Genomic DNA, 247661 nt, shown 5'->3' with positions numbered 1-247661 from the left:
CTGAACTCATTCCACAGCAAACATCACCCGGGGCCCAGTGCTGACTTACCTGAGGAATGAAGGCAGGCAGCAGTGGGGTGCAGAAGGGAGCAAAAGCCTTGCAAAGGTCAACAAAATTTTAGGAGGTGAGAGAAACGAAAGCCAATGGAGAGGGAACTTTTGCACACCTTATCATTACTGCCAGTCATCCAGCTCTTTAGGGAACAGCAATAAAGAGAACTCACTTTACTCTACAACCTTTTTGCAAGTGCACCAGGCTGTACACTCTGCAGAACACCTGAACTGCTCCTGTGGCACCAAGAACACCTTCCACACAGGACAGCAGAGACCTCTGCTGTGCTCCCCTATAGCTTACGTTGGGCACTTCCTCCACAGGATCCCTACAGAAAAGCAACGAGTAAAGGCTACTGACCTAGCAGGGTGGATTGCTTTGTTAAATGAATAGATTGCTTTAGTTCCCATTTAACGGTCCAGATCGGACTCTCTCACAGCCTTTTTACTCCATTCCTTACAAGTTGAAACCAGACTGCAACAGACAAATACAACAAAGAAATCAGTCAGTGCAGGTTCTCAGACTTTCACAGTAACTTTCATTTAAAAATACAGAAGATTGCCCTGCATCTCTCAGTTTTATTTGGTGTTGGATGTGAAAAATCACAGAGGCTGCCACCCACGTTCTCAATCTTTAATGGGAATAATTTTCGAATGTTTCTAGGTTCTGCCATAATCAGCATATACTTTGTACCATAATCAGCATATACTTTGTAATAGGCTTTTATTAATTTTTTTAAAGCCGCAATGGACAGAAATTGCTACACTTTAAAACATTTCCAGCAATAGCCTGAAAGTGAAACTGGTTTCACAGGTTTACTGCTCCTCACACGAAGCACAAAGTCAACAACCATAAAACCTACACAAAAGAGGGAACTGGATGCAGAGAACTTATAACTTTTGAAGTGCTAATATTAAAGAAAATAGCACTTTGAATGTGCGCGACTGGAAAACTCCACCTTAGACGCTTTAGCTGCAAGAGAATCCTGCTGCAAACCCGGCGCTTGAGCGGAACCAGAGAGGCGCAGCCGAGTGCGCCGGGCTTGCTCGGAACGAGTTCAGCTCGAACTGCTCCGCGCCGATCCCGGCTGCCGGCAGGAAGGAGGAGGGAGTGGAGGAAGGAGAAAGACCCAGCCCAGGTCGGGGGAGCGCGGGGCTCGGCCGGCACCGGGGAGCACAACAAAGGGGCCCCGCCGCTGCCTGCTCCACGTGCCCGCCGCTCCTCCGCCGGTAACAGGCTCTGCGGCGCTTCCAGCACCGGCCCGCGGGGTCCCTCCGCCGCGGGGCACGGCTCAGCTCCGCGGGGTTGCCCGCAAGAAACTTTTCGTAGCAACACTCCACAGTAAACCGTCCAGAAGCCAGCCCTGCTTCTCACCCCGCGGGGGGCCGCCACGGTGGAGCCCCCAGCCTCGGGCTGCCGCCCCCTGCACTCAGCAAAGCCCCGCGGCGCCTTCCGCACACCCCCAAAACCTGGGGGTGCCCGGGCTGCTCTCCTCCCACAACGCTGCGGCGGCCAGCCGGCCTCCCCCGGCACAGGCAAGGAGGAGAAAATCGTCAGCCCCCAGTCCCTCAACCCCGCTGTCTATCCTCCCACACCCATGGGCTGCCTCCTGCGCCCTGCCGCGAGCTCCCGCCGCTCCCCTCAGGCGCCGGGGGGCCCCCTCCTGCCCCCTCAGCAAGGCAGCCCCCACCGCGGCTGCTCCCTCTCTGGGGCTGTGGAGAGACTCACCAGATCCTTTGTGTTTTCCATCAGGCCCTCATGGGCAGGAGACGCCCGCTGCCTCTGCCCCGTCCCCTCGGCTCGGCCCCCTCCGCCTGCCGCCTCCCCCTGCGAGGGGCCGGGCCCGGCGGGGCAGGAGGCGGCCTGCGAAGTTCAGCCTCTACTCGGCGGAGAAAGCGACCCAACTCCCTGCGCCGGAATATCAACAACATTAGCATACAGCCCCCGCGCATGCGCAGCGCCCGGCCCACCGCGCGCCCCCATTGGCCTCCCGCCTGTTTGGGGCTTCGTCGCTCGCCGTACCCCCTCTAGGCCAAACCATTCGGAAACGGGGGTACTCAGAGCTACTGCAGAGGCTAGGGGATAAAAACGGCCCCAACAAGTCTCTTTTTGCCTTTTGATGGTTAAAGAAACGCATCAAACAACAGCTGAGCCGTCGCCGAGGGGCGTTTGTTGTGAGGAGGGGAGGGAAGACCCTCCGGGTACGTCGTGGAGCGTCCCAGCCGTGGGTAGTGTCACGTGGAGCGCGGGCTGGGGGAAAAGGACGGCAAAGAAAGGCGTCACGTGACAGCGTCCTGAGGCCGGGACGGCAGCCGGATCACGTGAGCGGGGCGGTCGCGTGGCCAGTGCGCACGTGTTCCTGTTCCAGTTCCGCTTCCGGCGGGCGGGAGCGGCTGGGGAGTGATGCAGGCTGCGGCGGGCGGTCCGCCGCAGAAAAAGAAGAAAATGAGGAAAACGAAGGATACCAAGAAAATGAAAAAAGCAGCGAAACAGTTGCAGCTGCGCGCGGAGGCGGCGGCAGCCGAGCGGGCGGCAGCTAAGCAGGCGGCGGAGGAGGCGGCTCGGGAGGCGGCTCGCCGCGCCAGGCACTTGAGGGTTCTTGGCCGCAGGTCGGGTGCCGAGAAGGAGCTGGAGGAGCTAGTGTTTGGTGACAGCCTCAACATGGAGGAGGACGAGCTGCTGCGTCGCCTGGCAGGCCCCACGCGGGTAGGCTTCGGGGCCCGGCGGGCAGCTGCTGCCTCACAGTTTGTGCTGAGGCCCGGCCCCGCCATCGGGAGTGCGGGGAGGCGGTGATTTCTGCGGCCCTGGCCACGGGCTGGCTTCGACTTTTTTCCCCAGCCTGTTCCACGCCACCGTATCTATTATCTTGAAGTACCAGCCTGTGGTTGGGCTGAAACGGTCTGTCTGATTGCTTTCAGCTTAATGCTACAGGGAGGAGTAATCTGCAGAAAGACTCCAGTGATTCAGAGATAGAAAATGAAGCAAAAGGTAAAATTTCGTCCAGAAAGCCAGCCTGGGTGGATGAAGATGATGAGGCTGAGGAAAAGTAAGCCCATGTTTGCAGGAAGGAGTTTGGTGTCACACTTGGGAGTGACTCTGAATGGCTTCAGTTGGAGTCATCTTCATGTTCTGTGTGCTTTTTTTTCTAGTGTTGATATGACCCATAAGTATAGGAAAGGCTTCATGAAAAGTGATACTGAGAAGATACTTACTAAGAAAAAATTGAAAAGAAGACTTGAAGAACAGTGAGTTTCATGAATGTTTTTGTGCCATTCAGTGTCCCTTCCCCCTTTACCCAGTGCACTCATGTGGGCTGTCTAAAGCTAGTGCTTCCTGCAGTATTTGTGGATTCAAAACAATGCTAAGAACAGTACATTCATTGCTGTGCAAGGAGAATGGTGCAGCCCACTGACATAGTGTGGCCTGTAGGAATGAGCTAGGGTGTGAGTGCAGCCATGCAGCAAAGCAGAGCCCCAGCTGGGTTTGGGTTGCTTTGGTCTCAGCATGCAGCCTTCCAAAGAGCAGCCCTGGGGTGTAAGTTTTGCTGTAGTCAGTAAGTCAGCACAATATAGAAAGCGTTTGCAGAGGGTTAAGGTGTAGGTGGGCTTGAAGAATGGTGATTGTAAAGAGTCTCAGAAGTATTGGGCTGGAAAAGACCTCTAATGGGGAGAAGGAAATCAGATTCTCTAAGGAGCTGTTTTTCCCTTTTCCCCCTCACTCCTCTTGGTAGGTTTCAACGAGCTATGGGAGGAGTTCCTGCCTGGGCTGATTTAGACAACAGGAAGAAATCTAAAAAGACTACAAGCAATAGTAAGTAAATCCCTGACTGTTCTGGTGAGTGCCTCTGTGTTCTCTGTTCAGTTCCCTCCCTTCCTGCCCCTTCTTCAATGGGCTGTCTCTCATTAGGTGACACTGATGAAGATGATGATCTGCTCTGCAGGACTGGCAATTTCATAGCAAGCTCAGAGTCCCTACCAAGAGGTATTCTGAAGGTAAAGGCAAGCCTGTGTCCAGCTCTGTTTGACTGGTGTCCACCCTTCTGTGTGGCTGTTTGGGCTGTAAAATAGTGAATGGGTGAATTTCTTCGTTTCTGTAACTGGGAACTCCAAGGAGTAATCAGCTGGACAAATTGGGTAGTTCACATCCTAAAAGTGTGAAACAACAAACCTGAGATGGATTGTTTGACATAAGAATCACTTTCTGTACTCCAGAGTAGCACCCTGTGGTAGAATTTTAGTTCTGCCAGGGAATGATGGAGTTCTACAACTCTGAGGCTGCTGAAGTGCCTTAAGAAGCGACAGCCTTAAATGGGCGTTTCTGGTAGGTCAGAATACAGCTGGTTGTACTCAGAATGGTAACTCTGGAACCACAGAGGTGCTGCCTGGTTTTACACAGAGTGGTAACTCTAGAACCACAGAGGTGCTGTGTGGTTTTACACAGAGTGGTAACTCTGGAGCCACAGGGGGGCTGCCTGGTTTTACACAGAGTGGTAACTCTGGAGCCACAGGGGGGCTGCCTGGTTTTACACAGAGTGGTAACTCTGGAGCCACAGGGGGGCTGCCTGGTTTTACACAGAGTGGTAACTCTGGAGCCACAGGGGGGCTGCTTGGTTTCTCTTACCTCTGTACTGCTGTGGGGGAAGCAACTTCCAGAGTCACCTGGGTGTACGTCCTGCTTATGGCAGCTGCCTGAAGGTTCAGCATGGGCTTTGGGATCCTGGTCTTGTAAAGAGCAATGAAATCCTGGTGAGCAGGAGGATCCAAGCTGCTGTGTGTCTGTTGCAGCTGAAGACCTGCCTGCCTGCCAACCAGGAGCGCTTCGCTAGTGGCAAGCTGGCCACGGTGCAGTTCCATCCCTCTGCCCAGGTAGTCATGACTGCTGGGCATGATCGCTCTGTGTCCCTCTTCCAGGTAAGCAGCCTTAGTCTCTGCTGTGGGGATGGCCACTGACAGCTAAGTGTGTGATTTGTGAGCACACCTGAGAGCCTGCAGTGACTTTCCTTGCCAGGGATCACAATGGGATTTCCTTGGCAGCTTGTTGGAAGACATTTTCCTCTGTGGCTCCCTGCCAGCCACTTGCAGAATGCAGGCAAACTGAGCTGTGTCAGAAGGCTTTCTTGAAGATGTTTTAAATATTTGAGTTTCAGATTTGCAGGGGGAGAGGACTAAGGAGATATGACTGAAGTCAAAGTCTGTAGCACAGGGAGCCGTCCACCTGCATTCACAACTCACGTTGCTGTGAAATCAGCTTGGAGGTGGAGAGACTGCTGCAGCAGGAAGCTGCTAAGTTGGGGGTGCTTCTGCCCTGCTCCTCTGAGGATAAAAGATCATAACAGCTTGGGAGCTGCAGGAAAGAGCAGTGCAAAGCAAACGTCTCTGTTTAGAAAGGCATAACAGAAGTGATTGCATGAAGCAAGCATGGGCAAGCAGGGAAGAGTAAGAATTATGGAGCATATCCGGGGGGTAGGGTGGAGGAGCCAAGAGCCAGAAGGAAGAAAACACTTCAGACTGGTGTGCCTCTTAGCATTTATGTCTCCAGAGCAAGAAGTAACACAAACTTGAACCTAGGAAGTTGCATCTAAGCATGAGGAGGGGCTTCTTTTCTTTGAGGGTGGTGGAGCACTGGAAGCAGGCTGTTCATACAGGTGGTGGAGTCTCCATCTCTGGAGTTACTAAAAACCTGCCTGAATGCTGTCTTATGCAACCTGTTCTGAGTGAACCTGCTCTGGCAGGGGGGTTGGACTCGATCTGCAGAGGGCCCTTCCAACGCCTTCCTACCCTTCTGTGGTTCTGGGTGCTGCTGCTTGCTGTGGATTTTCTCTGTTTGTGGTGTGTTTCTTGATGTGATGACCTGTGGTTTTTTGAAGGTGGATGGTATAAGGAATCCAAAAATCCAGAGCATTTATTTGGAGAGCTTTCCAGTCTACAAGGCTTGTTTCAGTGTTGATGGAGAGCAAGTTATAGCCAGTGGTACTCACCACAGGATGTTCTTCGTGTATGATATGATGAGTGGAAGCATCATTCCCATACAGAAAGTGAGAGGTAGGCTTTGCAGTGCTCAAGTGCCTGGGCATGCTTGAAGCTGTGCCAGATGCAGATGGCAGCTGAATGTGCTTTGAATGGACGTGACCTGGGCTGTTGGAGTTTGTTTTTAACTTGTCTTCAGGGATCTTCACTTGAATAGCTTTGGTTTGTCTGGGATGTTAATGGCCACACCAGGCTGGGTTGTAGCTTTGCTGTGGGAGGGTATTTCAGAAATGAGAAGCTGAGGTGGGGTCAGGACATGCCCTGAATGTTGAGGGAAAAGGGCAAATGATGCCAGTGTGAAGCTCTGAATCTCCTTTCCAGGTGTGGATGAAAGATTCCTCAGAAGCTTTGAGCTCTCTCCAGATGGATCATTCATGCTTGTAACAGGAACTTCGGGGTACCTTCACCTGCTGTCAATGAAGGTAGCTTCAGTTGCTTGGTGCCTTTCCCTTTGGTTCTTCTTGCCCTTCTTTCATCAGCAAAGCAAGCTGCCTCTCAGCTGAAGCAGGGTTGTGCATGCTGTGACAGCCCTCACAGAGGAGCTGCTGAATTTGCTAAGTTGTTCCTTTGGGGGGGTTGAGAATTTTTTCCTACCTGTGCAGTTCCCTCTGGAGCTGGGGGAGCTCACCCAGGGTCTGGTGAGGTCTTCGCAGCTGTCGCTGCCAAGAGCCACAGGTCCTAGCTGTGTCCCAGCCTGTTGCATGAATGCTGCTGGCAGCAGGAGAGGTCTCAGCATGGAAGCAGGCACCTGGGGGAGGGGGAACTGCAGGCCTGCTTTTTTTGGGCATGGTGCTGGTGCACCCTGCAAGTGAATCATGCCATCCCCTGAGTCATGCTGCAGGCAGAATTATTTCAGTTACCTTTGAAAATGCCATCTGCTGGGGCTGGCCTTGCTTTAAACCTCTGCTAGGGAAAATGCCTCCTAAAAAGAAAGTCCAGTTCCATTACACCATGAAAACCCCTCAGGGAAGGAGCAAAAGAGCTGAGGTGGTGCAGTGACAAACTGCCCCTGCACTCCTGAGCACTGCTCTGTAGGCACTGGAAATGCTGAGGCTGTTCTTTGAATGGCAGTAGCTAACTTGAGATTTCTGTGGGACGGGAGGATGGAAACAACCTTCCTGCAGAGCTGTGGTAGAATCATTGTCACTATTGTTGTTCATCCTGTAGACAAAAGAGCTGGTCAGCACCATGAAGATCAATGGGAGGTGCACTGCATCTGCTTTCACTCCAGACAGCCGGCAGATATACAGCTACTCAAGTAAGTGTTCTCTGGCAGCACTCAGCCCAAGCCCAGTTACATCACTCAGACTTTTCTGAGTCACTCATTGTTTCACAGAGATAATTAAAAGACTTTATGCCATTGGCAGCCCTAAAAATCCAACTAAGTGATTGAGGAATGGAGAGAATGATTGCAGTATGCCCTTGGTTGTAAAAATGCCCTAGCCCTGACAGCTGTATAGCAGCCAACAGCTGGCATGATAAAAGTTAGCAAGACAGGCAGACCATGTGCTCTGTTAATGTTGTTTCTGTCATCCCCTTGATTCTGCAACCAGAGGAAGGTGAAGTTTTCATCTGGGATGTGAGAAGCAGAAAGTGTCTGCACAAGTTTGAAGATGAAGGCTGCTTGGAAGGGAAGTGCATTGCTGTTTCAAGAAATAACCAATATGTGGCTTGTGGGTGAGAGGCTGCTTCCCGTCTCCTCTGGAGCTCCTGTTGGGGACTGGTGAGGGGGAAGGGACATGCAGGAGCTTGGTTTCAGTAAGGTGAGGTGATGAATGTTGCCTGTTTCTGATGGTAGCTCAGTTTGTTCTGTAGGTGTCTTAAGACACTGACACTGAGCACCAGCCTCACTCCTCCTGTGGTGCTGTTGCTAGCCATGGGGTTTGCAGTTAATTGTGAGCTCACACTGACTGAAACCACTTCTGTGTCACAAACACTGTACCAGGCTCATGGCTCTTGTCTGGTTCTCTTTTGTACACTTGATTGTGGCTCCTGCAACAGGCCATCCGAGTTGTGGCTCTGTGTGAGATGTGAACTGTGTCTGTGTGTTACAAGAAGCCCTCTCCACTAAATGCTGTCACAAACACCAAAGCAAAATCAGGCCCAAACAAGATGTCCTTATAAACCCCCATAATATATCAAGGTACCATTACAAAACCCCAGAAACAATTGGCAATGACCTTTTTAGTTGCATGGTGGCTGCAGAGCAGTGCTGTGAGTTCCTGCATGGTGTCATCTCTGTTATTTCTTTTTTCAGCTCAGCTTCTGGAGTTGTAAATCTGTACACTACTGATACCTGCCTCAAGGCAAGCCATCCTAAACCAGTGAAAGCCATCATGAACCTGGTGACCTCTGCCACCTGTGTGACCTTCAATCCCACTACGGAAATCCTGGCAGTGGCTTCCTGTGAAGCAGATGAAGCTGTCAAGTTGGTATGTCCAGAGTCTTCAGGGCCAGTGGCTTTGTGTCTTGGTCAGAGATGTTCCTGGGGACATGCCAGAGCTGATCATGAGCAGATCTGTGCTCTGCAAGCTTGGCTGGAGCAGGCAGCTCAGGAGGTGCCCAGGTGCTGTACAGCTCTAAGGAAGTGGAGGTTTCCCTTCAGGGCAGTTTTGTGACATTAGCACCTGAGGGGCTGGGTCAGCTCTGTTTGCCCCTGTGGTAGTGCCCTGATTTCAGTGCTGTAGAGGTGACCTTTAGGAATGAGCTGAACACTGAACCTCCCATTTGTGCTTCAGCTGCAGTGTTGTTGCCAGCACTAAGCAGCTGCTTCTCCATAGGTGCACATTCCTTCCTACACTGTGTTCCCCAACTTCCCTGTCTTCAGAAGAAAACAGATTTATCTTGCTCAGTCTATGGACTTCTCTCCCAGAAGTGGCTTTTTCTCTGTAGGAAACAACAAAGGCAAAGCTTTGCTCTTCAGGTAAGCACTGAGTCAGGTTCACTAAGCCTAGGGAACACATCTGGATGCTGTAGGAGGGGGCAGATAACTGGCACATGGTAAAGCTTGGCTTTGTGGTTGGGGGGTTGGACCAGATGGCCTCCAGAAGAGGTCCCTTCCAGCTTCAGCCAGTCTGGTTGGTGCTGAAGTTTGAAGGCTGCAGGTGCTGGATAGTGCTTGTGGTTTGTTGGGAGCACCTGGGAAAGTATTGTCTTAGCAGCTTCACAATTAGACTAAAATCCTAATTTTTAATGTGGGACTTGGGTTCAGGGGGTGATGCCTGACTAGCATAAGCTCCACTTGAGCCTCCTGTGAGAAGGAAGGTGGTGTTTTTCTGCTGCTCTGGTCAGAGGTAAGGAGTGGTGACAGAGCAGGAGTCTCTCTGTGGTTTTTAACTAACTTTGTGAGGTTTTAGTGACTACACAGTCTGGCAGAGAGAACTTACGAAGAGCCTCCCAAGCAAAGCTGTTGCCATGTGCACAAATGTGGTTGATTCATGCATGGTTTGAGCTGGGTCTGCCTTTTGTGGTGCTCCCTCTCTTTTGGTACACCTGGGTTCAGCTTAGGGAGAACAAAATAACACTGCACAAAGTTGTTGCTGCTTTGTGGTGTTCCCTTGGCAGGCTCCTGAGGAGTTTTAAATCTGTCTCAACTGTTCTGTTTTTTCCTTCAGGCTGAAACATTATTCAGATTTTTAAAAGAAGATACAGGAGGAGGTGGAGCAGGAACTGAGGTAAAAGTAGCACCAGAACTTGTGGCAGTGTTGCCTTGAGCCTTATTTTCATTTTGCTGCCTCTACCCCTTCAGAGATGGCAACAAGAAGCTCTTGATGCTCTGATGTGAAACTGCTGTGGCTGGGTCACTCATCTGCTAGGCTCCACATGGAGGGCAAGAGTCAGGCTTGGCCTCTCTGCTAATTCTCTCACCTGCAGCTGGCAGTTAACTGACCCCCTTGGTCCTGCTGGCTGTATCTGAACCCAGCTCAGGCAGTGCTGTTGACAAGAGCTGCAGGCCTGAGCCTGTTGTGAAGCCATGGAAGGGAGCCCACACCAGCCTGCATGGCTTCGCTTTTAGACTGGTCAAGGACTGAAGTTTGAAGTGTGGCCTGTTCACAGCGAAGGTTTTATTGTATCCTTCAACCTCTTTGGAGACTGGAGAGACCCAGAGCCTTGGCAGCTAATAGGTGGAAGCTGAACTTATTCAGGCTGGCAGTGAGTCTGACCTGCATGAAACTGTGGTGGAGAGGACTGACAAGATCCTCTGTGCTGCTCTTTCCCCAGGTGCTGTAACCTGCACATCCAAGGTTGCTGACCAAATCCAACAAGTCTTTTTTATGTGGAAGTCCAGAAAGACTCCTCCAACATTGGTGGTTTTTAATAAATGTCCCTGACAGGTTTTCAGGCAAGTTTTCAGCTGTTTGTGATGGGTTGTGGAAGCAACTGGCTGAGGAGATTGTAATGGTTGGTGTCTGCTGATGTCTTTGAGAGATGCTTAAATGCCTTCAGTTACTCCAAGCATGTGAGGCACTGCAGTGCCCAAAGCCTGGTTTGGTGCAAGCTGCAGCCTCTGCCCCATGCATTCAGCTTGAACTTTTCCAGCAGGCAGGTTCATTTGGAGCTGAGTTGGAAACAGCATTTGTTTGGCTGGAGGAACAAATTAACCTGAAATCATCTTGCTGCAGGTGCTGTAGTGCAGTCCAGCACTGGAGCTGAAAGATTGATTAAACCAAGAGTGAGGAACAGCACCCTCAGGAGTGCCTGCTGCCTCCTGCTGCCACAACAACTCTCTGTAATCTGCTTTTAATTAAGGAAGGCCCCAATCTTATCTTTCTGTGAGAGCAAAGCATCCTGAGTGTCACTTCATGCCTGGTTCCTAAGTCAGTGTGAGATTCTGGTACCATTAGGGTCACCTAGCAAGGGTGCATCTGGGGTTGGTTCCTCTCCTGATGTACCTCTGCTCACTTTGCTGCTGCAGTGGCCACCTCTTTCTTTTTAAATGTGAGCAAGAAGTTCCCTAGGTCTCTGCTCAGTGCTGACATGATAAATAACCCTGCTTTGAGGATAAACTAACATGGTCTGTCCACTCTGCAGAAGGGAGCTCCTGGACAATAAGAGCTAGAGCCAAGTGCTCCAGTGAGCAGTATGAAGTTGTTAAGCCTTGCATCATGGTGGCATTACAGAGCAGGAGCTCTGAGCATGAGAAAAAAGCTAATTCTGGAGCACTGCTAAAAATGGACCAGCCTGTGGTTAAATGCCTGACATTTATCCCTGATGTAATGGGTTCTAAATGGCTTTGCTGAGGATTCAGTGTGAGGTGAGGGCTTGATTCCAGGAGAGGAAAAAGCAGACCCTGCTCAGGAGGTGTTGGACCTTCTGCAATGGGGTTGCCAAATTAAATGCTCAGCACCTTCATCAAGGTGCTGGCTATAGCATTCCTCTGTTCCAAGCAAATCCTTGTGGAAACGGGACCGGGATGGACCGAGTGGAGACAGCCCGGGCTGGCTTCTGGACACTGGGCTGTGCCGCCACTGAAGGGCAGCACGGGGCCGGGTTCCGGCCGCGGGGCTGTGCCGCCACTAGAGGGCAGTGTGGGGCCGGGTTCCGGCCGCGGGGCTGTTCCGCCACTAGAGGGCAGCACGGGGCCGCTGCTGGGCGCCGGCTCGCAGCACTTCGTGCTGCTGGGCAGGGGCTGCGGCTCTGCCCTTTCTGACCATCTCTGTGTTAGATTGGTGACGTCACCACTAAGGCATCGCATCATTTTGACCCAAACGCTTCTAAAAAGCCTGGGTTCAATGTGTTCATTTTACTGAAGTTCCTTGAAGCAGCTGGGAAGTGTTTCAGCAGCCCTGGGTCTGTGTGGCTGAGGCTGTGCTCCCTGCACAGGGTGTGCAGATAACCCCAAATCCGGCCACGGAGCAAGGACTGCGCAGATCCGGGAGCAGGACTGGAGAATTAAGGGCTGAGTCGGCACAAGCACAGTGGGGTTGGTGCTCAGCCTTACCCATCCTGGTGGCTTGTGGTTGTGAGAGGTGTGGGTTGGATGGGGTATGGAGCAGGTGTCATAGGACCTGGTGAGCAGCTGGAGACTCAGTGCAGGTGCTCTGGGAGAGATGAAACCTTTCTCTCTGCATTCCATGGTGCATGTGGCACATGTTGAGCTCTACACTGGGTTCTGGGGACCACAGCAGGGCAAGAGGTTTTGTATTAAATATCTTCGTTGTTGTCACTAGAAAACTTCTTGCCCCATCCAGTATCAACAGGGGAAGCCTTTTGCTTTGAGAAACAGAGCTGGAGGTGCTTGTTGCATTTCTTGCTGTGAGACTTGGTGTACTGAACAGGTCCTAGAGGTTGGATGATGGAAGCACTGCTCCCAAGGTGTCCAGGGATGTGTCTGTGCAGGGGGATGAATCAAGAGCACATGGCAGTGTACTCTCATTCTGAGAACTCAGCTCTGTCAGCCTGCCACATGCTAAGAGCACAGAAGTTAAGAGCTCCTGACCTATTTAAAAGCTCTTTGTGCTTAATTCCTTTTTTTTTTTTTTTTTTTTTTTTACATTGCTTATTTTCTGGCATTGCCAGGCTGATGTTCTTTTAATGAATTATTTCTCTGCCTTCCCTCTCCTTGGCAAAATAAAATTTATTGATGTAGTCCATGAAATATTTATCATGGCAGCCTTTCCCCTCCAGGCTGTGATCTTGTCTGATTTTGCAAGCTGAAGAGAATTAGTCTAGTTAGTGCTTAGAAAGGGAAGCTCCAAGGGAAGGAAGCCCTGGCTGGATGTTAGAGGAACACTGGTTATTTAGGAGATTATTGGCTCTGCTGCCAGCCCTGCCTTGGATCAGCTGCTTGTGGTGCAGGTGGTTTAGCAAACTTCTAAAGGACTGGAGGTTTTTTTTCTCTTGTGTCTTGCTCAACATCCAGGAATGCTGCTCTCAGAATTGCTTGGAAAGCTACAGTTCTGGAGGTCCCTGCCATGTGGAACTGTTTCAGTTGCTACCTGATTTTTTTTTCCCAGATGGTCAGACAACAAACTGGATCCTCCTCTCTGGCTGGAGTGCTGAACCCAGCCCCTGGATGAAGCAGTCACAGCACACCTTGACAAGAGGCTGGGTTCTCAACTAAAGATCCTTCCCCAAGTATCTGAAGGCCTCTGGTGATCCTCTAACATCTCTTTTTGGCCATAATTTATAGGATCTAGGGGAGGATACAGAGCTCTTCTGGAGGGTACCTGAAATAGGTCTGTAGAGGATAACCTCAGTCAGTGCTGTCCAGTTCCTGTACCAGGCTGGCAACCACCAGATCCTCCTGCTCTGGATGCTGCTGCATTTGTGCTGCATTTCCTTTCACATGGCAAGCAGCAGCAGCAGCTTCTGTCTTCACCTCAGGGCAGTTAAAGCACTGGAACCCAGCTTCATTCGAGTGCCTTTAATGCTTCTGTCATGTGCTGATTACCCCACGAGGGAGAAAATCTGAGTGCCCTAGAAGAGTTTCCAAACAGAATAACAAACAGGTGGGTGTTGGAGCTCTGGAGAGGAGCTGAATCTGAAGCTGGCTTTGCTGCTTTAGCTGCACAGAGCAAACCCAAACCCAGCATTTCCAGGAGTCTGCATCACAGTAGGCTGTCTGTGCTTGTGCATTGCCAAGAACAGCTGATGGTGAGGCTCGGGATAAGTTAATGAACAGATCCAGGCTCTGGTGCCCTGCTTCCCAGCTCTGGAAGGTGTGACTCACTTTCAGCTCCAGGACAGGTTGGTGCTGAAGGACTCTGAGAAGAGCCAGCCCTGCCCCAGCCTGAGGTTTCATCCAGGCAGGTACCAGCTGGCTCTCAGGAGCTCCTGGGTGGGTCCTTGTGGGTCAAGTCTCAGACTGCAGACTCTGATTTGAGAGATGCTGAACGCCTGAGCTCTGGCTGGAGCCCTTAGCACAAATGAGGCTTACCTGTGGTTCCAGAACCTGGGGCTCAGCCCTCTTCTCTTGCACTGCCTGAGGGGAGCTGAAGGCTCCAGAGCTTCTCCCTGCAGTCAGTGCCCTGCAGCCTTTGCCAGCCAAACAGGGATTCAGCCAGGCCTGGCAAAGTGGAACAAACCTTGGGAGTGCCCAGGCTGTATCCTGTTCCCACAGCACAGGAGGAGCAGGTACCCATTTCTGCATTTCAGTTTTGTCCTTACGGCTCTGTTTGTCACCTCACTAGAGCTGCTGGCCGCTGAGGCCTCCTAGGAGCCAGAGAGCTTCAGAATTGGGCTTGGAGCTGGGGCCATGCCAGGCTGCCCTTGCCAGCACCACAGACTGCCAAGAGTGTGTGGTAACTGGTGTGTGGTGGTGTCACTGCCCAGGGCAGGGAAGCTGCCTCAGGCCAGGGAGGTGCTGGGCAGCAGCATCTCTTTGTGTCAGTGCTGGACAGGCGGGGGCTGCTCCCTGAGTGTGCCCAGGCCAGGAAAGCTCAGAGTCTCTGCTTCCCCTCAGACACCACCAGCAGGTCTCTGAGCAGGACTCAGCAATTCATAGCAGTCCAGGGAATTCCTTAGTTTGTCAATCTTCCACAGGCTCATTGTGTCCTGTGAAGGTGCCCTGGGGCTGGTTTGGGGTCTCCATCCTCTTCCTCCCCATGGCCTTCAGCTGGCCTTCCTTGCTGGTGCTCTCCAGGCTCTCTGGCATGGTTGATGAGAGGCTGATCACAGAGTTGGTCTAAACCAGTTTGCTCTTCTTCAGGGCTTCTTTCCCAAGCTAGCAGTTACAGTCTGTTACTGCTCACACAGTTCCCGATTCTCAGTCACACAGCAGACACATCCTGTGAGGATTACAGGCTCCTAAATGGTCCTCAGCACAGTATCAGATTAGTGGCCAGGGTGGTGGTAGGTCCATGGTCGGGCTTGACCTTAGAGCCTTCTCCAGCCCAGTTGTGTGGTTCTGTGGCATGTGAGTGCTTTCAGAGAGACAAACCCTCTTTGCTGTCACACAAAGAACCCTCACAGTGCTTTGATTGCTCTGGGGAGCAGCAGCTCTGTGTTTAAAACCCCACCTGAGGCAGAGGATGTTCTGAGCTCAACACTGAGCCCCCAAGCACAGAGCAGGAGGGCAGCAGTTCTTTAGGCTTCTCCTGCTTCATAACCAGGAGGAAACAACTTCCCCAGCTCAGCCTGTTGCAGATGGCTAATGGAGCAGGGACTGCACACAAAAGATTGAACCCCACAGACTTCCATCCTCTGCCTTCAGCTTCCTCATCCCAAAGGATCCTCTTCTCACTGCTGAGGAGACTCCAGGTTCCCTCCTTCTTTTCCAGCACCCAGCTGGAGAGCCACAGCTGATACAAAGCTCACAGGGGAGAAACACAAAGCTTCAGCCTGACAATTTTTCCCATCTCCTGTGTAAGTGATGAGAAGATCCAGCCCTGTTGGCACCCCAAGCTGCTCTGTATTCATCTTCCTTATGATGCTGGCAGCTCTCATGCCCAGCCAAACCCACCCAATTAGCACATCTCCTTCCTCCAGCACAAACACTCCATGGCTTTCAGATCAGACTTAGTTCCTCTGCAGACAAGAGGCAGCAGAACACGAGGTGTGGATGTGGCTCATTGTGAAGAAGGACCTTGGGTTGTTAAATAAATAGATTAATAAATAAATACACAAAGCTTTGCAGTATGTTAGAGGAAAGTGAAGAGCAGCTGTGTCAGGGAAGGCAACCAGCAACAGCTGGGATCAAAAAAGCCACTCACAATTCCACACCAGATCTGTCTGCAGCTGTGCCTCAGAAATACAGAGGCAATGCTGCCAGGGAGGGGCCACCACAGGTCCCAGCACCCACTCAGCCCCAGCTCTGCAGCAGCAGCTGGTTCAATCTTTAGAGCTTTCTTTGAAGTGCCCTAAAGCAAAGAATTGCTCACAGCAGTCAGAAGTCAGATCCGCTGGTCAAGAAAATGAGGTTGAGGGGCTGTGAGCACCACACTCCCCCCAGCATCCCTGCAGAGCAAGCTCTTTCCTCCAACCTGGAGCTTTGCCTCAGCCCACCCCTAGTTCTTCAGAGCAAAGCCTTTCTCAGTCCCCTGAAAGGGCAAGCAGCCACCCCTTCCTGCCAGCCACCTCCAGAGCTCCTCTCCCTTCCCAGGGATCAGGCTGCTCTCCTTCTCCCTTAAGCTTAAGGGCTTCAGTGTCATTTAAGGTCTTCTGAGGAAAAAAGCACCAAATTTCCTGTTAGTTTGGTTTGAAAGGGAAAGCAGAAACTAAACAAACATCTTTGCAGTGAGCTGCAGCTACTCTGTGGGTGGATTTTACTGCTGCTGCTGGAGCACGTCCTGTCAGAGGAGTTACTGCAGCTGGCTGTGTGTGTGACCAGGTTGTTTCTGCAGGCCTTTGACACCACACAAGAGAAAAGCTGTGATGCTGAAAGCCAACTGCTTCTTATTATGAGGCACCAGAAACAACAAAGCCTTCCTGAAATGACCCAGAATGACTTTTTTTTTTCCTGATCACAGCATCCATAACCCCCCTGATAACGTTCTCTTTGATCAGCTTTTTGACCTCTCTAAGTCAGATCACTTTTGATACAGCATCCCAAGCATTAACCAGCTCTTATTTACAGGTCTTATTTCAAAGCACAAAGCACCAAATGCATTTCTATCTCTCTTTAAAGGGCTTGCACAAGACATTACAAACCCAGGCTTGTGTTTATGTCATTCCAAACTCAGAGGCAGCTGTGGAGATTTTCAGGAGGAGTTTTGCTTTGCTAAACGCTGAGAGAGCGAACCACAAGCAAAGAGCTCCTGCTAATGAAGGCTGCTGCCGTTTCTGAGCAGAGGGCTGCTGGCTGAAAAGCAGCCCCAGAGCACCCTGCAGACCCTGGTGGTGCTGCCATGGATGCTGCTGTTTGGTTGTTTTACTGCCCTGTGTTTGCTCTGGGCCTGCAGCCACTGCTGCTCTCCCCAGCCTGCTGCCCTTTGCAAAGGCTCCATACTTATCAGCCTGTTACACCCCAGTGCTTTCAAAGCCCTAACTTTTGTTCCTGTTGTATTTCCCATTTTATAATCTTTAAAAGGAAAAGGAAAGAAAGCCTACAGAGGCCCATAAAATGTTATTGAATAGGTGGATGGCTTCTTTCGAGCAGCCACTACCTCTCTTCTGTGGCACTTTTCTGCTCTCCCTAAGAGGATGGCAGAGCACACGTGCCAGTGGCTTCCCTTTACCATACCAACCCCATGTGTGTCTCTGACCCCCTGAGGACAGCAGAGTATCAAAACTGTTAGCCAGGGCTCCTCTGTGTCAGGGTTGAGACACAAGCTGTAGGAAGTCTCCATCTCAACAATAAACGTCAACCAAGACACAAAGGAAGAACTCATGGTGCCACAGCAGGGCCAGATTTAGAGTGGGACTCACTTCCCCAGCAGACAATAGGAGCTGAGCAGTGCTGGGCTGATGCCACACACAAGCACCAGCAAGCCTTTGGCGTTCTGGCCACCTGAACACCAGAATAAGGAGCAGGGGAGCACAGGAGCAGCCATACCACAGGCAGCCCTTTTTTGGTAAAGACAAAGACTGGCAGTGTTTGAGAAAGGAAAGCTGGAGCCCAGGGGCAGGAAGAGCTACTCAAGGAGGCCAGAACATGCCCTGCTGCCACCTGCCAGCCACAGGCAGGTCCCTTCAGAAGAGCTCCATGGTTTCAGCCCTAGCTGTGCAGCACCAATATCCACAGGCAGACCTTTGCTCTGTTGGTGATCAGTTCAAAGTCAAACACTTCCAGACGAGGCAGGTGAAGTTATTTCACAAGCTGAGTTCCCTACCCAGTGACTGAGGACATGCATGTTCTGTGTGTTTGGAGCCTTCCTCTCACCACATTGCCTTTAAGAAGGAGGAAGGATGACTGCAAGGGGCTAAAGCAGGTTTGCTTTGCTGGTGCTCCTGGGAATGGGTATCGTGCATGATTGAGCAGAGCTTTGCTCAATTCTCAAAGCAATTTGCTAGAATGGAGAACAGAACGTTGGGCAGCCCAGGTTGTTCAGTCCTGGATGATTACTTCTTATTCCAAAACAATTACAATAAAGGGAGAATGGGTTATGTTCCTGGGAAAATATGACTCTTGCCAAAGAGCAGCAGCAAAACTCACTGGTACACAATCAGAGCCACAGAACCCACTGAAGTAAAGCAGAGTCCCCAGCATGCCAAGGAACACCTCACTAAAACCCTGAGTTCTTCATTTTTAGTATTTCTAAGAGAGTGATCTGAAGCAGGATGTGTCCTGTGGGACAGGCAATGTGCTTTCCCCACTCTGCATTATTAGCTCTGGCTCCACACAGGTTAGAAGCTGCTGGTGCAACACTGAGCCCTGCCTGGGCACTGCCTCTGGCAGAACAAAGCCAACAAACAGCCACTGCTGTTGGCTGCTCTTGTTCCATGGGTGCAGGACTGCTGCCCAGCAAAAGAAATGCAATGCAATCATTTACCAGCCAGAGAGAATGCAAAGAGAAGTCTAAGCTCTTTGGAGCTGCACTCATCCAATCAAACAGCAGAGTCTGAATCTTCTGAATCTTTTGGCTTGCTTGCCAAAGTCTCCCAAGCCAGAACACTCTGTGTGCATGGTGGAGTCACGGGGCTGATGGGAGTCTCAGGGGCTCGATACAACTCCTGAAGCCTGCAGAGTCTCCCCAGCACTCCTCCGGAGAAACCAAATCCCCATGGAGCACTTGGAACAGCACAGGGAAAGGTAGGCTTCAGTCTGTGGTGCTTGTGGATTGGTAGGGACCAAGAACTAAAGTCCCTGTTTATGGTCTCTCAGTGGATCCCACGGACACATTGCAGCACTCTCAGGGATTTGCTGACCCCAGGTACCTTCAGTGGCAGCAACCAGCAGTGCTGATTTTCTTCTGCCTATCAACCAGAAACTGCCTTTGAGAACTGAGAACATTTGGCATCCACACCTTGTCCCCTGAGCCAGTTTGGGCTTCCCTGCCCTTGGCCAGTACTAAACCCACACTTGGCAAGCCAGGTGAAGTTTCAGAGCAGAACTTAGAGAAGCCTCCCAGCTCCCCAGTGGTTCTCTGTCTGCAATAGACACATCCACATATAAATCAGGAGCTGCTAAAGAGCTGCCAGTTGAACAAAACTCCAACAGCTGCTCCCCTGCCCGTCCGAGCAGCACGCCCAGTGCCAGGCGATGCCAGCCAGGTACAAACCCAATTACTTGCACATGAAGCTGACATCATTTGGCCTCCTGTGCTGGAGCTGTTCACCAGCTGTCTTACCTCTGTCATGTATCACTTGATTCTTTCTGAACCTGCTCACTCGAAGTTCTCTGGAGATTGTTACAGTTTTTAACCCTCTTCCATACACTTCAAATTCAGAGTCTTACTCATGGCTGAATAGCAGAGTAGAACAATTTGCCAGCTCGGGATGCAAACCCAAGCTGGAGACGGTGGATTTGCCTTTGCACAAACGAGGCCTGACAAACCTTTCTGGGGTTTACAGCTTTCTTTTGCTGTGCCTGCCTGCAGCAAAGGGACTCTGGTCTGTGGCTGGACTCTGAGATGCTGTCTTCACACACAGTGAAAAATATGCAAGGGAAATGAATTCAGGCCTTGGGTGTGAGAAGCTGAAAATGGATTTGTGAGTCTGTGCAAGCAAATAAGAGGATCCCCAAGTAGAACAGAAGGCAGAACAGAAGAGGAAAGGAAGAAATCCAGTGACACAACTGCCCCTGCAGCTCCCTCCTTCCCCCAGCTGCATCGAGTGGTCATGCTGAGGTCTCCCATCCATTCCTCCAAGACCCCTCACTCCAGCTCTCCCCCATCTGTGTCACAATGACAGAATTAAACTTTTCCTGAACGCTGGAAGAATGCGGGGGAGGACAGCCCCAGCACAGGTATCCATGCCTGGGACTGCATTTGGACTTTTATTTTGTAACCCCCCTCTAAGCTTTGTGCCACCACTTTAAGTGCTGCAGGGACACTGCAGTGAGGTGTTCAGGGGCAGAGACTCTTCAGCCTATTTCCCCCTTTCCAGCAGTAGCACAGGAGGTTATTACAGCTCCACCTCTCCCAGCTCCAGTCCCAGGTTACAATTAACATCCTGAGCTGCAGGAGCTTTTCAAAAGCTATCAGTTTTACCCAGGGTGCAGCAAGCTACTCTTTGCCTTTATCCCACTTGGGCTAGTTATATCCAAAAGAAATAAGTGAGGTGGGAAAGCAAAGATGCAAGGGGGGGAAAAAGCAATTTATCACCATAAGAAGGATTTAGTCCTGCAAATGAGTTTTCTCCAGCAGTTACCAGAAGCAGCAATGGCAGAGCTACAGCCTTTGGTAGAGCTGCCACAGCCAGGGAGGCCAGGGGCCTGCAGCCCAGAGCAGCCAGGACAATCCTAGCTGAGCACAGCGGTGGGGATGGGGTGGCAAAGGACAGCCCCACACAGCCACAGCAGCTCTTTCACTTCTGCATGTTCCCACACCCACCAGAAAAGCAGCTCCCTGCTCTGAGGTTGCCATGCTCACAGGATGGATTGCTGTGGGGCTGAGGATCACTGCCTGTGGCAGTAAGGAACTGGATGTGGGCTTGGCATATGTGCTCTCGGCTTTGCTGGCTTGGGCATACTCACCTGGAGCAATCCCCTGATGCTTCCTGGCATCTCAGTGGGCTGAGGGAGTTCTCTTGCCATATATGTTAACAGAATCAGGTTGGAAAAGCTCTCTCTCTTTTCCTCATCTCCAACCTAACCCTCCCCTGCCACAATTTCAGGCCATTTCTCCACTCGCTATGTGACCTCCGCTGTTCCGTATGTGATCCAGTGGTGACTTTCATGGTACCATATTGACACCACCATAGGGTGTTGTGATCTCAGCCAGAGGCATTTGCCAGGGTCTTGGGAAGGCAGAGCCAGCTCCTGCTGCAGGTGTGCTGAAGCCACGGAGCAGGCCCTTGGGAGCAGCTCACCCAAACCCTTCCTCACCAGTGGTTAGGTGCCCGGGGCTGGGATGTGCCCTAGGACACCACAACCTGTGGTTTTGGCAGCCAAAGCACTCAGTCATCCCTTGAAGCTCAAGGAGCAGCTCAGGGGCTGCCTTTGTCAGGAGGGCTTTGCTGGAGTGCAGCAGGCAGGCAGCAGGTCAGGTTTCTGTGGCCACATCATGGCAATGGCAGAGCAAGCTGCCAAGTGGCACTTGTCTGCAGGGGCATCCCAGGGATGGGCAGTGTGCTTCTGGAGCCCAGACACCACCGGGATGAAGCAGCCCAGCAGGCAGGGCCTCTGCAGCACCTACCTGTGCTGGTGCAGATGCTGCTCCTCACCCAGCCCTGCTGCTCACAGCTCAGCCAACTGCTGGGGAACGTTTCCCGGTTTCCCCTCCCCACGGAGGCCAGTGGAAGGCAGCAGCACTGCACCGATGTGCCTCTGATGTTCCCAGCCTGCTGCAGTTACCGCAACGCTGTTTGTTCTCAGCTCTCAGCAGGAGCTGCACGAATTCTCTGCTTGCTCTCATGCCTCGGTCCAGAGGGGACCAAACTGGCTCTACCAATGGGTTTGGAAGGGGCCCTGTCCAGTGCTTCCACGGGTCAGGGGCATGACGTGGGACACTGCCACCGAGGAAACAGGGAGCTGTGCGGCATGGCATCACTGCAGGCTCTGTCCTCACCTCCTCCCCATTGCTGGAAACCTGCCTGAAACTGGCAGCACTGACTTCTGCCTTCCCAGCCCCATCAGCTGGGTGTTCTGGTCCAGCTGTGTATGGAGGTGGCCAGAAAGGCCCTCGAGTGGAGTAAGGAGGCAGAGGTGGCTTTGTGGCAAGGCAGGAGGGTAATGAGAGTCAGAAATCAGACCTCAGGAGGTAGGATTGGGGGGTGAGATGGCAAAGAAGCACCTAATGGACACCAGGGGAAAGCTGAAACTAACAAATGAGTAATGTTCCATAAGAGAAGTGTTAGTTCTGCATCTTGGGTTTGGTTTTCTCTGCTTGTTTGGGATGGTGGTGGTGTGTGTTTGATTTGTTTGGTGGGTTTTGTTTGCTTGGGGTTTTGTTTGCTTGAGTTTTTGTTTGCTTGGGTTTTTTATTTGTTTTGGGAGGTTTTTTTGTTTGATTGGGTTTATTTGTTTGTTTCAACAAACTGAACTCTCAAGGCCTAACTGGGAATGGTATCAGTGCCAGCATCTCCAGATGTTTCCTAGATGCCTGGAGTTTAGTGATGTAAATAGGAGTCAAGGCATGGCAGAGATGAAGGTCTCAAAAGAAATCACTCTGTGGGTTGGAAGAGGGCAGGATGGGAAGATCAGATTGTAAAGAACTCATCTTTTGTTTCATTGCTTTGATGAAAAGGAATTACAGGGATAGGATATTGTCTTAAATCCTCTCTGTTTCGTGGGATCCACACTGTAAGCAGGCTAGGAGAAGTGACAAGCCCAGGTGTAAGGCTGAAGGCAGAGCCCTCTCTGGATCTGACTGCTGCTCACAGCACATCTCTATTTCCTTCCCTTTCTGACATGTGATGTAACATGGCTCAGGCTCCCTAATAGAGCTGGCACAAGTTCAGGCTGCTGTGACTATCCTGGCACAGGGTCTGTCCTGAGCCATCAAGGCTCAGTGGCTCTTTACATGTTCATTTTTATCATCTCCTGCTTGATTCTGTTGGAAGCTTATAGCAGAGGTTAAAAACATCATCTGCACTGGGGCTCCTCTCCAGCTGCTGAGGGCTCATTTCATCCCTGACCCTTTAAGATGCTGCAACCAGGCTGCTTCATCTGTCAGTGGCTGGAAGGGAAGCTGCTCCCTGGGCACGCTGCAGCACTGACTGCTGCTGCTCTTTCTGCTCCTGTAGACTCGGTCTGTCCCATCTCCCATTAACAAGGGAAGGGTAGGGACCTGTTGACACCAGCAAAACATCTCACCTCTCTTGACCAGCAGAGGCTTTTCCACTTCTGCCATGGACGATTTGAAAGCAATTTGCAAGTCTGTAAAGAAGAAAAGGGCTGCTGAGGGTCTGCATAACTGAGATGGTTGCTGATTAGCTCTGCTGGGTTGGCTTTTCAAAGGAGCAGTTGGTGTTTAGGGCTGCCTGCAGTTAGCAGCTTTCTGTCTGTACTTTCCTGGGCCGAAGCCTTGCTTATTTCTGTAATAAATTCCCTGTTTGAAGTCGATGGGAAGAGAGGCCTGAGGCTCCTGCAATAGAGCAAGCTTAGACATTACAATAAGAATGGCAATAAAGGGCTTCATAAAAGGGGTTTTAAATCAGTAGTTGCTGTTTTTATCTGCCCTGGAAACATTCAAAGTGTTTCCTCACTCTGGTGCCAGCACTGCAGTTCAGGGGTGCTGGAGGACCTCACCAGTTCTGCAGCCTGACTGTTTGAAACACAAATGTTCAACTTTGTCTGAGGGCTGCTGGAACTTACCAGCTCACCATAAGGACTTGGGCTTGCAATAGCAGTTACAGTTCTCTTGAAGAGCCTTAAAAAGTTTTTTTGAAAAAGAAAAATTGCCCCAGATTGTTTGGGGCTGCTTTGGATGTTGCCCATGCTTGTGGAGCTGCCTTAGCCTTCTGCTCCCCTTGGCCACCACCCTAGGCTCATGTGAGGCTGAGCTGAGTGCAGCTTCCTGAGCTTCATGTGTTGTGCCCACCAGAGCCAACAGCCTACAGCTGTGCACCAGCTTGAGAAATGCAAGTGTGGTTTGAAGGACTATCTAGGGTCAAGAACAGTCTTAGCCTGAAGCTCAGTAGACACAAACCTCCCCTGAAAGACAAATGGGTTAAATTTCCAGTGTGGAGGACTCTGGAGAAGATCCACTTTGCTTCCCAAATGGCACACTCCAGATGATGACCCCTAGCAGTGGAGGGAATCCCCTTGTGTGGCCTGCACCATGCTCCTGCCAAGTGGATTTTGTTTGTACACAGAGTGAAGCTGCAGAGCAATGAAGCTCTCTTCAGAAGGCCTTGGCCCCTGTGTGCGAGAAACTGATCCCAGGAGAGCACAGACCGGAGCTCTGCAGCCACTCTGCTGAGGTTTGGTGCCCTGGCAGTGCTGCCTTTGCCCTCAAGGACTTGCAGTTGCTTCATTAGTAAGAACCCTCCACCTTCAGTAGCTGCAAAATGGACTCCAATTTTTGTCCAAAATCTTTCTCAGGAAGGGCCTTGGGTCGAGTGCTTGGGTCGAGTGCTTTGGTCAAGTGCTTTGTTTGTGGCTCAGGATGCTTTCAGCTGCAGAAATGCAATTACAGAGGGGTCAGTGTCCTGCCCCTGCTCACTGGTAAGGAAGAGTCTAGGCAGCCAGGGTCTAATGTCCTCATTAACCCCTGAACCAAGTTTCTTTTTCATCCTACCCGACAAAAAAACATCTCAAGAGCATCTTCAGCTCTGAAATCCTAATCAGGAAGCAGCTGTGATGGGAAAGCTCAGTCTGATGTTGCAGTGTGCTGCAGCAGCCTGGATCCAGTGAGAGAGGATAAGGGTTTGGACAGTGCTGATGGCAGCTGGGGCTCTGCTCTTTACTGGTGCACTGCTTCTGCTCCCAACTTTGTGAGAGATTGTTTCAGTGAAGAGTTTTAAAGGTCTTTAGAGCAATGCTAGGAAATTCTTACGTTATCCATTTCACTTCTGTCTGTGCTGCAGGGTAATGGCTTTGATCTCAGACTCCATAAATCACAGGGAGGATCCTCAGTTACCTGGAGCTGAAGTGTGATACTGAGAACATTTTTTTTTAAAAATCAGTCTTTATAACTCAAAGTTGGGAACAATTTTGTCCTCTGTGAAATATTGGTTCTGTCTGGAGAGCTCAGTCACAGCCCAGGCTCCAGAGAATACCTCTCCATGTTTTGTATCAATGCATAAAGGCCTTCAGCTTGTGGTCTGGCTCCCTGTAGGCTTTGGGCTACCTCCTGGGACCCAAGATGTTTTCGTGTATCAGCACAGAGCCAGAACTAGAGTTCAGAGAAGCATTTTCTGATTGCTTCATGTGAAATCCAGCTGTCCTGCACTTGAAGATGAAAGGAAGCTAAGGCTGGGCAGTCTGGTTAGGTTTTTGCTGTGATTTTGTTCTTGGAGTAAAATCTTTTCCACTGAACTGAACCATCCAAACCAAGTCAGTGTGCCAGGATGTGGTCCCTGGATGCCAATCTGTGAGCTCCTGTGGCTACAGCATGTCTGATTCCCTCTGTGCAGACTGAGCTCAGCTTGAGAACAGTCTCCTTGCATGGAATCTACCTTACGGTGAATGGAGATGCTGAGACTGTCTTAGCCTTGAGTGCTGGATACAGGGAACTGCCAGACTCCCCCTGTGCGCAGGACTGGGACAAGCTGGTGTTGGGTAAGGCTTTGATGCAATTTTGTAAGTGTAGAGTTCCTGTTGGCTCCTGGGAGGACAATCCAGCTCTGCAGTGTAGTATCTCTGATCCAGTGTGAGGTGTCCCTGCCCATGACAGGGGGGTTGGAGCTAGATGATCCTTGTGGTCCCTTCCAACCCTGACTGATTCTATGATTCTGTGATCTCAGCAACACTGACTGAAAGCTTCACCTGACTAATCTCAGCTTCTTCCTCTAGCACTTTCAAATTCCAGCTTTGCTGGGCTGCTGAAGCTCAGCTCTCTGCCATGCTGCAGCCTTGTGAAGTGCCAGGTGTGGAGTGCAGGTGATGCTCTGGAGATGGATGGTGCAGTGTGCAGGGGAAGATGGGGGGAGGAGGGGAAGGTCAGGCTGAGAGCATGGACAGAATTCCTTACAGCACATGAAGCCTTCGCTGCAGCTCTTACTGAACATGAAACACTCTGAGGTTCCAGCAGGTTCTGGTTTAAAATCTGAGTAATGGCAGTTGACAATTACATTGTTGTAGGCAATTTAGTGCTGGCCACCTTTGCCCTGCTGGTGCAGCTCCAAGCCTGCTCTGTTATCTGTGCACATCAGTCAGGGCTACACAGCTGCAGAATATTTCCTCCTGTCACCACTGACCTTACTGGGAGCAGTGCTTGATTTAGGACTGGAACCTTTTGCAGTAATTCCTTCTAGCAGCAGCATAGACCACAATTTGAACAGAATTAATATGACTTTACCCTGCAGTCATAAAATAAATCCATGTTTTTTTTCCTGGCCAAGGAATCAACCTTCTTGTAATGCCCTCTCCTCTCCTCTCCTCTCCTCTCCTCTCCTCTCCTCTCCTCTCCTCTCCTCTCCTCTCCTCTCCTCTCCTCTCTCCTCTCCTCTCCTCTCCTCTCCTCTCCTCTCCTCTCCTCTCCTCTCCTCTCCTCTCCTCTCCTCTCCTCTCCTCTCCTCTCCTCTCCTCTCCTCCTCTCCTCTCCTCTCCTCTCCTCTCCTCTCCTCTCCTCTCCTCTCCTCTCCTCTCCTCTCCTCTCCTCTCCTCTCCCTCTCCTCTCCTCCCTCCCCTCCCCTCCCCTCCCCTCCCCCTCCCCTCCCCTCCCCTCCCCTCCCCTCCCCTCCCTCCCTCTCCTCTCCTCTCCTCTCCTCTCCTCTCCTCTCCTCTCCTCTCCTCTCCTCTCCTCTCCTCTCCTCTCCTCTCCTCTCCTCTCCTCTCCTCTCCTCTCCTCTCCTCTCCTCCCCTCCCCTCCTCTCTCCTTCTCCCCATCACTCTTCTTCTCTTGAAGAAATAAGTGTTACTCCCCTCTCCTCCCCTCCCCTCCCCTCCTCTCTCCCTCTCCCCATCACCGTTCTTCTCTTGAAGAAATAAGTGTTAGTGCCTGGGAAACTGTCCATCTGTCATTGCCTGGGAAACTCTGCTGCTGTTCTGACACAGATAGCAGGTAGGCAGCACTGGGCTTGGTGCAGTAACTCAGCTCTGAAAGAAGGCAGCAGGCAGTCACAGGAATTAACTTCACTGAACAAGGCAGGAGCTGCACTGCCCTTGCTGCTTTCACCTCAACCCAACCCCTGCAGCCCTGGCAATCTCTCTTTTAAATGAAAGGGGAAATAGGTGATGCAACGTTCATGGCTTTGCTGGTGGTTTGTGAGTGTGTGGAGCTGGCTGCATTGGCTGTGGTGCATCCAAGTGTTCTTCTCTCCTCAAAGCCAGCATTTGCTTCTCTCTTGCTGACTCCCCTGTGTTGTCATAGCATTGGGGCTTTTAATGTGCATGGGATTAAAGCTATTTTGGGACCTTAAACTGTGAATTTCCCCTTAAAAACTGTCAGAAAAACACAGGCAGCCTTCCCTTTCGTGCTGCTAGCTGAGAAGAACTGATTTGTTTGGTAATTTTGATCATTTCATGGAAAACTACCCCTTCCTGTCCTGGTGGTATTGGCTGGCTTCTCTTTAAATGCCCTTTGATAGCTTGATTTGAGCAGTCAAAGGGAAGCTTTGCCCAGTTGCAGATGTGTGCTGGCACTGTGCTAAGAAACTCATGCAGCTGGGCACAGGAGAGCTTCACTGAAGCACCAGAGCTCTGCCAGCACAGGACAGCTGTGCTAGGTGAGGCATCAGGCACAAGACCTGTGCTGGTGGCCCCTGACTAATTTCTTTTGCTCTGCAGCAAAAATCTGCTGCTTGGTTGCTGAGCTCAGGTAAGTCACCACTGTGAAAGCTGTCACAGGGTCTAGGTGGCTCTAGAGCTCTAAGAGGCCAACCTGAGGAGCCAGCACCCTACAGGCTGCACTTCCTATGAGGGCCTTACCGTGGGATCTTACAGTGCCCTGAGCATGCCTTGCCCCTCACAGGAAGGGTTATGGAGAGTTATCAGCCCCATTATACAAGTAAGTGAGGCCCAAAGTGGTTAAGAGATTTGGGCAGTGGCGCACAGCAAATCCACTGAGCCAGGAAAATGACTCTCCAGTTCTTGATCCCATTTCTGCCTTCTAATTCAATGACCACGTTTGAGTTTGAGGGTTGGGAAAATAACTGCAGAAACCTCTAAGCACAGAGCTCTGCAGCTCCTCTTGACCCAATGTTGCTTCTCAGTTCTGTAGATAAACTGTGGACAAATATTTGTCTTCCTTTCACTAAAGGGGCATTTTGCCAAGGAAATTCATGTGGCCTTTTACTGTGCCCATCTGCTCAGAAACCTTCCAGGGAGAAGGATTCATCAGATCTGAACCCAGTGAGCTCTGTCTGGGACTGGGGGTTAATTTTCCTTCAATATGGTGGGGGAGGCTCTGAAGCTCTCCTCTCCCTTTGTCCTCCTGGGTCTTTTTGTCTCCTTAATGAGTTGTGGATGAGGCTGGTCAGATACTTTCTGTTGAGCAAGTCCTGCAGCAAAGGCTTCTGAGGAGCTTCAGGAGTATAATTCTCCATCTTCCTTCTTGCATGCTGTGCAGCCCTGAGGCTGCTTCCATTTCTCTCCCCTTCCCCTTCCTTTAACCAATATGGATTGCCCCAAGCCAGGTTATTTCCACTGATGGATATTTCCTGTGGGTATTAGATCTATTATTTATGTGTCCAGGTCCACCTGAGCTGTCTCCAAATTTTGCAGAGCAGTTAGGGGCTATTAGCAGTGGTAGTCTCAGCTTTTTCTCCCTGCTGCAAGCTGTGCTGCTAATGTCCCCTGAGCACAACAAATATCAATATGAAAAATGAAAACTATCCAACTGAGAATCATCTGCATGACTTCACTCATGAGAGGAATTTATCCCTCACACTTTGGAAGAGTCATAATGTTTCCAATTCTGCTAGTGCTGGACTAGCCATAAAGAAAAGCTCCACGAGAGCTGAGCCTTCTCTGTAATTCATTTACCTGATTGATTGGTTTGATGAATGTAGCCACAATTACAAACACCTTCATTGGGCATGGATGTGAGCCTTTAAGGGGCTGGTTCAGTGGTTGCTGTTGTTTTGCTAAGCTGTTATAGCAGGTATCATCACATCAGAAAAGGGGAGTGTTTCCTGAGCTTTTCTACCACTGGGAAATGAGGTGGCTGGGTTTCACCTGAGGGTCTTTAGAACTCTGGGCTGGTGACCCAACAATTTCAGGGGTTGACATGCATGGGTAAGCTCCTGGAAAGCTGAAGCTGTTGCCATTTGAACACCAAGACTTCCTAAGTCCTTAGCTATGTGGGTCTCTTGCTTTCTGGAGTCCAGGGGTACAAGTGACCAAGTAGGCCATGTGGTAGAAACTGCTCAGTTCCCTGGTGCTCCACAAACTGGATGTCTGCTCAGCAAGGGAGAGGGCTCCCTCTGAACAAGGGGGCAAAGAAGCTGTGTTATCTCAGAACTTTCTTTCCTGCTCTGAATTTATAGGCAGTGGTGCAAAATCCATCCCTACTCCTGCAGGTGCTGGGCTTTTCCTAACCCATGGGTCACAAGAGTGTGAGGAAACTGCAGAGGTGAAGCTGAGCTTCATGCAGTCCCCTGTGTTCTCAAGGCAGAAGTGGGGATGCTGTGGCACACACCCTGCTGTCCTGGCACAGCAGGGCTCTGAGGTGTGCAGCCAGGGCTCACCATTGCTGTGTCTCCACGGAGAAGGTTTGTAACGTTGTGGACAGATTTTCCTTCTCTGATCAGCTCCTTCCCCTACCCCATGCTGCTCTGTGGAGCTGTGTACCCCAGTGGCAGCGGTTTTCATGACTGCTGACTCAAAATCACAAGTTTTGCTTTTATTTGAATCTTCTTGTCAAGGCTTTAGCTGACAATACTTGGTGTTAAAAAGATATTTTGAATTTCTTTCTTGTTGCCCTCCACACCACCTCCCTTTGTATGGATAACTACAGCCCAGACACATCTCAGTATCTCCACACTGGCACTTAGGTGACTTTTCAAAACTGAAATAGTTTCAGTTCCTCTCATTGTGTTTGTTTTGCACCAGGCATGGCTGTGGATTGAGACGTGAGCGAGAGCTGATTCATAGGAGGGGAAGTGGTTTTGGTTTATTTTACTGGTCAGTGGTTTTGATCAAGGGTTTGATCTCCAGTGGCACCAGAGAAGGTTTTTCTGCTCCAACTGAAGGATGTGTGAACAGGAATGTAGCTCAGGAAAGGTGTGCACAGGACTTGTCTGCTGTATTCACAGCCTGCAATCGCCCTGGGGGGGGTTTATTAACATTCAAAGCGTGCTGAGCCCAGTCTGTTGGATTCCAAACATGAAATTGGGAGCTGCCTTACATATCTATTTATCTATAAATAAAAGCAAATAGATGCAGAGCTAAGTGTCTGTATAGGCAGAAAGCCTGGGCATCAAAATGCAGATTGCTCTATGAAGATGCATCCCTTGCACTCTGCACTCAGCAGAAGAGTTGTATTGGTACTGAGTCATAAATCTGTAGCAATAATCAAGGACCAGCCCTGGTTTTAATTTGGAGTGGGTTTAGAGTCTATGAAACCCATGCAGGTTGTTTTCAGCAGGTGTAACTGATTCTGAGTGCTGCCCTCCTCCTGATAGCTGCAAATCTGCTGTGAACTGATGGAGCATAAATAGCTGTCCCCTTTCAGGGCAGAAGAGGCTGAGCACTCAGGCTGCCCGGAAGCCCAGACTTGCAGAACTCAGCAGTTGTCAGTGCTGCTGATAAAGTAATGTCACCACCCATCTGTAAATCCAAGAGCCAGCCAAGCTCCAAACCTTGAGTGTAATCTTCTATTACTTTTCTATCCTGAATTCTCCCCAATGTGTTCAGGCATGTCACAGGAAGAGATTTAATCACAACCTGTTTCTACTGTTAAATGATATATTAAAAGCAGGTGTTTAAGAGACCCCAATTATTGACCAAAGAGGATGTGGAATGCCATCAGTGTGCTCCCTGCATTTCTAGCTGCTGCAGAGGGTCCCACAGTTGTTTAATGAATCCTGATCACTCCCTCAGCATCCCCTGCAAACGCTGGCTCCCAGCTCAGCGAGAAGGTGCCTGAGGAGAGCTGCCAGTTAAATTCATTCGTTTGCATTCCAGTCTTCATGCATTTTACTTTCCCTCTTTTGATTTTCCAGTTGAAACCTGCTGTGTTCAAGGCCGGTGGTGTTGCAGGGGGGAAAAGCTGCAATGGAATTGTGCATTTCAAGAGGTGCTGCTAATAAAAAGGAAGGAAGACAAACAAGTTCTCTTATATGAATTCACAAAGGCTTAACTAGCAGAGTTCTGTTCCCTTTTACTTGTTCCCTGTGTTTTCCTGAGTGGCCTGGGCAGCCCAGGAGAGGCTGTGGTGTCTGAACACTTCAGCAGGTGGGACAGGTGCATGCCACATCTCTTGTGGCACAAGTGTCATGCTCAGATGAAGTGAATCAAGATTTCTTTATCCTCTGGCTAATTTCTGTCATTCTTTTTACTTGCTGGAAAAACTCTTCTGACTCTATAGTCTTGACTGAGCAAGAAACATTGGAACAGGCTACAGTTTTCTGGTTGTAGACGAAAAAATGTGTCTACAGCCCCAAAACTGAAGGGCAAAACTCTGGGAGGTCTGTGCTGTGTACCTGCATTTAAGGATCAGTTATTTCCCCCCTTTGAACATGACCCTTGCTAAAGAGATTTGGAAGACATTCAGTTGTTCTGCTCCAACTCTAGCATCTGGTTTTGTTTTCTGCTCTTTTGAAATTAAACTTGTGAAGAATCTTTTCAAGGTGGGGTTTTGCAGCCCCTTTTATCACAACTGCAAAGTATTAGTGGAAAATGCTTTGTGCCAGAGGGATCTGCTCTTTGCAAGAGGCTGCTCAGATCAAACAAGTTGTTATTAAACCCGGATTCCTGCCTGATAACATCCACCATCTGGGAGCAGTGATTGCAGATGCTAAATTGGATTCACCAGGGGAGGTGGTTGTGCTGCTTGATGTTGAACCAGCTTTGACAGAACAGTGAGAAGAGCTCTCTAGGACAGAGAGAACTCCGTGGATTTCTTGCAGGAATCTGTTTCTGCCCTGGGGGCAGTGGATGATGACTACTTCCCAATATCATTTCACATTGTGAATGAGGGAGAGGTTTTACCTGTTCTGTGTCCAGGCTGATTTTTGTTGTTTGTGGTCTCCTATTGCAAGGAAAGAACTGACTAAATTGGAACAATAATGTATGGCCTTGGATTAAAAAAAATATTAATTTTTATCTTAGCTTTCAGCGAGAGGAGGAACAGCAATGAAAGAGCATCACAGAGGGGATGGCAGTTGTGGTACAGCTGCAGCTAGGTTCTTAACTCATTAGACTCTTGCTGCTCTCTCTGTCCCTGAAGAGCAGAATAAGCACTTTGATTTGTATTTTTTTCCCTAAAGCAAGGGGGGTTGTGTGTGAGGTTTTAGCTGGTCAGTGGCAGCCCCTTCGCACTGAGCCTGCTGCAGCCACCTGGGGCCTCTGGGAGGCCATTTCTCTGGAGCCCCTGTGGATAGGGCTTTTAAAGCTGTAAGTGTATGACTCTGGTGTACAGCCTGTCCTGTAGAACGTGCTCATTATTTCCTTTCTCTAGAGGAACCAAAAAGCTGCCCTGCAAACTGCCTTTGAAGCAAAGCCTGCCTGGATGGAGGGCAGCTCCTTCTGTTGGCCTGTGGACGTGTGGAGCTTTGGCTTTCCATCCTAGATGGATGCTTTGCATCAGCCTCTGCATCTGGGTCTGCTAAAAATGTCTTTGAATGTTGTTCAGTGAGGAAGACCACCTCACTGCATGGCAGGGTTCTGTTTGTGTGAAGGTCTGAGCTGCTGCTGAATGCCAGCCCCCCCCCCCCCAGTAAGATGCATTAGTGAGTGCTGTGCGATGCTGTCAGGCACCTGGGTGCCAGGAGCTAAAGAGCCCTATCCAAGTGGGTGTCAATCTCTCCAGACCAGGTGGGATGCTGTATTTACTGAGGTGGAAGAAAATAACCCAAGGAAATGAAGCAAATTGTCATGGCAGTGATGATGGCTCTCTCCTTAAGAGCTGTGCAGTCAGACCTTTGCACACCTGGGATTTCCTTTGCTGTCTCCTAGGAAGCTCTTCCACTGCCCCCCTGCACTGCCGAGCTCCCCTCTGAGCCCATCTCTGCAGCCTGTAATGAGCACTAACAGCGTTCCTGCTGGGAACCACTGCTCAGCAGGCTCTTAGTTGCAGGTCCTTAATGTAGGATTTTTCTTCATTAAATAACTTTAAGGAGAATTGGTGGTAAATGAGTGAGTTTTGGGAGGTGTCTCAGGGTGCATTGCACTGGTGGAATGCAGGTAGAGGATGGTGCAGGGGTGGAAGGGAGGCTGAGTGTCACAGGATGAAGGCATTACAGTACAAAGCACAGGTCCTGGCTGCAGCGTGGCTCTTACTCTCGAGTACATTGGATGGATGTTGTGGCCAGGAAGACTCTTGATTTCAGTGGGAGCAGAACTTGACAATGACTTGCTGCTTCAGCTTTGAGGAACTAATTCTTCAAAGAGTGTAAAAGGGGAGGTGAGAGCAGACCTGCTCCTCACAAGTGTCTATTTGCCTGGAGCCCATTAACACAGTTGGAAGACAATGATAATGCCATTAAATGAGCACACTTGGAAAGTGCTCAGGAAAATTGGCTTGTTAAGAGGAACCAATGAGCTGGGAACCTGAAATTAGACCTGTGGGACTTATTACACTTCAGAGATACTTGGAGCCTGAGGCAGAAGGATCAAGATTCTAAGCACCAAAGAATTCATACCTGTGGCATAGGGCATGTTCTTCACACCTGACACATACCTTTGAATCCCAGGTTAGGCTGGGAAAGCACAGTGACATGGCTTTAATTTTTGTTAGCCTGCAAAAATGATCCTAACTCTGCAAGACTTTTCTCTAGGTCATGATGCACACAAACCTCTGGACACCCAAGAGCTCTGCAGCCAAGCACAGAGGAGCTTTGACACTGGGTGAAGCTGCAGAAGGCTGCTGATTTTGGTCTGTTGAAAGCAAGGCTGTGCAGAAGTGGTACCTCACAAGTGCTGCTTCAAGGAAAGCTCTGCTGTGTGCTTCTGGAGCCTTCTGAAACCTGTGTTGATTTGAAACAAATGCACAAGGAGTTGGGGTCAACATTGTCACTGATGCTGCACCTCAGGGCATCTGAGTCCTTTACAAGGGCACAGAAACATTGCACCTCTGTACTGGGCTTCTACAAATGTCTCGTGGAGGGAGAATCAATAAATCTGATCTAGGCAGAACTTCTGTCCCTCTGTGGAGCTGCTTTCCATAAATGAGTGGATATGGCCTAGGACAAGGAAAAACCTCTCAAAGCAGTAACAAACCATCGGCATCCTGCTTGTAGGGGCAGTGGTGTCTCAGCACCAATCTGATCAGCAAAATAACTCTCTTAATGACAGAAGATGTTTGATGCTAACCAAGGATGTCAGAGGCAAGGAAGCTGAGTGATCTGCATCTGTTGCCAGGGTCTGTTGCTATGATCTGCTTGGACTATGCTGTTGTGATGTTAGATGCTCACAGCTAATTAATGCTCTTGTTGGCTTAATGAGGCTTGCTCTTAGACTGCAACCTAACTGAAATTACAGTTTTTTATCTAGATGTAAATTATTACTGGGGAAAATAAGTTGTAAAGAGGGATTTTTGGATTTCTATCCTTGCAGCTTTTAACAACTCTTCAGTTTGGTTCACCAGACTTTGGAGGGCTCAGTTTTGTGTGAAGGTAGAAGCTGTACCCAGAGGAGTTTGACTGAGGTGCCCTCTGAAGTGTTGCTCTGCTCCTGGAGGAAGTGTAACTGCTCCAGGGATTCTGTGAGCTTCTGCCTTTTCTCCTGGATTTCCATTGCAAATGAGGGGTGACCAAAACAAAACACCAGATCAGACACTGGGGGGATTCAAGCTGGATGTGCAGAGGAGAGTCCTGCTCTGTTCCATGCATGGTTCCTGCTGACCTGGCCCAGGCTGTGTGCCCGTGTGGAGAACAGGGCACAGCTCTAGCTCTGAAGCTTTTGAGGTCTCCCTGGATGCCAATAAGCATTTCTGGTGCTCAGCCCACCTTGGAGCCAGGCCTTAAATGTCAGTTTTTTTGGTTTACATTTAAAAAGGTGACTCATTGTGAATGCTTTATTGTATGTTGGGCTGGGAAGGACAGATAATGGAGTTTTGATACCAGAACATCAGAAAGCAGAAGAGATCTCATGATCTGCATTAAAACTGTGACAGCTGTGACAGCCTGGCAGTGCCAGCCTGCTATAAACTTCTGTGGCTTCCTCCTTATTCCTCAGACTCCTGTCAGTCTCTGCAATTATCACATACATCAAAAGTCACAACACAAACTTTCTTTCCTTCTCTGCTGCATTCTGTTTAAGCCCAATGTGATGGAAGATGTGATCTCTATTCTTGGTTCAGAAGCACTTGGCAAGCAGCTGCTGCTCATGGGGTGCTGAGGAAAGCCCTGGCTGGAGCCCTGCGCACTGCTCGGAGTGCCCAGCCATGGGAGGTTAAAGCTTTGCCACCCTGCTGTGGCAAAAAGCAGGTGGGAAGAGGGGAAAAGGTTTAATGGAAAGATGAAAGGGTTGCCTGTTGATGAAACTGAAGTCAGAATGGATCTCAGGCTCTTCTGAGCCAAGGCACAACATTTTTTTTTCTCTACCTAGGTTATTTCTTTTCCTTCTCTAAGTTGAAGAGTGCCAAGTAGTTTGAGAGCTGATTAAACAGATTGCTTTAGTAACTGATCCTTCCCTCCTCGTTTACCTCAGGAACAGACTGTGGATCCAGACCATGCTCTTGTTCCATTTCACTGAGGATGTTCTCAATTTGCAGGCTGCACAGATGTTTGTTTTAAGATTTTCCAGCAAATTGAAAGCTGTCTGTAAATAGCTGCCTGCAGAGGGAAGAGATTCAGAAAGACAAAACAAACATAAATGCAAAAGGTGGCAGTGAATCCTTCTGGGAATGTGGGCTAGGGCCATGATGCTTGTGGGAACAGCAGTGGCCTGTGTCTGGTGCTTGCCACTGATGTGTGAAATGGTTTTGTAGCAAGCACAGAGCCAGCTCCTTGGGCGTGTGCCCCTGTGCAGGGACTTCAGCTCCAGCACTGAGCTTCCAGCTCGGCACAGCTCCTGGGAGCTGATTTCTTGATCTGGAATGCAGCTGTCAAAGGCACAAACACCTTCTCCCGAAATCTGCACTCAGAAAGCAGAGCTGTTTTGATCTTTCCCCATAAACATTAGTTTTGTGATGATTGTTTTGCTCCTTGGGTCACATCTCTCTCTGCAGAGGTCAGGAGGAGGAAGCTGCTCACGGAGTGGTTAGTGAGCTGCCCCTACTCTAACGTGGAGCTGTTTACCTTTCTAAGCAGCTACAACATGGCTTTAGATTTACTAACTGTATTTTGGCTCTGTGCCTCCCAGTCGAATGAGACCCTTCCAAAGGGCATGGTTTCCATAGCTGCACAAGCAAGATGTTCTCACAGCCCATTCCCATATGATTCACCCTCCAGTCCAGTGCAGCAACGTTTAATGAAGAATATCAAAGGGGTAAAATCTGAGGCTTTCCAGAGTTTCCCAGGCTTACTTTTTTCCCCTCCTCAGTTTTATGTCCTTCTTGAACCTACCACAAAACAACAGATCATTTTGTGCTGAAGGGCTTGCTGGGTTCTGTGTGCTGTACTCTGTCTTGTTCTGCTGTTGACCTCAGCACATTTTATTTTTTTCTTCAGTCTTGGTGAACTTTTGTCTGTGCCGTTCACTGCCTGACAGATACAATGGGATCTGATTGATGAAAGAGCTGCCGATGAAATCCTAGTCTTAGAGAGAATCTGCAGTGATTTAAAGGGCACTTAAAGCTAGCAACAAGCCTTAAATATGTGTTCTGGGGCCTCAAGCAATTGCTAAGCAGCAGCAGTGGTGCTTGCTGCAGAGGTACCATTATCAACCTTTGTCACTTAGGGGTTTTTTACCCTTTTTTTTTTCTCCGCATGCTGAAATTTGGGTTGCAGGGTGCAAGAGCTTGCCAGCCTAACCCAGAGCGTGTGATACAGTGATATAGCAGCTCTCTTGTTTTCTTTTTTGCCCTTTTCCTGTAATTGCTGCTATAGGAAGAGTTGGTGCTGCCTGTAAATCAGCTGGAGCCAGAATGGGAATAGTTCACTTTCTTTGCAGCCACTGCAATATTCAAATCAAATAATATATAAATCAGTGAACTACTTGGAACAGTTCCGGAGTGCCTAAACCATCTGAAGCCAGGCAGTGGTCCCCGTGTGCAGACAAGGCTGTGAGGAAGGCTTTGAAAGAACGCCAAAAGCAGTGCTACAGCTTGCTCAAGATTTCTCCTTTTCGGAAGTGTCTGTATTCCAAATGTGCTTTCTGAGCTGGGGGCTGCCTTCACTGGGCTGCAGGCAGTCTCCCCCTAGACCTGCCTGCTCTGTGTACGGCTCCTCGCCGGGCGGCAGGCTGCGGGCGGCAGGCTGCGGGCGGCGCCGTGTCGGTGTGCGCGGGCGAGGCAGGGCAGCGACTGCTAGGGACAGCGACTGCTAGGGACAGCTTGTGGGGCCTGCAGGTAGCCCAGGGTGACTCGGCAGGATTTGTCCCTTCTGCCTGTTTCCAGCTAATGAGCGCAGAGCGCAGAGCCAGAAGGCTGCAGAGGCGCCGCCGGGGTGCTGCTTTCACTCCCGGGTGCGGCGCTGCCTTCATCCCCCGCTCTTGGGCGGCTGTCAGCACTGAGTGAAACTCACACTGCTAAGAAGTTTTTTCTTAAGGAGCTTAATGTAATAGACAAAAAATGACCACTCCAATTTTATGTGGTTAAATTTAAAGTTTTATTTGGTACGTGAGCAAAAACAGCGCTGGGCAGCCGGGGCTCACAACTGACAGTATCGTATGGACTCCTTTTATAGGGTAGGAGTTCAGCATCATCTCAGTCTCTTTGCATTGTTTCAGTTCCTTATCTCTTGTTCTGCATACTCGGAGCCAGTTTATCATTCTGCATATGCGTAGATATCCAGCAAGGAGTCGTGGATCCGGCTTAGGAATGTTAGAATACAGGACTTTGACAGATACACAAAGCTGCCTATGATACACAAGGCTGTCTGTTGTAGTTTAGTTACAAGTCTTGGCAAATAAGCAAAGCAACCTACATTCCACTATTAAGCTATTATAAAAGATAATTATTAATCTAACATCATTTAAACTTAACATCATATGATTAACAGATAATTCCATTTCTATTTATTACAAAGACTTCGGATTAGATACGTATTTTATGGGTAAGAAATATGTAGAAAACAATTATTGTTGTGATAGAGTAGGTGGTTCATTACATTTTAAAGTCAAGGAATTTGAAACTCTCCACTAGCTACGGCACAGCAGATTTGTCCAGGCCAGTGAAACTCTTCTCCTTGCCATGAGGAGGGAAGCAATGTATATGATAGACATTATGTAACAGCTACATCTTTAGTATCCACTCCTTAAATCTTGTTTTTCATATTTCAGTGGCTTTTTAGACATCCCAGCTCAGCTGCTTTCATTATTGCTGTGATTTGAACTTGAGCTTTTTGTCTGTCTGATACAGGAACTAGTTGAAGTGCCGAACAACCCAAATTCAGAGACCTGATGTCTGAACCCCACAGTTAAACACTCATTGCCCCAGATTTCCTGCTCCTTTAACACTGGCTGCGGGATTTAGCAGATAGGATGAGGAACTCTTTGTCAGAGCACTAACAAAATCCACAAATCCGATCTGCCCAATCTGAAGGCTCCCTAGCTGTATTCACAGCCCATATCAACCTCCCAGGGCCTTCAGAGTCAGGTCTACAGCTCCTCCACAGCCCTGCCCTGGCCTGGGCATTGTCTCATCAGCAGAGGTCTGAAGAGAGGAGACAAAGTGTGAAACGTTCTTCTCCTGCCCTGATGACAGCAATAGTCACCTATTGTCACTGGCCCCACAGGTATTTACCAGTGTGGGGAGAAGCCCTCTGGTATTTGGAAAGGTGATAAGGGGGCTATTTCACATTTTGGCTTGAACAGATTGTCTAGGAAAGGGTAAGCAGAGAACAGTCAGGGTCCTGACATATGATTAACAAATAATTTCATTTTTATTTATTACATTAAGGCTTCTGACTCTGCATCAGTGTGGAAGAGCCCTGGCGTGGCTGCCACCAGCATGTGCCACGGGAAATACCCTCGCAGATAGCTTCCTTTGGGTGTTGCAGTGCTTGTCCTCTGACCTGTCTGGGTTTTCATTCACGGATGTAAAACTGACCAGAATGTCAACGGGAGGAGAAGTCCTCATCTGAATGAGCAAATGCCCATTGTCATTCACCCCTTCCTTTGGAAAGTGTTAGCTGCCATTAAGGATGCTCCGAGCACCTTTGAATGAAGTCACCTGGCTAGAGCCCTGGAGGCAATCACCACTCATCACATTTCAATTGTTGAAGAAGTAATTAAATCTTTCTCGTGCTTTGGGGGGGAAAGCTCAAATTTCTTTCTCAGTCCATGTATCATGAATTTCCAAAGCCTTATGAGTAGAGAAAGGTTTTGTGTTAAACTCTATGGCTGTTTTTATGTTGCTTGCTGACCAAAACTTCAGTTAAAGTGAGTAAGATATTCCCCAGCCCAGAAATCTGCAGTGCCTTCCTGTACCCAGTCCTTGTCAGCATTTTGTTCTGCAGCTAAAATACTTTCAGTCCCTGTTACAATTAGAGTAGTTTGATTTTAAGAATGTTGAACCATGAGAAACACTCCAACAGCCCAGGAGATCACGTAGAGTGTGAGCCAGCTGGCAAGGACTGAGATGGGCATGGGTGTATGGCCTTGGGAACAGCCTTGGTGGCTTCTCAGGATACCAGTTGCTTCTGAGCAGACTGCCCAGGCCATAGGAACTGAGATATTTTTGCATTGGGAAATGTTTTTATTTTCCATCTTAATGTTTCCTCATCTCCAATACTCAAAAACTGTCAACAAGTGGGCTGCATTTCCCCTCCATCCCCTCTTCATTTTCCTTTCTGCAGGTACCCTTGCACAGTCTGAGCTCTGGTGTGCTGTTTGCTGGCAAAGGCAGCATGAATGAGGCTGACTGGGATTTGTGAATGGAAGGAAATCTTGCAGTACAAAGCTGAAGCCAGGCTGGGTAGTAGCATTCAGCTCAGTGGAGGCACTTGGCAAGCAGATTTTGCTCAGTGGTGCAGGCTGCTGGGGTTTTATTCCTGGCCCTGGCTCCTTACAGCAGCAACTCCTCTGCAGCTGCTAACCTCACTAGTGTGCTCCCTTACCTGGTGAGGAGGTAAACTCTCAGCTCACTCCAGTGCAAAAACAAAACCTTTGCTCATTCCTGTGGCTGTGAGAGGGCTATGCTGTTGCTGTCTATCTGTTTGGTCCACTTGAGTCACTCTGTGAATGCTGTGTGTGAGTCTGGGTCTCTGTCAGGAGCAGCCCAGGCAGGTCGTGAGCTGCTTTTGTCCTATGGCCGCACACAGCCAAAAATAGAGCCAGCAGCTCCTGACAGTTCTTAAATGGATTCTGGCATCTTTCTGTTCGCAAACTGCTTGTGAACAGATGGGAAATTTTCAGATTTAGTCACACATCAAAGTTTTTCCCATTCTGCCACCTGAAACAATTGGCTCTGAAGCCGGCTGAGTACGTCTAAGTTTACTGCCAATGTGTTGTGGAACCATTTCTGCTCCTCTAGAAGGCCTGAGAGCATAACCAGTGCCAGCCTGAGGAATCATTTCTGCTCCTCTAGAAGGCCTGAAAGCATAACCAGTGCCAGCCTGAGGAATCATTTCTGCTCCTCTAGAAGGCCTGAGAGCATAACCAGTGCCAGCTTCTCAGCAGAGGAGGTTTAAGGAGCGTTAGACTTCCCTGGCACTTAACTTTGTGGCTATTGCTTCCTTTAATTTGTATTTTCATGAACTTTCATTCCCATGCTTTTCAGTTTCAGTCTGATCTGGCTCCCACTGAATTAGCCACCATCAATAAGGAAAATCCATTTCTTCCACTTCTTTGGTGTCAGCCATTTCTGTGCTGTCACAGAAGCAGAGGCAGGCTTCAGGGGGGTGTGCTGGATGGCACCAGGAGGTTAAGCAGCCTGTGCCCTGGACTTCCTCTCATGAGCTGAGGTGTCTTGGGCTGTTTTGGTTTGGGTTTGGGTTTTGTTTTTTAAATAAAAACCTCTTATAGAAATGAACTTTACAGTAAAGGAAATATGAAACACTTTGCAGAGACCTTCATGGAAAGCTAAATATTTCACCCTAGCAAACTTCTGGGTTCTACCTGAACTTCCATGCTTTGCCCAAGACAATACTCAGCAATTCTTCAGTCAGACATTTTAGCAGCTGAGTATCTTTGTGGGGGGCTTCTGGGGTTGGTTGTTTGTGTGTTTGTGAGTGGGTTTTACTGGTTGGTTAGGTTGGGATTTTGTGGGAGTTTGGTCTTGTTTGGTTGGTTGGTTTGGTTTTGGTTGTTTCTTTTGTTTCTCTTGTTTCTTAACCAGTGAAGAGAGTAGAAACCCTCTGAGGCCAGAAGTGCCATTGCATAGTCAAGGGAGAAATCAAATGCAAGCCCCAGCTCTTTGCCCCCATGCACACTTTTGCCTTTACAAGGGATTTTATGAGTGCTCACTACCTCCATCCTGGTTCATTACTTAGCATGGAGCTCTCTTTAGGGTACTCACAGGCTGTGTGTGGTCACCCTGGCAGAAACAATGCCTGTGACAGGTGAATTCAGATGTGACAGGGCTCAGCTCCAGGCTCTGTTGGCAAAATGAGGCACTGCTTCAGTGCTGAAGGGAAAAGCAGCATGGCCATGTCAAGGGAGAGCTCCAGAGAGCATCTGAAGCTCTGCATTTCCCTCCCCTCTTCTTCTGGAGACTTTGAAAAATCTCAGCCTTTTAAAATTCTGAGATAGATCTCTGAGTACATGATAAATTTGTGATTATCTAATCCAATTTATATGGTAAGAGGGTAATTTCTTTATCCTCTGCATTATGATTCTTGTCCATGATGTGGTAATTCCCTGTGGAGGGCAGGCTCTTTTATAGGGTGCTTAAATCTGATTCTAATCTAATATAAAATCTAACAGGACCAGGAAACACATAAAATAATGCTCAAGCTCCAGCAATAACTCTATTGATTATTTTAAGGCAAACTGTAAACAAACTCTTTCCTGCAGCACCACGAGGTCATAAACACAGCACTAATGATCTGCATGAACTGCAATTTGTCAGCTCCAGATGATCTGCACTGTGGGCAAGGGGCTTGGCTGATGGCCTGCTCTGCAATACTCAGCTGCAGCCCTGGGGTCTGATCTTCCAAGGAAGAGTCCAAGGACAGGGCACTGAGGGGCTGAGGCAATGGAGCTGTGACCTGTTCCTGTGCACCATCCATGGCTTGGGGAGGGAAGGGGAAAGCTCATGTTGGAAAGATGAGGGGGGGTGATGGAAGTGATGCCCCATGTGAGATGTAAAGGTCTGACAACATTTGCTCCCTGACTCACTTTTCTTTATTAGTATGGTCAAAAATCAGGATGCCAGGAGCAGAGTGCTGACATCTGCTCTGGGCACCTTCATTCAAGGGCACAGCTTGGTGCTTCTGATCAGAAGAGGACTTTAAACCCCTGCCATAATTATGGCTACTACTGGCTTGTAAAATCCAGGTCTGTTCAAGCTGTCACCAGATAATGTTCAGTTTGACCGCAGTAGGAACAATATTTCCACCTGTGGGTGACCTACTTGTTACAGGTGTTCTTCATACAGATCCCAAACCCACAGCCACCTCCTTGGCTCACTCCTCAGCTGAGCTGTGGAGGGCAGAGGTTGTTTCCCTGCAGCAGAATTTATTTCTCAGAGCTGCTGTGTGCTTCCCCCCTCACATTCTCCTTTAAATAACTGATAAACATTTACCTGTTAGTTCCAACAAGTTTCCAGCCCTGCTGGAGTGCTGCTGCTCCTCTGGGCTTGTGGATCAGGGAGGTGTGTTAGCTGGCAGTACACTGGCCATGGTGTTTATGGTTCACCTGCTGCCTTACCTCTTAGGACAGGTCATTGGTTTCCTTCTTAAAGAGTGGTTCTAAAAGGGTGCAAAGACAACCCTGAACTCTTTCATCATCCCCTCTTTGAAGGGAGGAACTTGATCCTTGTAAACTGTTTTATTAGCTCCAGTAATCATTTGTAGCAATAGTTAGCACTTTCAAAATATGCTTTTAAGGTGTCAGCTCTGCTCCAACACCTTTTGATTCACTTTGCAGCTTTATTTACCAGATCCTTCAGCCACCAAGAGATGTTGGCTGCAGCATTAATCATGTTAGAGCATGGCCCTGTGCACGCCCTGCTGGCTCAGGCATAGCTCCAGTGCATCATGCAGCTGGACAGGCTGATTGTGCTAATGAGAGAGACACTGAAGCTACAGCACGCTTCAGATCCTGCAGCCACAAGAAACTTCACATTCAGAATGTGAAAATTAGCATCCAGTCCTCATTTATAGTCCATGGTGTTCATCTATTAATACTTAACCACCAGGTTTTTGCTGATGTAAACGCTGTGAGGACTGCTTTGGTAGAGGCCAACATCCCCAGCAGCCTTCCTTTAACAAACACATTTCTCCAGTTTGTAAATGCCCACAGCTGAAGTGGCTGCATGAGACCTCTGCTCTGAGCTGACCTGTTTGCGCAGCAGGGATGTGGGCTCAGAAGCCTTTGGGTTTCTTCCTTTCCTCCTGAACTACCAAAACTAGCTGGGGCAAATCACTCATCTTTAGCATCCATTACAATGAGCCTCAGTCAGGACTTGGGTGGCTGCTGGATGAGGGCAGCATCATTAGCTGGTGCTTATTACCTGAGAGCTTAACCCTCCTGTAGAGGAACAACTGAAAAATGTGTCCTCTGCGGTTAAAAGAGGTGACACAAATCATCTGCAGCCATCCCCCCTTCTCCAGTTACTCTCTAAGTGTCTTTTATGCTTTTGTTTGCTTGGCTTTGTTCCCATACAGAAAGAGTTTTTGGAGTTCAGCAATATGAAATTAGTTGGCGGACTCTGGTCTCAGAGAGATTCTGGGAGCAGCTCTTTAGCAGCAAATAGAGCTGAGTAAATGTTTGCCTTGGGACAAACCTGGAGTGGCTCTTCTCAGCCTCCAGATCCCTTGCTGGGAATCAAGGCTGCACCCTATGGGGCACAAACATTAGCATGGGCCTCCAGTCTGGGGGGGAAACTGAGGTCATGAACTGTCCTGAAGGGATGAGTACACAGGCACAGGAAGGGAGAGGAGGCAAGTGCAGAAGGCAAAGAAGACTGAAGGCCAGGCTGCTCCTGCTTGCAGAATACCTAACAAGGGCCTTAGTGGCAGAGATTGGAACTGTTCTGGAGACATCAGGTTTGAAAGCCTTCACTGCAGCCCCAGCTCCTTACCCTGGGAGCTTGGGATCCTCCTTGAGGGTGTGCACAATGTCATCAGCAAGGGACAGACCTAGCCAGCAGCAGCTGTAATTTTAAAGGAACCTTTTACCTGGCTCTGTAAAGGCACCTGGGGGTTACCTTGGGCTGCAGGGGTTTTGAATCAGAAAGAAGAGCTTCAGGCAGATGTTGATCCAGGCAAAGTGCCCAGCCTGGAACCTCCTCCCTCTGTAATGGGATTGACTGCTGCTACTTTGCCTTAATGCAGCCCCAGCATGCTCCCAGGTCACAGCTGGCACGAGATGGAGGCCTTTGGAATGTTTGATTTTGCTGCTGTTGCTTGAGGAAGTGATTTTTGGTTTGAAGCAACATGCTCAGCATCTGCTGCTGAAGTGCATGGCTGCTGTGCTCAGGGGAGTTGCAGCCAGCCCAGCTCCTGCTCCTGCTCCTGCTCCATCCTTGGCTTAGGCTGCCTAGCTTCACAGGAACAGAGGTGACCTGAAGTCCCTTCTCAGGTGCTGCTAGCAGGAAACACATTTTTGAAGATGAGAAAATAGGTCTTTAGGGGTGTTCCAGGGATGACGTTTCACCACTGGACAGGGACAGTGTGTGGGCAGAATCATTCCCATGGGATCTGATGTGTTTGGAGGAGCTCACCAGGTGTCCACTGCCTTTCCTTCTAAAAAGAACTAACAGCAAACCATTGCCACCATGGAGAGTGATGGATTGGGAGCTCCTGCATAAATCCCAGCAGCTGTTTATTGCCAGCAGAGCCATCTGTGGCAGGGCCTGCCTCACATATGTGTACAAGCCTGCAGTGGCTGGTGGCTAAACGGTTAGAAAGGCTCCTCAGGAGCTCTGCAGATTGTCGCCTCCACAGGGAGTGAAGGCAGCAGGCAGGGCTGGATGCTCTCTGGAGCTGGCTGGTTTTCCTCTGGGCACTGCAAATCAAGCCCAGGTTTTAGGAAGTTTCTTCGGTTGGGTTTATTCTCAGGTTGAGAAGCCTCCTCCACGGCTGAACACACTCTGCCCTACCCTTGCTGAAGGGCAGAGACGAACGTGGGGGATGTGGTCACACGTGAGGCTCACCCCCAGCCACCTTGCTGATGTTGCTAAGTGATCGACTCGGTCACACCCTGCGATGCTTAGCAAAGCCTCAGCGGCTTCGGAGGGGCCTGACCGCTTGGCTTGCACCTCAGAAGCTGCTTTGCTCTTGAGTTATTGCTCTTGAGGGTGAGGCTGCCTCCTCCTCAGCTGCCCATCTCACACCAGCACCCCCTCCTGCTGCCTCAGCACCCCTCCTGCCCCCTCAGCACCTATGCTTCCCACCTCTGATCCATCTGAGATTTACACTCTGCTTAGAGGCTGCAGTGATTCTGAGTCTAAAGATCTGCTCTGGGGAAGTATCACATACATTTCTGTTTATTGACCCTCGAAAGGAAGTAGAAATGCACATTTCTGTCTCTAGAAGTCCACCCAGAGTGTTTTCCATTGCAGTGGTATCTCTGATGGAAAATAGGGAACTAAAAGTGCTAAGATATGGTGTTTATAATTAAGTTGACTATAACACAGAGCTGCACAGAAAGTTATCTAATAAAGTCATCCATTGAGTTTTCATCTGCCTAAGCCCTGTACCAAAGCTGGGGTTTAGCTGAATGCCAGAGGGCCCTACAAAAATAAAGCTTCCCAGGAAAGGGGAAGCTGATTGTACTGCAACAGAAGAAAATTTCAGGGCATTGTTTCCATCGAATTTATTTACACCTTCAAGGATAAATTATCTCCTCATAACGTGAAAAGCTCTGAATTAACTGAGGGAGAGAAAATGAATGCACAAAAGGCAACTTCCTGACAGCCTTGTCAATACACGTGTTGGGAGCTGACAGCTTGAGCAACGATGGCATCAGCCTAAAAAATGAAAATCCTGAGGGCTCTGCAAACATGAGATGAAGATGAAAACATCAGTGTGCCAGAGCTGTGATGGATGAACCTCCCTGCTCATTGCAGCCTCCTGGCTGGCTGCCACACTGGGGCTATGTGTGTGAAACATGCATCTAAGAGTGGTAGTGCTTGGGGCAGCAGTGGAGTCAGGAGCTGGGCTGCAGTGGCCCTGGGCTGCAGTGAATTACACAAAGTCTCAGGTGTTTAGGGGCAGTCTGGAGCCCATGTTCACTGGCACCGCACTGTGAAGCACAAGGAAATCATTTAAAGACCTTTTTACAGCTGTGCTCACCTCGTGCTCTGGAAAGGTGCCAGGCTGTGGGGAGGAGCTCCTGGTGGGACTAGGAAACACACAGGGAGCAGAAAAGAAACTGTTAAAGAGAGGAATAAAAGTAACCGCCCACAGTGCCTGCCTGGGGGACCCTAAGTGAGACACAAACTGCTCCCACCTGGCTCCTTGCTTTCAGTTTCTCCTGGATTTCCAAATCATGACATAGGAGCCATTCCATTATGTTACTTGTGTCAGCAGCTCATCCTGGATTTTTCACTGTACAATGTTTCTGCTCCTTGGACAGTGTGGTTCCCCAAGCAGGAGGACTCCCTCCTAGGAGAGAGGAAGAAGCTGCTTTTATGCTTCAAGGCATTTGCCCACTGGCACCAGATGACATTTTCCTTTCTTCAGCACATGCTTCCCCGTGGCTGAGCAACAGAGAGCTGAACGTGTGTGTAAGACGTCCTTAAACAGTGGCTTTCAGATATTTCCAGCTGAAAATTTTGGGGATGGATTTTAACCTGTAAAAGTATAGGCATGTTTGAGTCCAGGATTGTTTTGCACCAGCTAAACAAATGACTCTAATGTTTGAACCAAGTTCAAGAATCAAGAATCAAGAAGGTTGGAAGAGACCTCAAGGATCATCGAGTCCAACCTGTCACCCTACACCTCATGCCTATCTAAACCATGGCACCAAGTGCCACGTCCAATCCCCTCTTGAACACCTCCAGGGATGGTGACTCCACCACCTCCCTGGGCAGCCCATTCCAATGGCCAACCACTCTCTCTGTGAAGAACTTTCTCCTCACCTCCAGCCTAAACCTCCCCTGGTGCAGCTTGAGACTGTGTCCTCTTGTTCTGCTGCTGGTTGCCTGGGAGAAGAGACCAAACCCCACCTGGCTACAACCTCCCTTCAGGTAGTTGTAGACAGCAATGAGGTCTCCCCTGAGCCTCCTCTTCTCCAGGCTAAACAGTCCCAGCTCCCTCAGCCTCTCCTCACAGGGCTGCTGTGGGCATTTCTGGGCAGCTTCTCTGTCCCAGGTCTCTCAGCTCTCACACAGCTTCTGCTGAGTTTTCAGGTGCCAGGGGTTTGCCAGCCAGGAGAGTTTCTTGGCTGAAAGAAAGGTGGAGAAGAATGGTTCTTCTTGACCATGGCTGTTTCCCATCACCTCATCCCCCACCCTGCACTGGTGATGAGCATTGTTCTGACACAGCTGCAGGACACTGCCCTTGGTCTCAATAACTCTCATGAGGTTCACCTGGGCCCAATTTGCCACAGCTGTGATGCAACAGCTCAGGCTGTGTTAATCTGACCTCTGTGCACATTTGGTTTTTATCTTCAGGAGCTGAACTTCTGCTCATCTGCAAAGTTCCAGAAAGCCAAGGAGCTCTGCTTGGTGCCCAGGCAGTGGGGAGTGAGGACACAAGACTACTTCCCCAGGCTTCAGCTCCCTGCAGGTAACATCTCCTCTGGCAGCAGATTCATGCTGGGGTTCAGAGGCTCTGGGCAGGTCGGGCTGGCTACTGTGTGCTGTGCTGGGACCTGGGGAGTGCTTGCTGCAGGGGGGTGGGGAGGTTCCTGGGAGGAGGCCCAGGACTGGCCTCTCTCACAGATATCCCATGGAAATCTGAGGGAAGTGCAGATGTTTCTGGGGTGCTGAAATGGCTGGGGCTTTGGGGGTGCTGCTGTGTACCACAGGTAGCTCAGGCTCATAAGTGCACCGTGGCTGTGCTGCAGAGCATGCAGTGCCTGTCCCAGCTGTACAGCATCCCAGTGGAAGTGGGCAGCACTGTGGTGTTTCAGTGAGCACTGCTTGGTGTTTTGTGTGCTCTGGCACTTGCATGCTGTGTGCTCTGTAAAGTCACCATTAAAAATGGATCATTGCTGAGCTGGGGCCTTTGAGCACACGGAAAAAGAAGGCGGCAACATTTGTCTCATGGCAACAGCTCCTCAGCACAGTGCAGAGGGCTGGGGAGGAGATTTCTTTGTCTCACAAAGCATAGGACACTGCTGTGCACAATTTGTGTTCCAGCTCCTCTCAGGAGCGTGTCCCCCACTCCAGAAATGCTCTGGACATGAATATTTATGAAAGTCTTGCTCAGGAAGCAGGATCAGGTAGGCTTGTTCCTGAGCCCCCAGTTTGCAAGGCTTTCTCTTGGCTCTCAGACCTTCAGTTCTGCCCTGCCCTTGCTGTGCCACTGCCCAGCAGCACCCTGGCAGGACAGCCTGGAGTGCTCAGAGTAGCATTTACTACCATGGTACTCGAGCTGCTCTGAGCACTATGGCACAGGAATAGTCTCTACTGGCCCTGGTTTGCATTTGCTCCTGTTTACAGCCATCTCTTTTTTATCCTTAACCTTACCACTTGGCTTTTGAAGTAGCATTTCCCTTTCCTCCCCACGGTTTGGTTATCTTGCTGCTTGTGGGTTTTAGGGAAGCCTGGGCTCTGATGGGATGGAGCCTGGTAAGCTTTGATTTGATTTGTACCCTGTCTGGTGCTGCTCAGTAAGCTTTTCAGTGTTATCTTTGTGCTCACTGTGGGGAGTGGGAAGATGCAGAGAGAAGTACACAAGCAGTGAAATGAACTGGGAATGGAAAACAGCAATTTGGAGGTGCAGCCTGGGCACAGAAGGTGGTGTTTGGGTGGAATTACTTCTGTGAGTAGCCCTGCACTAGCCACTGGAGTCTGCCATGGTCACCTCCCCTAGCAAGGATTATTTGTCACTCCCAAGGCATCTGGAAAATGACCGTAATTACCTAAAGGCTAAATATTGTTATCTGTCATTATCTAAACCCTGCTGGCTGGGGTCTGACAGCTCAGCTCTTGCTGGTCAGATCCAACCATGGCACTGGCTGGGGATTAGCTTTCTCTGGAGATATTGGCAGTGATGGGGAAACCCTGGCCTGTCCTGGCTGGGTCTGTGCTGGGAACCTATCCAGAACCTTCCAAGGTCTTCCATTGCTGCAGCCCCTGAATTGCTGCTGTGATTGTTTGTACACCAACCCTTCCCTGCTGTGCTGAGGCTTTCTGGGGGTGTCTGAGGTGTGAAGGCAGACCTGGGAGGGGCAGTGCTTTGTCACTGGCTGCAAGCACGGCACTGGTGAGCAAACCTCTCCCAAGCCCCGGGCTGTGGGCAAGTCCCAGGGAGCTGATTTCTGCTTCTCTCAAGTGCCCATATTTCCTTCTGCAGTGCTGGCAGCTTCTCACTCTGCTCAGCTCACACTGTAAATAACTTCACAAATGGGGACTATTTTAAGAGCTGGCTTCTCTTGCTGGGCTCCCTTCCCATCAATAACCCTGAAGGCTCTGAGACAAGCCAGCCCTTTTGGGCTAAATTTTTGCACACTCTATACCCTGGGTTCTTTCTCCTGGATTTGTCTTTCATCAGTATTTCTGTCTCTGAAATATTCATCATATTTGGTCTGTCCATAGCTTGTAGGCTGCTTTAGAGTTAAGAGGAAAATTATGAATGTGTTCCTGAGTGAACGGCTTGAATTAATGTTTCCCTCAGCACTGCAAAGGGCAGCAGAGGTCTGTGTCAGTGTATTTATGTCTGCTAACACAGCTCCAGAGCTTATTTTGTCTGCCAGTGTTTCTGATATCTGTTAGAAAGTGAACTTGATTTCCAGTGACTGTGCAGAGTAGCTGGGCATGTGCTGGACATAATGACATACTGCAGTGGAGGCATAAAGTGTCTGACATAGAATGGGCCAGATTTTCAGTTCCTCAGATGAGCAAAATCCCCTTGGACCTTTGGCTGAAATCATACAGGGGAGGCTCTGTCCCACAAGCCATCCCTGTATGAAGTGAGTGCTTCCAAAAGGCAAAATCCAGAGGAAAGGGTTTCTTTTGGTTCCTGACTTGGCCAGGTGGAGGGCTGAAATAACAGCCCCAGAAACTCTCTTCTGAATGTTTTCTGTCCTTTCTTGCTTGGGTTAAAATGGACAAACTGATGCTCAGAAATGATAGCAAGCAGACAGCTGGTTGGTGTGAGCCTGCACCTGAGGTTGTCACAACCCAGAGAGCAATCTGAGCTCCAGGCTGTGCAGAACACAGAGAACTTCAGTGTTAGCCTGCTGGACAGAGATTCTTGCAACCACGTCCAGCCCTGGCTGGCTAAAGCCTTTCCCAGTGCCCTTTCCCTGTGCATGGTGCCTCCCCTGTGCAGGCAGACAGAGGCAGATGTTGTCAGCCCTGCTTCTTAGAAGCAGCTTCCATGATGCTTTGGAATTTGTGAGGAGCCAAACAAACACAGCCAGCCTGGCATCCTTCTGAGCTGCAGCAGTGTGCTCCTGAGCCATAAAACAAGCAAAGAGGCTTTGTCTGTGTGCTCATTCGTCTTTTGAACAACCTACTGGTCATGGCTCAAGCAGGGAAGTAATTGGATTTGAGACACCATATGCTGTGGGATGCTTCTGACATCCCTAAGGAGTGTTGCAGGGTACCACTTCTTCCACAGAATTGTTGACATTACATGGTACTGACTGTTGACACCAAAGCTTTCATTAAGGGAAGCATCTTGGAGCCATTCTTGTGTGCTCTTTTCCCTTCCTTTCCACCACCAGAAGGTGCCCGTTGCAGAAATGCAAAGTGTGATGGAAGGAGAGACAGAGCTGAGTGGCAGCTCCTCGCTGCCCTGGAGGCTGGGGCATGTCACCTGCTCCCCTTTGGGTTTCTCTCAGCCACCAGAGGCAGAGCTGCACTGACATTGCAGTTCAGAGCACTGAGAGTCCCTGCAGAGACCTTACCTAAGGTTTCAGCTGTGTCCTCTGGTGTCTGCCATGCTCTCAGGGCAGCAGGTCCCCTGCCTGTAAGGCTACTGAGATGGAAGGAGGTGGGAAAGGAACCAGTTCCCAAAACGTGGAGGCTGGAATTACTCTGTTGTTGCCCCACTTGTATTTGGAATTATGCTGGGATTCAGTAGGGCTTTTGTGGCAGTTTAGGCTGGGTGCCCCCTCCTACTGCCACGTAAATTACACCTCTGGTGTCCCGGGTGCCCACCCAATAGGGGTGGACACAGGAAATGGCGTATTTCTACCCATAAATCCTGTGCCCTATAAATCCATCTGCAAAGCCGTTCTCTTCCTCTTTCTTCCCTCTCTGCTCCTGTGGGAGATGCTTTCTTATCAGGTAATGCCAGGGGAGTATCTCAGGCCCCTTAGGCCTGTCTAGGCCTAATGCCAGGAGGAGAATGGAGGGGGGGGCAGTCTCAGACCTGGCCAGCCTGAGACTTGCCTAGCAGCGGGAGGGGGAAGAAAGAGCCCTGGGGGTTTTGGGTTTACCCTTAGGTGGGGAGAAGGGAAGGATTGGGAAGCCTTTGGGAATTCTGTGAGGGGTTCTGGACGCTTTGGGATATTCTTTGCCACTATGCTTTGTAGTCTTCTGTAGCTTCACCAATTGCTTTTCCATTTAAACTTTCCATCACTCTCCAGTCCGTTTGTGTGAGTGTCATTCTTTTGTCCCTTTCGGGGCAAGAGACGATCTGTCTGGCCTCAAACCAGCACAGCTTTTAAGAGCCCAAATCCAGCTGGTCTGTACCTTGGGCCAGCTGATTTAAGGTCTCAGAAGGGGATGTTTGCTTTAGTTAGTTCAATGCTCTAGGGAGAGCCCACTTAGCCCAGTCTGTCTGCCTGCTGCTGGGGTCAGCTCTGAGGCAGCACTGCAGCTGTCCACCTGTGCTGGAGCAGCTCTGGGCATTCATCACTGCAGCTCCATCTCTGCAGCTGCCAGCACCCAGAGAGAAATAAATGTTTAATGAAGCAGGGCTCCAGCATGGCAGCGCTTTGGCATGAAGGGTGGAAATGTCAGCAGCCTTCCTGCTGCTGGCACATTGTAAATTACGTGGGAAAGGAGGCAGGAAGCTGTGAAGTCGGCTACATTGCTGCCTCATTCCAGGGAAAACTCGGGACAGAGGGAAAAGCTCAATCTATCCCCCTCTGATGTTCCTGAACTCTGTTCTTGCTGTTGTGCTTATGACTTTGTGTGTTGCCCTAGCATACCTCCATAAGACTTGTACCACTTATTCGAATGTTCACATGGTGTTGACACTCCCCCACCTCTTTCCCATCTGTAGTTTACAATCTCATATTCATCTTGCAAGTTAAACCTGGCAGTTATCCAAGAGGCTTTCAGATTGTAACTGCAGTGCTGCTGTTGGCTTACCCTAAAGCCCCAGAGACAGGCTCACAAAACCACCCCAAACAGCACTGAGGAGGCTCCCCCAGAGTGGTAGTGAGGGAATTGGGAAGGACCCTGTGGGAGTGACTCAGCATTGCCCAAACCCAAGCATCACACTTGTGCACTCGAGCAGTGCCCTGGATGCCAGGCCCTGAAGCTCTCAGAAATGGGATCTCTGCTGCCTGTTGTCTGCCTCCTCATGCTGGGAATGGCCACCCCAGGCTGAGCTTCACAGCCTCACCCTGCATCCTGGGGCAGCTGTAACCTTGCCTAGACTCTGGCTCTTCCCTACCCTTCCTGGGTGGGAGCATCTGCTGAAATTCACAAACTGGCAGGTTTTTTCCCCTTTCTATTTTTCTAATGCCTCTTCTAAGGATTTTTTTTTTCTCTATTTAAATACTAAGAATTATTTCCTCACCCTCAGAAGATTTATTATCCTGGTTTTCATTTTTCTGGTCTGAATATGTGTTTGACACATCTTTAGTTATTAGAATAGAAGCCTGACACTGTGGGAAACAGAAAATGTTTGCCTGCATTAGGTCTCACATTATAAATGGTTCTTTTTCTCTGCTGTGCAAACAGGCTTCTGGAATAATTTCAGGGTAGGCTGTTGAGAGCTGCAGTAAGCCATTTGCTAGTAAATCAGCATTTCATACAGCTAACTCCCCCTGCTTTGTCAGCCACTAGAGCTGGGGAATAAAATCCAATACAAAATCCAAAGCATGGGACAGTTGTGGCTGATCTGCCTGCAACATTTCTGCAGCACAGGAGCCAGGCATTGGGGGTTGCTGGCACAGTGTCCAGTACTAAAGCTCTGAGATATGCAGCAGGACGTGCAGAGCATCTGCACTTTTGCTGCTGTTCTGCTAATTGCAACAAAACCTATCAACCAGGTATAGTTTCCCTTCCAATTCTTGACTTTTGGGGAAGGTTCAGCAGCTAAGGAAAGTTTCAGCTTAATTTTCAGGTGGCAGTGGAGCTCTTTGACTATTAACATTTCTGGGTAGTACTTGAAGCAGAGGTTTTTACAGCTCTGTAAATTTGGGGTTTCTCATGTTTTATGATCAAATGAGCACAGCAAGATTGGTGCCAGCTTTGACACCACATTCTTTCCTGGGCTAGCAGAAAGACAATTTTGAACATCTCCTCCCAGCATGAAGTTCTTCAGGTCTGCTTTCACCGTGGCATGGCAGGCATGGAATCAAGGCCACCAGCTCAGCTCTGTGAGCAGCCAGCCTCCTGCTGAGCACTGTGGGCAGAAGACTCTGAAGCTGGAGGGGCTACCAAGGGCACCTGTGGCCATGCTGCCAGCCTCTGAACAGCAGAGGATTGCCTGTGCCAGCTGCTTGATACTGGAACTTTCTCTTTTTGCTTGAGGGCCTTGTGATGAGCTGTGGCTTCTCTGGCTGCTCAGTGCCTCCTGACACAGAGCTACCTGACTGAGCTGAGTAGCTGGAGCTAGATCTGAGCACTACTGGACTGTGAAGAACGTGCAAGATGTTTAATTGTAAGCTTTAGTTTGGTCTCTTTCTACTGCAATCTCTCATTAACCCAAACCTAGACAAATGACAGTGAGATGGAGCTCATTAGCTGGCAGAATGGAGCTGCAATGTTGACAAACACATCTGCAGAGCCCTGGAGTGATGACTCCATTTCTCTATTTGCAGGGCTTCTGTGCTGCAGCCTCACCTAATCCAAAGCCCAGCGTGACTACTTCCCAGGACTAGTTCCTTCTATCATATCACTCCCTCCTCTTAAATCCCTTCAATCAGCTTTCAGTAAAATAGAAAATAGGTTTTATTAGTTATTTACAGTTTTATAATGGAGGTCTGCCTTATCTTCCCTACCTTCTGTCACTTGCAAACTTGCGTCAACAACTGCCAGATACTTGTCCAGAAGCACAGGCTGAGGCAATCTGGACTCTGTGCTCTCAGGAGCTCCACAGCCTTAGCAATCCTGGCAGCCTCAGAAAACCCCAGAACCCCCCACAAGCAGTGGGAACAATCCCAGCAGCACGAGTTTCAGAGTTACAGATCCCTATGGACCCTCAGCAATGCTGACTGCGTGGCTGGTGCTGTGCTCAGCTCTGTGCTGGAGAGGTAAATGGAAGGTGCTGGTTGTGGTTTGTTTCAGCTGCAGAGTCTGACATTATTCACCTACCACAGAACAGTCGCTGTGTGACATCTCTGCGATGGTGCTGGGGAGTTTTCAGGTGGCTGCACTGTGTTAAGCTGGTAGATGGAAGTCATTTGGAGTGCTCAGAGGGAAATAACTCAAGGATCAGTACTACAGATGTGCTAATAGGATCCTGGAGCTGGGTCATCAGACCCTGCTACACATGCTGGCTCACTCCCACCGAGGCCAGCCTCTGCTCCTTCACTGGCCACTTCCTTGCACCTCTCCCTGAGCAGCTGCACTGTGGACAGCTTCAGGTTGTTGAAGCCAGGTGGCCTTGCAACATCTGTTCCCCACTTGCTGCAAACAACTCACTGCTAGTTTCTTTCTATTTTTATGTAAACTTCAGTGTGATTTGTAAATCAGTGCTAGGAATGGAGCAGCCTAGGGTTGGAGCAGCCTAGGAATGGAGGTCTGCTGCCTCTGCAGAGTCAAAACCCCCCAAACCCTATCAAAAGAATTCTTTAATGTGCAAGAAGGCCAAAGGGGTGCACTGTGTGAACTTGTTAAACACATTTATTGAGTTCTTGACAGTAACCAAACACAGTGAATGACCATTAGAAACAAGAGAAAAGGCATTCATTCGACTTGCTCAGCTCCTGCTGCAGCTGGGAAGAAAAGATCCCTTTTCACCACCGATTTACAGGCTTGGATTTGTTTGTCCCAGTAATGAGTCAGGAGAGAAAATGAGAATTTTAAACTGAGATACATTTCAACTGCTTCCTGTTTCTGAGTCCAGCTCCTGGTAACAATGGACCATCAAGTGGAGTTGAAGTTATACCAGCTATGAGTGTGTTCCCAATTGCCAGCAACTCACTGAAGGTGGCCGCAAACAAATAATGGGGGGGGGGAAGAAAAAAGAAAACAAAATAATAATAATAAAAAACCTAAAAGAAACCAAAATAATAAAAAAACGCTATAAGAAACCAACCCACCACAAATAATGCAGCCAGCAGTGGTAGAGGCTTATTGTTTCAGAAAGAAAAAGCAAATCAAAGGAAGTTTACTACCTGAACTTGTTAAGCACATTTATTGAGCTGTTACTAGGAACCAACACAAAGTCTGAGCTGCTGTAAAACGTGAAACAGAAAATGGATCGGTTCTGGTTTTGGCAAATCCTACGACAGATACGTGACAAAGAGGGAAATAGCTCAGCTTCCTTTGCTGCTCTGCAGTGATATATTTACAACACTTATCTTTCAGAGTCTGTCCCTTTTTCATTCAATGAACAGAAAGATCATAACCTAGAAATAAGTTTCCTCTGCAGCCTTCTTGTTCTGCCCTGTCAGTGTCCATGAATGGTAGTGAAATAATGAGAGCTTTCCGAGGATTACTTGGCACACAGAACACAACTCCACTTTGATGCTGTACCCAGCCACCATTTTGTATTTTTTTTTAAATTTTATTTTTATTCTTTTTTAAATTTTATTTTTAATTTGAGGGAAGGGGGAAGGAGGAAGAATTTCCTATGTACAAAGGCTGAAAAGTCTTTCTTTGTGAAGCTATATTAGTTCAGGAAAACGGTATCAAAATTGTAATCACATCGACTGCCATACTGTCTTTTGACTTGATTGTGTTGTAATGACCACCGACCACATGGATGAATGGTGAGCTGAGTTCCCCCCGCGGCAGCTCTCTCCCCGCAGCACGCTCCCAGTGCTGCCCCAGCCCGCAGAGGGGGGCTGGCTGCATTCCAGGTCGTGTCCGTTCCACTGAGGTGATGGCTTCTGCCTGCTCTGCCTGACTTACTTGAGGAGCCATTCGTTTACTGAAAGAGAGACAAAACGCCAAGAATTGTGCTTTAATCGCCTGCAAATGCTGAGCTGGCTGAGTTAATACTTGCAGGCACTTCAGATGTCTTGGAAAAGCCAGGAGGGTCAGTTTCCTCCTCTGGAAAAAGCTGAAGTCTGCACGAATGTTTTTTTGAGGTGTTGCAACTCACTCAGCCCTGCTGCTGAGAATGTGCTCTCTTTTCAACCCTTTAGTACTATCATAGCATCCTAGAATGATTCAGGTTGGAAGGGACCTCAGAGCTCATCTGCTCCAACCTCCCCACCATGCCCAGGGACACCTCCCAGCTAAACTCAGCTGCTCAAGGTCTCATCCACCCTGACCTTGAACACCCCCAGGCAGGAGGCAGCCACAGCCTCCCTGGGCAGCCTGTTCCAGAGTCTCACCACCCTCCTACTGAAGAACTTCTTCCTAAGCTCCACTCTAACCCTGCTCTGCCTCAGCTTCAAACCATTCCCCCTCATCCTGTCTCGGACACCCTCATGAAAAGTCTCTCTGCAGCCTTCCTGCAGGATCCCTTCAGGCACTGGCAGGCAGCTCAAAGGTCCCCCTGGAATCTTCTCTTCTCCAGGCTGCACACCCCCAGCTCCCTCAGCTGTGTCACACACTTGGGTTTCTCAGGGGGAAAAGCTGGGTGCAGGCAGAGGCAGGCTGGCTCTGGGGGCAGCACCTACCTCTATACTGCAGTTTCTGTGCTCTGTTGTTGGGACAGTCCTTGCCCTGTAAACTAAAGTTGATGTTGGTTCGGATACATCGGTTGTTGAGAGGCTGTACCGGTCGGAAGTTGTCGCTCATGCTCAGAAATATCTGGGATGGCTGATTCTGGCTGAGCAGTCGTAGAGAATGCATCTGCACAAAGCACAAAGCAAGGACTTTAGTGCTGGCCTTTCCTGCACAGGGAACAACAGCCACACCATTGAACAGGCTAATAAATGGCAGTGAAACTGTGGCAGTGATTTCAGTCAGAGGTGGGGTTGGAAGAGTTAAACCGAGGTTGAAACCCTCCCTTGTGTGCTCCTCTGTTCCTGAGCCCCATTTCAAATGGCAGTAACTGCTTTTGTGTGCAGTAAATGGAAATGGTACCAGATGTTCTTTGCTGACCAGGAGACAAATGGTATCCACAGTTCTGGATGACAGCAGCTGGTGCAGAGGACTTGATGAACAACAAAAGCTAATTCTGAAGTTTTGTAGCTGTTAGTGCAGCTTTCACTTGAGGAGAAAGAGTATGGGGAGGGGGGGTGTTCAGGCACCAAGTAGGGCTGCTCAGGATGGAAAGGACAAGTGACAGGCATGCTGCTGCAGTCATAACATGAATGGTGATAAAAAGGGAAATTCTCTCTCTGTTGCCAGCTCTGCCTCGGTGCTGTGTCTGTAGTGCTCCCACAGCAGGCTCTGGGCTTCTTTGGAGGTGGTTTTATGGCTCAGCAGAAAGGGAGTTACTGAATCACTCAGGGTTTTCAGTGCACCCAGCAGTGTTGGGATGCAGACTTCAAGCAGACAGCAATGGCTCTGGTGACAACAATGCAACTGTGCCACCAGCACAGGCAGCTTAACTGGCTTGAGTCAAACCCCTTCAGACTGTGCAGGAAACAGGAGAGAGGAGGAAAGAAAAAAAGGCTGCAATGTGTGAATCAGAAACCCTCAAAATATTTTGGTTTAAAAATAGATAAAGGAAACCTTTTCCATGTCAGTGTACAGTTTCAGAGGTTGGGCTGGGCCATTTAAAGCTTAAATGGGGAAATCCAGGGGCTGGGTTTGATGTGCTGAAAATCTTTAGCAGCTCCCAGGGAAAGCCTGAGCTGTGCATTACTCTTTCCACCCGAGCACACAATGTAATTAGTAAGTATTCCATGAAATCAATTTGCAGCACTAATAATGGAGGATGTAACTAACCAGCAAAGCATGACAAGGAGTGAGTATCAGGAGATTATAACTCCTAGGTACTGGCAGACACTCTAGAAGTGTTCTAATCCTTGTTTTGTACCCTAATGTTGTCTCTGAAAACGCTACTTGTAGGAAAATGTTCAGGTCCTCTGCTTGAAGAGTGGTGAATGCCTGAGCATGGCTGTGCCTGGCTGCCTCCTCCTCCCACGCTGCCCATTCAGAAAGGAAGCAAAGAGCTTCCTCTGCATCCCCACAGAACAGGGCAGAAGGGATGTCACAAAGGCAAAACACCTCCCAGGCTTTTTACAGTCATCTTATTTACAATGTTACTATTGTGTGGAATCCCAAAGCCATACTCAGGGTTGCTTTATCATTCCTCATTTCTCTCAGGCCAGAACGCTTCTGCTGCTTGCTGGGGCTGGGCAGATGGTGGATGAAGGATTCCTCTGGGATTCTGATGTGCAGGAGCATGGGGCTTAGCTCAGCTCTCAGCTCTGTGAGCAGCTCGCTGATGGAGGCTCTGCAGAGGGCTGCGCTTGGTGCTGGATTTGTTGTTGCCTGACGTTTGGCCTTGGCTTGTGAGCAAGGGATGGAGGCTTGGTGATTCCCAGCTGCTCTGCTTCCTCAACAGCACCATTCTGACTTCGAAATTAGCTGTGCTTTCTTTTGCATAACTTAGCCTGCTTCTCTCTGCAAGGGGCTTCATCGGGGCACTCAGAGTTTCCATCTGCAGTGCCTACCCTGCCCCCTCACTCTGTGCTGGGGACCACTAAGCCCCAGCTGCTGGATCTCTGTCACGTTCCTGTGCTGCCAACATGTATTGAAATGGCCACAAGTGTCACTATCAGTCTGTCTGCTTCCTCCTGGCCTCTGTTACACTGAATAACCTCAGCTACTGTTCTACAGCACTGTCAGACGTTGTTTAGCATCCCCACATATCTGCTCACAGAATCACAGAAGAATTTAGTTTGGATGGAACTGCTGGAGACCATTTGGTTCAAAGCCTCACTGAGAGCAGGGCCACCTCAGAACACCTCTGTGTGTGTGTGCAGACACTCAGGGAGCTCTGGGGAGTGAAGAATCTTCTTCTGGCAGAGCAATGCCTTTGCCAAGCGCATACATGGCAGGCAGAGCTCCCTGCAGCAAAAGATCGAATCTGATTTTTGCATGTAAAGCTACAAATCTATGTTTAAAGTCCTCTTTGTACCAAAAATCTGTTGTTTTTACCTGCATCCTTGTTATGTAGACAGGTTTGTTCATGATGATCCAGCTTGCTGTTTCGTAGCAGGGTGGAATGGTCATGGACCCATCATACGTAATGAAACTAGAGGTTTCTGGGTACAGTTCCTCAATATTAAGCCCCTGTAGTAAGTATGCATCATCTGGAGAGCAAAGAGGGAAAACAAGGGAGATAGAACAGCTCCACACAAAAGCATCCCCCCCAGAACATCATTGGCAGTGCCACTGAGAAAGGAAGTGTAAGGAAAACCTACACTGAACGCTCTGGTGGTCAGGGCAAGAACATGAAGTCACTAATCCTGCTTGGGTTGAGCTCTCCTCTTAGCTGCCCAGGAACACCTCTGGTGAGTTCAGCACAAGCATTCACAGTGCAGCTCTGAATCATGTGGAGAACTGCAGTCAAAGGCTTCTAGAAGCTGCAGTCAAAGGCTTCTAGAAGCTGCAATTACTGATTTTGGTGCAGCAGCCTTTGGGGAATGTCACTGTTTTGGGAGTGGATAACAACTTTTTCTCAGCAAAGCCTTGAGAATGCCAAGAGTGTTACAACTGAGTTGCCCTTCTACCCTAGGGAGAAGTTAAGGTTAATGCATAGTAATAAAGCTGCTCAGTGATGCCTGCTGGCCCTTCATGTGCACCATGGGGGGATGCAGTGTGAGCTCACTCAGAATGCTACCAGTCAGGGTGGAAAAGTACACCAGAGAGCAGCTCATGGGGGCTCTGCCTTTCTTGTGTCTCCTTGGGAATTAATGACGTCTCTCTGCAGCAGGCCTCGCTCTGTGGACATGCACCACACCATAAAGAGATATGGTTACACCTTTCAAGGCTCAGCCTTGCCTACATTCTGCTTTATTTCCCTTGGGCACTGCTGGCCCTGGAACACTTTTGGCAGTGCTGTCAAAACTGGAGCTGTGATTTTCCTGCCAAACCTTAGGCAGTAGGAGTTCCTTAATGGGAAACCCTCAGGGATATAGACACTTCCCTCTTGTACTCTACTGCTGTGGTGTGGCTGGGGGAAAGCTGTGCTCTTCACGAGCCACAATGCTGAGAGACCTCTCTGTGTGTTTTCAGCTGCATGGAGGGTGTTCAGTGGGGCTCATCTGCAGGGCGAGGACTAACACATGGGCAAGGGGAGCTGCATTCAGGTGTTTCCCCCTTTGAAATACAAGAGGAGGTGGCACTGATGTTAATGGAGGGCAAGAAAGACACTGTTCAGCCTCAAGACAAGGGAATGGTTCCAGCCTTGTGTGATCTCTTGCCAGTAACAAACCCCTGACAAACCCATTCAGCCTCTGCTGGGTGCTCAGCATCCTTCCTGCCTGCAGCCCACATTCTGTTTGTCTCAACCTGCCTGCACCTGAGGGTGATTTCTGAACTCATGAACTCCGCTCTACACAGATTAGATTTAATTAGATTTCATATTCATTTACATCAAGGCCCTGACTGACAATTTGCTTAACAAATCCTGGAAATCCTCCTCTTTCACTCCCAGAGTTGTAACAGGTGTGTGGGCTCTGCTTTCACAGCAAGTTTCAACAGGGGATATTTTATCTCCTGACTGAAGGCAACTCCATAGCATTCTGAAGTTCCTACCATGGTTATCCACGCAGGGGAGCACAGCTCTGACTAGCTCAGCTTGACAAGGGAATGTGGAGGTGCTCAGTGCTCAGTTTTCTGTCCTGAGCTGGAGTTTCTCCATGTAGCAGCCTGCACAGGTCACTTAGACCCAAACTGACAGGGACTCATTTTGAGTACCTGAGGTTAGTCCCTCGGGGCCCAATGTGAGGCTGCTGAGCTTGTTCTGCTTGTGACAGGAGATGCAAGAGCTTAGCCCTTCAGAGAATGCCTTGAAACATGGACCTTGAAATATTCAGAGCCTCCTGTTTCCAGAAATCTGAATCCTGAGCCTCTTCAGAGTAATGTCTTAAAAGAGGAATATTTTGCTCACTTGTTCATTATCTATAGAACAGCAGAAGTTGAACTCAGGCCAGCTGGGAGTGCTGCAGCTCTTCTGCCTAGCTGGGCATGGGGCAGTGCTGTGGTGGAGACCAAGTCCAAGTTTTCATATGGAGTTTGGGGAATCTGAAATGTGACTTGGTTCTGACGTTGAGCAAACACTGAGTGAGAGCTAATGCAGCAAAACTGTTCTGAAAGCAAGCTGCGAGCCCCCCAGATGTCATCCATCCAGAGGAACAGTAAAGCAGTTTTCCTTCAGAGATACTCAGATAGCTCCTGACCAAAGGCACATGCGAGAGAACGTTTGTTTCAGCTGGGTCACAGCAGTTTTCTTGTGCTGTGATGGAGGGATAAAATAAGCATTTTAAATCTACTTAAAAATTCCTTGGGGTCCACTTTACTGCAGCCATCAATATCTAAGGGTAGAAATTCCCCTTCTAAAGCATTTTGCCCATGGAAATGTCATGCAGCAGCACAGAGAGCTCTCAGTTTTGTTGCTATTCTTAAACAAAAAATAACTTCAGTTATATTCCTGACTGTCCTGACAATGAACCACTGCTCTGCACTCTTATTGAGCACACTGGGACTGGTCACCCTATCTGCAGCCTGCTGAGTATTGACTTCAGGAATAAGCCCCTAAAGCACAAGCTACAAAACTCCAGGTGCTGAAGGCAGCCCAGAAACCCTCCCAGTGTAAGGGGGAAAATCAGTTTTCAGCAGTGATGCTATAATCCATCACGCCAGACAACTGCAGAATTACTTCCAATAGCACTTTCACATTCCCAATTTACACTATAAAGCTCCCAGTCAATACTTGTTACTACAGCCAGGAACTCAGCCTCCTGCAGAACATTCTGGGCACTCTATCTGCCCAGGATTTCAACTGGACAGAGAAATCTGCTGGTGGTGACCGTGGCTAAAAATTCAAACACTTCTGTGGATGGCTGGCTTTGCAGCCTCTCTGTGTTCTTCTTCATGTGAGGGCTCATTTAGTAACCCAGATTAGGTGTCATTGGAGTTGCATTTTCTTTCTGAAGAGGCAAAGCCACCGATGCAATGTGGCAGGATGGTGCCAGCTGCAGAGGGCAGGAATGGCCACAGTCAAGGGCAGTGCACAAAGCAAACACTTGGCTTTGGGAAGGGGCTGCCTGCTGCTGTGGGCAACGCCGCACACTCAGCCATGCAAGGAGGGAGTGCTCCTGCCCTCTGGAGCTGTGTGCCCCTAGTCGTGGGCTCTCCCCTGCCCTGAACCATGCAGCCTTTGCTCCCCAGGCCAGCCACTGCAGACCCTCAATACCCAGCCCAGCTCTCACCAACAGCTCTCACAAGCACAGCCCAGTGCAGCCTGTGTCAGGTGCTCAGGCAGTGCTCACTGAGCACCGACCAGAGGCTGAATTTACACCACACTATTTTTTCAGATGACTGTGGGCTTTCTGCAAGTCGAATTCCAGCATCATTTAACTTATTAACTTACTGGCTGCCTGCAGCTCAAGTGGATGTTTGACAAAGGGAATAGGGTTTTCACAGGAGGTTTGATCTGTTCCCATCAGATGTGTGTATTTTTCATGGTCTTCTCTAAAGCAGCCTAATTTCCACTGACATTTGAGCTCCAGTTCTGCACCAGTTCAGCAGAGTTTCCAGGAATCATTGAGCATTGTCAGTGAAGGGCTTCCCAGATGTGAGTACAGCCAATGCAACGCTGTGCTAATGAGCTCTTTATGCAGCCAGCAATGCAGCAAGAGTGGAGCAGAAATGTCAGAACTTTTTCTGTGCAAAAGAAGGCATTAATGAGCCCCAAAGCCACAGCTAATGGGGCAGCATCCCACACCGCTCCATTTGCTGCAGCCTGCACTGCTCTGCCTGCTGCTTTTAGTGCTAACAGCAGGCAGCCTCTGCTGAGGGCTCTGTGTGAGCACAGTGGGCATTTCTTCAGTGTCATTCGTTAATTTATTGCTCCTTCAATCATAAAATAGACTTTGAAGCTCAAACCTCACTCGATGAACTGATGACCTCAGCAGGCTGTTTGAGTTCCCAGGTTTACCTTGTGGTGCTGCTGGCAATGCAGGCTCTGTGATTTCTGCCCGTGCCAACAGGCTCTCGTTTCAGGGGATCACCCAACAGGTTGTCTGATGCCAAAAGCACTGGTAGCCAAGGAAATGGAAAGGAACTTACTTTTATAGGTTATTCTGGTTATGGTGTCTCTGTTCAGCATTCGGTTTAGGAATGGGTTTGATGACTCCGATACCTACAGAGGAGACAATGCAGAGGTCAGCACCTCACTGCCACCTCCCCTCTGGCACTGCAGCTCTCTTCTGCACACCCTCCCCTCATTCTCTCTCCCCTGCCTCTCCTCCCAGTGGTTTCTGCCTGTTTTCTTCCACCGTTGTGGGAAGAGGCAATAATGACTTAGGTGTTTTTTTGGGAAGCTGTCATCCCCTTCTGCTCTGCCCTGATGAGACCACACCTGCAATACTGTGTCCAGTTTGGGGCTCCCCAGTCCAAGAGAGATAGGGATCTGCTGGAGAGAGTCCAACAGGGGCTTTGAGGATGACTAGGGCACTGGAACATCTCTGCTGTGAAGAAAGGCTGAGAGCCCTGGGGCTGTTTAGTCTGGAGAAGAGAAGGCTGAGGGGGGCCTGATGAATGTCTATAAATATCTGAAGGGTGGGGGTCAGGATGAAGGTGCCAGGCTCTGTTGGTTGTGCCCACTGACAGGACAAGGAACCCAGGAGGTTCCACCTCAACATGAGGAGACACTTTTTTATGGTGAGGGTGCTGGAGCCCTGGAGCAGGCTGCCCAGAGATGTGGAGTCTCCTTCTCTGGAGACTTTCCAAACTCTCCTGGATGTGTTCTTGGGTGACCTGCCCTGGGTGACCCTGCTCTGGCAGTGGGGTTGGTCTCAATGGTCCCTAGAGGTCCCTTCCAACCCCTGCCATCCTGTGTATAGACACCCCCACAGGTGAGCACACACAGAAAGTGCTCTGTCTGCAGTGACATGAGGGTATCTGAAGAGGATGTGGAGGCCTCAGAGGCACTGTTGTGCTGTGTTTTGGGGTAGGCTGTGTGCACTTTACCAAGAGGATCATTGCTGATCATCAAAGGTAGTTTAATAAGATTTTATTGCACTGCAAGTGGCAATGTTTATTCCTGGCTAGCAACAAAAGCTGTGCCACCTTCTTTCCTGGAGATGTTAACTTTCCAGCCAGCCTCCAAATTCCCTGCTCAGCTTTCAGCGCTTCTGTGATGTGGTTTTTCTGTCAGGCAGTGGCTGATACTGTGCTACACCTCACATTTACCCAGAATTAAATCAGCCTATTTTGAAAACTTCTCCAGAAGTTTAATTAAGAGTTAGGGAAGTAACCAGGCTATTGGACAAGCTGCCAGCAGCTCTGCCTGGCAGGCAGCCCTTGGGAAAGCCCAGCTGAGGTTCCACCCTGGCTGGTAGCTATGGACCACACTCGGCACTTACTTTCATAAATATGGAAACTACCACCAGCCCGTTGGGACTCTTTGCAGCCTCTGTGACATTTGTGTACAGCTCATGGTTGTAGTGGATTAGCTGAACCTAGGAGAGAGGCAAGGGAAAGATCACAGTGAAACAGCAGCAAATCATCCCCATGGCTGTTTGCAAACACTCTGTGGTAGGATCCCAGCCCTGGTCTGGTGTTTGGCAGCAGTGCAGTTGTTCAGGGTTTGCAGCAGGCCTGGTTCTCATCATTTCAGTCTCCATCTGGCTCTGACTGGCACAGCCCCAGCACGTTTCTTTCCAAACTGCCAGCAAGTGAATTTGCACACACGGAGTTATGAATTGCACTGCAGGGGTTGCCATCACATCCCTGTCACAGCAGCACTTGCCATGGGCAGCAACTGATCTGTGCCTTTCAGACTGCAGCCATGCATAGGGGACTCAGGGCTTGAAATATTTGAGGAAACATATGGGAGAGGGGCTTGGAGCTGTACCCAGCACAGGCAGGACTCAGAGTGCTGCCATTCCCTGACTCCAGCCTTTACAAACTGGCTTCCAGAAGCTCCTGCAGCTAGGCACTTGATGTACTCTTGCTCACAGGTTCTCTGAGCTCCTGGAGCTTTCCTTCTGCTTTTGGGCTCTCTGATTTGCTGGAACTTGGGAATTCTGAAGCCCCAGTTTCTCTGTTGCTCTGCATTTGTCAGTGTCTTACCCAGAAGAAGGCTGCTTGCTTTGGCTGGGCTGATGGCACACTGGCACCATGAACACTGCAATTTGTAGCTGCACTCTGCAGCCTGTAGGCTTAGTAAAGTGTCTGTGTATACAGCTGCTCACTTGGCCATCCACACCAGCTTGTGAATTGTCAAGGGAATAAGTGCTCAGAGCTGCTCCAGGCTGGAATTTCTTCTGCAGAAGGTCCCAGGAGAACGATGCATTGGATTAGCAACCACAAGTGCCTAGTGCAGTACTGGGTAACAGACAAACTCCTTCCCCTCGTGGAAGCCCTGGGTCAGTGTCAAAGTCTCCTTGTTACTGATCAGGCTTATTGAAACTCTCCCCCCACCCCGAAGCAGATGTGGCCCCACAGAGATTGCTTGCCCCAGGCTCACTGCAAGGAACCTACTGCCCAGTGCAGTTCTGGTGTTGTGTGACCCGGGCACACAGCCACAACCTCTGCCCTGTTCCATCTCCTGCTCACCCCTCTCTTTGGGAGTGAGCTGTTTAGCTTTGCTGTGGTCTGACAAGCTCCCTGTGCCGTGCCAGGCATTATGTTCCTCAGAGCCCCCAGAGCTGAGTGAGGACAGGCTGGTTTTTCTTCTCTGAAGCCTGGCACTTTCTCTCTTGGAGTTGTATCTTTCCTCCCTGCACCCAAATTCATTTTGAAGCTGTTTCCACGGCACTGTGGTTTGCCTTTTTCAAACAGGAGGAGTGACCATGGAAGGAGAGACAATTTTCCAAGTTCCACACATGAAACAGACTAATTTAGAAAGGTACAAATGGATAGAGAATATCCCAGGCAGGGCAAACCCCATAATTACCTATTCAGTGCCTTCCTTGGAGGATAACTGAAAGTTGCCCAAGCAGCTGTGAGCCTGCAGCCTGCACTAAGTGTTGCTGGAGTCTCCTGCGAAGCTGAAGCCACAGATGTGAAAACCTCCCTCTTGCAAATGCTGCTGCTGCATTAAACCCAAAGCACAACCAGAGCAGCCCTGCAGAGCCCAGAGCGCCTCTGGAGTCCAGCTGGAGGCGCAGGGCTCAGACACGGCTCAGGATCTCGTTACAAGCTATCGATTGCCTCGCAAGGCTCCCCCTTTAAGATTAATTTGCCCCAGAACAACGGAGAGTTCTTTGTTTTCCTCCAGCTGAAGGGAGCAGAGGAGCATTAAGATTAATTACTCTCTTTTAGATGATGAAAATCCAGACGGTGCCCTTGTTCCATCCCCCGGGAGAGTGCTCTGGGCCAGGAGCAGACACAGCACTTTTTAGACAGCCGAACAGGAAGGGTGAGCTGCTGAGCTCCTCAGCCTGCCCACCTCTGTCTGGGGGCTGCTGTGGTGGCTCCTGTCCTGGTCCCCGTGGGGAGAACACGCAAATCTCTTTCCCCACACTTGTGCCTGTGTGTTTACAGTGGTAACCACCTGCTCCCTGCCTGTGCTTTGGTACAGCTCAGCCCTGAGGGCACAGCTGCCTGAGCTGGTTTTCCCCTGCAACGCCTTTGCTGCTTCCCTTGCTCCTTCCCCGAGGTGCAATCTCCCTCTCTGGGCAGAGCTGGGAGCAGGATGCCTTCTGCATAGTGTTTGATCAAGGCTCTTTCTGGCTCAGGCACCTGCTTCCTGGAAACCCCCTCCTCTCTTCCAGACAGTAGGAAATAAAATGAAGGGAAAACCCAAGTTGAGCCCCAGAGTTGCACAGCTGTGTCTGTGTTGCTGGCTGCTGGGTGACTTCAGGAGGCTTTCTGACAGGCAGTCATTGCTGAAGCCTTCCACGGCCCAGAACCCTCCCCAGGGGTGTTTCTGGCTGACCTGCCAGTCAGCCACTGCTGTCATTCATCGTTAGCTGATGAGCAGGAGCTGGGTAAACAAACAAACCACAGTGCTCTGCAACTCGCATCAAACTCCAGCGTTTCACATTGATTATGTCTCTGCTGATGGCAAGTTTCATTGCAAGCTGCAATTTGGCACTGACCCAATCCATCATCTACAGAAGATACATCTTAAGAGAGAGCAGGGAACAAGGCTGCCATCATCTCTGGACCCTGCAGGATGCTCTGCTTGATCACTCCATTTCCCTATTTTAAGCACAGCAGATGCTCAGGCACTACAGTGATGAAATCTGCACTTGGGAGGCTCAGTTCTATAACAGAGCTCGGAATGGCTGCCAGAACTCTGGAGCTCTTTAGCCATCAGCCCAGAAAGCAGTAGAAAATGGTTCCTGCTAGTCAAAAGTAGTGATTGATGCTATCCCTGTCCTTCTCTGTGCCACCCTGAGCCTCTGAGCTAAAGGACAGGGGTGGAAGGTGACCCAATGGTGTGACAGAGGCATGCCAGCTGCTCAGCCCCTCATAGCACGTGATGCCAGCCAGGCTCTGCCTGCCATGCCAGGCACCATCTGGAGCTGCATTTCTGTTCAAAGGATAGCATGGTGGGCAAGAGCAGACAGAGAAATATCACAGACTGATGGATAAAAGAATGAGGAGGTGAAAAAATATCCATAGAATCTGGGCTGGAGAGCACCCAGTTGTTCATCTTGGCCTTATTTGTCCTCATTTGAAAATCTAGCAGGAAAAAACTGGCCCAGCTTCATGTACTGATGCTGACTAACAGCAAAGAAGAGGTTAGGATTAGGATTGCCAACCAGAAGCAGGAAGGAAGCAATTACCAGCTGGACCTGCTCTCTTGAGTGCAGAAGTACATTGTTAAAAACATCATTTTTCTGGGCCAAAACCGAAGCACAGGAGTTTGTATTTTTAAGCCAGCAGCATGGGCTGTACGTGAGGGAAGCACAGAACTGAGGCTGTGTTTTAAGAGGCTACTGGTGCAAAAAGAAGCTCAGATTACCAATGGCTTTGATGGCAGACTGAGAGCAGGGAATTAAAGTCCGGGAAAAGTGGAAAATCATTTGGGATGGAGATGACTGCCAATGATTGTAACCTTAAATCTCTGAATGGGAGCTGAGGGCTAAAGTCTGAGGAAAGCCCAGCCTGGGTAAAAACAGTCCCAAACAGTTCTGGAATGCCTCTGTCAGTGACTTACTGAAAGTCCTCAGGAATATCAGTGCTGTGGTGGTGGAGAGGATGCATGAGTCAAATGTTAAACTGGATGAGACCTTGAGCAGCTGAGTCTCGTTGAGAGGTGTCCCTGCCCATGGCAGGAGGGTTGGAGCAGATGAGCTTTGGGGTCCCTTCCAACCTGAGCCATTCTGGGATTCCCTAATGCACAGGGTCCCTAATGTGGACCCTGTGCATGACTTCATTACTTTGTCAGGCTGCCATCACTGAGCATGGGTCTGATGTCCTGTGCTGCAGTGAGCAGTGTGCTGTGTGGTGAGATGGTCATCATCTGTAGGCAATGTTGTGTGGTGAGATGGTCATCATCTGTAGGCAATGTTGTGTGGTGAGATGGTCATCATCTGTAGGTAATGTTGTGTGGTGAGATGGTCACCATCTGTAGGTAATGTTGTGCTGTGTGGTGAGATGGTCATCATCTGTAGGTAATGTTGTGTGGTGAGATGGTCACCATCTGTAGGTAATGTTGTGCTGTGTGGTGAGATGGTCATCATCTGTAGGTAATGTTGTGTGGTGAGATGGTCACCATCTGTAAGTAATGTTGTGTGGTGAGATGGTCACCATCTGTAGGTAATGTTGTGCTGTGTGGTGAGATGGTCACCATCTGTAGGTAATGTTGTGTGGTGAGATGGTCACCATCTGTAGGTAAAATTGTGCTGTGTGGTGAGATGGTCACCATCTGTAGGTAAAATTGTGCTGTGTGGTGAGATGGTCACCATCTGTAGGTAATGTTGTGCTGTGTGGTGAGATGGTCACCATCTGTAGGCACTGTTGTGCTGTGCTGCCAAGGCAGGCTGTGCTGTCTGCAGAGCCTGAGCTGCTAAAGCAGCTGATTATTTGTCAGTGAGGCCAAGAGCTGGCATGTCAGAAATGCCAACAGAAGTGTAGCCATCACCTCAGCCAGCAACACTCCAACCCTGTGGCTTTGCTAGGCTGCTGGGAGCAAAGCAGCCCAGAGAACGTTAAGGCAATGGGGACTGGGTACCAGCAAAAAGATACCTAAGAGAAGATTGATTTTGATTTGGGAAGTGCAGGATATATGCAAACTCTGTGTTTAGCTTTCTCATTAACCTAAATATGTATCACTCAGTTTTACTGCACAACAAGTCATGTGCTGCTGCTCCTCCAGCCCTGGCCAGCTCTCACTGCAAGTCTAAAGGGAGACACAGAGGGAAAGGACAAGGAAACATCTGATTCTTCCTGCTCTAACCAAAATACTCTTGAACTGTGAGCTCAGCTTAAAGCCTGAATTCTGTCTAGGGGTCCCCATATCTCCTCAAGAAAAGATGATCCTGGATTCTATTAGAAATTGCTGGTTCCTCAGCACACAGCAGGGAGCTTTTCTTGGGAGAAAGGTTTAATAATTCAAATTAGTCAATACTGAAGTGCAGAAGATGATTTGATCTTGTTCAGAACCTGACACTTTGCAGGAGGGAAGCAAAAATGCAACCTTACAATAAATCACTTTGTGCAGAACTGGGAGTCAAGCAGAAGAAATTTGCTGCAGAAGAAAAGAGGGTAACTCACCAGGGAAATAGGTTGGCTCAAAATAATTGTGAGCCTCAACAGCAAGGTTGAGATTTTTAGGACATTTCAGAAAAAAAGAGAAACGTGTAAGGCTCTGAAGCTGAGCTGTGAAAGTGCATTTGTTAGTACCTGGGGGCATTACATCTCTCCAATACGTTACAGAAAGTTGCTGTTGGCTCTGCTCCAGCCCAGAACTCAGTTTCTCTGCTTTCCCCCTGCAGTTCCAGCCCAGCTCAACTGCTTTGCCAGGCTGGGCTGAGTTTCTGCTCAGAACTGAGGCTGCCCACCTTGGTTTAACCGACTGGAATTTTGCTCCAGTAGCCCCCTGTCAACTCTGGGTGCTGACAGCAGATGAAAAGATGAAATCAAGCCCAAGCTCATGGACTAATTGAGCTCCTTTTGAGCCATTCCCCCTGCTCAGACGTTGCTGTAACAATGTCTGTGCCACCCCAGCTGATGACTCTGGCCCTGCCCAGACACAGACCTGCACATTCCCTGGCTTTATGGACACCAGGCATCTCCCCTGCCCTTTTCTCTTTCTTCCTGTCACCTCCCATCTGTCATTTTCTCAGCACTGCTGCCCAGCTGTTTGCCATTGCTCACTGTGCATTTCCTCAAAGAGCAAAATGGTCCTTAAATATACCCTGGGCTCCTTTGGCAGTGGTGCTCAGAGGGCAGTGAGTACAGCTCTGAGGCCAGACTGCTGCCCAGCACAGTGGGAAGGGGCAGCTCTGCTGCTCTGTGGCCAGCATCGCTCTGAGGATGTCACAGATTGCTCTCCAAGCACAGAAAACTAAGCTGAGCTGCTCCGGCAGGTTACAGCACTGCCTCTTCCCTTTGTGCTGCACAAACATCCTGGGCTTTAGCTCTGATGTCACACAATTAGCATCACTGAATTTCAGACATGCAAAAGCTCCTGAGTGTTGCTTTCACTGTGCTTTAAGCTGTGTGTAAATGTGCTTTAGACATTTTGCTCCTCACAAGCACTGGGGGACTGATCTGCAGCTGCTGCTGGATGATGCAGCTCAGCAGTTCTGTGGCTCTCTGGAACCCCCTTTTGTTTTGTTCTGTGTTTCAAACGATGCACACCTTCAGATTTAACAGTGCTCATTCACTGGGAGTTATCAGCTGCCACTCCCAGAGCACATCACCAGGAGCACCATCCAGCAGGTAGAATCCACCTGCTTCAAGCTGCCCCAAGATTGCTTGGTGATCACAGCCAGCATATCGATGAGTTTCCAAGGGCATACCAGAAATGGGTGGCACCACAAAGCTGAAGTGTCCTCCCCTGCTAGCCAGCAGGGCTGTGTCTCTTTAAAAGCTCTCTTTTCACTCTCATCACCTGGTACTTTCTACAGGATTGGCTGTTTCTAGATGCTTTATTACTTGGCAATGCTTTGTGTGCATCAAATAAGCAAAACTGAACATGAAGTTCATAGAGAAGATCAGAGTGGGGCCCAAAGCTTTTGCATTTAGATGGGTTTCAATATTTTGCATCCTAGGGATCACGTCCTGCTTTCCTGGGGCTGTGACCCTCTCCCTTGTGCTCCATAACAGCTGCACTGTGGACACATCCTGCCTCTCTCTACCTTTGCTGGCATGCCCACGGGCCACTGGGCTGTCAGTGTCTGTGAGGATTTGTGGGGACAGAGCCCAAGCAGGCTGCCTGCCAGCCAGGATTGTAACAAAAGATTTCCAGCTCTCTTTGATGTGTCCATCCCCTGTACTGAGTGGCTGCAAAGCAGGTGTGGGTTTTCAAACAGGCCACAGGAAAAAGGCTTTTGGAACTACAGAGACTGATTTTACTTTAAATTTTTTTCCCCTACCATTTTCCCTTTCATAATTTTCCTGGATTTCTAAAGGCAGACCCTGTGAGAGCCAAGCAGACAGACATTCAGTACAATCTGCCAGAAGAAGGGTGATTCCCTCCCCCTTTTTTTCTAATTAACTGCCCTGGGGAGCAGCTCTGCCCGTGAGGAGGAAGAACAGCTCCTCTATTGTGCCTCTTGTGACTTAGGAACAGTGGATAGGGAGGCTCTAAGCTACAAATCAAACAGTGAAAATCCTCTTAACTGAACACATCCTTGGGCTTCCCACAGAACAAGGCATCACACTGATCACAGCAAGGGCTGGCTGGGATTCGTTTTGCTGAAGCAGGACTTTGCTGGGAATCACTGACGTGTCAGGAGCACAGCACCTCCTGCAGGGACCTCGGCTGCAAAGGAGTTTGGCTGAAACACAAGCAGAGGCTATCAGAAACCTCCCTGATTGCCTGCCACTGGGTCCTGTGATCTAGCCAAGAGCCTGGGGACCTGATGTCTTCATCACCACTTTGCCTTGCAGGGATCTGTGGATTTTCCTGTGCTATCATTTCTCCCAGCAGGGCTGTCCCTGTGTAGGAAGTGGTGGGTACAGGCAGATGGTCTATGGGAGCTTTCAGGCTCCTGTAGAGAAGACTACCCTGAACCACACTCCTGGGGCTGGGCTGTAATTTGCAGCCTTGGGTGTGTGTGGAAATCTTCCTGCCTGCTGCCTGTCTCATGGCACTGACGGTGCCTAAAGCAGGAACTGTCAGGGATGGACTGCACAGTTTAGAACCACAGCAGCACCATTCTCCCCAGCTTGTCCATTAGATCACAGCACCACTACTCTGAAGGTTAAAATGGAAAGAAATGTACCAAAGTACAGCCTCAGTGGAGCAGTCTTGGGGTAGGAATTTGTATTTTGGGTAAAACTGGCTCCACAGGTCAATGTCATAGTGCTCCCTAGGGACCATCTACAGACCCCAAAGCCACAAGGTAATTTCACAGCACAGAGAAGTGGGGCCAGAGCTCTGGCAAAGCTGCCTCATGTGTACTTTTCACACTGAATATTCCTGGAAAGGAAAAACTATCAATGTTTTTTTGATAGGAATTCTGCATTTGGGAGGCTGTGCCAGGGGCCTCTGACCAGCCCCACGCTGAGGGGGCAGCAGACCAAGGCTGTGCTGCCAGCTGGTTGTGTTATCAGCAGCACTGGCAGGGAGCAGACAGCAGTGGCATGTTCCTATTTTGATAAGGAAGAGCAAATAAGCTTTGAGATGATGGAAAGGGATGGACAGTAACAGACCTGCCCATTCCACTTAAAATCCAGATCCCTCCTTGCCTCCGACAGGGCTTGCAGAGTAGTAACTCCCATGTGGTGCTCTGAAGGTGCCTGTGGGAGACTGTTGGGTAGGAAATGTTCTCGTAGCAGCTGGATTACAGCCCCCAATCCAAGGGCTCAGAAGTAACTAAAGAGAATGAATTTATTTCTACCAAGGTTTAAAGCAGCAGATCTTGGCAGCTGTGTCAGTAATGTGCAGGCAGTTTATACTGAGATAAGAGTGCACAGGTAAAGGAGAGAAGGGAAAAGAAGGCAAGAAGAGACTTTGACTCCAATTCTGCAGAGCCTCAGCACTGAGGCTGTTGTGCCTCCTCTCACTCAGCTGTTCTAAAGGTAGCTGTGCCTCAGAAATGTTCTCATTGTAATCACCTCAGAGAGCTGCCTATGAAGTGATAACAGATCCTTCAGTTTTCTCCCCTTCAGAGCTGGTAAAATCCCCAAATCCACTGCCTGCCAGGATTTTGCCAGCAGACAGCATTGCCTTCTCAGTCTTTCCTGCAAGTAGCAACTACCTAGATGGTTAACCCCCCACACCTGAGCAGTGAAGTACTTTGGGAGGCAGTGTGTCTGTGTGCTCTTAATGAAGGGCAGGTCTGCAGTGCTGCTGCAGGTCAGCCCTACCTGCTCAATGAGAAGGTAACTGCAGCTCACAGCCTGCCCTGCCACAGCAATCAAAGCAGCTGCAGCTGACAGGCACTAGCGGAATTTTGACTGAGGCACAAAAACACCTCATAGGAAACTCCTAAACGTAAGGTAAGGGCCAAAGAGCCAGAAAAGGAGGGGCTGGAGTGACAGAAATAGACTGAGGGTCAGAGAGCTAATGGGAGGGGGTGAAAGCTGCCACTGGGCATTAGACACCAGTGACTATGAGGGAGACCTCTGAGCTGGGGCAGCTCCTGGGTGACTCAGTCCTAGGAGAATGTGGTCCCCTCACCATCTAGGGCCCAAGTCACAGTGACCAGAGCATCCATGTGGGATGTGGAAGACCTTTCCTGCTGTCTGGGCTCCTTTGGCTGATCTGGACCTGGGTATGAGCTAGGCACTCAGGAGAGCTTTACCTGTGAGTTGAGACTGTTCAGACAGGGTCACATCTGCTGTCTGAAGACCTTCCATTTGCACAGAGTAACATAAACCCAGTGGGGATGCCCACTATGGGCTCTGAGGGCCATGCCTGCTCCCAGAGCCAGGCTTTGCCTGCACACAGGTACTGAACCAGCTGTGTTCAACCAGGGGCTGTGGCTGTGTCAGTGCTCAGCAACAAACCTGCTACTGCCTGAGGAGCTGCTGTGCTTGCTGCTGCTGGGCCAGCATCTTGTGAGCTTTGTGTCTCATCTGTTCTCACTCTGGGCTCTGCTCATGATGCTCACCTTCCAGCATACAGGCAGCACCAGGCTGGGCTGGGCTAGGTGTGAATTGCAGTTCTTGGCATCCTGATGTCCATCCTTGGTATACAAAAATAACAGCTGATGTGGCTTTGCTCAGACAAAAGGGCACTGCCTGCACCAGAGTTCTGTTCAGGGCAATGTCTGCAGTAGCTGCTCAGTTATCTTTTAGTTTGGTAAACTGCAAAGATAGCAAAAATCCACATCTGCTTGGTTTTGTTTTCTTTTGTGCTTGGCCATAGCAACTGTTGTGTAAGAAGCCAGCCTGAGCCCTCCTTTCCCTGGAATGCTACATTGAACACGTGGGGGGAAAGTTACATTTACAAGAAGTATAATGGAAAAATCATTGCCAGGTCACATAAAACCCATTTCGAAGTGAGTGCAGGGTTTTGGCTGCAGAGGCAAATTACTCTTTAATTAAGGCAGAATCGTCCTGTATCAAGTCAGGTCACCCCGAGCAAATGAGCATCGTTTGGAAAGAGGCAAAGCAAATGCTTCCTGAGTGACACTGGAGCTTTAGAGTGCTGAATGTTTTCATGTCCCAGTGGTTTAAGAGCAAATGCTGCAGCTGCTACTCTAAGCAGAAAGACTCCACCTTGGTGCTTTATGATGCTGAATTTTAAAATGAGGGCAGCGAAGGGATTTGGATTTGACAGCCTGTGCTGGGTGCACTGAGGCTCTCCTCTCCTCCCCTCCCCTGCCAAAACAGAGAGCAGCTGGTAGCAGGAGAGTAAAAGTGCAAGCCCCATTTCCTGTGAAGGGCTCTGCTTCCCTCAGCATCCCAGAGCTGCAGTGTTCCTCATTCCATGCAGCAGAGATTTTGCACTGTCACATGCTGCCCTGGTGCAAGGTGACATTCTCCTAGGGCTTGTGCTTTGCTGGGACAGTTCTGCTAAGGGAGGGGTAGCCCTGAAGAGTCAAAAAGAAGGGAAGGTTTCTGGCAGGGAACAGTCACATATGTGTGGATAATGGAAAAGAAGGGAAAGAAAACCCAACCCAAGCCTTTACAAATCTGCCTGCAGAGTCTCTCCAGTCCCAGCAGGCTGCATCTATGGAGATCCTACCACAGATGCTCCAGAAGCCAATAGGCAGAAGCAAAACCACTGGGCCCCAGAAATGGAGCCCCTGGCATCCAGCACTCAGAACTTCCTGTGTAGGATCCAGGAAGAATGATGTGCTCTGGTGAAACTGGGGAAGCCAGGGACTTGGGAGGAGTAGAATTCCAGACTGGTTTGGATTGGAAGGGTCCTTTAAAGGTCACCTACTCCAATTCCCCTGCAGTCAGCAGGGACATCTGCAACCAGAGGAGGTTGCTCAGAGCCCCAAAAAACTGCCCTGAGATGGTTCCAGGGCATCTCCCACCTCTGGCCAGCCTGTGCCAGGCTCTCACCACCCTCAGTGTCAAATATTGCTCCTTTCTCTGCAGCCTAAATCTCCCTCTTTTGGGTTAAACCATCACCCCTTGTCCTGTCACAACAGCTCCATGCTCTTGTGCTGAGAACTCTTGTCAGGCTGTGTCTCAGCAGAGCAGAGGGAGGTGACAGCAAGAAACATTTGCAGAGTGACTTGAGAGCAGGAGTCCTACTGCACATCACTGGTGCTAATGGAGAGCACTTCAGTGCCATGCAGCAGCTGGTCCCCAGACTTCTGCAGCCCTTCATTCATTGCTTTAAGGATGGCTTCCTCAAACACCACACCCAGAAATGTCACAGCCTTCACCTGAACAGAACCTTCTCAAAACAGTTACTGATCCCCAGGGGATTTATCTGCAGTGTTCAAGCATTCAATACATCCTGAAGGCGTTGCTGCAGTTTGTGCTGGGCAATGGTACCAGGTGGAACCAATCCAAACAGGCACCCTGTAAAGGTCCTTCCTTTGTTTGCTGTGACAGTGCCTGCACAGATCCCCCAGACATCTGAGAGCAGGAAAAAAGCTGAGACTTAAAGCAAAGATCAAAATGCTGCTCAGGTACCTGAAACTCAGTCTCAAACTTTGTGAGTGCTTAAAGACCTCTTCTAAAGCATCCTTCAGCCCAGATGGTATCTAATGGTTGTCTGGGATTGTAAAATGCAATGCCTGTTCCTTTTGGTTATGGCTTACTGTCAGCCTTGTTGCTCAAGAAGTAAATATTTGATGCTTCCCCTGTACCTCTTTCTCAGCTGGGGCTCTACAAAGAGCCACAGCTGCATCCAGGGCCAATCCTCCTTCCTCATTGCTGCAACACTAAACTCCTGTGGTTCATACACCAGGAGAAACAGGCTCTAACAATTTGCTTCCAGTAAACCCTGAAACTTTCCCAGTATTATCTCACCAAACACACAGCAGACCTGCAGCAGGGTCTGTCAGTCCTTTCCCTTGCAAAGCAATGAGGCAAAGCCCTCCTTTGGATTTCCACTGCTCATCAGGCTTCAGAAAGGTGAAGCCCCCTCTGGGTGCTGTTTATGGAGCTGATTATACATGAGGTAAAATTCTTTATTGCTGATATAAAGTCTGGCTGTTATATAACTTGATTTGTGTAATTAAGGCTTTTTCGAGGGGAGGGATAACCCAGGGTGGTTCTACAGTCTCGTTTTCCTTTAGAAATGGCAGTGTGGGTCCAGCAGCACTACATGGAAGGCTGAGAGTGCAGAGGGGCAATGGAGCTGTTCAGATACAGCCCAGCCTCACTGGCTCTGAATTGTTGCTCTTCCTGCAGGTCCAATCAGTGATTTATAGCTGCTTACACCTTCCCTTGACCCTGCAGCTTCCCCTGGCTCTCCAGCTCTGGGGTTTGTTATTTAACAAGTGTATATTACCCAGCACTTGAAGATGGCTGCCTGGCCAAATAATGCAGGAAGGGACATCAGTTACAAGTCAGCTGCTCCAAGTGGTAAAGATGAAGCTGCCAGTGAAGGTTACTCAGGATGAAGATACATTTCTAGCACGTAGCCTCTGTAGGGGGTTTGCAGCCTTTTGATGTAAAACATACCACAAAAAAATCCTGTTCCATGTTCTTGGAAAGTAATTTTTCTTCTGGGTTCCAATAGAGCAGCTCAGAAGGAGAGGCTTCCTCAGTGAGGAATGGCAGCTGCATTTTGAACCTTGTCCTTATGCTGCTTACAGAACCTGGATGCCACCAGGTTATTCTGGCTGCTATTTGCCAGCGCTGTCACTGCCCAGTAGCCATGGATGTTGTTGGCTCAGTTCCTGCCCTGCTTTCCACCCATTCTCAGCTTCTGGCTTCAAGGAATCACTCCCTGACACCTCTCCCCCAGCAGTGGCTGTAACTCAGGTGCTTTGAGGTGTGTGAGACATGAAAGTACACAAGGGTCAGAACAAACTGATGAGAGGAACCTCGGAAATGAGCCCTGCCATAAAGGTTTGCAGGACTGGATGCTGGGAATTCACTGCAGCATCTCAGGACACCTGCAGATATTTCATATTTTGTAGCTTGTCCCTGTCTGCACTCCTGTAGGATAGGGGGGCTGTGGTTGCTTGTTCAGTTGCTATGTGCCCCAGATTTCCTCTCCTTCACTTCCACTGGTGCTGAGCTGAGCTGCAGGAGCTGTTGCAGGACTCCACAGAGCTGAGGGGCATGGTGAGAGCAGCCAGCAGCTCTGTGTCTGTAGGGGAGTAGAAGGGTTGGGGCTTAGATGTTGTGCTCTCCCTGGGAGCCTAAGGGGTGTTCAGGTGTTCTGCACTGCCCAGGAGTCTCAGGGCACTCTGAGCTGCCCTTCCAGCTTCTGCTTCTCTCAGAAGTGAGGCCACAGAGTGAGAGCTCAGCAAGCTGTGATCTAACTGCCAGGTCTGTGTAGATAGACCATGTTCAGCCCTTGTGCACTGCTTCCCCTGGCTCTGCAGAGCAGCAGCTGTGGCTGTTCCATTGCTGCTTCCAGGACAGCAGTGCATCAGCCTTAGCACCTCAGTGACTCTTCAGTCAGCCAGGCTTTGGCTTAGAATCTTGAGCAATCATCTCCCTGTTCTTTGGGAAGCATTTTGGGAGCACTTAGAAATGCTTTGGACAGGTCTCACAGGTTTCCAGGTGTGCCCCCCTGCAAGTTCTTCTGTCTGAATCATCCCAGCAGCACTCTTCCTTGGAACACGCTCTCTGCTCTTTTCCCATGGGCTATGCCCATTCCAACTCCAAGTATTTTTAGAGGGAGGGCAGAGCAGGCAACCTGCTGCCAAACCACATCTGCTACAGAGCTGAACTTCCCTAAGAAGAGGGTGGAAAGGGATTTCCCAGGGCTCAGCCAGACCACAGCCAGGTGTGAATATCCCTCAGCCTGTGCTAATGTGTTGTTCAATCCCATTCTGTGTTCTATTAACCAGCAATAAACCTCCATTTAACTTCCAATATAAAATCGATCTGGGTTTAGGAAAACACAACAAGCAGTTGCTGATGAATAAGTGTCTGCTGGACTTCAACTCTGCTTTTATGGCTATGAATATTTGATAACATCTCTGTAATCTGGAGGGTGGACAGAGGTGCATTCTTGCAGCTAATGCCCATGTTCACCTCCCACTGGCTTTGAATTACTCCTGTGAATAGTCTCTTCACACTGTAGTGATGACAATACCACCACCTCTTCCTGATTTATATTCTGTTCCTATAGCAATTTAATTCATTATCCTATTGACTTTCTCCTCTGAAGCTGAACATTAATCTGAAGGTTATAGAGATTTTATTAAAGCACCCTTCCATTAGACATGTGTTCCCTCATCTGCTGCTTTCCTCAGAGGCTTATTTTTCACCATTAATAAGCACTGGAGTACAGTAAACTTATCTGCAGGCTAAGAGATTTAAACCTGACCTGCATCCTTCCCAGTAAAGTCTCTGAAATGGAACAGAGGAGGCCTGTGGCAATGGATGGAGCTGAATTTCAGACTGCCTTCTGCCAGCTGTGGCAGGAGAGATGCTGTGAGGACTCACAGGGGCTGGCTGAAAGCTCACTCTGCTTTGGTAGCAAGGTGGATCTGGAGGAGCAGGAGGTTCCTGTCCCCTGCCCAGTGATTCAGTGCTCCTCCCCTGAGGAAGAGGAAGGACTATGTGCTAGCACAGTCTGATGAAGAACTATGCTAGACTCACACATTCACACATCCAGGGAACACAACAGAAAGAGACAGGAGAAGGGGATCTGGATGTTGGGAAAATGGAGGGAACTGTGTGGAGAAAATGAGCAGAAGCTGGACTGTCCCTGAGTTCAGAAAAGCAGGCAGAGCCCTGAGCTAAACATCCCAGGGAGGTGCAGTGGGATGTTCAGCTTCCAGGTGATGAAATTCTGGGGAAGAAGGCAGGAGCCTTATGAGAGAAAGGAGATGGGAATGGTTTGTAGCAGGGAGCACAGCAGAGAGCTGGCTTGTCCTGCCTCTTTCTTCTGACTGCTGACTGGCCAGGACCTGATGGTTCTGCCAGCATCACTGCAGCCACAGCACACAACAGGACTGCTCCAGGAAAAGGGCTTGGGCTTGGTTTGGAGTTGGCTTTGCTCTGCATAACCAATCTCAGCATCAGGGTTGTTGGGGAGGCTGCTGGGAACCACTCAGGCAAGTCCAAGGTGCACAGAAGGTCCCCGTGCCAGAGCCACTGTCCCTGATGTAAATCCAGGCTGCAATTTAATGCAGCAGGATGGATTAAATGATCCCAGCTGGCCAGATGCTTCTCCCAGGCTGTCTGACAGCCTGCTTCTAAAAATACCAGCAGCTGGATTTGCAGCCCTGATCTCTCTGATCCCTCACTTTCCTGGACCTTCCCACTCAGACTGTGCCTGCAGTTAGAGACACAGCAGTGGCAGGAGCAGGTTGGCAGCTCAGCATTGCCAGCCTCTCCCTTTCATTCCCATTTCCATGTATTTTATTTGATTCCTTAGTGGCAGCAAATCAAATCTCCATCCCAAAGCATCTGCACAGCCTGCAATGTGTGTTTGTCTACCTGTGCACTGCAGCTGCTGAAATCTCTGGGTGTTGACAATCTCTGCCAATGGCTTTGTGAAGGGTGACTTGGTGGGCAGAGAAAAAAGAATCTAAACTTTTATGTGTTGTGGACTGGTGTCTCTTGTTTGAAGCTTGTGATAAGTTCCTAACCCCAAGCAATTCAGCTCCTTGACTTTCTGCCCTTGCATCCATAAGGCTGCTGCAGAGCACAGCCACAAAGAGGCACATCCTGCACTTTTCTGCTTAGAGAAAGAAAATATTGAAATGGATTTTTATGGCTTTGCCACATGGGAGGGTTCAAGGGCCCCATTTTTGCCACAGAACTTTTGGAGGTCGTTACCTTTTGTTTGAACAGGGCAGACAGTGCCTGGCCACCAGCACTCTGCTCACTGTGCTGTGTTCTGTGATGCTGCTGCCTGAGGAAGGTCCTTTCTCAGCAGCTGTGGGCTCTGGTGCATTAAAAACTGCTTTGCATAGAGCCACCAGGCAGCAGAGATCAATGATTGGTGTCTTAGCTGGGGACTTTGCTTGAGCCAAGATTCTTTTTAATCATTCTAATACAGCAGGATGCTTATGTAAAGAGTAGGGAATTAAACAGCCTCAAGTATGCATCAGAGGGACAAGTAAATGCTCCATTTATTATCTAAGCATTCCAAACCTGCCTTTCCTTTCTGTGTCAGCAGTGCCAAACATATTGATGATAACCTGATAGACAGTTTTAAAGCCCTAACACTCAAACTACTTAAGCATTAGTTGGGTTGTTCTGCCTGCTGAAGTGACAATTAGGGGCTCAAAGGTAACCAGATTATCGCAGCGATCTCTCTTGACAGCCTTTAACACCTAGTTAAGCGTTAAAGCCTGGCAATTACTAGCCTCTGGGTGTCACTCAGACCACAGCATATTTTGAAGCAATTTGCTATTTCTGGATTGGTTTTCCTGCCATGGTACCACCACAGTGCTCTTGAGCTTGCTCTGAGTGCTGCCTACATCTTCACCAGGCAGAAAGAAGTCCCTAGGTGCAAACTCCTCTCTTAGATGTTAGGTGTGGTTTCCAGATGTGCAGAGAGCATTGTAATACTTGACCTAGTGGGAACTTACCTGTCCAGTCACCCCAGGCAGCTGTCTGGAGCTCTGAAAAACATCCTCAAAAGGACAGAGTTCATCTCACATCTGAAAAGGACTCTAAGCTCCTTGGCCTGCTGCTTGTCTCTGCTCTGTTGTCAAGGGAGATGCTTCTCCACAGAGTGATTTGTCCTGCCCTGAGATGTGTCTCTGGCTATCGGGAACCATCACCCCCTGCAGATGCTGATCTGCTCCTGCTCACTGCAGGAGGAATCTGATAACCAGATGGATGCTGCAGACACTGTGGATCCAGCTGTGCATGGCTGGCTGGCTGGCAGAGCTTTCCACTCAGCCAGTTTTTCTGCTTCCATTAAGGAAGCCTGAAGGTATCTATTAGCAAACACCAAAGGTTAGCAGTCCTCCCAAAGCCCTGCTCTCAGACCCAGGAGAGCCTAGTTAAGAGTTAACAGTAGGTGTGGCAGAGCAATGCTCCACCAGTGCACCTTTTGCTCTAGTCCAGGGCTCATGCATTTACAACTCCTTGTAAAACATCTGAGGTGGTGCTCCAAGTGCTGTGGTATCTGCCAGCCAAAGGTTTGCTCTCCCCTTCAGCCCCCCTGCTTTGCTCTGCGTGACTCTGAGTGGCAAAGCAGAGACCTTGTTTACTGCAGCACACTTGAGTGCCAGCTCTTAAAGGAGCATCACATTACATGGTCACTGAGCACAGAGTTGAATGAAGGCCGCCAGAAGTCAGTTGTGTAAGAGAGAGCTGCCACTGGCTGTGTTCTACACCCCTGTAGCTTGTCAACCAAAGCAAATCATTACCATCAATTACAGCACCAGCATTTGACAGCTCTGCAATTAATTCCCTGTTCTTTAATAACTGCAGTGCCTGACTCATCCCAGGACTCTGGGAGAGATGGCACAGGTGGCACTTCGCTTATTCCCAGAGGTGCAGGCAACAAACACAGCAGGTTCAGGCTGGGGGAATGGCCTGAAATTGTGCCAGGGGAGGGTTAGGTTGGAGATGAGGAAAAATTTCTTTGCTGCGAGAGTGGTCAGAGATTGGAAGAGGCTGCCCTAGGAGATGGTAGAGTCCCCATTCCTGGAGGCGTGCAAGAAAGGTGTGGCCATGGCACTTGGGGCAGTGGTTTAGCGGCCATGGTGGTGCTGGGTTGATGGTTGGGCTGGATGATCTCAGAGACCTTTTCCATCCATTTTTATGACCCTGTGCTAAGGGAAGGAGTTTTGCTGAGTCCCCAGCAGTCTGCAAGTGCCTTCAGGCAGCAATGGGAGGCAGATGGCTGGTGCTGGTGCAGCCCCAGCTGCAGCAGGCTGACCTTACCTCCCCGGAGAAGGCCTGGCCGTTGAGGAGGTGCTCAGAGCCCTGGCTGTCCTCGCTCCCGAAGTGTAACCGGATCTCCTCCAGGCGGTGGCTGTAGGTCATGGGCCCCCCAGAGATGTTGACCAGGTGCTCCTTGTCGAGCCGCAGCGACACGTGTCTGCCCGTGTTGTACATGGTCCCGCTGACCTGGGCACGGGGGGCAAAACAGGCGTTTTGTCCAGAGAACATGGGCATGCTGCAACCCCTGCAGCCTCACACTGCACACACTCTGCTGACCCACAGGTACAGACGCAATGCCAATTGAAGCCTGGGGGGCAGATTGAGACTGGAGATTAGGAAGAAATTCTTTGCAGGGAGAGTGAGACCCTGGAACAGGTTGCCTGGGGAGGTTGTGGTTGCCCCTTCCATGGAGGGGCTCCAAGCCAGGTTGGATAAGGCCTTGAGCAACCTGGGCTGGTGGGAGGTGTCCCTGCCCATAGCAGGGGGTTGGAACTGGATGAGCTTTAAGGACCCTTCCAACCCAAACCATTCTGTGATTCTATGAATCTACAGATCTATGGACCCTGGCCAAGGCAGGGGGCTGGCACAGGAGCAGCCTCAGTTCACTTCTACACAAGGAGGCCTTCAGAATATTTTTTTATGCAAGCTCTGAATAATGGCTTCATTACAAAACTTCTGCACTGAAAATGTGAACATTTCAGCTGACATCAATTAATTTAAGTACATTTGAACAAATCCAAAATGTAACTCATTTTCTCCTTTGAACATTTATAACCAAGTCATCCCAAAGTAAAGGTGCTGCACCAAGCAGAGCTGTAATCACTCCCAAACATGAGCCCTGCTGGAGCTGCAGGGAGAGGCTAGGCTGTCACTGTCCTCCTCTGCAAGTCTCTTAGGTTTGTGTGAGTATTTTGTACTCACAGCTGCCAGATATTTGGCTATAGCAGTGGAGAACTAATCACAGCTTGACCCTAGACCCCCGTTCCCACCACACCTCAGACAGCTGCGATGCTCCCCAAGAGTCATCTCTATGTTAAAGAGACTGAATGTTGTGCAAACTGGTTGTGGACATGTTTCATATGGGATCTAATGCTGTCACAATGTCCACTGCCAGAGGAGAAGTTCCTGAGGAAGAGGTTGCTCAGCTGATGCCATCAGGAGGTGGCATGTGCCAGTCAGCGTGCTTCCTCTCTCAGCATTCTGCATGGCTCTGAATGGAGGGGAAGTGCAGCAATACTATGCTTTGTTACACTTCAATTTAAAACTAAAGACATGGCAGTTCTGTATTAGAGCCCTGTAGTAATTAACAGTGCTGCAGTGTCATTTTATCTGTGATACTAATTAGTGAGTTTCATGCTCTGCTCTCCTGCGGCACTGTAAAAAGTTACAGGGCAGAGAGTGTGCGAAGGCAGAGAGACGGGGAGATTAGCCAGCCCCTGCCTGCTCTGCCTCAGACTGGGTACAGATGTTTTGGTTGTTGTGTTTGTTCCCATTCAAAGTAAGCAGCCATGAGTAGGAACAGCAATGAACACAAAGCTCCCTCTTCATTGCAAATAAACCACAACCACCTCCGTTACAACCGCTCCGGAGGGCAATTACACACCCAGCTCAGTGAAGAGCTGCAAGGAGTTACTGAACTCACTTTCAGTGCACTGTGTGGGAATGACAGAAAGTTGCTAAGCAGAAGGAACAGCTGTAGTTTAAAAACAAACAGAGGGAAGGGTTTAAAGCCTCTGCTCACCTTTGGAAACTCACTGTTCAATTTAGCAGCTATGCAAAATATTCACCATCCATTTTCTCCCCTAAATTGGTACAAATCTCAAACTAGGCTACCATTATTTTCTCTCTCAAGGTAAAAGTGACCCAAATAACCCCTAATATGCATCAAATGACTGGAGAGCAGAGAGGGGAAATGATAGGAGGCAAACTGATGACCAGGAGCAAGATTTGGCTTGCTCATTCTCCCCCCCATCAAAAGGCAGTGCCTGTAAGGAGGCTGCTCTGGCTGCCTCACAACAGAGTCCCAGCTGCAGGTGAGCAACACAGTGGTGGATTGAAGGGTCTGACCTGAAGTGTCTGCCTCATGTCTGACCTGCAGAGAGGGATGGACACTTGAAGGGAGACTCTAAACATCTCTTGCATGAGCACAGACTTGTCACCAGGAAATGCAGAATCCAAGCCCCCCAACGCATTATCCTCAGTAGAGGAGGGTGTGCAAAAAACCAACTCCAGACAAAAGAAGTTTGCTTCTGTTGTTGCTGCCCTTTCACTGCATGCAGTGCTGACTGCCTCTGGAGGACAAGACGGTTCTGATCTTGCTCACTGGGAGCCTACAGACAAAAATGGATTTTCCATATTTCATGGCACTGAGCCTTTGAAGTGATGGCAGCCTCTCCTTTCAGGGCATGAAACTCCTTGGGTTTGTGGAAAGCAAAGATGGACATGGCCTTGTCACAGGCTGCAGGCACAGAGGCCAGGGGAGGGCTGCTCCCCGTGTTCTGTGCACTCTGCCACAGATCCACAGGGACACTGCTGGGAAAGGTGTGGACTCTGACTGCTGCAGCCAACACTCTGCTGCTGCAGCAAGCAAGGGATCCGTTGTGGACTGGATGAGGAGTTCTGGGGCAGTTTAACAGGATAAGAGAACAGATCTGTTAAGATCTGTGTAACTATTTCCTTCATGTGGCAGACTAATCTGGGTGCCAAGCCCTTCACTGTGCTGCTGCTTGCTCTGCTGCTGGGTAGCTCTTTTGTTCTGTGGTTCTGTTTGGCCTGAACATTTATACAGAGATGAAAACACAGCAAAGAAACTCGGGGGGAAAGGAGCACTGAATGCTGCCCTCCTGTTTGTCAGAAGGATCAATATCTACATTTCTCTTATGCACTAGAGATGAGGCTGCAGTGCAAAGCATGTTAAACATCAGTGAGAGCCTGTCTGAGGGGACAGCAAAGTCCACCACTGTCAGAGTTCATGATCATATCACATCCTCAGCTGACCCCATTTGCCTCACACACTGAGCAAGGCTTCCAGCAGGTAATTTTTCCTGGGATCAGATCCCCAAGTAGAAGAGAGCACGTGGATGGGCTTCAGCCCTAATTGTGGAATGGTTCAACTTTGGTAGACTTTAATTAAATGATTAACATATTCCTGATGTAGTTATTTTCTATTTAATCTCATTACTTTTAAATCTTACTTCACAGGGCTTTGTGCACATAATTCCCCAGCAGCATTATTCTCTCTTTATCTTGATACAAGGCAGGCACACAGGCACAGGCTGCTAAGATATTCTGTGCTGTGCTTCCAAGGAAGATCTGAATACTCCTGTGGAATCTGTGTAGAACTTGCTGGTGCTGTGATCAGGAAAATGTCCCAGTTCTGCTCTTTGAAAAAGGGAACAGAAGCCAAGTCAATAGAAATCCTGATCCCCAGTAAACACAAACTTTGGTGGATCTTTATCTTGGAATTCCACAGACCTTTATGACCATTAGGACAAAAGTACCAACCCAGCCCCCAAAGCAGCCCCCAGACATATTTTTCTAATGATGTGCTTTAGCCCTGCACTTGTGGAAGGATTCTTCCTGTGTCCTAGTTAACTGTACAGCTTCTTCCCTTCATCTTCTCTTCCACAGCTAGTCCTGAACTAAATATTTTCAGAACTTCCTTGGTGGCCTACATCTTTACATTACAGTCTGTGTTAAAATAGCCTTCAAAACCCTCAGCGCAAGTGACAGAAAAAGAATCCTGCTGAAGGGTGAAGCCACACTAGAAATGCAAGCAGGGGATGCAGAAGGAAAGGAGGAGCAGCTCTTTGCCTTCCAGTCCCACTCTGTCTTCACTGTCACCCTTCTCCAAGGAGCAGGGCAGGCTCTCTGCTTGCAGGGACCCTTAGGAAGCAGTGAAGCAGCCCATTTGGGATTCATGCAGGGAAGAGTGGCCTGAAGATTAGTTCCAAGAACGTCTTTACTTGCACCAGTACCTGCCAGTGGAGCTGCACTGAATGTAAGGGAGCAAGCAAATCAATCTTGTGTGGCTACCTGCCATGGTGTCCTTGGATCTTATCTGCACTGTCAGATGTCCCTTTCTTTAGGATGGAAATAGACATAGTCCAGAGAAGGCCTGGTGCTGTGCAGGGAAGCAAACCACCAAGGATTGAAGAGTCCTTTGAAGGTGTTGAGGTGTCCCAGTTCTATATCCTGCAATAACCAAGTTTTGATCATCCGCCACCTGAGTTCCACATTTTCCTCCTGGATCCCATATCCCAGCAGAAGAGGAAAGCTCCATGGGAATGGTAAAACTTTACCACTGATACCGAACCCTGGGTCCCAAAGGGCTTAAAAAATGCCAAGCCCCACAGCTGCTTGTTGTATCCATGGGTGAGTCAAGAGGAACTCCAGGACATTCTCTTGGCTTCCTCACGCTCAGATGAGACTGTCCTGTGCAGCTCCGGTCACCTGAACTGGAGTTTCTAGGTGCAGTGATGAACTGAGCTTCATCTCTAGGTTTAATTATTGTAATCAACAGTATGGAAAGGACTCGTGGCAGGTTGTGAGGACGCCGTTCCCAGTGCTGTTTTCAGTGACCAGCAGGCTTCATGACCCTCCCAGTCAAGAGCTTCTTTAGATGTGCCTGTAAGTGTCTGGGGGTTAGGCTCAGCTACACGTTCGCAGCCTTTCCTGCTTTAGTCGAAGGCAGCGGAGGCGAATCCCAGCCCTGCTTCCCGCAGCCTTTCCCGCTGCCAGCAGAGGGCGCTGCTGGCCCGTCCCATGGAGTTGCCACTTCCTGCCGGGGGACAGCCAGGACGACGAAAACTCTTCTGTGTGACATGACTAAGCCGTGGCTTTGGTCCCACGAGTGTTGGTTTCCGCTGTGCGACACAGCCCTGGGGGCTGCTGCATCGGTCAAGCAGGTTTCTAGTCACAACCAAGCCTCTGGGGGATGCAGGCTGCTTGGAGGCCATCAGAGAAGGAAAGCACTCAGGGTGCCTTTCCTGGCAAGAATCCAACAGATCCTATGTGGTGTTCATGAAGGAGAAAGTGGAAGGGAGGGAAATAAAGGTAAGGAACCAGCAGAGCTGTGACACAGAGCCACTCACTGCGAGGGAGCTGTGGTGTAATTGCAGAGCTTTGAAGAACAACGGGCAGCAGCATCAATATTTGATTAAAACCAGCCTGTGCCAGGCATGCAGAATGCAGAAGTGCAAAGATTCAAACCAGCTTTTCATCTTCTGAGCTGAAAAGTTTTGCAAAGGCAGTGCTGTTAATGAGTCCAGTTAACCCATTTACCTGCCTGATGCAGTGTGGTGTGGCAGCATGTGGCACCACACACTTGTTGGCACTTTTTAAAGCAGCCTGTTCAGGAAGAGCCTTTCCTGCTCACTCCTTTGCAGTGCTGCCTCTCTGCTTCCCTTCAGTGACCCATCTGTAGCAAACCTGGAGCCAGCCTCACCAACGAACTGCTCAGGCTGCCTCGCTAATCAGCACAAGATGTCAGCTCCCAGGGATCACAGTAACGTGCTCCAGTGGTGCCTGCTCCACTCTGCAACAAAAATAGGACTGTAAAAGGGGGGACTGCAGGGTCGTGGTTTGTCTGAGATAACGACATACCCAGGCTGGGGTGGATGAGGCAGCTCCTGGGGCACTGGTGGCACCCTGCAGAGTCTCTATGCCACATGCTCCTTTTAGGCTAATGAAGTGCTTTATTGCATGGCCACTACTCCTTTAATGCAATGATTTTGGCTTGTTAGGGGCTAGGAAGCCTCAAGCAGATGCAGCCAAGTTGATGGTGCCTGATGTTAGTAACTGCTGTGTGCTCTACTGGGAGATCATCCTCTCCTTGACCTGCAATATTCCAGCCACACTCAAACCACCTGCAGTGGGGGAATTTCATCCTGCAGGTCTCATTGGATTTTAAAAATGAAAATGAAAGTATTGAAAGAGAAAGCAGAGGAACTGGCAAGAGACCTGCTTCCACTAGTGTGGGGTTAAGGCTTGAGGGACCAGTAAGGATTTTAAGTGGGTGATGCGATGCTGAGGGCTTCCTGCAAGGAGGGATCCATTATGTGCTGTCTGGGTGAAAAAAAAAGAACTAATGAGGAGTTTGGGGGTTTTTTTTGCTGTAGAAAAGGAGAGTGAATCTCATTGTTCACTGTCCTCTGCTCTGTAGTGTCTTGAAGCCTGCAGCCTGAACATTTGCAGACAAGCTGAGGTGGAGAAGAGGAATGTGTGAAAACAAATGATCTTGCAAGGTGTGCTGAAGAGACTTCACACAGCAAGGGCTGTGCCATGTGCAGGTACCCAGCACAGAAGGCACCAGCACAGCTGCCTTCAGCCAGGGGAACTGCTCAGGGGCTGATGCCACCTTCTGAGTCTGCTGTGACCACAGGGGGATGTGGCACAGGCTCCACACTGAGGCCACCACCAGGCTTTTAAATTAATGTTTCAAGGGCAGGCAGGGCTGGGCCTGCACCATGGCAGGTCCTTGGATTTATCAGCAGGGGACTCAGGCTCCTCCTGGAGTGTGCTGCTCCTGTGTTTGAGAATGCTGTGGGGCTAGACTCGCACCCCTGTGTCTGCAGCCACCCTGGGGACGTGTCTCAGCCTGTGCTGTGACACAGCAGAAACATGATATGAAAGAGGGAAAGATTGCCTTTGTGGTGTGTTGCTTTTAGTTCATTAACCTTAGTGTAGAATTAGGCTAAGGCAGTAAGTAACTGAGGGAGTAACGGGGGCCTGGGGACTCACTACCCTAATTCAGTGCAGCAGTCGGTAACGAGGGTTTGGTTTGAAGGATCTGCATTAAAGCAGTGATAAGGATGATTGTGGTTTCTGATATAGGATGTCAGAAGAGCTGAAGGCTTCCACATGTTTGCAGAAGGCTGTAAATGGTAGAGAACTGTCCCTGCTGAACAGCTGACAGGCAGCTGGCTGACTGGCTGCAGTTCTGCTCTCAGCTGCTGGTGCATCTCCTGGCTCAACCAATTTCAGCTTCACCAGAGGAATCTGCTCTGTGCTCCAGTACAGCTCCAGTTCAACCCTCTCTGAGAGTCAGTGCCCAAGCTGGATGGAAGATGCTGGGGATTTTGGGCTACAGCATGAGCTAGAGGTGAATGGCAGCCCAGGGGCAGACCTTGCCCTCCCTGATGGCTCCAGAGCTCTAGTGGGGTGTCCCTTGTCCAGCTGGTGGGTGTGCACACAAAGCCCTTTCAGTCAGAAGCCTTCCCTTCCCTCAGAAGGACTTCACGTCTGAGCACTCTTCTGCTAGCCCCTGGCCAAGAGCCTTTGTGTTTGTCTGTTGGGTTTGTGTGGGTTGGTTGATTTCTTGCCCACTGCAGGCTCCTTGCTGCGTCTCTAGATTGCACAGCTCTGGGGAAGGACTCTTCCTTTGTTCAGTGTGCTCCTCTCCTGAGAGCTCCAGGTGCTCTGCCCTTGTGTAAATGAGTATTTGTACAAGGAATCAAAAAGACACAAAGCTCTGAATGCCAAGAAGCAATCTTTGCTCTTGCATTACTCCCAAGCAGAGTGAAAGACTCTCTTCTGCCGGCTCAGGTTTGAAAGAAATGGGGAGAAACTCTTCTGAAAATGGCTTTTAGAAAACCAATTTGTGTCATGCCAATTTACCATCAATTCCCCTCTGCTTTTCCTGGTCGCTGTGCTCCCAAACCAGATTCATCTGGCTTTGCAGCAGGGGCCATGAGGAAAGGAGGAAGGGATAAAGTGAACTAGGAGTCAGCATGGGACTAAATGCTTTCCCACTGGGCATACAATTCAGGCTAGTCAGGATCTGAGCTTTCCAGGCAGTTCATTTTCAAGACTTCTTTTATCATACATATCCTGAAGAGTTTCAAGAATGTGTAATCTGTTGAAACAAAAGCGTTGGAGGCTCATCCTTGCCATCTTCCCAGGGAGGTTCCTTCAAACCAGCACTTGCTGTGCAGGTAAGGAGCAGCATTCCCATTTCCTGGCACTTGCTTTTCCTCCTGTTTTTGCACTGCTTTCCTTTCTGCAGCATGCAAAGCAGAGGCTGGGTGGATGCTCCCAAAAGCCTGTGGTGTGGTTTCTTGCCCACCTCTGGGGTCTGCAGATGCATTGTGTGGGCACATTCCTGCTTTTGCCAAGGGCTGGGAGTGGAGGGATGAGGGACAATGGCTTTGAGCTGGGAGAGGGGAGACTGAGACTGGAGATGAGGAAGAAATTCTTGAGAATGAGGGTGGTGAGACTCTGGAACAGGTTGCCCAGGGAGGCTGTGGATGCCTCCTCCATGGGAGTGTTCCAGGCCAGGCTGGATGAGGCCTTGAGCAGCCTGGGCTGGTGGGAGGTGTCCCTGCCCATGGCTGGGGCTTGGAACTGGATGAGCTTTAAGATCCCTTCCACCCCAACCCATTCTGTGATTCTATGAATCTGTGAGCTCCTGCACAGTGCAGAGCCAGCCCTGCTCTCTTTGTCTGGGCTGAGGATGAGGCTCATTCCCACCCAGGTTTGCTGTTCTTGCCTGCAGCAGAGGAAATCCTTTAAGTGTTCTTCCTAAGCAGACAGGACTCAGGCAGAAGCTGAGCCACAGCTTTCAAAACTTAAGTCCTGCAGATCACAGAAAGTATTTCTTACAAGGCACTAATGAAAATTTCAGCACACTTGGTATTTCTAACAATTTTAAATGCCCTGGTTCTGAATAATAAGTCTGCCCCTGAGCTACTGGAGTCTGTGAGCAGTGCCAGCTTTTAATATGTAATTGGTGACTGATGCAGACTAAAGAGAGGAACTGCTCCCAGGCTTCACTTGCAGAAAGAGACCCACTCCAGAAGTAATTGAAAGATTTGTGAGTCTATTGTGGCTTATGTCTCATTATTCTCATACCAACTCTTTCTGAAGTGGAGATGATGCCTAATAAACAAGTCCTTTAATCATCTTTAAAATAACAAATCTGTTGATAAATTGAATTCTCTCCTGGAAGATATTGCTGTATTGATTTCAGGACCCCATTTTTAATAAGCAGAGACTGTGCAGAACTGCTTGTTCTGACAGTCTGGAAAGTAGGGCACCAACTGACTCTGCAAACAGCTGAATTTATGAGGGGAGTTTTTTGCTTGAACTCAGATCCATTATCCCTCTGCTGTTGACACTCATCTGCAATGAGGATACTGGACCAGATCTGCTACATAAGAAAAGCAGACAGGCAGGGCCACCTAACTGCTCCTGTGCTAGAATTTCTCTTCCCAGAGGTGATTTCAGGCACCAAGTTGCATGCTGCACCCAGCCTCCATGGCACCCTCCCTCCCTGAGAGCAGGCAGGGCACTTTCTTTTCATTTATGTATAACACCCTAACAATGTAACCCTCCCAGCCCCTGCCTCTCATGCCCTGCATGTCCTGCCACGCAGAAGCAAACCAAAATCAAACCAACAGCCTCTAAGACAAAAATTCTACACTCCAGGCCAAACAGTGCCCCTCAAGCTCTGGCTCTGCTGCAACCACACTGAAATGTGGCCACAGAGTGCCCAGTGGGGACCTGCAGACACATGAAGGGTGATGAAGCAGAAGTGCTCCACACATGCTCAGAGTCTGAGTCACACTGATCTAGGTCAGCACTTCCCACTCCTCAGCACTGTAGCAGCCATGGCCTCGTTCTCAGGAGTGCTGAGCAACAAGTCTTGCAGGTCACAACATTTCCATGGGGAGGTGACTCCTAGGAAACAGCTCAATCTGTCCCTTAGACTTAGGGAAAATGTTAATCCTGAAGTTTTCATCTGTAATTGTGCACAGGGATTATTTCCCCTCACCTGTTGGTTGGTTTGGTCTCCTTTTTGCTGCCCTGTAGATGTGGGCAGTTGGCAGCCACAGCTGTGACCCTGCTCCTGCTGTAGCAGCAGCTCCTGGGCACCTCTGCAGCAACTGAAATACCTGAGGGAGGGTCTCTAGGGTCTTCTGTTCTTTGGGTAAAGCCATTGCCTGTTCTGGGCCCCTTCTCTTGGTGATGTTTGCAGAACTCCTGACTGCTTTCTGCAGTTTGCTGCTGCAGGATACCCAAACCCTGACAAGAGCAGGCAGCAATGGGAGCCTCTGCACACCCAGTGATGCTCAGGACATCTTCCCTTCTCTTTCCATGCTGCTGTGCTGCATCCAAGCTTGTGAACAGGTTCTCCTCTTGGTCAAGGCTGTGGGGCAGATTATAAACTCTCATCTCAATGTGGGTTTGGTAGTGCTGTGAGAGCAGGAGAGAGAGGAACAATCCAAACCACGCTCTCAGCACTGCCCTACCATCCTCTCTGAGTTTGAAAGGCTGAGGGCCCTGCTCTGGGTCCCTGCTCAGCCACAGCCTGAGCTTCTCCTGGCAAGAGTCAGCTGAGGCCAGACCAGGGGAGTTGTAAATTGGATTAACTCTTATGGGAAAAGCTGCTTGGCTTCAACTCCTGTTGTACTGCAGGGAAAGCCAGAAGCTTCTCTAGGAAGCCCTGAACCAAAGCCCCTTCTGGTCCTTCTGCAGGATCCTGGAACTGTTTTGCTACAGAATTTTATAGGGACAGAGTTCTTGAACTGGGAGGCTTCAGACTCTGCTACAGGCTGCTGTGGAGGAGGTTGTTAGAAAGCTCAGTAGAAAAGATTGATACCAGGCTTGTCCACCTTGCAGCTCACACTGCTGGCTGGCTGCATTGCACCCAACTCTCTTATGGTCACAGAAGAGGCTCCTCCATTTATTTTCTGTATTCAGAAATTAGCAGGCATGATGCCATTAATTAGCAAGGAACCCCCTCACCTTTGGATTCTCTAACCAACATGTCCCCAAAGCACCTACCCACAAGATGTCGTTGTGGCTGGAGTGTGCCTCTGCCCCCAGCCATGGGGTGTTCCAGAGTCCTCCTGCCCCTGCCCCTGCCTCTCCTGCCCTCTGCAAAGCCCAGTTCTGGGATAAATGCATGTAGCAGGCAGCAGCAGCCATGGCAAAGAGATGGAACAAAGCCTGGGGAAGTCCAGAGCAAAGCAGGGATTAACATCCTGGATGACTGTCCCAACTTCACATACTTTAAATGAATATTTCAGCTGAATTGATCAGCCTAGAGGGAATAATCCTGGGGTATTCCAGCCTGAGGCTGCAGGAGTAACTCTATCACCAACATGCTGCTCCTGACAAATCAGAGACCTAAGGCTTAATCTACATCATCTAGAAAGCATGTGTGCAGAAAATGTGTAATGCCAGATCTTACTACAGAAAAGATTAAGGCTGAAAAAGGATTAGAAATTATTTAAGGAGCTTCTTCATGTTCCCTAGTATCCTTCTGATCTGTGACCAGCCTAGCTTCAGGGTCTCTGCTACTGATGCTGTTGTTAGTGAGAGCTCAGCCCCCACACACCACAAAGGATCAGCAGTGTGCTCCAGGCAGGGCTGCAGCCTGGGGCCTTGGGGCTTGTTTCCTGGCTCCATGCTTTGGGGTCTGTTGCAGGGATCAGTGGGAGCACTGCAGACCAGGAGCTGACACTGCTGTGAGCAAGGAGCCCTTTGGTGCTGGGCAGGCTTCAGGACTGCCAGGATGTGATGGTTTGAAACTGTCTTTTTAATTTTTCCTTGCAAAGTTCAGAACAGAGAAAGTGAAAGAATGTAAATAAGTCACTATTGGGTGTAAGAAAGCAAAATAACGATTGTTCTAAACACTTCCATTGGATAGATAGAAATGTTTAAGAACTATTACCCAAAACAAAGTGGGCACTCTGCACATTCTGCGTTCTGCAGTGGGGGCAGTTGCTGGGCTGTCTGGCTGCTGTTTCTTCTTCTCTTCTGGCTGAAGATAACACACTGACCTTGGCAGCTAAGTTAACAACTTTCTGCTTAACTAACTCTGCTTCTCTGTCCAGGGGGGTCTGGGGGGGAAGCTCCTGGGAGAGAGAGGCCCCTTTGGGAGGGTCCCCTTGGGGGGAAGCAAAGGGAGATCGGTTGTGCTTTTTCTGTTGATTGTATATATTTGTGAATGTTGTGAATTTTGTATATTTGTACATATTCATTGCATTTCACTGTAGATTTTAGACTCTGCTTGTAAATACAGCTTTTCATTTGCTTCCAGACTGGGCTAGCCTGGTTATTGTCAGTGGGGGGGAATTTCAGCTCACACCGACACACTTTTTATTTTTGGCGCTCCAACTCGGGGCTCGATTGCTTGTTTGATTTATTTCTGCTCAGATTAGGAAGCAAAATGAAGCTGTTTTGGATTTTGAGTAATTTTATTTCCTCTGTTATCAGTGTGATTGTCTACAGATGGGCTGTTTCCTGCATGATAGACAAGATTGTGAGATATGTGGCATATAAGTAGTTTCTTTGGGTTAAGAACAAGTTACTGAATGTTGGTGAATTCTGTTGTGGTCTTATTGGGCTAAGAAGCTATGGTAACTCAACTATGGATCTGCTAGCAGACACATATGAGTTTGTTACTCCTCTTACAACTACAGAGGGTCTTTGTAACCAGTGGTACCCTAGATATCTTGTACTAGCCTTAATCTTAATTTTGTTGCTTCTTGGAATAATCATATGGCTACTGATAGCACTGTGTCAAGAAAGACATAAGGCTACTTGCTCTTCCAACTCTGCTGTGAATGTGAAAACCAAGCCAGTAAATTTGGTGGCCACTGTAACCAGAAAGCGTAAAGGAGATGCAGATGCTGCAGGAGATGGTGCAGATGGAGATGAGGGTCCTTCTACTCAGGGTCCCTCTCTTAAGAAAGATCCTTCTGATGAGGAAGAGAGGGTTAGCCTTAAAACTCTGGTAGACCTCTTGAGACCCCACATGGATGATGGAGATGTAGGTCAGGATGTAGACCCTAGTAGATTAGCAACTGCTGGTAGTGCCTCTGAACTCAAAGAAATTCAACGGAGGATTAAAATAGGATTATGGGGACAGCGACCTCAGGATGATGATGATGATGAGGATGAGGATGACATACAGTCAGCTAATGCACCCAGACAGGAAATTAGACATGTGAGGAAGGATTACATCAGAGAAGATAATGAGCCAGTCCTGTCTTGGCTAGCTAGGTGTTTTGATATGGGAGCCCCAGCATTGGTGGTAGGTGACAAGTCGGCCTCTCAGTTGGGGATGCTCTCAAAGGATACAGGCATAGACAGGCACCTAGGCAAGTGCATTGGTAAAGTTTCTCTGTGGGCACGCCTCCTACTGGCAGTCTCGCTGAGGTACCCCAGCAGAGATGATTTACCATGGAACCCTAAGCCTTGGACCACAATAGCTGAGGGAATCAAGCGTCTGAGAGAGTTTGCTGTGAGAGAAGTAATGTATGGAGATCATAAGACTCTGAATCCTGATGAAATTCCTGTTGGAACAGGCCTTGCCAAAAAGCTCATTAAGCTTGCTCCTCCTAATTATGCTACTATTCTGGCAAGCAGGATTGTGGCAAGAAATTATGGTGGAGCACCTCCTACTGTTGGCCATTTCACTGACCAAATGAGGCAGTTGGAGGATAGTCTTGCACGTACTTCTTTGGTTTCAGCCATTGAAACTTTATCTGGAGAAATGAAGAATTGCATGAAAGAGCTGAAGGAGGAACTTAAAACCTCCATATCCAACTTGATGAAGGGGGATGATTCTGATTCCTCTTCCTCCAGATGGATACAAGTTTCAGCTGTTAGGAACAGACGTGCTCCAAGGAGGCCATTCCAGAATAGGTCAAACCAAAACAGACAGCAGAGGCAATCACGTGGCAGTATCTGGATAACTCTGCGTGATCAGTTTGGTGAGAACATGAACAGATGGGATGGTCAACCAACTTCTGATCTTTTCGAGAGGTTACGGGAGCTGCAGAGGGGCAGATCCCGAGGTAGCAATACCAGGAGGGTAGCTGTCGCTTCCTCAGTTTCCCAGAACAACTCTGATAGCTCCAACAGTGATCCTAATTCTGATGCTGGACGTTGTGCCAGCTGTACATGTGGAGGTAATCCCCACCATTAGGGGTGCCCTGCCTTCCGCCAGGGGGAGGTAAGGGATAATGGAGATAACAGAATCTATTGGGATGTGTACATCCAGTGGCCTGGCACTTCAAAATTTCAGAAGTACAGGGCCTTGGTTGACACAGGAGCTCAGTGCACCATAATACCATCAAATTATCAAGGGGGAGAATCTATAACCATTCAGGGAGTCACTGGTGGATCTCAAGAGTTGTTTAAGATAGAGGTTGACATAAGTTTAACTGGGAAGCAGTGGAAGAAACATACTATTGTAACAGGTCCTAATGCACCTTGTATTTTGGGAATTGATTTTCTGAGAGAAGGGCGTTTTAAAGACCCTAAGGGTTACAAATGGGCTTTTGGAATAGCAACTGTAGAAATTGATGGAGGAAAATTGAAGTTGTCCATTAGACCTGAGCTTTCAGATGAATCTGCAGTTGTGGGACAACATGAGATAGAGGATGTAAAGCTGCCGGTTGCTTCTCAAACTGTGCATCACAGACAATACAGAACCAACCGTGACTCTTTGGTGCCCATTCAAAACTTGATTCATCATCTGGAGAGTCAGAAGGTCATCAGCAAAACTCATTCACCTTTCAACAGTCCAGTCTGGCCTGTGAGAAAGCAGAATGGAGAGTGGCGTCTGACAGTTGATTTCCGTGCCTTGAATGAAGTAACTCCACCCATGAGTGCAGCTGTACCAGACATGATGGAACTCCAACATGAGCTGGAATCCAAGCAGGCCAAATGGTATGCTACCATAGACATTGCTAATGCTTTCTTCTCTATTCCCATAGCAGAGGAATGCAGGCCTCAGTTTGCTTTCACCTGGAGAGGCATTCAGTACACATTCAATCGTTTGCCCCAGGGGTGGATTCACAGTTCAACCATCTGCCATGCAGTGATCCATGATGCTTTGGAGAAAGGTGGAGCTCCAGAACACATTCAGTTCATCGATGACATCATCGTCTGGGGTGAGACTGCTGAAGAAGTCTTCAAGAAAGGTAACAAAATCATTGACATTCTCTTGCAAGCTGGTTTTGCTATCAAGCGAGACAAGGTGAAAGGACCTGCCAGAGAAATCCAGTTTCTGGGAGTGCGGTGGCAAGATGGTCGCCGTCACATCCCAATGGATGTGATAAACAGAGTCTCCACCATGGCAAATCCCATCAACAAGAAAGAAACTCTGCGTTTCTTAGGCATAGTGGGATTTTGGAGACTGCACATTCCTGGATACAGTCAGATTATGAAACCTCTGTATGATGTGACTCGAAAGAGAAACAGTTTCCAATGGGGTCCTGAGCAACAAGCAGCCTTTGACCAGATCAAGCGAGAGGTAGTCCAAGCGATGGGTCTGGGACCTGTCCGAACTGGTCCAGACATTAAGAACATTCTGTACACAGCCGCGAGTGACAATGGTCCAACCTGGTGCTTATGGCAAAGAGCTCCAGGGGAGACACGAGGACGTCCTCTTGGTTTCTGGGGTTGTGGCTACAGAGGCTCAGAGGCAAACTACACTCCAACAGAGAAAGAGATTTTAGCTGCTTATGAAGGAGTGAAAGCTGCTTCGGAAGTGATTGGAACTGAGTCACAACTTCTTCTAGCTCCTAGATTGCCAGTTCTGAATTGGATGTTCAAAGGCAAAGGTTCTTCACCACATCATGCAACAGATGCTACCTGGTCTAAGTGGATGGCTCTGATAACACAGCGAGCTCGAATGGGAAATCTCGAAAGGCCTGGTTTGGTGGAGGTGATCACAAACTGGCCAGAAGGCACAAGCTGTGCAAAACCTCCAGAGGAGAGAGTAACTCGTGCTGAGGAAGCTCCTCCTTACAGTGATCTGTCTGATGATGAAAAGAGATATGCTTTGTTCACAGACGGTTCCTGTCGTCTTGTTGGGAACAAGCGGAGATGGAAATCTGCAGTGTGGAGCCCAACGCGCAGAGTTGCAGAAGCGAGAGATGGAGAAGGAGAATCCAGTCAATTCGCAGAGGTAAAAGCTGTCCAGCTAGCTCTTAACGTAGCTGAATGTGAGAGATGGCCAAAGCTTTATCTCTACACCGACTTGTGGATGGTAGCCAATGCCTTGTGGGGTTGGCTGAAAGACTGGAAGAAGAATGGCTGGCAGAGGAAAGGAAAGCCAATCTGGGCTGCAGATCTGTGGCAAGACATTGCTGCTCGCATTGAGAGAATCCCAGTGAAAGTGAGACACATCGATGCTCACATTCCTAAGAGCAAAGCTACTGAGGAACAACAACACAACCATCAGGCAGATCTAGCTGCAAGAGTTTCCCAGGTGGACACAAACTCTGATCCTGATCCTGATCTTGACTGGAAACTCCGAGGTGAGCTGTTCTTAGCTCGGTGGGCCCATGACTCGTCAGGACATCAAGGCAGAGATGCAACCTACCGATGGGCTCGTGACAGACCCATTGACATTTCCATGGATGCTATCACACAAGTCATCCATGACTGTGACATTTGTGCTGCTATTAAGCAGGCAAAGCGGATCAAGCCCTTGTGGTACGGTGACCGATGGTCCAAGTACAAGTATGGTGAAGCCTGGCAGATTGACTACATCACTCTACCTCGTTCTCCATCTGGTAAGCAGTATGTGCTGACTATGGTAGAGGCGAGCACTGGATGGCTGGAAACTTATCCAGTTCCTCATGCAACTGCACGTAACACCATTCTTGGCCTGGAGAGACAAATCCTGTGGAGACATGGAACTCCAGAGAGGATTGAGTCGGACAATGGAACTCATTTCAAGAACAATCTTGTAAAAAACTGGGCCAAAGAGCACGGCATCGAGTGGATATTCCACATTCCCTACTATGCACCAGCTGCAGGGAAGATCAAATGCTACACGGTTTGCTGAAAACCACTCTCAAAGCCATGGGGGGTGGATCTTTGAAAAACTGGGAGAAACATTTAGCACAAGCAACCTGGTTAGTGAATAGTAGAGGTTCAGTGAATCGAGCTGGACCTGCCCAATCAGATTTGTTGCGAAAGGAGGAAGGTGATAGAGTTCCTGTTATCAGAGAAAAGAATCTGTTAGGCAAAACTGTTTGGGTATTTTCTCCTTCAGGAGAGGCCAAACCTGTCCGAGGGGTGGTTTCTGCTGAAGGTCCTGGTCACACCTATTGGGTGATGCAAGAAAATGGTGAAATTCAGTGTATTCCACAAAGAAATCTAACTTTGGCTGAGAGAGGTTAAATTCAGAGTGTTGCGCAGATACAGCATCGCGCCCAAGAGGAGAGTTCATGAGATCTACGGTGCACGAACCCTGAGAGCCCTGAGTCACCTGAGAGTCCCTGTTCCTTTCTTTGCTCCATCTGCGAGGAAACAAGCTGTTTGCTGTTTTTCCTGTGATTTGACTCTTTTGAACCATCTACATCTGAGATAGCTGGAATGGACTACGGTCTTTATTCACCTATTGTTGTAGATGTTATTTTAGATTAGATAAATGATAGTAGCAGCCAATGGAATTGTTTAGAAGGGGTGGACTGTGATGGTTTGAAACTGTCTTTTTAATTTTTCCTTGCAAAATTCAGAACAGAGAAAGTGAAAGAATGTAAATAAGTCACTATTGGGTGTAAGAAAGCAAAATAACGATTGTTCTAAACACTTCCATTGGATAGATAGAAATGTTTAAGAACTATTACCCAAAACAAAGTGGGCACTCTGCACATTCTGTGTTCGGCAGTGGGGGCAGTTGCTGGGCTGTCTGGCTGCTGTTTCTTCTTCTCTTCTGGCTGAAGATAACACACTGACCTTGGCAGCTAAGTTAACAACTTTCTGCTTAACTAACTCTGCTTCTCTGTCCAGGGGGGTCTGGGGGGGAAGCTCCTGGGAGAGAGAGGCCCCTTTGGGAGGGTCCCCTTGGGGGGGAAGCAAAGGGAGATCGGTTGTGCTTTTTCTGTTGATTGTATATATTTGTGAATGTTGTGAATTTTGTATATTTGTACATATTCATTGCATTTCATTGTAGATTTTAGACTCTGCTTGTAAATACAGCTTTTCATTTGCTTCCAGACTGGGCTAGCCTGGTTATTGTCGGTGGGGGGGGGAATTTCAGCTCACACTGACACACAGGAGGAGCTGCTCAAGCACCTTGCAGAGGTAGCAGCAGAGCTCTTAAAGAGCCCCAGCTGGGGGCAAGGGAAGGGGTCAGAACAAGGAGCTGACCCAGGGCCAGCCAGGAGATGACAGTTTCTGTCTGATCCATCTCCTCCATCCTCCAAAGCTCAGCAAAGCACTCCTGAGCCAGCTGTGGGATGGCTGAACAGCCTTGGGCATGGGCACACAGCATCTCAGGCAGTGTCCTTCAGGCTTTGCAGGCTGCTGCCAGAAAGTGTTAAACTAGAGGTGCTCCACTTAGAGGCTAGGGGTATGCAGCAGAGAATAATTAATCCTGATTGATATTAATTAATTCTAGTTAATATTAATACACTTTAAATTAATTATGCTATTTCCTATGCAGACAGTTTCCCATTTGCAGCAAGAGGTGTTTTCAATTTCTGGAGCTTGATTATACTCCACAGCCCAACCTCAGCCCACTCAGGCAGAACCTTTGTTACTGTGTTTGGAATTCATGGCTTAACTCCACACCAATGGAGCTAACATTGCGTGACCCAGCTAGGGATGCCACAAACAGGGCCCTCAAACTTGTGGCAGGGAGGAAAATCCAATGTGCTTGATCAGCCTGGGGAGCAGCCAGGCTCCTCAGAGCAGGGTCTGAGGCAGGGAGGACCAAACGGTGAGGGAAGAGCAGCAAACAATTCTCAGGGAGAGAGGAGAGAGTTTGGGTTCAGATGGGAGCTCTGGGAACGAGCAGGGCAAAGCTCAGGCAGGAGGACTGGTGCTGATTGTGTGTATATGAGCACAGACAAACAGCAGCCCCCTGAAGCCCCTGATTCTGATCTGCTGTGGGTTCCACATTGAACTTCCTAAGACCTTTGTCATGATGGAGAGCAGGGCTGGCAGCTGTCCCTCTCTGTCTCCTGACACATCGTCAGGGACAACTGCATGGCATGTGTGTGCAAATATTTATTTACCATTAGCTTTATGCTTCCCTTTCTTTGTTAACCACTGCAGCTATCCAGCTCCTCCAAGTCTTTCAACAGTTCTGTGAAGATGCCATTTGGGAACCCTAAATTGTGCATCCCCTCCACATGTGGCACACCAGGCTCCTCTCTCACACACGCATGGAGCTGGCTGCATCCAAGCCTCTTGCAGCTCCTATAGTAAACCAGTTTGTGAGAATTACCACACAAACATCAGATGAACTACAGCACAGTGTAAAAGGGCCTCATTAAAATGTATTTATCAATAACTTTCACCAGCTGGAACAGACCAAGGAAGCTTCTTGCCATTTATTTCCATGGCCCTGCTGCTTTACGGCTGTGGATGAGCAGCTGAGTGATTCCTCTCTCGTGCTGGCTCCCGTATAGCTGCTGCTGATTTACACTGGTGTGAGAGGAGAATCAGATCTGGAGCTTGTAGCTGAGGGGAGATGAAGCCCTCTGAGGATTACTCACTCCTTAGGTGTAGCTCACTTGGTTTCTGCTGTGAATGCTCAGTCAGTGATCCCCTACAGCTGGGTGCTTCTGAGAGGTCAGATCAGGTCTTGGGTAAGTGTTGCACTTGCCCTGAGTGAGGTGGCTGCAGATAGTGGCCTGTCCAAGGGGCTCCTCACCCCAGCCTGGCATTCTGCATACAGGGGAAGAGTTCAAGCAAATACTTTGTTTTTCTTTAAGATTCAGATCCCCTTGGTGATGTTTGTTTGTATTTTCCAAAGAAATGGTGCTTTGTCTCCTGGCAGTGCAGGAGCTCTCAACATTGCTGGCAGACACAGAGCTTTGCAGATCTGCAGTGTGTAGGAATTGACATGCAGGTTGTCCTGGGAAAGAAATCCAGGGCTGGGAGTCAAAACTCAGCTGCACTGAGGCTTTTTCTACTGGGGAAGGAGGCACCACCCTACCCCAGCTCATGGAGAGATTTTTCTCTCTAAGCAGAGCTCCAGAAATTCTTTAGTTGTGACAGGAAGACCTCTTCAGTTAGACAGAAATGCCACCCTGCCACCTCAGTAACAAGAGGCCACAGCTTGAGCCATCCTGTGTGTGTACCTGTGGCAGTTTAGGCTGGGTGCCCCCCTGCCACTGCTGCATGAGATACACTTCTGGTGTCCTGGGTGCCCACCCACAGGGGTGGACACAGGAAACGACGTATTTCTACCCATAAGTCCTGCACCCTATAAGGCCATCTGCAAAGTCATTCTCTTCCTCTTTCTTCCCTCTCTGCTCCCACGGGAGATGTCCTCTCTTATCGGGTAATGCCGGGGGAGTATCCTCAAGGCCTCTTAGGCCTGTCTAGGCCTAATGCCAGGAGGAGAATGGAGGAGGGGGGCAGTCTCAGACCTGGCCAGCCTGAGACTTGCCTAGCAGCGGGAGGGGGAAGAAAGAGCCCTGGGGGGTTTGGGTTTACCCTCAGGTGGGAAGAAGGGAAGGATTGGGAAGCTCTGGGAATTATGTAACAGGCTCTGTACGCTTTGGGATACTCTTTGTCACTATGCTTTGTAGTTTGTAGTTCTCTGTAGCTTCACCAATTGCTTTTCCATTTAAACTTTCCATCACTCTCCAATCCATTCGTGTGAGTCTCATTCTTTTGTCCCTTTCGGGGCAAGAGAGGATCTGTGTCTGGCCCCAAACCAGCACAGATTTTTGGTAGCAGAGGATGGTTCCTGTGCTGAACTCTGCAAATTGGATTGGAGAAGAGCAGGGGTGGAAAAGTTAAAATGGTATCTGGGCGTTGTTGGTTTTGGTGGCTGGGCTCAAGGTTTTGTGCTGGGGCGACCGTGTGGGCGTTTTATGGGTTCCGAGGGGACACCCTGGTGCGTAGCCGTGGCGTAGAATCCCTCCTGCTGTTCTGAAGCGGCAGCGGCGATTCTATAGCTGCAGGCACTGGGGGAAAAGCTTAAGAATGCGGTGCCTGTCCCTTTCCCTTTTGTTCCCCGCGACGCCAGCGGCGAGCAGAGCGGCGTGGAGCCGAGGAAGGGGGAGGAACAGTCGGAAGCAGACCAGGGTCGGCTTGTCCCGCGGCAGTGGGGGCTAGCCGCAGCGGGGCGGTGAGCGGTGGCTCCCGCAACTCAAGAAGGCGGGCGGTGGCTCCAGTTCAAAAGCTGCTTCCGAGGGCCCAGGGAGCAAGTGTAGCTTTGGCTGGAAAAGCCGCTCTTGTGGCCCGAGGGGTGGCGGCGGTTTTGATCTGTACCGCGGCTGCAGAGGTGACGGCGGCTCTCGCTGTTATCTCTCCCCTGATTTTCGGACGCGCTTCAAAAATGGCGCCTAGCACCTGGCTCCGCCTCTCTTCTCGGCGGGTTGCAGTGCAGCCACTCCCTCTCCGGGGGAGGGCTGTGTAGCCGGATGCCTCCACGCCTCGGCATGCGTACGCTCAGGGGGAGCGGTGTGCCTGTGCGCGGTGTGCATCCGTATTAGCCTCGGGCCGCGGCTGGAAGCGGTCAGCACTGGGCTTGGGAAAGGTCCGTGCAGCTTTGGAAAGTCTCAGCGTGCTGTTGCCTGCAAGGGGTGGAAGGAGTCGAGTCGGTGAGCCTGATTGTTCAGACTCGATTGCCCCGAGAGGTAGAAACATGCCGCTTGAGTGGATGGAGAAATGCTTGATTGAGAAGTTATGAGGTTGTTTCCAGGTGGCCAGGATGCTCCATTGGATCCATGAAGAGTTCACCACGCAGAAGAATGAACTCTGCGTCGCTGGGAGGTTCCACAGGATGAGGGAGAAGAGCTGGACTGAACTGTTACCTGAGCCCGAGGGAGAGACTTTTTGGAAGGACGCCCAGATGGAGACTTGGACTTTGCCAGACATGTCATCTGAAAGTTGTTTCTGATTTGATGATATGTTTTGGGTGCAGGAATTATGGGTATGAAATAAGGGGTGGAATGTGGCAGTTTAGGCTGGGTGCCCCCCTGCCACTGCCACATGAGATACACCTCTGGTGTCCTGGGTGCCCACCCACAGGGGTGGACACAGGAAACGACGTATTTCTACCCATAAGTCCTGCACCCTATAAGGCCATCTGCAAAGTCATTCTCTTCCTCTTTCTTCCCTCTCTGCTCCCATGGGAGATGTCCTCTCTTATTGGGTAATGCCGGGGGAGTATCCTCAAGGCCTCTTAGGCCTGTCTAGGCCTAATGCCAGGAGGAGAATGGAGGGGGGGGGCAGTCTCAGACCTGGCCAGCCTGAGACTTGCCTAGCAGCAGGAGGGGGAAGAAAGAGCCCTGGGGGGTTTGGGTTTACCCTCAGGTGGGAAGAAGGGAAGGATTGGGAAGCTCTGGGAATTATGTAACGGGCTCTGTACATTTTGGGATACTCTTTGTCACTATGCTTTGTAGTTTGTAGTTCTCTGTAGCTTCACCAATTGCTTTTCCATTTAAACTTTCCATCACTCTCTAATCTGTTTGTGTGAGTCTCATTCTTTTGTCCCTTTCGGGGCAAGAGACGATCTGTCTGGCCCCAAACCAGCACAGTACCCTCACACCACAGACACTGTGTGCACAGAGCAGATCTGGTTACTCTGAGATCAATTCCATTGGATTGCTCCAAGCCTTTGTCTGGAGCAGTCTAAAGGGTTACATGGGCTTGTTTTTAACTGCCAGGGCCATGGAATGCCAGCAGCTGGTGACTGAAGAGGGACTGTGTCCAGGCACCAATGCTGCTGTGCTGAGCCCTGCAGACTGCACTTCAGCCAGGACCCTGGGCTCAGCAGCTCTGCCAACACCAGTGGGAGCTGGGGAGGTTTCAAGCCAGGTCTCTCTCACTCAAATGATGACAGCAGAGGCACATATTTATTTTATTCATCAAGGGAGATTTTAAGAGGCTTGATCCCTCAGAAAATGCAGGCCTGTGTCCTCAGCCGTACTCAGCCAGAGGAGCCCACCCTGAGCTGGAAGGGCACAGTGGAAATGTCTGAAGATTCCCCCCAGATGACCACAAAGTTTCAAAAGCTGGCAGCTAACAAGACTCTGCTCCCTAAGGCAGAACATTTGTGTTTGGATTCCCACGTGGTCCTTGCCTACCCCTTCCCTCACTCAGGATATGTTTTGAGCTGCTAGGGACCGAAATGCCAGCAGTATTCACAAGACATCAATAGGGAGTGCTGCTGGGCTCTCTTTTCATGTCCTGAGAGACATCACAACAGCATCTCTCTGTCTTGCCTTGTTCCAGGCAGCTGAATAGAGGAGCACAGCTGAGAAGCAGTCAAAGACTCAGAATACTGCCAGCAAGTGAATGGCACTTGTCAGCCAGCGTGGCTTGGTCTGCAGCCTGAGACACCTCTGCACCTCTGATCCTGAACACTCCTCTGATGCCAGGCACCAGGCTGAGCACCAAGCCAGTGCAGCTCCAAGAAGATCAGTGAGGTAAGGTGACATTGCTGTGTATCTGAAACCTCTCCTCTAGCTGCTGTGGGGCAGGAGCTCACCAGTGAAGGGAGCAGTTGCCATGCCAGGGTTTCAGTAAGGTGCAGAAATGAACACAAGCCCCAGTCCCCCAGGGAAGAGAGTTGGAAGGTGGCTCCTCTTCCCTCTCTGGAGGAATTATTCCCTTCCTCCCCATCTCCAGAACACCCTGCAAGCATGTGCTGGGCTGACAGGACAGCTCAGACCATTAGTCATAACAATTATTTGTATCCCTTTCCTCCCCAGCTGTACAAAGATATTGTGGGGGGAAAGCCATTTGCTGGATGGTTTCAAAGGGAAAGGAAGCCAGAGCCTCTGGAGCTGCAGAGCTGGCACAGAACACTCAGATACCTCTTCAGTTCATAGAGATCAGTTGTTGCTTGTGCACTCCCTAGGCAACAAATTATAATGATCCAGAAAATACTCTGGAAGTGTCTAAGCAACTGAAGAGAACTCCAGACATCTACTGTGCCACTAACTGCATTGGGGTAATTGAATTTCCCTAAACCAGGAGGAAGAATTAAATTAATGGAGCAGCAGTTTGACAAGTTTGGCTTCAGTTAGTAGACATAAGCAAAATGATTACTTAGGCATATTGTTAATTATATTTAAATCAAGAATAAATTGAGTGATGGCTGTTAATTAGGCTCATGTGCACAAGGAGAGCAGGAGTAAGGTTAGAGCAGGCTGGGAAGGTCCTGGTGAGCTTGCACAACCTCACCTTAGAGGGTGAGATGGAGGAGGAGTGCCTGGGCTGCAGGGAGGCTGGGCAGGTCCTGCTGCAGAGAGTCCAGCAGCTGAGCTGACAGGACAGAGCTGTGATCTGGGTCTGCTGTGCCTTCAGTATCATCAAGAGGACATCAACTGTCCTACACCTGCAGGCCAGCACTGCTGTACTCCCAGCAAGGGGCAGAGGACAGCTCTGCAGCCAGCATCAGCTGGGGGAAGGCTCTGAGCAAGTCTGCATCAGAGCTGTTGAGGTTTCAGCCTGGGCTGACTTGCAGCCTGTGTAACTTCAATAGAACTAAGGAAATGTTGTAGCTTGCTTTAGGAGGGGGAAGCAAATCACAAAGCTGTGCACTTCTGTGCCCTCCTGTGTCCTTGTACTAAATCCTGCTCAAAGGGAACAGAGGATTTCCACCTGCCAGTTGCAAAAATGCCTTCTGATGCTTCCTGAGCAACATTTCTGCAGTAAGTCACACCTGGGAGACTTGGGGAAAAATGTGACTGCACAAGACAAGCCAGACTGAAGTGCAGAGGTGGGGTGGTGTTAGCCCTGGCAGCACACACGTGGGGAGAATTCTCTCCTCTCTGTCACAAAGCAGAGCCAAAGAGAGCCAAATGCTGACTGCCCCACACCCCACAGAGCAGAAATTCACACCCTGCACTCCTCTGAGAAAAAGGAGTTCTGTTGCCTGCAATTTGCCTCTTGCTACCTTTGGTGCTTCTGCTCACATTCTAAGGGTGGAGGAAAATTAAAGGTTATCACTCAGCTGCACGAGCTGCAAGTGAAAGGAAATGTCAGTCAGCATTAAAGGACTTTCAACCCAGGGCTGAGCTGAGAGCTAAATCACTGCATGGAGGCAGTGTCTCTGTGGAAGAAGGGCAGCTTCCTCCCCCTGGAGCCACCAGGCACATGCTCCCTGCCTCTCTGACACCTTCTCAGTCTCAGTTCTGACCTTCCTCTGTCAGGGGCTCACCGAAGGTGGTTTGCATCTGCCCACCTGCTGGGCTCCATCTGCTTCCGAGGGAGCTCAGCCCCAGACATCCTCCTGTTCACACACCTGACAGACACGGGCAGCTCCTGCCTGCACCTGGCTATTTACTGCAACCAGCAGCAGCCTGCAGCTCTGGAGTAAGCCAGGAGAAGCGAGCAGGTGGGAGATGTTCTGCTCAGAGTCCTGCAGGGGATGGAGCTCAGGGGCTGGAGCTGTACCTTTGCCCTGCCATCCATGTCTCTGATCAGCTGCCAGCACAGCAGGTCCCAGCTGGTGTCCCCTCCAGTGAGTGGATGTCACCTGTCCTCTGACATTTGCAGCAGTGTTTTGAGCCCAGGAACTCAAACTGAGGACAGGAGAAGCTACTGGGGGTTCAAAATGAGTGATGGCTTCCAGATTTTTTAACTGGGAACTGAGCTACTTAGAAAAGCTGCTGAAAACCCAGATGCACCCAAAACAGCTGCTCAGGTCTGACTGCCACAGAGGGCAACCCCCAGAACTCCACAGGCTCACTGCACACTCACCCAAGGCAAAAGAGGACACAGGGGCAGCTCTCTCTGGTTCTGCCTGCTTGGCCACTCTGAAGTGCTCAGAACTGACACTGACAAGCTGAGGGTGGCTTAGGAAACATGGAATGATGCTCTTTTTAGCAGCTGACTGTTTTCATGCCACACTTGTGTGTTTTCCTCACACACCCCTTGGCAGTAAGCCCTTCCTTTAAAACAGTGAAGACTTTGTACAACCCACCTCTCAGACCCAACTGCAGGACTTGCAGCAGCTCCATGGAACTGGGGAGCCCTGTTGGCAGCACTCACTGAAAATCAGGCTCAGGGAGCAAAAAAAAAAAACAACACCCAAATTCCAATTTGTACTCCAGATACAGCCAAGAAAGTCTCTCCATCAAATAGGACACAACTTCAAAATAAAAACCTGATGAAGGATGTGAGCAACAACCTCTAGAATCCAAACTTCAATGATCACCAAGTGGGACAAAGGCATTTAAACCCCAGCAGAGCTCTCTTATTTGCCCCCACAAAGAACCAAGCTCAGCAAAAGTGAACTAATGCATGAGAAAAGAAAGCAACAAAAAGACTGAAGGAAAAGCAGGAATTGTGGAATCCTAGAGTCCCAGAATGTTAGAGGTTGGAAGGAACCTCCAGAGGTCCAACCCCAGGAATAAACTGTAAAGTAACTGTGAGAAAACAGAGGTTTGGTTTGAAGGCATTCAGTGTGAATGTCTCTAAAAAATCAGAAGGAACTCGGAGTCTTGATTAAGTAGTGTTAATTAATGCTAATGGGTAGCTCTCTTCAGGAGGAAAACAACCTGCAGTTAATGAAGGAAGTGCAATTAGTAACTGCTGTGGAAGGTTTCTAAATCTTGGGCTGCTTGGGCAGGGCAGGCTCAGAGCTTCTGATCCCTGCTACCCTCTGGTACCTGCAGCACAGTGATGAGGGCTCTGCCGTGACTGCCAGTAGAAGCCGGCTGGAGTCTCTCCCCGGCAGCTCCCAGGGAGGTGAGGAGGCTGTTTCCAGCTCAGTCAATGATGTGCTAAAAGAAGAGCCCCATCAAAACGTCAGAGCAAACAATAGGAGAGATGAAGATGATTTCCCCAGTGCTGAGGAGCTCCTGGTGCTGCAGATGCCACCGTGCTAAGCAGCTAAAGGCTCCTCTCTGCTCCCTGCAAAGGCATTTCTGAAGAACAAATATTTTGCTGCAGATGTCACTAAATTGCACAAGATTGCAGCTGTTATGAAGGCACTTCCCAGGGTGGTCACAGTCCCTGGAAAGTCAGAGTTTTGCAGCTCTTTGTTCCAACTGCACAGCATCCAAGCAAAGGAAGGGCACTTGGAGGACTGCTTCAGTAGATGTGCTCTCTGCATACCACTGCTGCCAACTGGCAGAGCTTATCTCAAGAGCTCACCTCTCCAGCTCACCTCAAGCTCAAAAGCAAAGTGGTTGGAACAGCAGGAGACTGAAACTGAGGGCACTTCTGCTCTGCCAGCAGAGCCATGCTGCTCATACACCGCTGGAGATGGCCTCACTGCCCAGCAGCAGCAGCGAGGATCTCCACGGGAGGCTCATCTTTGCATCTGGTTTCAGCTCATGGAGTAAAGTTCAAACCCAAGGCAGGCACTAGCCTGAGCCCAGACAAGATGTCAGCACTGGATTTATGATGGCTAAGGATGAGAAATCCAAACCTGCTCCCTTTCCCAGCATGCCTCTGCAATTAGTCTCTAGCTGCAGAGTGCCTCTGCTGGAGCCCCAGACCTCACTGCCCCAGACACCAGAAGCTGTGGATGGCTGGAGGGAGGCTCTTGCTGTGAGAAGTGTTCTCAGATGGCTGTGAGGTCCTCTGCATCTCCCTCCATCCTCACCCATGCTGGTGCCCACACGCTGTGGTGTTTCTGCTCTCTGTTGGGTGGCTCCCTACGTTAATCTCCTAAGCAGAAGAGGAGATATGCCCTGGAGGCACCTTCTGGAGCTGGACCCAAGCTCTCAAGCAGATGCACGTTTAGGACTCCAGCTGATTCCTGCAGCGTGGGGCTGTGCACAGACACACAAAACACTGCTGCAGGTATTTACCTGCTGCTCACAGTTGTTGGAAGGGTTGAGGCAATGCTAGCATGGCAGCTACAGGTGATGACACAGTTACCAAAAGGTTATTAAAGCTCTTCAAAATCAATGCCTCATCTCCCAGAAATGGGTTTAAAAAGTCAGATAGGTCCAGAAGCTCCCAAGGGAGTTACACAGAACCCAGCCTGGATTTAAAAAAAATCTAATGGACTGTAAAAAATTTCACTCCACAGAGACCATAATAGCAGAGACTCAGGAGAAGAGCCATCATCTGCTGGCCTGCCCATCGATTCCAGGGCTGTAACTGGATGAGGCAGCAGTTCTGAGTCCATCCTCAGCACCCAGCTTACAAGCAAAAGATTTGCAGTGCTCAGGCTCTGAGCTGAGGAAGGTGCTTCTGAGACACCAGACAATGAGGCTCCTGAGCTGGCATTTCACTGAATGTGTTCTGCAGAAATGAGGAAGGTTCCTTCAGATCCTGCCAGAAGCAGGATGACAAATGGTCAAAGCAGGGCATTTCACCAAGTCTGAACCTTCTTTACCCTGATTTGACCACATCTAGTAGTACAGGTGAGCGTTTTCCCTTCCTAGCTGGGTGTCAGATCTTCCCTGGTAGTGCTAAATTCCAAAGAAGAGCTCTGGTTTGGTGTTTTCGAAGTCACCTTCTCTCCGTGGCATCAATCTGCCAAAGTCCAACCACTGCAGCTCAGCTGTCTCCCACAGTTTATCACACACACAGAGTCTCTCACACACTCTGCTCCAGCTGGCTTTTCCCTGGCACCTCACAGGTTTTCCTTCACATTTAAATCTGTGTTCTCTTTCCAAACTAGAATCCTACAGTCTCCCTAACCCTAATTTTTGTTCCATCTGCATCGGAGCTGCAGGGCAGACATTTGTGTTGTGATGAAGTGAGGCACTTAAGGAAAAACTCCTCCAGAAGTCTTGTTTCTCAGCAGCTAACCTGCAGTTGGGGGAGAAGCACTGCAGCTGCAATCCTGTGCTCATAATGTGCCTGTTCATCATCGCTGGGCACTCCTGACTGGGAAAGTCAAGATTTACTTCAGAGTTTCAAGACATTTACAAGATGATAAAGGAAAAAACAGTTGGTGAAAGATGATCCCATATGTTATAAATAATGACTTGAGTGGTGTCACCATAAAATATCTTCTAATAATGAAGCAAGGTGAATAATTCAGATGATTTTCTGTGGGCTTGAGAAATGGGATTGTTTCTGAGCAGCTAAGTGAACAATAAATTGCAGCTCCAAACCAGAGGCACTGCAGCCTCCAGCCCTTAGGCAAATATCACTGGGGGCAAAGGGAAGCAATGGGCACAGTGAGCACTGCCACACTGCTTGTCCAAGCAACAGGACCTTACAAGTCCCTGGAATGCTCCACCACTGGCACCACTTTTTAAAGGCTCTTCAGACAAATCTCCAGCCCCCCTGCAGTGCCCTGTCAGTCCTGGCAGAATTCTCATCACTGTTCCAAGGACAACCCCAGGGTCAGGGCACAAACTGCCATCGACTGCAGAAAGAATTTAATGGTTACCAAAGTTGGATTTAGTGCTGCTTTGGTCCTCTCCCTTCTCATCCACCCTTTTGTCTCCAGCTTCTCTTCAGACCTGTTTAGACCTGGGTTAAGAAGCATAAAGAAACCAGCAAATCCTCTCATGCCAACCTGCAGTTCCTGCCAGCAGCTTTGCTTTGGCTGCCAACCCCAGGGGCTGCTGCTGGAGAGTCCTTGAACTCCATCAGGAGTTCTGCAACTGTTGCTGAGTTAGATGGTTGAGTTTAGACTGGAGGGTGATAGGTGGCTGCAGAGATACAAAGGGAGTCCTGTGCCATGGGAGTTGTTTCTGTTCATTTAGCCATCACTGACTCAGGGTTTGGACACTCCATGAGGAAATGGTGCCTGGCTGCCCTTGGGACCCCAGCCCTACCTCAGCCTGCAATGTTAGGAGCAGAGCCAGCGAGCAGCCAGCTGCCTGTCAGCTGCTCTGGGAGCTCCCAGCAACCCTGAACCCTCAAGAACATTTGAATGTCCTCCTTCACGTGGAGCTGTGGAGAAGCAGCATCAGCAGCCTGTGCTGCCTGGACTCCCTGGAGGACTTTGAGAAGGAGCTGCATTAAGGAGCTGCTGGGGCCTGGTGGGAAATCTCTGAAGCACATTTTGTTTGGAATCAATTCTTTATGTGCCCTGTAGCATATTTTCTCTGTCTCTTTTCTGCTGTGCTGGAATCCTTATGAGAAAAGTTGTTGCCTTTTTTGGGGGCAAGATTTCCATTACTGTCTCATCTCAGCCTGCATTTCCATCTCTAAGTGTATGCTGTTTGAAGCAGCAATTAATGCAGGCTCTATTCCCCAGGAAGAAGAGGTTGGGATTTTTTTCTCAGGGAGGATGAACAGAAAAGGAGAGGCTTGCAGTAACTCAAAAATTCTGTCAGCTTGCCTGAGGATGGTGCAAGAGATACACAGGAGAATCAGGAGCAATCCATTCTCTTCCTTCTGGTCCTAGCTGGGAATTTTCTAAGCAGGTCTTTGGGTAGCTCTCAGGAGCTGAGGGTTTGAGAGCCAGGCTATTCAGCACTGGAGGGTGACAATGCAAGTGACATCACTCACCTTCTCCTAGGTTTTAACAAGCCAGAGAGCAGAGCAGAGTCAGTGCATGAGACATTTGGGATTCCACCACCTCCCATTCCACTGCTGCCATCTCACTTTGTCAGCAAAAGAAGATTTTAATAGGAGTGAGCCAGGAATATTGGACAGGATCCTAACTGCATGTTTCCTGCTAAATGGGATTACTTATGCTGCAGACCTGCCCAGAGCAGCTCTGCCTTCAGGGCACTGTCTTCTCCTTAGGTTGGAATCACTGCCAGAAAGTGTTTGTCCTCCTCAGTGCCAGGTATCAGAGGTGCTCACAGACTGGAATCATTCACTTGCAATTCCTTCAAGCTTTACATTTTAGTTTTAAAAGGTGACCACAAATATTAATTGTATTTATCCATATTTGCCAGAGCCCTTCCAGAAGGTGGCAAGTGCCAGGCCCTCATCACCTGCAATTGATGCTGAAGGCTAATACAGCTCTCCACTGGCTCTGAAAGGTACTGAGCACTTCATCCTTTCATTTTTTTCCATTCAGAGGAAGGCAGTTTGTAGAAAGAAGGATGTTAAATGAATGTGACATGAACAAACATGGAAAGAAGGCAGAGGAAATGCCAAGCTTGGCTAAAGTGCACAGAGTGAAGGGGGTGAGCTGGGGGCCAGGTCCTGCTCTGCACTCTGCAGCCACCCTGTGCTGTTACTTGAGGCATTTTGTTTGTTTGGCTCTTGGAGAAGGTCCCCACAGAGGAAGAATTTACAGATTAGGTCCTGATCATTGATGCTAAATGTTGAGTGACTTCTATCTCAGCAGGGAGCTCCTGTGGCACAAGGCACAATAATCCTACAGCTTGCTGCCATTTGTTTCTCTCGATTCTTCCAAGGATTTTGTGTTTTTATTGGTACACTGGCTTGCAAAAATGCAGCATGATTTAATTTTTACATTCAGATGTGAAGAAACCACTGGAGGCACTGAAATGATGAAAGAAGAGTTATGCTAATACCACCAAAAAAAGGATGCAAAAATTATTTAAGTTACTTTCTTCTCCTATTTGCAGTTCATTAAGTCACTGTCTTCTTGTAATGACCAAGTGAAAATTAAAGCACTTCAGAGAGGAACTTTAGGTTCAAGCATCATTAAGAGGAAGAGAAATAGGTTCTTTGATGAACTTGACTGCAGAAATCTATAGAGCACAACTTAATCAGAATGCACATTGATCCTTGATGCTAGAAGGCAGACCCAGGATTGAACAAATCTTTTCAATGCCTATTTTTCCTTAAAAAAGTAGCATAAGATGCAGGAGAATGATTTATGTTTGATGCTCTTCAAGGTGCTAAGGTGCAGTGGTGCCCTGTGCTTTGCACTCCCTGCAAACAGAAATCTGGAAGCCCAGGGAGCTCTGAGGTGAGCTCTGTCCTTACACATCCTGTGCCAGGCAGGATTTGTGACTCTGGGCCGTGGCACATTGCTGAGCTAATGAACTCCCAGCTCACTCCAGAGGCATCATTTGCATCCCTCTGAAACAGGAACCATGAGGTACAGTCAGTAGATAGCCATAGATGGTAAAAAGATCTTCAACCTGTTTGCTGTCTCTCCTTCCAGAGGATATTTTAACAACTTAATTGATGGCAGATTAAATTCCACTCAGACATTTGCAATGCCTCTGACTTTGTAAGGTTACTGCAAGGCTGAACCCACAGGAGGGAAGAAAACTGGAGGGGTTCCTGTGGCACTGTGCTGGAGGGGGGCAGTGACTCTGCTCCCACCCCTCTGAGTGTGCAGGAAATGCCTCACTTCTGAACTCCAAATGGAATACAGAAGGCTGGAATGTGACTCTGGAGGTATAAAGGTTCCTTCCCCTGCTGGCTCAACAATTAACAGCCCTTCTTGGGAAATTAAAGACCCACTCCTAAAACTCCCAACTCCTCTTTCCCTTTCCATGTCTCCAGCTGCCTCTGTTTTGCCTGCTGCTGGCCATCCCTGTGTAACAGAGCAATCCCTCCTCAGCCTAAACCAATGCTGCCAGGGCAGCAAAGCTGCTAGGCAGTAAATATAGGATGATGGAGATAATTTTTAATCAGGGTAATGTGCTTTAATTACTATAAATTAGATTTTATTTCTCTAAGCAAGCACAGGGTATTATTTGGGCTATTTAAAACAGCAACTCTTTGGGCACTCCAAGCCATCCAGAGCACAGGACATGGCTGTCCTTGGTGTGCCAGCAGCTTCCTGCATTCAGCAGCAGAGGTCACACACGGATGGCAATGAGTGCTGAGTGACACCAAGCCCCCTGAAGTCATGGAGAGGCAAAGCCCAAGCATGGACAAAGAGCAGAAGGGACCTACTATCGTGAAGGTATCACATGCCCAGAATTATGCCCCCTGATACCAGCTAACTTGTCCCAACATGTTCTGGGAAGTTCCCCCTTTAGCCCTCCTTTCAGTCACCCGAGAAGCAGCAGTCAGCTCACCTCGAGCCGAGCCGAGGGGGGGAAGCATCGCGTCACCGCACCCCCCACCAGAGACCTGCCTATGGGAAAACTGCCCTTGTTCGTAGGGCCGAGCACCGAAAAGACCTGGCCCTCCTGAGCCGTCCTTCGGTCAGGGAGCCATACCCCTCCCTGCAGACCGCGGGAGGACAAAGAAGCGAACTGCCCTTCCCGCAGACCGCGGGAGGAGAAAGCCAACCTTGCCCCCCCCCCAGAGCCGGGAGAGAGACCGAAAGCGCCGCCCGAACGGGGCCAACCTTGGGCAGAAGCAGATATCCAGCGAGCCTGCGTGATCCGGCAATTTGTCTCGCTGCATGTATCTTTCATGTGTGTAACATTTAGTAACGTTCTAGTCAAAGCGCCCGCGCACAGCCGTGTGATATTTCCAGCTTAACCTGCCTCGTGATAACGTTATAAATATTTCTTACATAGCTCGCAGCCGCAAGCGCTTTGTCGAGTCTCCATCTAGTGGACAAGCGGCAGAACTGCACCCTTTCATTCCCTTAATTAGAAATTGACTGTAAATATTATAATTGGGTATAATTGTAAATACTAAATCAGTTATGGTCTATATTATTACAACCGTGCATCCGAATCAATATATATAAAGTAATTAATAGAATATTAATAATAATAAACAATAATTTCATAACTCATATTTTCATAATTCATAATTAATAATCACCATCCTCCATCCCTATTCTCCCTCTCCACGACACCTACTCATAGCAGCAGCTCAGCTCTTACCCCAGTAGGTGTTGCCTGGGAACCACCTGCCCCTCTTCCAGGTGTTCAGTGGACTACGTTCTGCAAGCAGCACTCTGCCACCAAGCCCTGCTGTGAGATTCCCTGGGCTGGGTCTTTGCACCACTCTTCAGCTCTGAGTGCAGAAAACCTGCTCCACAGGACAGATTTCTGTGCCAGTAGAGCCACATTTAATGAGCAGAGAGCTTTTCTCTGGAATCATCTCAACAGCTGCAATTTCAGACAATGCCACTCTGCAGTGGCATCACTGCTCTGCCAGTCACACATTTCACCCACAAATTTCCCACCCTCAGTCTTTTGTGCCCAAATTGGGTATCAAAAATAGACAAATCTTTGTTTTCTTCAAATGAATACCCAGAGCTTGCCTGAACACACAGCTGACTAAGCCTGCGCTTGATTTCAAGCTCAGGGGGCACAGAGCAGACAGGAAACCCCAATGCCAGGTGTGCTGGGCTTGTGGAACAGAGCCATAGCAGGCACCCCATGGCATGGCAGGCACCTCATGGCATGGCAGGCACCTCATGGCATAGGAGGTACCTCATGCCAGCTGAATGCAGGAGTCCCACGGAAAGGTTTCACATCCAGGCAGTGTCAGCTCCTGATCTGTGGCAAGCAAAAGGGGTTTGGTTTCCCAGCTGAAGCCCCAACAGGCCTTGGGCTCAGGCAGTTTCATTCTGTGTCACTTGAAGGTGCAGAGAGGAGGCTGCCCCAGCAGCTCTCCTGGCTGCTCATGTGGGCAGAGCACTTAAACTGAACCTCTGGAATGCAGCTATGCAGCAGTGCTGTCCTTGGTAAAAGTGCAGAGATGGACACAGAGTGATTCAGAAACTGAGAAATGGCCTTGGGCTGCCTGAGTCTTGCCTGGCTTCTGATAGGCAGTGCAGTTGTCCTTGGTTCCCATCTTCCCCCCTCCCCTTGGCTTGTGGGATTAAAGTAGAAGATTTTATGAGAACTCCTCCACTCACAGCAAGTTTGAGGGTGTGAAAACTTCAGGGGAGTTTTCCTGCTTGCTGTGTAAGGCTGCTCAAATGCAGACACTTCCCAAGGGGCAGAGGCTGCTGCCAGCAGCCTGTGGATGGCTTTGCTGTCGGGTGTAGGCTGGTGGCACTGTTGCTGTGAGCTAGAGAAACCCAGTTAGCAGGTGTCACAGGGAGTGAGGGGAAGGCAGGGAGCAGACATCCAGGAGCCCCAACAAGAAAACCCTGAGCTGAGCATCTGTCTTGATTTTCCTTCTGGCACTGATGCATGGAGGAGAGTCTGGAGTACTTAATATCCAGGCAGGAGAGCAAGAGAAATCAATAGCTGGATTGTATGAGTGTATCATGGACCTCTTGTATGTTCTCTGTCAAGTATGTTTAAATATTAAGCCCTTCACTATCTCTATCTCTGCCTTACAAGCCCTCTCCGTGATCCTGCGATTCCATTTCAGTCTGCCAGTGACAATGACAAAGCTTTCCAGTGTCCTGCTGCCTCCTGCCACCAGCACAGCCTGCTCACAGCCCTTCCTGGCACTCCTGGCTGCTGTTGTGTTAGCGGCTCCTCTGAGTGTGCTCAGCTGAATTTGGAAGAATGCAATATTTGTATTGCATAATAAAAGAGAGGATAATTTTTATAGGTTTTATATGTTAGGTAATCAGCTTCACAGATGATCAAAGATTAACTTTAAATGGATGCTGCTAAGAAAGATCTTCAGTCTTAAATCAGCTTTTCTGCTTTAAACCTTTCCCTTTAATCCTCAGCTTCAAGTAATTTTATAAATAGATAAAATTGGAAAATCTTTTAAACTACAGAAGTATAATAGAATCAGCTGAGCCTTGGTGCTATCTTTGCTTTACTGGAGGTGAGGGTAAGAAAGCATCCAGAGTGTCTCCTTACAGCTGCACTGCACACGAGCAGCCCTGGGCAATGATTAATAAACAAACCCTGGCTCAGTTCAAACAGCAAACCAAGCCAGCAGAAGTCCTTGTGCCCAGTTATGTAATGCTCCAGCCTTCTTTGTGTGTCAGGATTTAAAGCCAGGCTGCCCTCCAGCATGGTCACACCAGCACCACCAGCACAACCAGCACCTTCTAGCACATCCCTGCAGCTCAGGCACCTGCTGGGCTGGGCTGGGCTGGGCTGGGCTGGTGCTCCAGGCTGCAGAGCTGGGCTGCCTGTGGCTGCCCCGAAGTCTGCCCAGCATAGACCACCTCCTTACCTTGCAGCAGTTATCTCATCCTCAGCCTGAATGCTTCTGCAGTGGTACAACCAGCAGCCAAGTGAAGCTGGCTGGTCTCTTTCCTCAGGAGGTGGTTTGTCTGCTGGGTTTGTTTCAGCTGAGTCAGATGCTGGGGCCCAGGATCACCTTGCCTTAGATTTGCTTTATCATACCTAATTCTCTTGTACCTAATAGTCTTGGCTGCACTATGCTTAGGGGAGGCTGATGGGTGCCTACAGAGGGTAACCTGCTCTCCTGTCCCTAATGACCCTGCCAGAGCAGGACAGATAACTTCTGGATGTGTCCAGCTCTGGGCACTGGTGGAGCCTGAGTGGCACTGGCTGATTACAAAGATAGGAGATGAATCCCATGTCAGGAATCAGGTCATTAATTCCACTGCCCTGGTACAAATCTGGAGCACTTTGTGCTGCTCACTCCATGCTGTGTGACCCGAGCCAAGCCACCCTTAGCATGCTCCAATCCACATCTTAGCAAGGGCAGTTTCAAACCAGCTCTGACATCAAAAGAGTCCCTGAGATCTTGGCCAATTTGTGCAGCTCCCTATTCACAACAGTGACTAATAAAAGCAATAATAGTAAAATGTTATTGCTACTGCAAAAAAAAAAAAACCCACAACCCACATAAAGTGAGAGAAACTGCTTGTGGGGGGGATGCTAATGGAGAAACAGCAACCAGGAGCTGGAGGAGGCTCTGTGCCAGGTTTAATTAGTTTTAGCTCTGCTGACAGGGAGGTAGGCACAAAGCAAGGAGATTTCACGCTAAACTGGGGCCTACAAACCAGGCTGCTGGTGCCTGTTGAAAGGGCAGCCCTGGCTGTGCTGATGCTCAGGCTGGGTCTGCAGTGCTGGCAGGCCACAGGTTCCTGTGGGGCTGTTCCTGTTGCTGTAAGGCAAGCCCAGGGCCATGCTGCTCTCTGCACATTTCCCCATGCAGCGTAAGTAATCCAAACCCCTTCCCTCCTCATGCAACATCTCCTGCTGCTGGTGAACACTTCCCAACTGCAGCACAGAAGGCATGAGAAGAAAGACTGCAGATAATCAGTGCCCAGAGCATAGGGAGCTGGCAGAGCTGGAGGGCAGCAGCATTCACAGAGAGCTCTGCATGTGCATTCAGCAGCAGAGATACCAGCAGAGGGGAACTGCCACGACCTGTGCCCCACACCCCAGCCTGGAGAGAAGTGCAGAGAGATGGCCATAAACTGGTCTTGGAATGGCATTAGAGAAACAAAAATTGCTCTGCAAAAGGCTGTCAAGCCCACTTAGACATTTTAGGAGCATTCCAAGCCCTCTGTGAGTAGGCTGGGAGGATAAAGGAGGGTGGGGGAAAAGTTCTGACTGAATAATAAAAGCCCTCTGCTGAGTCTAGCAGACACCAAGAGCTCCCAGCACGTCTGTGGGACTGTGCAGGCAGAGAGTAGGGAATCACCTCAGTGAATGTTTTTAACCTCATGTAAGAACCAAGTCAAGGAGCATCAGTGACAAGGGAAGAAAGGAACAAGGGCTTCCTGGCAAGGCCACAGTGACTTTCATATTCTCTGAGTGCTTTGAGTACAGCAGGAGAAGAGTTGAGTTTGCAAAGCTTCTTGAGACGATTCCTCATAGAACACTTTGTCCAGCTCAGCTCAGACTCTCAAGTGGGAGAGAGTCTCTCTTGTGGTTTCACATGAGAGAGTCTTTCATAGTCCGGGAGCTCTTGCAGCTGGGAAGCTATCCCTGAGCCTCAGCTTCAGTTTGCTCTCCAGGTCTGCCCTAAGTCCAGCCACATGGTGCTCCTGGCTCAGCAGGGTAACCCAGGCTCAGGCTGAGTCTTTCCTGGCACAATTTTGCTGCTTTTTCACAATTAACAACTTGCAGAATTCTCTGAAGAGAGAGTCTGAGAAGCCATTGCAGTGCCTGGGGATGGTTACCTGAGGCAAGGTAACTCTTATCTCCTACTCCTCTGAGTAAGGATGCACAGGCTTTGCACTCCTGCCTCTAAAACCCTGCCCATGGGTTTTGGTTATAGCACATCTAGGAGAAACTGGACTCTGCTTCCCCTTTCCTGAGCTGTGGGAGAATACTGCAGGAACAAAGCCACTGAGCAGCAGCAGGAGCTGTTGGGTGGCTCAGAGCAGACCATCAACATTCAATTTGGCTTACTCCTGAATCAGCACTTGGCTCAAACTCTGCTGCTCAGAGATTCTTACACTCCACCCCCCCAGCTTTCAAGTGTGGGCATCTTTCTTGTCCCATCCATTCAGTGTCAACAGATGCAACCCCCAGAGACACTGCAGGTGCCATGGCAGGCAGTTTAATTTATTACTGGGGCCTGAATCTCATCTTGATGGTGCAGAGTGTGTTGGACTATAAGGAAATACAGTCACAACCTGCTGGTAATGATTCCTTCTGCTGGCAGGGCAAGGCAGGCACTAAAAATGATCAGAGAGCTGTAAAGATTCCTTGTCAGGCAAAGAGGTTCTCTGCAGATCTGCATTTTCACTGCAGATCTGCATTTTCAGTGCACATCTGCACTGGCTGGGGACTGAGCACAGCCAGACCATGCCACATTTGTCTCACTGAGCCTCTGCTCACTGCTCCCTTTTTTATCCTCTCCTTGGACAACAAAGTATCGCTTAATAGAGTCCCAGGTTAATTATTGATGGGGGTGTTTATGTTAACAAATAAAAATGGAAATCTGCTCTCCTCTGGTCAGAACCAACATTTTTAACCTAACACTAAACCTGTGCTACTCCAGCACTTTAGCCATTAAAGTTTCATCTGGCTGCAGTGCATGTTTCAGGCAGACTCAGCCAGACTAAAAAGCAAATCATGACAGCCAGGTTCAAAAAAGCTCCATGGAGATCTACTTCTTGTCAGACTAAAAGCAAAGGAGAATGTCAGTGAGGATGAGCTGCACTTGCTGCTTATTAACGCCAGGCAGAGCCTGACTCTGACCCATTTAGACTCTGACCCGTTTGACTCAGATGCTCTGGTTTGGGGCCAGTTTCTACCCCATGGTGGAAGCCTGAGAGAACAATCCCCAGCTCAAGGACTGCCACCCCACTTCCCAAGCTGCTCAGCTGTGTGCCTCAGCAGCAGTTTATTTGCTCCTGACTCCTCTCAGCACTGTAAACCTTTCCTGCCAGGTGGGAGATGTCAGCCAGTGGAGCTGGGGCCCCCAGCAGGGCTCCCTCCCTCTGATGCAGCTCCTGCCCTTCCCCACTCCCCCAGAGCTCTGGGTGCTCTTCAGAGCAACAAGCAGGGTTACTGCTTTGATGCTTCTGCTTCACAGCCCAGTGGAGCAGGTTGTAATGGTGTAACCTGGAAGCAAACCTGCTTCACCTTGGGAAGGTGGCACTTGCTGCTCCTCACTGCTGCTAGCTCAGCAAATTTGCTTCAGAGGCAAGGTGAGGGAAGGAACAGGCAGAGCTGGCAGGGATCTGCCTCTGCTTTAACCCTTGTGAGAAGACAGATGGCCCCAGGTTAGGAATTTCAGTGCCAGATTCAAAAGCAGTACCTCAAAAGGCCCTGCTCTGAAAGGACCAAGTCATTCATGTAGCTGCAGGCTCAAAAGGCTGAGGACAGGTCCAGGCCTCGTGAGAGGAAGCTGGAAAGCATTTGCTGGGAACAGGTTTTGGATGACCCACCACTCCAAAAGAGACAATGTGGTCCTGAGGCTTTACTCAGCCTTCCCAGGGTATTTTGGGGCTGTTTCCAGAGAAGAAGCCTCCCAGAACACCAATCTGAAGCTTCCAGGTGTTGTTTTGCTTTGTACTAAGAGGAGTGATGGGGATGAGAGCAGGACAAGCAGCAGCACACGGAGGCAGCCTGACTGCAGGAGCACTGTGGGCTCTGCCCCACTCTTGCTGCCCTTTTCACATCCCCATTACACAACCCTGAACCTTTTCTCAGTGTTTGCTGATGTCTGTGGTCTCCTCGAGGCAGCTGCTCACTGTGTTTCTGCTGTGCCTGGGGACTGCTAACATAGATTGGGCATCACAGCCCTTGAGCCAGGTGCTATGAACTATGTAAAGCCAAGTCCCACAGAGACTGCTGCCGTTCTCCTGGCTGCTACCAACTGTTCAAACCCCTCCTGGAGCTCTCTGCCATCTCAGCTCACTCTGGAAATGCCTTTCTCCAGCCCACATTTGAGGCTGCTTTAAGGACTGCTGGCAGCATGCAGAGGAGCACAGAGAGCAGTGGGCACAGAATTGAAAACTCTGCTTTTACTTCTGCACAGGTGAAACTCCCACTTGCATCACCAGGAGAGTTTTCTTCACTTGACAAAGCCACAATTTCGTCCCTCCAGTCTCAGATTTCATCTCTTAGGCAGCATCTTCCTAGGGAAAAAGCCTGCTTTGGAGAGTGACACAATGGAGGGGGAGCCCACAGCCAACACCACACCAGTTTGGAAACAGCCATTTCTCTGCAGCTCATCATCAGGCAGCTTATTTACATAGAAAGTGTAAAATGAGCAGTGGACAAATACAGGTTAAACAAAAAGCAGACTAAAACCCCAATTTAAACCATACAGCACATTCCCAGCCACTCCAAACCCACATCAAGGGGAACTGTGTGATGAATCACCACAGAATTACCATTTAACAGAATGGATTTTTCTCCTACCTTCCCATAAAACTCTGACTTTATTCCTCTGAAAGTGCTTTAATGAACTCTGTAAACTATTTGCTTGGCAGAAAAGAATCCAGAAGGGAATCACCAGGGGGGTACAGAAAGGGGGCAAGGAAACAGTAACAGGCAGAACACCCAGATGGGAGACCCAGTGCTGCTCAAGAGGGCTCTGCATGACCAGGGAGCTGGGTGCTGGCACCCCAGCACCTCTGAGGATATGGTGGCTCTGGGAAGCTCCACAAGCACACCCCCACGGTGTCCCCAGGCTGTCTTACAGGCCAGGCAGCTTTGGTGACACTGCAGCACACTTGTGAGAGCTGTGGCTTGAGCAGGCAGCTGCTGGGGACACTGCTGGTCACAGCTAAGATGGAAGAGCAGCAGCAGCCTGACCAGAGAGGTGCAGGGAAGGGAGCCCACCCCCACATCACCATAAGATGTTCTTTTACAGCAATTTATTCCAAGAGGCAAGTTTCTGAGAACTGGGAAGATATCCCTGGGAAGAAGGCTTAAAGATTGATGTCATTGATGACCTTGGATGTCACTGCTGGTTAGCCCTGGCAACAGCTGGAAAGCAGCTGCGTTCCAACAAAAGGAGAAGGTGAGGAGAGCCAGGTCCAGTGGTGCCAGTGAGTTCAGTTCTCCAGTTCCATGCCTGCCAGTGCTGGGGCTCTGGGCATTTTGCTTTCTAATCCATGTGGATGGCAGCTGGGGTCCGTGAGAGCAAATGTGGGGCTGGGCAGCCACCAAGGGAGGCTCTGGCTACACCTGGCCCTGCAGGAGGCCACTGGCCCCATCTCCCATTTGCTGTGTGCGGGAGGCTGTGACCCCAACCTGCCACCAGCTGCCCTGTGCTAGGTACCAGCAGCTGTCTGCTGGCCACCACCACGCCTCAGAGCAAAGCCAACCAGCTTCTGCTGCAGGGCAGACGTGCCAGGGTGCCAGGACAGCAGGCAGGGCTGGTACCCAGCTTAGTGAGCAGGGTGGATGCCTCAAGGTCACCCCAGTTGCCTACTGCACTTTCCTTTTTGTGCCCTCAGGAAAGCAGCAGCTGAATGATCTCTTTTCCTGGCACACTCAGCAGCTCCATTTATGTGCCTGATTCATCCCAACGCAGCAGTGGCTGCCAAGAATTTATTTGGGTGTTTGGTGTGCTCTGAAGCTGATGTAATTTGAAAATTAGAGCATTGTCAGATCTGCAGTGACACAGGATTGATTAAAAACACCATTTCAATGGATCCCATGCTTGCTCCCCTGGAAAGATTGGTTATGGCCAGCAGGAAGGAAAGAGACAGACTGCAAAGGAGAGGGGCGTGCTGGCTGCTCAGCCAGCCTGGGGCACACAGGGTGATGCCCTCAGATCCCTTTGCAGGCCTGGCTGAAGACACTTGGCTGGGCTATGAGCAGAGAAGGTGGAAAGAAGGTGTTCAACCAGTCTGTGATGAAATCTACCTCTTGCCATCACTTACTCGACATCCTTACATGCACACAAACGTCTCGCTGATCTGCAGGCTTAAAATTAATCAGCTTTAAGAGAAGCTGGAATTGTTTGTCCTAAACAATTCTGCCATGTATTAAAAGGAAGCAGGTGTAAGATGCAGGAGTCAGTGAGGAGATTCTGCTCTGGGTTTTGTCTGAGCTGCAAAGCCAACATCTCATCTGTTGCATTCATTCTCCTTTAGGAAACATTAATCTGCACAGATGGTGAAACCTCCTAATCTCTGCTACCAGCTGCAGAGTGGAATTTTTAATGAAATGGGAATTTGAAGGTTTTCACAGAAAGCACTAGAAGCACTCCCCTTGTTTCCCATGATGCTCACATCACCCTGACTATGATCTGACATCTCCTGCTCTGTAAATACAGCCCCATGCCCACCAGCTCCCGTGGCCCTGGCTGCCCGCAGAGCCCCAGGCTGGAAGGGTTTCACTCACAGGGAAATCAGGCACCAGCTCCTGGCACATCCATGCAGAGAGGCTGGGAACCCAGAACCTCTTACCTGGGAACTTTCTTTTCCTTTTCTCTGAGATGTAGCACAGCTTTAGCATGTTTGTAACCTAAAGTGGAGCCAGGGGCTGAACAGAGCCCAGGATCAGTGTAGGAAGATGGCACCCAGCAAACAGTCCCCAGCAGAGACTAACCCTATGGCTGCTGAGCGTGCTCCAGCACTGGCACTCAGGAACCAAGGGGAACAAGAGGCCTGATCTAGGGAAAGAATTCTCAAGGAGCAATTAGAGTAGCTGTCCTCACCAGCCTGAACTACATCAGCCTACACCTGAGCATGTGAACGAACAGCCTGAAACTCACAGCAACACAGAGAGGAATCTTGTCTTGAAGTTAAGCTCCCTGAGCTCAGGGCTCCTCTGAGCCCAGCAGTGCTTTCTACTGAAGGGCTTCTCCAGGGCTCATTCCAGTACTGTGCTGGCATTGCAGTGGGCAGGATTTCCAGCCCTGTGTGCAGGACAGGTGTTGGGCTTTGCAGCCAGAGCTTATGCACATCTTGTTCTGGTGTTGTCTGCTTGTGGTAGCAGAGATCCAGGCTGTGCTGCTGCCTCCCCACCACAGACCCATCACAAGCTCCCCTCAGTTTTGCAGATAAAGCACTGAGCTTTAGGGGATAAAACCTCATCTTGCCTTCAGAATGGGCAAATTCGGACATGGGCAGAGCCAGAGCTGCTCATTTCACTTTGGTGGGGATGAAACAATTTCTGTCACATCTGGTTTGCTCCTCGCAGTCCAGACAGAGGAAAACAAGCACCAGGAGATGCTTTGGAGATTAGACAAATTCAGGCCTAAGCTCTGAAGTCTTGGCCCCGTTGGGATGAGTTGTAGAGCACTGTAAGGACAATGATGCAAAGTCAGTGGCTAAGACATTCACCCCTAGGGACTGGGGGCTTGTGTTGTACCTGCATTTGCCTGCTTCAGCTGCTCAGAACCAAAAGGCCAGAGGTTCAGGGTAAAGTAAATAGTTTTGGAATGAATCAGGTAAATGATCTGTGATATATGTGTGCAGCCTCCATGGCAAAGGTGCCAGCAGTGTTGGGTCAAATCAAACCCATCAGTTAAGGTGCTGTAAAATATGAATGCAGAGGGAACAGAGCAGATCTGGATGTGAATAACAAAATAGCCTACAAACTGCCTGAAATAAATCAATCTTCCTTTCATGCAGCCAATGCAAAGTGCAGTCCAGTTCCTATCAGTGCAAACACTTCAGATGAAGACACAATATCAGAAGTCAATTTAATCTGGAGGACAGTGCTGCCTTCAGTGATCGTTTACAGAAGGCTAAGGGTCAGAGCTTTAAATTAGCCTGGTCCTTGAGATGCCAACAGACACTTGAAGTGATTTTGAGAGACACAAACTCATTCTGGCTCTGAGTCCTGTTGATGAAAGTGGGGTTCAGCACCTTTGTAAATCTGCATCAGGTCTGTAATGGTATTAAGATGGTCCCAGGACCCTCACAAAGCTCCTCTGGAAATTTTGTGCCAGAAATGGCTTCATGGTTTGGAATCAGAGTCCTCATGGCACAGCTTTATTTCTTCTGAAACATTCCTCACTGTGATATTTATCCCTACAGGGCAGAAATCACAGGATTCATGGTTTTAATTGAAGTGAGCAACAAACACTCTGATGGGAAGTGCAACAGGGGAAAAGCTTCCCCAGATCTGCTTCAACCAAAAGCTCCCACTGAAAGCATCTGGCTTTGCTGGCTCCTCAGCAGGAGAGCAATCTTCTCCTTAGGCACAACCTCACATTCCTGGCTGGAGAACATCATCTCTTTGGCAACAAAGGAGAAAATCCATTTGCAAACCCAGTCCTGATTAGAGATGACAAAATCTGGGTGTCCTCTGCTGCCTTCTTCAAACCAGCTCTCTGGGTCTTCTCAAAGCAGGCAAGAAGCACAAAGAGCTACCTGAGGAGCTTTGCTCCATGGTCATGACAGAGTCTGGCAAGACAATAGATGCAGAGTTTGAGGAGTAACCCTTTTGGGAACCAGTCCAAGCCAGGCTGACAGCCTCTATCCTAGCCTGGCACAGGAACAGATGACTCCTGTTCCCTTTGGAGGACAATGAGATTTTCCCAAAGCAAAGTTTGCTACCTTTGGCCTTCATTCTGCTCAAATGCAGCTCTTGAAACTCTCAGCACATCCTTGGCTGACACAGCATCCAGGACCATCCACACCAGTCCTGCCAGGGACTGCCATCTCTTGCTGCCCTGCACCCCTGGGTGTGTGTTCCCCAGAAGCACAGCAGAGCTGTGGGAGGCTGTGGTGCCCTCTGGATGCATTCCATGCCTGCAGATGAAACCCTTCTCCCTGGTGTGCCTCTGTGGTGGCAGTGCCTGCTCCCAGGCTGGCCCCACAGGCTGCACTCCTCTCCATGCAGACCTCACCTCTTGCCTGTGGGGCTGCCACCAGTGAAAGCTGCTGCTGGCTCTGGGTGACCTGGGGAGTGCCATCTCTCCCTGTTCAGCCAGAGGTTTAGTGGTTTGGGATGTGGCCTAGATAAACTGAACAGGGCACAATGGATAAAGATGTCCAAGGGTAGATTTGTGCCTCAGTAATACTGGTGCAAATCCAGAATTAGACTGGCTTTGAGTTTATCTGAGGCAGGAATGTAATGCACACAGGGGTGTTTCACAGCACTGCTGCAGTGCTGCTGCATGCTGCATGCATAAAGGAGTAAATATTGGTTTCCCTAAAACACATTGCTCTTGTAGAAATGATTAAAGGACAAGATGAAAGTGAAACAAAACAAACCAAGAGAGAAACAACTACTTGGAATTGCTAACCAGATTTCCTCCTGACTCCTGCCTGTGATCTGATGAGTTCTGGTTTACAGCATATGGCCTCCACTGAAGCCAGTCACCAACCTTCCAGGATTCCTTTCATATTTCTCTTTCCCAGAAGATGCAGCCTCAAGGTCTAATTTCTAAATGAGAAAGGCCAGGCTGTAACTCTCAGCAGTAAACACAAAGATGTTGTTTCTGTGAGCCACTGCAAACCACCTGCCTTGGACTGCAAGTTTCCTTCCACTGGTTTTCCTAAACATCTCCATTTCCCCTGAGGGCTGCTGGTCTGGGAGCTGTTTCTCTTGTCACCCAGGTTGTGCCAGCAGCTCACACTAGTGCCACTGCCAGGGCAATACTCAGCTGCTGCTCCCTGTGCCAGGAGGCTGAGGCTGGGAAATGGCAAAGGGCAGCTTTAGGCACTGCCTGGGACAGGGAGCAACAGCAACTCTGAAACCTGCCAGAGGTTATCAAACGGCCCTGGGCTGAAACAAAACCCATGAGACACACTAGAAGGGTGATCACAGGGGCTAGTGAACGGTGATTGCTAAGAAAAAGCTGTTTGGGGGTAGCTCCCTCAGCAGAACAAAAGCAGGGCTCTGTGTAACAGAATGCCCCAGCACTACAAATGTGACTCACAAGGCTCCTGCTTCTAATGTGCTTCTTCAAGGCTAAACGTTTCGGCTGCAGCATTCCTGTTAGGAGAACTTTGAAGTGCTGGGGAAAGGGGAGGTGAAACTACCACTGAAAAGAAGGAAAAAAAAAAAAACAAACCCAACCAAAAGCCCAAAGCATGAAACACAGACAAAGGGAGTCATAGCAAGAGCAAAAAAAGGAGCTGGGAATAAAGAGGCCTCTGGTGGGGTGGGGAGAGGAGGAAAGGGCTATCCTCAAGAGCCTCCACAGCCATTGGAAGAAAGCCACTCTGCTGCTTTTATCCCAAGCAATTACACTGCAACTGTCTTCTGTGACACCAAATGTGACACAGGCAAAGCCACTCAGGCTGAGCAAAATGAGGAGGGAAGATGTGCTGGGTGAAAGGAAGGCAGCACCACAGCACATCCCAGCCCCTGCAAGAGGAGGCAAAGAAAAGGTTTTATTTAATGCTGTGGCTTGTTGAGCGCAGCTTCTCCTCCTGACGTGCTGCCTGCTTACAATAAACAGCTTTTGGGGTTTCCAAAGGCCTCAGCTTTGCTCAGTGTGTTTAATCACCTTCAAAAGCTGTTTATTGCCTTGTATCCTTCCCCCATCGTGGGCATTATCCTTTAAGGATAAGGCTTTATGGGCAGGCTAAGCAGGCCAAGTGATGCAGGGGGATGCTGTGAAAGCTGTGTGCAAGCACAGATGAAATAAAGCCAGAGGAGGACTATGGAAGCTATATATAGCCCTGCAGGGCACTCTGCTTAGCCTTGCAAGCGCAGCCCTGCAGATGGGCAGCCTCCTCTGCAGGCAGCAGAGAAAGGTGTGAGCAGGCAAGGAAAACCAGGAGGGACCATGGGAGACAAAGCCAGGAGGGCTAACAAAAGACACCTGTCTGCACTGCACTGCTGAAGCTTTAAACCAGCAGCAAACGTAAGAAAACATCCAGGACAAGGATTATTCACATGGGAAATGTGGAGTTACACAGGGCAGCTCCTTTGGCATGGAGCAGAGCAACAGGGTCCTGTAAAGAGCCTTCTCTGGAAGGCCAACCAAAGGCTTTTTCATAGGGTTTGGTTTTCTTCTGGCTGTGCCAGGTGATTGCATTCAACCAAAACTACCTGGGGTTGTAAGGTACCCACAGGATTAAACATTTACCAACTGACACCTTTCAGTCACAACTGACCCACATGGGATGGAAACCTTCTTCCATGCACATCTGAACCCCTCAGCAGTGAAAAAATCAGGCTGGATGAGGAGTGGCTTGAGAAATTGGGAAGAAATTCTTGGCAGTGAGGGTGGGGAGACACTGGCACAGGTTGCCCAGGGAGGCTGTGGCTGTCCCCTCCATAGCGGTGTTCAAGGCCAGGCTGGATGAGGCCTTGAGCAACCTGGGCTGGAGGGAGGTGTCCCTGCCCATGGCAGGGAGTTGGAACTGGGTCAGTTTTGAGGTCTCTTCCAATCCAACCCATTGTAGGATTCTGTCAAAGTGCTGAGCTGGCTGATGGTAGTTGCTGGCTGGTACTTGCTGGCTGGCTGTTCAGAGCCTCCTCTCCTTTCCTAGAAGGAGCTCAGGTAATGTCATATTTGTTACTCTGTCTTGCTAGGGAATGAATTAAATTTACCACCTAACCAAGCATGAAATTCTGCTTTCAATAATAATCCAACAACAGCTGCCTAAGCTGGGGACAATTATACATCTCACTGAAGGATCTGGTGTCACCAAAGGTGTCCATCTGAGCCATTCAGAGAAGTGATTGCCCATCCAGAGTGCATCAGGACAGGCAGCTGATAGTCCACTTAGCTTCAACAGGCCAACAGAGGCTGCAGGTAGCAAAGCTTATTGATTGGGCTCAAAACAGCATAAAAAGCTAATGAAATGGAACTTTCATTTTGCAAAAAAACCCTGCAAATAGATCTTTTGAATATCTTGAATAAATCTCTGACCTGCTTGAGCTGGAAGAAAGGTTTTGGAGTCTGTGGTGTGCAATATGCTCACCACTGAGGCTCTGATTTTGTACCTTCTGCTTACTTGGCAAGGAGGAGGAGTAACTGTCAGAGCCCAGGCAGCAGCACACACCACAGGAGGAGCCACTGAGAGTGAAGGATTCCATGAGGATCTTATGGCTTGACTGGCAGAGGTGAGCATTCTTCATGGATCTGAGCTACGCCTTCTTCCTGCTAAGCAATTTCTCCTCTTTCCTTGCACTGTTTTGGGAGAGTAGGAACAGGAGGTGGCAAAGCAGCTGGACACATACAAACATCTTGGTGATATTTGCAGTGATATTCTGAGGGGAACTGAGCAAACCTTTGACTTCAAACAGCATTTAAAGGACTTGACATTTGGAAAAATATCAGTGCAGCCAAACATCCTGAGCTGCTCAGGCAGCAGCTGCCCCACAGCAGGGGTGATGCAGAGGTGCCCAGCATGGCTGTGGGAGCTGCAGCCCACCTGTGCAGTGCCAGCTCAGTGCTCTCTCTTCTTGCCTCTGGTCCTTCCTTCTGAGCTAGCTCTGGTCCCCCTGAGCAGATGCTCTCCCAGTGCAGCTCTGGCCTGTGGGCCTTTGCCACACAGCAGTAAGAGGATTTCAGCTGCCACCTTGCTCAGGGTAAGTGCAGTGGCACTGCAGTGGCAGTGAAGTGTGGTGTAAGCCTGGGCACAGCATCCATCAGGGCAAGGGTAGGCAGTGGCTTACTTGTGTGGAGAAGACCTCAACCAGCCAAGTGAAAGCACCAAAGCTTCAAGCCTGAAGTCGAGCTTTAGAGGCACAGATTTCCCATTGGTGGCTACTGAATCCAGGGAGCTCTCCAATATCCCTGCCCATGCCAGATCCCCCTTGGCAGGGAGGCTTTCGGTACAGAGATTCTCCCTCCAGCTGTCCCTGGGCAATAGCAAACCAGAAGCCCATGCAATGGTGTTCTGTGCAGCACAGATACCTCCCATGCCTGCCAGCCAGCTCCCAGCCTGCCCAGGAGCTGCTGCTGCACAGCTTTGTTTTTGTTTATTAGACACAGTTTGTTGAGCACTGCTTCAGTTTCCCCCTTAAGCTCCTTTGCAGCCTCTAATCCTCACAGCCTGGCTTAATTCTCCTGTCCATAAGCAAACCCTCAGCACCAGCAGTGCCAGAGAAAAACCAACTGACCTGCACTGCAGCCCCCCACTGCTACCCAACCACCCTGCACTGCAGCCCCCCACTGCTACCCAACCACCCTGCAGTGCAGCCCCCCACTGCTACCCAATCACCCTGCACTGCAGCCCCCCACTGCTACCCAACCACCCTGCACTGCAGCCCCCCACTGCTGCCCAGAGCTCTGCCTGGCACCCCACTGCCCCAGCAGCCTGCCCTGCCCCAGCAGCAGGGTGGCTCAGTCCCCAGTGCCAGCTGGGTTTGTAAGCAGACCTGAGTAAACCTGAACAAGACACCAAACACTGCAGGATGCACAGCAGAAGACAGCTAAAGGGCAATAAGGACAAGCTTGGTACTGCTAAAGGTTCCTTTGAATATATCAAACCATTGAGTAGCTGGAGGCCAGCTGCTGCTCCAGCCTTTTTGAAGCTCCGTCATTAGGAACTCACAACTGGGAAGTAATTACTGAAATAAACACTGAAATAAACAACTCAGGAGGGAAACAAAGCAGGCAATGGACAGGGGCTGTGGCTAGAAGCAGTTAGCCCAGCTTCAACAGCAGCACAGTGCCCCTGTCAGCAGAGCCCCCTGATGTTTCCAGCAACACCCCAGTGGATGCATTGCAGGGTCAGCCCTGCAAGGATTCCATGGGCTGCCTTGAATCAGGACCCAGCTGCATCTGGTATAAGGTTTAAGAGCTCCTCTGAAAGGCACTGCTGCCAAAATGAGGGCACGTCCTGAGCTCTCAACCAGGTACAACACAGGCTCTTGTCAGAGCCAGCATCTGCTAGGAGCTGCCCAGGGCAGCCCAGGACCTGTTTATGACACCAGACAAGAAGAAATGTCAAGCAGAGCAGCTGTGCTGGAGCAAACCCCTTGACCCTGTGAAGAAGCTGCCAAATGCATTCTTGTGCCCCTTCAGCACTCCTTGACCACTGAAAAGGTGCTCCACCAGAGCAGCAGCCAGAGCACACCAAGGTGCACCTTGGAGTCCTCATGTACTCCAGACTGATCCAGGCTCAAGGAAGGGTCACTGAGGTGGTAAGGACTCAGAAGTCCCAGCACAGAGGCAGGTCCAGGTGCTGCACAGGGTGCTGCTGACAGCCAAGGGTGCAAGTCCCTCTGAAACTACACCTGCCCTGAGGTCAAGGATGCTGATGGAGAAAGAAGTCACCTTAACCTGCTGGGCTTCTTCTGCCTTCCCTTGCTGCCAGAGCTGAGAACATGCAGCAGAGCCGGAGCATCGGAGATGTTAACCAACTCTTTAAGCAGCTCCACTCTATTGCAGTTTTTAATTCATCAAAGTTTCTGACGCTCGCATCAGGCTTTTGACTTTCTGAAGCCACCCTGAATCAAAATATCATCTTATTAAACCCTCTCAAAATTCATCACAAATCAGTTTACTGATGACATTGATGTCTTATTGCTCTCCATCCCTCCTGGACCGTTTCTAACAATTCATTTTTTATATTCCTGCAGTGCTGAAGTATGGCTCACACCAGTATCTGTCCTTTTAGCAATCACCAAAGCAAAGCTTGGAAGTTGTCATCTATTGCACTCTGGAGAAAAATGCTGGTAATACTCTGGATTGATTGAGCAGCATGGAATCAGAACTAGCTGGCAGAGAGACCATTTAACTGATTTCAATTCATAAATCTCTTCTCTCCTCTCCTGTTTTAGTTTAGAAGCTGCTAAATATCACCATTAACTTGTGATGCATAGAAGGAACCAATTATTTATAAAGGGATCAATTTAAATAATATCTGATTGCATTCATTAATGTTGCAGATGAGGAGGCTCCTGCACTTCAGGGGGAACCTCCAGCTATGCACTCTGAGCTAGGGAGTCCTCCTCAGAGTCCTGGGCCAGCAGAAAGCCCTTTGTTTGTTTCCTCAGAGGTCAACAGTGGCCTTCCTTGACTTAAAATAAAGTGATCTAAACTAGAACTTTACCACTGGATGTTCTTGAGTATGACCTACAATGGTTAGTAAGAGCCAGCATCACTTAAGTGACAAGCTCCAATGAACTGGAAGGTCTAAAGGAGGAGAAAACCCCACCCTACAAGCACCCTGCAGCTCAGCTCAAAGCAGCTTGGGACTAGGACTCTCAAAATGAAGCCCACAGAGGAGAGCAAAGGCACACAGGCTGCAGGCAAGACAGGGGAGAGAGACCTTTGGGGGGACCAAAGGTGGACTCCTGAAGAAGAGAGGTGCCAGCACCAGTCAGTGGAGGAAGAGAACCCAGCAGGGGACTACTCAGTGGGAAGGGAGGTGTTTTGTCCATCCACCGCTCTCCTCTGGAGCAGCTCTGGAGGCTGGAGCCCATGGGGCTTGCTAACTGTCCCAGGCCACACTGGCTGCTCAGCAGCCACCCTGCTGTCCTCCTGCTGCCTGTCTTGGTGCTTGTCTGACTCCAGAGGAACAAGCAGAGGACATGAGGCAGTGTTTGTCTGTGTGGCACTGCGAGGTGCATAGCAAACAGGGTCTGCATTGTTTATTGGAAAGGAGCTGTTTATCTGAACTGGGCTGCAGCTGAGGCTCACTGGAAGGGATAACCAAGAGACAAAGCTGGGCCTGGGAGAGAGCTGAAACCTGGGGAGCTCCCTCCAAAGCAGCGTTTCTCCTGGGGGATTTATCTGCATGTAAACTCATCACATTGCTTGTGCTGAGATTCTGGGTCTTGAAATGGGAAGAATTTTCTTCTTAGCCTCAGATCAGAAGTAACCACTAAGTGAGCTGTGTGTCAGGCACAGCCTGCACTTCTCTCCCCTTGTAGGCTGTGGTGCAGGAAAAGAGTGATGTGGTCCTGCAGACCCTCCTCTGGGACCACTTCCCTTCTTCAGGAACAAGAAATCACAACTTTATTCCCGAGGGATGTAAATAATTGTAGGAAAGTCTCGATCTGCTTTATTGAAATGCCTCCATTACCAAAATGTCTCCATTACTGACAGTGAACTAAACCAAGCCCTGGTGGGCTGGGGTGGAAAGGTTGTGCTGGAGGTGGGATCTTCTGCCAGAAATTCTGCAGTGGAATGGTTTGGAGCAGTTTGGGTCTGCTGAGGTGGGAACTGACCAGGTAACCGCTCTACAGAAATGAAGCAGTGCTCCTCACCCCCAATAATGGTAAGGAATGAGAGGCAGAACGAGGTCAGTGCTCACTGCACCCAGGGGTGGCCCTGGCATGGCTCTGGGCTGGTCCTGGGCTCCATTCTTGTGGCTCAACCACTGCTGCTCCTTCTGAAGTTCATTTCAGAAGTGAAGCACACACAGCAGAAATGTCATTTTCAGTAGCAAATACATATTTGAGTTTTCAGACTCAAACAGAACAGATTTCACTCACAAAGCAAAGCTTTTTGTTACAAATGTGTAGTGACTGTTCCAAGAGAAGGCCTCCTGAGCACTTCCTTCCCCCCAGCTCTCTCTCAATGCTTGATTCTCCTCCCAGCTCCTTTCCAAAGAGCTGTCTGACTGTGTGCAACTGGCTGTCTCTCTTGCTCACCATGCATGTCAGGTAGCTTATTACAACTCTGATTTGAAACCATAGCAAATCCCTTTTTTATTTACTCATAATTTTTCTCAGGATCACTTCCATGAAATCCTTCCCTGTACAGCATAATCACAGTTAAGTCTTGTCTAAGATGTTCCCTGGCTGCTACAGCAGTTGGTTCACTGCCCTGAACACTGAAGTGCTGCAGCCCCCCTGAAACACAGCTCCAGCTTTAACACAGAGAAACAACCACCTGCACACAAATACACTACCTGCCAAAGCAAACCCTCACTGGAGCCTTAACCAGCAGCAAAGGAGGGTGTAAAAGGCATTCAAATTGCAGCCCTTCCTCAAAGGAGAATTGTGATCCACCCTTTTACAAACTTCTCTGGAGGAGAGTGACCACAGCCAGAACAGACCTGCTCTGGAGGCAGGGAAGGACATCCCTGCAGGATGGCTGGAGGGGGGTGAGAACATCTCACCTGGCAGAGCATCTCTCAAGTTCCTGGGACAGTAACAATCAGACATCTACACCTTAAGCTGGTACAAAGCCCAGCTGAGTTCTTAGGCTGATAAAGACATTAAACATTCTGACACTCACTGACAGCTCCATGTTCTGCTGTCCCTGACTCTGGTGTTAAGCTATGATGTAACTCAGGAACAATCTGAGCTACCTCAGCCTTCACAGAAAGAGCAGTGTGTCGGTGTGAGCTGAAATTCCCCCCCCACCAACAATAACCAGGCTAGCCCAGTCTGGAAGCAAATGAAAAGCTGTATTTACAAGCAGAGTCTAAAATCTACAATGAAATGCAATGAATATGTACAAATATACAAAATTCACAACATTCACAAATATATACAGTCAACAGAAAAAGCACAACAGATCTCCCTTTGCTTCCCCCCAAGGGGACCCTCCCAAAGGGGCCTCTCTCTCTCCCAGGAGCTTCCCCCCAGACCCCCCTGCACAGAGAAGCAGAGTTAGTTAAGCAGAAAGTTGTTAACTTAGCTGCCAAGGTCAGTACGTGTTATCTTCAGCCAGAAGAGAAGAAGAAACAGCAGCCAGACAGCCCAGCAACTGCCCCCACTGCAGAACGCAGAATGTGCAGAGTGCCTACTTTGTTTTGGGTAATAGTTCTTAAACATTTCTATCTATCCAATGGAAGTGTTTAGAACAATCGTTATTTTGCTTTCTTACACCCAATAGTGACTTATTTACATTCTTTCACTTTCTCTGTTCTGAACTTTGCAAGGAAAAATTAAAAAGACAGTTTCAAACCATCACAAGCAGTCAGTGACACTCTTCCTGGGATCAGGAGGAAAAACCTCACTGCACTGCTCAGAAACCTGAGGCAGAGCTGGAAGCACTTTGTCCTTCAGCAGCAGCTCCACCATCTCACCCTCCCTGACATCAGTTCTGATGGATGTGCACAGGCACTACCAGACCCTCAACGGCAAGCACAGAGCAGGATCTCAACATCTCCTGCTCTTTCAATCAGGAATCTCATTTGTCAGGACAACATCAATCACTTTGGAGTAACCTCTGGCTGGACTCTGTGCTTGCTGTGACAGAGCCACTAATGCACCTTCATCTGCATTGCTCTGTGTGAGGGTTTGAGGGACAGAGAGCTGCCTGCATGCAGCGAGCAGCAAACCCTTCACAACAGCCTTTAAAGCAGCCTCATCTCCAGGGAGCTGCACAAACCCTTCTGAAACCCTTGGCTGCTCCCAAGAGAGCTGACAGGCTCAGCATGTGGCATTGATAAAATAGTTTGAGAGCTGCACAGTATCAGCCCTGGAGGGGCATCCACAGAACTGAGGCTGTGCTTAACCTTCCTTGCTGTGAATGCTTCCTGTAGGGCAGGAAAAGCATCCACCATGAGCACCAGGAACAGCTTGCTGCCTGCAGTGCTTACAGATGACCTCCTCTCTGAGTGGTAATTTAGGAACCAAGCAGATCTCAGAAACTCGTGGGATACACTTTACAGTTTGTACCTGATCCTAATCTTCATCAAGTGTAATTATTTCAGTAATTAATTGAGTACACAATCTGCACCATTTGCAGAGCATCACTCTGTCAAAACTGCTTCCTGCCTCCACCTTGGACCAGCCTAGAAGCTGAGGGTCCTGAGCCAGAGGCAGGCACATGACCCACCCCAGAGTGACTGTTTTCATGCCTCACTTCATTCAGATGGTGCTTCCCAAGGGTGGGGAAGCAAGATAAGGTTTCTGTACACATCCTGTCTGACAATGGCTGGTCAGAAGCAGAGGGCAATAAACTCCTCAGCTGTGGCAGCCACTTTTCAACAGGCAATGAGCATGCTGAGCTCAGCTGCACAGGGCAGTCTTTGCTAACCTGGCATTCCCATCTCACCCAATATCCTTGGGGATTCACTTCTGATCTGGTCGAGCCCATGCTGCCCTTCTGGTTTCTAACTAATGTTGGTGAGGAGATGTGCAGTACAAAACCCTTACACTGAGCACCAGTGTGCTGTAGAGAGCACATCAATGATCAGCTTGGAGCACCCCTGCCTGTCCCATGCTGAGATGTGCATCTGGTAGCTGCTTTCATTCCACAAGGTGCAGAACCTCACCCAGCCCTTCCCAGCCCTCAGGGGGATGGCACTGCAACCTTAGCCTGATAGAGATGAAGCAGGAAGGTCCTGGCCATCCCAAACAGCATTTTTAGAACAGCACTCAGGATGAAGACCACAATTAATGATGAATGTGGAGCTCCCAGGTGAGAGGCTCCTTTCCCAGGCAGCAGAGTTCCAAGTAACAGTTAACAAGAGAACACAGCACATGCTGGAGGGCACCTAGCAGTGTCTGGCTGCTGTCTCTCCAGCAGGGATGGAACTGTGTGATTTGCAAAGTGTTGCTGCCTGAGACAGAAGTGCAACTGCTTCAGAGAGAGCAAACATCCACCAGGCAGGCCTGGCTGCAGGAGCAGACACCACACCTACCTTTCTTCCCCCTGTGTTTATGCGAAGTGGAGTTAAGAAGGGATCAAAAATCATATGGCTGGTTTCAATATTGACAGGTGACTGCCTTTTCCCAACAGAGCACAGATTCCAGGCTGAGTTCACCAAACCCCAAAAGGAAGGAACTGCAAAACACAAAAGAGTGCAAGTGTGAAAGGAGCCTGGAGAGGCTGAAGACGTCCACACGGCGCAGGGGCAGAGAGGCAGCTGAGCCTGTGACATGCCTGAGGCAGGCACACAGCCAGCTCTGCCAACACAGAGCTTCACACACAAACACCCAAACACTGCTTCAGGAGGTCTGTCTCAGCAAAGGAAGTCGTTGGCTTTTTCTCTGCCAAAGGTACCCAGATGCAATTGCAAATAGCAATCCAAATGCTGTGAGCATTAGGGAACGCTCCTGGGCAATAGGAATGGGGCTCAGCTTCTGAGGCTGATTCTGCATCCACTCCAAGTGTCCTTAGGCTGAAACCATTCCACTCAACCTTTTAAAAGGTCTCTTCATATTTAGAAGAATCCATTAAAGGTCACTGAATGATTCTAGTGGGAACCCACACCCTGTGAGCCCAGAGAGCAGCCCAGTCCTCTGTGCAGGGGCTGCCAATTGCTCAATCAATATACTCAAACCTTTCTTTAGTCAAAGTTTTGCTCTAAACAAAATCTGATTGGAAAAGCTGAAGCAATGCTCCTTCCCTGGACACACAATGGCTTGGAACTCGGGGGAAGCTCCTGCTTTTGACAAGCTGAATTACTTTCTGTACCTCTAACTAGAGAAAGAGGGAAGTCACCACAGCCTGCTTCTGCTGAGGGAGCTGAAGGTCCTGTTGCAGCTCAGAGCCAAGAGCAACCTGAATTCCTCCTTGGGTGCTGAAAAACTGTCTGACTAAACGAGTTAGCAGCAGCTACCAGGATGGAAAAAGGCCACACTTAGCTTTGTGCCTGCTGACTTTGGCCCTGTCTGAGGTACAGAGGACAACCCTGAGTGTATCATGGTTCCTCTGTGGTGCTGTGAAGCAGGTGGCAATCTCACAAGGCAGATCTTGATGCCTTTTTGGCTTTTGCTTTTCATATGCTATTAAAAGTTTTCATAACCTCTGAGCTTCAGAGCATCTTCTGATGTGTGTGTGACCAAGTGGTGCTGAGGCTGGAGCATGGGGGGGGGGGGGCTGAGTTCTTGGGACAGGTGTTTTGCCTTTACCAACCAGGTGCTTATAAAAGCTCTCTGGTCTTGGGGCAGGTGTTTTGCCCTTCCCCATCAGCCCCTTATAAAAGCTCTCTGGTTGCTGTGCCCAGCTGTATGCAGGGTTTTGCAGTTCCTGTTCTGGTGGGAACCACAGAGAGCTTTGGCTGGATTGGAACCCTGTGTTTGGGAGTCTTTATCCCATTCAGGAAGCCCTCCTGGAGGGGAGCTGTGTGGAAAGTACCTCCTGAGCAGTGCAGGCTGGGAAAGTGGCTGGTCTGGGTGAGTGATTTCCTGTTGTATTTTATTGAACAGCTCAGTCCTTGCCCTGGAGGTCTGAGCCTGCTTGGGTGCAAAGCTTTGCATGTACTTAGCTTCCTAAGTACATGCAGCTTCAAAGGGAGGTCAGCTCTAGGGTTCTCCAGAGTTTGCACTGAGGTAATGGGAAGTAGCTGGAGCTGCAGACACCCACCCCAGGTGTCAGTCATCTTTCTTTTGGATAATAAACCCTGTGCACAGCCACCCCTTGGTAGGATGGCTGCAATGCCTTGGAGAAAAGAAAAGCTTTGTGTGATCGCCAAAAGGAGCAGGCAGTATGGTCTTAAAAACCCCTTTGGCTCCTCTCTTCATCCTATCAGTCCATCCCCACTTCCACTGGAGACTTGCAAGGCTCCAGAAGCTCCCCCAATGGTAGTGCCAATGCTTTGAAATGGTCTCAAATAAATGTGGTGCAATTAAACCAAAACCCCAACCAGAGCAGAGTTAATTATTTGTGCTGTTTCTAAATACCACAGGATCTCACTTCAGTCAGGGAGAAAATCCCTCTTTATGCAGAGGTCTGATGGAGAACTTGAGGTTAATTGTGCTAGCCTGGCTTGTCTGGGTAAATCCCCCTCTGCTATCTGAAGCAAGTAAATTAATTGTGGCACTGTAGAGCTCTGGGTTCAAGAGGGAAAATATTAAAAATGAAATCTGTTGCTCAAATGATTTCTGGTGTTACTGAAACAACTTGTGGGCAGAGATACTCCTGCTCTTGGTAAATCATTTAGCAAGCTGCTTAAAGACCCAAACAGGACAGGGGGAGTGTGGGAGAGTGGCACCCAAACAGCTATGGTCCTCCATTCCCACTGCTCACACAGCTGCTGCTGTCCCTGGGGTTGTCTCAGCAAAGCTGCACTGGGAGATAGCTGCTACGAGGGGTGTCTCACTCTGGTGTCTCTGCTCTTGGCAGGGAAGCCTGGCACCTGCCCTGCAGGGTGGAGAAGGTGGAGCTCCAGTGCTGTGATGCTGCTCTGCAGAGGTCCCACTGCTCATCCAGGCACGTGAGTCTGTCTTGGCGTCTCTCTGAACGCTCAGGAAGCTCATGGGCAAGAACTCTCCAGTATGTGCCTGCTGCCTGTCCTGGTCTGGCCCAAGGCTCAGAATGGCTTGCTTTGTGCTCCTACTGAAGGTTCAGTGAGGGTAATTGACCTAAGCTAGCTGGGGCTGGGGATATTATGCAGTATTAATGTCTGATAGCATTTAATTAAGTAATTAGTGTTGCTGCTGAAATGATCAAAGTACCAGGAAAGTGATCAGAACCTTCACAGACAAATCCAAGGAGGCTTCATGTAGGAAACCAAGGTCTGACCTAAACACAAGGACAGAAGGAGCTGCTCAGTCTAGAGAAGTTATTTCCTGAACCTAGCAAAGCATATCCAGGTGTTTGTTGGTTTATTATTGCAGTTCAGCTACCTGACAGGGCTAAGCATTCAGTGTCCCTTTCCCCACACTGGTGCTGCCATGAGGCTCTGCTCTGTGTCAGTCAACCTGAGGCACTGCAGCCTGCTCTGTGCTGGCCAGCAGCTACCCTTACAAGCTGGCTTGCAGGCAGCCCCCACACCACTTGCAATCCCATCTCCAAGGTTCTCTAGCTACTGATTGTTCCACCAGAACTCTGTGTGCTGCTCACCTCTGCCTTCATCCATGCATCCCCCAAATCCACACTGCTGGGCAGCTGTTCCAGCCCTGAGCAAGCAAGTTCCATAGCCATAGGTGATAAGGCTTGGTCTGATCAGTATCATGCCCTCAGCCTTCTTGCAACAGAAAGAAGACTGGAGCCATTCCAAGTCTCTTTCCTCTCTGCTGGCAGGCTCTGGACAGCCTGTGTGTGTGCTGGCGGAGCAGGGGAGGCTGTCACTTCTGTTTTATACCTGTGCTGAAATCCTGCTGTCCTTATTCCGCCTGTATCTTACTGCAGCTGCTCTGTTTTCAATTTACTGGGAACAATTTCTATTGAGATAGATGAAGATGCTCTGGTATCAGCATGACACAATAGGATGAGGGATTCTGATGGCTTTTCTGCAACCTATGCATAACAACAGTGAAATAATAGCAGCTAGGACAATAAAGCAAGGACTGAATAATCTTCTCCTGGTGATGAGTACCAAGGATTTGCCTAAATAAATGCAAGCCTCCCCTCTCCAGAGCAAAGCAGGGAGAGAACAGCATCCCATGAGGATGCCCTTCTGTAGGTGCAGCAGATAAGGATAATGGTGCTGACTGCAGCCTCTGGTGATGGATGGGTGGCTGCATTCCTGTGCTGAAAGCAGCTTTCCCGGGGGGGTGGGGGATCAGAGGTGCTTGCTGTGCACAACATTGTAACTACCTGAGCTTGGACAGCACTGGACTCTGAGGTCTAGGTGATGGAAGGCCTGTGGACAATTCAGTGCTGTCTCCTAAGCACTTGTCTGGCTGTTGAGGGCTTGCTCAAATCTCAGAGTTCCACCCCATGCTCTGCTTCTGCACCCCCAGAATGAGATACAGGTGGAGACTGTCCTGCCACCACCCCCTGCTCACTGGTGTCTCCCTGACCTGAGCATCCTGCTTCCTGCACCAGCACTTGGAATGAGCAGGGCATGGAGCCAGGGGGAGCTGTGCTAACCTTTCACCGAGGAAAACACCTTGGGATTGGGGCTGGGCAATGCAGGGACTCTGGCTCAGGAGAAGCTACAGAAGCAACTCCACTTGCAATCTGCATCAGTTTCCCAGGTGAAAAGCAGCAAATGTGATCCAGTTTTCCCAGTGCTCATCTCATAGCTGCTCATCTGCCCCTGGGCATCTGCTGCTGGTCACTGCCAGTGGGAGATGGAGTTGAGTCATGACAGCCAAGCTGCTCCTGTGCTGCCCTGCTCTGAGACTAGAGCTGCCTCTCTGGAGTTTGCTCAGCTCTCAGGAGCACAGATTCTCTGAGCTGAGGCTACTCTAGAGTTCATCAGCTTAAACAAAAGCAATGCACTTCCCCGTGCAGCAGCTCCGTGTTTAGATCCTTAAGCTCTGACTCCAGCCCTGGCTGTAGCACACAACACAATCAGGTTGCACTTGTGCAGCAATTATTCTTGCCCTGAGTAATTACTGCCCCTCAGATGAAATCTTAGGCTACTTATTGAAACTGGGAATTGAAACCACAGAGAGAATCAGCTATCTATGTACATCAATAAAGCAGGCCATTAATTATTTCCACCTACTCAACTTGAGGCAAATCACTGTACTAATGCCTCTGGATAGCCACAGGAGCTGTTCTGCTCCTGCACAAAGGCTCTTCTGAAAACCAAAGTGCTGCTCTCCTTGCAGCCAAAAGGTCTCAATCCTGGGAGTGCTGCCTGCCTGTGCAGGGGCAGAGAAGCTCCTGGTGCTGGAAGGTTCACAGAGCAACTGTGTCTAGGATGGGAGTGAAAACAGACCAAGGCCAATTTGCTTCAAAGGTTAAAAAGCAGCTGGGATGTGTAGTGGAGCTGGCACAGGTTGCTCCTCAGAATGCCAGTGTTGGGTGAAGCAAACCCTTGGTAAAAGAGCTGAAAATGAAAGGAGGCAAGCAGCAGCCTCTGCCCGTCTCCCCAGCACTGAGCACACAAGTGGGCTGGCTCTGTGCCCCTGTCTGCCATCCAGCTCTGCTCTGTCTGCCAGTGCTGGGCTCCCTCTGTGACCAAGGCTGCAGCAATCCCTTGGCACTCAGCTGGCATTTCCTAACCCAGCCTGGCCTGTCCCTCGGTCCTCAGCCACTGCCAGGCTTCAGCAGCCTGGCAATCCCAGCTGAGTCTGTCTGGCACTAGCTGTAATCTGGGGGGTGGAGAAGAGAGAGTTTGGCCTGGGTTTAAATGCAGAGGGAAAGGGAAAAGGATGAAATGCTACAAATCTGCACTGGTTCCGCTCTTTTGAGAGGGCACTGGAACACAGGAGAGCAGGATCTGAGCTTGATCTCCAGAAGCAGCCTTTCCTCTGCCTGTTTCAGCTTTGTGTGGGGGTTTGAACTGGGGCTATGGCTACACAAATGTGACTGTTCCGACGCAGGAGGAGAGAGAGCTGAGGGTTTAGAGATGATCCATAAGAAAATGGAAGAAAGCTTCATAGAGGTGAAACTGGAACAGAGCAGGAAGTTGAGAGAAAAGTGATTTGGAAGTGCTTGTTTCAGGGCAGGGTGAGACTGCTTAGCAGAGGCAGCTAGGGCTCCTCTGTGCACTCAGCTTTGGTGGAAGGTCTTTGGGACACTGTCGATCCTCGTGCTGAAAACCTAGCACTGAAAGGAGGAACAGAAACCATTACAGAGCAGAGAGCATTTGTTCCAGCAAGGAGCTGTCCCTGTGCTTCAGAGCTCGCTGCTGCTCCAAGATAGCTTTCAGTGGGCTGGGATTTAACTCTTGCCAAGGGCAGTGTCTGCCAGCACTTGGTGTGCTGGGCTGAACGCAGTGAGCACCACAGCCTGCAGCCAGCCGGGGCAGGAGGGACTGGGTTTGGAGAAGGCAGGCAGTGGGCTGTGGGGTGAGGGTGAACACAGATCTGTGTGACAGTGGCCTCCCAAGCATGGCTGTAGCTGTGCTGTGGTTTCTCTCAGAACTCTTATAGCTGATGGCAGCAGGGGTGCAGGAATGTCCTGGCTCTGCTGACTTGCAGAGACAAGTGAGGAGCAAGCACTGAGCACTGCAGCTCAGGTCTGATGGTCTGGGCTCTGCTGTCTTCTAGAGCAGGCAGATTTCTCTGGCCCTGCCTGGGGGTGCTGCTCCCACAGAGGGGTTACCAAAATTCTGTGGCTGGCACTGTTCTTGGAAAGCCCAGGAGCCCTCAGGACAAGCTGCACTGATTCAGGGGCTGGGATAAAAGGTGTCTGGGCAGTGCTGGTATCTTAGAAATCCCACGGGGTGCTGCCAAACCACAGTTCTAAACAGAGGCATTGCCAAAGAATACTTGGGAAAGGGATGAAGCCTCAGCCTCTGCCCAGCTGCTACTCCAAGCTCTTCAGCTCCCTGCTGCCCAGTGAGTGATCTCCACTGGGTGCTGCTGTGCAGTGCTGTGTGCACCCCATGGGGCAAACACTGCACAGGACACCAGTGGCTTCCTACCCAACAACCTCCTGCATCCTCCAGCAGCTAACACCAGCTGGTACCCAGTATGGTGAGTGCAGGGCTGGGCACTACTGACTTGGCAGTGCTTAAGTGCATTCTCTAAGGGAGATGGGAAAGGATTGTTCCCTTGGTCTTGAGAGCCTGGGCCACTTACATGGGCTGAAAACTCCATCAGTGTGGTGGCTTGTCCAGAAAGATCCACTAGAAACATAAATAACTCTTTCAAGGGGCAGGAAACTGCACTGATGCCAGGCTGCCTGCAGGCCCCCTACAAGCTGAGGAAGTGACCTTCCATTCCTCACCAAACAGCTGAAATGGAGCAAATAGCTGGAGGAACAGCTGCTGGTGTACACCTCAAACCTGCTTCTGCTTGTTCCAACCATCAGTGAGCTGCTCAGTGCCCCTGTTGGCTTCTGTAGCAAATGCCAGCAAATGCTGGCTGCTGGAATTCCTCTGCCATGGCTTTAACTGCCAGGTGTGTTGCTCATGGTGCTGTACTCTAGTGACAAGGTCATGTTTCAAACCTTTTGCTCCATTAATCCATTCAGGTTTGATTTCTGCTGTGCCCTTGAGCTCCCAAACAACCTTGCTGATCTTGCTGAGACTGCTTTTGGACAGAGATACAGCAAATGAAACTGCTGAGTTCTGTCAGGGAGGAAACATTTTGCAAATGTATTGGTTTTCATAAGGCTGGGAAGGCTCTTAAATACTCACCTAGAGGTGTGTTTAATGATTCCAGCAAGTGTTTTCTCAGTTACTTTGAAGCTTCTCTGTTTGACTGCAAACACAGCATGGAATACAGATTGTGATCTGCACTCTTCTATCCTTTTGCTCTCTGAATCAGCTCTCTGCAAAAGAGGGTCTGGAGTGGGTCTAGAGCTTGTTTAGTTCTGTGATAGGTGCTAGAGCTTGAGGGATGTCAGACCAGCCATAACTTTTTCAGTGCTGTAATTTGCTTAAGAAAAGGCCTTCAGGTGGTGTGTTAAGCCATGTGAAGGCACTGTCACAATTATCCATCCAAAATTACCCCCAGGGGACCTTAGAGGGTCTGGGTGTTGCTCAGGGATTTGAAACGGGCAGAATATGGAGCATTTCCCTCGCTCAGTGTCTCAAATCTCCTTGTGAGTGGCTGTGCTGATGGATGGGGGCACAGGCCAGGGATTACATAAAGAAGGAGCCAGAGGACAAGTGTGAAGGCTGTGCAGCAGAGCATGGCTGTGCATCCTGGCAGGCTCCCAGTGGCTGGCAGGAGGTCAGGAGCTAATGGGGCTGAGTGTCAGGTCAGAGAATGGACCCCCAGGGACAGGCTGCTCAGACAGGATTACTGCAAACAGCTCAGGCAGGCTGCTGGTGTAAGCCCCAGGGCCAGGGCAGAGTGGGCTACTGAAGGTGGAGGCTAAAGAACCTGACTGCTCTGCTGTCACTCTTGGATGGCTGATCTGCTATTGCAGTGCTAACCCAACCATGCCTGATCTCACTTGAACACATGAAAGACATCAGAGAGACTCCCCCAGGTTGCTTTGGAAGCTTCCAGCTGCAGGCAAATGCACAACTCAATCTAGCAACTGAATCATCAGATTGGCTCAGGTAATGGGCAAGGCTTGGACACTGTCTGGGTGTGAGGCAGGGTTTGGGGTGTGCTGATGTGCTGTGCAAAGGGAGCATGCAGCTTTGAGCTGCAGAGCCAAGGGGAGCAGCTGAGCTGTGAATGCCAGGTGTGTGCTCAAGGTCAGCTCAAACAGCCCCTGCAAGGACACCTCTGTTTCCAGCCAGCAGCTCCACAAGCTGACTGCAAAGCAGCAGGAATCTTCCTAGACCTCTTCCTTAGCCAACTGTTCTTAGCTGTGTCTCACCCCAGTGCCATCAGAGCACCACAAAAGGTGCTGGCAGCTGGCACAGGTTTGTCAGGCAATAGCCATGGGCACTTCCTTTCTGTGGCTTGTGATGACTTCTTTCAGCTTTTGAGGATTGTGAAGCAGAAGTGATGGTAGTGGTGTGGATACATGGAGTGTTAGCTGGCAGGGCTCCAGTTTGCACTCTCAGTGGGAAGGTGACCTCAAGCTGTGGTTTAGGTCCATGGCATTGTGCCTTACACCACTGAGGCACTGCTCATAGAAGTAATGTCCAGAAGGCTTAGTAAGGACAGAGCAGTAGTCTGCAGTGTTCTTGCTTTTGTCTAACACAAGGCTGCAAGGGTGAGTCTGTGACCATAGATCCTGCCAGGTGCTCCAGCTGAAGCCTCCTCTGGGGTTTCCCCAGAGTGAGCCCCAGGCTTGCAGCCCAGGCTGTGCTTCCTTGCTGATGGTTTAATCCAGTCTGCGTTGCCCTGGGCAGGCAGGACGTGCAGGGGTGTCCGAGCCCTGAGGGCACAAACAGACTTTTTCTTTTAAGAGAAGCTTTCTGTCTTGATCTCCCACAGCAGCAAACACCATGACTCTGCTGTCTGAGCTTCAGGGAAGGTATTTGAGGAATCAAAATAATTCAGTTCTCAAGCAGCTGTAGAAATGCTGCTGACCTGTCATGGCACAGACTGAAATAAAACTCCCTCCTGGCCTGCATTCATCTGAGCAGAGAGCAGCTCTGAGCTGCCTGCAGCCTGCCTGCCCTGAACGTGCTGCCAGGCAGGTGGGAAGTGCTTCTTGCAGGAATGGTCTCTAAGCAAAGAGGTGAACAGAAGCCACAAGGCCTTGGCAAAACAACCCCACACAATTCCCAGGGTTAGTGCTAGCAACACTGCAGCCCAGACTGAGCTCCCCTGTTGCTCAGTGGTGATGAGGGAGCAGCAGGGCAGAGCCCCAGCCTGCCAGGCAGGCAATTGTCACCCAGCTCAGCAGCAATGCTTCCTCTTTGTTCTGCACTATTAGCTGTTGTCAGCCAGGGTAACAGATATATTCATTATGCTGCCAAAGGAACCCAGCAGAGCAATAGAATGACAATTCCTGCACCACTTATAACCAGCCTACTGCCCCTGTGTACAAGGGGAGTATTAATTTATTTTCTGTAGCATTAACTGTGGCCAATTTAATCAGAAAATACTCTCTATACATCACTCCTGGGGGCCTGGCTCAGGGAGGTGCTCCTCACTCTCAGGATGTGCAGCAACACTTTGCTAGGTTTGGGTGTGAGATGCTTCAGGGCCCTGCCAATGCCTGGTGCTCTTCCTCCACTGATCTGCTATGATTGTGATTTTCAGCAATCCTCACTCTTTTGAAACCTCAGGGTGATGATTTCAGAGGCAACACATCCTCAGCTTGAAATTCCTAACAGCTTCCAAGGGAAGCAACGTGAGCACTGAGTGCTTCCTGCCAAGGCAGCAACAGCCACCAGTGGGAAATGATCTGGCTTGGCAGAAAGCAGGGACTCTTGGGGCTTCAGATGGGTGTCCTGCAGGTTGGCTTGGGTGGAAAAACAGCCAGGGTTAGATTACCTGAAGTTCCCTCCTGGTGTTTCTTTTGCCTGTGTTGCAAGAACTTCTGATCACTGGAGCAAAAGAGCCTCTAATGCTTTGCTGAAATGTTCTGTTGGGGTTCAGCACTGCCTTACAGACATGTCAGGAGTACACTTTGCTTGCCAAAGGCAGTAAATTAACCATCCATACCTAATTCTAAATGTGTGCTTAATGTCTTTTACAACCCCTGGGACTCCCCATTTGACTTCTCCTGGCATGCCTCAGCCCTGTTCTGTCCTCACTACACAGCAGGTGAAAGCCAAGTGGGCACAGCCTTGGAAACTGAAGACATCTGCAGGGGGCTGGGGAAGACTCTCTGGGTTTGCTCACACAGTCACTGAGTTTTGCCCATTTTCAGTTTTTTTTTCCTTTAAAACATGCTCTCCAGTTTGCAGGCTGAACAACTCCATTAGCTGTGACCTCTGGGAAGTGTCTTCTGTGATTCCATCTGAACCTCCTTGCTGCCATCAGTGGTGGAAGGGTTTTGTGATGCACTTACATCACATCTGTTCAGATAGGCTGCCTGAGGTGCAGGGCCATAGAGACACCAAGGGCCTGCCTGGGGCTCTCCAAAGGTGCCAGTCGTGAGGAGGTCTCCAGCTGTAGGCACTGTAGGAGCAGAGCAGGTGGCAGAGGTCCTGCAGCCTAGGGAGGTAGCAGGTAGAGCTGTGAGCCTGGGATGTGCTGGAGCAGCAGCAGCCTGCTGCAGGGGGCTCAGACCCTGGCAGTTGACTGGCACTGCTGTATGAAGTTTTGGCAGCAGTGGCGCAGGCTGGGCGGGCTGCTCTGGAGCTCAGCACATTAATCCAGGCTCCAGCTTTCATTAATGCTGATGAGCAAAGGCAGTTAATTGAATTATGTATGAAGTGCTGCTGATTAAATAATATTTCACTCCTTGCTATAGAATTAACTCTGCTTTATTAACAGCCACTGTTTTCTCTAGCAGTGAATGTCAGAGGGACCTTTCCTCAGCCAGCCACTTCCATTTTTGTAACCCTCTGTTCATGGTGCTCAGTGCTTACCCAGCGATTCCTACTTGGAATCCAGAGGAGGCCACAAAGGTGATCCAAGGGCTGGAGCACCTCTGCTGGGAGGGAGCTGGGGTTGTGCAGCCTGGAGAAGAGAAGGCTCCAGGGGGACTTTAGAGCTGCCTTCCAGTTCCTGAAGGGATCCTCCAGGAAGGCTACAGCGTGCCTTTTCATGAGGGTGTCTGGAGACAGGCGAAGGGGGAATGGTTTGAAGCTGAGGGAGAGCAGGGTTAGAGTGGAGCTGAGGAAGAAGTTCCTCAGTAGGAGGGTGGTGAGACTCTGGCACAGGCTGCCCATGGAGGCTGTGGCTGCCTCCTCCCTGGGGGTGTTCAAGGTCAGGGTGGATGAGGCCTTGAGCAGCTGAGTCTGGTTGAGAGGTGACCCTGCCCATGGTGGGGAGGTTGGAGGAGAAGATCTCTGAGGTCCCTTCCAACCTGAGCCATTCTGTGACTGTGAGGTGTATAAAGGCACAAGTTCCTGGGGCTACAAATAGCAGCAAACATTTCTACCACAGAGGAAGGCTGACAAAGCACCGCTGGGTTATTTGCAGTGCAGAGGACACACAGCCCTGAAATCATCTCAGTAAAAGCTTTCTGGTGATGCTCCTAACCTGAGAGGGTTTCAGAGCGATGGAAGGCAGTACTGCAGTGCACACCCAGTGGTGTTGGTAGTGTGGAGACCAAGGGTGATAAATTTTCCTGCAGAGCACAACACAGGAATGCAGCATTCCACTGTGCCATGTTACTCTCTAGTCTGTTTCAGAAACCCAGCTGAGGGGCAGCCTTGCCGAGGCAGCTCTGTAGAGATGTGAGAGGACTTCTCCTCATTTCCAGGGCTCACGCTTGTCTGTCCCCAGGGAAATAATTTTTTGTAATTAAGTTGATGTTACAGCCAGAGAGTGAAGGAGATGCTTATGGAACATTGTCTAATGAAAGTGGATCAGATATTCCCTAATTCAAACTGCCAGAACACCATCAGCTGGGATCAGAGGCTGCAGCAAGGCCTCTAATTAAGGTTCTTCATTGCTCTGACATGGTTTTCCCCTGGGGATTCTGTTAATTACCAGCTCTAAACCAAAATCTCCAGAATGCAAATACTGTGTTTGAGACTCTGCTTCCTGATCCCAGTGTCCATTCTGATCCCAAGGAGTCTTTCCAAGAGCACTCTGAGGGCAGCAGCGATCTGCACACCTGGCTGTGGATGGAGCACTTGGCTCCAAGAGCCAGGAACTTGGAATTCCTTCCTCTTTCCTTCTGAAGACCTGCAGGGTTGGCATCACAGGAGCACAGAGCTGCTGGGGAGCCTGAAGCAAGTCCTCTCCCAGCTGTCTTGTGTCAGGACTGCTGGGAACAGTTAGGGGAGGGAGATAGCAAATCTGAGTGAGGAGTAAGTTCCTCTCAGCCCCCAGTGCAGCACACAAACTGTCTCAGTGATCCAAGACAAGTCCTTTGAGATCCAGAGAGGTGTCCACACCATTAGCTGCTTACAAGGCAGGATTAAGCTGGACTTTTCTGCTCAAGCACAATGGTGTCACGGCCAGGCTACAAGGAAAATTGACCTGTCACAGTGCTGTAGAAGACAAGTATTCACCAGAGGCCTCTCTGAAGCCAGTGACTCCTTCTGTGTTTGGAAGGATGGGTTTAGGGACCCAGAATAAGGACCAACAGCAAACAGATAGGGACTGGAGCTAGACAACTTTGCTCTTAAGATAGAATCTGAGTCCCTTTGCCATTGCAGAGTTGATTTCTTTTGCTGTGGTAGGTATTTGGAGGAAAGCAGGGGTCCCTGGATGATGCAGTAATTTCACTTTGGAAAGTGCAATCCCTGTTGCCTGAGGGGAAGACATTCAACATCAAGAACCACTGCCTCACCCCATGTAGAAATGGAAGCAATGGTTACCATGTCCATGGAAGGTTCAACTGCCTGTGAAAATATTGATTTCAGAGGCACAGACTGAGGAGTGAGTGAGGAGGAGGCTGACAGCCACCTGTGGAGGAAGCTTTGCTTGTTTCCCACGGGTTCCAAAGATCATAAAGTGGTGCTGAGGGTGCCAGCTGGCCTGCTGCCAGGAGGCTTCACTGCTCCATCAAACAATCTCTGGGAAGCTTGCCCACAAAATCATGGCATATATCTCAAAACAAGCACCACTTGCTTTTCCTCACTCTGAGAGCTGATGAGGAGCAGATTTCTTTCCAAAGCTCAGACTTCCAGGGCTTCTCTGGCTGGTGGTGGTGGGGGCATGGCAGGGTGAGGCTCAGGAGAGCTGCTGACAGCAGTGCTCCCAAGTGTTTACTTGGGACTTGCTGCCTTTTCTCCAATCCTTCTGGCTTGCTGTGTGAATTCTTCCACATGACCCAGCCCAAAGGCTATGGCTGCAGAGCATCCACTGCCTTCCATTGTTCTCTGGGTCCTGGCATCTCCTCAGCAGGGTGAGGACAGCTGATGGTCTCTTCCTGTTCTCTCAGTCAAGCAGGGCTGTTTCTCCAGTAGAGAGGAAGGGAGCTCTCTGGAGTAGGGAAGTGCATCCTGAGGCTCACTACCTCAGCTGTGCAGGAAGCTTTTGGACAGAGATGCTTTGGGATGCTTCTGCAAGAGGGAATCCTTATTGCATTTGCTGTATTTTTATAATCAGCTTGACAGAGGAGATTAGAAAGGGAGCTACGCACCAGTCCCACACAACTACACCTGTGCACCTACAAACCAAAGGGTAGCCATTTCACTGATCTACTTTTAGACTTTGCATTGTGATCATTTTGGTTGTGGTAGAATTCCAAAGGTGCTCCCCACACCCAGATTGTTCCCCACACCCTTCACACTAGGGCACAGCTGAAGCAAAAGTGGTGAGCAGAGACTTGGTACCACAGAAGCTAAATTTAGCAGGAGAAATACCTCCAGAACATGGTGAACTCAGTAGGTGATTCATTTCCTGTTGAAGATGATGCCTAAAAGCTCAAGTATCTCCAGAAGGTCACCCCCACCCTCAGCAAACATACACAACAACTTATTTTTAGAGCCCTGCAGCAATGCCTTGCCCACACACTCAGGGGGACATATGGTCCTGGCTTTAGCTGCCAGTTTTGAGCAAGTTTAAAAATCCTGGGCTTGCTGGTTTTGCTAAATAAAATTCCCCATTTATTTCAGTCAAAGCAAAACCCAACTTTGCATAAAACTCTTGCTCATGGCCCCAGCAATCAGAGCCAAGGCTGCTGGTGACATTCTCAGGGTTCACTGTGGGTTGCTGCTCCTCCCACCAGTGCATTCCTAATTTTAGACAGAGCAGCTGGAAGGGATGTTGGGCTGAGTGCATGCTCAGTTGCATTGCTATTGGGGATGAGAACAGGACCTGCCCCACTTCTGTTGCTCTGCTGGTACCACCTGGGTGTTTGGGGCAGAGGAGCAGCACCTCCCAGGCTTCCTTTGCTGCTTGAGCCAGCAGCTCCCACAGGAACACTGAAAGTGAGAGGATTCCAACAGCCAGGCTCCTACAGCCCCTGGTCAAATTCACCCCCTGCAGGAGAGCCAATACCAGTGGTATGTAGGTGGTGAGCAGTTCTGTTGAGCTCAGAGTCAATTCAGACTCTGACAAAGATCAAATTTGGGCACAGCTTGGACAGGCAGCGAGGAGGTGTGGATGTTATTTGGGATTGTGTCTACCTCACCCCACAGGCAAAGAATGGCAGGGAGGAAGAGGAAGTAAAGTTGGACTGTGAGAAGATTATCCACAGCTGATTGAGGTGAGGCACAGCATCATCTTGGGGTCACTGAAGGTATCTATCATGTAGTGGAGAGAGTCTGAATCAGGGCACTTGAATCTGCTTCTGTTTGTTAAACTGCTGCTGCCAAAGGGAAGTTTTTCATCACAAGCTGCACTTGCCTGCAGGTATGACATGACACTGGGCTGGGCTGGCCAGGCAACTGCACTGCTGCTGGCTGAGGGCTCTGGCTACCAAAGCAAGCCCATCGGCTGCACAGCTGGCCACGTGCAGGGCAAGTGGAGCCTTACTGACACAATTAGCACAGCAAAGCATGACAAAAATGTCTGTTTACCCAGGAACAGCCCATGGCAGGGCTTTGGTAACTGTTCTGTCTAGAACAGCACCACAGTCACACAGAATGCAAAGGAGAGCCCAGCCCCACAGGCAGGTTTGCAGGCGGAGAGCACTGACTCTCTGCAGCTGTCACCCAGAGCAGGACATCCTCTGGGTCAACACAGCGTTGTGACTGGTGAGCAAAAAACCAGCTTTAGGACACTTGTGGAAATATTTTGTTATTGGGGCCAGCTGACCTTACTCCGACAGCTTTGTGTTCAAGGGCCCACAAGAAGGAGCCTCCTCTTCTCCAATTGCCAACAGCATGCACCACAGAACTGCTGTAAAGCTGTGGCCCTGCAACAGCAGTGTGCACTGAGGGGCTGCAGGTATCTTTAGGTACATTATGCATAATGCAAACTCATCCTGCAGAGCAAGGTCAAGCAGGAAATTGAAAATTAAATGCCAGTGTCTCAGTAACAGCTTCCTGAGGGGTGCATTAGAAGCAGTTTACCAGAAATCATCCCAGAAGCAGGCTTCACCTGAACCCTCTTCTGCCTGTGCTGTTGTCTTCTAACTCTCTCTGGGTTTCCATTTCATATGTGGTAGGGGTTGGGAGGTGTGGGGGTAACTCATACCTCAGTTGTTTACCTCACTTTCAGCCCCTAAGAGAATAGAGAACACTTCCAGCAACTCAAGTTCTACTTACACATAATTTAGATACGTTGGAACTGTACAGTCAGAACGAGGATGGTCTTCAGGCACTAAATGATACAGGAGGAGCCTCCTGGGATCTTCTTATCTTCTTGCCTAAATGAGTTGGATGCCCAATTCCCAGAGCCCTTTCGGAGGATCTGTATCTCGTATTCTGAGCTCCTGCTCCTCAGCCAGTCCTTTGCATTTTAAAGCTCTTCAGCAGGCTTGGGAGACATGGCCATCAATCTTAAAAAGCCACTGGGACCCAGCCTGCTAAACCAGTTCTGGAAGTTAGGCAGAAATAGTCTCTGTTTTCAGCTGGACTTTCTAAATCAGGAGTGGTTGGGTATGACATTGAGTAACTTTTTTCTTCCTTCAGCATTTTTCAGTGCTCCCATTCTGCAGCTGCTTTACATCCTTGCAGCCTGGCAGTGTTTGAGGTGGAATTGGGATGCAGAAACAATGCAGGTGTGAAGTGCTTGATGGATTAATGAATAGCAATGAGCATAAAGACTTGTGAGGATGTAAGAAGCTGGGAGAATGTCTATGTTATCTTCTCCAAATACTACCTGTAGCTCTGTATCCCTCCTCTGGTGTGTGTCTGTGCCTGCCCAGCTGAGCTATCAGCTCCAAGCACTGTGAAAGGGTAGTTACAGCAGCAGCCACAAAGGAGATATGATGGTAGGGCAGACAGGAACCTGCTTCACACAGAAGAGGACTTTTGTGTCTTACTGTTCAATGCAATTTTGCCACTTTAATTAAGTATTTTCCCTTCAGTCCTCTCTGGAATTCTGTTGTGGTTACACTGAGTTAGATATGTGGGAAGAGAGCCACATCTCTGCAGGGTAAGAAGGACATTGAGGTGCTGGAGTGGGTACAGAGAAGTGCAACTGGTGAGGGGCTTGGAGAACAGGGCCGGTGAGGAGCAGCTGAGGAACTGGGGGTGTTTAGTGTGGAGAAGGGGAGGCAGGGGAGACCTCATTGCTCTCTACAGCTCCCTGAGAGGAGGTTGGAGTGAAGTGGGGGTTGGGCTTTTCTGCCAGGTAACTAATGGCAGGACAAGAGGTAATGGCCTTGAGCTGTGCCAGGGGAGGCTTAGGTTGGAGATGAGGAAAAATTTCTTTGCTGCAAGAGTGGTCAGGGATTGGCACAGGCTGCCCAGGGAGGTGGTGGAGTCCCCATCCCTGGAGGGGTTCCAGAAAGGTGTGGCCTTGGCACCTGGGGCCATGATTTGGTGGCCATGGTGGGGTTGGGTTGCTGGTTGGACTGGAGGATCTCAGAGGGCTCTTCCAACCTTGATGACCTCTTATGCCAGATCTCAACAAATACGTCATTTTCATTTTCATCTTCCCCCCCTATTGTTTGTACTTAACCTGGGCACAGGAGCTCCATGGCAATGTCAAATCAATTGAGGTGCAGTATTTCCAGTTCTGAGAATGGATTTGCACTGGGGAGAGCTTTTAAAAGGGAAACTGAATGGAAGCAGTGAGAATAAAGTAACTGTGGCCCTGAGGCAGCCTGGTCAAGGCTGTGGAAGAACCTCCACTGATTTCACCAGTGAGGCACCACCTTCCGTAGTCCCTAAAACTCCACAGCCACAAGTCCTGCCACAAAGCAGGAAGCCCATAAAAGTGAAATTACAATGAGCAGTAAAACCTTGAGAGATTGCTTTGTCTCTTGCTGTAATTTATGCTTCTGTTAACCAATTTTAGATGCACACTAAAATGCTGGGGAGCTCTAAAGATGTCAGTGAGTGGATAAGAGAGCTGCCAGGGCCCTGTGGTGGAAGCCTCTCAGCCATGGCCCATCAGACTTCAGCCATTTAGCTCTTCTTTATTTTAAGAAAGCCTAATTTGAGACTGGGGAGAGGAGAAAAAATGTCCAGCAATTTGGAGATGCCCAATGGCTGGACAGGAAAAGCAAACTGGAATCAGAAGTCACTGCTGGGATATAGCCATGGCCTGGTCTGAAAATACTGCAAGGTTGTCTGCATGACCTGAGATGCTTCTCCCATGTCAGATGCTGTGGTCTCTGAGTCACACAGAGCAGCCAAACCCTGCAGCTCTAGACTGGGACTACAGTTAGGAATTAGCCACCATTGCTGGCTGCAGGTTGGAGGAGGGTAACTGGCCCATGGGATGGTCTGAGCTGCAGCTGACAGATCTGAAGGAGCAGAACCTTCAACTGCTCCTCTCAAGAGCCAGCATCTCCCTCTCAGTGCTGTGGTGGCCCCAGCAGGGTCTCCAGCACTGAGCCCCTCCATGAGAACACAGTGGGGACAGGTGGCAGCTGAAGGAGCACATTATTGATGCAAGTGCAAATGCTCCAGAGGAGATGGAGGCTGTGCTGCCCAGCTGTGTACACAAACCAGCTCACTCCAGTTAGAGCTGGGAAGAGATGGTTTGAAATCAGACCTCTGTAAATGGAGCACTCTTGTAAATATTGATTTTTAATTTATTGTTTCTTAAGGACTCAGCTGGTGAAGTCCTTGTGGAAGGGATGTAGCACTTGCCTCAGCAAGCAAACCCCACTCTGGTCAGGCAAAAGCAAGAAGCTGGGCTGGCAGTGCCAGCAGCCCTGCTCCAGCCCCACTTGCTTCCCTGCTCTAATGCTGCAGATACAAAGTCAAGCCTGGGTTTCAGAGGCAGCACTCAGCCCAGTAGGACCAAAGGACTCCTTGTAAGCAAGGGAGAGAAGGTGCATCTCCTCACCAGCTGCCTGAAGTACTGTTTAGATGCTAGTTCCTGCTAGCCTTTGGCTGCCCTTTAAGCTGAGCCCAGTGGCTATGCAGCTGGCTGCCACCTGGCTTCCCTCCCTCCACACCTCTGGAGTTCTACCACAGCAGGAGACAATGGCAGCACAGCACATGGACATGGAACACTCTGCAGCTCTGCTGAGTGAGCCTTTGAAATGGAAAATCTGCTCCTGCCCATGAAGGAGGAATGCCAAGTCCACAGTGCCCATCCTGCTACCTACTGTGGCTTCACTGCTGGGGCAGCTCTGCCCTTTGATGCAGGCAGCCAAGAGACAAGGGCTCCTCCAGAGCTTCTGCCCCAACAGCCTTTGTCCTCGTTATCACCATCAGAGGGACACTAGGCAGAGCAGCCTGATGACACAGGGATCTGAACTGCCTCTTCATTCTCTCCTAGCCTCCATCCTGAGGGTCAGGGACTGCAACAGGCTGCCCAGGGAGGTGGTGGAGTCCCCATCCCTGGAGATGTTCAAGAAACCTGTGGCCATGGCACTTGGGCCATGGTTTAGTGGTGCTGGGCTGATGGTTGGACTGGATGATCCAAGAGAGCTGTTCCATCCCAAGCCATCCTGTGAGCTCCTCTTACCCATCTTGCTTTGCCTACAGCTTATTCAGCATCTGTAAATTGACCTCTCTGTGTGGAGACCTTCATCCCTCACCCAAGTCCCCCTAACTGAGGCTCCTGGCTATTCAAGACAGAAAAAATGCATTAGGGGGAGGTCATAAAAGCCTTTAGAACCAGCTGTAAGCACTGTGCTGTCAGTGGCCAGCCCCCAGCCTGACCTGGCTGTTTTCTGCTCCTTTCCTCTTCCTGGCAGCCTGTGGAAGGCTGCAGCCTGTGCAGGGCTGCAGGCTGGGCTGCTGCCTGCCTGCCCTGGGGAGTTAGAGCAGTGCCATTTGCAGGCAGTGGTTCACGACCTGTCAGCTTGCCCATGATGATGTTTGCTGCTATTTCCAGCTTTATGTCCTGACTGTAAAGTTGGTGACTGCCTGCTCTGGAAACACTAATGTATTTCTGTATATTTTATAAATACAGAATGAGGAAGTGCCCTCAGAGCAAGCCACACTCTGTTCAGAAACCAAAGAGTGACAAATTGAAGCAGATATTTCCAGGAGTAGAAAAAAATCCAATCGATAACGTTCAGGAAGGTTCCTCCTTTGGGCAGTCATTAACTGTGATGGGATTTACAGCTCTGAGCTGGGGCAGCAGGCAGTCACCAATGCATGAACTGGGTGAGGCTGTTTTATGGTGAGCCTCTTTGGAAGGGATACTAAAGCCTTTCCAGGACCACAAAGAGCATGTGCCCAGAAGCACCACGCTGGGGTGATGCCACAGGACAGCTGTGCTGGAATGGATGTGAGCAGCACCTGCCAGACCTCTCCAGGTGATGATCCCAGGCAGGCAGACACAGTAAAGAATGAGCCTGGGTGTTGCTCCTGCCTCTGTTCAGTGGATTCATGGCTCAGGGAATTCACAACCAACCCTCTCAGAGAAGTGTTATGAGAGGAGGACATTTTCCCTGAGCACAAATGAGTGGTTTTAGACAATCCAGTCACCAGCAATCCCCTAATTGAAGAGCCTAAGTAATCCTGCACTCACAGATGGCACTTTCAGACACAGTTCTTGCAGGCTACTGAATAAATACTGTGATAAACCAATCCTCTGATTCCCTCTGTGCAATCCACACCAGGGCAGGCTGTGAGCAGAGGGCTTGCCTGCTGTATAATATGTCTGCCCTTAGCCTCATTTCCTTTTCTTCTTGACCTCCTTCTCCATTAGGTAGGGGACAGGATTTGACAGGGAGGCTCTTTGTGAGTAAGAGCAAAGCTTCCACTGCCAGCAGCCAAGGAGCAGGGCTCCTCCCTGCAACCACCCCCAGAGCAGTGTTGCTGAGGACAAGGTGGAGCTGATGAAGACTCCAACTCCAACCTGGTGCTGGCAGTCTCACTACAGACAGTACTCAGGTGAGTGCCTCAGACCCAGAGCTGCCATCTGGTTACCAGGGAGAGGAGCAAAGGTTGCTGCATTTGTATTAGAGCTGAGGCCAGCACCTGGCTCCCCCAGCACTGCTCCCTTCTTCCCCCAAATTAAAAGCAGTCAACTCATCTCTTTCTTGCCACCACAAGGACTTGGCTCAGCAGTTCTCTGAGAAGTGAGATGATGGGCTTGCATTTCACGTCTAACTCCCCTGCAAAAATACAAACCAATCCCATTTCCTTTCTCCTGCCTGCTTTGTAAACAGGCAGGTTTTGCAGAATCACCACAGAAACCAAGAAAATACTTGGTGCAACATATTTTTCCTTCAAGCCACCTTTAACTGACACCTAGAGCTGAAATATTACACACACTGACCCAAGTCTGAATCAATAAGTGAATGATTTCCAGAACCAAGCCTCATCACTCTGAAGAAATGGAAGTGTTCCAATCTATTGCTTTCTAAAAGAAAAGCTGCTATTGCTGCTCAAATAAATAATTATCCAGGCCTGGTTAATTCTCCAGAGGCTTTGAGGTGTGTGCAGGCTGATTCCAACACTGCCACAGCACCTCTGTTTGCACTGACAGGCAGAATGCAGCAGACACTGAGGGATGCTGCAGCCTCCTGGAGCCCAAAATAAGCCTGGAAGCAACATCATAGTTGGTACCAAGGCAAGCAAGGCAGGAGCAGCAACCAGCAGGTTCATCCTTCATGCTCTTCAGGCAGCCACACTAAGTGCTCCCAGGTCTCAGGGTATGAAACAGACCTTGGTGTGACTGGGGATGGACCAGCAGATGAGCTCTGCAGAAAGTTTAAGATGTACTTGGGGTTGAAGTTTCATCTCTCTGTTTCAGCTCAGAGTGGCCACAGCACAACTCAGCCAGGCAGAAGAGATGTCAGAAGTTGCTGAGATGTCTTTTGACCCATCCTGACCCAGGTACTCACTCCATGCCAGGGAAGGTGGCAATACTATGGATTATTGGATTGTTATGCAAATCAGCATGCCTGGCAAAAGTATTCATTTGTCATCCTTCAACACTCCCTGAAGTTTAATTTGGAACCTACTTTGCATTCAATTAAAATTTTAAAGCACCACTTACTTGCTGTTTTGTTGGCCTACATGATTTAAATCCTGGGAGCAATCCTCTGCTTTGGAAAAGGTGAGAGATGGGTAAGTGGCTTCTGCACCAGCAGTCTGCACACAGCTCCAGCCATGTCTGCACCATCCTGCCCTGATCCCTCTGTGCCCTCACCTGCAAGGTTGGGCACTAACAAAGACCTGAGCCACAGCTACTGCAGGGAGAGAAGCTGTCAGCCACCACCACTCCCTTCTCTGCTGTGTGGGGCAAGAAGGGATGTTGGGTAGTTGGGAAGAGCCTGGGGCCTCATCTCTGCCTAGCTCCTCTCTGTGAGACACGCATCAGTGTCTGTAAGCCACTGGTTTCCAGTGGCACAAACCCATGGCCAGAACCTATTACATTAGAAGGGGATTTAAAATATTTTTCTCTAAAATCTATGTCAAGTTGCAGCAGGGAAGGCTTAGGTTGGACATGGTAGAGTTAGCTAATGGTTGGACTTGACGGTCTTAAAGGTCTTCTCCAGTCTGAACAGCTCTGTGATCCTAGTACAGTCTGACTTTCCTGAACTGCCCAAAGACAGGTGTGCACAGGACCCAGAGCATTTGTAATGCACCCAGAGCAGGGGAGTGAGCAGAGAAGCTTATGAATGGCATCCTCTAACCCAGGCTTGCTGAGGGGCACCTCAGTGCCCATGGAAGAAGGGAAAGTTCAAAGGGAGGCAGTGGCTTTGCTTGCAAGTAGGTGAGAAGCACCAGCACAGCCAAGGCTGTGACAGACAAGCTCCAGCCACTCATCCTGGAGTGTTTTACAAGGCCATTACCCCCAATTAGTCATCTCCATGCTTGTGGTTGCTCCCCTAAGCAGCTGAGGAGCTGTATTCATGTCAGTCAGCTTGGCTTAGCTGCCAGTTTTGAACTGCAGCGACAGAATCTTGGACAAATATTCCCTTCTAGTGTCTTGGGGAGTGGTAACTTCCAGCCCTGGGACATGGCACAGCTGTGGAAAGGAAGCATCTTAGCAGATGGCTATGGCTGCTTGCTTCAGTGCACATCAGTCAGCAACTTCAGCTCCAGCTCCTCAAACTGCCTCCCAGCCATCACCTCTCAGGTGCTAATTAGCATCTCATGCGAGCTCTGCTACGTGACTGCTCCCCTCATGGATAAACTTCAGCTGCACTTCCAGAGCCTTTGGGATGTGTTAGCCTGAGATCAGCACCATAAAATGCAGCCTTGAAGTGCCTTACAGACACTCTTCAAAGCTCCAGAATCTAGGTGCTGCTACAGAAAGAGTTAGCTGTTTGTTCCTTAAGTATTGCTGGGATTTCTCTTCTGCTGAGGCTTGCAGGCTGAGTTGGAATGAAGCAGGAGAGTCTGCCAGGAAGGTGCCCCCACACCACCCTGCTCTCCTCAGGGCTGCCTCAGGGAGCAGCTCCAGAGGATGTGAGCTAGGCCAGTCCCCCATTCCACACTGCAGGGGTAATTCAGGAGGCTCTTCTGAAGGAGGTGTCTCTTCACACCAGTCTGAAAGGTCCTGCTTCTGGAGATTTTCAATCCTGGCTGTACCCTGCTTAAGCTTCTCTTCTGGTCTGGGTTTGTGCACGGTGCCTGCAGCTCTGTCTGCTGTGTACCTGACTCCTTTTCTCATGATTTCTGTTTCCCCTTTGTGTAATCTGAGGTCCTTGCAACAGAGCAGCAAACTGTCCTTATCTCACCTAACATCTGGGCCTCTGTCTCCTTTCCTGCTTGCCCTCAGTGGGCAGAAAGGGGAAACTCCTCTGCTGAAATCAGACTGCCAGGGCTCAGCTGCCAGCTGTGTTAAAACCAGGACACTTTACTGCCACTGAGGAAGGTTGGGCCAGGGGAGCCTTGAGGTTCCTTCCAACCTGGCATTCTGTGACTCTATGAACAACACACTGCAGCATCTTTGTCAGCCCAAACCAACCAGAAGGAAAACTGGAAAGCTGCTTTCTAAGCTTCATTTGGATTAAAACAAACAAGCACCAACCCCCTCAAAACTCCTCCCCCCAGACTCAGCCACATTCATTCCAGGGGAAAAAAAAAAAATTAATAAACACTCAGATTTTTAAATAACACTTACCTGGAACAAAGCTTCCCTGGACCACCTCCTTGTAAGCCCACCAGCCTTCATGGATTTTTGGTGAATTTTGTTGAGCTAGAAATAATCAAAGAACCATCAAATAAAGGCAAGGCATAGGAACTACTTAATGACACAAACCCTGGAAGCACTAACCAGGGCGCCACCTGCTAGAGAAAGGCCATTCCTTGACCTCCCAAGTGATGGCCATTCAATTTATTGACTTATGCTACCCATCTGTATCTCAAAGGACCTTTCCTCTGCTCTTACACAATAAAACATATTTGGCTTCTGAACTGTTGGGGCAGAAAACAAGGATCTATGGCACTATTGATGGCTTCTGTGCCACCCACAACTTCAGGCTGAGATAAAAATGCAGAGAAAAAGTGCGCTCGTGTACAGAGTCAAGGTCTGAACCCAAGCTGGCAGATTGGGAAGCAGTTTCTCCCCTTCCTTTCCCCAGAACTTCTCAAATTACTTCTGTAAATTCCTGGAAAGCCAAGAGAAGAAAGGTCTTGATCAGTGTGCTACCCAGAAGGTCATTACTCCTCTTTGTCCTGAAGGAAATCAGAACTGCAGCAAATTCTGTGGTTGAAATGTAAAATCTGTTCACCGGAGGTACTTCCAAAGGGCACAGAGACAAACCTGTGGTCAGCCTCTGTAGGACAGCAGCTCTCTGCCTCCACTTGTGTCTGGCTTGGTGTTTTCATATCTAGAGCAACCCTCTTTTCCTGAGCTCCAGAAAGCTCAGCTGCCTTCTGCAGCATGACATTTGGGCTGGTTTGGGTTTCCAAGATGTGTGCAGTCCCTTGCACTAAGCACAGGAAGGATTGGACATAAATGCAGAGCCAGAGAGGATGCTGGAGTTAGCAGCTTCCAGCTGCAGCTCCCTTCTAGATCACACATTATATACAAAAGGCACAACTACCCTGGGAAGGGGTCCAGCAATTGACTAAAACTTGTTGTTGTCATCATTAAAAATGACAAAGAGGATGTGACAGGCAGGCTGGAAGGCTCCAGGCTGAGGACCATTACATCCTGTTCTAGCAGTTACAAAACAATGTTTATGATTTAACTGACTGTAAATTGCAGAAACAAAAGCGAAGCTGAAGTTAATTAAACACAGTGACAGAAGGACCAACACTGCTGTCCCAACAAGCCAGGCCCAGGAGTGGAATGGGGGGTGGGGTGGGTGCAGATTTCTCCTCCCAGTGCTGAAGCCTGTTCCATCAGTTGAATGGTGACACCTCAGACTGCAAGGACTGCTCACTGGGCACTCTTAGCAGCTTGCAGATGCCACTAGCTTCATTATTTTAACTCTGTATCACTGCTCACAGGGCTCACACTCTGCATGGCTTTGCTCTGCTGGCGTGCACTATGCAAACATTTAGGAAATGCCAAATCTTAATCCAAAATACAGAGCTGCAGGCCTTGGCTCTCAGCACTGGTTTCTGCAGGTGCTTTTGCACCTCTGTGTTCTGCTGCAGAACCTTTAAATCTTTAAGGAAAGATTTCAGAATGCTGCAAGTGACAGCAGAGGGTCCTGAGTGAGCCCCAACAAAGCACAGCAATCCTTCTGCTCAGTTTCCCAGAAAATGGCATTGCATTGAAGTCCATCTTGTCGCGACTCCCACAGCCAAAGCTGGTCCAGCCAACCACAGGCAGCTGCATTCTAGAAGGGAGTGAGAAAAGTGTATGGAGGGTGAGAAGACTTCAGGGAGGATGAGCATTTTCCAACACAACAGCTGACTGTCAGCACTCATGGACCCATAGAATAGTTTGGGTTGGAAGGGACCTTCAAGATCATCCAGGTCCAACCCTCCATCCAACCCTACACCCTTCCACCAGCCCAGGTTGCTCAAGGCTCCATCTAATCTGGCCTTGAACACCTCCAGGGAAGGGGCATCCACAACATCCCAGAGCAGCCTTCCAGTGTCTCACCACCCCATAGCAAAGAATTTCTTCCAGTCTCAATCTCCTCTCTTCCAGCTCAAAGCCCTTGCCCCTTGTCCTGTCACTACAAGCCCCAGAAACAAACCAAACCCTGTGCTGCCTCTGCCCAGTCCCGAAGGTACAAGCCAGCTCCAGAACTAAAATGTGACCCATGACTCAGAGTTTAAATTAAACCACAATCTAAAGGTGCTGGCTCTGCACCTCTGCTTCTCCCTGTTGCCCCAACACCCAGCAAAGCCAATTCCAAACAGAGGAACAGGAAAGTTTTCCTCATACTCTGGTATGGAGCAGGCTGCAGGAGCTGAGCAAGACAATTAGATTAGCAAAGCTCTGTGCTAAATCACTGCCTGCCTGAGCAATTGCTTCAGCTGTCCAAGAGCAGGACCTGGCATCACTCTGCACATTCCACAGATGTCAGATCCTTATCCCTTCAGTGCACATGAAAATGCAACACACAACAAAACCAATAAGCAAAATCAGATGCTGCAGCATCCTACATTTCTAAGGGCAAGGGCAGTGGTGGGAGTCCTGCTGATACACAGACAGCTGGGGCCAGTGAGGAGAGCAAGAGGCAGGTGGAGAGAGCAGCTAGGGAGACAACCCTTGGTGCAAGGCCCTCCTAAACCCTGAAATCTCAACATTTTATAGCAGTTCAGGCAAAACATCCTGCAAAACAGTGCAGAGTGACTGATCACAGATTTCCACTCTGCTCTGCATATTAAGTCTAGCTTGGTGCCAAAGACTTACTCTGGTGGACCCCACAGGGACTTTGCTTGGAAAGGAAAAAGCTCTATCAAGCTCTCATTGCTGGGAGCACAGGACAGGGTCTGCTAAGGCCAGGAAGCAAAGTTTGGCTTCTAAAACCTTCTCCCAAACCATCACTCCAGTGGATGTTACACAAGTGGGCAGGAGGTCTTACCAAAGGAGAACAAAGCTGTTCTCTGTTTTTGAAACATGATCAGAGCCATACCTGGATTAGTGCTGGACCAAGGGAATACAGAAATAGTGTGAGCAGCCATATGGACAGTCCTTGCTGGGAATCCTATCTGGGACACTTACACCTGATGCACACACAGCACAGGCTCTCTGCAATTGGGGTAGCAGTGTCCATCTGACAGTGTGGCACTGTGCCTGGGTAAACAGGTCCAACCTTATGGCTCAGCAACTGTTGCCAAGCAAAAAGATTCTTCTTATGTGCCAGCTCATGACACTGAAAATAGCAAAATTCTCTCAGCATCCCTCTTTTTTCAGTCAAGCTATTGTGCCTCTCTTTGTAGTTCCTCGCTTGGGGGCCATAAAAAGAAGGACTCGTGCCTGCTGGGGGGACTCTCAGATCCTCATGCTCCTACCGGAGCTCTGCAGCTCCTTTCTTTGCCATCACCTGGCATGTAAGATACTGAGAAGACAAAAGGTCTAGAGAGCAATTCTGGCGTCCTAAAGAGGCTTAAATAGCTTCAAAAAAAGTCCAAGACTTCTGCTTTTACCACTAAAAACTCAAGCATGCCTTTGGCTTCCAAGAAAGGTTGTTGCTTCTGCAAGGCATCAAAACAGAGGCCCCACCGCGCAGCCCCTTTGCTGTTAGGAGCAGGCTAGCTGCACAAGCAGCTCAGCAGCAGCAGTTTTTACCCTCAGCACCCTGCTCTGCCATCACAGGGACTGTCCAAGAGGCCACGTTGGTGCCAGGGGGGGACTCCATTTGGTGCAGCTCTGGCCCTCAGCACTGGCAGTACCCATGGCTGAGATTAGGGCTTTGCTGCTCTACCACCATTATGTCAGATCTCTCTCAGTGCAGCTCTGGAGAGGAGATAGAGTATTTATTTGGAGCTGAGCTGAGCCATGTTGCTTTCATCTCGTCAGATTACTGCAGGGCTGTCCCATTGTGGAGCTTTAAGTGACAGGCTGAGCTCTGCAGGATGCTGTGACTTGCTGTCTGATGGTGGCTTCCCTGGTTATGCAACAGCACTGTACATGGTGACAGAAAACCAGCCCTCCAGAGAAGAGTGCAGGTTGGGTTAAAAACAAAGCTGTAAGGAAAAGCTTCCTCTTCTTTGCTCCACTTGCATCCCCTGGGGTGCTGCCCACCCCCTGGATTTCCCATTGCTGGGCTCAGGAACTCCACTCACGTGGCTGCTTTGCACACTGTTAAACCCAAGCATGCTTTGGGGGGAACACAGACTTGGTCAGTCTAAGCAGTCAGATTCAACATCTTCAGCTGTGGGCTCCCACCAACAAATGGCTCTCCAAGCAAGTGGAACACATGAGGCCAAAGTGGGGCTGGCAGCAAGGGACTGCAGCAGATGCAGCGAGCTGGAGGCACAGCCCTCTGTAATTACTGCTGGGGTTGTTTCAAACCAGCCCCTGCATAATTGCAGCTATTATTGGAGATGTTTTGATACAGCCTCTGTTTGTATGAGAAGGGCTAAGAACACACACCTCAGGCACTATCTAAAGCATGGTTTGGGAGTGAGCAGTTGCAGGATAGGAGAGGTGAGCCTGCTCCTGAGCACTGCAGCCCACGCCGCCTGCATCGCCCTGCCACCAGGGAGGCAAAACAAACAAAGGCTTAGAAAGAGATCAGTAAATAAAATGCTCTCATCAACTATGCCACAGCCCTTTGTAATAAATCAGAAAACATGCAAATGCTCCTTCATTAACTTAATACTTTGCAATTCCACAAATCCTTCTCCCACCAGCCCCCTGTGGGAAAGCTCTTGCTGCTGCTGTGAATTCCAAGCAGCATTCGAGGCGGCTAGAGGGACGTGACCTGTTTTTATCACCTCTGAGGGCAAAAGGCAGGCACTACCATAGGAACTGACTGCTCTGTGCCTTTCCTATTTATTGTAATTTGCCTCTGATAAGATTCCAGTTAAAAGCCCAGGGCAATGGGTGAGATTCCCCCCGAGCAGGCTGATATGCATGCAGGCAGCAGTGGCAGAGCACTGCAGCATGGCTGACTGCTGCATCTGCTGCCCCCGGGGCAGCTGGCCATGGGCAAGAGCCACTGAGTGTCCAGGCAGACACTTGCCCAAGCAATGCTGTGTGAAGAGCCATTAATGAGTGCCTGCAAGGGCTCAAGGCTGCTCTCTCATTACAACTCTGCAAGGCTTGGGGAGCATCTAGAAATCTCTGCAGCAAGGCTCAGGTTTGCTCAGCAGAGAACAGGATCTTCTACTGCAGGTATTCTTGGCAGCCCTTCCACTCAGCTCTGTTAGTGAACCTTTCCACTGAAGGGTTTCAAATCTCAAAAGGCAAGGAAAGGGGGAAAGGCAAGGAAGAGGCAGCCTGAAGGCCACTGCTCAGAACTGGCAAGCAGGGTTCTAGAACATAATTTCTTCCTCTGCTATCAATCTTGCCAGTGACTCTGCACTTTCCTTTAGCTACCTCTAAAAAAGGCTTTGTCAGATCTTTTTTTTTCATCCCATTGTTTAAGAAAGGGTAGAAATGGAATTAGTTAAGGACTTCCTTGCAGCAGTGGGGGGAACCCAGAGCCAGGCTCAGCACTTTCATCTAAGTCACCATCAGCATTCTCAGGCTTTCCTGACTCCCAAACACCACAAACACAACCTGGCTGTGGCAGTGCCCTCCAGTCTCTGACAGGAGCTGATGCTGCTCTGTCTGGTGTTGGATGGGGCAGTTCCTCTCCAATGAGTTGTTTAATCATGTCTAGGTATAAAGGCTGAAGAACTCTATAAAATAATGCAGGAAGAAGCAGCAAGGTATCTTGTGGCATTAACTTCAGAATAGCTCTTTCTTCTCATCACACTGCATGCCTTCCACTCCCATTAATTTCAATGTGGTTTGGGGACACTCAGCAGCTTCAAAGAAATGGCCTCAATATCCTTGAGCCTTTAAAGTTCACTCCATTATTAATGCTAAATTAATAGGGCTTCCTCTAAAAGGAAACCACCGAGTTCCTTCCACACAGCTATCGATGTCTCATCAGGTTTCTGACCCCAGCTGCTCTCTGCACTCTCTAAACAGAAAGTTACAGATCAGGAATGGCACAGTCAGGGACTGTCCTGTGAGCTGCCACAGGCAGAGCTTTTGTTCTTTCCCCAGATCCTTGGCTTCAGGAAAGCCAAATTATTTCCTCAGCAGTCTGCCAATGAGCTGCACCCAGAATTTAAGTATTCATCACTCCTTAAGCAAACTCAAGGGAAAAAATAAAGGTCCTCCATCAAGACTAATGGCATGGCATCAATAATAGGTGCTTGATCCTATGAAACACACAGCAGCCCCAAATCCCATGGGATTCTAGGGCACACAAGAACCTGCAGTCCAGAATGTGCATGGAAACAGTCTGCAGGGCTGCACTCTGTACAGAGAGAGGATCCACAATGCTTAAGCAGTGCCATCACCAGCAACCCTCACACCCTAGCCAGCAACCCCCACACTCCAACCAGCAACTCCCATGCCCTAACTCCTGGAGGAGAGGGAAGGCTGCCCTCAGCCTGCCCTGAGAACCCAGCAGAGCCATGAGTGGCAGCCTGGGGGCCTGCACAGACATGGCCCCAGCCAGCACAGGACATACACAGTCCTGAGCACACAGGAGTCACCTTCTGGCCAGCAGGGCCAGGTACAAACAGCTGCAACCAACACCACACAGCCATCCAAAAGCCAGCAGCAAAGGGGAGACCAAAATTCTTTTGCTGATCCCGAAATGGCTCCACAGCCCCAGATTTCTGCTCATCCTGGGGCCGACAGTCAGGGCACTAACCCAGACAAGCTCACAGCTTGCTGGGCCCCTGAATGCTCAGCACTTCAACTGTCTGTCCTGCTGCTTTCTGAGCTCACCTCAGAGAAGTGTTTTGCTGGCCAGACAACAGCTTTGCAAGAAACCTGCTGTCAGAGGAGGAGCCAAGAGATGGATCCACCCCAGGCAGGGGCATCCTGATGGAAAACTGACCCCATCCTAGCATGGCTTTATTGCTCTCCACCCTCACCATGGCACTTCAGCAATTTCCAGACATTGCTGGTTCTTGGTTGCTGAACCCTTCATAGCAGAATGGGGAAAAAAGAAGCTTTGTAGCTAATTTTTCTGAGCTGTCAAGTGCCAGCCTTTCTTCCAGCAAGGAGCAGTACCCAGGGATGCTAAGGCTGTGATGTATTTTTCAACACAAGCATTGTTTCACACCAAAGCAAATCCTGACTCTCTCAGAGCAGTGTCTCTGCATCATGCAGGCTTCCAAAGGACCCAGTTTGTGCACATCCCCATGGCTGCACATGGCAAGTGCAGGAGAGCCTGAAATTGTAACAAAGAACTCTCTAAATTCTCTTCAAGCTGCCAGAAAGGGTTAGCCTCACCAGGTCTGTTCTGTGTGCTGCCAAACAATGGGATGCCAGAGGCTATCACCAATCCCAAGGTCCACGCTAACAATCCAGAGCTTCCTTCACTCACATTCCCAGAAAGACTATGGCAAGTTCAGTGTGTGCTACTGGAGGCAAGGAAAGGACTACAGAAGGACATTTGCTTCTGAGATAGTTGGGGCCAGTTAGAGCATCTCCCAAGTAGAAAATGACTCTGAGTCCCCAGAAGCAAGCAGAGCCTCTCTCACCCTGCAGCACAAGAAGCTATCCAAAGTTGCACAATGCCATGATGCTTAGCCAGGCTGTCATTAATGAGCCCCAAATCATTCACCAAAGCAAAATGTCCATCTCAGGATCCCATCAGCCAAGCAGGAATGTTGTGCATCACCAGCATTCTGCAGGCAGAACAAACCCCACCTTCAGTTGGGTAGCTGTTGCTCAGAGCTTGCTCTCCCTGGCTTGTGAGAGACGAGACTTTGGACACTGACAGAAGAAAAAAAATATCCAAACCCCCTGGAGGTAAGAATTAACAAAGAGTATTTAGTTCAGGGGAACTGTCTGCAGAAACAGGGACTGCAAAGGTTTCATCAGGGATTTCCTAGCTTCCCTTCTTTTCATCTCTGCACTCTTGTTTTTTCCAAGTCAAGGTCCACAGAAGTTTCAGGCAGTCTTTTATCCTTGCCTGTAGCAAGAGGAAAGAATTCCTTTGTAGTGAGGGCTATCCAGCTCAGGCCTGGGAACAGAGGCTGCAGATGTAAATGTTCATGTTTGCTTCTCATCAGCCTGGCACAGCTAAAGAGAGACACCTGAGTGTCCTCTGGAGCCCAGACAGCACTGCCCCTGCACCCAGGGCTCTTCTTTGTCTTATTTTATTTACCTCTACTCTAAAGACTTCTAAAGGTTTACTTCCAAACTTTTGTGTTGTTCTGTGTTCCACCTTTCGCCAAGACACTGACTGGAACTCCAGAAAAACCCAGGGAGTGCACACAAACCACAGCCCAACACCTCTGGCTGGGCAACCACCCACAGATGCAATCACCACCCCCACTGACAGTAAACTCAATTCTGAGCCCTGTTAGACAGATGCTTAAGGTCAAACTTGGATGATGGAACTGGATGCATGGAAAGAATCCTTTCTCCAGCTTCATACCTGGTTCACTGCCAATGGCATGCTACAGTGCCAGGTTTTCACTCAGCTACACAGGACACAAAGCTCAGCACCAGAAGATGCCAACTTCTTTTAGTCAGACTGATCCCCACCCTTGCACACATGCCTGGAGCTGATCCAGGCCCATACCTAAAAGGATTTGTGTTTTCTTAAATCCTTATGGCACTGTGTATGCAGCATCTGCTTGTTTTTTCCCCAGCACAACTCTGTGCAGCAACATCCTGGTAGGACATATTGATAAGATTTATCTCTCTCTACTCTTTGCAGCACCACCAGGTTGCAGAAGTCGTATGGCACAGACAGCACAAGCACAGCTCCCCTCTACCTGACAGCCCCACTCCAGAGCTGGGGAATAACTGAGCCATGGCAACTTCAAACCGTTCTGCTGACCTGCAGGCTGCAGACCAAACCGTTTCTGTCTGTCCTCTGCTTTGCAGTGCTGGAGCAGGTCCTGCCTTCAGCCCCGGGCCTCTCATTGCTGCACGTTCCTGCCCATCACTGGTACATGACCAGCCATAAGGAGCCCCAGTCCATAACTCTCAGTAATGCAAGAACTGCCTGGAGCTCACAGAGCTTTCTTGTATGAGTGAAGATTAATAAGATTTAGCAGGAGTGCAGCAGCGCTCTGCAGAGCCCCAGCACTCTGCAGAGCCCCAGCACTTTGATGAATGATGCTCTCATAGCAGCTTACACCAGGCGCATTCTAAACCATCCCAGCTGATAGGAGCTCTCCTGATGACTTTGAATCCACCCTGAGTGTGGTTCTGGCACAAACAGGAGCTTTGGTCAACCATCTGTACTGCAGCCTTCCTTCTGAGTACACACTTCTTTAACTGTGCCTTCCCCAACTGCAACCCAAGGTAGGTATGAAGAAGGTGGCCCTGGGCTCATGGTCCTGCTGCAGAGCTCCACTGGCTGGGGGCTGGGGCAGGCTGGGGGCTGGGGCAGGCTGGGAGCTGGGCCAGCAGTAGGGTTATCCAGCAGCAGGGTCACCCACCCAGCAGTGATAACATTCCCTTCACAAACACTCACCAGTTCCTCTCATTAGCTTCTGCCATTAGGAAGCGGCCTGTGTGTGGGAGATGCCAGGGCAGTAAACAAAGCAACCTCTGATATTAAGGAGGTAGGTAAGGTCTGGTTACTCTCAACCCCGCAGAAGACTGCTCCAACAAAATCAGTTCTGGGTTCATGCTTCTCTGCCAAGGCCAGCCAACAATTCTCACCATTCAGCCTGGCAGTCGCAGGGCAGTATTTAATCTAACAGCCTTTGGAGGGATAAGAGCAGGCTGGATTTGAGTTGAAAGGAGATCTGCACCCTTCCCTCTCCCCTGCTCCAGAAATAGCTCCTAGTAAAAGAAGAGATTTCCTGCTTTAGGTGGTATTTGATTCATTCAGCCACAAAACCTTTTGTTGACTTTGGGGGTGAGTAAAATGCCACTTTGGCATGACTGGCAGTTAACACACTGTCTTTACCACATAGGGGCATCAACATTTTCTTCCCTTCAATTATTTTTGGAGCAATTCTACATCAAAGAGTAAAACCCCAACATGGAAGGTTTTATGGACCACTAGGCTACACTGCTGAGTATTAAAGCAAAGAACAACCCACAAGAGAAGGCATCCCAGTGTGGGAATGAAGCCCGTGACCTAGAAGAGATCACTAATTGCCTCTCATCAGACATCTTTAGAGAGTTTTCACACAGCCCAGCCCAGCACACAGCTCAGCACCAGAGGCTCAGCACACAGCCCAATGGGAGGCATTAACCTCTCTGTTGCTGTTGAACAGGAGGGCAACCCATGGCCAACACTGCTGCAGTGTGCCAAGGTGAGCCAGCAGCTGAGCAAATCCTGTCTCAACGATGCTGGAACCACATCCCCTTTGAGCTCAAGTGCCAGGCCTGCTCCTCTCCCCTCAGTGACTTGTCACTCGTCCCAGGGTTAAAAAAAATGACAAAGAAATGCTAAAGAGAGGCAAAGCAAGGAAAACTGAAACCCTAACTCGAGTGCCTGCTTAAGCAACAGCACTGCTGGCCTCCCACCTGCCTTCAGCCAGTCCCTGAGCTCACAGCCCTGGCAGCCCACTGCAGCCACTGCTCCTGGCACTTCCAGGTAAAAGTGTCACAGATTTAGGACATGATCCAAAGTCCCCAGGTGTCTGGTTCCTGAGTGTTCCTGGAGAGGTGGTGTCCCTTCTCTACAGGTGTGCAGATGCATTCCAGAGCCAAACAAACTTGGCCAAACCTTCCTTGAGGCAGTTCGCAGCCCCAGGGTGCAGCTGTGGCAGAGAGTTTGCTTGACACAAAGTGTGTCTGCTATTGCCCTGTTTTAGTGGGAACTGCTCAGCACTTCTGCAAATTGGGCCTTGGGGAGAACAAGCAACACAGAGTTAGTGACCACCCTTGTAAGGTTTGATTGGAGTGGGTGGCCAAGGAACACACATTCCAGCAGGGGCAGTGATAAATCCTATCCTCTAGAGAATCCTTAAGTCCCTTTGTCACTATCTCCTCCTCCTGCAGTCCCCTCCTTTACTCACCACGTCCCACAGCCTCTGCAATGAAACGAGATGGTGCTAAATTTGTGTCTTCTCCCAGCCAGCCCTTGCACAGGCAGCCACTATTTCCAAAGTGCTAAAATCATTTTGGTTGTGAGTGTGTCTGAATTCCTCCCTTGCCTCTCCCCCACTCTTATTTTTTAATAGAACTAAACCAAACCTTACCAACTGGCACCACCTGGCACAGTCACCTACCAGAGTGCTGGCAAGCTTGGCTCTTGCCTCTCTCTTTCCCACACCAAACTGGCCCCAGGCCTAATTTTCTCCTCTCTCTCCCTGCCTCCAGCACTCCACAGCACCATCTCCTCCACACCAACTGTTTGCTTGTCTTCCCACCCAGCACAGCTGCCCTCACCCAGCCAGGCAGCCCCACCACCAGCAGATCCCCAACTGCAGCCCCAGGCACTTCAGCTGCTGTAGGCTGGGTGACTTATTTCAGGCTTCTGAAGGAAATCTGTTTCTCTCAGATGGTAACTCCATTTTTATCACACTTATGTATGCAAATAGATGTGTGTGAGATGTGTGTACATCTGTGTGTGGATGTGCACAACACTGGCAACCAGGATAAATGTGAATGGAATTGATAAGGAAGAACAGCAGATCAGATCAACCAGCCCAGGAAGGGCCCAGCAAGTGAGGTCTGACTGCTCCCTTCAATAATGGGTTACTGAAGAGCATCAGAAGAGGAGATGTGCCTGGGGACGTGAGCAGCTGGGCCAGCAGCTGCAGCAGTGCAGAGACACTGGAGGAGAGGGGCAGGCACTGTGCTCAGTGAGGGCAGAGCCAGGGGCCAAGGAGTGGAGATGAGCTCCTGCTTTTGGGAGAGGTCCTGAAGGAAAGAGATCCCAGTGGGGAAGGCTGTAAAGCAGTGGTTGAGCTCTGAGCTCCTAACACCCATGGACACTTGTTGTTCCAGATCTCTCACATTCCTTCCCACCTCCACTGGAAAAGGACTCTCAGAGCTCCTCCATCCCCATTATCCCATCCCCTGGATGCAGGGACAAACAAACTGGGGACCTGCTGGGTCTGCAGCAACAGTCAGCAGCAAAAGTGTGAGAAAAACGAATACAAACTAGGCAGCAAAGAGAGATTCTTCATCTAAAGCCTTCCAGCCATTACAGGTGGAGGGTTAGGGATCTCCTGAGCCAGAGGTTCCACTGCATTAGCCTTGGAAAACTGAGCGGCCTGCTCACACTTGCTTCAAGTTCCCTTGCTACCTGCAGAGCAAACCAAGGTCCACAGCTCTCCTCTCCAGGAAGAGACAGCCCACAGCTAGTGCCAGTCAGGTGGAGATTTAGCAAGAGCAGTGAAGCTGTGCTGAGTGCACAGCACCATTTAGGCTGGAGCAGCATCCAAAAGCTCTAGTTAGGAAGAGAGCTCCATCCTGCCAGGCACTGGGTGGACACCTCCAGCCATGCATGCCCTGTCCCAGGAGCCAGGCCAGGCTGCCTCCATACACCTCTGATTGGGCTCTCCTTGAAACTGCGCCTGGAGCTGCAGCATTTGCAGAGTGCAGCTCTTTGTTTACTCCACTGAGCTGGAACAGGAGAATTGCTTTGGTGTGTCCCTTGCGAAATGCAGGCCTTGCCAGCACCCCACAGGACAGAGCACAGAGGCTAATGATAAGGTATAAAAGACACCTTCATCCTCCAGGCTTTTGACAGGCTCATCAATTTCTGCCTGTCATAAAAGCTCTGATCTCAGCCTTGCAGGCTCCATAAATAGGACATTCACAGCTCAGACCTCTTGAACTACCTACAGAAAGTTGCTAGCTCCATCCAGCTACTCCAGGTGACATTTCCACCTTCCTTTCCATTTGGAGAGGGAACCAAGGGAAGGAGAAGAAAAGGAGGAGGTGGTGTACATCCACCTTCCTCCTGTTGTATCCTGCATCAGAAAGAAAATGGTATTTTCCTGGAGGCCACTGGCAGTTAGTCTGCTTTTGAGTCAGCCCTTCCTTCTGCTCTTTCTGATTGTGATATTTACAGGTTATTTTTGACAGCTTGTGCAAGCATCCTCAACAGTGCAGAAATGCCAAGCACCTAAAGCTGACACCAGATCCACACTGCCATTTACATGGTAACTAATCAGCTCTAAGAGAGGGATCATTAAGCTCATCATAGGCATCTTTAACAACCCTTTTTGGAGGCTGACAGAGGAATGAAAGCAAAGCCCAAGTTCAAATGATGTGCAAATTCCACCCTGTAAATAAGGAGGATAACCTTCTCTGCGGGCAGCAGGAGCTCAGGCTAACTGCTGCCCTTCCTCAGCAGCAGTGACCTTAGGTGAGGCACAAGGGAAAGGAGGCCACACAGAACACTTGTAACATTTCAGCATCACTGCAGTTTAACCTGGGAAGGCTTTTACTGGACAGCTTCCAGCTCTGCCAGGTCTTTGTTGCATCTTGGATTTGATTCCACAGCTGAAGACCTTCAAAATAACAAAGCCATGCAAAGGAAGAGTAGATTGACTCCTTGGCAGGAAGTCAATGTGCAAATGCTAATGAAATAATGTCAGTAAGCAGTGAGACTCCTCAAAGGTCAGCAGCTAGGTGGTGAAGAACCTCAGCACTGAGGTTGTTAACAATATTGCCCTTGAGGATTCTGACAGTTTCCATGCTCTAAGTTAAGATGTGATGACTGAACAGCCAAGCTCTCCAGAGCTCCATCTCCATCATTCTTCCTACCCCATTCTTGTCCATTTAGGAGCAGAACCAAAGGCAATGCCCTGTACTGAAACTGACTTCCACCTCCTCGCTGGGCCCACTGACACCAGTTGCAATATAGCAGGGCTGCAGTGTTTGTGCAGAGCTGGGGTAGATCCCATTCCCCCTTAGTGTGCTGCCCACTTGTCACCTTCCTTATCCCTCACACCTGTGAAAGAACTGCAAACTAAATCCTAACCTTCCATGAACCATGGGATCAACAACAACTTAATCTTCCTGTTCCAACACTTTAGCAAAGCAAAGCTCCAGAGAAACAAACCTCCAGCACTTCTCCCAGTCTGTGGGAAAGGGGCACACACCTGGGGCTTGGGAAGTGAGAACATGGCACCAATGTATCATGGCACAGCTCTGCAAACACTGCTAGGGAAAGCTGCTCATGAATAGCACAGAGAGTTCCAAGCTTCTGAGTGCTCTCCACAGCACCATGGTCTGTTTCCCAACATCTCTGCAGTCCTTGGAGAGGTGTAGCTGCAGATTTAATGAGCAATGCAAGCCATCTGTTATTGCCTCCAAGAGACAGCTGAGAAAAAAACAGCAACACCAGGAGTGCAAGAGATGGCAAAAGCTTGAACAAAATGGACCATCAGTAACAGGGTTCTCTGCAGCACTGCTGCACAAACAGCCCCCAGAAGAGCAGAGGACGTCTTCATTCTGCAGCTCTTGGAATATCCAAGGCAGAGTTAAACCTGGGCTAGAAGGATGCAACACAAGCCCAGGTCAACAGAGCTAGATCTGGTCACAAGCCTGTCTCACCAGCATGCTGACTCGCAGGAGCTGGTCCTGCAGGAGCCATGCTCCTTTCCCTCACACACTAGAAGAGATCCTTGGAGTTATGCAGATTTATGCAAACACAGCTGCTGCCTGCTTTACACTCAAGGCAAGCACTCCTGGCAGTGCTTCTCACCTGCTCAGTAGGGTTATAACCAACTACTCTGGGTGCTGGGCAGAGGACAGCCAAGCCCCTGGTCCCCAAGGTGTCTCAACAGAAAGCCAAGCCTGACACCAAATACATTTGTAGTTACCAGCTAGAGCAACTCAGCTCCATGAATCCCCTCAGCAGGCAGTCACAAATGCACTGCAGGGATGCAGGACACTCCCAGGTGTCTCTCTACTCAACAAATCATAAAACCATAGAGTCATCAAGGTTGGAAAAGCCCTCTGAGATCATCCAGGTGGCCACTAAACCACGTCCCCAAGTGCCATGGCCATGTGGATTTTTGCATGCCCCCAGGGATGGGGACTCCACCACCTCCTTGGTCAATACTTCGTCTGCAGAGTGAAGCTGAGGAGGAGGAGGATCTGCAGAGTGCCTAAGTGCTAGCTAAAGGTCAGACTACTGTTCTCCACCCTGTTGTGAGCCTATAATTCAGATCCAGGTCTAAATCACTTGGAACTGCAGGTGAAGCTTCAAAGCCTGTGTGTGAAGCTGAAAACATAAAGTCCTTTGTGTGGTTGAGGTTAATAAGTGTCTAGGTGTCACAAATTAGTCTTCTCTAGAACATGACCTGAGGACAGGGCTTGCTTTAGCTGCTGTCAGGTGCCTCACTGTCTCCTCTCAGTAGATGCCATCCAGCCTTACACATTTCAGTCTTGCATTAATATTTTCCCCTTCCACGAGAAGGCTTGGAGAAATTGCCCAAAATCCACTTAAATGCTTTGCGTTTCCTTCCACAGTCCCAGTTTTATTTGAACACAATATTAAATCTGGAGGGAGAGAAATAACTGGAGGTCCATAGTTTGCATGATGAGTTCTCTTTGGCCTACTTTATCCTGCACTGCTTTGTGGCAAGAACAGATGTAAAAGCTCCTTCAGCCTTAATCAAGACATACTATTACTGAGATAAGCAGAAGGCCAAGGAATAAGCCAGGGTTCAGAAAGAGAGAGGGCTGCATGAAATAAAGGGTTTATTCTAATCACCAGACTTCCCTGCCAGAGCTTAAGTCCATTACAAAGTTAAAGCCACCTTACTCTGCTGTGTGTTAGTGTAAACACAGAGAGTACAGCTGTAGTAATTTACTAATCAGAGGTATTTATTACCTGCTGGCCCTTCACGGCAGCACTGCATTATTTTGCAGTGATGTTAATGAGTTATTAATTTATACAAATGACTAATGCAGCCTACTCCCCTTTCCCAAGCAGATTAATGAAGTGCAGTTAAAGTGCAGGATGCTCTGCTATGGCTTTTCCACATCTTCCTAATGTTTAATAACAGGAGTTAAAAAGCACCCAGAAAAGAACTCAACAGCAAATTCTTCTTTTTTTTTCCCCAATGGCATTTTTAGGATGGAGTATTTCACAAAATCACAAACACCTGAAAGCCAAAACAATTCCAGTTCAGAACCTTAGGCACAGGTGTGGTAAATGGGGCCCAAAACACATCCAGGAGGAGCTGCATCCTTGCCTAACACAAAGCTCTCACTCAGATTAAATGCCCCCAGAACTCTCCCAGCCATCCTCCACCTGCCAAGCCCTAACTCCTGTCTCTCCCATACTGTGCTGATGTTAACATCCCTGCTGAAAGCCAAACCACTACACTCTTGTGCTCACAACTTCCTCACATCCCAGGGGATGGATGAACTGCTCCCTCACTTCTTCCCTTGTATGTTTGTTTGTTTGTTTTTTGTGTGTGTGTGCCTTGTTCTTCATCTGGGGAAAACTTCTTCCCCCTGCAGAGGGATAAGCACTGAAATGCAGGCTGTGTGCTGGCTCTCTGGGCACAGCCCTGAGCCCTGATACTCCAAGTGCTGCATTTCCCAAGAGCCTGAGCAGCCATTCTGCTGTTGCCTACATCTTCAAACATCAGTGAAAGCTACTTGAGGGGACAACTGCTGCTGGACAGACTGAAGGCAGACAGTGGCCACCACTGGTAACACTGAAGTAAAACTAATCTTCGATTTCCATTGCTCTCATGTGAGCTACAACTAATGCCAGCTGGCATCTAAACACAGCAAAGCTTTCTTCAAGCACACACATTTCAGACCACACTCTTACTGTGCTGTACAACAGCATCAACAACACATCAACAACAACAACAAAAAAACCCTCTGAAGATCACTCCCACTCCAGAACAGCCAAGATCAGTGTCTCCAAGAGTACTAAATAATAGGATACTGCTAACACCAACCACCAAGATAGTTAAAACCATTACAAATCCATATCTCTGAGGAACTTAACAATCTATATGTTCAGTCAACTTAAAAGATCTAGGAGCAGGGTTTAGTGGATTAGTAACAACAGACCATTAATCTCTGCAGCCTCAATTTTAATCCAGCAATGACCAAAGTGATTGAAAATCAGGCTGCCCACATGACTGGTAAAGCTGCTGGGCAGGGCTCTCTCCCTCACCTGCATGCCAGCAGCAGAGGTCACAGTGTGCCTCTAATGGGACTGTGTACCAAGAGCCTTCTGCTTAACACTTCACCAAACCCAGCAGCTCTGGCAGAGTAATTCCAGTGCACACTTCCCCTGTGAAGCCAGAGCTGATTTGAAGGTTGTGCTGCACACTTTCCTTCAGCCTAGATTAGCAACAGTTGCTTTCTGCCTGGCTAAATACCCAGCCCGGGCTTGTGCAAAACAAACACTTCTTTGTTTCTACCTAGGAGTTTAAAGAAGCGTGTAGGAACTGATGACTGTCATTGCCAGCAAATGCCACAAGATTATTTCTGTGCAGTTTATATAATATCAGTGAAAGTTCTGCCCAAGCCACTTCAGGAGTTTGGAAAAGGAGGCAGCAGTTACTATGTCACACACTGCTTTGAGCCACTGCTCCTGTCTTTACCACACAAAGCACTCCGATTCTTTTACCTGGATAAAAAGCTACTTCCTACAGAACTGTATCAATTAATCAGAGATCAGGAAGATTCCTGCTGAGCTTAGCTGGGCTTTTCCAAAGGTTTTGCATTATTCATCTCTTACAGCACTGCTGCTCCTTGCTCCAGCAAAGCACTGCAGCACATCCTGCATCTAAGCTGGTTTGCACAATGCCATATTAAGACTTGGAATCATAGAATGGGGTCTGGATTAGAAGGGGCCCCCAAAGGTCATCCAGTCCAAGCCTCCACATCAGCAGGGACATCCTCCACTGGATCAGGTTGCCCAGAGCCCTATCCAGCCTCACCTTGAATATCTCCAGGGATGGAGCCTCAACCACCTCCTTGGGCAACCTGTTGAAGTGTTCCACTGCCCTCATGGTAAAGAACTCAGACAGAGTAAAACACTTCAGCACGCTCTTATGCTTTGCATTTTGCTCAGTCTCTGTATTCATGCATCACAACAAAGCCTGAAGAAGATGACTAAGTTTTCAGCTCATACTTCTGCTACCTGATGGTAATAAATCATATTATTTGTTGCTCTGTTTTGCATCCTGTTCCACAGTGAGTTAAATACCTGAGACTGCACAGCAAAGGCACAATTACAGCCTGGAGAAGATGAATTGTTAACAACTTGGCACTTGAGAGTGCCAGGGGGGGCTGCTGAAGATAAAAATTATGCATCTGCAGGTAACTTTAAATCCCACCTGCAATTACCAACTGCCACATAGCACCCTGAGGATCATTTGGGCAAATGAGAGAAGACTCTGGAGTCCTTGTAGACCTCTTTGCTTTCCAGCAGGCACAACAGCCCTGTACCAGGACATACCACTCTGAATATGGATGTGGGCAAAAACACCACAGATGGTGCAGCCAGGTGAGTGTGCTGGGAAACAAAGTGGGGAGCTACAGACATTATGGAGTTGCTGGAGGTCATGGTCATCCCAGCAGCACTTCCAACCATGCAGCTCTCCACAGTCACACACTCATCATCTCTCTCTCTCAGCATTAGCCAGGCACACTCTGTAGGAGTCCTGCTCTGCCAGCCTTTCTACCCATGGGGAAAGAGAAAATTCCATCCTGCTGACTATTCCTGAAGCAGAGCTGGGCACTATGTAGCTAACAGGAGGAAAGAACCTAAATTGGGAACAACCCACAAAACTGCCAAGAGGATGATTGCTCAAAAAACATTTTTCCCTCTAAATCCATCTTCCTAAACACTACTTCCAAAAGCTGGAGATGTCAACACATTCAGAGAAGGGGAGAAAAGGAGAAGGTTGCTTAGCCTCTTCCTGCATGTTTGTGCTCAGGAGCCTCTTGGGCAGTCAGTGCACAACTGGATCTGTTCCATACTTCAAAGCCAGGTGACAAGGATACAACCCTGAGCTTGATCAAGTTAAGCACCACTGATAAAGGGGGGAAGGAAAAGTGTCAAAACGAAGAGATAACAGTATGGATAATTTCTTCTCTCTGTACTTATTTTAGTATCCTGTTAAAAAGTGCATTCTAATGAGTTATTTGTGAATGCCAGCTGCTGTGGTATTTTTTTTTTTTGGCAATGATATTACACAAGATAAAACTGTGGGGCATTTAAGTTGAATGCTGATACCACTACAGAAACACAATGGTACAGATCTGCTCCTTCAACCAGAAATGTTTGGGGATGGGAATAAATACATCAAACAATGAAAGCCTGCATTGTCTTCAGCTCTGCCCACTGCTTTCAGCACAGTGTGCATGTGGGAACTGATCAGCTGCCATTTTCCACGATGAACAAAAGACAATGGAGGATTTGAGGGCTGTAGCCCTGGGTAGGCTGTACCTGGCACTCCACAGCAGCACACAGACCTCTGAAAGCCATCTAAAGCTTTTCTCATTGCCAAGCTTTTAAGGTTTTGCCATTTGTAAGGCCCAAATCTCACTGAGACTAAAGCCATTGACAACATTCTTGGGGTTCCAAGGCTTTTCATGGTGGCTGGAAATGCAGGTTTCCTCATGCCTGCTGTCAGCTGCTAAGCACTACAGCAAAATGTGTTTAAGGGTCGTTTGGATGTGGTGCTTGGGGATATGGTTTAGGGGTGAACCTTGTAGAGTAGGGTCAATGGTTGGACTTGGTCATCCTGAAGGTCTTTTCCTACCTGAATGATTCTGTGGTTTCCCACACTGACAACTAAGTTTACCTCTTATGGGTACCCATGTTGGCTGTAACTGTCAGCTCATTCTGACTGCTGCTTGAGCTAGCATTGAGATGCTGATGAACCAGTTCTAGATATTCCTCTATTAATAGCCCAGATGGGTCAGTCACCAACCTCAGCACTTGCCATGCTGAGTTTAGCCATAAACAATCAGTAATGATGATAAACAGCAGCTCCCTCAGCTCAGTTACAACCTTTCAACCAGGAAAGCAAATGCTACTCTGACCAAGAGCAGCAAACAGGCAAACCAGCAGCCTAGGCTAAGCAGAAATCCCTTCTGCATTGGTGTGCAAAGAATATTCATGATGCAAGTGGAAAACCAATTCAACCCTTGCTGAATTTAAAATCTGGCTGCTGTAGATTTTGAAACTGAAACCTTTCTGAGAATATCAGCAGCAGAACTTCTCTGTAACATCAGGTGTATCTCGAGTGCTTAAAGATAACTTCGGACTGAGAGTGCTTATGTGAGCTGAGGTTTTATTCCTGCTTTCACTAACGTGGTTTTGGAACCTTGGTGTCTAGTTCAGCTGCATCAGCAGTGACCAAGTCCATGAGGCGAATGGGTCCCTATGAAATCTAGGTTATCTTCACCACTGAGATGTGGGAAAGAATAGCAGCCATTATCAGCTCCCTGGATGGAAAACAGCTCAGCATAAGATGTGCAAAACTATTCATAAACCTTCCCTTCTCTTACCTTTACATAAGCCAGAATCTGTGTGTTGTGTTGGCACTTCAGCGCCTAGCTGGTCACGCTCTAGCTGCAAAACCAGCCACCAAAATAGAACGATGAAAAATGCAGGCCACAAGAGCCCACCCCTGCAGCAGGCATTTATAGGAGGCTGCAAGGCTATTTCCATAGCATTTGAAAGCACGAACACCTTCACACCCTTAGGAAAGGCAGCAACATCTCTGAAGTGAGAAAGCATCCAAGTGCTGGGGAACTGAGAGTCTTCAGATCCAGCATATGGCCTCCATCCTGTGTTTGAGTGTGAGCAGGAGGGTTGGAGCCACGTGGATTTTCAGTGACATCAACAAACTCCATGCAGGCATGAAGGTTTGCCCACACACATGAAGCTGTGTTGATAGGACAAGGCATGAGAGCACACCTTGTGGACTAGATCCCAAAAGCAGGATGGCAAACCTTCCTGTATGTGCCCAGTGAGTCCTTTCTCCCTATATACTTACACATAGATATGCAATATGCTGTGAACAATTCCTTCTCCTTGGATATCACATTTCTTACTTAAAAGTGCCAGAAAAAGCTATTTTGAGAATGATTAACTTGCTGTCAGCATTTTTTGTCCAACCATAACAATGAACCACTGACTATTAGCTACTAATGGACATCAGAGCCTTGATATTCTTCTCTTCTACAAGACTACCTCAGCTTGAATTATATCAGGTTGAATAATGCTAAGAGAAGAAGAATTATCAGACCTTACAGACCATCATTCAACAGATAATTCAAGCCCTGGCATAATTTAGAGTTCCTACAGGACAGCTCTGTGTTATGCCAGGTAATAACAGCTCAGAGACTGCAGAAGCAACAAGACAGAAGATGAAGTGCAACTAGGCTCCACACACACCCCTGGCCCTCAATGCCAGGAGATGCTCCATCAGATGCTCCATACACACTGGAATTCCTTGACAGACAGCAGGCTTTTATAGCATCTTGGCTGTTCATAATGCATGAGTTATGAGCTCTGTGTGCTGCCAAGCAGGCTGAAGAAGTCACATCACAAAAGATACCTGCCCCTGTGTGACTGGAGGATGATGGCAAAGCATGAAGGGAGCTGCAGGGATTGTGTGAATTTAATCCATATTAGCTCCAATAAGCCAAAGAAATGAGAGCTAATACATCAACTCATAGGAAGCCACAAAGATGTTGAACATGCAGGTTCTATAAATCCTATTGTGATGGATTAGCAGAAAACATACACAGAAACCCTCTTAGGCAATGTCCACAACAGCAGCATTTTCTTATTTAAATGAAGTGCCCTGCAAGGGTTTGCACACAGCATCCTGATGCTTTTCTGGAAATTGATGGCTAATATTTAAAATCATCCCCAAACTGCTGATGGTTTATGCAAATATCTCTGCAAGCAAAGGTGGCAGCCATTATGGGATGCACAACATCCCACCTGAGAGCAATGATGCTAACTCATCTTTGGTGGTATTGCTATCCAGGAAGGAAATTCTGGACATCCTACCAACAGCTGTTATCCTCTTTCCATAGGAACAGCTTAATCCCTGTGCCATGATTATCTCCATGTTCAAAGCAACAACAACCAGAGAGGCCTTATGTGTCAGCACTCCATCCACAGGACATCTTTCCTGCCACTGCCCTTCTAGGCTGTAGCAACATTGAAAGGAGCACAACCTTCAAAGTCATAACAAAACCCATGACTCTATTTCCTGAGAGTATGCAAAGGAGTTTACTCAAAGGAGTAAACATGACTCTGAAGGAAAGAGAGGGCTTTCAATCCTTTCTAAAGGATGGAAATTGGTTTCGTGGTCCTTCAGCCTGTTCCTACTTCTCATCTGAATCTGCACAAAGAGACTAGATTCTGTTTTCAAACACAGTCTCAAGAAGTAAACCCCTTAATTCAGTATGCCAGGAAAGCAAAAACATTCAGTTTACAAAGTTCACAGGAAATTGTTTTGCCAAACACAAGGGCCAGTAATTAAAAATAAATAAATAAAACCATATATCCCTAAATCTCAGCATCATTTCTTCCAAAGCAAGCAATCCTACACACAGGTAGCAGACTCCTAAAAAAACCTTAAGTATAAAGTATTTTGAAACTATATATGCCTCCTTTTAATAGAGGAAATCACTTCCAATAGACTGAAGTCTCACAAAAATTCCTGAACCTGAGAGGCACCAAAAAGCCAACTGTGTAACTTCAGTGCTTGATTCAAATAGGAAACACAGCCTGAGTGCTACATTCAGCATGACTTCAATGTCACCCAGCAAAAGACAATGCAGCATAACATGGAACCTGTGTTTAATTACTGATCAACTAACTCAACGGTCCCTTCCTTTCAGTGCCTGACATCATGCCTTGGAGCAGCAGCACTTAATAGGCCCTAATCCAAACAGCCACTGGAATTAGGAAGAGGGCTCCCGGGTTTATATGACATGGAACTGAGCGACTGCTAATGTTCAGCCAGGATCCACGCACACAAGACCTGCCTTGTACCTCCGCTGATGGAAAAACTGACTTAGAGAGAAGGACAAAATGATGCTCCCAGACTGCTTAATTCACAGTTCTGTCATCTGCAGCTGCGTGCTCAACCAGTGGGTTTTGGACGTGATACATTGAATGAATGACCAGTGCTGAAGGGCTGAAAATGCAGCTTCTGGAACCCAGTGTAGAGGCAAACCCTAACCAGCTGTGCTACACCTCCTATTACTCACACTGCCACCCAGATATCCCAGCTAGATCAAACCCTAGTGTAAAAAGGATGACAGAGGAAAGATAGGAAGCACTATTGCCAGTCAGATATCTACACATCTTAATCCTTTTACCAAGATGTCAAACACTGGGGACTCCTGAGGAAAATTTAAATCCCTAGGAAGGGAAAAAAAAAAGGCAAGAAAGGCTAAAGCAGGCAGACTTCCTGGAAGGGGTTAAAATATCTGAAACCACAGCTTTAGCCATGCAGAAAAACATCCCACCAGTCACTCATTCACTTTATTCCGCTAAACAAAGCCGCCGAGCCGGAGCGAAAGCAGAGATGGCCATCGGTGTGCGCCGGTGCTAGAGGGAGGCGGCGAGCCAGGACCGCGCGGCAGGACTGAGCCCGCTGCCGGCTGCCATGTCTGGGCTCCTATGTCTGAGGAAAGCAGGAGAGGAGATCAGGAAAGTGGCAGCCAAATGTGTGCCATAAGGAGCTGCACAGTATGGGACAGCTTCTCTCTGGCTCAGGATGTTACTGTCAGAATGGGCAGGAACGCCACGAGCTTCATTTCTCCATTCTCACTGTGGTGCTTGAAGTGCCTCCTCTGAGGAGAGCTGGACAGGTGGCACCTCACGCTGAGCTAAATAGAGAAGTATGAGATTTAAATGACAAGAGGCAGCAGGTTTTGCTGTTCTGAAGACTGAGGGAGGGAATTACTCTGATGGTACCAATGGACACATGTGGAAGGTCAGGCTGAGGTACTGCCAGTGTCACCTGGGAGCCTGGCAGTGGACAGTGCCGCTCTGTGGGGATAAAAGGAGGGCTGATGTCCCCCGCGGGCTGACAGTAACCCTGTTTGCTCCAGAATATGGAAGTTTTGGGGCAGACACAGGCAATACAAATTAAACACCAAGCCCCAGCCGTTGGTGTCGGTGCCACCAGTGCAAGGGTGGCTCAATCAGGAAGTGCTGCAGAAGGTGCAATGGGCACAGGCACTGCCAGGATGCTGCTGGCTGGGGGCCATGGCTGCTAGATGGCCCAGGCCAATCTCTACATAGTCCCAAGGGAGCTTGGAGCTCTCTATCCCTAACCATCTCCAGGCTGGACACCAGGATGTCCTCCAGGATCTCCTGCCTCCCATCAGCAGTGCTGCCTGCGTTCCCATTTCCAGACTTACACAATGGCTGGAGGGCAGAGGCAGCCTGCAGAGAAGGGGCACAGCAGGAGAGGCTGGCAGTCTGCATCCCCCTGGGGCTCCCTGAAGTGTCCCAAACTAGAAAAACAGCCACCTCCCTGCTCATGCCTCCTGCAAGGCGATGATTCCAGAATGACTGACATGACAAACGAGCACGGCAGCCAGGGCTCCTGCAGCAGAAGGCAGTGTTTTCCCCGAGAATAAATTGTTCCCATGCCTTACGCCACACACCCGGCCGTGCCTACTCATTAATTGGACAAGCTCTGGTGACAACTGAAATCACCGACTGCTGCATACAGGAGGGGAGAGAGCTCCGCAAGCGTAAACCGAGCCGCCTCAGGCTGGAGTCCTAGCCTCCAAGGAGTCCTCTGAACGCGGCTGCTGTTTATTTAAACTCATTTTCAGGGTATAGCCATAGCAAAGCCCCTCTGAAAAGCTGAGGCACCGCTCTTCAGCGGTTCCCCTCCCTTTGCAGACCCCGAGCCGTGGCACAAGCGCACTACAGCCCTGTCAAGAAACCGCAGCCCTTTGGAGAGCTGCGGATCGGCTGAGTTTAGGAACTTCGAGAGCTATGAAATCCCGGGATTCCCAGAGTGGTGTGACTAAAACCACTGGCAGGTACATTAGGAATGCCACACATCTGTGATCAGCACACTGAGGCACTCACTGCAGCCACTGGATCACAATTACTGCCCAGATACTGGAGCTGAGGGGGGGGCAGCATCGCTTTTTTCCCTTTCTGTTACGACTCACTCAAAACACATCACTCGTGGATTTTTCAACTGCTATTTTGATGTGGGTCTCACTGTACCTCCTGCCCCTTGCTATGGAGAAGCCTGCGGGACCCTGTGTGGTATTTCCCTCCCCTGCCCTTTTGCGTACCTGAAATGCAGACGATGAAATTCGCTTGCAGAAGAAAAAGCACCTCCCAAACAATTTCCATCCTCTGATTCTCATGCCAAGTGCATCCCTCGGCGAAAAAAAATAACAAAGATCAATATCGCAGCTTGAACGATCCCAGCAAATTCCCGTTCGGACCCGCAGCCGGTATTCCCCAGATGTGCTGACAACTCATGTCCGAGCGCTGCCTCCGAGATCCCTTCCTTCGCCCTCCAAAAACACCACGCAGCCAAGTGCCGGCGCCGGGCTCTTCCTCCACGAGCGAGAACCAAATCCACCAGATTTCCCCACACGACATAGAAAGCAGCCCCCCGCCGCTCCTCTCCGCAGCCTCCGTGCCAGGGCGGCGGGCGCCGAGCAGCCCCCAACTCCGCAGGTCTCGGCGGCGCAGTGCCGAGGGGGCCGGCGGCGGCTGAAGGAGGGGGGGGGGGGTCCTCTGCTGCTCCTGCTGCTGCTACAAAAGGAGCGGAAAGAGATTAGCCCCGTGCACCTCCCCCGCCACGCAGCCACCCCCGCACCCGCGCTGCTGCCGGGGCTCCGCAGTCTCCGGCGCTCCCCGGGATTTCCGCCAGCCGACTGCAGGGGTCCTTCGTGCCCCGCGCACCGAGCGGCCCGGCTCCGCCGCACCGGCCCCACGGCGCCCGGCGATGGGGGAGCTGCATCGCACCGGCGCTGCTGTCTGTGGGGACAATTCCTCCACCCCCCCCCGCAAAGAAAACCCCAAAGCTGAGCTGCAGAAGCAGGGAAGCTGCAAACGGCCGGGGCTGCGGGCATGGCCGGGGCGGGGAGCGCCGCTACCGATCAACTTATTGAAAGAAGGAAAACAGCCCCGAACTTGAGGCGCGGGGCTGCGGCCCAGAGTTAGTCGAGTGCCTGAGCTGTACTGCTCACGGCAGCCTCCGCCCGCGGCACTTCTTCATAGACACCCCCCCATACACATCCCCCCAAAAAAACCCAAAACCAACCATCCACCCCCCCAAACCAAAGCACGGCAGTGCCGCTGTCGGGGCAATCTCCTACTTACCCCCGAATCCTCCTGCTGTTTATTTTCTCAGCTCATGGGCTCTGCCTCTCTGCCCGCAGCCCCCCACACAAATCGAGGTCAGGCTCCCTGCCGCTGGCATCAGCCCCTCACCTCAGCTGTGAGCAAGTGCCATAGCCCGCGGCTCTGCCCTCTCTCCTCCGCCGGTTCCCGCTATTTCGCCATTTCCCGCAGCCAGAGCCGGTGCTGCGGGGTGCCGGGGGCCGGCGGGCGGCAGCGCCGGGCGCGGCGGGGCTGGGCGCGGCGGCGCGCACGGGCGGAGGCGGGGGGGGGCTCCGCCGCGGAGGCGGCGCCTGGGCGGGGGCGGCGGAGCCGCGGAGAGCGGAGTCTGCGGCTGGGCTGGGACCGGGACGGCAGGAAGGAAAAAATCCTCGCCCCGGCACGGCCGCATCGGCTCTGTCCGGTGAGGCGCATCCCAGTAGCCGCTGCTCACTTTGTTTGAAATGTGGGTCCGGGTTCATTTATTTCCCACCCCACAAAAAACCAGAGCGGTGCCCCCGGCGCGGGGTTTGCCTTCCCGCAGAACGGCGGCGGGGGCAGAGCCGGGGGCTGCGACTGGGGAGCAGCAGAGGGGGGTACGTGGGGGTGTGAGTGGAAGGGGGTGCGTAGGAAGGGGTGGAGGGGCAGGGGCGGAGGGGCAGGGGCTGCCTCCAGGCGCAGCGCCCTGCGGGGGCTCGGGGCTCGGTCTGTCGCGGAGGAGGAGCGGGGACAGGGGCTCTGGGCTGCACAGGGAGGTCCCGGCTCGGGGCACGGGGGGAGAGGTGATCGCACAGCCGCTGCGGCTGCCTCCGCTGTGGGGGGGTAAGGATAGCGGTGTGTGGGGCTTCAAGCTGATGTCCCAGCCCTTGGCAGGCACGCGGAGGTCACGATACGGATCCTCCGGCGGCATGCAGGTGAAACAAATTAAACAGGGTGGGTTTGTAAACAACTCTCCAGCCCGCAACTGTGCAATGCACCTTTGGTTGGGCTCTCGCAAAATGAGGACGCCTGGATCTCTGAGCGGGGAAGGAAAGGATCGTAAAGAGAGGAAACCACGGGCTAGATCGTTATTTCCACCGGCTCTGAGCCATGTGTAGGAGTGGCAGGTTTCAAGCCATCCCGGCGGTGTTTAATTGCGGTAGTTTAGGGCTCCTGAATGCTTCAGAGCAACTGGATGGGAGAGAATCATCGCTCTGGGGAAGGCAGAGCTGGGCTGCAGGCTCCCAGCGTGCTGCTACTTGTTCTTGTTTTGCTCGTTCTCGGGGTAAAGTGCTCTTTGCACTGCAGCAGCCTCTGCTGAGGTTTGCTTCGTTTCTTCTCCTGGGTTGTAACAAGACTCAGGATTTTAACAAGATAATTGCCTTCGTCTGCCCATTGAGAACAGCGAGACTGGGCATGGAACACGGCCATCCAAGGCTTCAGGGACAAACGACTGAAAGAATTCCCATATTTTTGGATGGATTTTCATTCAAGGATGGAACTGTGCAGCAAATAGAATTGCAAAATGCCGAGTGTCGTTTGAATACTGAGGTTTAGACAACTGAGAAGTGGTCCCTCTTGGCCGAAATTAAATGCATAGGATTTGGGGAGCTATGGCAGTCGTGGCTGAGCCGGCATTAATCAGGCATTGCTGTCGTGTAGGGATGGCTCTGGGCACTGAATGTGTTGTCCAGGAGCACCAAACTAGTACAGCTTTTTTAAGAGGTCGAAATATGATTTGCATCTGATTCTTGAAAAGTTAATGAAATAAAGGTGTGCAAGGAGTCCTCAGCCATTCGTGTAAGATCACATTCTTGAGTGAAGGCTTGGATCAGCAGAAGAAACAATGATTGTTGAACCTGAGACCTTGCTTGCCGAGTGTTCTGTGTCTTTAGAGTCATGCAAAACAGTAGCTGCAATGCTCTTCTTTATGCCTTTTTAAATCCAGACCGACATCTGTATTATGAAAGGCACTGGTGGCATCCTCTGCCTGTGCTCCAGAGGTATTTAAACACTCTTTAGGAAGTGCTCAGTGTTTCCACTGATGTTTACCAAACTCCTGTATTCAAACAGACAACACTGTTTTCTCTTTGGGGCTTTCCCAGCCAGTTTCTTACAATAACATCCCGATCCAGCCATAACAAACTCACAAAGGGCCTCTTATCTTTGATGCTCAGATTTACACACACAGCCTTCTTTCTAAACTACTCTCCTTGAAATTCTGCCATTACCTGTGGGAGAGTGAATGTCTCCAGCAAGTGAGCTGACCCCCTGAAAGGGGGTGTTGTCCATTAAGGCAGCAAGAAATTGATTTGGTGACAGGTGATAATGTCAAATCCTAAGCCTCAAGCTCATATTTAATTCCTGTCAATGTCAGTAGAACTTTAATAGGAGTTTAATGGCAGAGGAAAATTGGGTAGCTTATGTTGGCTGCCAGTAGAGAGACAGAACTCCCAAATATATATTTTTTTTTTTTTTTGTGCATCATTGTAGTGTGGTATGGTTATCATCCTCATACAAACCTCATTTCAGGGGCCTGTGACAGATAAGCACTTTGTGACTCAGACTGAAAAACCTATGAGGGCTCAAAGGCAAGTGGAAAGTTTCCTTCACCTGGAGGATAGAGCAGTGAGCTCAGCAAACATGCAGTTCCTTCACTCCAGATCCGCAATCACCAGTTCATTCTGCTGGCATTTGCTCACTGTGCTGGCATCTGGCTGGCAACGGCCAGGACTTTGGGTTTGGAGTCCTTCTGGCCTCAGTGGCTGCTGCAGCTCCACAGGAGAGCTTAGCTCAGTGAAGCTGGCTGGGTGTTGATGTGGGCTGCTCCGAAGCCCTCTGACATCCAGTGGAGTCTTTCTGCAGAGCTGTGGATCAGGCTTTCACTTGGTGCAGTACATCTGGTCCCAAGGGAAATGGTTTCAGATAGTGGAGTGCATTCGGGAGAGAAGCAGAACACAATTCTCCTGGGTACCTTGGTGTAGCTTTAAGCTGAAAGCCGGCAAACCTGCTGGCTGCAGCATCCATTTCTTTCATTGCAGCACTTTCCACTCCAAGCTCCTTCGGTAACTCATCTGAGATGGAGGGGGTTGGTATTTGCTGCATTTATGTGAGTTCCACAGCTGGCTAAACTTCTTAATCTCAGCCTTTCCAGCCTTTGAGCTGTGCTGAAGCCACTTGTGTCTAGAGGTAAAAACGTTTCAGACAGGTCTCTGAGGCACGTTTTGGGGATTTCAGTGATGAGGATGTTACAATCTCGAAGCAGCTGCTGGGATTTCTGTTGGAGTTTCAGAGTGCCTGATATGTTCATTGCAAGATGGACACCCATTTTCTTCAGGACAGATCTAGAGAGAAAGACTTCTTGGTTTAGCTATGCAAGGAGTGTTCACAAAGTACTCACAAAATCCTCACACTTGAAGGGTTTTATACCAACACCACACATTCCAAATCAGTACAGCAGAACTGGGGTCTGTTCCTTCTCAGAGGAGTCAACATTTTGACTCATTTGACTCAAAATTAGCTTGGATCAGGAAGGATTAATTGCAGAAATTGTTTTGAACTGGGCAACTTCTGAGCAAAATGGGTTGAGCTGTGGCTTACGCTGTGTGGATGGAAGTACAAAAACCTGCCAGAGGAATTCTGTGCATTGAATGCAAACATTTGAAGCTGTGATAAAGAATCACCCACATGTTCCTTTCAAAAGGAGAAGTAAGAATTTGTCTGCTCAAACCTTTGGTTCCTACTTCCTTAACCTCAAGGATTGAGTAGTGTGAGGCAACACAGTTCTGGGCCAGCTTCTAGTCCTTCGTTTGTGTGGGATGTGTTGCATTGGTGGCCCAGTGCAAGTCAGCCAAGGAGGCTGGGGCTGAAATGCTCTGCTTGGTGCTGCTGGGGTTTCAGCATTGTCAGCAGCCTGCTGTCTGTAACAGTTTCCTCTGAGTCTGTGCCTGACCTCAATCCTCACTGCCAGTGTCTCAGCTTAAGCTTTTAGGTAGCCTCACTTAAATGACAAAGATGCTCAAGTACCTTCTTAGTTCAGAGGTTAAGCAAGTGAATACTAGCAAGCCACTAGCAATAGGTGGGTTGCTGAGAAAATAGCTGTAAATCCCGGGGGATAGATGCTGCCATTTAATTTCTAGTGCTCCTGCTCCTGTATTGTTCCTGCCATCCTGTCTGGTGTTTTCTGAGAATCTCTTCAGTACTTATAAATAGTGCTGAGCTCACTGAGGAGGCTGATAAAAAATTTAGCAGGTCGTTGTAAACAGCAGCCTGGAAGAATCCATCAGTGCAGTGGACACTGAGGTAATTATTTTCTTGTATTGATGGTCTTTATCAAAACTGAGATGAAATTCATGTCTTACTGGGGGAGATAATGATGTCATTTATTTGAAGTTCAAAACACCCCCAACAAAGGAACCAGGAGCGTGACTGGCAGCTAACTACCAAGTCAATCAATGTGGTTTTCCTGGGAGTCAGTCAATTCATTATCATAAAGTCTCCTCTTCAGTCCAAATCCTTTTTTCATGTCTGAACTGCAGCAAACAGTGTTAAGACATCAAGTGTTTGTGAAATAACAGCCTCCTCTCTCAAAAGGGATATGGAGAGAGCAGTGATTCTGCTTCTCTGGGAGTGAGAAATCACTTGTGAAGTGTTTAAAGCATTTGGCTGTCTTGCAGTTCCTCAATAGACCTCGGGAGGTTCTTTGGGAGCCTCAGCAGCTTCGCACCCACCAGAGAAGGTTCCTCTGAGTAGACACACGGCAGAGTGGGAGAGCTCCCCAGGCAGCACTGACTTGGGTGGTGCAGGGATTTCACCAGCTTGCAATATCCTTGTAACATCCTCCTTGCCCACAGCCAGGGAGTCTGCTAGCGAGCTTGCCTGCTAAAAATAGTCCAAAAGATAAAAGGAGGAGATCTGGAGTGGGATTGTTTCTGGCATGACTGACTGCAGTGGTGGTGGCTGATGAGGAGGGGCACTCTTCACCCAGCCTTTGGGTTTGCTTCAGTTCAGAGACTGGACTGGTGTAAGTTGTGCCAAACCAGCCATGTGCCATCGAGACTGCTTGGTCTCTGGTGGTGCCTCTTCTGCAGACCCTCTTGCTCTGGCCTAGCAACCAGAGATGGGTTGCTCCAGCACTCCCCTTGCAGCTCCTTGTCCCGGGATCCATGCAGGACTATTTCTGCCACATTCAGGGCAGCTTTGTTTGGCGAAAGGGAGACAAAGTTGCTGTCATGTGCCTCAGCAGGTCACCCTTTGTCTGACTCTTCTAAAGCCACCTGCAGTAGCTACAAAGCAGCAAAGAGAGCTTCCTCCTATGTTTTCCTGCCTCTGTCCTTCTCTCGTGCCAGTCTGAATTAATTAAAAGATCAAAAGCAATCTCTGTTTCCTGGTATTGAGGATTCTTTGTCATCTCAATCTAAAGGACAATAAAATTATGCTGATCTGGGTCTTGCTGGCTCCTCATTACAGATTTTGACAGCTCCTTGTCACCTGGTGCCTGCTTAATATAATTTCTTGTGCCACGTGGAGCCGTGGTGATTGCATTGCCAGATTAATAGGAGGTGTGTGTGACTCCAGGCAGCCAGGCTGTAAATTTTCAGGCTGTACTTCTCTCAGAGTGGATTGGGTTGGGAACCTGTGTTCCCACCTCATGCATGTATGGATTAGATGCAACCCATGCCACACACGTCTGCTTGCAAAGTGCTTTCCCCACAGTGCTAAGATTTGCCACCAGGGTGTTTGGCAGGAAGGAGGTAACTGAGCACACATCATGTCCTGTGTCACTGCCCAGTGAGCAGTGCAGGAGCACTGGAGCAGTTCTCTGCCAGGCTTTGTGCTTCAACACAAAGGATGTATGACTAGGAGAGAAAAATCCTGTTCCCTGGCTTCATGTTGTTAGGATTTCTGAGTCATGGCCAATGAGGGACAATCTTGTTCAGATTCCTGCCTGCTTCTATTCACTATTTTACTGTGTTGAATCACGAATCATAGAATCATGGAATGGGTTGGAAGGGACCTGAGAGATCATCCAGTTCCAACCCCTGCCATGGGCAGGGACACCTCCCACCAGCCCAGGTTGCTCAAGGCCTCATTCAGCCTGGCCTTGAACACCTCCAGGGAGGTAACACACCCTCCCTGGGTGACCTGTTCCAGTGCCTCCCCACCCTCACTCTCAAGAATTTCTTCTCAATCTCCCCTCTTCCATCTCAAAGCCATTGGCTCTCTCCTATCACTACAAGCCCTTGTCAAAAGTGCCTCCCATTTTGTTTTTTTTTTTTTTTTCTGGGAAAGCTGTTGCTGGCTTTGTCTGCAGCTGGGCACAGCAGCTGAGAGGGAAGAAGCAGCACTCTGAGTCAGCAGTGTGGTTCCTGGCTGCCTTTAGACTTTTCACTCAAGGTGTTATTCCAACAGAGTTTTATTCAGCAACCAAACACCTCACTTCTCCTGGATGGTTTGAGGCAAAAGCAGTTAATCTGAGTTTTCTGAGCCCAGAGGCTAATGTGCCCATTTCAGAGTTATGTGTTCCCTGCAACATGCTGCAAATGTCCATAAAACATCAGCTCTGTTCCCATTGATGGCACTGGGAGCTACACCCTTTGGGTTTTAACACATCTCCTTTGGAGTTCAGGCTCAATTCAGCCTCTCCCCAGCTGGATAACTTTCATCACAGAAGTAATTCAGCAAATGGAATTATTCACATGCTGGAAACAGCCCAGGCACTCAGGTTGCTTGGCAGGAGGCTTCCAGAGGCACAAAGTCTTACTCAGCACAACCACAGCTTAGGCTCAACAGGGTGGAGTAGCCACAGTGAGAGGCTCTTCCCTGGCCATGGTGTGAAGCAAACTGCTATGTTCCTTTGCAGAAGTTCAGGAAGAAACAGCCCTTTCCTGACTCCTTCCTCTTCATCCCTCAAGCCCCAGGGTGATTTACTTGTACTGATGCCTGGTTCTAAGGTTTTTAGGAAGCTCTGTAAAATGTGGATACTGTTCCCAGGGATGCAAAAAGACAGCAGCTCATGCCTGCAGTGAGCTCTGGAGATGGATACTGTGGATGTCCTAAACAAAGCTGTTAACTCAGAAAAAGCCCAGGCTGGCAGACCTTCAGCTGCTATCAGTGGATTTATGGGAGCTGGGAAATTTACTTTTTGTATTTTTCCAGAAAGAGGTGGAAGAATTGGCACATAACACAATTCAAAAGGATGAGAACAAGCCCTTCAAAAGTGAATAAGGCTCCTCTGACTTTTAGAAATCTTTACAAACGCCATTTAGTGTCATTTTCAAATACCTTGAAGGGATCATAAAACTTTGCTCTTCTCTGATCATTGAAGCACATGGAAGAGGGAAGGTATGAACAGCCATAACCCTGGCACAGTTTTAACAATGCTCAGGACCAAAGGGGGCTGTAAGATGGAAGCTTTGATAACAAAAACATAAAGATGTCATTGTCAACTATCTCCAAATATACACACTGGCTGTAAATGTCACAGGAGCCCACAGCTAAGTGATGGAGCAGAACTTCCTTTGTTTTCAAAGTGCTCCTGCTGATGAATACCTCACCTCCTTCAGGAGCACTGAATTTTGTGTCCCACGATTTACTTTCTGCCCTCGTGCTCTGTATCCCTAAACCAAAGCCCTCCTTTAGTATGGGCAAGTGGCATAGCCAGGCTGGAATTTCAGTTCTGCTCTGCAGCAAGGGAAAAACCCCACAGCTGCAAAGGTGGACACACCCCCACCCCACCCCCCCCTCCGCATAAGATTGCTAATTAGCAACGCCATGGATGTTTGTCCTCTTCAGTACAACAATAGAGGTGGTAACAGGTGGTAAATTAAACGAAATGTTTGAGGTTTGTGCCCCAGTAGAAGCCTTTGCTCAGCGTCGGAGCATATGGTTGCAATTAAGCACTTGATTGCTGGCCCCACCCATGATACCACTTAGCACCTCAGGTGCAGCACCAGAGCTTTCCACCCCTGGGGCCCTGGCCCTGTGGTCACTCATAGCTGCTTGTGGCTCCCGCCAGGCGGGAAAGTGCTTCTGAGAGTGGCCTTGGTGTTTGCAGAGTTTGGCCCTTCTGGGGAGCTGGAGGTCTTGGAGGTTTCAGTGCTTGAGGATTGCCATCTTCTGGAGGTGCCAGGCTCTCCCGGTGTGACATGGAGGACATGCCGTGTGATCAGGTCAGTCCCATGGGCTGGAGGGAGGCATTCGTTTGAAGTTATCTACCCATTGCTCCTCTTTGTCTTGATCACCTCTCCTCCACTTACCTTTACGACCTCCCAGAGCCACCATTCTGCTCTTTTCTGCTTTGCTCAGGTCGGTGTGGATGGGTTTGGCAGAACCAGGGCACTTTGGTTTGAGGTTAGAGATGTTGATGCTGTTTAAGTGGCCCTGCTCTTAAAGAGGATCCAAATAATTTCTCAGCAGAGCTCAGAGAGGGTGGAGGAGTCCTGCATTGCCAGAACCTCTTGAGTGCAGTAAGTGTTCAGAGAGAAACTTCTCACGTACCCAGACCTCTACTCCCAGGAAAGGAGAAGATCCCTGGGAAATTGCAGGCTGCTGAGTGGCCCTAACTCAACTGTTAAAAATCTGCTGTACAAATTGGAGTCGTTAATAATTAATATTACAAAACCTATTACAGCTTTGATTAGGGAGAAATGGACTGAGGCTAGGATTACATTATTCAATTAGATTGCATTCCATTTGATCCGTGTTTTACTTTATTTCAAGTGCAGCCTGTAAAAGGATCGTGGTAACAACCACCCCAAATGTCAATTAATTTGTGTATAGAGCAAACAGCACACTTAATAATTTCATCATCCAGTGCAGCTCTGCTGACTGGCAGGGGAAGTGCTGTTAGACTCCCTGTGCTTAATTAGATTTCTTTATGCATTTTACAGTAGCATTGCAGACAATCATTTAGAAATGAGTTTATTAACATTGATGTATTCATGCAGGGGAAGCACGTTAAGCTGGAATGGTTGTGGTGTCACCTTTGGATGCTTTGCCTCTTTGCTAGGGAAAGGCAAATCCTGTCCTAGGCTGCAGCAGAGGAGTGTGGGCAGCAGGACAAGAGAGGTTTTTTTTGGGATTTCATCTTCTGCTAGCTGGCTTGGATTCCATACCTTCCCAATTTGTAAATATTAGTCATATCTATCTGAGCAGCTGAGAAGTTCAATATTTATTTCCCAATTTGTTGGATTTTCCACCAACGTTTCACTCAATCTGTTAGCACTACCATGAATTTCCCAGTTTTTCTCATCTTTTGCTTCTGTTTATTGGAGGCTCTTGAGGAATTCCTTGGTATTGCCATCTTGCATTGTGTGGATTTCTTTCTCTCTTCCTCAAATGCTGCTTGCCACTGTGAGGAGAGCAGCTTGATGATAGAAGTAAGAGCAGGGCTGGGGAGAAGCAGCCACAGGACCTGTGGTTGTTTAGCCTGGAGAAGAGGAAGCTGAGAGGAGACCTCATTGCTCTCTACAGCTCCCTGAAAGGAGGTTGCAGTGAGGTGGGGGTTGGTCTCCTCTCTCCAGTATCAGGTGATAGGAGAGGAAATGGCCTGAAATTGTGGCAGGGGAGGCTTAGGTTGGAGATGAGGAAAAATCTCTTTGCTGTGAGAGTGGTCAGGGATTGGAAGAGGCTGCCCAGGGAGGTGGTGGAGTCCCCATCCCTGGAGGGGTTCCAGAAGCCTGTGGCCATGGCACTTGGGGCCATGGTTTAGCGGCCATGGTGGGGTTGGGCTGATGGTTGGATTGGGTGATCTCAGAGGGCTTTTCCAACTCAAACAATTCCATGATTCCCTGTTTCTATAGGTATTTATATGGCAGGGTTGCTGCATGAAATGCCATGTAGAACATGCTCTGCAGTGATTGCATTTTGTCCAGAACTCACCCTCTTTAGAACCTTGACACTGGACAAGTCCCTTCATCAGTACCAATGTCAGAGCAGAATCAGTGTGGTGGTTAGGAGGGAAACCTTTGAGATGTTGAGCAGAGCTCTCCTTGAGAATTCTGCCTGCAGTCTCTGTCCTGTCTGAGCTGAACAGTTCAGATACGTAAACCAGAAAAGGAATTGCCCAACAAGTTTAAGTTGCATCTATTTGTTTGAGTGCTTTTCCCATTTGCAGAGGGTTGTTCTGCAGACTTACTGTTTGCTTTCCCCTGGAGACCCAGGGGCATGTGTGGCAGTTGGTAATTTGTGGGTGTAGTCAGGAATTGCCTTGAAATCACAGTTTTATGGAGGAAGCTCTGTGACAACTGAACCATGCTGGAGTGACAAGAATTGGTGAAGGGGACAGCTGGAAGAGCAAGGCAAGGAGGTAACTTCCTGCTCTTCCAGCCAGGCCTGTAGTAGTGCTGCAGCAGGGGAAGGGTTTCCTCATTTTGTCTCTTTGGGGGAAAAACAAATAGAAAAGGCAATAGAGGGTTTAGTAACCATGCTAGGAACATTCCTCAGTATGATTCCTGCATTCAGATCCTTTGGTTCCTGTTCATCATCCCTCTCTTTCTTTTGTCCCACGTGTGAAGCGTGTCACTCGTGGCTTGCATCAGCAGACTGCAAGCCACCCTTGTGGCCAGCCCCCTGCCGTGGTGACACACGGCTGCTGCTGGCTTGGCTCTGAGGAGCTGGAACCTGCAGCAGACCTTTTGAACTGAGTGTTGCCTTCTAGCTGCTGAGTGTCTGTGGTGGCAGAGCAGAGCATGGCAGCCTTGGAGCTCAGCAGTAGCTCAAGGTGCCACAACTCTCAAGTGGAACAGGAAAGTCTCACATTCATGTGCTAGTTCCTTACAAATTCCTGCTAGCCCAGGAAGGAATGATTGGGAGTTCAGACCCTGGTGAGATGTCTGCAGCCAAGGCCACTTGTTGTTGACTCTTCTGCACTGAGAAGCAGCTGAGATGTGAGAACAGGTCAGAGCAAGGCACTTCCAGTTCCACTTCTAAAGCAGTGTCAGATGATAGAGTGGCACAGCTCTGCACATCAGAGCTGATCACCAGGCAGACTTGGCTGCAGGCAGAAGACATAAAGCAGAGGTGGCAGAAGTGCCAGGAAAGAGCAGAGAAGCCAGGGAAGCAGAAGCCAGGCTGGGTCTGCAAAGCTGGGCTAATGGATGAAAAAACTAACTCAGAGCTCTTTTCCTCCCTGCTTGCCTTTGCTTACCAAGAACAAGACAGTGCTGGAAGCCTGATAGCAGCAAGTGTGGTTGAAAGCAGGATTCAGACTGAAGAATGAAGGGCAGGAGTCCTACAAGGCAAATTCATACAAACAGATTTTTGTGATGCAAATGTGCTGCACAGGGAAGCTTCACTGCCTGCAGCATCTACAGGCTGATGTCTGACAGTTTGCTAAAGACCAAGGTAATTAACTATGACACCAGGAAATATTGCAGTGCTGCTCCCCTCCTGCAGCTCCTCTGCCTGGGCAGCTCCCCACCAGTGGTTCCAGTGGTCCCTATGCAGTACCTGACTCCTTCACAGTGGTTCCCCCAAACAGAAATTAATATTTCAGCTCAAATGAGAACCTGAATGGAAATGCCTTGTTGAAAGGCCACTGTTTGGAAAAGATTTCAGGGTAAAATGGAGTTCTAAGGTTAGCCTTATGCTATATGAAGAGGTAAAAACTCTTCTTCCTATTTCCCAGTCCTCTGCACTCCAGGAATGAAGTTCCCTTGGTGTGTCCTCTGGCAGCCTCAGCTCTCACTGCTGGGCTGCTCCTGTGAAAGCTCAGGTGAGCTGTATTGCCCTGGGCTTCCTCCTGTGACTCTCCAGGAGGGGCTGATGTAGGCTGGTGTAGTTTGAGTCTCCTGCTGGTGAGGTGTGCTGGCCCCAGTTAGGGGAGATATGTCCCCTCCTGTGTTTGTCCTCAAACTGCCCTCTGTTGTACCCCAGGAGTTCTGTTCTGTGTCATTCCACAGACCTCTGGGGCACATCATGTAGGGGGGCTGGCTGAGAGCAGCCTCCTAAAACTCTCAAGCCTGCATGGAGCTGCAGGCTGGCACAATCAAGGGCTAGTCAGAGCAGCTGCTTCTCTTGGCTCCCCTCTCCAGCCTTCCTCCAAGATGCTTTTCTGTCCCATGTTTTCATTTCTAAAATAGTTCCTGCTGCCAACTCGGATTTGTCAAGCAAGGACCTTCCTCACCTTTGCATTCACAGTAGTCAGGTTTCTTTCATCAGCTGAGTGCTTTCTGAAGGAAGGTCTCTCTCTGCCCAGAGCGTTCCAAGCCTGCTGTGATGTTGTGTAAATGCTGAAGTGTGCTGGTGGCAGAGCACTTTCCCTGCTGCTCTGGAAGGAGCAGGCATGGCACTCAGCTGGTGCAGTGACAGCACTCCCAAGCCCCCTCTGCACCTTTGTCAGCTGGAGGAACACCACTCATCACAGCTGGCTTCCACCAGAGAGGCTGGGAAGCAGCATTAGACACAGCAACACAGGCAATGGGACTCTGGCAAGGCACTGTGGTTGCTACTAGAGGGTTCCTCTTGTGGCAGTGGAGGGAGGGTAAGGAGGTGACTTCATTTCTTCATTTGCTCCTCTCTTTTGTCCTTTGTGTCTCATTGCTGTGTGACTTTTCCCTTAAAGATGCACCTCCCAGTTAGGACTTTGGTGCTCCAGCAGAGCTTTCTTTGAATTATCCACCCTTTGTCCCCCAGGAATTCTTTAAGGTAGAGCCTTTCTGGCAACCCCTATATATTTTCTAGGGTTTTCCCAGGCCAAAACCTTTCCAGAACTTCCCCAGAGCTTTCTAATGACCTTTTCTAGGATTTCACTGACCTAGAATCTTTTTAGGAGCTTTTGAAGAGCTTTTCAGATATCTCCCAATGGCTTTCCAAGCACTGCTGGATCTGTTATCCCTGCCAGGTTTATCCAGACACCCTGTTGTGTACCTAGACCCCCAAGAAGATCCAGAGCTCTACTCAGATGGCTCTCTAGAACCTGTCCTTTGATACTGAGATCCTCTGATGTGCTTGCCTTCAGCCTGTCCCACCTCATCTCACAGTTCTAGGGACCCCTCCAGAACACAGTATGGTGGGAAGAACACAATAAAAGTCCAAAAGCTTTCCCATCAAGTCCAAGGAAAATCCCTGTAGGTGGTTTATGGGAGAAAGATTATTAAGAGTGAGAAATTAACTTCTTTCTGTAGTTTTTTTTTGCTGCTAAAACTGGGGTGGGTAAAGGCAAGGAATATTGCCAGGAAAGAGAATCAAATCAATCCAGAAGTGTGAGCTGCCTTAAGAGCTGAGTGGAGAACATAACCATGCAGGGAGTGTGGAACTGCTGTGCATAAATAAAGCATTGAGGACAGCCCTGTAGTCAGAGCAGGCCCAGCAGCACACCTGAAAGGATGGCAGTGGCAGAGCAGAGAGGCTTTTGGTCCCCTGTCACTCAGGATGTGACTGGAATGGAGAGCTTGCTCCTCACCCCTGATGTTCTCATCTTTTATTGAAGATGCAATACTAGGAGGAGACCCAGGGTAGTATCAAGCAGCAGAAACAACACAAAAGCACGTGAGAGGGCTGAGATATATAGACAGGAGGAAAGATAAAATACATCCATATTAAAGTCACTGTATTAAAAAATAAGCAGAGCTGATTTTCCTCTGCATCAGAGCTTCCTTGTGCCTCTTTGTCAGAATAATGGGGCCGTGAGGTGTGCATAACTGTAATTACTCCTACTACAGAGGTCCTTTAGGCTGACAGACTGGGACAAATGGAGCATTGTGGCAGTGAGAGCTGTGCTCAGTCTGGAGTGCATTGTGTGTTCCTCTGAATTCCAAGTATGGTCTCAAACTTTGCCTAAGAGAAGCAGCAGAGCTCTCCCCCTCCGTGGGGACCCTGTGTGCTGCAGAGCCAACCTCCTGTGGCTAGGAGAATGTCAGTGGGCTTCACTGAACCCCTGCACAAAGGTGTTGAGGCTGCTGCAGAATGCTGCTTGCCAGAGTTTTGCACCAGCTTTGTTCAGCTGTGACTGCAAAAGAGACTCAGACTGCAATATTGATCAATTCATAGGATCATGGAGTGGTTTGGATTGGAAAGAACCTTAAAGCTCATCCAGTTCCAACCCCCTGCCATGGGCAGGGACACCTCCCACTAGCCCAGGTTGCTCAAGGTCTCATCCAGCCTGGCCTTGAGCACCTCCAGGGAAGGGACATCCACAGCCTCCCTGGGCAGCCTGTGCCAGTGTCTCTCCACCCTCACTGCAAAGAATTTCTTCCCAATTCCCAGTCTCAATCTGCCTTCCTCAAGCTCCAATCCATTCCCTCTCATCCTATCACTTCAAGCCCTTGTAAAAACTCCCTTCCTGGCTTTCTCAGAGGCCCCTTGCAGAGGAATGTCCCAAGATGCTGGGAGAAACTGAGCAAAGAAAGGGGAAACTGAGACACAAAATAGCCTTAACCCTTCTGGTTTTGTCTGTGGCTGCCATTGCATTGGATTCATCCAGCAGCTGTGCTGAGCCCCAGGGATGCTGTAGAAGAGATTCTCTCTGCAGTGCCTCTGTCAGTGCCGTGGCAGCAATCCTCAGGTATCAGAAGCATCAAGAACTGTGTGGAGTGTGTTCTGCCCTTACATAATGAGGAGATGGCCAGGACCAGAAAGATGCTTCTAAGAGCCTGCGATTCCTCGAGGGGTAGGATGAGGTCAGAGGAGCTGGGATGTAACAGGAGTTTCTACCAAGGAAACTGAAAAGCAGCTGAGAGAAACTGCCTTTCAAGAGTTTCCTTTATTATTTCCCTTTCTTCACTGAAATTCATATCAGGACAGGACCACACAACACTGAGCAGTCTCCAAAGTCTGCTGCAGTGTCAGATGTGCTGCTCTGCCCAGATGGATTGTTCTGGCCGTGTCTGTGGAGGTTAAGGAAATCCAATCCTCCATTCTTGTCAAACCCCTGGAGCAGTGAGCAGCTGCTTCCTTTGGAGTCCTCACCCTGATGGATCTCCAGGTCCTTTCCATCTGTCAGCCAGTGAGTTCCTCAGGGAGGTTTTCCATTTGCCTTGCTGACTTCTGGAGCCCTGCTGTTTTTGGATCCCTTTGAAAACATTTGCTGTAAGATATAACAATGAAGAGGATCTCTGGTACATGACTGTGTCTGCTTGGCCTTGGTGTATTTATTCTGTTCTGGTAGCAGGCTGCCTTGAGTCCATTTGATAAACTTCAGCAGGGTTGTTCCAGTTCTGTAGCATTTTGTTGGGCAATGTTTCCTGGCTAGCTGGAGCTCTGGTACTTGTCTGTCTTGGCAGTCCAGATAGCTGAGTGCTTGCCCTGGAGCCTTTAGCTGCAAACTCCACTAGGTAAATCATTATGATAAAAACTTACCTGGGGATGTGGGCTATCCCCAGGCTTCTGGGCAAATACGAAGGTAGATGAGAGGAGTTAAGTGCCTCTGATTAGTGCTTATGGAATTTTTAGCTTGTGAAATGACTGCTGGGCCAAGGTGCACCAACTGAAGCACTGCTTCTGCAGAGCACTTAGTTGTGATCCTGAGTTCTTCACTGAATTGGAGCCTGGGGCTGAACAAGTTTTAAATGGAAACATAACCCTGAGTGCCACACAGAAATTGGTAATTTATAGAGAGGAGCTTTCATTACTTTGTTTTCATTCAGAAAATCCAGTGGAATTAGTCAAGAGAAATAAACCTGCCAGCATGGGCAGGCCTGCAGGATAATCCCTGATTAGGAAGGTCCTCCAAGGCACAGCTTCTGCTATTAGCCTCATTTTTAAAGGCTGCTGAGAAATGTTCTTAACCATGCCAGTGAAACTGAAGCTCAGCCTGAGGCCTGCCAGCCCAGTGCTGTTTAGTCCCAGCTAGTTAGGAGCACATCCTGCTGCTGTGCTCGTCTGCAGAACGGGAGCAGAGACTTGAGAATGCTTCCGTGAGGGGGAAAAAAGGAAGCAAAGCCAAGGCAGCTGATGCTCCTCCGGCTGCTGGATGGATGGGAGAACAGCGATGCTCTGATCTCTGACCTTTTATTAGCAAGCTGGTCCCTTCCTGAGGACAGTGATTCATTGCAGGCCACCTTATCTGCATGTGAACAGACTCGCCCCCGAGGCATCCCTTTGTCAGCTGCAGCAGCCCCAGACGGCAGCGGATCCCTGCACCAGCAGAAGGAGATTTATAAAGTTTGAAGTGCTACTTTCTCCTATCTGCAGTGTGAAAGGACCTTTAATGAGATTTAGAAAATTGTGGATAAAGCCCGGGTTGACTTTTGTAATAAAACATCCTCTGACATCTCCAACCAGGGTGTGTTGCTGCAGAGAAGGGACCCTGATTTGAATTAGGAGCTGGTGAAAGGAGCAGGATGCTCTGGCTGAAGGTGCTACAAAGGCTGAAGTTTTCCAGAGGAGTAAGGAAGCCTCAAACATCTTTCTTTATCTTGCCAATTGTGTTTAGCAAGTCAAACTGAGGAAGAATTCCTGCTTCAAACAAAACATTGGGCAGTGGTGAGAGGTGAGAAACAGTCTCTGTACAGCCTGGGTAGATGGTGCCACTCTGAGGGCCCTTTCAGACAGTCAGTTCCCCTGCTGAGGAGGATTCCTGGACTATCCCAGCCAGAAGCCAGCAAGAGGCTGAGATCTTTCATTTCAGAATATTCTCAGGATCAATATCAATCCTTTCAGAGACTACCAAACCAAACAACGGGGGCTGTGTGGCTGCAGTTTGAAGGGGAACTTTTCATCTTGTAGCAGAAGGTTGTTGTCTTTTATGACCTTAATCTGTTTCTTTACCTTCTGGTTGCCTTTCATTCCCACCTACACCTGTGTATGCTGCTCCAGAATTAAGAGGGAACCCTTTTGTGTGCCCAGTGACCCTACCTGGAGCTGTTAGCTTTGTGACTTCCATGGAATCAGAGGAGATGTGACTGGTGGCAGTGCTGGTGCTGGTCCTTCTCCCTTCGCTCCCAGGCACAGCTGCTGGATTGTCACTGTACAATCTGGAAGGTTCCTTTGCAATTCTCCACACCCAGTCAGGGTTTCTAGTGCAGTCATAGTCAGTGTTTCAGCAGGCAGAAGCTGTCATACACTCCTTTGATGCCTGTGAGCTGTGGTGCATTGTCATTAGCTGCACCTGTGCTGAGGGACCTGGGGACACTTCATAGCTTGAGGCTCAGCTGCGTTTCCGCACTCACTTGCTTTCCACTCCTTGGCCTTGTTTTCCTGTGGGCAGTCCCAGACACACAAACAGCAGGAGCCAGGACTTCTTCCAGAGGTTTTCCAGTTGGGTCTGGGCAGCCTCTGCTGGCTGGGAAGTGTGCCTCATTGTGAAGGGGATGGATGTGACACCACAGAATGCTAGGGGCTGGAAGGGACCTCCAGAGACCATCCAGTCCAACCCCCCTGCCAGAGCAGAATCACCCAGGACAGGGCACACAGGAACACATGCAGCTGGGTTTGGAATGTCTCCAGAGGAGGAGGTTCCATAACTTTTCTGGCCAGCCTGCTCCAGATCTGAGACCCTTGCAGGGAAAAGTTTTTTCCCTCTGTTCCCATGGAACAGCTGGGGCTGTGATAGATCATCTTCTAGCAGCCCCCTTTTCCCTGGCCTGCCCTTCTGTCCACCCAGAGCTTATGGGCAGAGGCTCTGTTAGGTGCAGGAAAGGGCTGGTCCAGCCCTGTTGCCAACTGTTGAGCCCTTCCTCTTCTCCTTAGCTCTGCACCCCACTGCAGGGGAGCAGGACATCTGGATGGGGAAGGTCGTCTGTCCAGAATGATGTTAAAGGTGATCACAGACTGCAGTGAGCAGCCACAGGGCTTTGTAATTTGAGAGGGGCAGCACTGCTGCTGCTGCTTTTAGAAGCTGTGGATGGGTGTCTTGCAAAGGAGAGCTGATTTCAGCCCTGCTTCTGGTACAGCCTGGTGTGACCTTGGGCAAGCCACTTAACACCTGTGTTCCCCTGCTTCCTGCGGTGTAAAATATTGCTGATGCTTATCTAGATTAAAAAAGAGCAGTGAGGCCCTGCTCATTAATTATTGTTGGAGAGTGTTCTGAGCTCCAGGCCAATGAGGGGGTAGGAGTCAATGCTTTGCCCTTCTAGGAGGAAGGCAGAGTGTTATATCTTCCATTTTTATGTGTAAAGAAGGAAAACTGAAACACCACCTGGAAGCCTCCTTTTAATTGGCTCTGTTGTTTTGCTTTCTGTAGGAGGCTAAATCCACAGAGGTGTTTATTAAAGGTGAGGTGGTGCAGACAGGCTGTGGTGCTGTTACCCCAGCTGGCAGCTGAGCCCCATGCAGGTTCCGGCGGGATGGGGGGCAGAATTGGAAGGGTAGAAGTGAGGAAAGGGCTGGGCTGAGATAATGACAGTTTGATGGATAAAGCAAAAGCCCCAAGCAAAGCACACCAAGGAATTCCTTCATGTCCATTTTTGCTTTAATTAGGGGTTCCTGCTCTGATCTCACATCTTGGCAGCCAGTCAGGGGGTGCATTTTCTCCCCTCTCACACATCCACACTTCTTCCGCTCCCTGTGAGATGTGCTGGGAGTGCAGTGATTGTTACCACCCTGAACACTTAGCAACAAATTGGATGTTTGGGTTGTTTTTTTCTGCTCAGAGCAGCAACTGTCTTGGGTGGATAAAAGCTTCCTTTGGTTGATAAAGTTGGAAGAAAATGAAACGAACCAGGGCAAACCCAATCATCCTCCTGCAACGGAAGGGATGTGCCTCTGGCATGGGCCTTGGCCATCTCCATAGTGGTCACAGAATCAGAGAATTGTCAGGGCTGGAAGGGACCTCAAGAATCATCCAGTTCCAACCCCGCTGCCATGGGCAGGGACACCTCACACCACACCAGGTTGCCCAGAGCCACCTCCAGCCTGGCCTTAAAAGCTTTCAGGGATGAGGGTTCACTTCCAGGGATGGGGCTGATCACCTTCTGCATCACCAAATCTGAGGCAATTTCCCTCTGCTCCTACTCAGAGGTGCAGTTCCAGGTAGCCAGAAAGCATACCTGGAACACTGAATTGAATTTTCCTTCCTGTGCTAGAGCTCCCTAAACAGTGCTGCTGCATTTCTGAGCTGGCTGCAGGTGTTGGGATGCTTGGCCTGAAAGAGACTTTCTTCTTCTGACAGCAGAACCACCCATCAAGATCCTTTCCACCCAAACCATTCCATGAATCTGTGAAACTGGCCTGGACTGCACAGCTCTGTTAGCCTTGCTGGGTGTTGGAAGGTTAGGGTCATGTCTAACACTGACTCCCAGAGGAAGTGATGGGGATGTTTATTTGCAATGTGTGCTTTTTGTCTGTGGAGTTCTTTCCTCATCTGGGATATAGTCAAGATCCTTTAGGAAGGAGCAGGAGGGGATCTTTCTGGAGGACAAAACTGTCAGAAAATGTTAACCTTCCTCCCAGAAACAAGGGTGGGGGGAGTCCCTTGGTGTCTGGCTTGCTGCTTGTGAGGCTAAGTAGGATAAGCAGAGGTCAGTGTAGTTTGCTGCTGAGCTGCTGCTGTGTACCTTCAGGAGATGTCTGCTGTTTGAACCCAGCCAACAGGAGTGAACTTGGAATTCTAAAACCTTTCAAAAGAGACAGTGGAACTAATGCAAACATCTCAGCAAACACCAGGCAGGGCAGAGACTGAAAGCTGCAGAGGAGTGCAGGAGAGGCTGGGGAATTGCATTAGGTATAGCTGAGCCAAGTCTGTAGCTGAAGTTGTGGCCTCTCTGTGTGCACAACTCAGCCTCCCCTGCTGGTGTTTCCCCAGGAGCTTTCCCAAGGTGTGCCAACTGAGGCAGGATCCTGAGTGCTTCTTGATCTGCACTCCCTGGGGATGAGTCCTGCTTTTTGCCTTGCTTAGCAAGGTTCTCATCTTTGTTTTGCATCACAGGGAAAAAAAAAAAAAAAAAAAGAGAGGTGAAGCATTTAATCAGCCACAACTGTCAGGAGATGTTAGATCAAGTTCTGATGTCCTGTGTGCTTCCTCTGCCACCAGAAATGTCACTGCCATGAGTTCAGATGAGCACATTTCAAACTGGTCAGATCAAAACCTGATTTAGCAAAGAGAATGAAACTTCCCAAGTCCATGAGGTTTATTTAAAACTCATTAAGTGATGATAAAAATCTTCCAGATGGTAGTAATTGTATTTAAATTATATGGAAGTAAATTAACTTATGGACCTGGTTGACCTAAATTATTCAAAAGTGCATTTAGGGTTTAATATTTCATCTGAGGTTGGTTGGGCTGAACTTACTTGGGAGCCTTTTTGCTAGGCTGAGCAGCTCCTGCCTTTTTCTTCTTGCTCTTAGGTCTTCATCCCTACTTTTCATGGGGGGGGGGGGGGTGTTGCATGGATTAATGTGCAGGGACTTGGAGGGGTGTATGGGGCAGCAGCTGCTGAAGCTGTGGTGAGCAGCACTGCTGGTGGACATCTGCCTGTGGTCTCCTGCTCTTTGGCGCTCTGCTTTACAGAGCCAGTGTGCAATGGGTGGGTAGTTCTCATCCTTTGCTCTTTTTAACTGCTCACTGCAGGCATTGCAAGGGGGCATTTGGAGCACTCCACACTTTGTTAGTGTGCCTTGTTCCTGGGGCTTCCTAAACAAGAGGAGTAATTTGCATGCTGTTGTGCTTCAGATGATGGATTCACAGATTTATTTTTTTTTCTCTCTGCACACACTGCTTGGGCCTAGATATTCTTTTAATAAGAAAGTGGCAAGATTCCAAGCCATTGCTTTCTGCTGTTTTGTTTGGGGGAAAAAAAACCCAAACCAAACCAGTGGCATTCTCCCCAAGGAATTACAAACTGAGATGAGGAAGATTGAGGGCAGGCTGTGGCTACAAACAGCTCTGGAATAATTTCATTCAAGATGCTCAGTGATGACTTTGAAAACTTTTCAGGTAAAACAGAAACTTTCCAAGTCAAATCAAACCTATCAGGTGGGCAGTTCCCTGTGTGCATCCTCACTCTGCCTTGTTTCTTTCCCTTTGTTATTGCATCCCTTGCAAGGCTGAAATGGTTCTGATCCTCCTTTTGCACAAGAAACTCAGACAAAGCTCTGTGCAGTTCAGCTCAGAAACTTTGTTTTCTTAATTCTCAGTTCTTGGGCAGTGATCTCTTGGTGGTGTGAGGGGAGGGTGGCCTTTGGAAGAAGACACAGGAGCATGGGATGAGCCTCAGCACAAAAAGGAGTCCCTTGTTTTCCCATCTAGCTTTGAAACCCATCTGGGCAAAGTATCTGCCCAGAGCTTGTCCTCACTGCCCTATAGAGCAGGGCTTGAGGGTCCCTGGTTTAAATTCCATTTCTGCCTGCTCTAGAGGAGGAATTTGGACTTTGCTGTTCTGAATGAGCCATTCATTTAAAAAAAAAATAGAATCTAGGTGCCTGCAGTGCCAGCAGGATCCCAGTGCTGAAAGAGAGGCAAAAGTGGGAAGTCTGCTGTACTTGGGATGTTATGGCAGCATCATGAGGAAACTGAAAGGCACAAAATGAGGTCTTATATTTAATTTAAGTTCAGTAAAGCAATTATTTTGAGCTTCATGGATGTGCTGAACATCAATAGGATTGAGTAAGAAGGGCTGTGGAGTGTTCAGATGGCAGCAGGTTGCTGGCAGCCTGGCTGTTCCTCATGCTCAGGATGGGCCTTTGCCTCAGCACTGCTCTTTGCAGGGAAAAATGAATTAATTGTTCTCTTCCTTCTGCTTTCCCTTGCCTAAAGCTTGTCAACAACTCCTCTGTAAAGATTGCTGCTACTGCCATTTGCATAGCAAAATTCCACTGCTTCAGCCTGGCAGAGGCTTTGCCATGAGCTTCCTCTGAGCATCTGGCTCTGCTCACTCCAAGCTGCAACCTGCTGCTGTGCTGAGAGCCATGGGAAAGAGGCCAGCAAACGGCCAGGTGGGCAAGGGAGATGGCAGTGGCTTGGAAGGGGCAAGGGCAGTGGACCTAATGGTGTTTTGGCAGCTAGAAGCTGTGGCACTTTGGCCTTGTGGAGGATGTCTGAATATCGAAGTCTTAAACTCCTGTTCAGGAGCTGCAAAGAGCTTCCCCAGGGAGAGATCTCCCCTTGACTGTGTACCAGAAGAAGGAAATCTGATTTGCCCCACATGGTTCTGTGCATCCACAAGATGAGGAGAAGGAGCAGTGATGGTGCAGTGCTGTTTGGAAGGGAAGGGGAGCTGAGGAGGAATGGCCAGGCTGTGTCTGGGCTGATTTAACTCTGCACTGGAGTTGTGCTTCTGGGAGGCAAATGTTCCTGTGGGGGAAACGCAAAGGGATTAAAAAGGAAATTTAATCTTTCACCAATTTCTCTGCAGAGCTGTCAATGCCTGGGTAATTAAACTGTTTACCTCCATTCTGTGTGCCTGCTGCCACAGCTGGATGCTGTCACCGTCAGTTTTTTCCACTCTATAATTTAGTGCATTACTGAGCTGCTGGGACTTCACCTGCCTGCAAACATCCACCCTTGGAGTGAAGAGGGCCTTGGACTCAGTGTTCAGGTGCTGCAGGCATCTGTTGAAGGAGAAGGATCATTTTGTGTCACAGAATATGCTGCTTTGGAAAAATGATGTGTTCTGCCTGGAAAAGCAGGAGGAATCCTCTCCCCTTTGAGTGAAGGGACACTGGGTGGTGGCAGCTCTGCAGGGAAGCCAACCAGGCTGCTGCTTGGAGATCTGCTCACACTGCTCAGAGTCTCTGACTTACAGACAGAGCTTAGAACCTGCAAGAGGACCATCTGTGGTCTTTTCACCAGGTACATGCTCTATGGTTACCTTGGGTAATAGCTTTCCTGGCTAGGAGGGGGTGTGTTCCTGGCCCTGCTTTCTGGGGCTCAGAGGAGAGCCAAGAGCCAGCCAGCCCCCAGCTGGGAGGAGCAGCAGCCAGCCAGGTCTCCTGCAGCAGGGCAGAACTCTTCACCAGCCTGTGTGCACAGCACAGTGGTGTCTGTTCATGCCTGGCCCTCGAACATGACTAATGAGCTTCATTAACAGTGTTTATTTCCCCTATTGTCTTCATCCTGCACACACAAAGCAGTCACTTTGACTTGAAAAGTCAGCAGGAGAATTGCTCTGGAGGCTTGGACATTCCTTCCCAAGTCTGCTCTTCCACAGGAGTCCTCTGCTGCTCTGTTTTCAGCTGAGGAAAGGCCCTTTGGCAGTGCCAGTCTTGGTGGGTGTTGCTTCTCCTTCCATTCTTCTCCAGCACAAGCAGAAAGAGGCACAGGAGAGCTGCTGCAGAACCTGCAAACCAAACCACACCAACTTGTTGAGCTGGCAGGGAATGTCCTGGGCAAAGGCAAGCCCAACCCACCCAAATCCTTTTTCTTCTCCATGTGAGCAGGCACTTGCTGGAGGCTGGGGATGCTGTTCCCAGCAGCTCTGCTGGTGTGGCACCAGTCTGAGAAACTCTACTTCAGCAGCCCCAGAACACTTGAGGTGTGAACCAGGAGCTGCTGCTGCTGTCTGTGCTGATTCACATTTAACGCTATCATTTTTTACCTTTGGCATTAACTTTCTGTTGCATAAACAGGGAAATCTGAGCTCTTCGCTGTTAAAGCCTCACATGTATTTTTCATGCAGACTTGATTTCACTGCTTGTTTACCAAACTCAAAGTATTTTTTGGTCTGTTCCTACGTAACTGTTTATGTTATTCCACATTATTTTTTCCCCCTACTGAAAACAGTTAAATTATTAATTCCAACAGACTCTGCAAAGCAAGAAACAAAAAAAGGAAGGAAAACTTCTCTGGACCAAACAGTAGCTCTGGTAGAGATCATGCAGAGTGTGGTGGGAGGAATCCTGGGGACCAGGAATCTCCAGGGCTACTTATTTAGATTTATTGCTCCTACAAAACACAATTTAGGCTCTGAACTCTGCCACATCCATAAAGCCAAACCAGACTGTGCAGAGGAGCCTAAGGATGCTGAGGCCACCTTCCACCCACCTGAGCCAAGGGCTGGATGTTCTACTCATTGTCCTCAGCCTCAGGGGAGGTTTTATTCCTTCTCAGGCACTGTCTCAGCATTCAGCCAAGCTTCTGCAACTCATCTTTGGGACAGGAGCCCTGCCAGGACAGGATGGGGCTTCTGGGGTTTTGAATGCTTTGGGGAAGCTCTTTTGCCTTTACATCCACGAGGGCACTGCTAGGGGCCTGTTCAGCAGCTGATCTCTCCAAGAGCTCCAAAGTTCCGTTATATTACTTCCCTTTTAAGAGAGGTGATCACAGTGGCTGAGGTGAACGTGGGGAGCAGGGAGTGTACCAGGCTGAGCAGGAAATGAATGAGTGCTACAGAGGCAGGAAAAAATGTCCCTCTCTTCCCTTGGTCTGCTCAGAAGGTAGGGCAGGAGAGGTGGGGAAGGAGCTGGTTTGTGACCCCTGGAGGTCTCTCCAACATGACCTCACAACCAGAGAGCCTGACCTGGGCTCTCTCTTGTCTGCACATCCCTAACACCCTCTGTACTGGGATTGAAAAGGAAAGGAGGATCCTGGCTTCTGGGTCTGGTTTGTGATCAGTGCTGGTGTGGTTCAGGGATAATCAGCTACTGTGAGCCCTGGTCTCAGCCCTCAGGGTGGGGGTGCCATGCATTGTTCCTGTTGGTAGCAGAGGCTGTTTCATATTCATGCCAGGCTTAGGTCTGACTTATTGACACTCCCCAGCTTTTGCCATTTCCACTTGCTCCTGTCATAACGACCAAGGAGACCACTGATCATACTCTATGATCACATTCTCTGAGCTCCTGCATAACACAGGGTGTAGGTTTCATCTGCTATTTCTGTGACTCCAGCATGACTGCAGCACAAAGAGGACAGCAAACCCCACAGCTTCTGCAAGAGCTACTGCCAGGACTTTGCAGGCTCTTACAGGTGAAGGATGAAACTCCTCTTCACAAGGCCATCCTCACCTTGTTGTACAGACCCTTCCAAATCTAAACCACCTGTGCTGTGCAGTTATGGCAAAAATTAACCTGAAACCCTACTGGCATTTCTTTTAGAAATGCCTCTGATCTTTGGCAGCCCCGACCCAGCCCCGGCTGTTGTGCGGCTTTGGCAGCCCCGACCCAGCCCCGGCTGTTGTGCGGCTTTGGCAGCCCCGACCCAGCCCCGGCTGTTGTGCGGCTTTGGCAGCCCCGACCCAGCCCCGGCTGTTGTGCGGCTTTGGCAGCCCCGACCCAGCCCCGGCTGTTGTGCGGCTTTGGCAGCCCCGACCCAGCCCCGGCTGTTGTGCGGCTTTGGCAGCCCCGACCCAGCCCCGGCTGTTGTGCGGCTTTGGCAGCCCCGACCCAGCCCCGGCTGTTGTGCGGCTTTGGCAGCCCCGACCCAGCCCCGGCTGTTGTGCGGCTTTGGCAGCCCCGACCCAGCCCCGGCTGTTGTGCGGCTTTGGCAGCCCCGACCCAGCCCCGGCTGTTGTGCGGCTTTGGCAGCCCCGACCCAGCCCCGGCTGTTGTGCGGCTTTGGCAGCCCCGACCCAGCCCCGGCTGTTGTGCGGCTTTGGCAGCCCCGACCCAGCCCCGGCTGTTGTGCGGCTTTGGCAGCCCCGACCCAGCCCCGGCTGTTGTGCGGCTTTGGCAGCCCCGACCCAGCCCCGGCTGTTGTGCGGCTTTGGCAGCCCCACCACTGCAGCTGATTCTCTGAGTTCTGCTGACATCTCAGCTTTGTTTTCCTGTGTGACAGACTTGGGAGGGCATTTTTTAACTCCTCTAGAAACTGTATTAGGCAACTACTGTGGTCTCTGGGGTGATTTTCTCAGTAGCGTGCTGTGTTTTCCCTCCTCTTGCTTTGTTTCACACCACACTTTGGTTCTACTCATCTGATGTGGGTTCATATCCGTTTTGTAGGTGGTAGCTATTTAATTCAGGAGAACACTGACTTCATCTGACTGCTCAGGAGTGTTAGTGCTCAGCCAATTACTGTTTGTTTTTTGATGAGTGTTATGAAGGCATTAAGGACAACTGCCTCCTGGAATGGCTTCACAATTTGGATTGCAGGTGATTTATTTGGTGTCACTATGAAAAATTACCTTCTGTCCCTGCCCCCAAAGTGTATTCTGATAGCTAGAACTCAGCTTTCTCTTGTTGAATCATAGAATCCTAGAATGGGTTGGGTTGGAAGGGACCTCCAAAGCTCATCCAGTCCAACCCCCCTGCAGGCAGCAGGGACATCCTCCACTGGAGCAGGTTGCTCAGAGCCTTCTCCAGCCTCGCCTTCAATATCTCCAGAGGCCTCAACCCCCTCCTTGGGCAACCTGTTGCAGTGTTTCAACACCTTCATGGTGCAGAACTTGTTCCTCACATCCAATCTAAACCTGCTCTTCATTAGTTTCAATCCATTGCCCCTCCTCCTGTCCCTGCAGCCCTTTGCAAACAGTCCCTCTGCAGCCTTCTTGTAGCCCCTTCAGGTACTGGAAGGCTGCTCTAGGGTCTCCCCAGGACCTTCTCCTCTCCAGGCTGAACACCCCCAGCTCCCTCAGCCTGTCCCCATAGCAGAGCTGTTCCAACCTCCTGATCACCTTCATGGCCTCCTCTGGATCTGCTCCATCAGGTCCATGTCCTTCCTGTGCTGAGGGCTCCAGAGCTGCACACAGCCCTACAGGTGAGGTCTTAGCAGAGTAGAGTGACAGAGTCTCAACACTGGAGTGTCTGAGGTGTTTCCCACCTTCTCCTCCTAAATGAAGGAGTCCTCTAGAGGTTCAGAGTTCTCTCCACCACCCAAATGTTTTACCACAATTTGCAGTAACTTTTAAGCATTCAGTTCAATTCCTTCACATAAATTACAAGCCATGGACATTTCAGCATGAAGGAAACAGAGATATGGGTCTTTAAAGGAGGAATATGAAGATGGGCTGGAACTAGAATGAGTAAAAAAAAAAAGCTTTTTTTTTTGTCTAATGAGCATCAGAGAATTTAGAAAAATATTTATTTTCTCAGAGCAGGACCATAAGGTTCAAACCTTTGAATGGTTTGCAAATTGAAGCTAAAAAAGCATTTTCCAGCTCATTCAGGACACTTCATCGAGGTGTGACCTCTTACATTTAGAACAAAGATTACAAAGGTCCTGTAGCTCTGAGGTCTAAATGAAGGAATCTGTTACAAAATGTCACAACACAACTTCCCAGCCATGTGCAGCTCTTTATTTTTCATGTCAGAACAGAAAAATTCATCAGGAAAGAAAAAAAAAAAATCACAGAAGAGTTTCCACACAATGATCAGCAAATCAGTATTTATTACGAAGTCTTTAAGAATTAATGAGTAGCTCTGGTTGAGATGCTTCTGAAAATGGCTCAGACAAGACACTTGAGCATTAAGCTAAGAGCTTGCTGTCTGGCTTCTCCTTGGCCAGCTGGGGCTGTACCTCAGGCTGGGCTGTTCTTGTCCTGTGTTGCTGCTGTCTGCCACAGAGCCTCTGCAGGTCTTCCCCTAACCAAGGACTTTATGCTCCAGAGTCTCACCACCCTTGTACTGAAGAACTTCTTCCTCAGCTCCAGTCTCACCCTGCTCTCTCTCAGCTTCAAACCATTCCCCTTTGTCCTGTCTCCAGACACCCTCAGGAAAAATCTCTCTGCAGCCTTCCTGCAGGATCCCTCCAGGTCCTGGCAGGCAGCTCTGTGGTCCCCCTGGAGCCTTCTCTTCTCCAGGCTGCACACCCCCAGCTCCCTCAGCCTGTCCCCATAGCAGAGATGCTCCAGCCCTAGCTGGAGGTGCCCCTGCTGACTGCAGGGGAGTTGGACAAGATGAGCTTTGAGGGTCCCTTCCAACCCAATCTGTGATTCTCTGCAGCCAGGCACATAACTGCTCTGCTGCAGAGTGAGCACTGCTGGAGTAGTTCCTGCTGCCACCTTTTCTGCAGCAGTGCCTGGTGCTGGGTTTAGCACAGGCCCCAGCTCCTCTGGTTACTGGGGAGGGCAGCAAAAGCTGCTGCCATTCTTTCCTTCATCCTCTGAGGGAGAAGCAGAGAGGAATTTGTTGGTTTCCCAGCAGTGCTGCAGCTGCTGCCAAGCCCCGAGGCTTGCAGGGAGGGCGAATGCTCCTCCTGTCCCCTCTCACTCAGAGAGGAACCACCAGGAGCTGAGGTGCAATGTGCAGAGCCCCTGGGGTCTGGCAGGCAATTCTTTATCTCTGCACTGCTCTCCTGCCATGCATTCCAGCCCTGCCTCACCATTGTGCTGATTCAGAGGTGCGGTGTGCCTGAGAAGCTGAAGGCTGCAGATTCTGTGTTCATGGACACTCTAGCATCTGAGTTTAGCAATGCCTGGCATGCCAGGATGACTCTGTGTGATTCAGGGGGTGCCTTCAGGGCTCTGTTAGCCCTCAACCAGTTAAAGGCATCAGGGAAACAATGGCCATTGAGAATTTTTAAAGCAGTGTGGGCTGCATGGAGGGGATTGTGGAGCTTCATGAAGTGTTGGCATAAGGTAATGAGCAAGAACAGAGCCTGAGTCACAGCTGAGCTGCACATGGTGAATCAGGCAACTTCTGATGCCTCCTGGGCAGCACTTTGGACATGAATCTTGAACATGAGCTGCCATGGAAGTGGCTCCAAGCTGGGAGGAGGTTTGCAGAACAGGGCTCTCCTTTGTGCTCTTTTTCAGGAGTTCTTGCCAGGCCGGACTTTGGCTTTGGCCTGTGGTGGCTGAGGTCAGGGTGGCTGGTGTGGGGTTCCCTGTTTTCCTTGGTTATCTTCCTTCTTTTACTCTTTCTTCAGCCCAGGCTGATTTAAGTAGCTGTGATGGTTTGAAACTTTTTAATTTTTTCCTTGCAAAGAAAAGTGAAAGAATGTAAATAAGTCACTATTGGGTGTAAGAAAGCAAAATAACAATTGTTCTAAACACTTCCATTGGATAGATAGAAATGTTTAAGAACTATTACCCAAAACAAAGTGGGCACTCTGCACATTCTGCGTTCTGCAGTGGGGGCAGTTGCTGGGCTGTCTGGCTGCTGTTTTCTTCTTCTTCTCTTCTGGCTGAAGATAACACACTGACCTTGGCAGCTAAGTTAACAACTTTCTGCTCTAACTAAATCTGCTTTCTGTCCAAGGGGGGTCTGAGGGGGAAGCTCCTGGGAGAGGGAGGCCCCTTTGGGAGGGTCCCCTTGGGGGGGAAGCAAAGGGAGATCGGTTGTGCTTTTCTGTTGATTGTATATATTTGTAAGTGTTGTGAATTTTGTATATTTGTATATATTCATTGCATTTCATTGTAGATTTTAGACTCTGCTTGTAAATACAGCTTTTCATTTGCTTCCAGACTGGGCTAGCCTGGTTATTGTTGGGGGGGGGGGGGAATTTCAGCTCACACTGACACACTTTTTATTTTTGGCGCTCCAACTCGGGGCTCGATTGCTTGTATGATTTATTCCTGCTCAGATTAGGAAGCAAAATGAAGCTGTTTTGGATTTTGAGTAATTTTATTTCATCTGTTATCAGTGTGATTGTCTACAGATGGGCTGTTTCCTGCATGATAGACAAGATTGAGATATGTGGCATATAAATCGTTTCTTTGGGTTAAGAACAAGTTACTGAATGCTGTTGAATTCTGTTGTCTTATTGGGCTTAGAAGCTATGGTAACTCAACTATGAATCTGCTAGCAGACACATTTGAGTTTGTTACTCCTCTTACAACTACAGAGGGTCTTTGGAACCAGTGGTACCCTAGATATCTTGTGCTAGCCTTAATTTTGTTGTTTCTTGGAATAATCATATGGCTGTTGGTAGCCCTGTATCAAGAAAGACATAAGGCTACTTGCTCTTCCAACCTGCGTAGATGTAAGAGGAAACATAGAAAAGCTCAGAGAGGTTCGGAATTGGTTTCTGATTCTGATTACGGTGACCAGGAAATCACAGTTCAGGTTTGTGAGAAAGCTGCCGATAGTTTTGACTCAGAGCCAGCAGCAGTAGCTGCAGGACCTTTGCCAGAATCTGAGATAACAGACTCGGGTACACAGGCAGAGAGGGGTGCACGGGCAGACAGGGGTACACAAACAGACACAGCTGCACAGAGAGAAATGGTTGTGCAGGCAGACATAGTTACAGAGAGAGAAATGGTTGCGCAGACATAGTTACAGAGAGAGAAATGGTTGTGCAGACAGACATAGCTGTGCAGGCAGACGCCATTAACCAGGCACAGTCTCCTCCTCCTCCCTCTGCTGCCCAGATGGATGCAGCAGTGGCTGCAGGATCTCAAAGCACACCTCCTGCAACCCTGTACAGACCCCCTCTGCTCCTGCTAACCCTGCACAAAATTCCTCTACTCCTTCCAACTCTGCTGTGAATGTGAAAGCTCAACCAGTGAATTTGGTTGCCACTATCACCAGAAAGCACAAAGGAGCTACAGGAGGAGATGCAGATGCTGCAGGAGATGGTGCAGATGGAGATGAGGGTCCTTCTACTCAGGGTCCCTCTGTTAAGAAAGATCCTTCTGATGAGGAAGAGAGGGTTAGCCTTAAAACTCTGGCAGACCTCTTGAGACCCCACATGGATGATGGAGATGTAGGTCAAGATGTAGACCCTGCTAAATTAGCAACTGCTGGCAGTGCCTCTGAACTCAAGGAAATTCAACGGAGGATTACAACAGGATTATGGGGACAGTGACCTCAGGATGATGATGATGATGATGAGGATGACATACAGTCAGCTAATGCACCCAGACAGGAAATTAGACATGTGAGGAAGGATTACATCAGAGGAGATAATGAGCCAGTCCTGTCTTGGCTAGCCAGGTGTTTTGATATGGGAGCCCCAGCATTGGTGGTAGGTGACAAGTCGGCCTCTCAGTTGGGGATGCTCTCAAAGGATACAGGCATAGACAGGCACCTAGGCAAGTGCATTGGTAAAGTTTCTCTGTGGGCACGCCTCCTACTGGCAGTCTCGCTGAGGTACCCCAGCAGAGATGATTTACCATGGAACCCTAAGCCTTGGACCACAATAGCTGAGGGAATCAAGCATCTGAGAGAATTTGCTGTGAGAGAAGTAATGTATGGAGATCATAAGACTCTGAATCCTGATGAAATTCCTGTTGGAACAGGCCTTGTCAAAAAGCTCATTAAGCTTGCTCCTCCTAATTACGCTACTATTCTGGCAAGCAGGATTGTGGCAAGAAATTATGGTGGAGCGCCTCCTACTGTTGGCCATTTCACTGACCAAATGAGGCAATTGGAGGATAGTCTCGCACGTACTTCTTTGGTTTCAGCCATTGAAACTCTGTCTGGAGAAATAAAGAATTGCATGAAAGAGCTGAAGGAGGAACTTAAAACCTCCATATCCAACTTGATAAAGGGGGATGATTCTGATTCCTCTTCCTCCAGATGGATACAAGTTTCAGCTGTTAGGAACAGACGTGCTCCAAGGAGGCCATTCCAGAACAGGTCAAACCAAAACAGACAGCAGAGGCAATCACGTGGCAGTATCTGGATAACTCTACATGATCAGTTTGGTGAGAACATGAACAGATGGGATGGTCAACCAACTTCTGATCTTTTCGAGAGGTTACAGGAGCTGCAGAGGGGCAGATCCCGAGGTAGCAATACCAGGAGGGTAGCTGTCGCTTCCTCAGTTTCCCAGAACAACTCTGATAGCTCCAACAGTGATCCTAATTCTGATGCTGGACATTGTGCCAGCTGTACATGTGGAGGTAATCCCCACCATTAGGGGTGCCCTGCCGTCCGCCAGGGGGAGGTAAGGGATAATGGAGATAACAGAATCTATTGGGATGTGTACGTCCAGTGGCCTGGCACTTCAAAATTTCAGAAGTACAGGGCCTTGGTTGACACAGGAGCTCAGTGCACCATAATACCATCAAATTATCAAGGGGGAGAATCTATAACTATTCAGGGAGTCACTGGTGGATCTCAAGAGTTGTTTAAGATAGAGGTTGATATAAGTTTAACTGGGAAGCAGTGGAAGAAACATACTCTTGTAACAGGTCCTAATGCACCTTGTATTTTGGGAAATGACTTTCTGAAAGAAGGGCCTTTTAAAGACCCTAAGGGTTACAAATGGGCTTTTGGAATAGCAACTGTAGAAATTGATGGAGGAAAATTGAAGTTGTCCATTAGACCTGAGCTTTCAGATGAATCTGCAGTTGTGGGACAACATGAGATAGAGGATGTAAAGCTGCCGGTTGCTTCTCAAACTGTGCATCACAGACAATACAGAACCAACCGTGACTCTTTGGTGCCCATTCAAAACTTGATTCGTCAGTTGGAGAGTCAGAAGGTCATCAGCAAAACTCATTCACCTTTCAACAGTCCAATCTGGCCTGTGAGAAAGCAGAATGGAGAGTGGCGTCTGACAGTTGATTTCCGTGCCTTGAATGAAGTAACTCCACCCATGAGTGCAGCTGTACCAGACATGATGGAACTCCAATATGAGCTGGAATCCAAGCAGGCCAAATGGTATGCTACCATAGACATTGCTAATGCTTTCTTCTCTATTCCCATAGCAGAGGAATGCAGGCCTCAGTTTGCTTTCACCTGGAGAGGCATTCAGTACACATTCAATCGTTTGCCCCAGGGGTGGATTCACAGTTCAACCATCTGCCATGCAGTGGTCCATGATGCTTTGGAGAAAGGTGGAGCTCCAGAACACATTCAGTTCATCGATGACATCATCGTCTGGGGTGAGACTGCTGAAGAAGTCTTCGAGAAAGGTAACAAAATCCTTGACATTCTCTTGCAAGCTGGTTTCGCTATCAAGCGAGACAAGGTGAAAGGACCTGCCAGAGAAATCCAGTTTCTGGGAGTGCGGTGGCAAGATGGTCGCCGTCACATCCCAATGGATGTGATAAACAGAGTCTCCACCATGGCAAATCCCACCAACAAGAAAGAAACTCTGCGTTTCTTAGGCATAGTGGGATTTTGGAGACTGCACATTCCTGGATACAGTCAGATTGTGAAACCTCTCTATGATGTGACTCGAAAGAGAAACAGTTTCCAATGGGGTCCTGAGCAACAAGCAGCCTTTGACCAGATCAAGCGAGAGGTAGTCCAAGCGATGGGTCTGGGACCTGTCCGAACTGGTCCAGACATTAAGAACATTCTGTACACGGCCGCGAGTGACAATGGTCCAACCTGGTGCTTATGGCAAAGAGCTCCAGGGGAGACACGAGGACGTCCTCTTGGTTTCTGGGGTCGTGGCTACAGAGGCTCAGAGGCAAACTACACTCCAACAGAGAAAGAGATTTTAGCTGCTTATGAAGGAGTGAAAGCTGCTTCTGAAGTGATCGGAACTGAGTCACAACTTCTTCTAGCTCCTAGATTGCCAGTTCTGAATTGGATGTTCAAAGGCAAAGGTTCTTCACCACATCATGCAACAGATGCTACCTGGTCTAAGTGGATGGCTCTGATAACACAGCGAGCTCGAATGGGAAATCTCGAAAGGCCTGGTTTGGTGGAGGTGATCACAAACTGGCCAGAAGGCACAAGCTGTGCAAAACCTCCAGAGGAGAGAGTAACTCGTGCTGAGGAAGCTCCTCCTTACAGTGATCTGTCTGATGATGAAAAGAGATATGCTTTGTTCACAGACGGTTCCTGTCGTCTTGTTGGGAACAAGCGGAGATGGAAATCTGCAGTGTGGAGCCCAACGCGCAGAGTGGCAGAAGCGAGAGATGGAGAAGGAGAATCCAGTCAATTCGCAGAGGTAAAAGCTGTCCAGCTAGCTCTTAACGTAGCTGAATGTGAGAGATGGCCAAAGCTTTATCTCTACACTGACTCATGGATGGTAGCCAATGCCTTGTGGGGTTGGCTGAAAGACTGGAAGAAGAATGGCTGGCAGAGGAAAGGAAAGCCAATCTGGGCTGCAGATCTGTGGCAAGACATTGCTGCTCGCATTGAGAGAATCCCAGTGAAAGTGAGACACATCGATGCTCACATTCCTAAGAGCAAAGCTACTGAGGAACAACAACACAACCATCAGGCAGATCTAGCTGCAAGAGTTTCCCAGGTGGACACAAACTCTGATCCTGATCCTGATCTTGACTGGAAACACCGAGGTGAGCTGTTCTTAGCTCGGTGGGCCCATGACTCGTCAGGACATCAAGGCAGAGATGCAACCTACCGATGGGCCCGTGACAGATCCATTGACATTTCCATGGATGCTATCACACAAGTCATCCATGACTGTGACATTTGTGCTGCTATTAAGCAGGCAAAGCGGATCAAGCCCTTGTGGTACGGTGACCGATGGTCCAAGTACAAGTATGGTGAAGCCTGGCAGATTGACTACATCACTCTACCTCGTTCTCCATCTGGTAAGCAGTATGTGCTGACTATGGTAGAGGCAAGCACTGGATGGCTGGAAACTTATCCAGTTCCTCATGCAACTGCACGTAACACCATTCTTGGTCTGGAGAGACAAATCCTGTGGAGACTCGTAACTCCAGAGAGGATTGAGTCAGACAACGGAACTCAGTTCAAGAACAATCTTGTAAAAAACTGGGCCAAAGAGCACGGCATCGAGTGGATATTCCACATTCCCTACTATGCACCAGCTGCAGGGAAGATCAAATGCTACACGGTTTGCTGAAAACCACTCTCAAAGCCATGGGGGGTGGATCTTTGAAAAACTGGGAGAAACATTTAGCACAAGCAACCTGGTTGGTGAATAGTAGAGGTTCAGTGAATCGAGCTGGACCTGCCCAATCAGATTTGTTGCGAAAGGAGGAAGGTGATAGAGTTCCTGTTATCAGAGAAAAGAATCTGTTAGGCAAAACTGTTTGGGTATTTTCTCCTTCAGGAGAGGCCAAACCTGTCCGAGGGGTGGTTTCTGCTGAAGGTCCTGGTCACACCTATTGGGTGATGCAAGAAAATGGTGAAATTCAGTGTATTCCACAAAGAAATCTAACTTTGGCTGAGAGAGGTTAAATTCAGAGTGTTGCGCAGATACAGCATCGCGCCCAAGAGGAGAGTCCATGAGATCTACGGTGCACGAACCCTGAGAGCCCTGAGTCACCTGAGAGTCCCTGTTCCTTCCTTCGCTCCATCTGCGAGGAAACAAGCTGTTTGCTGTTTTTCCTGTGATTTGACTCTTTTGAACCATCTACATCTGAGATAGCTGGAATGGACTACGGTCTTTATTCACCTATTGTTGTAGATGTTATTTTAGATTAGATAAATGATAGTAGCAGCCAATGGAATTGTTTAGAAGGAGTTCTTGCCAGGCCAGACTTTGGCTTTGGCCTGTGGTGGCTGAGGTCAGGGTGGCTGGTGGGGGTTCCCTGTTTTCCTTGGTTATCTTCCTTCTTTTACTCTTTCTTCAGCCCAGGCTGATTTAAGTAGCCATGGATGCTCTGTGCCAGTAGCTGCCACTATATTTTATCCACTGAAGCCTGCTCTCAGCAATCTGTTGCTTATTACCATTAGTGAGCCTTGTTCTCCTAATTAACCTAATGATCCTTTTCATTTCATCTGATTAACTGCAACCTGGGTGAAAACACAGAGAAGTGGCCTCTGAAACCACTGACAAAGGTCACAGAAGATGAATGTGGCTGTTTGCCTACCTGACCCAAGAGTACAGGACACAATCCAGTGACCCTTGGAGCACTATGGGAGGGGGCTTCCATTTCCCCCATCCCATTCCAAACTGGCAATAGTTCATTGAGTATCTTTCTCCCCCTGTTTCCCCCCACCACTGACCTGGTGTGTGGTTGGGGCCCCATCCCTCAAGATGTCCAAGAGCAGCCTTGCTGTGTCCCTGTGCAGCCTCCTCTAGCTGCAGGGGTCCCTGCTGAGTGCAGGTGGTTGGACAAGGTGACCTTTAAGGGTCCCTTCCAACCTGATGCCCTCTGTGAATCCGTGATTAGGGGGATGCAGTCTGGAGGAGAAGGGAAGAAGTCTGTCTGTTGTGCTCTTGCAGCAACATTTCTGTTTGCCTCAGGCTAGTGGCATGGAAATCCATCTGTGTGTCCTGTGGGCTGTGCTCTGGGTCACCCTGGGGAAGGAGGGAATGAAGCTGTGTGAGAGGTGAGAGCAGAGGCAGGCTGGAGGATCACTGGTGTCAGGCTGGGAATCTGCTGGAAGGAGAGAGCCTGAGCCCAGGGAGGCACCTGGCCATCAGCTCAGGTCACAAAGCCAACCCAAAGCATCCCTGGAGGAAATCTGTGCTGCAAAGCAGGATATGGGGCACTCCTCATCCCTCCTGGGACTGCTGGGGGGTTGTTTCTGAGCCTTTGGTTTACTTTGTCTCCTTCAGCACACCTGAGACTCTTCTACATGTTTAATGACTTCTCTCCCACTTTATTGTTTTTTGTGTTTTGCAATAAAATGTGGCTTTAGAGACTGGGAACGTTTCCCTGGCTTTTGGTCTGTCTGTTTAAAGGGAGGAAGGATGGGAAGAAGAGTCCACTGCAAGTGTTAGCTGAGTGGTACCCTTGGCCAGCCCTGGGGACAAGCCCTTTGGTGCTGCAGCGGCAGAGCCCCTGCTGGGAGAACTGCTCCTGCAGTGCTCATTGTTATGTCAGATTGCTCTGGGGCAGCAACAGAGATTTTTTTTTGGTTCCCAAAATGGCATTTCCTGGAAGCTTCTTTTCCTAGACAGTAGATTGTTAGCTGCCTTTTGAGAGGTGGACATCCTGGGAAGTTTGCTTTGCTGCTGTTGTGATTTGCACTCCTCTGGCTCAGCTGGGCACAGGCTGCTGGTTTACGCTTTCCCTTTAATCTGGCCCCAGTCTGGTATCTTTGTGAGAGGAGAACTTGGGGACACTGGAGCTGCTAGACCGTTCTGGGTAGCTGCTGGCCTGATCCATTTCATGCTTGGAGAAAATCAGAACTCACCCACGACACCAGGAATTTCTTCCAGTCCATGCTTCCAGAGCCACACCAACTTCTGGTGACTTCAAAGCAAGGGCTGTGGCCACCTGACGTCATGCAGCCTCCTGCAAGCTGTGTGTGGAGGATTTCCCATGGGATTTCCTCACTGCTCTGTTCCCATGGCTGACAGAACAGTGGTCACCTGCAATGCTTCTCTTCATGCCACAGGCAGCAGGTGGTTTGTGAGCTGCAGGGAAGTGAGCTGGGTAGGATCTTGATGTTGGAGGCACAGCAAATGGCTGACTTCCCACGAGGAAACATTTGGGCAATCCACTGCCATCTGTCTTTATTTTGCAAGCCCCCTCAATTGGCCAACACATTCAAAATAGCTCTGCAACTTACTCTTCAAAGAGAATCTTAAAGAGAGTGGGGAAAAAACCCAAACCAAACCCCAAACCACCAAAAGATCCCAAGCTGATTAACATTTCTTCTATACTGTGAGGCTTTGTAAACCTGCCTGTTCCTGGACCACAAAGTGTGCTGTTGTGGGGAGCTGGATGCCTGCTACCTTTCATCAATACTGTAATTTTATTAGGCGCTCAGATAAGCTATGAGAATGAACTGGTTCAGCCAAGTAGGCTGGAAGGCAGTGACTCAGCCCTGCCAGATTGATCTGGGGATGGGTGGTCTAGCACTTGCAGGCAGTGCTGGTGCTCAGCATCTTGTTCCCTCCCTTGCCTACAAGCTGCAGTCAGTGCTCATGTCTACACTGGTATTGCTGGAGTGGCTGTGCCCACTTTGTGTGGCTCTGGTGAGACAAATGCAGGAGGGATGGCAGCAGCAGTGACTTCCACAGCAGAGCTGGCTGCCACTGGCTCATCTGACAACCTTCTGTCTTACAGAGTGTTTGTAAAGGGTCAGCAAGGGTGAGGATGCTGAAGGAATATACTGCTGGAGAAACCCTCATCCTTGGAGTTTCTTGAAAGAATGGCAGTTAAAAAGGGGCTTTTACTCCAAAGGAAACATTTCCTTGCTCTTGCTCAGCACTGCTCTGGCTTAGGGCTTGGCTGGCTGCTGTATATCTTGGTGCTCCAATGCACTTAAACCAGCCCAACATGACCTGCTCCTCCTAGCTTAGTTCTGGTTCTTTTGCTGTAATTTCTTCAGAAGTGAGAGAGAGCTCATTGAAGCAAGTGAAAAACTTTTGTGGCAGTGTAAGTACCTCTGCTGATAAGGGCTGAGTCCTGGGGTGGGCTGAGTGGCTGTCCCTGTGTCTAGCTGGGAGGGGGAATGCATTTTGCACTTCTGCTCAGTAAATTCTGAGCTGGATTACTGTGAACAGCAACAACACATCCAGTTGTGCTGCTTGTCAGCCCCTCCTGTGGCCACCTTGGAACGCAGGACGCATTCCAGTAGGTAAAACTAGGGTACAAAAATTACCCTAAATAAAGTACCCAAACCCCCCAGCAAGGCAAACCTCCAAATCCCAGACCTGGTGCAGGCTCTAACAGGGTTCAAACACGCGGTGAAAAGCTTATTTTATGCATTTCTGACTTGCAGGCAGCTGGGGAAATGAATGCCCTAGCCTGAGGCCTATGCTAATGACCCCTGGCTATGCACTGATGAAAGCTTTTGTACAGCAGCAACTTCCCTACTGATGGAACTTTGTGCAGCTACCTCCTTTCATGCTGGGCCCTTTAAAAGAGGGATGCCTAACTGTATCAAACATGGGCATCCTCCTTTGCCCTCCCCCTCTCTCTGCATTCACTGGGGTCCTGCTGGAGTGGCTGTTTACTGGGGAGATGATCTCCTCTTCAGAGCCATGTTTATGGAGTCTTAATTGGAGCCAGTGTGCTGTTGAAGGCTTCTCCCCACAGATACTAAATTGGAGATCAGGATGAGAGAAGGATGGGAGCATGGTTTTGCCAGCTGCCTGTGATTCAGTAAATGTCTTCTTCATCCCCTGCTTTGCATCCAGTGCGGATCCCCAGGAATACCCTGCCTGCTTCTGACCACTCTGACTTCACTGAAGAGACCCTAAGTTCATTTGTCCTCTTGACACAAGGGTCTGGCTTCAGAACTGCTCTTTCCCTTTCTCTCTGCCCACCCCTGTCCTTTCCATTTTATGGCATTTATCTTATCAGTCCCAGTCCAGGCCCAAGCTTGCTGGGTTGGTGAGCAGTGCTCATCAAAATGAGGCATCTCAAGGCACCTCTGCTCCTTCTGATTGATTGTCCTGTGGGTCTCTGACAGTGCCTTGGTGCTTTGTTTGCTGGAAGAAAATATCCTTGGTGTAGATAATTAAGCAACTTGGGCTACATAAACTCAACTCATGTGGGCTCTTATGGATGAAGACCTTATCCTGGGCACTAGATCCATCCATCAGTGAACGCCTGCCACAATAAAACACATTTACAAGCAAGCTTGAATGCAGGCCAGAGGAAACTGAATCTAAGCATGAGAAAATGTATAGCTGCTGAGGCCAAGAAGGACCATTCAGATTGGCTGGCCTGACCTCCTCCAAATTGGGTAATTCATGTTGATTTTGACCTCCTCTCCTTCCCCCAGTAGCAGTGGCAGCTCCCTTTGTCCTTTGCATCAGCTGCAGGATAGCAATTAACCTCCTCAGCTGCAATGATCTCCAAGTCACTGGACTGTTTTGTTACAGGTTAGAGGGCTGTGGCAGGTTGTGTGTAACCCTGGGGTGTGCTGGCACCTCTCATCCCAGCAGAGCAATGCTCCAGCTGCAGAAAGGACCTGCTGAGGGGGATTTCAGGGATTTCAGTTTGTCCTAAATGAGCTCGTTGGTTTAAATGAATCATGGCACAAGTGCTAGTACAAGTCTGACAGGTGGGAAGTTACCTTCTATTGAATTTGCAACTGTGGGATGAAGATGGATTTGATTCTGAACCAGCTGGAGATTGTTCTCAACACCTTTTTCATTGCAGCCATTGCTGCTGGAATGGGCAGTGCTGATTTGAAATCTGAAGTGCTCTGCTTATTGCATGTGGACTCTTGTAAGAGTGTTTGTGGGATGCTTTCTGAAGCCCGGGAGGAGCATCAGTTCCTGATTAGCAGAGCTGTGCTTCTGGACACCTTGCCTTTGTCCCAACCACCCACAAGTAAATTTGCTTTTTTTGTGGAGGAGCCTAGCAGGGAGGGGATGGCTCTTGTGCTGCTCAGTGGAGCTGCTGATCCCCTGCGTGGGCTGTGAGGATTCTGACCAGGTGAGCAGCACTGGAACCGGAACTCACCAAGGGCTTTTCATACCTTTGATTGCTGGTCTGCTTTAGTGCCTTATTTACACTTAGGTTGCTTGCACGAGGATCAGATCATAGCAGCCAGGCTCCTCCATGCCAGAAAATACAATATATTGATTTAGTGACTGAAGCCAGACTCTAAGCCACGCTTTAATAAGGCCATTGGGTTTGCATGTTAACACAATGAAGATGATAGGCAAAACAATCAGCAGTTAATCACTGCTAATGCCTCTGCCGTTCAGACAGGTGCCATTAATAGATGAATCTGGAACAGAGCTCAGTGTGGTGGAGAATTTCCTCTTGATTCAGAAGCTGTGGGAGAGTCAAAGCAGAATGCTGCAAGGCTGCCTTTGAGCAGCTCTGCATTCAAGCTACACTGCTGTCTTCTCCCAGAGGAAGCAGAAGGGACTGGCTTGATGGTGTCCTGTCTTCTGGAGAACGAGTGCAGGGGGAGGTGGGGTGGGGAGAGCTGTGGCTGGCAAATGGTTTGATTATTGCAGTGCTGTGGGGCTGTAAATGAGAGCAGCCAGGGGACACAGCAGCCAGCACTGTCCTCTGCAGCACTGTCCATGGAGAAGGACATGAAGTCATTCCTGCAGCTGTGCCTGCTCCTGTGTCACCTTCACCCTGGACTGCTCATTAACTCTATGCCAGTTAGCTGGGAGGTTTTGATGGGCACTCTCAGGATCCACTCACTAGACTCCTGGTTTGATGTTCCTTCCTTTCTTCCCCTACGGGGACTCACACAATGCTGCTCTGCAGTTCTGTGTCATCTCAGCAGCTCTCTGTGTGTATCTGTATCTATCTCTCTTTAAGATGGACATATGAATTTCTATCTCAGTTCTCTCAGGCTGCTGCCAGACTCAAGTAGAAACCAGTCTGAGCACCTGGATATTGTCCAAATGGAGAGATTCTGTGAAACTTGTCCAAAAGCCTTAGCTTCTGGAGAAAAGCCACCAGCAACCGCAGAGCATCCCTGCTGCTGACTTCCACTTCTCCTCCCGCCTGCTCTTAACCATCCCTGGCACCCTGTAAGGGCTGTTGAGGCTGGACTTGATGACCTCAGAGGTCTCTTCCAACCCAAACAGTTTTAGGATTTTGTGTAGTGTTTCAGATGTGTCCTGTGCATTGCTTCCTGCTTCAACCCCCGGAGGCGATGCTGCTAGGTAAATTTTAAATGAATAGTTGTCAGTCACAAGGTGGGCTTCTGAAAGGCTGGGTCTGACTCTTTTCATAGCTCCATGTTTAATTAAAAGACTCTTGAAAACAAACAAGGAATTGGGGCTGAGGTTTTCCCTGAGAATCTCCCTGAGCTCTGTCATTCCTGAGGAGCAGGATTCAAGGCAGACTTCCCGAAGCTGCCGTGTGGGATGTGGATGAAATTTGGTGCTGCTTCATGGTTCTGAGACACCTGCAAGAATAAGTCACAGCAGAAACTAACAGAAAATCAATATTGCAAGCAAAACCTCTGGTTTGCAATGGCAGGGAGTGCTAGACCCTTGGGAGGGAGCTTCCCTCAATAGCAGCACTTAACATGCAAAGCTGCTGGGAAAAGGGCCAAGGAATCTCTGACAGCTGGGAGCTGCCGGGGCTGGTGTGAGCTTTGCTGCATGGACATCTCTGGTGCAGGTTTAGGCTCACTCTGCTCCCAGGGTAAGTGCTGTGGAATTTGTGACACCAGGGATGACGTTTGCCTCCAGCAACACAAAAGTGATGCTTGGTGACAACAGAGGGGTTTAGTGTTGTCCATAGATGCCACATAAGGCAAATCCATCAGTCTGTAATTGGAGGAGAAATGAAGTCTTAGATAATTCTCTGTGACATCTTCAATTATTTTTAATGGAAGATTTTTTTTTTCCCTAGGTTAATTCATTTGAGAGCAGAGAGTGGGCTTGGGATTGAAAATCTCTGAACAGAGGGCACAAATAGCTGCCCAAGCAGCACAAACCCTTCCAGCTGCTCAGCCCTCAGCACAGGCCCCAGAGGGTGCTGTGCTTCTAAGTGGTGCAAAATGAGAGGCTGCCATGTGGTGATGGCAGAGTTTGGGAGGTAGAGAGCAGAGATTCTGACAGCTCTGGGCAAGAGAAGGCAACTTTGCTAATGGCAGCTGGTTAAAGCTGACAAGATGCAGCAGCATGGGGTGGGTTTGGCTGAATTCCCTCCTTTTGCCCCCAGAGCCTGGCTGGTGCTGACACACACAAACCATCATGGCACACTGGCATCTATCACTGCCCACCCCTGTCCTGTGGCCTTTTATTGCCATCATTTCATGAGCTCTGATGTGAAATCCTGGATTTGGGGTCTGGATCACACTACTGAAGCAAACCAGGAGCTTCTCACTGTGCCTGGGGACAGATCCCTGCAGAAATGTTGACATCAGTGGAGTGAAATCAGAAGCAGTGAGAGCAGCAGGAAGAGAGAGGGGATTCTGCCCCTCTGCTCTGCTGAGACCCCCCCAGCACTAGAAGGACTTGGAGCTGTTGGAGAGGGTCCAGAGGAGGCCCCAAAGGTGATCAGAGGGCTGGAGAACCTCCCCTGTGGGGATAGGCTGAGGGAGTTGGGGTTGTTCAGGCTGGAGAAGAGTAAAACCTGCTCTTCAGGTCTAGGAGCGTACAGGGCTATAGTCTTGTGGGTTTTTAAATGTTTGGGTCCGGGTTTTTTTTGGCTGGCCAGGGTTTTATTTTGGTTGATTTGGGTCTTTTTGGTTGGCTGGGGTTTAATTTTGGTTGGTTGGGTTTGTTTCCTGCATGCAATCACCTGTAGCTTGAGATGAGTGACTGGTTTCTACTTTACCCCTCTCTCAGCAAATACAATTAAAAATGCACTTCTGGTGTTTCATATCCGTGCAGCTTGTCAGGGCTGTGCATTTTTATCTGTTTTCTTGGGGTAGTCTCCATTATGATGTGCTTAGCACAACTGAGGGAACTTATTAACATAGCCAGGGTGAGGGAACACCACATCTACCCTGAGCTGTTGTTGTTGTAATTCAGAAAACATTATCTTAAGCCCCCCAGCTGCACATCTCATTGCAGTCTTCCAGGCCTGATTATTCTTCAATTTATACTAATGTAATTTAACAGTAATAATACTGAACTCAGCTGGAATAAAAATGGGGTAGGACAAAAATAAATGCTGCATTTATTTATTAAAAAAACCCCATATAAAGTCCTAGCTCTAAAGTGTGTACTGACTTGGAAAAAACGTCTGGAGGATTAAATCAGTGGTCTGCCAGCTGCTGCCACGTGCAAGCAGGGAAGTGGGGAGGAGTCTGTGGATGACAAGTGTCACTACTTTCAATAAGTGGAGATTGTTTTGGTTAAGGAAGGAGTGCTTCACAAGAAGGGATGCTTCATTTGGGCTGCCTCCCCCTTGCTGTGCACACCCCATGCAGGTGTGATGCTGTGGTGATGCTGTAGAGATGCCTCAGTGGTGCCATAGTGATGCTGTGGTTCTTTGTCCAATGCATCCCTGGTGATCCCCTGGGTTCAGCCTGGTGTTTATGGAGCAATCCTGAGCAGCAGTTCCTGGCTGCACTTCTGCCCTGCCTGAGGAATCTGTCCTGCTGCTGCTGCCAGAGAGCCCAGCACACACAGGCTTTGTTCCTGTAGCTCTTGGTGTCTGCCTGCCTGCTCCTGGGTGCCAGCCAACTGCTTTCTCCTGTCCCTCCTGCATTTACTCTCCCTGTCTGCCTTCACTTCCAGGGAAGTGCTCAGGGAACTGAATTTAATGTAAGGCTGTGAAGGCAAGATGGTGCCTGTCCCAAACTGTCTTTTCTATCTGCTTTTCTGGAGAGCTGAGAGGATCCTTTGATGGTTTTTCTTCCTTTCCTCATAAGGTCTTTCAGGACTGAACAAAACAACTTGGTGCTGGGGACCAGGCAGCCTAGTGGGATACGTGCAGGTGGATGCCTGCATTGATAAGGGATTGATCCTGGAATTGATGTGGCCATTGATGTTTCCTGGACTCCTGTTGTGAGAACACAAGGCCAAGGTCACTGTGCAGGTTGCTGTTCCCAACTTACAGAGGCAGCTGGGTCTTGTTTGTGGCTACAAGGCAAATGTGCTGCAGTCTGACCTTCCTCCAGCTGATATCTCCATACATGGGGTGTGTGAGGCTTGTGTCACCGGATTTCATCCTTAGGGAGCTGCTGCTTGTTGAAGTGGCTGCACAGTGACTTTCTGAAAGCTCTTGGAGAAGTGACAGTTGAGCCCATTTTGGTTGGGATTCTCACACTGCAGGGCTGGGTGTCTGCAGAGTTTGGGGAGTACCTCATCTGCATTCCTTGGTTCAGACCATAGATGAAAGGCTGTTTCTGATCTCTTGCAGGAGGACACATACACCAACTCTCTTCCTTGCTGCAAACCAGATCTGAAACCACATCATGGGGCTCCTCCAATGCCCTCTTGTTCAGCAGGGTTAAAAGCTGGCACTCTGCAGTGGCATTGAGAACCATTCCAGCTCAGTTGTCATGGAGACAGCAGGGTCTTGGCCATCTGGATTATTATTTTAAAAGCTGAACCACTTCCTTGTATGCTTCCTCCTTCCTCTTCCCTGATCCTGAGATCCCATCAGGCTCTGGAAGTGCAATGTTCTTGGAAGTGAGTTGCCTTTCTTAGTGATTATTCCCTTAGCAGGAACTGTGGCCATCATTCATCCCTGCCTCTGAGCTTTGCCCACCCTCAGGAGCTCAGGCTGCAGGCTGCTATCCCACACCTGCAGCAGCAGCAGCCGAGGGTGCTCAGTGCTTTGCCATTGTAGCTCAGCTCAGGTTTCTGCCTGCTGCTTCCAGCTGCCAGCTCCCACACGTGTAGAGCTGGAGTTTGCTTGCACAGACCTAATCCTGTTGGGCTTTTTGTGCTCTAGGAGGGTGTTTTTTCCCTCCTGGCTGAGTGTTACCAGCTGGAGAACATGGGCTGGGCTTTGCTTACTGTGATAAGGTGACATTTTTAACAACATCTGTAATTAACTTGTCATTAGCTCTTCTTTGGTACCCTCAGGCAAACTTAATTTAAAGCTGGAATTATCAGCACTGTTTGTGGCTGACAACAAACTCTTAGAGGAAAAAAGAGACACTGGAACCATCTCCCAGGGGAAGCAGTGGAGTCCCCTGCATGGGGCAGTTTGAAGACTCATTTCAACTACACCATAGCCTAGAAAGGTTGGACCAGATGAGCCTTGGGCTCCCTTCCAACCTGGCAGTCTGGGACGCTGTGAAACGAATCTCTGGTCCCAAACCATGATGATGTTTTCCATCTGTGAGGTGTTGGCAAGTTTAGAAAAGAAAAAACAAGTTTAAAAAAATCCCCAACAACCTAAAAACTGGGCACACACAGACCCCCAAAGCTCCCCAGAACTTCCTGTGCAGTTCCTGTCCTTGAAAGGCACCACAGCATCTTCCCTTATTTATTCATTCTGCTCCACTTTGCCCTCTCTGCCGTTATGCAGGCTCCGACAAAGAAGGTGACCCCAAGTATTCAAAACAAGTCTGGAGTAATATACCAATAAAAATTCATGTGGTGTGCTAAGAAAGAAAAAAAAAAAAAAAAAAGGCAGGCAAAAGCAAAGGGAAGCTGCAATCTTTGTTCAAGGTCCATTAGAATGTGCAGATCAGGCTTTGAGGCTTTCACTAGCGAGCTCCTCGCCAGAGACAGCCCTGCCCATTGTGTGATCAATCCCCCACAGGATTATTGTCTGCCTTGTCCTCTTCTAAGGCAGGAGATGATGATAATCATCATCATAATAACAAAAGAAGAGAGTGGTGTGGTGGGAGAATGCTGGCAGTTGGGTTTCAGCTGCAGCCTGGCAGGTGCTGTGCATTACCTCTGGGCAGCGCTGACCCTGTGCTGTTCGCCTGTTCCACAGCATTGAAGGGATCCATGACTCACTCCAGCGAATGAGAGCCCTGGCACAGGGCTGCAGCAATTTACAGCACAACACTGGAGCCCTGAGGAGACCTCTTCTGAGGCTACCCTGAAGAAGTGAAAGGCAACAAAGAGAGAGGTAAATGTGAGTGCAAGGAGTGGGATCAACTCCCCTGCCCAAAGCCTCTCGTGCAGCAAAGGGGACACCCGAGCTCCAGCGGAGATCTTCTCAGCAGCAGGGACTGAGGGACTAATGTTGCTTAGGAACAATCTGCACCTCTAAACACTGGTTTAAACTAGAATCCCACAATTCAATTAATGAATGCCAAGCTCTGAAACTCTAATTTCTGGCCCACTACCTTGTCTGCAAGCTGGTTTGGCTTGCAAGTGCATGAGAACACTCAAGGGTGAGATCTCAAACCTGCAGGCAGCCCGTGGGTTTATTCCTCTCTTGCTGTCTTCCAGTGGAGGCTTTCCACCTGGTGTCAAACCCTCCATATGAAGCACCACACATCCTCTCAGGGCTGTGTAAGTAATGGGGTAACCTGAACTGCCAGAATTTCTGTGTCCCTCTGAGGCTAGCAGCCCTGGGTTTTATTCTGCACCTTATTGAGGGTCAATGGCGAGGAGCTGCAGCGTGCTTGGAGAACTGCTGTGGCTTCTGCTGGAGCACTGGAAGGCTCAGAAGCATAGATGATGGACTGTGGGGATGGTTATAACCATGGCTGTGCTTTCAGTGTAGCACCTTGAGACTGTAGGACTGGGACCCTCTGAGACACCCCAAGCTTGTTCAGTAGCTCAGCAGCAAGTTTTTTTTAACGGGGTTTGTGAGTGCAGTCTGCAGGGATCTGCTCCTACCTCACAGTAAGGTGGATCTCAGTGGGTTCTGCTGCTCAAGATAGGATGGAGCCCTCCAGATGATATGACAGCCTGGCCCATAGCATCCTCCTCCTCCTCTTCACACAGTCTGTGCCTGGTGTTGTTACAGGTCTCACTGAAGTGTCTTCTCAGGTCTTTCCTCCTGATCAGTTCTGATCCATGAGGAGGGGTTTCAGTTTTCACCTGGGTTTGTCTGGATGCACAAATATTTTACCAGCTCATTTCTCTGCTGTGTTCTGGCAAAGGTTTTCTAACTACTCAACAAACATATTAAAAGGGAAAGGAAGAAGGGAAATCTGGAAGACAAAGGACTTGGAATCAGCTCAGAGAAAAACAGTCACTTGTGATGAATGTGAGGGAGTTTTTAATTGGTCAGATCTTAAAGGATTCCACCCCCCTCAGCTCTGTGGTCTCCCACTGAATGCTTTCCAGGCTGAAGCAAACCCACATCCATGGCAGCTGTTGGTAACTAAGATCAATCAGAGCTGCTTTAAAGATCACCAGGATGGCAAAGTCCTTTTCTGCAGGCATTGCTCTGCAGCCCTGCCCATGCATTTTGCTGGGAAGTTAAATCTCTGCCTTTTGCTTTGCAGTGGTTGGTGGTGTGGGGGGAAGCAGCCTCTTTGGCTCTGCCTTAGGTGGAGGAAATGCAGAGCAGAATTCGATGAGGTCAGGGCGAGAGAACTTTGCAGGAGATGAAGTTTGAGATGTGGCCAGGCTCTGTAAGTCCATGAATGTGACATCAGTGTGCAAAGAGAGGATTCAGCTACAGTGCAGACAGAAGTTTGCTTTGTGGATTGCAGGTTTTTTGTGCCCTGCTTTTGTCAGTGGAAGGAATTAGTTTTCTGCTCCTTTTTCTCTTCTCCCTTTGTGGCTGCGTTTGTGCTTCCTGCTTACAGGGAGTGCAGGCTTCAGACATCACACTCAGTGCTTATTGCTGTTATCCATCAAGGCAGTGGCACACACTTCCACTGATTTTAATATAATTGAAGCCAATTAATTTTAATAATGAAAACCTGACCATTAGCATTAGTTGAAATGAGAAGAAAATTGTTCCCATCTCACGTTTAAATTACTGCTGCTTTTCATAAACTTGAAACCAGCTCAGTCTGAGTCCCTACCTGTGTTTTGGGGGAGAAAAAAAATTTTATGACCACTTTTTTTTAATGGGGACTCCTGCAGAATTCTATGGGGGGCTGTAGTTATGCTGAAGACAAAGTGCAGCAAAAAGGCTGACTGCTGCAGCAGGGGCACACAGTGCAGAGCATTGCAGCATCAGCTCCTAATACATAACTGAGCATCCCCAAAGGGTGCAGCACAGATTTATGGCTTCCAGTGCTCTGAATGGATTGAGCTGGAAAGAAAAATCAGCACTTTGGCTTGTTGAAATAAATAAATTTCACGTCAGCTTTCGTGGGCTGCTTGTTTTATTCTTGCACAAAACCCTCCAACTGTTTGATGCTGGAAGTGTTTGGACGTTTGTTCCAACTTTTCCTAGTGCACTTGTCCTGCTGCTTTGGCTTCAAATGATTTTCCTAAGGGAGGCTACTTTCCTAATCTTTTATAATGACAATTAATAAGCAAACCACCCTAAATGCTCTCCTTTGGGGCTGAGCCTTGCTGAGCCTCCCAGCAGCCTGATGTTCCCTCAGTCAGCAGTGGCTCACAGTTCTGAGGCTCATGCCACGTAAAACACAAGGTGGTTCCTAGCTGGTTTCCTAATCCCATTTGAAATAAAACCTTTTCAGGCAGGCTTTAGACTTCATTGGCCCAGTTCTGCACTGACAGAGCAGCCCCCTGAGGATCTGAAAGCTCTGGGGAGCCCTCAATGCACTGCTGGTGGGTGAAGGGCTTGGAGTTGCTTTTGGTCCATGGAAACTGAAGGCAGGCAGAGCTGTGGCTTCTCTGGCTCTGCCAACTGGCTTCTCTGGCACTCTGAAGAGGCTGCAACTTGTTTATACTGAACAAGAAAAATCTTTTGCCCAGCTCTGCCTCTCCTCTGCTGTTTGATATTTCTCTTCCTTGCCACGTTCCTGGCTCCTGCCTGGAAGGCAAATGTGTGTCTGCCATGGAAAGCTTTATGTCTGGCTGCTTGGATTGATCTGGGGAGCTGCAGTGGGGGGGTGTTGGCAGAGCCCTTCCAGACAAATGCTCTGGGTGGATTCACTGGTTTCATCCTGTCATGACCTGGCTGATGAAGCAAGTGATGCTCCAGATGTTTACAGCTGCAGGGAGGAGCTGGGCAGCCCTTTGAGGGTGGTGCTTGTGCTGCTGTGGCAGCCCAGGTTCACATGGGCAGTCCTGGCAGCACCAGGGACCCTGCTGAGTTTTGTGCCGTGGTTGGAGAGATACTGACCTGTGTCTGTAACTCCTCCATATCAACCTCCTCTCTCTGCTTGTTTGCAGAGAGCAGACGCAGATCAGCCTGGCTCTGGGTGGAATGGATGCTTGAGAACGATGCTGTTTGAACTCTGCTCAACTTCACTGAACCACCTTAGCTTGGGCTTTGTCTCCCCTGCTTCCCTCCAGTGTAAAGGGTGCACAAACTTCCCTGAGTGCTGCTAGGGGAGATCATGATGGAGCAGATGATTCTGGAGTCCTTGCATATGAGAACTGCTAGCACTGCATTAACATGAAAATTTAATGGTGGCTGTGCCTATATGCAGGAGGGGAACAGGCTGACTTCTTCATTTGAGATAGTGAATGCTGTTAACTTTCTTCATGTTTATGAAAATTAAACTTTAATTATGAGGCATTTGTTTTGGAGTTAATTTCTTTGTCCTTGCTTTGCCTTTGTGCTCAGGTTGAGAGCTGGAAAGTGAGATTACGTAAATTGTTTAATTTAATTAGCAGTCTCCTGGCAAATGTTCTGTGGAGCACTGTGACTGACCTGTGCCCTGACATTATTGAACTATAAAACAAATACCCATGAGAAGAAAGTGGAGAGTTAGCAAATGTTCAGTGAGAGCTGAAATTTCAACTCTGCTCTCAGCTAATTGTGTCTATGCAAATCCTTCTGCTAACAGAACCCTCAGAGTCTGTTCCTGGAGGAGCTGCAAAATAGTTTATTGCCAACTGCAGACTCCTTGCTGAGCTGACAGGGTGCTGGGTAGCCCTTTTCCCCCTACCTCTTCCCCTAATCCTTTCCAGTCTAATCCTTTGCATGGCAGAGCTGCACCTCTGAGCTCCTGAGTTGAGGAGGGATGGTTTGTCTGTTACTGCAGCAGGGTAGGAGCAGTTGACTTGAAGGAGGATTTTTGTGAATGGGGATTTGCCATTGAGCAGATGCTGCTGTCTCTGTGTCTTCTGCAGGAGAGAGGATTCAGCTTTAAAAACCTCCTTCAGCTTTTTACACACCAAATATCTTGAGGAAAAGTGTTTCAGAGTGAAACTGGTTCTGTGTGCCCTGCCAGGCTGGGCATGGGACTGTAGAGCTGGGCTCAGACCTTCTGCTGAGGCTTACCTTGATTTCAGACTTGTTTATTGCAAAGGGAGGGCAGGCAAACACCTCCTTGGGCCTTGCTGGAAGTGTTTGAGATGCAGGCAGGTTCTGTGCATGGTGGTGAGGACTGAGGCTGCTGCAGTGTGGTGCCAATGGAGAAATCAATACCAAGATGGAAGCTTTAATGTGGATCAAAGTGGAATTACAACTACTTGAGGTAATTTACCTGTAGAGATCTGTTGCTAATAATTAATTACTGTAATTTTCTGAGGAGTTATTAGCAGCTTGTAAAGGAGATGTGCACTGTTAGAGCTGAGGAGTGCTGGAGCTCTGTGTGTGAAGATATGACTCTTTTGAAATGTTCCCATTGCTGCCCTCTCTCTGGGAGAACCAAGCCATCTGCCAGTGGGTGAGGGCAGAAACCTGGCCTGATTCACTGCCCTGAAGAGATCAGACCCTAATGAAGCTTCATGCACACTGGAAGCTGAATGTGAAGGAGCAGAAAGTGCCCCTCATGGGCTGGAGCTCTTCCACCCAGACCTGCTTTACTTCTCTGATGGTTGGTTGGCATTTAGGATTTGGTGGGCTTGGTCTGTGTGTGTGTGAGGGTTTCCAGGACGTCAGGACTACTTTGCTACCTCTTTTGAGGCTGCTGCCCTGCTGGAGAGGGCAGTGCTGATGGGTGGAGAAGGAAGAGTTTGTGTACCTCTTGATGAGACATGAAATGAGAGTGCAAAGCAGAGTGAAATTGCTGGGCAACCTCTCACAAACATTTGTACAACTTCCACTGCATTGTTTTAAAGAAGCCAAACCACTTTGAAACCTTCATCTCTGACACTTTATGGATCTTAGGTTCCACCAGAGTTTAAAAACTCCCCAGCTTCCTACCAAGGGATCTCAGCTCCCCCCTCTCCAAAGGTCTGCTTTCTGGAGATGCTGCCTTTCACTTATTTACATCAGCTTCATTGCATCATCCAAAAGCAAAATGTGCATTGAAGCTTGAAAGCAGCATCCAGCCACCGATCAGAGAGGTGTGGGGGGGAACAGCTTCTGAGCAGCTCTGCCAAGGAGGTGCAAGGAGGCTCCTCAGCATTATCAGCAGGTGCCAGCTTCATCTTGCTCCGAGTTCCTCAAAGCAGCAGGGCTGTGGTTTCATTAACAGGAAATATCTGCCTTTAAAGTAAGAGATGGTTAATTAAAGGGAGTTTGCTGCCAGATATTGATAATATTTGAAGTGCAAAGTCAGGACTTGTTAAACAGCTTAGTGTGCTCTTTCTGGGTGCTGAAGGTCTTCCACCAAGCTGGACAGACTGAAGCAGTGCCTGTGTCCTGCAGGTGTCCTGGGCTTGGAGCCCAGCTTGGGGTGGGGGGTCACAGAGAAGCCATTAAATCCCCTGAGTCCAGAGGGCTGGTGCTGCAGAATGGAGATTCCAGCTGGCTCCATGGCCAGCAATCAGCATTGTCACATCAGTGCTTCTCTGGGGGGCTCATGGAAATGCTGACATTTACCTGCAGGAGCTCCTGGGCCAGTTCCACACAACAGACACCTGCAAACAGGGGGGTGAGGTGTGGGGAGATGGCTTTTCTGAGGGCAAGTGTCTGGGGCAGCAGGTGGGCAGGCAGGGCCTAGTGTGGGGTGTTCTGAAGCTGCCTCTGCATGCCCAGCCTGACAGCTGGAGCTGCACAGAAAGCACTGGCTGGGCTCTGGTACTTGAAGCTCCAAGGATGGAGGCATCCTACCTGGGGCAGAGCTGGGCTCTTGCAGCTGGGTTAGACAGGCAGAGCAAACAAAGCTCCCCAGAAGCAAACAGCTGAGCTAATGGTCACCATCTACAGCCAGGATGCTTAGGACTTCAGGGAAAAACAGGGCAGGAGAGGCAGGGGAGTATGTCTGAGGGCAGGAGCTGGCACTTATCTAGGCAAGCTTTAGCTTCCTATGGCTTATCCAATTAATCCCTGTGGCTCCCTGGCTCCTCTGCCATATCTGGCAGGTGAGCTTAATGCACTGAACAGCCTGAGAGCAGAGCCAGGTCCTGGTGCTACCAGTGTACAACAGCTCCCAGCAGAGCAGGCACCTGGAGACAATAGCAGCTCCTCTACAGGATGCAGTTGTACAGCCTCAGACACCACACTTCTGGAGCAGGCTGCACAGCAACTGAATTAAAGCCATTAAGCAAACCAGGCAGAAAACATAAATTAGCTGAGAAGGCACAAACATATCTGAAAAACCAATTTCAACCCTGCAGGGCCCTCGCCAGCAGGACTACACCTCAGCCTTTCCAGAGCCAGCAGCAATGTTCTACAGAAATGTCTTTTTGAGTGCCAGCACTGAGGAACACACCCTGCTCTGGGGGCTGCTCCGTTCCCCTCCATCCCCTCCACCCCAGGGAGGCCCAGGAGCAATGCTCATAACTGGGCAGTGGAAATGGGGCTGAGTTGGTGACCATCTTGGAGCCTTTGGAAAGGAAGTTCAGCAACTCAAAACTGAAACCTTTGCTGATGTCCTGCACCAGCTGCTGTCTGCACTGCTGCTGCAAGCATCTGTGCCCTGTGAGTGGGGCACAGCTCAGGGCACAGGGGAGAGGGATGCAGAGGGGCATCTCTCCCTCCTCCTGGCAGAGCTGAGCTGCAGCAATTGCTGCAAAGGATGTGAGTCACTGACCATCAGACATGCCCCTGAGCAAGAGCTTAACCCCCTGCAAAGCTCTGCCCAGCAGGTTCAGGCCCTGGTGTCCGTGCTTGTAAAGCTCTGGTACAGACCTGCTCTGTAAATTGGTGTTTGCACACAGATACAGCAGGCTCGGAACTGCCCAGCAAGGGCTGGGAAGGAAGGGATTTCCTGGGATAGCACGGGGGAATCCACCCAAACCCTCAGGCTGGGCTGTGCAGGGTGAGCTCCCATCAACCTCTGTAAGGCTGATGCCCTGCATCTCCTGTCCTTCAAACAGCCGTCCAGAGGACGGGGATCAGCACCCTCCCTCCCCAGCTGTGAGTGCAGCACAAGCCTACCTGCAGCCCTGCGGTGGCTCTTTGAAGACACTTAGATTTATATAATAGCTTTATGCCAACTGAACAAACAAACAAAGCTTTAAACAGCCTTTGCTGTTCCCTGCTGCCGTCCTGGAACGAGCACGGAATCGATCTGAAGAGTTTCCTCAGCACCCTGCTGTGCATTCAATTGAGGCTAAAGGGAGAGCTCCTCCCGGATGGGCAAAGAAAGGGAAGGCAGCCGGAGAATCCCTCTTGCTCTCCTCAGCCTGGTCTCTCCCCTCACACCTTGCTCAGTTTGTGGTGCCCCCTCCCTTGTCCCACTTCTTCAGGGGGATGGTCACATTTCCTCTGCCCCCAACAGATGGTTTTCTATTTCTCTAGAAAAACAAGAGGGTGCTCTTCAGCCTTCCCAGGAGTTGGAGCTGGATAATCTTTAAGGTCCTTTCCAGCCCAAACCATTCTCTGCATACAAATCACATTTACCAACTCAGCCTAAATCCTTATAAAATATTCCAGATGATTTTTACTTTTTCTTTTTTTCCCATTTTAAATGGCCTGTTGAATCTTTTCTTGGTGTTGGGTGAATTTCCAGGTGATAGGCACTGATCCAATTCAGCAGTGTCTGGTTTTAGTGATTCTCTCTGGCTACTTTTATCTAAGCCCCAGTTCTTCTGTTCTCTTCACCTCTGCATTGTTTACTGCAGAGAAACAATCATAAACCTGAGGTGCTCTCCCCTGCTTCTCCTCTTCCAGTCAGTAAGTGACACCCCTGGAATCTCTGCTGCCCACACTGAAACAAAGGCTGATGCTGTAGGGGTGCCTGAGAAGAGCCTGGCCCTGGGTGCAGCCTGTTTGTGGAGCATGGTGCAGAGCATCCCAGCACTGGGAACCCTCCACAGTGGCCATGAGGGGCACTGAGTGCCCTGGTGCTGCTCTGGTAGGACAGTGCCAGTCTCCATCAGAGCTTTGCTGATGGGAAGAGGAGCAGTGCTGGTTGCAAAGGCTGCCACTGGAGCTGGGGCTGGTGCAGCTTCCAGCACCCTGAGCCCAGCCCCACATCTAGACTGAGCTCTGAGCAGAGTTTCCTCTGAGCCTCCCAGAGCATCAGCCAGTGTTGGGAGAGAGGCTTTCTGTGGGAGGAGAGGATCTGGACAGGGTTAGGATTCCAGAGCATCAGCCAGTGTTGGGAGGGAGGCTTTCTGTGGGAAGAGAGGATCTGGACAGGGTTAGGATTGCCTGGTTTTGTCTGAGTAGTTAGAATTAAGGTGAGGTGGTGATGATTATATTAACTGTTATTAATTAATTATGATTTTATTATGAATCTGTTTATTAGCAAGCTTTCCAGGGAAGCAGTGGAGGGACCATCCCTGGGGGTGGCACTTCAGGGCATGGTCTGGTGCTCATGAGGGTGCTGCGTTGGGCTTTGCTGATCTTGGAGATCTTTTCCAGCCTCAGTGGTTCTGTGATTCTGGGATGATGATTATTTTTTTTCCCAGGTAACTGTACTGGAGGGACTTTAGCCTTTGGAACTTGGCCAAGTGTCTGTTCTTCATATAAAATAATGAACCCCCTGAATATTCCCTTTCCTGTTAAAAAGACAACGAGTCCTTCCTCTGGGAATGGCTCTCCTTTTGTTTATGCACAAACAGGCAAAGCATCCTGAGCAGTGGCTGGGAGTGAGAGGTTTTGTGTGTTGAGAGGTTTTGAGTGAGACCTGGAGTGCCCAGAGCGCTGCTTGATGCCAGCAGAAGCTCTGTGTTCCCTCCTCTGACAGCCAGCCCCTTTGATCTTCTCCTAGAGCAATGCCAATCTCTGTCTCAGGGGTAAGATCAGGCTCTGCCAGGAGTGGTGTTGGAACAAGGTGCTGCAGGGGTTGCAAAGAAGTTTGCAAGTGGAAAACAAAACAAACCAGAACAAAACAACAACCCCCCAAAAGAACTGAATTCTTGAAAACTGGTTTGCATTGAAAACCTCCTTCAAGATTTTGAGATCTGAAGCTTTGCTTCTTTTCCAGTCAGCATTTCTAGGAGGACTTCTCTCACATTCACATGTCCTGATAGAGCTGGAGTCAGGAATGTGTTGCTGTTGTGTTTTCATTGTCACAGAGTCACAGAATGGGTTGGGTTGGAAGAGACCTCAAAGCTAATCCACTTCAAACCCCCTGCCATGGGCAGGGACACCTCCCACCAGCCCAGGTTGCTCAAGGTCTCATCCAGCCTGGCCTTGAACACCTCCAGGGAGGGGACAGCCACAGCCTCCCTGGGCAACCTGTGCCAGTGTCTCCCCACCCTCACTGCCAAGAATTTCTTCCTCATCTCCAGTCTATATTTGCCCTCCTCCAGCTTCAATTCATTCCTTCTCACCCTATCACTCCCAGCCCTTATCAAAAGTCCCTCCCCAGGTCTCCTGGAGCCCCTTCAGGTACTGGAAGGCTGCTCTAAGGTCTCCCTGGAGCCTTCTCTTCTCCAGAGCCCCAACTCTTTGAGCTCAAAACTGTGAGCAGAAGGCTCACTGCCTGCCCTGTGGAGCAGAGCTGCAGATGGGGAGTGGACAGCTCTGCCTGGTGAGTTCTGCTGCCTCTTCTTGTTTGTTATTTTTTAAGAGCAGGGGAAAAAACCCAACCCAACCACCACCAAATCAGCCTGATGCTGGATCTCAGAAACACAAATTCAGCCATCTGAAGCAATGCTTTGACTTTTCAGCTGTTCCACACAGAAAGGTGCCCAAGCAAGCTGCACTCTGCAGTGTCTGGAGGGGAGGAAGATGTTCTCCTCATGTTCCAAGGTGCATTCACAATTGCATTTCCACATCCACCACTTTGCCCTCTGTGTGGACACACATCACAAGGAATCCCTTCTTGGGCAGCACCATGCAGCTCTGGAATCTTGCTTCCCTCCCAGCCCTCCAGGTACTCTTCTCTGGAAGCTGATGTGTGGCAGAAGAGCTGCTCTGGCAGGGGTACAGGGGTGGTTGTTTGTACCACACATCACAGAGGTGAGGGTGAGAGGGCCAAGTCAATCTGTGTGCCTCAGGCTGTCTCTTGGCTTATCTCTGAGACCCATGCAGATGGTTCAGTTTCTTAGCTCAGTCCTGCCTTTGGGTATGGACTGCATTGCCCTCATCCCTGTGTGCCTAAAGCACAGATTCCTGCTCATTCCCTGAGAAGGGCATGCTCAGTGCTGACAGCAAACCTGGGCTCCTTGTCAGCCTCAGGAGCTGGAGTAGGAGACTGTTCTGTGCTTCTTGCATTCATTCAGCACTTGAAAACTGACACTTGCTGACTGGAGGCAGGGCACAGACTGAGCCTCACACTAAGGAGACAGAGCAGATCTGATTAATATCTATAAATATCTGAAGGGTGGGGGGCAAGAACCAGGGGCCAGGCTCTTTTCAGTGGTGTCCTGTGGTAGGACTAGGGGTAATGGGCAAAAGCTGGAACCCAGGAGGTTCCACCTCAACATGAGGAGAAACTTCTTACCTGTGAGGCTGCTGGAGCCCTGGAGCAGGTTGCCCACGGAGGCTGTGGAGTCTCCTTCAATGGAGAGTTCCAGGACCCATCTGGATGTGTTCTGGTGTGACCCTGCTCTGGCAGGGTCTGGATCATCTCTGGAGGTCCCTTCCAACCCCTGACACTGATTCTGCCCCAAACACAGGGGCAGGGCCCAGCTGGGTGTTGGCAAGGTTTGTGTGGCTGGGCAGGGCACCCAAGGAGGTTGTTCTCTTGGTGCCCAGATGTGATGCTTGAGCCACTGCCCACGTGTGGTGTCTTGATGGATGTGTTGCAATTAGTCTTAAATTGTAAAATTCAACAATTTTATAAAGCCCTTCACGTTGCCTACAAATAGTAATTACTGCTGATAAAATAATTAGTGGCATTTAGTTGAACTTTAATGGTATTCTCAGCAGAAGACTTGGTCTCCACTAGTCTCTTCTGTGGTAAATTTAATGGCTCCTTAATGGTAATCTGTGGAGGCAATGAATTAAACATTTGAGCAGAGGCCTGGGAGCATGAGTGACAATTGCAGAGCAATCCAAGTGGCCTCTTAATTGCTTGCTGGTTACATTAGGCTGAGTGGCAAAGTGGATGGGATTCAAAAGGAGGAGCTGAAAATCCTCTTCCCCCTCCAAGATGGCATCTGGACTGGAGTTTGAAAGGTTTGCTCATTTCAGTAATTAGCTGTGGTAGGTTTTGCTGCCTGTCATCCTAACAAAAATAAAATAATAGTACAAGAAAATCAAAGTAATGAACCTAAGAGCAGAGAGCACATTTGAAAACCTCTTTGTTGGAGCTGGCTGCCAATGATAACCACAGGGTTTGCTCACAAATGGCAATTTCACCAAATAAAAATGTTTCCAGCAAGCATCCTGAGATTTTAGTTAGCAGAATAAAATCCAGATGATAGCTTGGGAATTTTCTTTTTTTTTTGCTTTCCTTTGATGCTTTCTGAGATTAACCAAGGAATTGGTTCAGGTGGCTTCTTAATTCCAGGTTGGGTTTTTCATACTCATTTGATACTTTTGCAAGGAGTGGGTGGCCTGTGGAATGAACATTTCATCTCATGGATGCATCTAATCTTGTTCATCAAGGGAGTTTCATGGTTCACTTTGCTCTGTGGTGAATACCCAGGCTGGAATGGGAGATCTGCTAGTGCCCAGATATGACACTGGGGGTTGAGCCTTTGGGTTGAAAACCAAGCAAAACTCAACAGACACCCTCAGGAAAAGTCCTCTGCAGCCTTCCTGCAGGATCCCTATTGGAAGGAAGCTCTAAGGTTCCTCCAGAGCCTTCCCTTCTCCAGGCTGCACACCCCCAGCTCCCTCAGCTTTCCTCACAGCAGAGCTGTTCCAGTCCTTGGATCATCTTTGTGGCCTCCTCTGGCCTCACTCCAGCAGCTCTGTGTCCTTCTTGTGCTGGGGACAGCAGAACTGGAGGCAGGACTGGAGGTGAGGTCTCAGCAGAGCAGGGTCAGGGGGCAGAATCTCCTCTCTTGCCCTGCTGCCCACAGTGCTCTGGCTGCAGCCCAGCACACAGCTGCTGCTGGGCTGCATGAGGACATCCAGTTCCAGGGCCACTGCCATGGGCAAGGACACCTCCCACCCAGGATTCTTGCTTAGTTGTCATTTTTGGTGGTTGGTTGGGTTTTTGTTGTTTGTTTTAATAGGGTAAGCGAAAGAGATTGAATTCCATTAACTTTATTTAAAGAAGGAAAAAAAAAAGGTCTTGTTTTTTTATACCTGCTACAGCAAATTGGGTCATTAGCAAGAAACCCAATAAATAGAAGCAAAGAAGTGGCAGCAAATATTTGGCATTTTCTGGGGAGAAAAATGTTAACCATGGAAGTAAAATGATTCAGCCCAGGAGCCTGGTTGCAGTGTGGTGTTTGTGCAGTCCTGATAGAACTCCTGATGGTGATTGTGCTCTGTGGCACAGGGGATAAAGAGAAGCACCAAAGGCTTTGTTGGATTGTGTAAAATATTACAAAAGGAGAAATCATTAAGAGCTGCAGTGAGATAAAGCTGCTCTCAGAGCCAGGGCAGAAGCAGCCTTCATTGTTCCTGCAGAATGGCCTTGCTCAGAGATGGCTTCAGGACTCCACCCATGCTGCTCCTTAGTGCTTCACAGATGCAACTGATAAGCAGGAAAATTAACTAATTAAAGTTCTGAAAATCTGCAGGACTTGCCCTCTCACAGATAACAGCCTAGAGCAATCATCAGGTCCTTTGACTTGCATTGTGCTTAGCTTGGAAGGGACCCTTCCCCTTCCCCTTTTGTCCCTTCATATGACATTCCCTGAACATTTCAGATCATTTCAGGTCTGCGGAGCTTGTCCCTGGTGGGACTTGTGTGGAGTTTGGGGCTCCTGTAGCCTTTGCAGAGCAAAGGCAGTACAAAACCAAAGCTGCTTTGTGGTGAGCTTCAGTTGGGTAGCCTGAAGGATGAGGCCTGTGAAGGGAGAAGAGCATTTGAAGAGCAGAAGAGAATCTGGCACTGAGACCACAAATGTGTTGTGACAATCAGAGATGGCGTTGGCAATTCTTTGTAGGGGCTTGAAACCAATTTTCCTTCCATTTATTCTATTTTCTTAGCCTCTTTCACTGCCTCATCACTGCAGCATCAAACCCAGAGCAAAGTTAGTTGCAAGGGATTTGCCTTTTTTATGAATGAAAA

General features: G+C 49.4%; 2 protein-coding genes across 2 annotated transcripts; one reads left to right on the top strand and one right to left on the bottom strand.

Moving 5' to 3' along the window:
- Window positions 1-2455: 2455 nt before the first annotated feature.
- UTP18 (UTP18 small subunit processome component) lies at window positions 2456-10400 on the top strand. Its single transcript, XM_054393774.1, has 14 exons — window positions 2456-2758; window positions 2971-3098; window positions 3202-3297; window positions 3783-3862; window positions 3959-4044; window positions 4837-4962; window positions 5919-6093; window positions 6400-6500; window positions 7246-7336; window positions 7632-7755; window positions 8336-8510; window positions 8859-9001; window positions 9693-9752; window positions 10300-10400. Exons 1-13 carry the CDS (start codon window positions 2456-2458, stop codon window positions 9715-9717), a joined length of 1653 nt encoding a protein of 550 aa, XP_054249749.1. The 3' UTR covers window positions 9718-9752; window positions 10300-10400.
- A 46007-nt stretch (window positions 10401-56407) lies between these two features.
- On the bottom strand, window positions 56408-187454 carry CA10 (carbonic anhydrase 10). The gene is made up of 9 exons (XM_054393949.1): window positions 187394-187454; window positions 162206-162280; window positions 138529-138671; window positions 83154-83339; window positions 65000-65095; window positions 63702-63774; window positions 59565-59719; window positions 57128-57302; window positions 56408-56430 (listed from the first exon to the last, which is right to left on the bottom strand). The coding sequence occupies exons 1-9, from the start codon at window positions 187452-187454 to the stop codon at window positions 56408-56410; spliced, it is 987 nt and encodes a 328-aa protein (XP_054249924.1).
- Window positions 187455-247661: the final 60207 nt, after the last annotated feature.

Source organism: Indicator indicator, chromosome 29 (genome assembly GCF_027791375.1).
Source record: "Indicator indicator isolate 239-I01 chromosome 29, UM_Iind_1.1, whole genome shotgun sequence".
NCBI lineage: Eukaryota > Metazoa > Chordata > Aves > Piciformes > Indicatoridae > Indicator > Indicator indicator.
Note: the sequence above shows the minus strand (reverse complement) of the source record. Positions and strands in the feature narration are given on the sequence as shown.

Excerpts from the sequence above, each read along its gene's own strand:
- UTP18 (XM_054393774.1), top strand. The coding sequence starts at position 2,456 with ATGCAGGCTGCGGCGGGCGGTCCGCCGCAGAAAAAGAAGAAAATGAGG. Across the intron at positions 4,963-5,918 it reads GCTCTGTGTCCCTCTTCCAG|GTGGATGGTATAAGGAATCC; the intron begins GTAAGCAGCCTT and ends GGTTTTTTGAAG. Across the intron at positions 7,337-7,631 it reads GCAGATATACAGCTACTCAA|AGGAAGGTGAAGTTTTCATC; the intron begins GTAAGTGTTCTC and ends TTCTGCAACCAG.
- CA10 (XM_054393949.1), bottom strand. The coding sequence starts at position 187,454 with ATGGAAATTGTTTGGGAGGTGCTTTTTCTTCTGCAAGCGAATTTCATC. Across the intron at positions 83,340-138,528 it reads TAAACACAGGGGGAAGAAAG|GTCAGCGGGACCATGTACAA; the intron begins GTAGGTGTGGTG and ends CCCCGTGCCCAG. Across the intron at positions 63,775-64,999 it reads TAGTTTCCATATTTATGAAA|GTATCGGAGTCATCAAACCC; the intron begins GTAAGTGCCGAG and ends TCTCCTCTGTAG.